The 250075-nt window shown below is 40.5% G+C and overlaps 5 protein-coding genes across 5 annotated transcripts; 1 reads left to right on the forward strand and 4 right to left on the reverse strand.

The window, feature by feature from the left end:
• Positions 1 to 23571: 23571 nt before the first annotated feature.
• IFT70B (intraflagellar transport 70B) lies at positions 23572 to 25572 on the reverse strand. The gene has a single exon (XM_009954506.2). The coding sequence runs from the start codon at positions 25570 to 25572 to the stop codon at positions 23572 to 23574; it is 2001 nt and encodes a 666-aa protein (XP_009952808.2).
• Positions 25573 to 31876: 6304 nt separating this feature from the next.
• On the reverse strand, positions 31877 to 167194 carry PDE11A (phosphodiesterase 11A). The gene is made up of 20 exons (XM_086465969.1): positions 166391 to 167194; positions 149708 to 149866; positions 109889 to 109978; positions 107668 to 107808; positions 104032 to 104096; positions 99225 to 99360; positions 96701 to 96776; positions 95167 to 95234; positions 94707 to 94799; positions 91272 to 91322; positions 70577 to 70723; positions 70364 to 70471; positions 63509 to 63618; positions 60405 to 60495; positions 57270 to 57370; positions 52897 to 52974; positions 51454 to 51521; positions 48388 to 48458; positions 45432 to 45515; positions 31877 to 32038 (listed from the first exon to the last, which is right to left on the reverse strand). The coding sequence occupies exons 1-20, from the start codon at positions 167192 to 167194 to the stop codon at positions 31877 to 31879; spliced, it is 2703 nt and encodes a 900-aa protein (XP_086322095.1).
• A 5119-nt stretch (positions 167195 to 172313) lies between these two features.
• On the reverse strand, positions 172314 to 174985 carry LOC104343575 (cytochrome c, somatic). The gene is made up of 3 exons (XM_009947499.2): positions 174902 to 174985; positions 173854 to 174028; positions 172314 to 172513 (listed from the first exon to the last, which is right to left on the reverse strand). The coding sequence occupies exons 1-3, from the start codon at positions 174983 to 174985 to the stop codon at positions 172314 to 172316; spliced, it is 459 nt and encodes a 152-aa protein (XP_009945801.2).
• A 2912-nt stretch (positions 174986 to 177897) lies between these two features.
• RBM45 (RNA binding motif protein 45) lies at positions 177898 to 192081 on the forward strand. The gene is made up of 10 exons (XM_086465408.1): positions 177898 to 178275; positions 179878 to 180000; positions 180130 to 180256; positions 181783 to 181893; positions 182240 to 182419; positions 183333 to 183462; positions 184759 to 184855; positions 185205 to 185371; positions 186611 to 186807; positions 191063 to 192081. Exons 1-9 carry the CDS (start codon positions 177898 to 177900, stop codon positions 186801 to 186803), a joined length of 1506 nt encoding a protein of 501 aa, XP_086321534.1. The 3' UTR covers positions 186804 to 186807; positions 191063 to 192081.
• An 11141-nt stretch (positions 192082 to 203222) lies between these two features.
• LOC147415470 (uncharacterized) lies at positions 203223 to 204525 on the reverse strand. The gene is given in 6 exon segments (XM_086465970.1): positions 203223 to 203262; positions 203629 to 203734; positions 203914 to 204031; positions 204033 to 204068; positions 204070 to 204289; positions 204404 to 204525. Coding segments are annotated over 6 exon segments (642 nt in total).
• Positions 204526 to 250075: the final 45550 nt, after the last annotated feature.

The following is a 250075-nucleotide window of genomic DNA, read 5'->3' on the forward strand; positions in this document are numbered from 1 at the left end:
GGTTATATCTGCTCATTTTGTTGTGATACCAAACCTGTGGTTTTTCTTCTCTTAGTTGTGCCAAGGAACGTAAAACTGCAGACAAGACAGCTTAGTGCACATTAGCAGGTGAATTCTTGTCCACAACCCAAAGTATGGCTAGAAGCTAGAGATGCTAGGAGGAGTTTCCCTTGGTGTAGCGGGCCGGGGGGTGAGGGAGTCAAGCACTGGGTGTGGAGGTGGGTGCAATGTTCGGGCAGCGGGGTGACTGCTGGCAGTGAGCTGGGAAGGAAGTGCTGGGCTAGAAGCCTTTTCATGGGTCTTCTGAAAACCAAGCCACAGGTTCTTTCCACCTCATGTGAGTCTGTGGGAGAGGAATGGCCACATGGGGCCATGCTGCTGCACTGGTGCTTGAGGACCTCTCTCTGGAGGGCAGGGAGCTTTCGGGCTCTGCAAGGGTGCCTGCTGTGAGTAGACAGTGCATGGACAGCTTCTGGGGAGCCGGCAGGAGAGGACAGCAAAGTTTCACAGCATCAGAGTTATTTCTTGAAAGAAAAACATTTTATTGTCCAGTTTTATGCTGCTATTTGGCACGGTGGTCATTTATTCAAAGGACTGTTTCCAGGCTATTGATGCCAGGTGATGAGAAGCTGCAGCCAGGCCAGGACTTTGGTGCCAAGGTGGTTTTGAATAGCAGCCAGTGTGAGCAAGATGCGCCAGGGTGATAATAAAATGCTGCTTCTGAAGGCACTTCCAGGAATTAGCGATCTATTTTAATTTTAAGAAATCTGACAGCTTTGTAAGGGTAATTTCTAGAGCACTGGGATAGATCTACCAAAGAACAAATGCTCTGATTCTCTTCTATAAATATTTGAGGAATTTAAAATACCAGACTTACGGTAGGATTAATGCACAGATGGCACCAGAAACTAACATCCATATTACAGCGACAAAAATCATGCATCTTTGTTATTGCTATCTTCATCTATTGGGAAGGATCCCATCAACTGCAGATTATCTCTTGACTCCTGTAGTTACCAAAAGCCCTGCAGTCACAAACAAGGCTAATGTGAGGTGTGAAATACACCACTGGGTCAGCAGTCTTCCCCCTGCCTAATTACAGCTGTTATACGGGGTTAGTCTGTTTTGGGAGTGGCAGTTCTGCTACATTTAATTTCCGTAGGAATCATCGTAAAAGCAGGTACAAAGGGAAATTAATTCAACCGTACAAATTGCTCCAACACAGTTGCCCTTGCATGTTTTCTGCTTCACTTGGGAAGCTTTAAATGGTTACAGAAAACTTCAGTATACCAAGAGAGATTTGCCTCAAGGAGCAAATTTCAGAGCCAAGTCTTGATGCCCAAAATCTTGAGGAAATTTTTAAATCTGGAGTTTTGATTTAGCCAGTTCTGGATGTAAATTCCTTTCTTCAAAACTTGGGCAGAAGCCAGGCTTGCATTCCTCACCATCTCAAAATTTAGTGCTGGTTACTTCGTGGTGAAAGTAGATTTATGTTTTGCTGGTCTTGAAGTGACTGATTTGCTGAACATCAGATGATAGAATTTGCTATAACAAATCGTTGGATCTATGATCTAACAGGCAAGTATGCTGTTACTGACAACACGTGATGATTCAAAGGCGACAAACACATCTTGCTGTGCCATCTCTTAGGGGAATAATTTCTTCCTGACACTTCTAGTATCATCTTATACCATGAAGCATGAGATTTGATTACCGATACTTTAGCATGCATTGCTACAAAGGTTGTTATTTTTAATGGAGTGGACAGCATGTCTCATGAGAGTTATAAACACATCATGTGCATTTGAAATGCGATTGTTGTGATTTGGCTGAGTCTAATACAGAAGGCTTTGCACAATTAGCTTAGCTGATGAAAACACAGCATTGCTCAACAGATCAGCAGGATTCACAGTTAACATTTTCATGAAGTCTCTATGTAAGGCATATTCCCCCACCCCCCCTCCCCCGGTAATACGTCTATCTTGAGTAGCGGCAATTTCTGTTGAGAATGCCAAGCTTGGGAACACCAGCGTGGAGTTCAATGTAACAGAAATGTCAGTTTTGTATGTCTTGAAGTGAAAATTGCAATGACAGGGCACTACGATTTGGAGTGACCCATCAATTAAGTAATGAATTCTTCATCACACTTTGGTGGTAATTTTGGCCAGCTACCTTGCAAATCAGGATTGGTCTTCCATGAATATCTTCTCATGCTATTATAACCACTCTTTCAAAATCCAATATGAGCTCACTTCATTCTTGATGCACGGATGTTTCAGAAGTAGCAAGACGCTAAAATCTCACACACTGCCTTAAGAATTTTCTAGTTTGCATGTATGTATTGTACAAATTCTGTCTCAGATTAAACAACCAGACTCACTCTGAGCTCAAAGGCTGCACAACAAGTAACCTTCCACTGGTTGTCTTTAATTTGATTCTGACATCTCATTTGAAATAGAAGAGCTAAAATAACTTCAGAATGGGCTATTAGCACAAGCTAAACCTATTTTTCTTGTATTGTTTATGAATTATTTCAGAGTGCAGATTGTGTGGGATTTGCTGCTGAGCTGTACTCTACACAGGATGACAGTAAAGGTGAGGACTTTTGTCGCCTTTGGTTCCATACCTGGTTCTGTAGTTCGACTCCCCAGAGCAATCAATTTGAGGCTGTTTACAGCCTGAGTGCTGGATTTACACACCCTATCTGGTGTGCCCTGCACATAAAGCATGTACACTCCATCAGAATGTGGTTTTGTGATGAGACTTTGTATTTTCAGTGGATTGTTTCTCTGAAGCATCTGTTCCTGTTGCTGTGTGGATGCTTTTCCTCTTGCACAGTAACAGCATTGAAAACTCGCTATAGGGCTACATAGGTATGTGTATATATAGGGTATACAGTCTTGGTACAGGGCTGTGCTTTGACAGATACGTAACTAAATTCTGCCCTCCCCTTACTTCGAGATACAAGCAATTTTTAAGCGATGCTAAACATTTGACTGACTTTATGCAAGCTGATGAATGCGATCACAGACAGAAAACAGGAAAACTGAGTTCTCATAGGCACTGATGCTTCAAAAACTGGGTGGGCTCCTTCTTGGCAATGCTTTCTGTTTAAAATTAGCTTTCGAGTTTCTAAGTGGCACTTTAAGCTAAGAGACAAGTTCAAAGCGTATGGGGAGACCTTGACCACTAAAAAAAATCCTCCTGCTAAAGGTAATGTTCTCATCAGTCTTCAACCTAAGGTAAAATCCTTTAGTGTTTGGGTTAGTTCCAAGCCCAGAGGGATGTATTTCTCTTTCAGCTCTTCTTCTCAGACAAATGATCCAAATGGGAAAATCCTACATAGTCCTCTCTTGTCCACTTTGAATTCAGCCACAACCTTAAAGCTGGCCACAGTTACTGTGACTTGTGCCACACTTCTCATGCCCCCTCTTCTGTCTGGCCTATCCTCAAAAGCTTGAAACATCTGAGTAGATGAAGCTATTAAAAATATTTTTTTTTAAAAATCACCTTTTTTTGGTATTGCTTGGCCTTATCACTGGACCATGTAGCAAGGACAGAAGATGTTGGTCCACAGCTGAACCCTCTTCAGCTCCTTTTCAGAGCTGAATGTGTGTGGGTCTGACTATGCTCTCCACCCACAGGTTTTTGGATCTTCAATTTCAGTGAAACAAAATAGAAGTTACAAGCTGCCTACTCTTAAATATTTATGTAGATTTAATGGGCAGTTTTTTCTCTCTCTTCACCACCCTCCCCTTTCTTTTTTTGATGGCTTTCTTGTTTAGTGCTTTTTGGATCCAGTCCCCACATTTATAGGTCCCAGGGGAATACTTTACCCACATGTCTGCCTACCCACTCCGCCTTTTCGTTTTTACGGAGACCCGTAGCAGTGACTGCCTTTACAGTGTGGCAAAATGGAATTTAAAAACAAATTGAATCACACCTCATGGCCACCACAACTCAATCCAAATGCTGCAAGTATGAGGACTTTAAGTTATTATGCAGAAACCCTCATTTTCTTCAAATATGCAGACCAAATGTTCTGTGTCTGTTTCACTTTTTCTTCATTTCACCTTATTTGAAATTAGAGTGACAATGGATATAGAGCATGCCTGTCTGCCTATGTCTGGCAGGATTTCATTCATCTATGAATTCATATTGCTTTTTTAATATTGTTGATAAGTGATAGCTTCATTTCTAGACCATCTAGGGGATACAGAAGATACATTAAGCCTTACACAGTATAATCAATGCAGTGGCCGAGCTCTCATTCATAGGAATATACCAATAAACTAATGTTGCCAGATGTATGCAGAGAATTAGGAAAAGCCAAAATTTAAGACCTCTTGTAACCAGGTTTCTTTTCCAGACTGAATGTTGAGATTAGGTATCTATTTGTAATCTACTTACAATGCCATTCTGGACACTCTTTTAGTGGCTTTTTAGAGGGCAGTGGATCGCCCATTGAAGGACCCTGTGCTTTACTCTTGAAAGGAGACTTGTGTGCTTCTGGACCACCAAAGCAATATTGGATGGCAATTATTCTCTCCTGGATAGAGGTGCTATTGAGAGTGCGCTAATACGAATCATCTCACCCTGTGTTATCACTCAAACCTTTCCAGTTCACACCGATAAACACGCTCATGCTTACTATGGCAACGCTAACAACCACAGGGGAAAAACCTAGCCTTTTGTATCGGAGCATAGTTTTATAAGCAACATGCCTCTCTGCCTGCACCCGTGTGTTTTAGTGTTTCAGACTGTTTCATTAACCACTCTTTTGACAGCTTCTCAGCTTAACAATAGGTAAGACTACAGCTGCAGTAGGTGTGTCTTAAATTCTCCCTGATGCAAAGAAATCATGCAGCTCCTCTGCTGTCTCCTTACTATAAAAAGCTGCTTCTAATTCCCAGTAAACCAGCTGATTTGCTAAAAGAATTTCTAGTTATTTATTTTTATGTCTTTCATTATTGGCTGTTCATAATCACTCTCAGACTTCCTAACTTTCATGCCCTGACATTTTATTTGTTCTAGTTCATATTCCCTTTCTATTGGCTTCAGTTGGCCTGGGCTTTCATTTTTTGAAAGGTACCTGTTTGGCCTGAACAATATCTTGCCATTTAACCATTTTATTGCTTTCCCCCATATTTTCCTGCCTCCTCCCCCCCAAGCACACCTCTTTTTTTTTGTGGTCTTCATGATTATGTTCAAGTTTCTTAAATAGCTTCCATGCTGAGTCTAAAGATTTTAATTTCCTTACTTTTGAATTTGAAGTCCTTTTAATATCTACTGTACTTAAGCACAAATTTTCTCTTCCATGGTGCCTGTTGACATGATCTCCTCCCTCGGATGCTGAGTTACAGCGTGGCCTCAGCTGCAAGGGCAAGGTCCTACCTGACCACCTCTGAGTCACCTCAGTCACCTCGCCCCTCTGCTCCAGCTGGGCCCAGTGCTTGGATTAATGAACCTGGTGGAAAACTGCCCTGGGAAGAAAACAAAAGGCAGCTTTCTGCCAGTCTTGGGGGAAGGCACAAATCGCTCCTGAGCTCCAGCACCTTGTACGGGACTTAAAATAGCTCAGTGTTTCTTGCCTAACTCCTCGGACAGGGCTTGGTTTCAGGTCCTGTCTGTGCCTGCACAATACAAGATTGATGAAAAGCTGTGGGATCATCTGATGCACTTGTGAGCAGAATGAAACCTGTTTAGCCAAAAACTTTATTCCTTTGTAAGAGCTGAAGTCAGACTGTTGGTTTGAGGAGAACTGGAAGGTCTTGGGATAGGAGTTTCTGTGAGAAACACTGAGCTGTCAGGAGCAAATTCAAGCCTGTCTGCAGGGATCCCGCTGATAATTACTTGTGCTGTGTCCAGACTGTAATGTGCTTTTATTAGGGCACAGCGAGCCAGTTGTGAGGATGGCTCCAACTAATAAAATCATAAGAGCTCTCTACAGATTTGCAGGCAGACTAATTGGGATTAAAAGATCTGCAAACAACAGAAATCAGTGATTTTCACTGGCTTTTTGCTTTTATTTTCCCTTTTCATCAGTGTTTTCTAACTTTTCTTACTACTGAACTGTAAGTGAATACCCTCCAGGAAAAAGCTAAGTGTGTATTTTAAATTTCCTTTTGTATTACTCTTACATCCCAACTTGTTTTCTCTGGATTGGGATTACGGTCCCATTAGGCTGAAATAAACTACCTCTAAATCAAAATAACTGGGTATGTGGCATTTCGCACCGGTTTGCACCAATAACCTGAAACCTGATTTCACAGATTTTGTTTATACCATACAAACATGCTATACTAACACCATACTCAGCCTGTACTGACCCTGTACGCCCATGGGGCAGCTGCCTCTGGGTCCATGCTGCCCATGGTATGTAGGCTGCTGGGAGCAAGAGAGACCAATTTTCTCAGCAGATGCCTCGTGCACTGTCCCTCCTCCCTTCATGGGCATCTCTCGGGTGAGCTCGACACAGCAGAGGCTGTTTCAAATCATGTAACTAGCAGCATGAAGACTCACTTGTGATATTTGGGGCAACCTTATTGCTTTGGAGTAGGCATTTCTGTTTTGTCACCAGGCTTGGTGACTCAAACTCAGGAATGAAATGAGAGTGGTGATACCTGAGGAGTGACTAACTAGTGTCAGGAGAAACTATTTTGGAGGGAAAAGCTGTGGGTGGATTTTGTAGTTGTCCAAGATTAGCTCCATCATGCGGGTAGGTAAGTAAGAAATGGGGTGGGGTTGCCCAAGTCTGTTGCAGTGGTGGTGTGCTGTAGGCTTTAGCTGATCTTCACTGGAGTCAAAGAATTCATTGGGGACTAACATACTGTGAAAAGCTACTTTGGAGTATGTGTGTCAATACAGAAGAGTTTTAAGCTGCTCCTTTCAAGCTAGTATGCCTTGATTTTGCACATTGCTGGTGTTTAGTGAATAGTAAGAACCAATACTTGGAGGTAGAACATGTGAACGTAACATGGTGGAAGGAGGATACTGGCTTCTCCTACCCAAAACACTCCGAGATTTTCAGTGGAAAAGGACGAATCTTCTTCAGGAAATTCAGGAAACTTGTAAACTTGGGAGGGCGGTGGTAAAATCTACACAAAGATTTCAAGGTACAAATTCCTTGGGTTTCAAGTCAGCTCTTTTCTAGAGTTCAAGTCTTTCCTATCAAGGACTGAATGAAGAAAACAGAAAAGTAAGCTTTGCAGAACTGAATTCAAATTGCACAGTTCCAACTCAGCTCTGTTTTCCTTTTCTCTGCATTTTTACCTTGAGACTACCAAGCTCTATTTTTAGTTATTAATTTATTTTTTGCCATTCTTTATTGCCAGAGCGCAAAGTTTCAACCTCAAACAAATTTTTATAATCAGGTTCCAAAGCCCTTAAACAAGTTATTTTATTAAAAGTACTGTTAGGCCTTTGACTGGGGCTGTGCTAGCAGGGGCTGCAATAATACATAATGGAGCTCTGAGTGCTGGGGCTGCTCTCTATTACTACCCAAAGGAAATCCAGGGTGTAGAAGAGGAGAACTTTAGCAAGTGAAGATTTCCCCAGGGCCAATGGGACTGTTCTTGCTAGAAGGGTCCCTCGACCATCCTTACAAGATAAGACATGGAAAATAAATTATAGTTATTTGTAATGACTCTTTATCATTGCAGCAAAGCTGTGGCCAGTCAGGACTGGTAATGAGTTTAGGTGACTCCCTAGTTTTGTTACATTCCTATGCCTGGAGAGTTTATTTGATTGAACTGCTGCATTTTTATTACTAAACTTTCCAGTCTACAACATAATATAAGGCAGTGCATGGGCAGAGGTGTACTAGGAGAGCACAAAACAGCTTTAATTGTTTCAGATTTCCACACGCTGTCCCTCCTCCTCCACCACCGCTGTCTCTCCGGAGAAGCCTCTGGGTTGAAGTTGAATTGAAAAGTCATTTAACATAAATACTTTAACATGCCTCCGTCCCACAGGCAGTGGGCAAGGTACCAAACTTCCAGGCATTTTAAGAACAGCCTGAAGACGGCGTGCCATAGCAACGTCGCTGCTGCCTGCAATCATGGCTTGCATGCTTTTCTTCACCAACACTGTAATTCCTGCTACACTTTAAACAAGAACAGACACTGTCCTCTAAGTTTCTCTCCATAAATGTACACAAAGTGGGCCAAACTCTTTCCTCAGTTGTGCTAAAGTAAATCAGAAGCACACTGACAACAGTGAACCTTGCAGTTACACCGGCAGAGAGCAGAAATTGGACTGCTACATCTGCCTGCGTATATAAAAGCTGTCACTGCGAGCCAAGCTGAAACACTCATTTACTGCAGCACATGGGTAGCATTATTGTTGCTTCAGACTTTGTTTGGGTGGAAGTCAGTGGTTAAACACCTGAAATCTCAGTAGACAAAAGAGAAGACTATAAAGTTTTATGACTGTAGAGTAGGAGATTGCAACATGTAGGTTCCATTAAAAAAAATCAGAAACTATGTTATATTACATACTTTAGAGGTTTTGTCACTGAGTTGATTAGTATGACTTAGTTATTAGCTGTTACTAGAAGCTTTCCACTGAGAAATGGAATTAGAAATACCAGTTGCTGTATTTTTATTTGCAATCTTGTTGAATTCATCTCAGTCTCACAGATGCACAGAGAACAAGTCCTAACACTGTTTTATATGTTTAAGTATTTGCCTATTTCTTTGTGGGGGAAAAAAAAATGCAATCTGGAGAGAGAAAACCAATGTTTTATAACAGCTGGGCTTCAGATGCACACACCAGAGCAGAAAGGGATGAGGGCTGTCAGCCACATTTGTGCTGTAATTCTGGTGACTGGGATACTTACTTTCCCAGGCCAGCACTAGTAACCTAGTTTCTAACTCTCTCCAGCACCCCCAACCTTCTCTTATCCCTTCAGTTTCTCTCCTCTCTTCTCTGACATCCTTACAATTCTCCTTCACTCTGCGTCCCCTGTCCAAGCACTGTGACAGCTAACCTGACCACCGGAGAAAGGCAAGGGATTCGGTAAGAGAACAAGGACTCTGCCTTTTTTTCACGTGCACAAGAACTCAAAGGTAGATGCAATGTTATTGCTCATCCCTGAAATATATTTAATGTTTCATAATTTTTTTTTTTTTTTGTCTTGCAGCTACAAGATCATATACATCTTAAAAAAAACAGTTGTGTTTTGTCCAGTTTCTGACTGGACAAATACAGGCACATTCAGTGCCAGCACATATGTGACAGGATTTTAATCTGGTGGGGTGAAGTGTTGATATGACATATACCTATGGACTTGACTCTGAAATGCAATTTCTAGGTGTCTTTTAGACAACTAAATTCGCTACTTGGAAGGGCCTAACATCAGAACAGAAAAGAGCCTTCAGCTGGCTGTAGCACATTCATTAGAAATACAAAATAATGTTTTCAGACCATCATTTGTAGTATCTGTCCAGCCCTATTCTTGTACAAAGCCCCCTGTTTCTTCCTCTTCCTCCCATTTCAATTCCAGTTTTCACATCTTATTTCTAGCCAGTACAACCAGTGAGATCCAGCCTCTACTTGAATCAGGTGCCATTACACAAGTTCACTGGGCAATGGCATTTAAAGGCAGGAAAATCTTGTGTTTAAGCACAGCTATTTGAGAGGGCAAGTCTAGAATTAAGACTAGCTTTTGAAAGTGCAGCAGACCCCAAATCAGCCCATCCCAGTGAGTTTGACTTGTGTTGGTTGCAGTGCATGAGTCTTGATGTTCCTCCAGTCTCTCTTAAAGCAAGTACTAAAGCTAACGGGCCAGCTGCAGTGTATCCTCCTCAGCTAACATAGCAGGATACTTCTGAGTCTTGCCTTTTGACCTGGTCATGAGAGACCTTGATTAGAGCATAAAACATTGATAATGTGAAACTTTCAATCGCTTTCACATTTGTAGTTGAGCTTGGTGTGCCCAAGGGAGACTTGGGGTGTTCAGGACTTAGCTGGTAATCTTATTTTAGCCGTTTTTATTACTGATTGAAAAGTGCAGGGTTGAGGGGATTTTTTTTCTTGTCATGTTTTTGCTAGTGGAGAAATGCAAAGAAAAGAAATCCCTTTTGGCGTGGGAAATGATGTTATATTTTATTTAATAAAGAGTGAATTTTATTGTGCACCAAACCAATTTACGAATGTGATCTCTGTAACTCACACTTTTAATTACAAGGGGAAAACCAGAATTAGTTCATTAATGCTGTGAAAAGGAACAGTGACCTACCTGCCAAATGGCAAGGTGGAAATAATTAATCTGGTCAATTAAAAGGAAACTGATAAATTAAAATGCAAAGCCTTCCATGTGGTGCACTAAATTAGGGAGTCACAATTTCCAGAACGCGTGTTTATTGTCAGACTTGATCCTTCCTTTTCTTCCTTGACTTGCTTCTGCATTTGGCAAGTCCTGTTAGTGAACAGTTTGGAGTTCAGGGCTTACATACAAATTCATACACCAAGGCATAGTTTGCAAAAGAGAACTGGAAAGATCAACCTCTTTATGAAATCCAACTGATGAAATGCACATGCCTTGTTTTTATTATCATAATACACTCCCCTTTATTCCTTTTGCTTTGCTTTGCTTTCTTTCCCAACGTTAAATGTCACTTGCCTTTCCTTGGTCTTTAAAAGACCCAGGCACGGTGCTGAATTGCCAGGGTCATCTCGATCAATTTATGACCTTAAAAATCTGATCCACACGGAAACTACTGAGCTGCTGGAGCTGAACCCTAAAGTATACAGCATATTTGCTCTACAGAACTGGAAATAGTAAAACAGTTTCTTTTCTATAAATACCAGTAACTCCTCTTGACATTTACAAGTACATGGTATTTTTTTTACACACTGCATGATCTCAAAAGTGCTTAACAGATCAGTGAACTGTGTATCTGCTCAGCATAGGTAACTACAAAGCCATTATGTGCCCTCCACCATCCCTCACAAAAGCTCAGGACATTTACATTAGCTCCTGTCCATCTCAAGGCCATAAATTGCAATAAGAAATATGGGCTACTTACTGAATGGTTGACCAGTGCTCTGGTGCAGTCTACAGGAAAATATGAGTGTTATTGTTTACTTTAACTAGGGCATATATCATACAGAGCCAAGGTCTTCTCATTTGTTAAGATGAGAGTTGCTCTCATCAGAAATATTTTGGGGCACATCCCACTGCTGGGGGAAAATCAAATTTAAAAGCAAAAGCTAGGCAGAGGATGGTCTGAAAGTTTTATATCTGACGTGTTAGAATTGGCCATCATTAAAAATACAGTGAGAGCACCAAGTCAGACTTTTCTGTGATGTGGTAAAAATAGCCAGCGTGTGTTGTAGCCTCTTCAGAAGGTGTGGGTTTGCCTTGTGAGGAGGAACAGTATGAGATGGAATAAACAGCTGTGGCCAGAAATCAAATTCCTGGCAGTTCAGCAGCTCCAGTTCTCCTCCTGAAACACTACAAATCACCAGGGAAATCCCCCTCACCCCCGCTCCCACCAGCAGCTCTGCAAAATCACCAGACAGCCCCCACAACATGGTTTTAACTCCTGAATGCTCGCATGTGTCAATAGATTTCCTTGTTAAATCCTTAGGACATTATGATTCAGAGCTGAATTATACACTCTACACCCATTTTTCCCATCTAAACCAGCAAATCATTGCCTGTGACTGGCTGGGAATTTCTTCCTGGCAGGGGGGGGACACAAGCATCTCCTATTGGTGATCAAATACAGGGGTGCAGCTTCAAAGGGAATGGTACAGGAAAGGCGAAGGCAAGGGAAAACAAAATTATTTACTGTAAACGAGCACAGAATATATAAAACCTGCCCTGGGGTAAGAAACTTGCAAAACTCTGTTAAAACCATCAGGTTTCCCAACACCTCTGTTGGATTTTGCTGTAACACCCCCATAAAAACTGAGGCGGGTGTCATTGCTGCATGATGAAAGCTGTCCCAGTTAAAGAGATAAGCCCTCCAAATGTAGCTAAAAGGTTACTGAGCCCAGGTGTAAATGGGATGCTGTCCTGATATGGCAAGTTGTACAAGCATTGCCAAAGTTGAGGGAAATCCCAGCACTCTGGTGTCCACTGGGGGTGGCTGTACCATGCTCTGGACTTTGTGCCCCTGGCTTGCAAGGCTTGCTCTCCTCTCATCCCTCTGTCTGACCCACTGGCCCGCACCCAGGGGGTGTTGACTTTCATGTACAGTCCCATCTTGGATCCGGATGTCCACCCAAGCCGTGTGATGAGAGCTTCTTATGCTTCCTGAGCACGTAATGAAGTGCTCTCCTTGTGTGCCATAAGCTTAGGCTGTGTAATGGAAACCACGTCTCCGTTCCTTGTCCCTGTGCATTTTGCCTCAGTGCTTTGCTGCCACAACTGATGGCTGTGGATTTGGTGAGATCAGGCCTAGCATTGCGTATAACAGCAGAACTGGTGTAGGAATAAACAAAACCCCAATTTATGTTTGAAAAGTGCAGGGCTGAGGGGATTTTTTTCTTGTTGTGTTTCTGCAATGTTTCATGACAGCATCCGTCTTCAAACCCACAGCTTCCCAAAGTAGGAGATGAAGGTCTACCTGCTCAGCAGGGTCAGGATGTTGCTGTTTGGGCCCAGCAGCCGTAGCCTGGCCAGCTCCTCTTTCTCCACAGGAGTGAGCAACCTTACAACAGCAGTGATGTACCCCCGGTGCAGGCGTGTGCTTTCAGGTGATGTCTCTGCATGCCATGTCCTCGAATTCCCAAAGATATTTGGGAAGCTCTTGCTGAATTGGTGAGGCTCAGGTGTCTACATGCCACACAGATCTTGGCCTTAGGGGTCCATTGCTTCATCCACAGTTTCTTCACTCCTGTCCTTGCACCAGAGAGGGAAATGGCAGAGGGGGCATAAAGATCATTATAAGCCACTTCTGCACTCAGAGCCTGGCCTCAACACCTGCATGGTTCAGGCCCCACTTCCCCATCCCCAGGGGCAGGAGAAGAGCTGCTGCCCACCACACTGGGGATTGTTCTCCCACTCAAGCTATCCCTGTGGGCATCCCTGGCCATGGACAAGCCCTGCTCGGGGCTGGAGGAGTTGGGGCCAGCATGGTTTGCACCAGTGGCCAAACATCAGTACGGCAAGCGTGAGATCAAAACCTGAGCCTCGTTTGGCCTTCTCTGCTCACAAAAGCTTGTATTTTTCCAACAGGCTGTGCTTCCTTATGTTATAGTTTAATCTTCCTCCCGTGCTCTTTCTGTCCCAGTCACACCCACACAGTACTTGTCATTTTGAAATGTAAATGCATGCCTCTGAGCAAGCTTCCACGCTGTGGCATGTTTTATGCAAGTTTATTAGCTCCCCTCCAACACTGGAGTGAGATTACATGATGTCTGGATTTCCTTGCAGTCAAACTTAATATCCTGAGAAATGGGAAATTTTACTTAAATCCTGCAGCGCTGGCCAGGGTGTGGGAGGTTTTGCATTGCTGTTTCCGCACCCACATTGTTGCCATGGCTGTGCAGAATTATCTGACTTGAATATATTCTTTTCTTTGTTTTGTGTTTTTTGGGGTGGTTGATTGGGTTTTTTTGTTTATCAGGGTGGGGCAAATGCAGTTTAGGTAATTCTGCTACTACCGAGTTTAAATTAGAGTGTAGTCATGATGGGAACTCAAGATGTGTAAATACGAATAAACCTATAGGGGAAAAAATTTTGGTGAAAACTGACCATGTTGCATGAAAAAGGCGTTTGTGGAAAGCGTTATGGGAAAACAAACAGAAATAGTTGTGAGAAATAATCAGGAGGATATGAAATGCTTGCTGCTTCTTAGCTAGTATAAATATTCCTTGCTTCAGGGGAGCCAAGCAAGCTGACATCAGCTGAGGATATTAGCTACATGTCATGGATTGAAATATTTCTTTTTGTCTGAAGAAGAAAGGAGGTGGCTGTTAGCAACTGCATTTGCAGGCAGAGCCAAGGCTGGGTCCCTCAGAGGCATGGGTGTGTGCCCTGGCTTCCCTGCAGCCCTCCCCAAGCCCCGGCCTGACCTCCATGTGACACCCACCCTGGGGAGCCCAAGGCTTCCTCCAGTGCCTCTCGTGGGTGTCCTGTCCTGTGCCAATTCACCCACCGAGGGCCTTTATCCAGTGTGAGCACCCTCTCTGCTACTGGTGCTCCTGCTCGGCTGCTCCCAGCCTGGCTTTCATTTCAGATGGGAGAAACGGTGCAGTGTTTCTCCCTGGGGAGCTCTGCACTGGGCCCTGCTGTATCAGCAGGGTGCTCGGAGAGGGAAGGTGCAGGAGGGCCTGTATCAGAAGCACTAAGCTGGTCCTGAGGGCTGCACAACCACATGGCATTATGCAGCTGCAGCGTTACTGACATGTGGTGACAGGCTTAAAATGACCCACCCGTGTGATCACCACCTCTGCTCTCTAATGGGGGCGGGCAGGCTCTCAGGGAGAAAATGCAGGAGCAAAGGGCTCTCAGGAGGCAGCGTTGCCAGGCTTACTCCCCAGGTTGAAGGTAAAACACCTGCTGAATGAAATCTGGCACAAATCCTTGTTAAATGGAGATGTGGTTATTGTTAGTGCTACAGTAGTGCCCAGAAAGGCTCCTCCAGGACTGCATCAGATTGCAGGGATTCAAACGTACGAGGCGAAGAAAATGGCAGTCAGGAAAATGTGTGAGTGAATCTGTCTTTGTTCAGTGTCAGGAAATTAATGCCAGCTTCTTAAGGCATGGGAAATGACATTGGCTGCCAAATACAAAGTGCTCTGGATTTCATGGGAATAATTATGACAGTGAAATATTTTCTTAACTTGACCTTGGGCCACATACTGAATGGAAAGAAGTAAATTTGGCACTACAAATGCAAACTGAGCCACGGTAACTTATACCTGTGGAGGATCTGGCCTTACAGGGCCTGCTCCATGGGGCCAAATCCTGCCCTCACTTACACTCGTGTAAATCAGACTGTGTTTTGCTGAATTGGATGGAAGTACTGGGGCTTGCACTGGGTAAACACGAGCAAAATTTAGTGCTTGGTGAGGATCGCTGCCTCGTGGAGGTCACCGGTATCCTGACTGAGCAAATCACCAGCTTGTGTGGAGCTCTCACAAGAGGACCGTAAAACAGGAAAGAGGGGCGAGGTGTAAAGTTATTCCCCCAGGAACAGTGGATGGGGTTTGACAGAAACGTGGTCCAAGGTGACAGCTGGGCACAACAGAGGCCTAACCGGAGTCGCATCACTGTTTGCAGACAACCTACGGGAGATTAATTCACGGGAGATTAATCCACAGACAGAATGCCTTTCTGAAGGGTTGAGCACACATTCACCAACAGCTAAAACGAAATCTGTTTTTGTAGCTCTGGTTTGTACTTCTCAATGGTTCTAACATGCTGATTACCAATCTAGTCGTGCTTGTTTGCCTCCTGCCTCTGACACCTCCTTAAGTTCAAATGAAGAAACAGTTAATAGCATTATTACGTGTTTCTTCGTATGAGTTCTCACCCCAGATTGTTCAAGGTTTAAACAACAAGCAAAATGACAGTGCCAGGAAATCAGAACAGAATGTGTTTTGCATTCTCATTCTGGGCTCATTTCCCCCAGTTTAATTCAAGAATAACTTCAGAAGAATTAAAAAAAAAAAAAAAAAAGTGATACTCTATCAGTACAGCAGGATAAGCAAAACCTGGACTTAGACCAGCTTATATTTTCATCAAATAAAGGGAGAACATACCAGACAGGTAAAAATATTTTAAGAAGGGAAATAAAATGTCACAGCCCACTTTTGGTTTACTTTTCTGGAGTAGCTACGTGGCAGTATAGTAAGCAAGTGTTGTTACGAGGTTGCCTTCCTCATCATCCTGAAGACAAAGCTGATTACTTACGTTAAAACTCAGAATGAAAGCATTAATTGTTTAGGTTTCTTGTGTAAATATACATGTATTTGGCACATGGAAATTAGAGAAATAAATTCCACACAGCTTGGTACAGTCTTACACTACGGGACCTTAATACACATCCTCACTGTTTGCAATGCAAAAGATAGGAGGTATCTATTTAATGTGTTTCCCTAGGGAGGAATTATCTGATTTCTAACATGAGAAAACACCAAAGCCAAGGCAGAGGCCTGCTGTTACTCCATGATGGAAGAACCCGTTCCTTTGAAATTTCATCAGCTAGAAAATCAATGAGTAGGGTTTTGGATTTCATAGAGGAATTTTACTGGTTTTTTTTTTTTAGATCCAAATGATAAAAATGCTATAAATTCTATCTCAGACTCTGCAAGTGAAAGGTTTAAGAGATTACGTGAGTAAATCATTCATCCCTTCTGAATATCCTGCTGATAAAAGGGATCCCCTGATGTGATATGTACTGTCAGGTTTGAATTTGAAGCAGAAAATTTCTTTCAAGTTCCCTTTAGGGAATCTGTACATTTTACACTGAATATTAGGATCACCTCTCCAGGCATGGAAAGGAAGCCAGAATGAGACCCTAAAGCCACAGAGAAATTATCAGAAAGAGATAAACTGGTTTCCTTTTTTATTAAATTCTCCTATAACCAGCTTTATAACCTAGCAAGTCACAAAAATTTCACAGTACATTACACATGCTCACTCGCAGGCATTTCACAAGATCAGGGAGGCGTCTCTGCGGTTTCTGCCCTGGATTGAGCACAAAGTCAGAGGGCAGGGCTCCCCCATCTCCCTTCCGAGACTCCATCCTGCTCTAACAGCTTTACAGTTTGTTGACTGTTTCATTGCTATTAACTCTTGTTACCAGCATTTCATGTCTTATGAAGCCCTGATTTGATTCTTGGGCAGGAACAGGCCAAGAGGCATTTAAGTGCTGCAGAAAAGAAGGTGCCACTCATTATGCCGGGAAAAGCTGTGGCTGCTCCCCACCTGCGCAGGAAGGGTGACTCCTGTCTTGTACATGACTGTAAGTGTCCGGTAAAGACTCTTTCAAATGCTTTCTATGGTAAAGCCAGCACAAGCCTAGAGAAGCTCTGGTGAAGTCAGACTTGTGCCGTGGACTGTACAAATACGTACAGGTCAGACCTATGCCTACTTAAGGGCAGGTTCTCCTCCAGGGTGCAATCCATCTAAGGATGCTACAGAGGTGTGCAAGGGGTGCAAGAGGCTGCAGGGGTGCACAGCATTGCCTGCACCTCTGGGTTTAAGGCACTGGTACCCAAAACTTCTTTCTGCCCTGCGACTGGTGGTGATGCTGAGGGGCAGTGTAATAACCTCACTGCCTGCTCCTCCCAAACACGGGGAAAGCAGCAGCTGGGAGCTCCTGGAGAGCCAAAGGCAGGCCAACACCTGGACCCGAGGGAGAAGTGGCCTCTTTGGGGCAGAGACTGCCCTAGACTACTGCCTTTCACCATTCAGTTTTGGCTTCCCTTTTTTCCTTCCTCGTCTCCAACCGGGAGGACCAGCGAACCCTAGCGTGGGCTGGGAAAAAAGGGATTGCCTTACCCTTCTGCGTCTGGAGCGAGCATTAGCTGCCGGCATTTGTTCGGTCTCATTCCCAACCATGTGGCTGCCGCAGGACCGTGGCGGGGACCCGAGAGAGCGGGTGCTGGCCCCGGGGGTGCTGTGCTGGCCCCGCGGGTGCTGGCGGTGCGGCTCCCCGCCGCCGGGTCCCAGCCGTCAGCCCCGCCGGGCCAAACCTGGCGTAGCAGCGCCCCCTGGAGCACGGCTGGAGCATGGCAGCGCCCGCCCCGCCCTCTCCCTGAAGGTTACACAAAGGCATGTGCTGCCAGGGGGAGAATGACGCCGCTCTGATAAATTAGGCGGTATTTCCTAATGGAGCTGCCTCCGCACCTGCCTCGCACCTACGGCCAGTTTCGCGGGTTGTATCGGTGCGGTGGCCATCTCCGTGCTGCGGAGGTGGCTGAAGCAGCGGCCGGGTGACAGCCATCGGCAGATGTGGCTTCTTTTGTTTTAAAAATGCAATGTGCGTTGACCTGCTCTGCAGGGGAAGAGCGAAGGATTTATGCATGCTCTGAAACCCCCGTCCCTCAGCTCTGATGGAGAAGTAGACCCTCCCGCTCCTCATGGGAGCTGCAGCGATAAATACTATTGACAGAGCAAGGAAATCAGATATGCCATGTCAGAGCTCTCGCGTTTCTGTCTGCTGGCTGTTTGAGCGGCTGTGAATCAGTGGAGTAGGACACAAAGAGCTCTGTGAGGCACCAGAGAAATGCAGTTAAGAAAAATTCGAGCTGTGTTAATTTTAATTCAGAAGACGGCTGTTAGAAAACAGTTCAACCCAACAGGATCTGAGTGTTAGCCAACTCCTTCCGCCCTCTCCCACGGGAAAGAGGGCTATAAAATAAAACCGACTCATAAAAAGCTGTTAGTCAACCTGTTCCCTGATTGTGACACAGGATGGCAAGGGTCCTAGAGGCAGAGTTGGGGGGGAAGGAGAAGGTAAGCAGGAGGAAAGGTTGAAATTCAGAGAAGGGGATGACTGTGTGCAGTGGAGAACAAAAGCACCTTGGAGAAGCTCAGACTGTTCAGAGCCAGTGTGTAAACTCACCCTGGGAAGTTTAAAATTTGCGGTGCCGAGTGACAATTCCCATGTTCCAGAAGAAAATCTGGCACTTGTGTTTTTGATTTCCCTCTCCGAGCAGTTCCTGGTGGGGTGGCTGTCAGGATGAGGGTGTCTCCCAGGGCTGGGGCTGTGCTGTAGGGGTAATCCTACGCTATGGGGATGAGAGGGCTCAGAGCCACGGCAGGCTGCTCGGGCTGCCGGTGAAGGCTGTGCCCAGCTGGGTCCAGGTGGAGGATCAGGATCCCCTGCCCACTTTTACCTCTCGTTGTGCAACAGCAATGTTTTCTTGATGTGCAGCAGTTGCACCCCGGGAAACATGGGGTTAGCTGTTTTACCATCCTCTCTCAGCTCTTTGCGCTAAAGCATGTGTTTGCAGAAAATGTGTTCTGTGGACTGGTTCTTGGTAAACCAGGTGGTATTCATGTGTTTGTCTTTTTTCTGTATGAACGACACGTTGTGATGTGAAGCTGCACACTGTGCCAGGCATACCCACTCCTTAAGAAGACAGCAGGATTTAGCAGAGGCACAAAATTTAGAGAAGGTTTTATTGCTGAAAGAGAAAAGGGAGATAAAGGCAGAGAAGCCTGGGGGAGAGGAGAAGATGGATCTTTCAGTGCTTATCTTTCAGCCCACACAGCCACGTTATCACATCGGTGCCCTGAATCTGCAAACCATTAGTCAGGGCTGGACTCTGCTGCCTTTGCTGGAGGCTAAAGCCAATGTGGATGTGTGGAAGTTTTGAATTCAGGCATCTAAAATAGGATGTTGTAAGTAAGATATTGTGGAGCAGGCTGTCCAAATCGGCTTTTATTCTTGTGTGTAACTTCACCATTTTTAGAGAAATAACATTCCTCTCCTTGTCCATCTTCTAATGGGGCTTGCTTACCCAGTAGAAACACCCCTGACTTCTCCAAGGAAGACCCTAATCATGTTCTTCCCAGAACTGTACAACAAGAAGACTCTTTTGTCACATCTTTTATATCTAACCGTAAAGTCAGCCACCCCTTCATTACTGAAATTTTTTTATCACCTCTGAGTTGATCACAAGTGTCCCTGGCATCCACTACCTCTGCTCTGCTGGTGGTGTCAGCAGACATTTGCTTAACTGCAGAGATTTGAGCACCAAAGCAATTTGAGGTGGGACACAAAGTAAACCACATCTCGGGCCCTTCTTGCCTCCCCTGCTCCACCTGCCAGTGCAGGCGGGCTGCTGGCAGAATGGCAGTTCAAGGCCTTTTCCCGTGCAGTGTGCGCTGTAACTACTGCAAGGCTAACTGGAAAGAAAAGGTCTGCCCACTGCAGTACAGTACAGCTTGCCACCTGCAACACGGGTGGCAAGCCCTTGTAAGGTCTGAGGACAAGAACACCTCACAAGATGCACTTTAAGGACAAGGTGCAAAGGGGGCAATTAGTTCAAATGAAATCCTGGAGATCGGCCTTGGTACGGCGGTGATGTGTGCGGGAGGCATCTTGCGCTGCTCGTCTTTCAGATACTGATCCTGTAACAGAGGGCTGAGGGCTTCTTGCTCCTGCCAAAAAACCCCAGAGGCTTTTGCTTAGGAATCCATGCTTATCTGCAGCTGTTTGCCCCCCGCAGCTCCCCAGGAATATGGTCAGCCGTTTCTGGGTATGTTTTCTGTTTGCATTCTTTTAAAGGAAAATAGTGATTTTTAGTTGTGGACAAAAGAAGAATTGTGCTGGCTTAGAGCATTAATTTAGGTGGATTTTACTGTATTTCTAGGAAGCATAAACTGTTATTCAGTGTTCTCCCTTTTCTCTAAATGAAAATGTATGTGCTTTCCTTTAAAAATGTATTTTGTGTGTAAGTCACACAGTGATAACATTAAACGTGGTATAAAGATGGTAATAAAACTGGTTGTAACATTTCTATATTTTTCATGACCAAAGTGCTTTGCAGTTGGAGGCACTATAAATGCATGCCTGCCACTGGAGGAAGCACTGCAAAAGATGACAGCTGCGTGACCCCGGGTTCTGGTCTCTCTGGGCACAGGACGGGCAGGCAGCCCTCTAGGACAAAACGGGGCTGAGGCATCTGTCCTGGTGTGCCGTGGCCATGGGAAGGTTCAGTGGCTGCTGCTGAGGAAGAGGCTGTGGTGGACAGTGTGGTAAATACTGCTGGGATGGGGAGGAGACCCCACACCGAAGCATCTGTGATGCAGCAGAGGAAGAAGTGCCTGTCCCAGGTCTCCTCCTGTGGTGTCTCAGCAATACCGCTTCCCCCTCTCCTTTCAGCAGCAGAGGCCTCTCCACATCGAGGTCATGGTGTTCAGCATCACCCAGCCTGCTCAGAAACCTGGCGTTGTCTGGGTGCGCAGCGTACTGTGGGAGGAAAAGCAGGTAGAAACTTCTCTTTTCCTTCTAACTGGGGAAAATGCTGCTATTGATGTCTTCCCCGGGGTTTTCTGGTGGCTTTTTTTTGTACGTCTGATCTGCTGCAACAGGATGAAGTAAATTCCAGACAGGCTGACTGCTCTCTGGCCATATCTTCTAAACCAGCCACATCTTGCATAACTCCTTATCCTTTTATAGGCACTTTTCCTCCATGGGGAGCATGGCTGTTCTCCCTTCCCACCCTGTGGCCGAGGGCCCTGTGCCTTCTCTGGAGGCTGGCAGGATCGGGGAGGGCGGGCAGATCCGGCCAACCCTGTCACCTCCAATCACTCACAGTGGTCCCCTGCGTGGCCGCGGAAGGCAAGAAAGAGATGAAGCGCTTAGTGCAGCTAATCCTGGCTGCAGCGCCCTAACGAATGTCACGCACCGGTTGTAGGGAAACCGCTGGAGCATGCGAACATCACCGAGCAGTGAGCCGTGGAGAAAGGTCTCTAAATTGCTCTCCATTAGAGGGCATTCAACATTGGCACGGGCACGAGTCCACAAAGTGAATTCTTTTTTTTTAAACGTCCACTGGCTTCTACAGAATATGCACAGTGAATATTAAATAACGGGCTGATGTTCCCTAAATCATTGCCCGTTACTGCACTTCAGACGCTGTTATGTGGTGTGACTTTTAAAAACTTTTATTTTTTAAAGGTCATGCTGTTTATGCTGCATAATATATAATACAATTCCACTGTAAATTAGAAACATACTTTACAGCCTGCTGCTGTGCTTCATGGAGGTGAACAAAATTTGAAATCACGGGTCTTCTCCTCATGGGGCAGCAGTGGTGGGAAATATTTAATAGCGCCATAATCGGGGGCTTTATGGACTAGCAATGAGTTATGGAGGCCTCTCTAGGACACCCTGCTGCATCTCCTGCCTGCTCTCTGGCCTCTCTAGAACATTTTGCCATTCTTGACACTGCTAAATTTGATTTTACTTTACTGCTATAGGAACTTTTGGGTAGACTGTAACACTGCCTAACGCACAGCCATTTCCTTTAGCTACAGAGGATATGCTGAGCTGTGACAGGTTTTTCTCCCAGCAGATATGGACAGACGACTTCCTGTATGTTGAGATGGCTGTAGGCCTGTTCAGTCCCTATATACACTAACTCTCTGGAAGGATTAAGTGTTCTATTGCTTTATAACAGAGCAACTTTCAAAAATGCTGTCCTCTTTCTTTCCAGGTAAACCACAGCAGAGAAGCTGGATTTTGAGGGACACGCAGCCTGATTCCAAAATTCCCCTGTGACAACTCTTCGGGGAGCCAGTATCAAAGGTAAGCACTTAAGTTAAAGCCACAGACCTTTCATCCTTATTTTAAAAACTTCAGGTCATGCATTGCTTCAGAAGGCAGAACACGCAGAAAGAGCAGCCATGGGGCGCAGAACTGGACTGTGTAAAAACACTGGAAGGTATTTTGGTCTCACTTCGCCGTGGAACACATAATATGGTTGAAACGGTATGGGGAGACTGTTGAGAAAATCCACTGTCTGATGCCAGTGTGATGGAGGTGCCAAGTAAAGGAATTAAGCAAATAAACAGGGTTTCAGAGAGGTGTTAAGAGATGCAGGAACAGCAACACAAGGAGGAAACTGAGCAGCAGATTTCTTCAATCTAAGGGTAGAAGGCGTAAGCCTTGCATGAAATGGAAGTTACACGCTTTTTGAGAAATATGGAAAATAATATAATTTCACATTCACAAGGTCTCTTGCCTGAGACTGGCGTGTTCTAAGAACGTATTTGGATGAAAGGGGCAGGCCAGGCTGCAAAGAGAGGACCTTGTCACTAAGTGCGCACCTGCTACCCAACAGGTCTGCAGGGCAGCTGCTGCCGCTCGGGCAGCACAGGCACAGGGACTCTGGGGGTCGCAGAGGCCAAGGGGCGGCACTGGGCAGTGTCGCTCGAGCCAGTTACATCCAGTCATAAGGAACTTCACTGCAAGGGTGGACCCAAACTGAGGTGCCACCCTAATACATCCTTCTTGGCATACATCCCTGGTCCCTGCATCAGCTATACAACTTGCCAGAGTACTCGTGCATTATTACTGAGTTAGCAAAAGGCAACGTTCACGTTTGTAGGACTGATTTTTTATTATAAAGCTGTTTTTTTGTGTTTAATTATTCTACCAACATGGTCTGTAACATACTAAAAATAACTTGGAAAAAGCAGAAGAAAGAAATGTTTCACAAACGGGCAAAAACTAGAGAATTGAAACAACTCTGTTTCTTCAATTTCTGTGCTAGATGAGATGGATAACAAATTATTTTCAACTGTCAACCAATGAAAACAAACTTTCACTCAAGTTGCATTCAAGGTCAAAATTTCAGAACGATAAAATATTTTATAGGTGAAAACTCTAAGATATTTCTGTAATGAAGTACTTGGTTAACACATCTTAAAGTGTATTTAACATGACGGATCACTGGGAAAGCCCCTAGTTATTTGGTGCAGGTTAATTTCATGCGAATAGTCTATTTTCCGCTGAATGTTGTTAAAATACAGGGCAAAATCTTTAAAGGTGAGCAATCAAGAAAAACCCATACCGCTAAGGACTACCAGGGTGAGCATCACCTCACAAGCGTTAAGAACAGACACAAAGTTCTGCTGTACAGGAACACCGTTTATGCAGTCCACCCAATGATCTTATACATCAGTGCCCTCAAAAGCCTGGCTTCATAGGTAACTGTGTTCTTGCCACTGTGCATCCTCGTCTCTTCAAGGGGTTGCTCAATGACAGCTGGGATGTTTCTTCCATACAGCTCACACTGCTTCAGAAACTGAAGACACTCTTGAATAACGCTGTCACGTAGCATGATCATGTGCTTCGACATGTTCTCCAGCAAGGACAGGAAACACCGTTTGGCATAATACCACGTATCAGTGCTCAGTTTTTTGTTGTACGGCTCCAGGCTTTTAATGACCCTTGAAATCCCAAAGTCATAGTTTCCCTTCACACAGTAGAGGGTACCAATGACCAGATTGACAATGCAAAGATGGTAGATATTTTTATCAGGATCATCATCGGACAGCTGCTCCTCTCCCTTCTCAATCTTCCTCATCAGTTCCTCTGCGTCTTCGTTCTGGCTTGTCAGGATGTAGGAAACGCAGAGGTTAGCTAACACAATGGCACTAACATGGAGAATGTTGTCATAGTGCTTTTTAACTATTGGCTCATAGAAGCTAATAGCCTCTTTATACTTGTTCTCTTGCATGAAGAGCACGTGAGCCACATTGAGCTTCCACACCTCGTGTTCATTACAGAACTCCATCGACTTGCGGAAAATCTTTTCCACCATCCTGTAGTTCTTCATGTCCCAGTAGATCTTTGCCTGGGCCATCAAGACAGGTACATATTTATCCAGAGTCTCATCGTACTCATTAACTGCCTTTTTAACAGCTTCATCATCCCAATTTTGCCTAGCTTCCTGTACCTGCTTCGTGAGTTTTCTGAGCTGCTCAGTCAGTGTTCCTGCTGAATCATCTAGCTTGTGGAAAGCCTCCTCAGGGGCAGTCTGACAAGTAATAATGGCATCCAAGAAGTTGTACAAGTAAGGTGTGAGCAGCTTATAGGTCAGATGGGCATTCTCTGCCAGCACATCAGCTGCCAGGTCGTAGTACTGATGCTTGCAATAGAGGAGTAGCAAGTTTCCGAAAGTTTCTGGTGGACAGGGGTTCTGCAGCAGAAGAAACTGCAGTTTCTCAAACCCTTCAGTGGGCTGGCTGTCCATGTTCATTAGAGCTTGGTTGTGCAGTGTGACCGGATCCAACTCCTCTTCAGCCCTCGGCGGCATATCTGTGAGCGCCTCCTGGGCCGCTTTCAGGTTGTGCAGTTGGTACTCAATGGCTGCCTTGAGGTTGAAGGCCTCCACCAGGGCCGTGCGGTGCAGGAGCAGAGTGTTGCCTACGCTGCGGACGTCAATGCCCTCAGTGGTCATGCCCACGCTGAGCTCTGGGTGCTGGTGGATGCCGCGCTCTATGATATCGGAGATGTGTTTGAGGGCAGGGGCATACTGCTTGGCCGTGTAGCAGCACAGCGCCATGTTGTAGGACAGCTCAGGGCAGTAACCCAACACTTGCATGGCGCCGGCAAACTTGGCGCTGGCCTCTTCGTGCCGCCCCTGCCGGTACAGCAGGCAGCCCAGGTTGATCTCGGCGCCAGCCCGCTCCGAGGGGTCCTCGGCTGCTCCGGGGCCGCCGTCTGCAGCGGCGGCGAGCGCCTCCTCCACCAGGCTCTTGGCGGCCGGGAGGTCGCCCTGGGCATAGTGGATCGCCGCCTGCAGGCGCAGGGCCCGGCCCTGGTAGGCCGGGAGGTCCAGCAGCGGGCTGGCGGCCCGCAGGGCCTCGGTGTAGAGCCCGGCCTTGTAGAGGGCCTGCGCCAGGTACAGCCGGTACGCGTCCAGCTCGGGGTGCAGCGCCACCAGCTGCTCGTAGCACTCGGCCGCCGCCGCGAAGTCCTGCAGCTGGTAGTGGCAGTAGCCCAGCAGGGAGAGGCCGCCCCGGGAGCGGCAGCTCCTCTGCAGCTCGCGGCTCAGCAGCGACACCGCCTCCCCGCACCGCCCGCCGCCGATCAGCCCGTAGACGACGGCGGTGTACTGCCCGTCGGGCACCGGCGCGGCCTCCATCGCCGCTGCCACGGCAACGGCCCCGCCGGAGCGGAAGCGGAAGCCGGGCCGCTCGCTGCCGTGGCAACGCTGCCGCCAGAGCGGAAGTACTCCCTCTGCGGGCGGGGAACGGCGCGGCGGGGGCCACTCCTCCGGAAGCGGAAGAGGCTGATGAGCGGGCGGGAGCGGGCGGGGGCGCGCGGGCGGTGGGGCAGCCGGCCGGCCGGCCTCCCTGCGAGGGCCGGGGAGCGGCCCGGGCTGGGGCACCGGCCTCCCCGCCAGCCCCTCGGCCTCCCCGCCGCCCTCCTGACCTCCCGCCCGCCGCCTCCGCGGCGCCGCAGGCGGAAGGGCGGCGGGCGCTGGGTTGTCCAGCCGCCGTGGTGCGCACGGGGGCTGTTGCCCGAGGGAGGAGGCGCATCCTCCGTGTTTGCTGCCATTTTCTGTTCCCTTTCGTGGTTTTGGGTCCCGAAGGGTGAAACGGGCAGCTCAGTGTCGTCTCCAGGTTGGCTCAAAGTGTTTGCGCCTCCTGAAAACGCTGCCCAGACCCGAGTATTTGCGCTGCCTCAGTATCCCGTGGAGCTGGAAGGAGTAAAATAAAAATAAGCTCCTTTATTTCTAAATGCCTAACAGTTCTCTTAGGCTGCGAGTGACAGTGTAAAAGCAGGCCCTGACCTAAACACGCAGCCTGGAGACGCAGGCCAGCGAGTATCTTGCTGCTGTCCTGGGCTTTTGGAACACAGAACGGCCCCTTCACGGCTGAGGGAAGGATGTTTGTACCCTGGCGCAATCTGCCGGCTTTCCTGCAGCTTTAAAAAAGTAGCAGAAACTTATCTCAAACTTTTCTGAAACTAATTCAACAATCTGTCTGTTCTCTGGAGGATATTTCCCCCCCACCCCCATGGTATTTTTACTGAACAATGACACATCCAGTATGACAGACTGTATAATTGGGGTAAGTTCTGTGCACCTAAGTAGCACTGTTAGTCACCAGCCACAGTCCGTTTCTGGTCACTCCACACCAATGCCAAGTGTAACCAGTGAGCGCTGCAAGGTCACTGTTTCAAAAACTGTATCTGAGCCACTCTGTCATGTGTGTTTTCCCTGCACTTCTATATGCATGCTTCAGTCATCAACAGATACAGCTCTGATTCATCCCAACAAGGTAGTTTCAAAGAAGAAAATAAAAAAATCACAGCAAACCATTAAAACTATTTATTTTTTTTTAGAGACCAATAAAACCAAGTTCTTAACTTCAAAAACATGCTTTAAAAAGCCAAATCAGCATTGTTTGAGCTACTGAAGCAAAACAATGTGGGTAAGGGTCTTAAAACGCAAAAAGGAAACAGATGCAGAGGTTTTAAACATTTGGAAAGTATGTGGGATTCACTTGCATTAAACATACACACAGTATTTCTGTGCATGTCAGTTGTTTCCAATAGGCAAAGGTTCAAAGCTTATAATGGTGTTCCTCACAACTGTAAGATGCAGTGTCCAACATGCTTGTGAATTAGTAATTAAATACAAAGTAATCCAAGAAAGAAAAGGTAACAAGCAATATACAGTATGTGTTCCAATACTGGTACAGTCAAGTGATGGAAATCTCTGGGGTCTCTCATTTTAGCTGATTTATACCTCCCATTTCATTGTTAGACACCATTCACATGATTTTACTCTTTAAAATCTTTCGTTTCTTTGATAAAGCAAATTAAAAAATGTCTTGCTCTACATTTTCTTGCCCAGAATGCTCTAAGCATTGGAAGTGTTAATATGTTTTACATAACCTTGAAATAAACCTGTTCTAAAATGTCGCTCAACACATAAACAATCTATCAATAACTAAAACTGCTTAAATTTTATGAAGGGAAAGTAAGTATTTGGCCTGTAGACTGAAACACCCTATTTTTCTACTAGGATTACTTCGTCTAAATATTACAAATTACATTAGGCACTGCTGGTTGCAGTTTTCAAAATAGTTTGTGAGTACTAATATTGGCTTTGTTGATAACTACAGGCACGTTATGAGATTGCAGTGCGCTCTACGAAGGAGCAATTAGCAAGGTCACCAGTCCAGAAAACTGCAGCTGCTGTACCAAGGACACCATCTGAAGGAGTACCTGAGCTAAAATGGAACACACTCGCCTACGGTTGTTTTCTTCAGGGCACAGAACTTACCAACGACATTCTCAGCAACATCCCTGGCCCTGCAAATGGCAGGGGCAGGCTGTGACAGAGCCACGTGGGGAGCTCAGTGACCCATTGCCACATGAGCCATCCCGTTTGAACTCCTGCGAGCTACTGCTGCCTAGCCTTGTGATTCAGCTCTGGAGCATGAGCAAAGCTGCACCCTGGCAGAAGCAGATGCTCACATCCCGATCACGTCATGAAGCTGTTCTGTTTTGGCTGTAGGTCCCAGGCTGGGAGAAAGGCAAAATGATGGGGCACTTTTAGGGGAAATTGTCCCATTTTACTACTCAAATTATGGCCAAAGACACCTCTTGGATGTCTCGTTCTTGGGAGGTGGGAAACCCTTTCTGTCTGGACCACAGGAGAGCCTCTACCCCAGGTGCTTCTTGCCTTGAACAGTGTTTGGTTTTCTGATGGGGTCACAGTGTCATGTTGCAGGGGAGCACTTTAATCTGGGAGGATGTACATAGGAGCCCCTCCTGAGCTGTTCCACCAACACCTGTCTGCTCTGTGCACCTCCCAGGAGTGCAGCAGAAATGGAGGCTGTGCCCAGCAGGCATCCTGTCTCCTTGCTGGGCACGTGTAAGGGGTTTCGGCAGGAGACAAGCTCACCCTTGTGACTCCCCACAGGCTGGTGAGGAAGGTGCACCTGCAGGTCAAAAGCGTGCTCCAAATCAAGTAAGATTTGAGTGTCAGGCTCCTTCCCGATTACCCTGTGCAATGCTAGGGCATTTCGGTCTGTTTCTTTTTTTTGGTGACGAAAGGTTGAATTTGGTAAGTGGTCTCACAGCTGGGAATCCTGAGTGGAATTACTGTGTGGCCTGAACTGTCTTTGAGGATGCGGATGAAGACCCAGGTCTTCTGAGCATTTTCTGCTGATAGAGGGAGGGCTGCTGGCTGCCTCCTGGGAGACCTCACGGCCTGTAATTCATGAGAAGAAACCTGACCGAATTCAGGCACTAGTCAGTAGGGCACCTAGAAAAAAGGCATTGCCATTGGATCAGCCTGAAGCACCTATGAGTGAGAATGAAGCCCCTGTGACCCCGTGGATGGTCCACATGCTCACCATGTTTTAGCACTAGAACTGTAAATGCTAGAGCCCTTGTTGAAGTCCAAATTTCCACTAACAGCTGGGGCAAGTAAGTGATGACTTGTCTGTTGCTGAGGCAGGCCAGATGTGTTGGGCATCTCCAGGGAAAGGCCAAGCAGCGCTTTACTAGCACTGTCCTGGGTAACAGTGGGTTCTCCGTCCTCTTCTCCAAATGCCCTCTAATTTGTCATTGCCTCTTGCAGACCTATGTTTTATATGCACTTGCAGAATGGGGCTGATCTCAATGGGGTTTGATCTCTCCTTGTGCAGTGGGCAGGGAAACGAGTAAAAGACAGAGAATGACAATTTAATAACCTACATGGTCATCCCTCCTGTGCACATCTCAGAAGAGTTTGGCAAAACTGACTGAAGTACTGAGAAACTGTTTCCTTATCAGAAATAATGAAAAGCAGACACAATTTCTATCTATCAAGCTTGTAAGCACTAGCTAAAAAAATGTTTTCCACCATCTTAAAATATGAGAAGCTTGGAATATGTTTCTTTACTGTACTGCATGTTTCCACAAAGAATCTTCTTTTTCTCTCAAAAAATGCAAGTCTTGCTGACTCCTAAGCTAAGTGTTAGAAAAAAAAAAAAAAATTAGTATAAGGTGTTTTGTTTAAGATTGAGCTATATCACTTTCAAAGACAAAATGCTGTTCTGAGATGCACTACTGTGCCCCCCTGGTTTCAGTAGGGTTGCTTCGTTTTGCCTGAGAACAATTTGCTAAAGCTCTAGCCATGCTCTCTCATTTTCTTCCTTGTGATGGAGGAGCAGAACCATAACATTAGTCAGCAGTTTCTGAATTTTGACCCACAATAGCAAAGATACCAAAAGACAGGAGAAATAGATGGAGGCAATTACAAACAGTCACTTGATTGATGGTTGACATTGTTAGAGCTTCAGCTGTATGTCAGGTTGTGGTGGTGCTGAAGCCCCATCCCTGCCGGTGGGTGTTGCCATGGGCAACAGCGCACTGAAGCCAATAAAAAGGAGAGGAAATGAGGGGAGACTCAACCTTGGGGGAAGCTGTAGGGTATGCGCTATGAATTATGTTATATTTAGCAATACCAACATTCAGGAAAGCTGTGTGTACCTGCCAGCAGTACTATGTCTGCTCCTAGTTTCTCTTTCTCCCATGAAGTAAGTGTTGTAAGTTTTGTATGGCTTGCTGCTCACTATCCTGTGTCTGTCTTTATCCAGAGAAGAAGGAAGTGGTAAAATAATAGCAGAAACATTTCCATTTGGTGCATGTATTCACTGCTGTGCAGTCTGCATTTCTGCTCCTTCCCTCCTTCTTTCTGCTAGAGAAAGCGATGTGGTTCAGTTGCGTACTAACAGGTTGGCTTGCAATGGTACTGAAATTTCCAGCTATTCCCCTATACACGATTAGTAGCACAGAGGGTTTTTGTTTTGTTGTAGGTTTTTCTTTAAAGAAATGATCAGCAGATGTGTTGTTTCTGTTTGATAGTCAGACAGATGTAGTCAGCTTTTCAGAGGCGCTAACGACTCACTTTCCTTAGAAAGGAAGAAAGCTCTTTTCAGCATCTGGTCAGCTGGGACAGGTTCTGATTTCCATTAAGTTGGTGCCAGTTCAAGGTAATTCCACTGAAGTAAATGGAGTTTGGCACAGGTGTAAAACTAAGCTGAATTCAGCTTTAATTTCTGCTGCCAGACAACCCTATATTTAGAATCCCATTTTTCATGGAGTACAAAGGCTTTTTTTCCCTGTGAATGGGAACTCGTGAGCACTGCAACATGACTCCTCTTGTGTCTGGTCATGCAGCAGAGAAAGCACCCTCAAATCGTAGATCACAGTTTTGCTACACTAGTGATCTTTGCACTAATGGAAAGAGCCCAAGTTTCAGGCAATACTAGTGTCATCACACACAACTAGACACATTTGGTTTTGTGACCTATCGTGTTTGATTGGATTTTTATGGACACCTCTACCACAGACAGCTACATATGAGCCTTGACTAGTGCTGTGTTAGCTGCAATAACAACATCTCAAATTGTACTGAAAGAACTGCAAAAGAAGTAAGAGGTAGTCAGTCCAGTATGATGATGCTTTTCCTCTCCACCATTTCAAAATATTAATTTCAACTGGAAATTATACTAGAAAGGCTTATCTGTGGTCCACTTTTCAGCATAATATAAACCTGAAGCACAAGGCAACAAATTTCCTTTTTTATTTGTATTCTATTTTCATTAAAGCCCATTAATCTTTTTCTTAGGGGAGACTGTAGTTTTTTTTAAAAAATGAATGTGTTAAAAGAGCATTTTTTTAAAAGAAAAAAACCCAAACCTCTAAAATTATCATGCAATATTTTGCCTTTATGCAAACTTCCCCTTGCTGAGAAAATTACTGCACTGTTAATATGAATTTCTCAGTGAAGCAGGGACAGGTTGGTGGTTTTTAAAGATAATAAAGTTTGTTTTTAAATGTAGCAAAGGTAGGCAATTCTAAAGGCCCTGATCAATCACTAAGAAGCTTTGTTGTAAAAAAATACTTCTTTAGAATACAAAGCAGGGTTTTAAGAACATTCAGGCATAAAAGAGGAGAGGAGAGTGAGAAAGGAACATCACAAAAGCAGGCATAATTGATTCATAACATGTACTGAAGAGATGCAAAACAACAATGTAATTACATACTACTCTGTTTTCCTGCAGCTCCTTGCATATGAATTGACCAGCTTGCATCCCAGTTCTGCTCTGTATTATTAATTTTATTAAGCTGTAAGTACTTATATTTCAGTCTGTTGTCAGCTTTACAGATTTTTACAGCAGCAGTTGAAATGTAGTGGAGCTGAATGAATGCTTCTTGTGCTAAGTCTTCCGTGTCGCTCCAGATAGCAGTGCAATCTCACCGCAGGCCTTCCTTTCAGTCCCACTAAGCCTCCCAGTAAAAAGCAAACTATGCTGCCATCAAGATAATATCCAATCAATTAAGCATGTCTGTGAAAGCATTTCTTAAAAAAATGGTGGGCCTAAGCTTATGAAAATCTTTCAGACAGCTCTTCTCGTAAAGCGACACTGACACTTGCAGGCTTAATTTATGTCTTTGAGAGACATGGTAAAGCTAGAGGAAAAGGAGGACAAGGATGCTGCCTGAGAAGGAAGTCTTTTTTGGTGCAGCTCCTCCCATTTACCTCTATTTACTGCCACGGAGTCCAGCATAGGCTTCAGTTTCACATTCAGCTTCACTAGACACTAGAAGAAGATTAAAAAAAAAAAAAAAAAAAAAAAAAAAAAGGATGAAAAAATATTGACATTATTTCCATTCCTTTGATGAACAGTTCAGGGAGTAACAGGGTAAAAAGAGTTTAATCTGCACCATGCCCCCACGCTCCTCGCCCCCAGCTGTAAATTCCTGTGTAGGTAAAGCTTACTGTTCCCATTGAGATCTCTTTAGCTTACTTGTTTTACCTGAGGCTTTAAGTAAGCCACCAAAGTGTCAAAAAAGGCACATGAGGTGGCAGAGCTGCCACTCAACTACTTTAGCTTTCCTGTAATCCTTAAAGATAGTTCTTTTCAGGCATACCCTAAGTGCCCGAGGCTATCTGGTTGCTGGCCTCTACGAGCAGGAGGTCCGCTGGATGGATGCCAAGTTAGGCAAAGCTGAAATAACCTTCAGATCTCCTTAGTGTTAGGGCCTTATTTCCTATAGACAAGTAAACCACAACAGTACTGTGCTTTCTAAAGCTGGCAAAAAAAATCCATTTCTGTGTGCTCAAAAAAAGGTTTTCTTTCCAGATTGCACTGAAATCACCTCTTTTCTATGTACCCAGTCCAAAGCTCACAAAAGCCAGTAAGAATCTTTTATCTGGTTTCAGCTGGCTTTCAATCGGTGCCAAAATTACAGAATTCCTGCACACCTTTGCTAGAAGTTTATTTTACCTTCCCCTTTAGCATCAACTGCTTATGTGGAAAGATCACAAATGCTTCACTTGGTTTTGTCCCTACATTAAAGAGAGACAGAGACTCATTAACAGCAGCACCTGGATGTGAAGAAAGGGTGACCCAGTTACCTCCCAAGCAGTCACATAACTTGCCCTTTCAGGACAGAGGAGTATTATTCTTTTGCAGCTTTTCTGATTAGCAAGAAGTGGGTTTTGCTGAGAGTTGCGTATCATACTTTCTCTGATAGTACTATGTACTTGTCATTTGAAATAAAGGGTTGGTGCAAGATAAAAAAAAAAGACAAAGAAGACAGCAAAAGTCTCTAAAAGTACAGAAAATGATAAGGAAAAAAAAAAAAAAAGGAAAGGGGAAGCAGGTACCTTTGCAGTTGGTAATTTTTATTATTTGCTTTAAATAGCAGGGTTAACAGCAGCCACTTTAAATGGTCCCCAGAGCCCAGACACCACTAAAGAATGGGATTTTTCTTTTTTTTATAGCTAGTCTGCAAGACATGGGAGCTTGGTTAGCTACTGAAGTAAGTCTTGGTAGATTTTTAATTGAGCTATTATATGATAATTAAGGGTTAATGGCCTGATTTTAAGATGTGCTGAAAACTTGCAATTTCAGTTGACTTCAATAGGAAATATGAATGCTCAGCACTTCTGAAAAATCACACCATGAGTAAGAAGCTGATTTGTGTGGAACTCAAAGCAAATCTGCTTGAAATTATTTTCTTAGAATATGGCACAGACTGGGCAGATAATTTTGCAACCTTGTGCCTGGGGTAAGAGACAGTTTACTGCTGCCTCTGCCACATGTAGTATTGTTCGCTGGTGATGGTCATTCACTTGATAGAATGGATGTGGATTTGTAACATTCCCATCGCTATGCCTCAGAGCTCCCCATTTTTAGCTCTTTATTTCAGACCATGGTGTATTCCTCAAAGCTGATTTGATGGAGTCCAAAACAGAGGGACAGCAATACATTATAAACACCTGAAAATAGCCGAAAAGCTCACTGCTGCTATCATTAGCACCCGCATTACCACTACCAACTGGGTGTCTAGAAGTAGCGCATTAGATATTCAACTCTTGATGGCAATTTATCAGATCCTTTCTGTGCAAAGCCAGTATCCATCCACTGGCAGTTAGGCTTCCTAGTATTTCTTAATTCTTGAAAAAGTTTTCATGAAGTATATTTCCAATATACACTTTAGATTTTTTTTTTTTAAAAAAAAGTGTTTAAATCAGTGTTTAAAAATCAGTGTATTTCAAATGTCTCTAAGCACAATGACGGCATTCTGCACTCACACCCCAATTGCCCCAGGATCTGTAACCACAAAATGCAGTACAGGCTGCTCCTGTCACCAGTGCTATACCAGCAACCTATACCTGCTACAGGCAACACAGAGAAGGAGCTCATTAGGACAGCGGACTCTGTCTCAGTGTGGCTGTGCAGCTCTCGGCTATGTCTGTATCCTCTCTGCACTGTTTTTTTGGCCAAGACTGACGACAAGACCACGATGTTTTCAATCCTGGTGCCAGGGAGCAAATGCAGAGGTCTGGGCATGACCTACTGCTGTGCCTGTCCCTCCAGGCCTAGGCATATGTAGGAGGCAGCCCTCTCATGTACACTGCCAGCAGGACTGTGAGTGCTTGAGCTGCTTAGATCACTTAGCTTTGCATCAACTACAGCAGGGACCAGAAGCCCAAGTGGACTGGGAAAGGATTCAAGAAGCACCTACACAGCTCTACTGTAACCACTGTATCATCTTATGAGCTGTAAACACATTTTAAATCCAGAAGTAAATACATATATTTCTTAGAAATGTATGCTCAAGCGCACATTACAGGGTCTTAATAACCCAGGTGCAATAGAGGTTACCAGGTAAATAAGAAGAATGGTTAACTAATAACACTAACTTTGATGAAATAAATTAAAAGGATTAAGAAAGAATAAACCCATGTCTTTGATATTCATTTTTACCATAGCACAAGCGATAAATTCCATGGAATACTTACAAAATATATATAGTGTAATGTTAAGAAACTTTATTTTGTTACACATTAATTTAGATCAGGGATACCCAACAGTGCAGATTTTGCACTTGGGCTATAACATGTCTTTATTCAGACATTGATTTGATGTTTAAACCACTGCTTCTGTATTTAGCATCCTTTCACTTTGGGACTCTTTCATTCTGATCTAGTCTTTTAATTAAACCAACTACTATAATTCCTATGGAAATTATCTTTTATTTTATTTTTTCCAGCTACCAAAGCATTTCAGTAGGACTTTTCTGATACAAAGTACACAACTCGGATTTTATTTCTGCTTGAGATGTAATTAAAAACTCATTTGATTACTATATATCTGGCCCAGTTTTAATTATTAAACTCCAGTAATCAATTTTCTTTTATGAAGCTTCTGGGAAATTATCTCAAAAGCAACACATTTCTCTCCCTTCTGGCAGGCTCTCAACCATTTACTGAATTACATTCATAGCACCTGTTCCTGATCTGGATTAAACCACCAATTTATTCCCAAAGCTATTTAAGTTTATTTGGCTGTAGCCTAGTCAGGGTTTTCTACCTCCTGGCTACACTTTTTACTTTCTGTTTTATTGCATGAGAACCCCTTGATGTACTGCTCCGCCATGCCACTGTTCTTGATGCATGCCTCTTACAAGCAGCTTTGCTAGTGATCTGCCTAAATTTGGTATCCAGCTTTTTAACAGCCAAGTTGTTCCTGGCTTAGTCTTCAACAGCTGTCCGACACGGGATACCACCACAAACTCATAGCTCCAGAAATGCCCTTTTCCCTTGTCCCTCCTTGGCACAGCAGCGGGCTGTGAGCTGGTGGGCAGCCAGCCATGCACCGGGGTGAGGGAACCCCTGCCGGGGGGAGTGCCCATCTCTCCGCCTGCGACCTCAATGCCTGCTTGCAGTCCTTGCGCTGCAATGCAGCTGCCTTGCTATACAGCAATACCTACAGGACTGGTGACCCTTCCCACTTTATCCCCTTTACTGTAAAAGCTGTTCTTACCAGCAGAGTGCTAGGCGCTGGCAGAGCAGCCATGCCGGCAGCTGTGCGCTCCAGCGTTGGGAAAAGCCAGATCGGTGTGCAGTTCCCTTCCGCACCCATGTGTTACCTCCGACGTGGGACGAAGCTGTTTTTCAGAAAGTTACTGTATAGCACTGACTATTTCTTACCACCTTATTGAGGTGTTGTTTGTGACTATATACTGCTCTGCCCACAGCAAGCTTTCATAAGGTATAGCTCCTCTTACATATAAGCTCCTCCAGTACAAGTAAAGGTTAAAGGCACTTCAGCCATACATTGTGTGCACCTGGGAGAGGGGCAGGTCTGCCTGAGGGAAGAGCTCAAAAGGGGGAGAGCACGAGATACTCAGAGGAAGTTACTTATGGGAGAAGGTAAGGAGGGGAGGGTGGTTTTTATTTGGTACAGAGATGTATTTCTTAGGTATATTTTGCCAGATAAAGCATAAAGAATGCAGAAATAGTAGAAGTATCATCAAATCCCTTCAGGGAGAGTGTGATGGGTAACAGTGGAGTCTGTTGGTAGCTCTGCCTCCTGGGCTGAAGCGGGGTTGGGGGGGCAGTGGGGGAGAGGACTTTATTTGCTATATCATCTGCATCTCTGGGAAAGGATGTTAGTTGAAACAGCCAAGATGCAGCACAGAGTCTAAACTATTTTCTTGTATTCTGAAGTTAATACCAAATTCTTTTAAAAAGAAGCACAGTATGCCCTAACTTACAAACACTGCAGGACCTCCAGAGTATATACTTTTTTCCCCCTCACCCTGGAGATTGTTATCCAAATATTGACCAGTTCTGACCTTGCTTAACTTATGAGCTTTGACAAGATTACAGCTCACGTAAGTATGGTTGTAGGTCTAATATTTGTAAAGTGAGTTTATGGAATAAGCCCATATAAATTTGTTTTTATGACTGAGCACATATCAAAAAGTTATAGGTCTCAGTGTTCACTCTACTTTGGAACCCAGTAGTTTCTAATGAATCACTTTTATTATGTAGGCAGTTTCTGAGTTGGAAGGGAGGACTAGTGACCGAGAAGCCATAGGGATAAATCCAGACCTGGTGTAAGCATATGAAGCATTGCTGAAGTCAAGAGAGTCGTGACCAGTTACAGCGAAGCTGAATTGGACTCCTGAGTTTTGCTGAAGTGGCTTTCACATGAGAATACGTAGGCCAAAGGTGAGCCATCTATCTGAAAATCCTTGAACTTCAGATTGGTTCAGATAAAAAGGAACCTGTACTGCAGTCATCCACAGATTTGAACTTAATAATACAAATACTTGATGGAAGTTGTTTTGAAAACCCAGTAATATTTCTGTACTAAAACCAAAAAGACTGCTAAAATTCTACCTTCTACAGGTAGAACACAGAAGATAAAGCGATACAGAGAAGATATAGGGATTAATTTCTATTGTGCGTATATGAATCAATTATTTGCCCTACTGATTCAGGGCCATATTTAATCATTATGTTACAGAAAAAACAAACTGTATTTGGGAGAGGGCTGAGTTAATGAAAAAAAAAAATACTGCAATCACCTCATAGTTGAAAGAGACTTTGTTTATTCCTTCTAGAGCTTACTGAGGAGGGGTCTGGGTGATCGAGTACATAATGCATCAGTGCATTACTTTTCCATTTCTGCCAGGGATTTTTTTCCTAATGTCTAAAAATGTAATTAGATTAAATGAATATACCGCTAACTTCCCTAATTGAAAACAGGAGTTTCTTGTAGCTTCTCTATAGAAACTGTTAGCAGTGTGGAAGGAAGCCAGCTGTGACCGGAAAGGGATCCAACACGTTCACAAGTGTTCAGCTATTCCACTATGAATTAGCGTTAAGCTTCTTTCTGGTGATGGTACACTAGCTTGAATAATGCTGCACTCCTTTGTAAGTAAACATGCATACTGTAGAGTGATGATTATAAAGTAAGATTCGCCACTGATAATATGTGCCAGGTACTTCAGGGAGGAAAATACCTACAGAGCTCCTGGTAGCCAAATGTGCCCTGACCAGTATCAAGCATGCTGGGCTGCCAAAGGGAAGAGTAATACTGAAGGACTGGTTACCTACTGTAGTAGCTCAACTGATGCGTTGCTATAGTTGCAGATGATTCATCTGTTCATAATCATTTCATGAAACCAAGGGTCTACTCAGAAGAGGAAGAGTTATTATTTCATAAACAACTTATTTGGTTCTGCTGTTTATGGCTTTGATTCTATGTCTACAACATGCAAGAGACAGACTGTTTCTAACTCTTCTCCTTTCAAAATTTTAACCAAGCAGCTGATCAATGTCTTCTGCCTTGCTATTAAATGGATTTTGAAAAACTCTTCAAACCATATCAGCCTCATATCCTTATTTAGTTCTTTGAATTTGCCCTCAGCTGGGAATTCTGCAGGCAACTGTGATTCTGTTGTGTTAAACAGTTACTTGAAGTGTTTCATCCATCATCATTTCTAGTCCTTTTCTGATGCAATGTAGTTTGTGCTTTGTCTTTCTTGAAACTGAATGGCTGTTAAATTATCCATTTATCTTCTTTCGGACTTGCTGTACAATTTGAGTTTCCTCTATTGGCTGTCTCTTCTACCTTATCTGCCAGCTTTCAATCTACTTCCTCAGATCTTTATATACATTTCCATACACGACTGCATGTCCTTTGCAACACATTGGGCAGACAATTCTAAGACAGACAGCAACTGTAGTATTGAGAATTACTCACTTTTTCTCACAGATCAGGCTGAAGGCCTGTAAGTGAAGCTTAGCTTCACTGAAGTCAGTGGCAAATGTTGGTTCTTCTACCTTCTCCCAAGTATCTTTGATGACCTACCCTTTCAGTTGAGATCTTTTTGGCATAAGATGACTATCTGAGAAGTAACTTGGAAGTACTCCTGTTTGAAGGGAACTCTTGTTTGTTTGTTTCTGCTGTCTCTTCTAAGCAATTTGGGAAAACTTGTAAATTCCTAAAATTGTTGATAGTAACAAAATGTTTTGCCAATAATATCACCAAACTACAAAAATCCCAGCAAAAATAATGTTCTGTTAATTTACAAAAGCAAAATTAATTCCTTTCTGCTCTCAGGAAACAAAAAAGAGGATATGGATCTTTATGCCCATTGTAAAAAGGTGTGATAGACAGAAGAATCCTTGCTCTGAAACCACCAAAACTATGCCTTATTGTATTACACTGTGAAATAGTGACCAATTTAGAAGTGAATGGCTAACAAAAGTATTCTTCTTTTCCTGGTTTTTATTTCTTGTATAGCTCTTCACCTTTTGTCTCTATTAGAACAAAAGCAACAGAAACCCCAGACTCTTAGGTTAAGGGCATGAGGTAAGAAGACCAGACTGCTGATGCTTATTCCGTTACTGGAAGTTGTAATACAGTCATTGTATCCTGAGTCTTCTGAAAGTTCAAGAGAATTCATTCTGGGTGGCCTTGTTTAGATTCATCATTAGTAGACAAGCAACAAGGCAACAAAATTGCTGAATATAGCTGAGTTCCTATTTTGAGGCTACAGAAAGATCCTTCTGCAGTGCCAAAATTTCCTTTCTCTGGGACAAACTCTTATTCCTAACGTAATCCTTAGCTATGAACTCCCCCCCGTACTGGCATTCTGCCTGATTAAGTTTCCTCTGAAGCAAATTTCTTACAAACACAGCAGAATATGTTGCACCTGCTCTTCCTTGGATAATATTACCCCCTGGATTTCAACAGAAAGTGAGACTAATTTGATCTGCCAACGTCTGTGCAGCCTCAGTCCATCGTGTATCACATACTGCATCCTGAGCCTATCTGCCTTACTAATCCTTGTCAGCCAGGCAGTCCCAAGAAGCTCGGGTGCATTATCTCTCACTCTGTCCAAATCAGATGTCAGAAATAAGCCCTGCCAAAAGACTGCATCTTTACGGTATTCTTTAGAATCTATTGAAATTTACCCTCCTCTTCCCTCAACGTGCTACAAAGGAAAAGCTGATTTCAATGAGAATTACCAAAGCTGATCAAAATTCTTCCTATGAACACGTTTTTCTCAATAGCTTAGTCCTGATTCCTTTTTTTTTTTTTTTTTTGTTAAAACACTGCTCAACAACTTGTGAATGTATTTCAGGGAATGTCTATATATTACTCATGGTGAACAGCTAACTACCTAGTGCTATCCCTGCCCCCTGACTAGTTGCAAACTTAAAACAGAACAGCAGTACTCTGACTTTTGTACCAGCAATCCCAGGTATGGGCAATGGTGGGTACAGCAAGCCATTTCCAAAATGTGCATTCAGATAAACTCTTCCTCATTAAATAATCTTAAAAGTTTTTCAGTTCTGACTGTATAGAGAGGACAGAAACATCCGAAGGAAAGAGTAATTGTTTTGGCTGCATCCAGAGACTCCTGCCTGAGTAAGGACTAAGACATCCCATACAGTCCATTCTGGACAAGCAGGACTTCTAGAGGAGTCGTTCAAACCCTGAATTTCTTGTACAGTATTTCCTTATGCAAAATTGTAATTGCAGGAATGAGGGAAAGGGATAAAAGTGGTAACTGATGAAGGGCTGCATCAGGACCTAACAGGATAAGCATGATTCTTAAAGCCTACCTTTTCCTCCTCCTCTGCAAAGGAACGTTAAAAGGTTAATCTCCTGCCTTATAATTGTAACTAGAGTGTACGCTTTTGGAAAAAAATCACCGTGTCTGCACTATGTCAAAGTGAAAAGTAACTGGAAAAGCTAAAGCACAAGGTAGCCATGGTTGTCGGAGATATCTATGTATTTTTTCTATGCTTTGTAGAGGCTTTACCATTTACAATACCCTGTGTTTTTAATGTACGCTTACAAGCAGAATGGATGCTTTTGCAGCTACATCATCATACTCTAAACATAGATTTAATTACAAGGCTAGACATCTTCTGTAGGAAGACAGGCATATCAGAACTCTTGGAGTTGTAAACAGTGATTAGATTTCTTTCTAAATATGTCAAATAATGTGATAAAGAACGACTCTGTCCCTCCACATTCCATTCAAAACCTTTAAAGTACTTGCTAGGCTAAACATAAATGTTTCTACTCTTCCCAGATCCCCCTAGAATCCTGGATGGCATAATGCAAATTCACTTCTGTAGATACTATTATATGTTTAAAGCCCTCAATACCCAAGCAAATCTTGAATAGCACTAAAAATAGCACTAAAACAGAGCAGTTCAATGGAGCACCAAGGTAGAGGTGAGCAGGGCAATCTCAGGCACGCATAAGTTGTAAAAGCCGTGAGCTTCTTTATCTTCCACAAAGACATCTCCCTTAAATTTAAATAGCTGCTGTCATTGTCACTGACTACCTGACTATGTATTTATCTGCCCAGAAGCAGAGTGCACGGCCTTTGGCCCTGCTATTCATAGTGTTACTGTCTCTGCCTAACAATGCTGTGAACAGAGCTGGGCTTCTGTTACCATCTTTTGTTTGATGTGAATCGCTGAAGCTTTGATGTTGTTTGTGAGAAAAATAATGATTAAAAAGAATAAGATCTTCACTCTCCCACTCTGTCTGCTCCCCACAGAGAAATCTAATCCAAGTTGGGAAAAATCTGTGACTGATCCTGTTTTACATACACACAAACCACACAGTCCAGGAGAGAAATCTGTTAATGTTGAAACTCTTAGCATCTCTCTACCGGAGGGTCAGACAGGGAATTCGTCTTAATGATCAAAATTCTGTTTCCTGTTACACAAACATGTATGTCCAAATAGGTACAGAATACTGTCCCTGTGTGGTGACCGCGGCAGTCAGTGTAGCCATAGTGCTTTATTTTCAGTCTTACATTTTCTTCTTTAGTTGCGTGTACTTCCTCTTTACAGAATCTAACAAAAAAGGGGATGATTACTTCATAGTGAAGCCACATTAATAGATTTTTAAATGCTCCACAGTTCCAAAAAATGCATTTTTCCTTATAAATTATTATTCTAATAAGCTTGTTTCTCACCACTACTGATGAACGCTTTTCTTGCTGGCATTTTTGAACAAAGAGCAAATGTGATGTAGTAAAGTGTAACTGAAGCCCCTAAAAATCAGAGCTTCAGAATAAATGGATGGCTGTTCTGCTACTCAAGGCAAAAACTCCAGTCACATAAAAACACTGATCAGTGAACACTGCAGTAACAAAAAAGTAAATTCAATAAAATTATAATGTCCCAAGTGTAATAAAAAGCAATGAACAAAAAATTGGGAAGCTTTTATCTTCACAAACCTTTGATCCACAGTGTGAAGGAAACTGATTTAACTACTAAGGTATTTTGAAATTGGAGGTGGCTTGATTCCTACATTGAGCAGCAGATGTTGGGGAGAGCAAGGGAGCAGAGCTGTAGCTTACCTTGCACCAAGGGAGAGTCAGGCTTACAGAGCAAACACAAAAAGGTTTTTGGATTTAGACACTTGGATATGGGAAATCTAGCTGTGCATAATCCCTGATAGACACTTGGGTTTTTATATCCCCAGTTATCATTATATCTCTATATTCAGCTTCAAGCTCAACGTTAGCTTATGATGTAGCACATTTTGTGTATCTCTGACCTTCTTCTGGGTTGGACAGGCATTCCAAGGGGCAGTCAAACAGGCATTGCTAAAGGATGATGCACAGATATTGATGATTTCCTTGTCTCTTGTAAACCTTCTCACAAAAAGGGGCCAAACTCAGAAAATAGTTCTAGCCAGGTAAGCAGAACAATGTGATACACATCCTCCAATAAAGAAGACTTCGTTATCCTTTACTTGGGAGAAGAACTGCACCTCAGCATGGGTTGTCTTGAGCTATCTTAAGGAAATGCAGAGAGCAGAGCAGATATATAAGGAGTAGGTAAAGCCAAATCTCCCCAGAAGACTGATCAAGTCCCAAAGAATAATTCAAACTGAGAAAAAATACAAGGCTAGGAAGGTCATAACTCTCTAAAATGCTCTGCAAATTTTATATACTGTTTTAAGTATGAAACATTCCTCATGGGCACTCTGGTATGTAGCCTAGCTCATAAGCTTGGACTGTGGAGAAGATATGGTTTGTTATAATGCTGTCAGTGGCACTGGGGTGGTGTCAGACCACTTCTGGAATTTTGGGCTGTGAAGTTCCTCCTGTAATGCGTACTTCAGACATCTGCAGCTGCCAAGAATAGCCTACTGTCGGGAACTACTTTGAGCAAAGAAAATTTCAGGGGTCTCTACTGATCTCCTGTCTGACTTTAATGGGAGTTGCCAGCATTCACTGGTTGCTGGGATCATCTCTACTGGGTGGACATCAAATAACATTCTGTGATTCTGTGAAATAATACAGAGCACAGCTTAGGTCCTGCTGTAGCAACTGCATTGGTATGGATGCATGCATGCTGCAAGAGTTCCCTTCAGGGCTCTGGGTGCTAGGATCTGCCCACATGGATTCAGGACCTCTAATCACTAGCATGGAAAAAAATTACATGCAAAAGCCTTGATTTTTGTTCTCTATGGTTTCATGTTCTAATTTTGGTATCAACATGAGCATCAAATGTTTATTTAAAACATATGGTTTTTATAAGCACAGTGAGCTCTATAAGTACTTCTAAGACTTTACTAATTTGTCAGCTGCCACTCCGCCTCTTTATGTTGTATTTGTAATGATGTAACCCATTCTCTCCCCACATGCAGTCCCTACAACATGTTACAACCACTAGAATTTTAAAGCATGTATTTGGAAAGGGAAAAAAAAATAGGACTTGGCCGTAGTTGTAGTGTTCAGCCAGCCCTAAACAGAGGATTTACAATGCCTGGACACACTGCTGATGTGATACATGTACTGGGGTTTGATTAAGCTGGAGATGAAAATTAGAACTTGGCTCCACATTGAAGAGAGAACCTCCCGCAGTGTGATACTATGACATCAAGTTTTCTGTTTACCCCTAAGGCTGGTGCTGCAATGACTTCCAGGTTTGATGGTGTCTCTTTTTTAAGTTGTTGAGCAGCAGGCTAATAGCTGCACAGCATGATGCAAAGACAGCACAAAGCAGGGAAATCACATGTGAATATATTCCCCAGAGATCTCCTGCTAAGATGGAGCTAACTAACCAGAGATTTTAGTGCTCAGATGTAGTCTTCTCATGCAGAGGATGGGCTGCATATCAGCACTTCCTGCTTCACTGTACATCTTCGGATTACAGACGCTATTACAAATCATGAATTCTGGTATAATATGTGTTCTAGTGTAATGTGAACTATTCTATTGAAAGGTACATTATTTTTAAAGAGTTTTTACCCAAGGTCAGCCCTGCCCCCCCATATTGTCTGAAATGATCTGGGTATTTTAAAAACCATAGGTTTATATTCTTGTTCTGTGCTTGCTTTGCCTTAATAGTTTGAAAGCTGTAGGCTTAGTTTTAATTCATCACAACAAAGACTGAACCCAAGAAAGGGACAGCATCTACTGGCAAAGCAGTGGCCCTCCTCACCATTTACACAGGCGCACGTTGTCCGTGTCACACCAGGAGTTGCCTTTGTGGCTGGGTGGTCACTTCATTATTGCCACAGCAGCAGCCTCAGATGCCGCAAAGTATAGAGAGCAGGGGAAGCAATCAGCCTTCTCACCTTGATGCTATTGGTGACGTATCTGGTCTATAAAATGAAAAGGAACTGCCCATCCATTTTTGTTTGTGTGTAGGGAAGCTACATTCAGACACAAGTTCATCAGTTTAATGTTAACATGGAAGCTGGTCCCTGCTTCCCAGCTTTTGGCTTTGTATCATCACTGACCCACTCATTGCTTGGAGATGTGAGGCAGTTTAGGGCATAGTGGTAACAGGGAGAATGTGTTGCAGGTCCCCAAAATGCCTAGTGAGGCATCATCCCCATGTTTTCCCAGATATCACTGGCAGTCTTTAGTGGCATAAGGCAGTCTCTGTGGTTTCAGTGAGTAGGAGGAAGACTGGCTGACACAGTTATTGATGGTTAAGTTTCTATAGTGTTATTTTTCATTTATCATCCTGCTCCTGTAGCTCTGCTTTCTATACAGATAACAGAAAAAGTTAAAATGGTGAAGCTTATGTTACACAAGTCAAATTCTGAAGCTGGTTTAATCCAAAAAGAGAGAAGCATTACTCTGGTCATCTAGTAGTACTTGAGAGCTTCTACACCTCATACCGAGCACCCACACAGTCTGTGTAGAAGCATGATTAAGAGTAAACTCCAAGTTAAACAGCACACGGGTTAAGCCACAAATCATTTGTCACTGACCTTAAAGACTTGGCCTAAAGTGCCCCTTAACAGTTTGGAAAGGAGCCAGACGGGAGTGCAAAGGCTCAGCTTTGAGCTTTCCTTTGGGTCACACAGGTTTGACAGCAGCACCTAACGAGGCTGTCCCTCTGGCACCTCTCTGCAGAGCACTCCACACCTTGCCATGATGAGAATCAGTTTGTTTCAAACAAAATAAACAGTTGCCTTATCAGCTTTTTTAACTTAGAGAGGAATTATGTTTACAGATATTACCACCTTCAGGGAATCCGAAGATTTCTGCACAGACTTTTGGTAAAGTCAAAGAAAGATAAGAGTTCAAATAGCCTTCAAGGCTGCACTGTAAGCTAACTCTTCTTCCTCAAAGAGGCAAGAACAATCTTCTCTGGACTCTACAGAAGCAGTAAGTAAAAATTACCTCATACAATGGCATGCAGATGCTATCAATCCACTCAAGCTGCAACCTGGGTAGTTCATCTTTCCTGTTCCGATCAAAAATGGCCTGAATTGAGAAGGGAACAAAACTGTCATGCTTTATTACACTGGAGTATTTTACAGACACATCATCCAGCACTTTGCAGCTATGATCAAATTCACACAACCAGAACAATTTGTAAACTGTAATCAATCTTTGGAACAGTCTTCTTACTGCTTTGTCTGGCATGAAAAATAAAACTCTATTTTCAATTCTTTTTTGAATTTGTAGGCTGAATGTATTTGAATTTTTTAATTCCATGATGCAAAAAAAATGCTCCACAGTTCGAGCTGAGCTGGTAAGAAACCTCCTGTAGAAATGTAAAGTAGATACCTTTGAGCAGAAATTTCCCTTTTCTCACATAGGGTTTTCCAGCTCAGCAAAATGAACACTGACGGACCTGGATGGGCTCCCTCCCTCCCTCCCAGTTACAGATCCTTTCTGCGGAACCAGACAGGTGAGTGAATCCAAAGGGTGGGGAATCAACAGATCCAGTTTGGGAGCAGTTATCAATTTGTTCCTCTGGAAACAGCCTAATTCACTGCTCACTGTACTTCCCCAGAGAGGAAATTATAGAGGCTGAAGCTGACATTTAGAGGCTCAATTATCGATTGAAAGGAGATGGAAGAAACTGAGTTCTGCAGAGTTTGAACTTGAGTTGTTTTCTCCATGCTCTGCCTGAGATTACTTGGGTCCATCAGTTTTCCACCTACAGGATTTTAATCCTCCGTCTAGTGGCCCATCCACACCATTTGCTGAATGCCTTTTTTTTTTTTTTTTTTAAAACTCTCTGAATATGCCGAGTTTGAAATATTTCTGTCTTTTTATGTGGAAAGTCTGTTCCTATTCTGGGCCCATCTCCTCAAGACTGACATCTCCTGAGAAAACTTACTTTCCTCATCTATCTAATAGTCGTATTACACTACATTAAATGTCTGGTTGAGTTCTAGTTGTAGCCTGCTCTTTCTGACATACACAGATATCACACAGTGTATCTAAATAAGAACAGGAGGTAAGATGTAAGATTCAAGGACTCTGTGATCTTAAATGAGAATCTTGGATTTGACTTTGGAAAATTCTCTATTTCCTATTCAAATAATTTTGAAAAATCCTGTCATTTTCAGATTGTTATAAGCACAATGCAAGAAAAAAATCCTTGAGTTTTAAAGTAAGAGTGTCTCATGTTATCTTGCTGACTAACAACTCTCTTATCTAGCTAGCAGCAATACCTATCTAGGTGGCTTTTTATAGCGATATGTTATGAAATACATCAGCATTTGATCTTTAAAAATTCCTCATTCATGTGGTAAAACTCTACATGATCTTGACCCTTAGTCATAAACTGTTAGAACTGTTGAACTGTGTGATTATTTTCTGGCTTATCTTCCAACATAAAACAATTAATACATTGTTTTACTGGATTTTTTGAAATTGTAAAGGGCCGAACAGAGAGGAAAATCTTCCTTCAAGCTGTATGGCTTCAAAGCATCCTCCATGTGCCCCACAAATTACTGTATTCCTTGGTGCAGACTGTAGATCCCAAAGGAAGACTGACAGGGCTCCTGTGATGGAGGAAATACTGATGATATTTATAGCAATACATTCTTCTTTCTCACCTGTCTAGGCTGTTGGATACAGATTTTTCAGAAGTCATGAGTCCAGAAGAAAGTTCTGGCTTTTGTCTTTCTCGGCACTTCTGCCAAGCCTACAGTATGTCCAAAATGTAGATGTCTTAACACACCCTAAAATAATTCTTAGGGTTGCTGGACCTGGGCCATTTGCACTGGTATTCATTGCTACTTAAAGACAGAAACATTAATGTCTGTGTTGAAATAAATTTAATTCCTATCATGCTTCATTAGCATGAACACTTCGCAAATTTTATCTACAGGGCAGGAAAGGCACTTACATCCATCCATATTATATGGAATGGTACTTGCAGTTATTGAGGCCTAGATTTGGTCTCACAATTGTGAATACCATGACAGACTGATTACTCTTCTACTGGACTATAGTTCCTGCTTTTTTCTGGGAAGATGTACACACAGAACTACTGTAGGGAAGAAATCCATGGAAGTCCCAACCTCTGACAGTAATCAAAGTGAAAAGCCATTTATTGTATCTGAGCATTATTTACTACAAAATTTCTAACTTTATTGACTTCATTACATCGCCACAGGCTTACGTGTAAGTATTATTGAAGTGAGAACAAGTCTGAGCCACTGGAATCATCTTTATTTTTGAAAGCATAAACATATTTGTGAATGGCTTGTAAGTTAAATTCTTTAGAATACTTTCTGTTGCCCCTCTACTGTTGCCTCCAGATAACAGCTTGTCAACATTTTAAGGTATTTAACCTGGATAAGGCTTTCTCTTCAAATTGTTCACTGAAAATCTTTATAGAATTTTTGTCTTGGTTCTTGTTTGACACTTTATACCTATCTGCCTACATTCCACTCCATACCAATTATTCTATCTATGACAGTGTTATATTTAGTTGTATACCTACAGAAGTGCTTTTCAGCATTTGATACATCAAATAACAGATAGACAGCTGCAGCATAATGTAAATCTGACAATTTTGATTTCCATAAGTAGCTGGTGATTTTTTTACTTGAATATTGTTTATTAAAAACAGTACCTGTTTAGAAAATTAACTGACAGAATAACCTTGGGAATAGGTACAGAAGATGGGGAAAAGGGCTCAATGCAAAGGTGACTGAGTTGACTAGGGAGCTTTTATGTATGGCTCTAAGTGCATGTCTTTATTCAACAGAGTTTTTATTTATTCCAAGGTTTTCCTTTACGTGCAAAATACAGTTAGTTTTTCTGACCGAGCCAATGGTATTTTCTTACTCTATTCAAGTTAGTAACAATTTTGGAAGTGATAAAAACTTACAGAAGGGGTGAGTTTGAGTTCAGATCTTTCTCTGTCTCCTTGTTCAAAGAACTCACTGGTTACCAGCTCAGCTGCCTAAAACATAAATCGTAATAAAGATTAGAGTTCTTGCTACATAATTTTTAGGGTAATGAGTTCATGCTCAGACCATACCTTCAGCCTGTGCTTAACTATGAAGAAGTGAAAAGCCCCATTTAGGTGACAGATGTCAGGCACCCGTTTGTATAATTTTCAAGATTGGGCATACAGGGGGTACAAACAGCCATAACCACCGATAGGCACGCTTACCCCTTTTTGATAGGGAATTGTCTGGGGAATTACATTGCAATGTCGAGGTAGCACTCAATGCAGTTATATGCAACTTCCTCAAGTATTGAGAACAAACAGAAAATCAGAGCTTGTTGGCATCCACAATTATGTCTGTAAAAATACTTTGTAAAATGTGCAAGAGCTCTCTGTGTATTTACAGGCTGTTGCCCTATATAAACAACTTCACTTATCAAAGAAACCCAATTAACCAATAACCTCTGTTGTCTTAATTTAATGAGAAATCATAAAGGTTTTTTTTCCCAAGCTATACTTTTTTCCCATGAATATCATCACTATAGGATCTAGGTATCTAAATATGAACTCAGATTGTGATTATCTTTTTGAATCAAAATCAAGAACTGGCGGGTTGGACGTTGGAATGTGGCTTTCTGACTTTTGTGAATGAAGATTTTCTATTCACAGCAGAGGTTTGTGCTTCTCAGAAGAACATAAGATTTAAAAACAAAATTAGTTACAGAAACAACAGGAATTTTAGGAAGTCAAACAATGGGCAATCCTGATACAGTAGCCTTTACGCACTGTACTCTTCTCATGTGTGGGGCTTTGAAGGTAGGCAACCTGTGACATTTGAGATGCAAAAAAGGAAACTAATCTACAGAAGACAGCATTCAGTTCCTAAAGCTCCTGTCATGCTTGCTTATTGTTTTCAAGTGATTTCAAGCTAGGAAATGATTTCATAGTGCCAAGGCACAAGAGGGTGAACTAAGCAGAGAACCCGCATTTCAGAAAATCTCAATTTCTTGCACTATCAACCACATGCTAGCTAACATTCACAAATCCTAAGCTTGTTACAGTTGAAACAAGGAGTACTGAAATAAATTTGAAATAGGTGAAGTAATGCTATAAAGTACTCCTAAATCTTGAGTCAGGTTAGCACACAGTTTGGAACTTTATAATGTAATCCCAGTGCACTAATAAAATTCTGGATCAATACTCCAGATAGAGGAATAATTTAACAACTTAGCAGCAATTAAGGGTTTGTCATTGTATAAAAATAATAAAGATGGAGTCTCACCCCTGTCTTTCAGTGGTATTCTGATCCTGTTTTTGTGTCCATTTCCCTCTTCTTTTGTCTGTTTCTGTCTCCTGTTCCTGAATTTTACCTTCTTACGTGTACCCTTTATTCCCTTTGATTCATATGTTTCAAGCTCTTCCCTCACTTTTCATGGTGTTTTTTTTTTTTCCTTTCAGCACAGTTGAGGTCCAACTATTTCCTGTTTTCTCTCTGTAGATTTATTAGCCTGTCTGCTCAACCAGGTATGTTTCAATCAATCTCAGACTGGATTTTTCAATATAAAGTAAACCTGTACACTAGGCTGCAGGGGAATTTTCACCCACAGACCTCAAAAGTGGTAAGGATAAAAAAATCAGTTTGCCAGAGACTTCAGCACTAATTCAGCACCATAGCACACAGATTGACAACATGGAAAACAGACTCTACCTGACATTTTGTCTGTCAAAGAAAATGGAGAAGCTAACTGGGTTAAAGAGGAAAAACGAGGAGGGACTGCACACACTGCAGCTGTGGCTAGGTGGCACTGAAAAATCTTGTGACCCATTTTCCCACTGCAGGATACGAGTAACTTCCTCTATTTCCATCCAAGGTGACCATATTCTGGCCGAGTAACAGACTTAGGACTATTGTCATAGTCTGCTTATAAAAGCAAAAAAGACTCTTCTGTAAGCTGAGCTGAAGCCCTCATCACATAAATGCTTTTTTACGGAGTTGGAGTGCATGTAACTTTCATTGGTCCCCTTCAACTTCTGTTAGTTCCTTGTCCAAGAAACCTGGCTGCTCCTGCCTCACTACTCCAGTCTAGCTTCTCTTTTTCACCTCATATTCTAACTATCACTTTGCTGTTAAGCCAATCAAACTCCCTCCAGGTGCTTAGCCACATATGCTGCTGTATTTCCTATTTGCTTCTTGATGCTGCATATTGCTCCAAACCTGTACACAGCCTGCTTCCTACTAGTTTGTTCTGAACCTCAGTAAAGGACAGAGAATTATTAGCATGGATACAGGAAATATTAAGGATGGCTGCTAAGTAAATAAAGATGCCTAGAAGAGGGAAAATTGTGGTACAGGACAAGACTTTTGGGCCAGGGTGCTTTTGCACATTCTAATTGTTTGCCAGTGCTGGATGCAAGTTTTATGTATATTTGTAAAGAACCTTCTCAGCAGCAGAAGCCTGAATTTTTATTTGTTTGTTTCTAAGTACAGGGTGCTAAAAAAGGCTCTATACTACACTTGCAGTTTTGTTTATCAATATTGAGAAAATGAACACATTTCTCTTATCATATATACTGAAGTTTTTATTTTAATCAAATTGTGCAGGTCATCTGCTGGTATTTTTGATTTAGGGAAGATTCTGCCACTGCCAAGGAAAACTCTGGGACAAAACAAGTAAGCGCAGCTACATGTGGCTAACCCTTTTTTTTTTTTTTTTTTGATTTTTTTTGTTTGTTTAATCCATCCATTTTTTGATATGGATTTAAAAGGTTAATAAGAGTAGAGGTTGTAAAGCCAGATCTCTTCAGGTACCTACATGCTGCTCAGCAGCATGTGTACATGGAAAGATTATGCAATAAAGCATTTCTTGCAGAAACCCCCTGCTATTTTTTTATAGCATTAATACCGCTGTAAATTGATTCCAGTTTTGGTGCCTTGTAAGCCAGGGCCCTGGGAATATTGTCCCGCCAGTCCCGCCTCCTCCCAGCCCTGCTATTAATCATGACTTGCCTGTCTTGAAATCTCCCACGGTTTGGTCACAGCTCCAAGGTCACAGGCTGTCATTAGCATTGATCTGAAAAACAGAAATGAACAATACAAGCTGAATCAACCTTTGTTGGATTTCTAAACAACTCTGCTCTGGATGCATAAATAAATAATACATATATACAATGTCAGCCCTGGCACCTTCTTTTCCTCCAGAAAAGAATGACATGTTTGAAATCTCAGCCATCAGCAAGGCTTTTACATCACAATTGTAAGCCTAATGTGTTGCAGGTCATCAGATGATGAATTCTGGTATTGTGCACTGCACACTAGAAAAGAAATGATATCACAAGAGAGTAACTGCTAATTTGCAATACTTCTAACACTACTTACAGTAATACCTATAATATACTAGAAAGCATGTGCTTCACATGACATAAGTAAGGGTATTACTACATAATAACACCTGCAAACTCGATTAATTTATATGCCTATTTGTAAGTGACTGCTGTAGCAAGAGAACCTATAATCACAGGAGGCATCCCAGACACTGTTTAAGCAGTTTCTACTGCTCATCTACAATAAAAATTTAAGATTTACTATGACCTATACTGTTCCACTGTAGTTTAATACCTAGCTACAATCATGTTTTATATGCATTAGAAGAGAGAAACCATTCAGCTGTAGAAAGCATTTATGTACAGTACCATGATGCAGATAGAAGTCTAAGAAAGTTTAAATGAAGAACAAGGGCACTGAAAACTAAACATCAAATATATTGCCTGAATCTAAAATTAGGAATGGGTGAAATGATATGGAAAATAGAAAATGGCCAATATTTTGGTCAAAAGACCAAAAGGAAACAGAATTTTAATGAAACTTCAGATAAAGAGACACATAATCAGGCATGCATATGCAAATGCACACATTTTATTATCTCAAAAGCGTGGTGTACTCGAACCACCCCCAATGTCTGAGGTTTCCAACAGGATGCATGCTCAGATCATTCTTGAGGGCTAGAAGAGTACCGTGTATCTGTAAATTCCCAGGTACAGACTAGGAGAGTAGAGAGAAGCATGGCCAGCAAAAGAAAACAGCTGAGAGGAGGAGGGAACGGGAAATGGACAAGAAAGATCTTTGTGTCCTGAGGCAGAATATTGATGCTTTCTGGAAAATGAGCAGAAGGGCTGAGCAGTAACTGGTGAGGCTGGGAGAAAGGGAAGAAAGCATGACAGAGTGTGAAGGCAGAAATAGGAATGGAGAAGGTGAGGTCACACTGATTACATCCCTGCTGTTTGGTAATGTTTAGAATCTTACCATCTATTTCACGTCATGGATCGTATTTTTAAAACTAGCTACCTTCTCTTGTTACACTAAGTCTTTACTCCATGATACACGAAATTTCTTAAACATGTATGGCTACACTTTGAAATAACCAGAAAGCAAGAAATCATAGTGCTCACCGAAATATTTCTCTGTGGTTTTTTATATTCCAATCATAACCACCTTTACTGACAAGTTCAAAAAACTCGGTCCTTCTCCTGCAACAAAACAGATTATCAGAGAAGGAAACAAGACACTTCCCGGGCAGCACTGCAGTAGAAACACAGTTCTCTGAACGATATGAAATCATTGCACCTCATGTATTATTGTTAAAGTTGTTTGACAGTCCATTTAAGCGAAACATACTAATTTCCGAACATGTTCTATAAATGTCTGTTATTAATGTCAGAGTTGCCTAGTAAAAGCAGTACTGTATTTATGGTCTCTGCAGATAAGGAAATAAATGGTACCAAAATGTTCAGTCTTCCATGGAAGCATGAAATGTTCAACTACAGCAGTGGACAGACAGACAGACAATAGAAAACCCCCTGAAATATATATACACTTCTCTTTACTTGTCCTTGCAAAATGGTTTTTACTTCTGTATCCTGAAGGGTTTTTCAGTTAACATTTGTGTTATTTCCAGCACAAAGAACAGAACAGTGAGACACAGGAGCTGCAAATGTCTCCAGTTAGTAGTTCTTACTGACTAGAAACTAGGAGACCCTGCTTGGTCCAGTGCTTTGCCTTCTGGAATATCTTGCCTGTGTCCTCAAAGATGGACAAAACATGAGCCAGAACATGATAATACTTGTTTGGTGCCTTTAAGTACCAAAATTCCAACTCATCATAGTCTGTAATTTTTTATGGCACTGAGACTCCAAGCGGCTCTTATTGCATACAGCCTGACCACAACACAAAATAGATCCCGCCCCAGATGTAGCGGAAGTTGAGGTACAAAACTATGGAGCAACTTGCCCAGAGTGACAACATATTAGCATCGAAGCTGGAAAGCAAATGCCCGTGTTCTGAGTGACAGTCCAGTCCCCCATTTCGTAGGAGACTCTGCTATCTCTTGGTCAAGTGGAAATGTAGTTAGATTCCCCAACAGGAGAGTTTGCAAAGTCTTGTGTTTTCTACACTTACTTCAGCTAGACTGAAATTTTGAACAGTGATTATTGAGAGCACAATCAGATGGCAGCCAGTACAGGTTTTACACAGGAGGAGATGCACGCTTCCAGGAACACTGCCCTTGATCAATGGGCAGAATTTTATGGTGGGGCATGTTGTGTTATTCTGGTCTCTGACTGTCATGTGTTATATGACCTGTCACTCCTACTATAGGGCCCTTCTATAATGGATTTCACAACAGCAACTAGAACAGGGAGCTCTAAGGACTGCGTGATTATATATAATCCCTTATGTTTCGTGAAATACTATGTAAGAGCTTCACATTACAAAATTTGCTGGGACAATGCAAAGTCACACATGCAGAAAACAAAATTTGGTTCTCTCACAAAGTCATAGCATCATGGACCCAGTGGAAATAAATACTGCAATGATGCAAATTTTAATGGCCAAGAGAGGCTGGCACATAAACCTTAAACCAGCCTAATCCTGAGCAGATCATCAGCAACTATACTCTATTAAGAGAGCAAGCAGTGGATTTTTGCATTCTGTATTTCAATGCTCAGCCTAACAATGTAACATTTGGTAATGATTTCATTTTGAAGTATTGGATATTCTGGGCAATTCATATGTTACTGGACAAAAAACCAGGCAAGAATGTTTAAAGCTGAAAGGTCAGGAAGATAACATCCCAGAAACCTCAAATGTTCAAATTTAAAATACAGAGATCCACAAACAGCAACTGAAAATGTGAGTCTCGAGGCCTTATGTTAAGCTGAAGACTTTAAAATAAGAATTTTCTTTTAAATCCATTTAAATGGATGCAGAAGTAGCAGTCCACAAAGAATTTATAGTGTAGGAAGGAGTCACCTGAGGAAAGCAGCCACGTATAAGGAAACAATTTAGTGTTTCATGCTGGTTGCTTATGCATGGTATCCAAAACAAAGAGGTTTGCTATCATTAAGCAAACATAGTATGCCAGGATTTCAGAAATAAGCAGAACGATGATAATTTTGCAATGCCTTTGAGTAACATTGGCTCTGGTTGAATTTTGCCTGGAAGGGAAAGTTGTCTTGCTATATATAGCAAATCCAGTTGCTCTACCGCCTAGTGGCTCAAGACCATTTGAGGCAAATGCCCACAAACTTCATTTTTGTTCCATGCTTTTGCCTGTTGATCTACAAGCACCGTTACCTAGAATTAACTATTAAAATCAAGTATATTTTCTGTCTGATCTTTTACAGAAAGTCATCTTTTGTTTGTTTGTAGAAAAGTAGTGCCTTGAGAAGGTCATAAAGCCTTACTCTGCTTGGAGTTTTGTTGCTGTTTTGCTAGCTGGATTTTGTGATCATTACGTTTAGGCATTCTAAGGATACCAATAGGAGAATTTCCTTCTCTACATTGAAGACATAGCTAACTGAAAAAACAAGTTAGGTACTTGTGTGGAAACATCTGTTCACATAGGGTGGCTTTAAAAAGTGTAAATCATCAACATTTCCAGGGAGCGATTTTTGGCACTTTTGGAAGTAAAGCAGCATAACAACTACCTGATTAATGGTTCATAATAACACAAGAGGAAAAGATAACTTATTTGCAGATTTCTGAGTAAGAAGGCCTCATTTGCTAAAAGTTTTCTGATTCATGTAGCACATAAAAATCAATTATGCAAGCAAGAAAGAATAATCTTGAAATTCAGCTGATGTCCCTTTTTGGATATTATTTCTCTGTATTAAAACTAGACAGAACATGATCATATTTTTTCAACCTAAGGCAGGCAGGGAAGATTGCTCCATCATGTCTGAGTCTGGACTGGGTTCCCTCCCAAGGCACTGCTGTGGGCCCCCTCTGTCTCTCTGAGGGGCTGCAGGATCTTGGCTGGGGGAGCACACAGGGCTGTGCCAGGGCAGCTGCCCTCTCAGCTCCTGCCACTCATCTCTTCCTTGACAGCACAAAACATTTCTGTAGCATTTGTTATCTGTGGTGAGACTGTGGCATCCATACTGACACATCCCTGTGGTCCTTGTATCTCACTTAAAGCTGTCAGCAAATTCCCCCGTCATACCAGCCCCTCAGATAACAAGTGATCCTAACAGACAGCTTCAAAAAGAGTACGCTTAAAAGGGTTTATTTGTCCTGCTCAGGATTTTCATGTCAGCAAGCAGAAATTTCTTCATGGACTAATGTTTAGAAGTTATTTATAATAAAACTATTCACTAAAACCTTACAACTTCTCTGAGAAGAGACTTGCAGGAAACAAAGAATATCAGCATGTCTACTGTCAGAACTGTTTAGAAACAGCCCTTGGCACAGTGACCAAATACTGAGAAAGAAAGACAAAGCAAACATTGCAGCATTTTTACAATTAACAGTTAAAGATACAATGTTGATATAGATAGTTGAACAATTTCAGGTTAAACACTTTGCCTGAAGTTTTCTAGAAACTTGGTTTGGTATCAACCACCAGCACAAAGGAGGGACAGAAGCCAGTTAATACTACCCTAAGAAAAACATTACTAAATGCTACCCAGCACTGTACAGGATAGGATGCTAATGGACATCAACCCAAAATTCCTAAGGATGAATTGTCATCAAGATTGGGAAGATTGTATGCTGTAACTGCATGTCTGACAGCACTTCTCCCTGTAAGTCAGCCGCTGGCACATGCCAGAGAGGGGGATGTCAAAAGTGTCATGTGGCGGTGACACCACGACTCTTCTGACTACACACATGCTCCCACGCGTTCTCACTGCGAAGAGCTTGGTAATAATTAATAGTACTTGAAAAACATAAAATAGCACCAACTTGAAGTCTACTTAGAGATTTGATCTGCAAACAAGGAAAACAAAGAAAATTGCATGAGAGAGATCCTATTATACTCCTCTCAAGTTAAGCTTTTTAAGACTTATTCTCATGTGATGCAAATTGGCACAATTTGTCTTCAAAGCAGCAATGTGTATGCTTTTGTTACCTCTGCAACGGGTTCTGTAACTAAATATATTTCTTGGCATACATTTTTAGAACTTCTGAAATGGTGGAAAAGAATTCCAAAATTCATTGATTTTCTACATGCCTGAAGAAATGATCACAGAAGGGACAGGAATTACAGGACTGAGCGGTAACTGATTCCTGGGATTGCTTTGAAGTATAAGCCTAGGATTTCACTTGCTTTTCGTTGATACAGACATGTTACACATTAAAGCAAAACTTACTTGGACACTTGAGATATTTCTATTAGCCTAAGAGATACTAAGTATTAGACTAAATCCCTTCAACCACAGCTAAACACTAATTTCTCATATTATATATCCTTATTGGTATATAATAGGTCATTAGAGTAAGTTCTTCGAATTTTCATTTGTCAAATACAAGAAATGCCAATACTTACTCAAAATACAGAGTGAGGTCTGTTGCCAATATCGATTGCTTCAGAAGCTGCATAAGGTCACTGTAGTCCTTAGAGGACAAGTTAGCAAAGATGTTGTGACCCTATAATGAAAGAGATAAAAGAGGTAAAGGGCTAACAATCAATACAGGTTTTTAAAAGGTTTTCTAACTCTTTAGTCTACTGTTTCCCTGTAACAGAGACCTTTTCTTATTCATGGCAAAACCACAAGAAAATAATAACGTTAATACTGCTGAGATTACATTGAGGGAGGAGTTGACGATTATAATCGAGCACCTGGTATGTTTCTCTAAACTCTGCTGAAATTATAGTCTCTTGAGGAAAGATTTACTCTTTGCTCTGACCCTGCACAGACTCAGTTTATGGTGAAAAACTACGGATACATCTCAATCTTTCCTCTTATTAAATGTTTTGGGGAGCTGTGCATTGCAGCTTTTGAGTTGTGCTCCTAACAGATTTATCTGTGCTGCTGCTGTAGGCACACAAACTGCTGTTAGAGCAGTCAAAGACACTAAATCATTTTTTCATTCAAAACAGCCCATTTGCTCACTCTGCCCATTACTGTGTTGTCTTATAGTGTTTACAAGCATTGCCTACACAGGCTAAAGAACCGCAAATTTAGGTAGTTTAAAAGCCCTTTGTAGGCCCAACAGGCTACTCTTTAAGGGATCACGGGCTAAGAATCTGAAAGGTGCTCTATGGCCAGAATGGAAGGAAACAAATCGTTTAATATTGCTATTTGAGAGCAGGAAGGTCCTTTTGTAATTGAATTTCTGAACACTCTAAGAGAGACAGAGATCCTATAATTTCTCTATAAAATCCTAGAGAAAATCAGCTGAAGGAAACAAAATTAATGGAGAATTCTGAATGTAAGTTTAAGAAGTGGTCTTCGTGACACTAGTCATATATAATTAAATTAACATAAATCAGAGTACTACAATTATTTTTTTCCGATCATCTATAGAAATAATGAGTTTTTTGCTAAACAGAGTCTTACTTGGTGGTATTTAGCACTGTAATGGACACATTCAGTATGCACTGCCATCTACTGCTTAGGAAGATTAAAATGCCCTTAAACCCAAGAATTTTCCAGCTACAGGACTGCTATAACCATGATGGTCTGAGTACATAGATGACATAAGGTCTGGAGGTAGAAATACAATTTTTTAATAGGTTGTACTAAAAAAAAATTTCCATGTGTAAAAGATGGTCTTCTTTGTGACAATGAAACAATTATTTCTTTTCAGCTAAATATTGAGAAGGATTGGAGAATCTAAAGCTTATTTATGAAAACCAATTTTAAAACCAAAGTGCTCAGAAGAAAATAAAGCAAAATGTATCAGGAAAACAGCAGCTCTTACAACAGGGGTAATTTACCAAGTTGTCTGTTACTCTATAGTATCTGCTACCTTTCTGACCTGTTTCAAGGTGTATAAAACCATGTCGCTACAAAGCTCAAGTTCACTTATACTGAGTTTAGCATGTCAAGAGTAAAGGATAAATAGCTCCTTTGTCCAACATGATAAAAATCTAAAGAAATAATGCTATGTTTCCTTCTAGATAGCAAAGACAGACTAGAATATCAACATTAGTGGATAGGATATAATCTAATTTCAGCTTATTTGAGAGAGGAGACCAACTGCTCAGGTGGTGAAAGTTAGTGTATCTTTAAGCACACTGGAGCATCCAAATCTGCATTTGTTCCATTAGCAAATAGTATCTACTGGATAAAAATCATGTAGGATTAATTTTCTGGTCCAGACATGAGGACATGGAGAAGAAGCTACCTGAATGATCAAAGGGGAGGACTTGCATTTCACCTAATATTTTACATCTCTGAAAGAAGCTGGAGTATATTCCAAGGAAAAAAGTTTGGTTTTCTTTTTTTTTTTTTGTTTTCATAAATGTCCTGATTTTTAAGATAGAAAAGAAAAGCATCTAGAGTGACATGAGCTATAGCAATCCGTGTCTTGAGCCTGTCTTCAGAGAGACGTTCAGTCATGACAAAGATTTCAGGAACTAGAGAAATCACTGTTTCCCAGGAAAGCTTGTTCAAGAGGCTGAACAGTCTCATTGGTTTAGGAAAAAAAAAAAACACAAAAAACCTTTCCTCTATTCCTATTCTGAATCAGTCTGTTTAACTTTCAAATGCTGCTTTTTCTTATGCCTTTCCCTGGTAGCATAAGGAACCATCTAATTCCTAATATCACCTTTTAGATATGCTGAGCTATGCTAAGCCAATTGAGCTGTTTAAGTCTCATGCCAGTGCTCTCCTTTCCTACGTCTACTTTTTTAACATAATGTTGAGAAACTGAACACTAAAGCTACAGTCTTGTGACTAATCTCTGTGGCACCGTACACAGAGGTAAAGCCATCACCCTGTTCCCATTTGTCTGATCACAGGTCATTCCCAGATGCTTTTCAAAAGTTACTGCAGATCAGCATATGGTCTCCAACTGTGCTGCATGAACAACTTTTAACAACCTATCTGTGTAAATTAAGAAAATACATCCATTGCTTTTTAAGGATTGCGTGTTCATCCTTCTGCTTTTCTCACTACATCTCTGGAGTAGTGCATGCTGCATGCTGTTACACAGAAGATTCTAGGCAAGAACTACGTCTTTATATGTATCTGCAAAGCAACTACTGTAATTTGGACAGCACAATATCATTGATGTTATTTAAAAAAAAAACATTTTGTAAAATTCTGCAAAACCATTATAAAAATACTGATTACAGAAAGACTGTCAAAGAAATTGAGTTGTCCCAGTAAAGGATGACTGAGATACTCTGAACACAACACCTGTGGGGAAAGGCAAGAGTTTGTTTCGCCTACCTATAAACCACTGAGCAGGATATATGTAAGGAGACTGAGAAAAGCTGACTATGATTAGGATATGTTCTCCTTGCCCCTAACTGATCGAGACAAATATAATCTCTGGGCTCTATGATCAGCATTTGTAGTTGTTTAATTTTGTGCTAGTTCTGACCTCTGTGGTAACCAATAAATAATTCCTCAAGGAGAGGGCATGGAAAAGGTACTGTGTGTGGTATTTCCTTTCTCCAGCTGAAACTGCCCAACATCTTACAGTGAGATTAATAGTAATGCTTTTGTACCTCACTTTGGAGAATCATGACAGCATGATTGAAATGGTGGTGCTCCAAGGTAGCAGAGGTGCCATAGAGCTGAGCTAAGGCTGATCCGCTCCTGAAACAGAACATGGGCAGTCAACGAATACTACTTGTCTGCTTACAAGGCAGGTTTCAGAGACAATTTAGTAAAGAAAGCAGGTAGCCCACACTCTCCCTTACCATTTCAGCAACCACACTTAAGACAGCTGACAAGATCAAAATACTAATTTAAAGCCAGATACAAGGCATTTATGTTCCAGACGTTGCTAAATATCATCAGCTGAATAAAGATCTTCCTGGAACTCATGAAATGTTGTAGTGCAACTTTCGAAGAGCCTCAGCAATGCAACAGCACAACTGCACCACCGTGCAGTAAAGACAAACAGCAGCGTCCTTCAGCTAGGACCGGCTGCTCCGCTACTGCCTTTTTTACTCTTAATAGATATAAACACAATGGCTTACAATGGGTAATTACAAACTCTTTAAAAGTAACCCCAAAACGCAACAACAAAAAAACAACTGCAAATGCAGTGAGGTTCTGTCTGTATGTAAAATCATGCACTTAAAAAAATACTAAGGTAAACAAAAAACCACAAGAGCAGTGAATATAAAAGTAAAGTTTAGCATCTCTTTAGAACATATTTTCTCATCATGTTTATTGTCTAAAACAAAATTAGCTTCAAAATGCACAGAGTAGGTGGGTTTTCTAAGTTTAAAGAACAAAAATGTATGGAATATGTTTATAAAATTGCAAATTGTTGGGAGGTGCAGAAAACGGGACTGGATTGTCAGAATAGTTACTGTTCACCATCACTTCACTTCTGGGATCCAGCCTAAAGCAACAAGATGGGTTTTCTTTCCAAAGAAATGAGAATAAGATTATGCTAGAGACAACAGAGAGTCTCCTAGGAGCATATACTACAAAACTGCACCATACTGATGTTTAATTATTAGAAGCAGCTATATTAGAGAGAAGGATGTCCAGGAAACATCATCCCTAGAGAATGTCGTGTTAAGATATATAACAGAGCCGTTTCAAACAACTGTGATATTGCCTCCAACATATACCTCTTGAACTTTCATCACACAGAACAGCAGTACTGAACACTGAAGATAAAATAGGAAATGCGATGCTTAAATTTATGTCAGATTAGAGGAATAAATCATAGCTGCTGTTATGAAAACTACAGCTTCTCTTTTCAGGATGTTTTATACATGTGTGGTAATGTTTGTCTTTTGTTAAATGTCTTCAGCAATTTCTTTATGGAGCTGTAAAATGGCAGCCTCCTCTTTGTACTCTGTTGTGAAACAAGAAGTGTAAGTGATAGCAGTCTAATGCTGAAGCCTCTACCTTTAACTCAGCCATCCGGCTGCACAAAGAGATACTGTTGCGTAATGTTACAGTGGAGAAGTGGTTAACTTAATCAGAGCCTAAAAGGGTCAGGATGTAAATCTTGGGTCTTGTTTTTGTAAATTAGGAACATAAACATCAATCAGCTGGGCTTCCCTTCCATTTGTGTCGTCTTTTTTGATTCTCTTCAAGAGCCAGCTGCAAAAAGGCATCTAGCAGTGCTTGGTAACCTTTGCACCATGAGCTCTGTCTTTTGAGCACTGCAATTGATTTTCCTTGCTATGGCGACTGAAGATCCAGACAGTGTCATTGTTTCATTCAGACTGTACAGCAACACCAATAGCTCAGGAAATGGCAGCTTAGCGAACATCAGAAACATCAGTTTGAGCGATGTCACTGAGGCAACTTGTCCCCAGAAATGCAGCAGCCGTGCATACGCACGTTGCAGCAGAGTATTTCTGCAAAAAGTAGGACAAAATAGGCTAATACAACATCACCCTGTCTTTCAAATATCTTTGGACAACCATTTGACTGCTTCCCCGTCACGCTGAAGGATTAACAGTAATGCAGAACAGACAAAGCTGCAAATGCGTGCTGGGATCTGCAGGACAAGAGAGCCTCAACGTCTCATATTCTGACTGTAGAGGACCTGGGGAGTTGAGAAAACAACACGGGATTTGGAGGAGTCTCTGTGTCTGACAGCTTTATTTCACAGCTTGGCCAGGATGCTGTCAGGGAACATTTCCTATTGTCCCACCTTTTTCTCAGGGAAAACAGATTTTTGAAAGAATCTGACCTGGGTCAAGGGAGTTCCCTTGCCACCACAGTAAGCAGAAGTACCCTGAAACCTTCCACAAACCTGCTTCTGCCTCACTATGTCTGAGGGCAGCAGACTGGACAGTAAAAATACATGCAAATCAGGGCTGCTGAACCAGGTCCCAAGCACTCTGAACAGAATAAAATTCATTTTTAGATTTGAAAAGTCTGGAGAGTGAGATTTCACATAGGTGATGCAAAAATCTGCCTTCGAGATCCAGCTTTGTGTGCTGGTGGGTACTGCCCATTGCAGGGGGTGGCCAGCCCACCCCAGCCCACTGCAGCATGTCTCTGAACAGGGTCTGTGTGCTCTGGCACGTGGGGCAGGCCAGGGAGGAGGCATTTCTACAGACCAAGGACCCTGTGTGCTCCACAACTGACAAGGTAAGTGGTGAGAGAGCTACTCCAGCTGCCTGCTGTGGAAGATATGCAGCAGAGCTCTGGTGTGATGGCAACGGTTTCATACTTCATTAGCTAGGAAATACTTTATGTATGCTTGCCTATACTGGTGTGAAAAGTTTTTGTGAAAGCATTATTTCAGTTTTACCTATTTTCTTAATAGTTGAACAAGTTTTTGCTTAATGTCACACATTCCAGCCAGCAAGAACACCCCCATGACAGTTTCAGCGTTTCCCGGGTTGAATACCAGAATCAATAATACCTGAGCCTGAAAAGAACATCAAGTTTTGGCACGTTTCAATATGCGGTGTCAGTTCAACAGCCTGATACAAAGGACAGGCCAGCAATTACCAAAAAGAACAAAGAATGATAAAGATGGATAGTCCCTCACTATGTACAAGAATAAGAATACTTGGCCTTGGCCTAGGAGGCTTGAAATGAATGCTTCATTCTTTATCCTGGTCACCTTTTGCATTTCTGTGGGAGAAAAACAAATTAAAGTAATAAGAATTAGAAAACTTACTTGGCTTGGAAGGCATTGTTGGTTCCCCTGTGGTCAAGGTCGTGACACAAGCATCCCACAATCAAAGCTAAAATTTCAATTTCAGTTAGAATCTCCTGAAATCCTGCAGTCTGAGACCAGAAAAAAAATAGCAGCTGTGACCATCAGTAGCAAAAGGGATAAGTAATGTTAGTCCATCAAACAACAGTCAACGTTGTTTTGATACCATGAACATTTCAGTAAGGAGAAGATAAATGCTTTATTGTCATATTATATTCCCTGCTGTACATTAGATGCTTAGCAGAATAATGTCCTTGGAGTGATCTGTTATTATCTCTGTGTTGCATTTCCAGCATGCCATTTCTCCACTAACCTAGAAGGCACTAAAACTAAAAAGAGCTGAAAACAAACACCAATAACTACACAGGAACTGGAATTTCATATCAGTGTCAAGAGTTGAGGGGTGGGCTAACCGCTAACAAAATACAAGACAAAATTGATTCAATTTTGAAATTACTGTTCAGAGAAGTATTTAGACACATTTCTTCAATCCTAAGGTGACCATCTTAGTCAATCCCTACTGTCAGAGATAGCGGAGATGTTAAAAGACCTGTAAAAGAAGCCAGCTAAAATACACTCTATGGAACTGTTACGAACTATTAAGAGATTTGTTATCTGGGACACATGAAATGAAGCAGAATGATTTAAAGAGCAAATGTCTCAAATGGCGTATTTCTGCTGCAGATACCCACTTGAATTTGGGAGAGAATTTTGAAGAATGATGTATTGAAATTGCCCACGAGCAGCTCAGACCAGACATGCCTGTGTGAATGGGGGAGCTGATCCTAGAAACATTTTTGCCACTATACTCCTCCTCGTGGATACTTGCCATAGTAGTTTTCCTGCCTGAACTGCCTCATGCCAGAAAAGAAACCCTACTGTTATTGCTAACCTCAAGCATCTTGAACAGATCCTGTCTGGAGGAGGTGCTGGAGCCTCCATGGGACACCACTTCTTTGGTGCTGTGTATCTTACCCACGGCAGAAACAATCTGTCATCCTGGTTCTCCAACTCTTCAGAAGCATAAGGGCATACTGCCTGCAAAAAGTGACTGGCTGAGCGGGAAAATTGTAACAGTTGTTCTTCCACAGTGCCAGTCTCCAACAACACTCCTCAATTAGCCACATGATGTAGTTAGTATGAAAGGAAATCATATAAAAGGAATACAAAATACATTTATATTGGAGGCCCAAACCAAGGCTGAACACTGTGTAAGAAATCCCAAATTCCACTGATTTTCAATGGCGTATAATTTCACCTACTGGCAAGAAGAGGGTTAAGTGATACAAAGACAGCGAATATCAGTGGGACTTGATGTCCTTACCAGGTAGGAAGTTACAGCCCACTCAGAAGTGCCAGTCAATTACTGCAATACCGTGTGAAAACTCTGCTATCTGCCCTGAAGACCACAAATTCTACTTCAATAAATGCACATTCAAATCCAAATAGCCTCCTCTTTCATAGGCTGAAATGTGGCCACAGTTAGTATTTTGGCAGTACGGAGAGCCAAGATCCTTCAGGTGCTCAGGAGCACATTTTGGTCGGAACTGAGGAAATGCAGGACTTGCTACAAAGGCTTTATAATTGGGCTCAAAATTTACATATCAGAAAAGATGATCAAATACGAGGAAAAAAAAAAGATTTATTTTGTGTAGAATCCACCGGTGTACAGAGTAACTTGAATATTATGAAATCCTGATTTCTAGTGGCATTGCTTTTTTTAGTTTCAGTAACAGCTACCCAGGCAGGGCAAATTCTCTTAAAAATAGATTTTTCTCGTTTTATTTTTTAAACGTTGCTCTTACATAACAAATAATATTCAAAACCTATTTTTAAAAAAGGGATTAAAAATAGGTTTGTAACTGACAACACACTACGTGTCAAGCTTCAATCTACAGAAAACATTCATGGCTAAGTTAAAACAACTTAAAACAGAAGATTTATAAAATTGATGCTGTAATAAATATTCTTCAGCATAACACAAGCTTTGATTAAACCTGTATCACAAATGCAGGAAAGCTGATTAAGGACTTTATTCACAGCAGCAATACCTCAAAACTAAATACAACATTTTATTTAATCAAAAGTCCTGTCATTGAATATATGAGAGAAATATAGCATATTTCACTTAATAAAAACCATTTAATTTAAAACAAGGTTACGGTAAGGGGATATCTGCTGTGAACATAATGCAAGAAAATAGAGTTTTACATTTCCTCATTTTTTGAATTTACACAGAGAGAAAAGAAGACGTGGCTATAGACAACAGTGCAGTAAAATTTATTTTCACCAGAAAAGGAATAGACCCATAACTCATGGATGGCAGAGGCTTCAGTGAGTTATGGAGGTCATTCTTTCATGTGAGGAAATGAATGGCATTCATTACACCTTGGCCCACATTTATATGTTTTGTTATTAGCACACCAGATGGGATTTTAATTTTGTATTGCTTACGTGTTCATTTGCGCTTTTCGAAATAAGTATCAATGTGAACTGTGTTAGGCAAAGGCACTGATAATGAAGCTCGGGCTTGATCCTGTGGTTTATGCTTGTGACATCTTAACTCGCAGGGCCAGTCTGGCTTCAGAATATTTGGGTTAGTCTGAAATACGCAAGTATGGCTTGTAGGACTGGGCTTATAATTGTTCACTGTCTAACTGGAGAGAGAAAATACATACTTAGATATACAGGAACATACCTTAAGCATACAGAAGGCTGACTCAGGAGCGAAACACTGGTTTAAGGTTTGTTGGATTTCTGTTTGGCTTGTTCAATCCAGCTGAATTGTCCTTCTGCATTCAGTGGGAGCACAGCTGGGCCTTTAGAGGCTACCGCATTACAGATCAGACATTACTATGCTGTGACAGGTCCTACCTGAAAACACCCTACAATAGACCTATTGGTTTATATTTGTGGTGCAGTCAATATTGCTGCCATGGAGAAATCGGGAATAGGGTGCAATAACTGCACAAAGCGATGCCTTCTCGACCATCGGAGCTCCTCTCTGATAGTCAAAGAATTTTCCCCTTTTTGCAAGTGAAAAAACAAGGCACATACTAACTCGTGTGGTTCCCCCAAGGCAAACGCAGTAAGAGCAAGCCTCATGCTATTATGAGTCTCTTGACTCCCTTTTGTGTCTTTTTTCACAAGATCAGCCTTCCCGCCTCTGGAAGGGAAAGCAGCCCAAGCAGATCATACACCTGAACTTACTCTCTTCTCGGCCAGGGGCACAGCGGAGCAGGGTGGGATGCACGGTGGGCACACGCCTCCAGCCCTGCGCGTTCGGTTTATTCCCTGGAGCGTGGGGCACTGAAACGAGCTCGGCTTGAAAACCCCGGATCACCTCCCACAGCACAGTGCTGTGCTGACTGCTAAAAGGATCCCGAAGGTGTGCTCTGAGAACCACGGCCATCGCAGTCCGCGGCCGGGGCCTCCTGGCAGGCAGGCTGGCTGGCGCCCGCGGAGGCAGCGCGGAGCTGCTCCCTGCCCGCCGGCGGCCCCGCCGGCCGCGGTGGAGGTGCCGGTGCAGGGCGCGTTTCCCACCGCCAGAACCCGGCCTCGGAGCTCCACCTGGAGGTCCTCACGGGTGAGCCTGAGGGCTCCTCACCCGGCAGCGTTTGGCAGAAATTAACGTGATTCCCAGCGCAACGGCGCTGCCTGACTCTGCCCCTACTCCTCAAAGCAAAAAGCTTTTTATTTTTCTATAGCTGAAAAAAAAAAAAAAAAAGGCAGCATGTCAAATTTATAAAACTTTGAAAACGACCGACGCCCACACATTACCACGAGATTTCAGTAGAGATCATCTGAAATTGCCTGCTGAAACAACGTGAATTCTGCTCAGCTGAACAGCCTGGCGCCCAGAAGAGATGACTTTCTCTCTTGCTGAACATCTTCATTTCCTTTGCCTCACAGTGTATGGTACAACTTTGCTGCGCCTCCGTAAACACTCACAGAAACAAACCCACATAGCTGGGACGGACCTAGCACTAGACCAACATCTACCTGCTAGGGGTTGTGATACTCTTTTATTTTCTTGCCCAACACACAAAAGTCCTGTCACAGGGACGATGCCAAACAGAGGAGGACAGCTGGGAACCCAAGCGCTAAACAGAGTGTTTTGCACAGGCTGTGGAGTCTCCACCTCTACAGACAGGGTCCAAATGCCACAGAGACTGACCAGCAATGAGAACATAAACATTCAGTGATTAAAAATTAGGGAACAAGCACTGATATCCCAGATAAATAACGACTTGCACAAATGCTATTAATATGACCACTTAAATGCTCACAATAGATGACTCTGGCCATTAAAACTGAACATGAAGAAAAAATGGAAAAACTTGACTTCTTATTTTTACCTGGAAACAAGGCAACCTCAAAATATATGGTAGAAAGTGTTGTGGGCACACAGATGTGTTGCTTCTCTTTTGCCATATTAACCAGAACATTAAACATTCAGAACCACCAAGCTTTTCATTGACACATTTACAAGAATTAACTAGCTAAACATGGATTATTCCACGCAGTGAGGTTGCTGTGGGTAAGCAGAGAGAGCGAGTAAGAGCAGGAGTATTTTCAACAGAATTCACTTGCATGCTGAAAGGAGTTACAGGTACTGATAGAGATCATAGAATCATAGAACAGTTTGGGTTGGAAGGGACCTTTGAAGGTCATCTAGTCCAACCCCTTGCAGTGAGCAGGGACATCTTTAGCTGTATCAGGTTGCTCAGAGCCCTGTCCAACCTGACTGTGAACGTTTCCAGGGATGGGGCTTCTACGACCTCTCTGGGCAGCCTGTGCCAGTGTTTCACCACCCTCATTGTAAAAACCGTCATCTTATTCTAAATCTACCCTCTTTTAGTTTAAAAGCATTACTCCTTGTCCTATTGCAATAGGCCCTGCTAAAAAGATTGCCCCCACCTTTCTTACAGGCCCCTTTAAGTCCTGAAAGACCGCAATAAGGTCTCCTTAGAGCCTCCTCTTCTCCAGGCTGAACCCCAACTCTCTCAGCCTGTCCTCATAGGGGAGGTGCTCCAGCCCCCTCATCATTTTTGTGACCCTTTGGACTCACTCCAACAGGTCCATGTCTTTCTTGTGCTGAGGACTCCAGAGCTGGACACAGCACTGCAGGTGCGGTCTCACCAGAGCAGGGTAGAGGGGGAGAATCCCCTCCCTCAACCTGCTGGCCACGCTGCTTCTGATGCAGCCCAGGATACAGTCGGCATTCCAGTCTGCGAGCGCACGCTGCTGGCTCATGTCATGGAATTTTGCTTTCCTAAAATTCAGGGTCCTGACTTTACTATTCACCTGACCCATATCCCTCAGCACTGCGAACTCCACCAGTGCATGATCACTGCAACACAGGCCGCCTTCATCTTTATGTCACCAATGAGCTCACTTGCATTGGTGACCACCAGGTCCGGTATCACATCCCTTCTGATAGAGCTGTCTATTACCTGGCTTAAGAAGTTCTCCTCCATGCACTCCAGGAGGCTCCTGGATTGCCTACAGCTCGCTATGCTACTTTTCCAGCAAATGTTGGGGTGGCTGAAGTCCCACAGCAGGACAAGAGCCTGTGAGCACACAGCCTCCTGTAGCTGGAGTAAGACAACTTCATCCATAGGCTCCCCTTGATCGGATGGCTTGTAGTAGACCCCAACCACAAGGTTCCCTTTGTTGCATTGGTCTCTAATTCTTACCCATAAACTTTCAACCTGCTCATGGCTATTCTTCAGAGACACACATTCAGAGATAACATGTTAATAAAACCCAACAGTGTTATGGTGTCCTATTGTAATGGGTCTGCCTGAGATGCAGCCCTCACCGTGCTGTGCAGTGGTAGCTAGATAACACACCAGGGTTTTGACTACTGCTGAGCCGGGCTCACACAGCACCGAGGCTGTTTCCCCAACATTTCCCCAGTAGCCTAGGGGGTGGGTAAAAACTTGGGAGGGGATATAGCCAGGATAGCTGATCCAGACTGACCAAAGGGATATTCCATACCACATGACGTCTGTTCAGCAATATAAGCTGGGGAAAACAGGAAGAAGGGGGGGACATTCGTTTCATGTTTGTTGTCTGGAGCAACCGCTACGCATACCGGAGCCCTGCTTCCCAGGAAGTGGCTGAACATGGCCTGATGATGGGAAGTAGAGAATCAGATCTCGTTTTGCTTTTGCTTCCGCATGCAGCTATTTGCTTCATTAAACTGTCTTTATCTGACCCACATGCCTGTTGTTATATTTTCTCTCCCCTGTCCAGCTGAGGGGGTGAGAGTGATAGAATGGCTTTGGTGGGCATCTGGCCAGGGCCAAACTGCCACACCAATGGAGAGAGAAGATTCACTTCAATCACTATGTTGGAAGATAATCTTAAAATGTTTTAATGTTTCTACAACCATTTAGATGATGCTAGATAAGAAGGTAATAAATACTAACACAATAAAGACTTCTACAATTCTAATCTTCCTTGATTTTGTACTTCCCAATTTAAGAGTCCGAAAAAAATGTCAAATCAGAGTTTCAAAAGAAAAACATTTCTGTAAGATCAAGATCTATAATAACAAGCTCACTCCAAGACTGCCATCTGTTTTCAGTCACTTTAACGTGTCTGTGATATCCCTGTCACTAAAACACTATAAGGTTTTGCCAAATATGTGTCGCCTTTAGTTGAATAACTTCCATGTGCATTTCTATTGGAAATGAATGAGTATCATAGTAACTAGAAAAGAAATCAAATGTTAGAAAATGTTTAGACAGGTAAGGCAATGTGGCAGTAAAAGCTCTTACGGGACTGTGTCTATAGCTGGGTACTTACAGTTAACATGGCAAACATTAGCTGGCAGACGTTGAAAGCATGCCTCCAGTTGTGATACAAAACCATTCGATAATTCTTCCTAACAGTCAAAAGCCACCTACACAGTGTCTGAAACGAAAAGTACAAATTGTACCAGGGCTACTAAATGTGTACAAATGGACAGAGCAGTGCCAAGACAAAAGCAGCAGATATCTCTGCAGTGCAGATGGTTACCTCGTAGTCAATTTTAAATTTCTGAACCATTCCAAGTTCCATGAACATCCGCAGGGCTGCAGTAATCATGGCATCCATATCAAGCGAGAAGTCATCAAAATGGATATCATCAATGCCAAGCTCTGACACCAGAGGGATGTTTGCTGCCTGAAAATGCCAAAGGGAAGGGGAAATTTCAGATTCAAAACTTGGGTCTTTTTTTCTGTGTCGCTCTTACAAGAAACCATCCATACATCAGTTCTGACATGCCAATACATCTCCTGCTTGATTTGAATGTCGAGCAATAAAAGTCTTCATCTGAGAAACACAAACACGTCAAGCTAACAGAGCGGAGAAACAGTGGGAAGGAGAAGAACCTGGTATGAGCAGGAAATATGCTCACCATCCCAACTGCAGCCCGTATATAGCGTTTAGATTGAGAGAGCTGACCACCTTGCAGCTACTGCAGTAACACAATATATTCCCATGCAAATCATAATGCTGTAATGCAAGAAACATCTGGACAGCCAGCAAGTGGGTATTTTAATTGTTACTGTTCAGAAATGCAAAGTAAATATACTGCTCTGCAGAATTTCTTTATCCAAATGTCTTCACATTCATAAGGATACAAGTGCCCTTTGCTTTACACTGTTCACTACACATTCACAGAACCAAAAAAAAAGAGAGTAATACAAGAAACGTCTAGCAGAAGTACTTTTCACAGTAAAATAGTTTTCAACATGCTGATTATATAGTAAGTGAATAAATATCAGCAAAAGCTTTATGTTTCACTTTGTCCATGTAACAGCACTTTTGCTCTGTTTGTAAGAGAGGGATGAGCTCTTCACGCACACAAAAACATATGAATGAGCGTGCAGGACTGGCTAATGCACAGAGTTGTGCACACAGATGTGTTGTGGCTGGCCCTGTGGCAGCACCTGTGGGAGCCAGGCGGAGCTGCTGACAACCCTCACGGGCTTGTTTGCCCTTCCTTATGCCCCTTCGGACTTGCCACTCATCTCCCAAGAGAGGGCAGGTGGAGGAGGCTGCATTTGCTGAAGGAGCATCTGTTCCCTGTCTCCCGCAGCAAGAAGGCAATGGGTCAGGTAGAAACCTCACAAAGGGGCTGGATGCAGCCCACAGACCCTGAGCTGGACCATGCTGAATTAGTCAAAATCGCACGGACTCAGCTGGTATGGCACATCCGGCTACTCACTTGCATAAGATACCAATTTGTTCATACAATTGTGAGTTCACCCTCAGAGTTACAGCTTCTATGTTACCACCTTATGCTTTTCTGTTTGAAAACCCGTGTTTTGAAATATCGCACCCTAACTAAACAAGTTACTGACACATAAAAAGCTTTTTCTGGCCAAAGGGAAAATGCCACCTCTATAACTACTTCAAGCAAAGATTAAACTGGTTTAGCTGTACCACGTAAGAGAAGATGTTGTAAACCTGCCATAAAACAGTATTAACATTGCAGTGCTAACTTATTTGCTAGCTAGAAGAAAAGTCTTTTCAGTTCAGCACCCAGTAAAGCATGCCAATACCACAGAAAGTCATGGCGTTATGCCAGCGAGGTTAACTGACATAGGAAATACAAGAAACCCATCAAGTCAAGTGTCATCCCAGGACGCAGCTGAAGAACCTCTGGAGCACGCAGGCAGAGATGTAAGCGCTGTTAACCGCATACTTACTTCGTCTGCTAGTGTACTTATCCAGGTTAAATCTATTCATCATCTTTTTTTTAATAATTATTCAAATGTTTGAAATACTTCTAGATGATCCCAACAGGAGTTACACTTTAACATCCTTTAAGATCCGGCTGAAAAGCTTTGTATTTACTTCTGAGATAACAAAAGAAATACGGTTAGGTCTGAAACAGGAATGCTGGCCCAGAGACTGTGCTATCCAGACCTTCAGTGGTCTGATAAAAATTGTGACTTTTTTATCATTCAGTTATTCTTCACAGCTTCAGGGGATACTCAAGATGCATACCAATATTTAGTCCATGACGACACTCATTACATAGTAAATGCACTCTATAAAACATCTCTGAGGGAAGAATCACAATCGTCCATCTTACTCGTTTGTTCCTTAGAGAGAAGTTTAAATAGCAAAGATGCTGAAACAGAAGCACTTGATTCTAAGCAGACCTATGTGAAATTGTTTTATTGAAACTGTCTTTACAAACCTACTGCTACATTTTCATTAACTTTGAAGTGGGCTCTGATTAAAATTTTCACATTTTTTGTCCTCTTAAAGGAAAACAGATGTTTTCCTTGCTGTTTTTTTACTGGAAAAAAATGCGTTTACCAGCCTGTTACAATTCAAGGGAGAACATTTGAAGCAGTTGCTCAACTACAATTGTTTTTCCTTTCATCAAACAGTAGAGAAATAACAATATATGCTACATCTATTACAAACTGAACAACAGGATATTAACAAAGCAAGTCAAAAACAATTTCTTCCCATGTCAGTCTGAAACTTCTAAATATTTATGAGATCTTACATTCCTAAATTTAACAGGAGTGCCATAATCCAAAATAAGTGCTGAATTAATAGCCAGGAGATAACACTTGTATAAAAGAACCATTTGCTTTACAACAGCAATAAAGGAAACAACAGAATTATGAGTGCTGAGACCAATTTGAATAATGTTAAAAAAATGATACGTTGTGGGGCTGCAGCAATATTCTGGCTGCACCTGGCATTGTCTCTCCTCAGCTTCTTATGCTGGAAATGCAGCTGTCCAAGGTTTATAGGACAGCAGTCATTAAAACTTCATTTTTTTTAATTACAAAGATATAAAAAATATTCATAATACAGAATATTAAAACATATCCATCCCTGAAATTTTGCTGCACTGCAGGACAAATTCCAGTGGATTTCTTAAAATAAACAGCAATAATAACACTCTCTTCCAGGAAAACAGGGGGAATAAAAGTACCATGACAGTAAGAGGAAGGGACAAACAATTAAAATTCAAGATACAGTGAAGTTACTTTTTAAAGCACACCAGTTATTTAAAAATCACTTAAAAGGCTTGCTTCCTTTTGAACATTTTGAAGTTCAACTTCCCCTTTCTAAAAACAATTAAGAACATTATACTCTGAAGTCTTTTTACCCTGCGGACCAAGCAATTTCAATGCTCTTCATCCTTGAGAAAAATTCACATAACTCTTCTGTGAGCTTATGGTACATTAAAGTTGGGCATGCCTCCTCTGGTCAGATCTCCATACCCCTGGTACTAAAGCAAAAATTTGTTTTGAAAGGATCCACGAACACAAGTCGGGCTTAACAGACCAAAGGCAACTGGTCTTGCCTAATAAAGTATAAACTCAGCAGTTACCAGACAAGGAAACAATCACCACTTGTAGGCAGCTTGAAAAAGAGGATGCCATGCCCCCAGATGAGAGCATAAAGACAAGGTCTGTGGCTACCCGACACCCAGCTGTGCATAGGATGGATACAGGAAGGAGGAAAAGCGCCTTTGTACTCAATTCAGGATTAGGGACAGATTCTTCTTTCCTCATTGCTCTTTGCTAACATGTAAATTGCTTCACAGACTGCTTGGTATATATGAACAGATAGGAGACAAGTGACTGGGTTGAGCCCTACCTTACATCAGCCATCGCCAAAGGGCCATATGTTATTAATGACCATTGTACTTCCAAAAACACGGAACACCAAAGTGGCTTCTACCAACAATAAAGTCCCAATTCTGGCTACTATAAAAGACAGCCCATGGGAATAGAAAAATAATGTTTCTGGTTCAGTATTAATAAGCCTTTGTGCTGCCGTGGATGAACAAAGCCTAAGAAGGAAAACTTTAGGAAACTAAAGAGTCAAATTTTTAGGGAAACTTTGAAAGGCTAAGCACTTGAAATAAAAGCTACTATTTGATGCTTATACCTTAATGCTACTGAAGACAACTATTTCACAGTTTTAGAAGTATGTATAAAACATATGCTGTATAAAATGGTTTCTTTATATTGTTAGCATACAACTAGACAACGCTAAAGATAAGTATTCATTCAAACTATTTTTTTCTTCTGGGCAATATATGTTCAGTGTAAATTTATGTCAGAAAAATACAGTATAATATGCACACACATGTACACAGAGCATTTTACAACATTCTCACTGCAAGGGCTGAATGAAGCAATCAAAATCAATCAACACAAGCAAAAGGGGAGACTTCTGCCGCTCTTTCCTGAATGAGAGCAAGGTTTTACATTCAGCTTGGTTAATGTTACTGCAAATTGCTTTCCTTCTAATCCTACTTTCAGTTTCTGTCATATACCACAACAGTGCCTTCATAATGGCCAATACGGCTATTGAGAAAACATATGCAAAGAATACCATTAAATGCCCTCTTACAAACTAACTTTAAATCAGTTTGTAGTTATAAATAGTACAAGAATGATCCCTTGGAGATGGGTGAAAGGAAAGGGGGCAAGCTTCCTGTCCTGAATAACTTGTAGGTGTGATAGCTGTTACAAGCTCACAATAGTCCTTCCAAACAGGGAAGAAACTTTATGACTACACAGCTTTACAAACCACACTTTCTGTGTGAGCTCTAAGTCTATTTTTCAGTATGCGAAAGCTATACTAAGCTAAAGTCTTCTCATTCCGGCTAGGTAGATGTGCTGCCAGTGGAGACTAGCAGACAAATCACATGCTGCTAGCATAAACAATGGTCAGAATGAGATAGCTCTTTATGTAGGGAAAACCATATCAAGTCAGGAACAAATATGAAATAGCAATTTGGGTATTTAATAACCACCTATAGCAGAATTTGGTTACGAGACAGTCTGGGTCAGTGGTGGAGAGAGAGCAATTTCAAGGTGGTGATGACATTTTGTCTCACCTTGACATAATCCTCTTATTCCATCCAGGGAAGGCTTACGAAATGATTCTGCACTAAGTCTTCTACTAGCATATTCTTCATGTTCTTCTATATCCATATTTGATAACGTGATAAAATCAGACGTAAGGAAACTGGCAAGTTCTTCAGAAAGCATTCTTTCTCCTTGTAAAATGTTCATTACCATGCATGCAGTCCAGCTAAACACAGAAAACACTGGACTGAAATCCTACTTTGCTGTGTTAGCTTAAACTCTCTGTACTTCAGTTTTACTGCCCATGTGGTGGTAAGACATCAGTGCTTATTATGCAAGGAAACCATTTTGAAACCTACTGATAAGTATATTAGTATGGCCCTCTTAAAAAAAATAAATAGCACATTCTGCCATTAGGTGTGCTCAGCTTCTTTCAGTGATATGAGAATTATTCTGTAACAATAACTTCCACCAATGAATATAATCCATTTTTTATACTGCCCTATGGACAATGACATGTAGAATGGTTAGCAAGGCTTCCTAACCAGAAAATACTGCCAGACTGATGGGAAAAAAGCACCAAGAAACTTGAATATATATAATACATATAAAGACATCCCATGAAATGTATGTCCCAACTAGCAAAAGAATAGCAAAACAATATGGTATGCCTCAAACTCCCACGGGTGCTGTTTGCATCAGGAGTCTACGTACAGTTTCAATAATGGCTCAGGATCTGACCTCATTTATAGTGAAACTGGAGCTTCAGACAATGTGACGTACACAAAAAAAATAAGACCACCCTTTCAAGTACTTCTTCACCTAGAACCTCTCTCAGAAGATTAGCAACTGAAAAACCTTGAAGGCTGACCATCAAAACCTGCACAGACAGCATTGAAACAGAGAATATTTAAATGCAATGACTTCTTTAGCTCTCACTTAATCTTCTATCAAGCCATATTGGAGACAGTATTTTCTGATGGCAAATATTTTTATTTTTAAAGAGTTCTTTTTATGTATAAAGGCCTCCAAAATACTTGCTTATATTTATAGCTGCAGGCATCTTTTAAAATGTGTCTTTATATAGTCAGTTATTAGCAGTAGTGGACAAATTCTGCACTTCTTCATAGCCATTGAAGACCAAAGCCTGCTATGCTCCGGTCTGACACATTTCTTGCTCTCTCCAAAGGGGAAAGAATCAAATGTTTCAGCTCAGGGGTGTTTTAATGCCCAGAGCAACATGGCTTTTAAAGGCCTCCATCTGTCACTGCAGACTGCAGATGGCGTCTCTCTGCCCTTCACAATGCTGAGTTAGCGCCTCTTTTCCAATGACCAACTGCAGCAGAAGGAGGACAGCAGCACTTAAAGGGAATTTTATAATAGTCACAGTAAAGGGGAGTTGGGGTGGAAGAGACTTGAAGATTTTGATTCTAATAATTTTTTAACATGATTATCACAGTAGCATCACTGCTGCCTTCAGAATTGAAATCGCCCAGAATCACAGAATCATTTAAGTTGGAAAGGAGCTCTTGAGACCAGCCAGTCTCAAAAAAAAAAAAACCCCAAACCCCCAACTTTATTTGCCCTTCAATAGCTTTCACTGAATTCCAATTCTCTGAATAAGGTCACTGTATGAAGGAATACTCAACCACAACTGGAGACTGGAATGAGACAGGAGCAGGGCTTTGGACTCATCTGAAGGCAGCTGGGAAAACATGAGATAAGGAGACCTCATGCTGCCATATAAACACACTTTGCCACTGTCAGACCTCCCTGTTTCTGTGTGCCTGACTGTGCATGTTTTATCCAACAACCGCTCAGATATAAAAGACATCAACAGCCCCTGGAACAAGATTTATGTATTTCAAACCTCTTCAGAGTAACCCAGCAGATAAGCAGAGGGTTGCAACTGTGAAATCAAATGCCCAAACTCTGCCCAAAGTCCCACAGTAGGTGTCTGAGCACTTTGCTGGAAAAGGTCATTCATTGTTTTAGTCAAAGCTTCACATCTGTAAACCAAGAACAATGCTGCTCTTGCATCCAGCTTCAAAATGTGCAGCTGAAGCACGTAGATGTGGTGCATACTGCTTCATCCTCAACTGGCAAATTAACAGTGTAACATGTAACTTAGACACAAAATGTGGAACAAAAAGTTGCAAAGTTGCATTTAGTCTTGTTTCAAAAAGTTGTATTTGGTTTGACCATTTACCAAACGTAACTGCTGCTTAGTATGAATACTGGTATTTGCTTTAATTAAAAAGAGAAACTTCATGACACTAAGCAAGCTATTTATTCTGCTTCTTCTATTAGAACAAGAAAAGTAGCCATTAAGCAATATATCACTATCAAATATAGCATTTAAGAAATTTTTATTATCGTGCGCTGTGGGCTTCGGACAAAAATGTGGTATTTACTTTCTGCTTTTTGCATAAAGCTGTATGTGCCTGAGGAAAGGATTTGTCTTATAATTTTAGTTTTAAAACGGCAAGGGAAGATATGTCATTACAGCATTACACATGCTATTTCCAAAGTTAGGCCCAGAATTATAGCTAAAAAGCTGCAAGTATTTTGAACGTTTCTGATCAGTCAATTAATCCCGTCTGAACATGCCACTTTCTGCAATCAGGACCCATCAAAAGGAATAATGAATTTCAACGATAAAAATATTTCATTTTAAGTTTTGTTACAAACTATAATAGAAAAGACACAAAATACATAATTTATGTTGCTAAAAATCAGTCCTTGATGTTAAAGTTGTTTCCTAGTCCACAGAAGCAAAATATATGGCGGCCTATAAAAAGAACAAGAAATTTCTATTTTAAAAGAACAGACATAAAATAAAAGCAATTAATGGTCTGAGCACCTATTATTCTTAAGGCCAAAGTCCTTAACCACAGCAGCCTAGGACTGGAGTTTTACAGGGCATGCACATTCGACACAATGATCTCCCGAGGCGCGCAAGGGAGCATTCACGTCCTTTTGGCTTATGGTGATTAGGAAATAACCAGTGTGTCACATACTACAGGCTAGCAACTGTCGACTTTTTATGACCATTGGTGCAGATGAGAAGCTCATACAAAAGGGTCTATTCAGTCTCTGTCCCAGAATTTTAAACAAACACTAGCACCAAACCTAGGGCAAGTATTTCTCCACGATACAAAAGTGTCAGGCATGCAGGCTGCCATTTCCCACAGCAGCCTTAGTTGGTTTCGGTAGGCAGAGTCAGCTTTGTTGCTCCCATGAAGAGCAGAATAGGTAATGCAGACTGATCCCTCATGCCTATAAATTTGGGAAGATGAGGGAAGAGGGATAACAAGGTAGCCTTCTCCTCCACAAGACCACCTAGGAAGGGGATGGAAGACTCAGAAGAGAAAAAACCTGGTTAATAGTGAAAGAAACAGGGTCAGGGTTCTTCTCACAGAGGACGTGATGTAGAGGCACAGGGAGGAACTGGCTGGCTCTTTTGGTGGCAAACAGCTCAAAAAACTGTGCCCTGCCATTCCCAGTTGGACACGTGGTGCAAGAGAGCATGTGAGAGAAAGAAGTTAAAGCATTGCCAAGAACAGACACTAAAAAAAAAACCAAAAAACAAACAAACAAGAAACAATAAACCCAAAAACGCCACCAGTGCCACAATGGCATATATGCTGGTATTGAGCTACTTTTTTGGTCCCAGTGTACTCCGGCAGCACTCACTGCACCCAAGCCAATCTGCAGGACCTCTGGTCACATGCCACCGCAGGGCTGTGGCAGTGCTGCCGAAGCGCACAGTGATGGTACTGGATGGTGTTCCTGCTAGCCACTGAAATTTTCTTTCTGAGCACCTGTGACAAATCAGGCTGGCAGTAGTGACTGGTGGTGAAAGTTATGCAAATACATAAGTGGGCTACTGCTCCACTGGTCCTATTTCAGACCTGCTAGAGTGACAGCTATATCAGAATATTGACAGGTAGACAATAAATAACATTGAATACACCTTCAAACTTACAACATACTTTTACAGAAAAGCTACAGAGAACATTGCAGTGACTATCTTTAAAATGCGTTTTATCTTTGTCTTTCTCCTTAGTTTTTGTCAAGTTCCGACTGCAGGTTTAAAAGAAGTCCACCCACCCTGTTCTGACTCCATAAATCACTCCCTAGGACTGCTAAAAAAGCACTCTCCAAAAAACCCCAGAACTTCACCTTGCTACAGTTTAACAAGCCAAGAGGGTTATCCTGTGCTGAGGCTTCTGCAGGGCGGACTCTGAACACAGAGCCTAACTCCTTTCCCCATAGCAGAACGTACATCCCCCACAGCAGCCTGGGGCAGGTGCTACCCACAGACCAGGTCTTGCTGCAACTTGCCCTGGGTCTTGTGATGATGCCACTTACAACCCTTCCGTGCCACCGCCCACACAGCAGCTCTCCTTCAGGGAAAGTACAGATAAACACAACTAGATACCTGGAATCAGTTTAACAGTAGAGTTTATGAAGGCCATAAATAGAAATTGGTTTTTATTGTTTCTTTTTTTTGTGTGTGTGCCCATAAGCTTCTCGTATGGCCAGGACAATGCACACGTGGCTGCATGCAGCACAGAAAGCTGAGTTAGTTGAGTTACACTGAAGTGCACCAAACAGGATGGCGTATGTGCAGGGGGATCACAAAGGTGCTGGAAAACACTGGTATCTGATGTTCTCAGCTTTTTTGTGCATGTTCAGAGCTGGGTGTAGCTTGTTGCAAAGCACAAAATGATGGAACACTTCACAGAAATGGCCTCATAAAATATTCAGTTTCCTTTTTTTGCCTGAGGTACAATCTGCACATTTTCCATATAGTTGCAGCAAGAAAGAGAAGTGTTAAGAGTCTATTTCTCATACATTTAAAGCATTCACACTTCAAATTTGAAAGACTGAAAATGCAGAACTACTAACATAATTTCTCTGTTAGAAAGTACATTGACTCTGCCTGGGATTTTGCCCAGACTAAAACAAGAGGCTTTTGAGACTAAAACAATAGAGGAATCTCCCTTAGGCAGACAATGAAATAGCATAATAAATAACCCGTAGAAGGTTGAAATCACAAGTATTTTTTACATAATAGATGCTAGGTATAGTTTTGCTTGGATGACATAGACCCATACACCCCAAATATGAATTGATCCTGAAAACAAGTGTGCATCCATGTAATTTTTTCCTTCGAATAATCCCAGAGCATAAGTTAATACTGCACAGGAACATGGTCACTTAGACCCTCGTGCGTGGGAACAGGTCTTTCAGCACAGCCTCGCTCTTACCAGCTGATGGAGGAATAAAGAAAAATTGCTGGATGCGAGACTGTGGATGTAACACAGCTGAACCCACGAGGATATTTTTGCTGAGTCTTTTGGTGACTTGCACAAGGACACACGGCCTGTGCTGCTAACATATTCTGCTACATGCACACACACACACATTACGATGGTGTGAAATTGCATTGGTATTACCTTTTTAAGGATTTTGCAGCTTAACAGAAGTGCTGCTAGGCGATCAGCCTTAAAGTGGAGCAAGGATGGCACCCAGTGGCCAAACAGATTCATCTCAGAAAAACATTTCTCGCCTACTTCCCATTCTTCACTTTCAGGAGTTTTAATTATAAATAGCTCTAATATGAACTCACTGGCAATGTCAAAAAGTCTTTGAAGGGCACTGCCTCTTCCTTCGAGGACATTTATGTTTCTTTTTGTAAAATATTTTGTAAAAACAAAAGCCTATAGTGATTAATAATTTATAATAATTAATAATTCACAATAATAAATTAATAATTTAAAATAAATACCAGTAAACATTTATGACAAACAACTGTTTGCAGCCAGAACACTGTATAGAAGCAGAAATAAACAAATAAAAGTGTTTGTTTCTTTTTGTAAGGTATATGCTAGGGAAAACAAAAGACTTTTTCCTAGTTTTAAAAATCAGTACAACTACTAAGGAACTTATTAACTTTGATAATATTAATGCCCATTAGAAAATTTCTATCCAAATTAAGTTTAGTGAAAAGTGACTTGATTTTTTTAACCAGAAAAGTTCCAGTTATAACTGTCAGTCTGTTGTGGCTACAAAAGGAATCCAAGCACAGATAAATAAAGAATAATTTAAAAAGTGAAATATTATGTAATTTTTCCGGATTTCTTTAAAGAATTCTTTCTTCCACGAATTAAAACAAACAGCACAACAGTCTGACTGGGCCAGTCTGGGAATGCAGGTCTCTGAACAGTGAGCTGTCACATACAGGGCTAGCCCCAGAGATGTGTCAACTGCACGGAGAATAATCTGCTCCATTTTGATGGCAAAAGAACCACAACAAACCCGCAGTGAAGAACTCCTAAAGTACCATCATTTGCTCAAGTACCCCATTTTTTAAAAATTATTCTGGTCCAATCTAAGTGCACAAGTCTTTGCTAGATAGATTTTTCTTCCTGTTTGAAAACCTTTCCAGATATAATTTCCCGAGTCTGTCACTGACTAAAGCATACTACTTTATCATCTGACAAGTGTTGATTTTTTTTTTTTAATCATTCATCAGATATTCCTCAGGCTTGCATGACATTTTAAATGTATTCTATGCCTTAACACTATTTGCATGGTCTTGGGTAAATGGGGTGGCAATGTTGAACTGTATTTATTCCTTGATGCTTTCCACATGACAAGAGGTTCTTGTGGAATATGATGACCGATCAGAATGAAGGACAGACAACAGGTCTGTTGGGTAATAAATCATTTCACCTTTCACTTGTGAGCAGTACTATGTCCAACACTTGTTATTTCTAATTTGTTTTTCTAAGCATTCTCAAGTCCTGGACCAATTGTGGTTTCAGATAGGAAAACAAATACAAGAAACACAAAAGTAACAAAATCCAGTATTTTAGAGCAGCAAAGTAGCAGCACACTTTTTTAGCATGGGCAAACTAATAACATAAGTGTTTCATCACTGCTCTGCTGAAAATTTCTGTTGTTGATAACCACTGTATTAGTATGCGTAATTACTAAGGAACTGAAAAACTGCTGCTATTAAAGGCAATAAGTTAGTAGTATTTTAAAGTACTTAGAATGTTTACCATAAGAGAATATTAGAGTATAGCAGAAATTCTTAGAATTAGCTAAATCAATTGAAAACTATTTCAACTTTACAGAAGGCGGCTTTTTTTTTAAAAAAAAAAAAAGTATAAAAAGACTGGTTTTGACTATGCACATGATTTCCATTTTCTATTATTTTCAGTGATTGAAGTTTATTACTTGTTAAGGTATTTAACATGGAGATTTAAGCTCTGGTCTAGCTATGAAGTAGCTGATCTTAGAAGTAGTCCTTTATTATTTAATATTTCTAGTTACAGTATGTCTTTACCCTGCAGTCAGAATATCAATGTTGATTGTTCACATTTTTTAAATCCTAACCCTTAAGCTCCTTTCTTTTTAACCTACAGTGTAAATGTATTCAGAGATTATTCTATATAGCACAAACACTAAAGAATAAATACATTTTGTCTTTGCATGTTAGAAAAGTTCCACAGGAAGTTCCTTATTGACATCTTTATTACACCCTTGCCCTGACGTAATCCACAGACCAGAACGTATTCCTTGGTGAAAGAAGCCTCTCCCTTTAAAAAATTCATTTAATGACCTGTGCTAAACTCATAAACAAACAGAAAAAATTGTCTGGGCATGGATATAAGATTAAATTGTGGGCTTTATCTAGCTTCCAGGCCACTGGTTTCTTTCTTTTGCCTTAACTCTCTCAAATCATATATAGCTTTTCCTCAAGAGAAAGACTTTTTTTTAAAGCAGGATTTACTTACCTCCTACACTACAAAATAAACTGGGTTTGTGCAGGCTTATCATACAAATGCAACAGAGTTGCATCATATAAATCTTTTGCAGTCAGAAAGCAGTAATGTTGAAATCTTTCACAGAGATGTTTTAACATTTCTGTTCCCTCTTCGCAGATGGGAAACTGAAGGAAAAAACTCAAACAAGCATGAAAAAGTGCCCTGCCCTGTTCAGATGATATGGCAACACAAGGGCAAGGAACCTGCCCAGTTAGACTACAAGTATTTAGAGGTGGGCAGATGTGGTGGATGTGCTCCACATGACCATTATAGCCTCCCTTTACCCCCTACAGCCAATGCAGAGGGCTGACCTCTTCAGAGAGCAGCTCAGTGCCTGAGCCTCACCAGGTTGAATTACTCCTTGTAAAGCCTCCCTTCACAACATCCTGGAAAAGTCACATTTCACCTACCCCAGAGGGAAGGCAACATTGTACTCTGGGAGCTCCTCGAAATAATACATGTGGTCATTTTAGAAATACAAGATGAATCCTTTCAGCGACCTTTGGCAACAATTTAAACAATGTTTAAATTTTTGAAAGCAAATTCAGAATTCCCATTAGCTTTTCCTATTAACTGCCTCTAGAATTAGGGTAGACACTATAGTATGCCACTAGTCTAGTAAGACAGCTCTAAAACTAATTCATAAATAGGTGCCTCTCATGCCTCTGACACATCAAAGTTGTCCCACTTTATTTCTGATAAAATGCCTCATGGAAGAAATTAAAGCAAAAAACCTCTTTTTTTTTTTTTTTTTTAAATTTTCCCCACAAACTGTCACATTGTTCTTTTATATGCCTTATTCTCAATAAAACCTATCACACCGGAACTGGTTTCATAATGGTAACAATATCTGTACGAGAAGGGCTGTTTTATTAGGAGAAGCACACCTGAGAATCACAGGTCACAGAACCAAGATAAGGAGCTGAAGAAAACCTTAGCAGGACAATCCAGAAACGCAACCGGGGGCAGCGGGTTGAGAAAGCAAAAGAAACACCTCGTACTAAAACAAACAATTCAGCAAACTCAGGAGTTTTCATCAAACCCTGGTATCTGAAATTTCTGAGACTTATGACAGTAATGACCAAGTCAAAGCACATTTCATTTTAAACACAGAAGGCATGGTCTCTTCCCTGGGTGATAAAAAGTGATGCAGAGAATGTAGTTTCCTATTTTTTTCCCCAAGCAGTGCTGTTGGAAGGCACTGATGAGTAACATAAGAATAGTTGTACTGTGTCACACTAAAGGTCCTTCTAAGCCCTGTACCTTACACTTTGAGAGTGACTAAGAGCGGGGAAGACTATTTGAACTCAGGAAACTTACTTCCTTGGTGCACTCCTCTAAGCTTCGGCAAGATGCACTTCTGAGATTTCTTGAGCCAGAGATGACTGTCTTTGTACAACAGTCCTCATTTGCCTTTTCCTTCTGTTAATTCATCATTAACTCATTAACATCTATGGTGATAGGTCATATAGTTTAACCACGTTTGCTGAAGAGAGATCTTTAGTCAGATTAAAATCTGCACTCTAGTAACTTCATTTGATGCCCCTAAACCTAAACATTGTATGGGAAAAGATCTTGAACAATCTTTCCCTACTCCTCCATGCTATTCCTTCTTCACTGAAATTTAAAAATTTTAGTTCTATATATCTTTGAACTACAGAGCACTGGCCTGCTGTCAACAGATGACAGCCTCATATTACAGAAACTAGTACAAAACCCCCAGTATTTTAAACACTATTTATTATTTTTAATAATTTTCAGTGTACATAATGTGTTCCTGACTTCTTGTTTCCATGACAACCGAAGACACAGGCACATGTAAAAGTGTACGAAGCAATGTAATACAATAAAGATCTCAGTTTCACAAATTATGACTCTTAACACTGTGCTTTAGGTCTTGTCTTACATGGGCAGTGCATGTGGCAAAGCAGAGAAAATAAACTGTATTTTACATCTTGTGAACATGTGCTTTTCTCAAGAGGGAAAAAGGGAACACAGCTCAATGGTGACACTTAAGCCCTGTTTACCCTCAAGGTTTCTCCTTATTTTTTTCCCCACTGTTGCTACTCTCAGTGGAACTTGAGCAGCTGGAACAGTATTGGGGAAAAGCTTGATGCCAGCACAGACCCCTCTGGGACAGCCGAAGAGGAGTCCAAGACTCTATATGACTACCCTTGGAGGACAATCTCAAAACCACTTACGCACATGAACAGCTCCATGCACTTACACAGAATTGTAGCTCTCTAAAGCACTGTGTTTCACCGTATGCATGGCTGGGACTGTGGCTTGCAATACTGACCTTGCAGTGTGACTGCATGCCTTCAGTCCTTGGCAAACATGTTGCCAGATTGAAACAGCAGTGTCATCAATGCATAAAAACCTCATCTTCTAGCTACATATATTAAAACGGCAATATTTCATCAGCAGTCCAAAACACAAAGGCCAGCTTGCCTTTCTGAAATTTAATTACTGAGGAAGACTATAACATAATTATTATAAACCACTACAAATGATTTAATTACCAGAATATAAAAGTAACTAAAATCGTTCTAAATTGAAAGATGGCATCACAGCAGAGAATAACATAGCCTAGGAATGCTTTCCCAATCCTTACAGAGATTTAAGATAAAATTAATACATAAAATGCATTTTTTCATTGTGCTGCCCATCATTATGCATTTAGTTATAAGACATGAATAACAAATGGATTTTATATCATACATGTAACTCGCTCCAAGTACCAAGTTCACTTAAATCCATCATTTTTCATGGATTCAACCGTTTGCAGTATCATATACAGTAGCAGTCCTGAAAGTTGTTTACTTTTTTGATTCGACTTTTTCCATCATTACTTAAACATCTGTTTTTAAGAGAGACACAAAAGCCTCCCTATGTGGAGGTAGGTCTTAACTAGCCACACCTCAGGCTATGGAACTGAAAAATACAGGAATTGTTATTCACACAACATTCTGAATTGAAGATTCTGTAAAGCAGGTGATACATTATTTTCCAATACATAGCTCTCCTGTGTGCTGTTTGACCTAAAAAAGGGAATCTCTCACAGGGCTATAAATAATGCATCATAGTCATTAAATATTGATCTGGCTTATACCATTCACAGCTGTACAATTAGGTTAGCTTTTTAAAAATAGCTTCTTGTATATCACCCATAATACAACAGTGTTTACATATTCTCTTTGGAAACCGTATTAGTTAAATTTAAAGGTGATGTGTGTTTGTGGGACTGCTTGCTAAGTCACAGGACTTGTTCATTTCTGTCTCCAGAAGTCAGTAACTCTTGCTATAAATATCCTGTCCTGGACACAATTTCACGTTCTTTACTCATGTATCTTGGCTTTCTATATTTGTCTAAAAGACAACTATTTTTAAGCTTGGAGAGCCTGCATTTTAATGAGAAGAAACCTGGCACTACAGGACGATGCTATAAGATAGCATAAATCTTAATCAGACTTCACTTAATCTTACATTTTTCTATGCCAATAATACAAATGCTTATAGCTAAACACTAGTGCTATACACAATGGAAATAACAGAATTGTCTTTCAAGTCTTGTACAAATACAAGAGAGAACTGAGTTGCCACAGTTTTTAAAAACACGCCTATTTCTAACTTCTTTAAAAAATTAAATTAATATTGATATGATTCATTGGTGCATTACTTTAGCTTATCCTGACAAATTCAAGTTGAATTTAGTGTAGTTATGTAGATGCAAGTCAGGAGAAGCACTGTGATAAATCAGGCTCAAGACTTCAGACAGACATTCTCACATATGTGAGAAATGTTTGCACTCAAGGTGGATTTTTTTTGTTTTACTTGCAAATGCCCATGAAAAGTAAAGTTTAATTTTTCTCCCTGTATCTAGAGGAATGGTATCAGAAATCTACCTATCACGGTAATGCAGCGCACATCAGCAAACCTCAAAAATAATATGCAGTTTGTATGAATCTAGCAGCATATTGGATTTAAATGATTTTTATTTTTTTGTACACTTACGATAAACTGTGTGTTTTCATTGCTCTTGTTTTAATCCAATGAATCATACACAAAACGCACATCCTCTTTCTTAGAACCTGGAAGTACGGCACATATCCCAAATACAGGAATAATGGTAGATCAATAATTAATTCTGATTCAATTGCCTGTTACTGAAACTCTACCAACTGAGCTTTGATATGTTTTTCCCTATTTTAAAAACCTATCTGTTTTCAGGAAAAATGAACCACTTTACACTACATGACAACTCAAGTTTTCACTTAACCTACATTTTAAACTGGCATGAAAAGTTAAAATTTAACTTTTTTCAGAGAACTTGTTCTATCAGGAAACACAATACAAAAGACTGACTGCCATGTATAAATAGATGGAAGGCAGCAGAGGGAACGTTACTGTGCAATTTTACAAATGCCAAGCTGAAGACAGCAACATCCTCCTGAAATCAATGGCAAACCTTCCACTACCTTTCCTGGGGCCAGATTATCACCTATAGAGACTAAGGGATTTGCTCAGCTCCAAATCCAGATCCCTGCAGTTCCACTTATGTCTGTCTGAGGGGCTAAGCCCCCTCTCTCATTGCCAAAACAAGCTCACTGAATTAAGGGTGTGAGTTTTCCATTTACACTGGGCATGGGCAGAGCGAGCGGGTGGCTCCATCCAGGCCAGCAGAGCTGCACCCGCCTACACTGCGTTTGAGCCTCACACTGGTCCTGCTCACACTGGCCTCCTGAGAAACATGTGCCTAACACTAGTTTTTACAGTAATGATTCACACAATTAGATTACCTTCTAAGAAAAAAATCCATGCATTCATTAACTGAACAATTTCTAATCATATAAGTATTTTTAAACTCTGCTTTCAGGTTTTTATCAGTGAAAGCTATATTCTAGTAACACCAGAAGTGGAATCCCTTCAAAAATATGCAAAATGTGTGCTGCTTTGTTTTTAGGTGATCGTAGAAATCAGATATGGAATAGGCCAATCGCATGACATGGTCCATTATCATACACTCATGTTTCACTGTTCCATACTATGAACTTCCCTCTGTATTTTCTACCTCCACAACCAACGGTAGTCTGCACTTTTTCCCATCCTAGCATCTGGAGAAAGGCATTTCATTTCTTAAGGGTTTCTTACTAAGCTGTTTTTTTTGTTGTTTCATTAATTCTTGGACAGACTTGTAGCAACAGAAATAAATGCTATTTATTACACATTACCTCCTCATAGTGATTATGTTTAATCCTTAAAAAGATGCAGGTATATTTGTGAACTTGTATATTTATGAATTCATCCAACAACAGCAGGACATTATTGACAAAATGTCAAGGAAAAAAACCCACAATTTCAACTAGTCTTGCTAGGCTTTCTGTAATGTGATAAAATTAATTCATTGGTACAAGCCAGAGGAAAAATAAACTTCAAGTACATTTGCAATTTTTCACTCTATCAGAATATTCTTGAGATATTAGGCAAATAAAAATTAACAGAAAAGCATTTTATTAAGACTATAAAGAAGTAAGATGGCAAAGATGGAGACAGACACTTGAACTAGGAGAAACAACATGTAATTATTTCCAAGCTGCTGGCATCCAGTTACAGTATGTTTGGGATAGTATGTTGAGAAGTTGTCAACTCAAACGTATTGTCACTCCAAAGTCATTAATTACTGTTAGGTCCCATGTCAGTCAAAAGCTAGTAGTGAACTACTGGCATTACTCTCATTAGATGTTTCTATTATGTGTGTGTGTTACTGTTTTGACTGAACTAGAACATCAGGTAAATCGTAACAGACATTTCCTCTCACATCAGCCAATAAATCCACAAAAGGAGAGGGGACAGTTTTAGCCCCGAATGCCCCCAGAGGGAGGAATTGTTTATTAGCCAGTCATGTCTAGAAGATGACCCTCATATAACAAAGAGCTTACACAAAATATAACAATATCACAAACGGAGAAGAGAGTAGTGATTTCGAGGTAGGATGCCCCAGCAGGGACTCCAGCTGCCAGAGCTCTGCAAGTGGGGAGACAGGAGCAATTTCACCCCATAGATGGATGGCCCTCTGGGGATAAGCTCTCTGGGGTTTTGTTGTTTTGTTTAGAGCCAGTGGTGTAAAGCATTAACAAAGACTACCTGGCACTCATATTCTCAGGATTGAAAGTGAGACAACTGGATATAGCAAAGCGAAAGTTTTTCTGAAAAAATAGCTCAGCTTAGTTTAAACATACCTTGATTATATTTCTCATTTTCTCATGTATGTTCTTTATAGAGATGTATCTGTTTCAATTATTAATGAATAAATGTTTTTCATGTCCCCTTACTTATCATTTACCATTAAATCATAGAATCATATAGAATATAAGAATAGACCTCTGAGATCATCAAGTCCAACTGTTGACCTAATACCACCACGCCCACTAAACCATGTCCCAAAGTGGCACATCTACATGTTTTTTTAACACCTCCAGGGATGGTGACTCTACCACTTCCCTGGGCAGCCTGTTCCAATGTTTGAACACTCTTTTGCTAAAGAAATTTTTCCTAATGTTCAGTCTTAACTTCCCCTCGTGCAGCTTAAGGATGTTTCCTCTTGTCCTATCATTAGTTACTTGGGAGAAGAGACCATAGTTACATGCCTTTGAGTTAAATGGATAACAAGACATTCCTTACGTGGAGACTGGCAAATCTATTAATGAATACACCTGAGAAAGCAAGTAGAATAGCCCCTTATCACACTAGTGTCTAAGTCCAAAGAGTAACATAGCAGGCTTTTATTTCAACTATAGAGACCATGATGGAGAACTGTCTTTCAACGGCTGACAGCAATAAATATGGCCTTCTGGTATGTAGGAAGATACTGGCTGAATCCTCACAATCATTACAGGTACTTATTCTAAGGTAAGCTAAACTTGAAAAGAAAAGAAAAGAAAGATCTTTTATCCCTTTCTTTCCCCTCTCTCTGTGTTCAGTGTTTTTTGCCAAACATAAAACACAACTTACTAAGCACACAAAAGTACTTTCTGCTGGCTGCAGCGTTGGAATGATTTTCAAGCATGTTTGATTCCAAGAATAATTCAGTACTCTAATCTTCAGTTTATGAAAGGGTGGGGCTAACTGCACCATTAACTACAATGGAGGGAGAATATTACACCCTTATCAGCAGGTATTGATACACAGTTCCAAGGCACGGCCATCATTTGGGCAATAATATACAAATTAATTAACTAATTAGCAATACCTGTCCTTCCTCAGCCCAGGGAACTCATCAGTATCAGTTCTGCTGTCACCCATGGCTTCCCTCTTCCACCACAACCATCTCCATGGTGCAGAGATCAGATTGAAGCCAGACAGACATATATCAAAATAACCACCAAACAGCTATTTTTCAGCCAGACAGGTGCCAGGGATCCACAGCAGGGAATGCCAGCAGCATGGGGTCACAACAGTCCAGATCTTCCCAGACCTCGCAACAGTTGATGAAAGAGCAAGGTGAACGTTCCCCCTACTCTCTATGCCTTGGCAAAGCAGGATTCAGTGAGAACACATGATTATTGGTCCCTAGCAATGCTCTCTTCAGCACACATCACCTTACAGTTCTGCCCTGGGTGCTTACAGAAATTAGAAGAGGATTTCTCACCTTCATGTCCAGCCTTCTGAGCCTATACACCTATACCTATATTTTCTCTAGTCTCTTCCTCACCTCCCACTGTGGTGTGACTTCCCAATGGTTGTTCTTGCTGAGGAGGCCACCAAATTCATGCTGACCATGCAGTTCCCACAGCTGGTGCTGGGACAATGGTATTTTGCCGTTGTGTGGCCATCACTGCAGCTTTTTATCCTTTCAGATTTTTTCCTACCTTCCCTGCCTAACAGCCTAAAGCATAATACATCCTTCAAAAATCATTGTTAATTACGATTTTCTGCTTTTGATGTAAGACTTTTCTCTCAGATAATCTACATGCATTTTAATTTACTGTGATATTTCCAGAAATAAATAAAACCTTAAATCCTTACCTTAAATTTATCAACCTCTGCCTTCGAACATGTTGCATGATAAGATAACACCTGCCCCAGAACAAGAAATAAAAAAAAAAGAACAAACAGTTTTGTAGACTTGACAAGTAGAAATAGTCGAGTTCTCTACTGCAGTCTAATCAATAATGTTTAAAACAAATTTAATTAATATTTATGCATGGTAATTCAGTTCTGAATGTCAGCATATAATAAATAATTGCAGGTTATCAGGTACACATTTGGCATTTGTGTGGCAGGGAATTTTATAGTACATCATGGACAGTATTATAAGCATTCCAACATTGCTTTCCTGGAGTTCTCAATTAAAAGAGAAAGAATTTAATGTACATGTAACAGTAGATTTATAGACATTAAATAATGCATTTTGGTACACTGTAAAGCTTTAATGCTTTTGCTAGTGGCATATCACTGGATGCAAATTAGCACCTCTATGATACGCCTGACATTCTCTTCAATACCATTCTGGAGATGAAAGCATACAATAAAATGCATAAAGTACCGCACACCTTTTCTTATTACCTAAAAGTATGTACGCATTTAATTGGAATACATTATACCCTTATGTGACAATACTGACATTGAACAAGCACTCCAGAAGGTGCAAGAGCTATCTTGTGTACTGGACCCACCAAGGTCTGACTGTGCGTGGGATGAGGCACTGGTCCATAAGGGAGCTCACATGGCCAGAGCACTCCTAACAAGGACCTTACCATGCAGCAACACCTGATCTGTTTATGTGCCAAAGCTTTGATATTTATTTCTCATTTTGAAACTGTTTTCATCTATGAATGTCTCTGTTACTCACACAAATACTCAAACTCCATCTCAAATGCCCTTGGCTTGAAATACCTTGTGGCAGTAAGTCTCAAGATGTATTTACTCATTATCAATTTTAGAGGTGTCATCTTTTATAGTAACAGGAAATCATTTCTGCACTATAAAAGAATAAATAATAAACATAAATTCACTTGTTCTGTCCTACGTTTTACTTTCTATAACTATACATCACGTACTTCCTCAAACAGCATATATTTTTCTGCCCAACCATACCATGTCTTCTCTCAGAAATCTGTAAGATTAGTAAAATCATGTCTTCTGCTATGACAGAGTACACTTAATACCAAAATTCTTGTCAAGATTCATCTGCATTCATTATATCCTTCTAGATTTTACAGTCTTCCTTAATATTGATTATTCTATTCTTTTAATAATTTGCAAATTTTGCATCCTTAATATGCAAAACAGTATTTTTATATTAAAAATATACAAAAAAAAAACCAAACAGCAAAACACATAAAATAAAGTAGCCTAGTTTTGAATCATATGGCATCCTACTGTCAACCTTTCCCCATCATTTATTTGCATTTTGGTCTTCTGTTTATTAGTCAATCTGATGAGAATTCTATATGAAAAACAGTATCTGTATATCTGGATAAGAGTCTTATGGTATATATCAAATTGATTTATTTTACATCTGATATCAACATCATTTTCAAATGCCACTCATTGCCCTCCCAGCTAAATACATAAATACTAATAAAGTAATCTATTACTGAAAAATGGATTCATAGTCCTTCAGCATATACCATTCTTTTGTTCAGTACTTTTCTGCTCTGTCTTCAATCACTTTACACAACTATTACCATAAGTTGTTGCTCATTTATAGAATTACTCTTCACTGAAGCATAGTGGCCATTTATCAAACCTATAACCTACGTTCAATCTATATGGTTGTTAGTCTTTTTTAGATCGAAGAAATAAGTTGTATTTTAAACCAAGAAATCTACATTTCCTTGATTTTAGTACTAAATTAGTTTTATGTTAACTTTCATCACCAAGTGTGATATTTGGCACTACTTGTTTTTCTTGCCAGGAGAAGTATTCATTCTAAGGTGTCATATTGCACAAACACCTGGGGCATATGCCGGCTTAGAGTAATTAATGACTATGATATGTAAAGAACAAGGAATCTTGCAGGAGCCCTGAAAAGGAAAGTTTTTAACTTTCACTTCTAAGTGAACATGTATACAGGAATAATAAAAAGAGACACTTATGCTTAGAAAGTTTTCTAACACAAACAGTCCTATTGACTTCAAAAAGCCTTAACATGCTTACATGCTTTACAGGATAGGTCCCCAATGCATAGATAAATATCTCCAACCCCAAAGGAAAGCAATAAAATGACGCCACCTTCATAGCAATCCAGTTTGGTTTCATTTTTGTTTTAATAGAGAGAAATTCATGTCAATCAGGCAAATGCTATTTTTGTGGTTCCTACTGTAATAACTGGTATTGTATAAACTGAAAGGAGTTACACAGTTAAAGGGTGCACACATCACAGCTAGATCATTTTATCATCACATGTGAAATTTAAAACAATACTGAAATCTTAGCGACATTACCCTTTAATTGGAGGAATTTTTTAAGATCAATGAGTTTTGCATAAAGCTTTTTAAAAGATCTTAAATTTCATTCAAACCATTCTTAATTATTGTTTTAGTAGGAATAATGTAAATTTGTTAAGCTATTCTCAGAACTCCAAGCTTTGTTCTCACCAAGATTATTTGTAATACGGTTATGTCTAAAATCTCCAGAATATAATAGAGAATAGTGCTTCACTGTTGAATCAGCTTATAGAAGTTTAAATAATCGTAATTTTTTGGAAATGTTCTGCGTTTTAGATTTTGTTTTACAGAAGCTTGGAGGGGGGGGGGCCAAAAACGGGAAAAGAAACTCCTACAAAGGCAACAGGCAAAACAATAAGAAAGATTTCCATCCATTTAGTGACTCTACGTGTTCTAGAAAGATGTGATGTGTTGGAATGACAAGACTTTGCATTATGCATTGGCCTTGACCTACAGCAGAGCTCTTACTGAGCTGCCAGCCATCCTGCTTTGACTCTACTATAAGAAGACATATCTAGTAAGGGTTCAGCAGATGTTGCTTTTGACACTAAAAAACCCTATGAGGATGATCAGTTTTTTCAAATTTTGTCCTGTTCCCAGTACGTTTTACTTACACTTTACAACACTAGAAAAACAAGCTATCTAAAATGTCAATTAAGAAGAATTTCCAGTTTCTGATGGACAAAAAAATACATATAATACCTAGATTAATTACTACACCTGTAAAAACTTGATTTTCCATCATCACTATCCCCCCTTCTAATGTAAAAAACCACAGGCATCAAAATGAGATATCCAGGTTCAAAATTACTTAAGCTGTGCATGAACTCCACAGCTAAGCATACCCTGAGAAAGTTTCCCTTCGGCTTTACCTTAATAAGACAACACTCTAAGGTGCAGAGAGGTAGATATAGAAAACGATGCTAACTACAATGAATTCAGAAGCAGTAGGGTCCTTTACATATGACATTTATGAGCAAGAAAAGGTTTCATTAAGATGTACACATACGTCAAGAGCCACAGACTGTTTTGCCCAGGATTTCTTCACTTGGTCATACATAATCGTGTTGTTGATGCCCAGGCCACAAAAAATAACAAAAGCCTAAAATTAAAGAGGAAAAAAAAAAGAAAAGGAAGTAAATTATAATACAAACACAGATGAATGAATCATGAAAAGGAATTGCATGGAAATATTAGGAATAATCATGCTTAGACAGGTTATCTTGAGAATGAAGGTAAATCACTGGCCTCAACAATATGAGAAAGATCAGATGCAAGGAACTTGTTTTAATTAGGATGCAACCTTATTAAGCAAGGCGTTCTGAGAATTAATGTCAAACAGACAACAAATCAGACAATACAGACAACATCTTCTTCCCTGCTCCCTAGAGTAGCCTGAAGCAGCATTACTCAGAAATACCAAATCCTGCTGAAAAAGTATATATTGCTACAAAACTGAAAGCTCTTACTTCAAACAGTCGCTGGTCAGCATCGTCAAAGGGTTTCCCATCAAGCCTGTTTAACACTTGAGCTACCCCTTTAGAAAGAATTAATATGAATTATAATCTTCATTCATTAATTCACAATGCAGAATATTTTATTAATTGGTAACATTTAAAATACATCTGACAAACTGAAAAGCAAAACAGAAATTAATTATTCTGAAAATAGTTAAGACATAAACATGCAAAAGTCTGACTGTTTTGATACCAGGACTTAGTTTACTATTGTCAATTATTATTCTTTATGCTCCAAGTATAATACTGCAAATCTAAAAGTTACTCACAATGCTTTTCACAAAAGGTTAAACATCTCTTTGGGAAAGAACTTGAGCATTTTGCTAACAGCAATCATGTAAGTTGTCCTAGCGATTTGGAGTTATTTTAATATAATTTGCTGAATGAGTACCTTCATTCCTAAAATCTCAGTTGGTTTAGCATCACCTAAGTGTATTAGTACTTGTTTTCTCATGTCTAGTCCATATATATATTGAGCCAATGAAAAAAAAAAGTAATTTCCTTAAACCACTTAAAGAAAAAAGAAAAAAGTGTTCAAAGCTCTTGGCTCTGGCTGAACTGAGTTCTATCACAACAAACCATTTCCATTTCATTTAGCTACAATATGCCCCTAGAAAAACACTGTAAGAGCTATCAGCAGTCAAGGGTTCAGTTTCTTTCTGCTTCTTTAAGTTAACACACACTTCACAACAAACAATCAGCCATATTTTTAAGACTCAATTCCCACATCATCTCTACTAAATAAGCTCAAAGATCCCAATCCTGCATGGCACAGATTGCCTTCAGCAATGCGCTGCTGATCTCAGCTCTCACTGACAGCCATAACACACAGGGATGTAAGTCTTGCCCTGGAGGTTTAAATTGCTATCGCTTTGACTTGAATTCTTCCGCAGAAATTTAACAGAGGAATCTGGCACTTATTTACAAATGGTGCCCCTTTTTGTGTGCCAAAAGCAGGTAATAACCCAGGGCCAACTGCAGGTGTATCATAGCTGGGAAGCATCCTATCAAACAAGCAATAAACCCCTGTTACGTCCTGATCCAGCACACACTACCGCCACAGGCAACTCCGACAGCTGCCACAGCTCACAGGTAACTCTTCCCTGACTGTGTAGTTTATCATTGAAGAGGGAAATGACCACTCTGCTTGACTGCAGAAACAGTTGCCTGAGCTGTGTACAAAAAAGGGAGACCCAAGAAAAGTATTAAAGCATATCAAACATTTTTCACTAATACTGTTAGAATTTCTGTTTTCTTCTCATTAGTCGTCAAGTTTCAATACAGTATGTAACTTAACAACGGGAAAGCTGAAAAAGTCCATACAGTATCCAAGTCAAAACATCTCTTCTTGGATACTGAGCATGCATCCTAGGTACTGTAACTTCTTAACAATATTCAGCTGGGAAAAAGAAGAAAAAGGAACATTAAGGAGACAGAATTAATTTATGTTAGGATAAAAATGATGCAGCTATGAGGAAGGTCTTACCAATTATTTGGTGGTTGCTATTCCATATGGGAACACACAGAACAGACCTTATGTGAAAACCAGAAATTTGGTCAGCCTAAAACGCAGAAATGAGAGCTTCCATTAGCGGTAAGTACCATTTGCAGCCTTTTACATTTTAATAATGGAAATGTCAAGGACTAAGTTTACATTTACAGACATATTCCTTATGGATCAGCTCTCAGAAAAAAAAATTCTGCTGAAACCTCATTCATAGTAAGATTAATCAAAAGTCATAAGGATTATTCTAAACATTGCCAAAGAAAATACAAACATCACCATCTTTGCCACAGAGACCTTCCACTATTGGATTTTGATTTGGAATTAAAGACAAACTGCAACTGAGGCAACATCCAGACAATTCCTGGATTACTTACACTGGTGGATTAGTAGAGGCAACCTCCATTGAATAAGTGTGCCTTAGAAATACTCTTCCCAGTCATCAAACTGAATTTGATTTAGCAAAGGGGGCTTACAGGAAATAAGCACTTTCAGAAGAAAGGCAAGAGTAAGTAGGGAATTGTGCAGAAGTTCAAGCTAGGAAGAAATGGAAGGATGAGGTCAAAACCAAGATTTGAGGTTTTCTATGTAGGTTTAATTGGTCCTGTTGTTCTGAAGAGAATTTTCTGCCTCATTTATTGCTTTCTCTCTAATATAGTAGAAAACTTTGCAATTTATTCTAAGTGTCACTGACTCTCTTTTCTGCAGTTAATAAGCTTTATTCTTTAGGGTCACTGCTGCAAAATCTGAAGAAAAGTAGTATTTTTTCAAAAGAGATTAGAGTAAGAGAGTAGGATGAGCCCACTCACAGGAGAACAGTTCTCTTACTAAAACTGCCAGTGCTACAGGCAATCTGTAATAGAAGAAAAGACCAGCAATAATTCACATACTGGAGGCAAGATGGAATCACTGTCATCTCCTATCTCGCAAAAGATATAACTCAGGTTTTAACTAGAGCACTGCTTATTTGTACATACTCAGAACTCATCACTGAAATCAGTGTGGAGCGCCACCTAAAACCCATGGGAGTGGGCGAACAATTGCCTCAGGTTTATATTTTAAAATTAACTCAATGAAAACAGTTTGGCATTAAATTTTCAGTGAATGAGTTGAAAACTGGGCATCAACATTTGAAAATCACAATTAATGTTCTGGGAGAAGAAAAAGAGAGAGCTTTTAATAGAAGCAGAGAACAGAATATCTGTTCATAACCACAAATGTATGTTTGATTCTATCTAAATCATAAAGGATAATGTGTTCCTCTTACTACACTTAACTGTCTGTAGAAACAATGGATTTTAACAACTGAATTTAAGAATTAGATTTTCATAGAAACCTACCAAGAGAAAATGATTACTGCCCTTTGAATTAAGTGTTTTCTTTTTCTCTATATAAACTGGGCAGTGCCTCTAACTTGGAAAGGACTAACTGTGAAATAAGAGATAGGTAAATTATTCAGAACATGAGATATTAAAAGTACAACTGCAAACATATCAAGGATTGGTATGCTTTATTTTAGCATATCTCTAGCAAGAAACAGAACCCAGGCATTAATTGTACTTCTTGAAATTCTGAACAAATCAGCATCAACACAGTTTTCTTGTACACTTTTACAGCAGGCCCCTTTTATTTTTCTTGTTTAGACAAATTCTGCTGGTTTGAGCGATAATCCCTTTAACGACACATGGAATAAAATCGGAACCAATCAACATGAAACACTTCCAAGCACGCTTATTGGAATAATATAGTTTACTAAGCTTGCTGACCAAGGATGTTCACTGATTAACATGCTGCCCAACTGCTGGCCAAGTCCCCCATTGTAATACTGTTTCACTGGATAGAATGCAGTGAAGATTTTGTCCTTCCATATGCCTTTAACATTTATTTAGGTCTTAGGTATACATATACATTTTTATCTGTATCTACACCTTCCTAACTGAGGCTGGAGTGAATACCTTAGGATACACAAACAACTCTTATTAGGAGTGATATGCATTTTGGAGAAATAACTAATCCAGTGTGTATATTTTATTTGCGCAAATTAAAAGGTTAGTTGGCTAAATTGGATTAAACAACATTTGTCTCTCTAGATACTGGTTCTGTTTATAATCTGCATGTGTACAGTCCCAGTCACCCCACCAGCTAACAATGACCACGCTGCTAACACTGAACACCAACAGTGGAATTTTCAGCAATAAAAATCAGTTTGCATAATTATCAGAGTATCTGATAGAGGAAGGTATCACTTATAAATGGAAAAAAAATGATCATGGACAGACTAAGTAACTGCCTAAAGTCATGCACTAATTCAGTGACCTATGTTTACTGTATAAAGCCATGTCAAAACCAGCAGACCAGAAGGAAGACATAAGAGATAGAAAAAATAAAATTAAAAATAAATATTCACATGTTTTACAGCCACTTGGATATAATGATAAAATTGTGTTATACTAGCTGCAATGCCAAAAATATTATGGACATTCACAGTTCTAAAAAAATCTCTTACTTCAGCATCAAAGCGAGGATCCTGATAGGCATCACTGATGTTCACTGGGAGACCCGTGGAAGCTACAAGTTCAGCAATGCTATTATTTATTAGCCAGTCAGAATAAGACGATGATTTCTCCATGCTGTCTTTGAAACTATCAAAAGGCATAACAAGGGAAGAAAAAAAACAGTCAACGTCACTTGGAAGTCCAGCAGGTCTTCTAGGCATATTCACAGGAACAGCAGAACCATTCATAGCTATCAATAGATACTAAGTATTATCTATGGAACAAAAATTTGGTATTTATTGAAACGGTACATAAAAAATTCTCTCATTTACACAGTTCTTTCTGTTGAAAATAGTATTGGTCTCTCAAGTAAAGTAAATACAGTATTTAATAATTAAATATATTTACATACGAATCAAAAGTGGGATTATGTTCCAAGTTTCTGTGGGGATACAGGCCTTCTTATCAAAAGCAACCAGTTCTAAGTAATATTTTCTGTAAAGCTACCTGAAAATATATGATTTTAAGATCTTAATTTTTCAAACTAAATCAAATTTAATAATTTGAGATATTTTTAATTCATCCTTCCAATAATTTTCCCGTCAAGTGAAACACCATGTTTTTTTATTTTGGTCTGAAATGCCAGACCTGAATGGCTGAAGAAGGGATCATGAAATAAGTCTTAAAATCAATAATGCAAGTGTGTTGCAGCAGGTGGACCCAAGTAGATATACAATACATGAAGGTTTCCTTTCTCCCACTCGCCCTGGCTGAGCTTCTGCCATAACTACTGAGTGGCTAGAGAATGGTCAGTAAATGAGCATAAAACACCAGAATTATGAGCTCAACTCACCACACCACACTGCAGCTTCTACAGAAAACTCAGTATCTACACAGACCTTAAAGTCCTCACCTTGTATGTCATCTAATCAGTAGGAAAGTTCTCACTGACTTATTGCAGACAGGTTTTTGATATTGACAAGGTGAATAAACAATGCATGTTGTCTTAGTTTTGAGAAGAAAGCTGACCAATTCTCAACACCTGAGAAATGTTACTTAAAAAAGTGACCTGAGCAGCCATGTAGAAGACTACAATAGCTTGAAGCTTCAAAGTAATGCACATGAATGAAAGAAGGATGCACAGTAAAACGCTTGAAAGACTCAAAGTGAAAGGATTGACTTTTGTTGACTGCATTGATTTTTGGGAGACTAATTCAATTAAGTCACTCGTTTGAAAGAAAACTCAATATTCTTAAAAGACTATAAATAAAGGTAATAATCATGATTTACACAAATAAATTTCAGTGTATCAATTTTCATTGGCAATAAGAATTTTGAGTGACTGTAATAAATGTTATGTGCATACTTTGACAGGAACCTTTATAGAAATACGATGGGTTTTGAGCTATGTACAAAATTCACATTTACAATTTAAAAATTATTTCAGGACATCAAGACCTGAGAAGCAAAAAACTCTTTTAAGAATAAGAATCCAATTCCAAATGCATAGCTCCCAGTTCATACCTTAAAAATCTGGATTATATTATCACTATAATGTAAGGCACTTTAAATCAGGACTGCGTTATGGGTGTCAAGCAAGTGCTTTACAACTACACTCTGGAAGAGAGGCACTCAACTTTCACTAGGAGGAAATATCAAGGATTAATTCTGATGCAAATCACAGCCAGCTGGCATTCTCTCCATCCTCAGCAGCTCAGAACACTCAGAATCTACTCTACAAGCAGCAATTTTCTCCAAACTGTGGAAAGCCATTAGTAAGTCCTGAGCTACATGCTACCATCTCCTTGTCTTGCTCACACACTAGCAGGAGCACCACATACCAGGCAGGGGAGTAAACCCAGCTCAAGAGCATTGAGCAGCGCTGCAGGCTCCCCTTATGCAACTGCTTGCCCTGCTATCTTCCCAAAAGCCTCCCTGACACAGATTACAGAGAGTACAGTAGGGAAGTGGTACAGCCAAAATCACAGGTACCTTCAATCCTCTCTGAACAGTGACATGAACCCTGCCGGCTCCTAAGACTAGAAGAGTAGAAAGATGCCTTAAGAAGCATAAAAATACTGCCTGGCACGGAGTAATACCTGAGCGCACGTCATCCCAGGGACAGTGGTGGTGAAACAGCAGTAGCAGGGATTTCAGCACTTTCTCTGTACCAGCCCAACTGGGAGGGAGCACAGTTATTTTCTCCCATGCAACCCACACTCTGGCTCAGGCAGCTGACCTTTCCACTACCACTGGTACTCAGGTTAGAAAACTGTAATCTCAGCTACATCATCTGCCACGATGAATTCTATGCAGGAAAGACATAGCTCACAGCACCTTCCCTCAGGCTCATCATCTAGAACACACCAGAGTGAACCCTCAAGGCTTCTAAGATTTATGTAATCTTTTTTCAAAGGCAGAGAAAATTTAGGAGACTTGGCAAACCTGTACTTCAAGAATAAAATGATTGGCAAAAACAAGAGCATCAGTGTGCCATTATGGATAATAAGCAAACTTGATCATGGTGTGTGCTGGAAAATTACAAACTGAACAGATAAATGCAAGCATGGTCTTGCAAGCTATTACTTTACAACGAACAGCAAAGAAAAAAAAAATTATATGAGTACTCATTACATTATTTAGGGACTAAACAGGTGAACTGCTATTAGCCAGATGCAAGAAGGGCAAAAGAAAAGCCAATTTCTTCTAAAACTGTATGAGAAAGCATGTTAGGACATGAAAAGTTATAGTGTACTTAGAACTTCTCTCTCTTTCAGATAAAACATAACTAGAACTGTTCTCAGCCCATAATCTCTTTGGATTTCCACTAAAATTTCAAAGAAATAATATCTATCTTCACTGGTGTAATCACGAAGAAACTCATCTTGCCATCTTTTGAAACATCTTGTGACTTTACACCAGTTATGGCTGCAGAACGTAGAAAGAAAAGGGCAAAACTCACTAGTAAAATGCTCAAATGTCAAGGGCTCACAGCATTGTTCTGTATCCCAGATAACCTTTATTTTCCCACTGTAGTGCCAATAACTCAAGCTGTGCCTGTGCTAGATCCAAATGTGACATCATATCTTCCAGTCTAACCTTGGTCTTTGTAAAACCAACTTCAGCCTCCACTAGATGAAAAATGAAAGAAAAACCAATAAATCTTTATATTAAGATGCACAGAAATATATCTTTACATCTTATCAAGACTAGCTACCAGGTTGAGTGTGCTTATTCATGTCTCAGACTAAAGTTAAAATAATCTTGACTTGACTACATGCAGAGAAGCCTACTCCAAATTGCTTTTTTTTAACACGCTAATATAACTATGGTAACAAGAAATGAGCCAGCTCGGTTATCTTGACACCACTCTACATTGTTTTGACTAATCTGGCTATAGATCAAGTTTGAGAAAAACAGGAATAACAAACACATCCCTTGATTCATACTCCTGTCCCTGAACAAAAGGAATGTATTTTCATCCATTTAATTGACCTAGGAAAGACCAAGTGCTACTCTGAAGCTCTTTATAAAAAGCAGTAACTTGTGATTCTCAGATGAATCAACCAATTATACACTCATATTTAAACCTTCCTATTTTTTATCACTTTTTTTTTCCTTTTCCATTTGTCTCACCATTCCCATGTCTCAACTAATGGATAAGGTATGGAAGAGATCTAACTTCTACCTGTCTTTCTGTGTAGCCCTGGACTCTGCTGTCAGCTTACACATCTTAAAAATAACACCACCTATTTTTGTAATGCTGTGAGAGTAATCCATGAGAAGCATTAAGAATTACGACCTGTTGTAATCTGGAGTACAATGTGCACATTCACCTTAACAAAGTGGTTTCTTACCACACTGGAGGTAAAGAAACAAAGCACTAAAGAAGGCAAATTACCCAAAAATATTTTTAAAAGCTCCTTAAAGGGCTTAAACATGGCAAAGCACAAAGTAATCTTCAAGTTTGCTAAGCTATGGATAGCAAGTTGGACAGAAGGCTACGCTTATCATTATGGCAGCCATTTGATATGGAAAATTCTAATTCAGAATCAGTATGAACTGATTTGCATAAAATGTGTATGATAATCACTGAGTTTGGGCTCCAAATCTTCATGCACTCACTTGGTATGCACGACATTTTATGTGAACTGTTACGAGTGGTATTGTATTGTAGGAATCCATACAGTAACCCCACATGGACAAAAAGCTCTTTCTATTACTACTTACAATTAGTCCTTTATCAATGTTTAAATACAGAACCTACTAAGCAAAACATATACCTCTATTTTGACTGGGGTCCCAACCAGGACTTAGCCACAGGAACACAATTTCTAGGAACTATATGTTCTCTCAGGTTTTTAGACTTTCCAATTAGACAACAAGAGCAAAAATAAAATTTTACTGGAAACCTTCCAACACAACTGTAGGGAAGCATTTTGTAAGAGATCAACAAACAATCTAAAATAATTTTATAATTTTTCCTTCAGTATTAACTATGCAAAACAACATTTGTGTGTTCTTCACAAGTTCAACAACAAAAAGTCATCAGTTATTTCCCGGTTTCTTCTCTGAGACACTGATACAATGCTAGCACATATACATACACACACACATATAAAAATATAGGCACATATATTTATTCAATCGAGTCTCTATTTGACACAAGCAGGAGTTGTTTGAGTAAAAACTGTAGGTTCACTCTATTCAGTCAAATCTACCCCAAGTTCCATAAGAAAATAAAACTATGGCCAAGCAAATTCAAAAATACTTGAAAAAATAAAGTACTCCATTACCACAGAAGACATGAGCACTAACCTGTTGTCAGTATCAGCACTGCATTTTGGAGATAACAACTCAAAGGATTTTGTAAATTTCACCACCTGTCACAAAAAAGGTTACTTAAAATTGTTGTTAAGATGAATAAATATGTAAGAAAAAAGCAATGTAAGGTTCCTGTACTCAAACTGTACTGTACTTTTATCCAATGGTCTTAGAATAAAAATTCAATCTGTATTCCCCCAATGGAGAATTCATGTTCAAAATACACACTATGTACAGTTCACTTACAAACAATATCAAATCAAAATATGTATCTCTAGATTCCTTCATGAAACTATTTTCTGCAACAGTATATGCTTCCCTTCAACGGGCTTTGGAACATGAATTATGGAGCTTTACCCAAACTTCACTTTTTTTTTTTTTTAATACAGGAAAATAAACAGAAAGATCCATTTGCACTACTAATTAACCAATCTTCCTTGAACATATATGCCAACAGCACAGAAGTGAAACATTTTAAGAGCAGCTAATGCGACTCAGAACACAGGTAATGTTTCTGGATGCTAGTATGGGTCCCCATCTTCCACTTCAGTTCTGTACAACTGACACACAATGTACAAATTATGATGTTTTAGATGTGGCTCAACATTAAGTTACTCTATAGAGATCTATTTTGATATATAGGTTAACCCTCCAAAAGAGAGGGAAGTCAGGAAAGTAAATGTTTTGCCACTTGTAAAAATGACCAAGTGAGTGGCAGGATGCTATTCTCCTACTCCAAATTAACATAGGAATTATGACTGATTAGAAAAAGTTTAGGCTTAATTGAATACCTTGACTATCCACATTTCAGAATTTGGTCTAGAGGAATGAGAACTCATTGCCTGTGTTTTGGAAAAAACCCTCTGTGCTCAAAGGTAGAAATAGTACCAAGAGTATTAAAATGAAGTGAACAATGCCACCCACAGCCTGCTACCAGCACAATGTACTGTTCTGTGCAAAATAAAAATTGTATTATACTTGCAAACATAGTGGCATCTCATAAGAATGTAGTAGAACTGTATCTCGTAATTATAAAATCAGTGTGGGGGGTCTAGAAAGAGAAAATAAACTAGAAACATTAAAATTCTCTAACAGAATATATAAACAAAATATAAACCTCAGTCTTGCTTTTATGAAAGTCAGTGTAATTTAGGGCATGCTCCACTAAAAGTACTTAATTTCTATTTGCTTAAATTAAATAAGAATCATATCTTTCCTCCAGGAAAGAAAATAATGGGGTTTTTCTGCCATACAGACAAACTGTCTCTGATAATCGTTTACACTTGTCACAGCCCAGCAACAAATAATCCGTTACAGAGTCGGTGAATCCAAAGATACTTGGATAGAAAAAAGTATGATATTACAAGCAACATTTTTATCCTTCAACTTCTTCTCAAATCAGTAGAAAGGAGGATAGTTTGTGTCTAACACACTTAAAACACTGAAGGGAGCTACCTATAGAAAGGCAGTCACTTATTCTACTAGTAATAAGAATAGTCATAAAAATATTAAAAAGAGGCCCCTATGAATGGCAGCACTACAAAGTCTCAGTGAATGCCCCTGTCAAAGCTGCACACAAAATCCAACTCTTGACAAATACTTTCATATAGCTTACATCCATCTGTTCAACTTAACGGAGCTCTGCAATGAAATAATTATCCCTTGGTCAAGTGGACAGAGCAATTGCAAAACCCAAGCACACTTCAGTAATGCTGAAAGTCATATTTTTACTTCACCTGCTCAATGCAAATGCTTCTTCCTATCACGAACAAGTATGTGACTATCTAGACAGTCATATGTAAACGTGTCTTTTCCAACGCATTTTCTTTTACCTTAGGGAAAAATTACTAGGTCAAAATAACAAAAGAACTTATATTTTAACAGCATTTTCATCATTTAGGAACAGAGACTGGTTCTCATTATTCGTTTCGCAAAGTACTAAAGAAACTTGTTAAAATGTACAAACATAGCTACTCCCAGACATACCCCTGCCAGCAGCAAGTGGAAAACTTTCAGGAAGGAACAAGTCCCATGGAGTAGTGGCCACCAAAAGTAGCTGGGAAAGCTCCCTGTATTGCAGGTTCAGCCCTTATTGTCTAGCTGTTTTTCCACACATTTCACAAAAAAAGCATTTGTGAGAGAAGTTCAGAAGCTGACTACTGTGAAGAACCGATTAGATATGCTGTAAAGCCCACCGAGCTGCTGAATACACAGGATGGTCAGTTAAAGTCTTGATGAGTTTATTTTTATCTGTTATTTTTGAGGGACCAGTAGTCTGATTAAAGATGTAACATACTAGAATAGAAACTATGTATTTCAGTTTGCCATGGTTAAACAACAGTAACAGATGCAAAAGTATGAATGCTCTAGAAATATCAACAAAGATAGCTAATAATCATTTATTGGAAGGTATACAGAAAAGGTTAGTTCTAAAAATGAGCATTAAAGATTTGGTTCATGATGCAACTATTTCTGGTTCTGAAACTGCTTTCAAGCACCACCCATTTGATAAGTCATTAGCCTGAAAATGCTAGCAAGGTCATGAATTCCAGGTAAATGTAAATGAAGCTAGTGACAGGATTTTTCTTTCCTTCTAGTGGCTATACCATAAAAGAAGGGAACTGATCAAATAAATATTTGATAACAAATCAGGTCATTTTTCTTTTTCAAGCAGACCACAGGGGCACCTTGCTTCTCAGTTAAGGTGTCCCAGCTGCTCTGTAGTAAGCACTAATTCCACCACACAGACAACTGAGAATAACAGCATATCAGCTGGATCACACAATAGATCCATCAGCAACTCACAGACATCCCATTAATGCCTTCAAATGACCAGAAGGAATCACAAATACACCTTTCCATTTCCATTTGAAAAAGTGTCTGTGCTTGTTTTGGCTGGGACAGAGTTTATTTTCTTCATAGTAGCTTGGATGGTGACATGTTTTAGATTCCTAATGAAAACAGCATTGATAACACAGGGATTGCTGAACAGTACTTAGCATCAAGGCCTTCTCTGTTTCTCACTCTGCTGCCCCAGTAAATAGAATAGGGGGCGCACAACAGATTGGGAGGGGACACAGGCAGGACAGCTGACCCCAACTGACCAAAGGGATATCCCATACCATGTGACAACATGTTCAGCAATATAAGCTAGGGCAAGGAGTAGGAAGGCGGACACTTTCAAAGTTATGCATTTGTCGTCCCAAGTAACCATTACATGTCATGATGCCCTGCTGTCCTGAAAATGACAGAACACCTGTCTGCTGATTGGAAGCAGCATATGAATTCCTTAATTTGCCTTGCTTGTGCACACAGCTTTTGCTTTACCTACTGAACTCTCTCTCTTAATCAACAAGTTTTCCCACTTTCACCCTTACAACTCCCTTCCCCATCCCACTGGGGTGGGAAAATGAGTGAGCGGCTGTGTAGGACTTCACTGCCTACTGGGATTAAACCACAACAGTGGTCTTAATATTCAACCTGTACCTAACTTATATTTAATAACGATATCCTGGGAGAATACTTGCTGTCCAGTAGTTACATATGATATGAAACAGCTTCACCACAACAAAAGCAGCTGCTCTACCACTCAAATATTAGCCTTTCTACAGAATGTGCAGCCATACTTACTGGTGATTCGATATCTTCCAGAAGTAGTACTGAGCACCGTTCACACTTCAGCAGAGTCTGGGCCCGATGCATAATTTTCTTGACAATTTTCTCTAAGTCAGTCTGTTCCTCAAAGAGGTCATTTACTACTTCCAGTAAAGCCTGCATACAAGGACAGGAAACTCTTGTATTGGTTGCAGAATTAACGAACACATGGAGCAGTGCAAAGGAGGCATAATCTCTGGGATTGATTTGAGTACGAGTGATCCATTGAAATCTTCATTCAAATAAGGTTCTTAATGATTATGGCAACATAATTGGGGTAGGGGTATCTGAAGAAAGAAAGAAGTTGAATATTTCCTAGCTCACAACTGGGCACAATCCAATTCCTAGCAAACAATGGGAACCTTTCAAACTATTTCACTGTGGTCCAAAAATGAAACAATGGCTGTAATGCAACTCTCCAAATACACAGTATGGATTGAGTTACTTGATTTGCTATATTGAATTTGCTGGTGCATTTAAACTTCATTTTATTCATTTATTACCCATTTTGCACGTTCAAAGCTGTAAAGGAAAAAAACACATCAATACTTCATACTCCAACAGCTCTCTGGTCCAGTCTTTACCACTAACAACATGTCTGTAAAATACGTTTTAAAATGATTGGCTTCCCCTCTCATTTAATCAACTTTAAAAATAATAAGCCATATTCTTTCTTACCATGGGTCCAAAGAAGTGTGTTTTCCCCTTATTCTGGTTTATGGCACCAACACTAAAGAACATCCATACAGTTAAGCCTATAAACATTAGTGGTCTAGTTTGATAGGGAAGGCAAAGTATGGGCTTGTCCATCACATGTTACTTGCCACCTAATTTCAACCAAGGACTAAGCAAAGCTAAAGACCATTAACAGGTCAGAAATGCAATTAAGTACAGGCCACCATGTAGCTGTCAAATGGTAATGATATTTGTTACGCCTTGCGTGGCTGAAACAGCAACAGGAAACAAAGAATCTGTACCTCTAATCCAATTTCCCGATGTGACCAACAACCAGAATTTACCATTTTCTAATGAAGAATGAGAATATCCCTAATACATTTCTGCTGAATGCCTCCCTCAGAAGATTAAATGCTGACTCCTTCAAAGTCTGCCATTGTTCCCTGCAGGCTAGGAATCTGCAGCAAATTTTAAGTCTCTATGTAGTCAAACAATTATTTAGTTTGAACAACAAACAAAGAAAAAAAAACCCCAACTTTGGCAGAAAAATCTTACGTTCCCCCCTCCCCCCCAATCTCCTTCACATCTTCACCCCAAAGTACAGTGGTCTGTAGTCAGACCTGGGCAGAAGAAAAGCTCAGATGCTTCACGATCATTAAATATGTACACCATTAGAAAGGCCTATTGTGAGTTTTCAAAGCAGTGGAAAGCATTAGTTTCCATACATGGAAAGCACCAAAAACCTGAATATACAAATGTCAGTGCTAAATACACAAGCCCACCCCACTGTAGTTTCCCCTGCTTTGTGAGGCCAGACAGGGTTCAACACTACCAGTGGTATTTCTACTGAAGCTTTGGAGCTGTGATCCGTAACAAAATTGTCATTTCCTGTCACTGCAGGAAAGGCGATTTTTAAAAAAGCACCAACAATTATTAAAAACCCCAGAAAATCACGATTTTATTGCTAAAAAAGAAGACCTCTCTGAGAAGTGACATGTGAGCTCAGCATTATTTTCACTTCTTCAGAGCCTCCTGTCCCAACTTACGCATGAAATTAGCAATCATGAGTAACCTATCTATGCAGACACATGCTGTCAAAACCCTTCACATCCAGATTTTTTTCTTGCTTACTTTTATAAAGATATATCCACAATTGTTTGCACACGAACTGAATATTACAAATTCAGGATAGCAAAGGTTTGATATTTCTGGAATTTTATGAGGGTTTGAATCTCTGCCAAAGTAACACTCTCTCTTGTATTGTCTGCGTCACAAACACAATTGTTTCAGCACTACAAAACATAGAACTGACATCAGAAAACAACAGCCACCACCACGAGTGTATTTTCCTCCCACTTTCTCTGCTTGCTGTCTCAGTCAAGACAGCGATCTGTTGAAAATGCATTTTTTAAAATAAAACATAGTTAAAACTGTCTGCTTAGCAAACACGTATGCATAGCTGGAACCTGAAGGAACAAAAGACGAAGGTTTGATATTGGTCCAATGTACATTTTCTACTTACCCTGCTTCTGTCATATTCCTTCCTTGAAGCTGCAAATAACTGGGCATTGGATATGGCAATCCCACAGAACGGGAGATACATCTGCATCACCTAGTACCAAAAGAAACTCCCAGTTATTAAAACAACGGCAATTAGACACTCATGTTACTAGCAAAGAGATCTAAACTTAGGTGACATGTCCCAGGAGTCTCAGTTTGCTCACTATTCAGCAGAACATGATAAACACAAAAACCAAAATCATCATGGGCAAGGCACATAAAACGAGTGGAACAGAGATTGAACAGGTAGGAAAGAACAAATGCAGTTAGTTCACAGGTCCCAGCAGTGAGGATCCTCTGTAACTTGTCTGGAAAACTGCAGATTCTCAAGTCTGTAAAATGTCTGCTGAAGACTACATGAAATTACCGCAGACACTACAGCTTCCCTAGAAAGAGTGCTCTGTTTTTCTGGACTGCATTTTTGTTCTAAGCTCAAGAAGCAAGCTTGAGTCACATTCCTGCTGATTTCTAGAGGATGTAGATTTTGGAAGATACCAGCACAGCGGAACACTGCACACTGACAAAACTATTAGTCAGAAAGCTGACAGTCTTCTCAATAAATAATAATAATAATAAAAAAAAGTTAAAGAACATACTTGAGAAACTGGGCCTTAATCCATCACCATACGTTAAGAAAGATTGGACAAGAAGGACTGGGAAAATATTTTGAGGTGCACAAGATGACTTTAGGCTGGCTATGACTTTAGGCATCCTTTGGGCTGGCTGTGTGAAATGAATAAACCAAGTTAGACAAATACTTGAACACCTGTAGCACTTGCACTTTCACGAGGATGACAATGGATCCAAGTCCAATAACATTAGCATTTTTAAGCCACATACTGGTAACAAGTCTGTAACATACTGCCACTGCTGAGGAGTTCCCAAGCTCGGGTCTGAGACTTTAAGTAAATTTTATAGGTGCTGAATAGCTTTAATGTCTGCAAAGCCACAGAGAGTTGGGGCACTCTGCTGCTTACAGAGCAAAAAGAGTGCTGCACCAGCTAACCTTTCTTCTCCCTGGTCTGTAGACTAGGAGACCCACTGTAAGCAATCCTTTCTGTGACAAAATTTGGCATTGAGAAAGTGGCATTTGTCTTTGAAATGCCTTTTAATTACAAAATTACTGCTAACCCAGGGAAGCAAGCTATTGAAACTATTTGAGGAAAAAATCCCAAGAATTGTAAGCATCCAGAACTGAAACAGCAGCAACTGCTGTTCTACTTTATCCTCCTTAAACACTCCATTGGCTACATGTCTACTTAGTCTGTGTTTGAATAATGATGGGTTTTTGAAAAGGATCTTCAGATCCTCTGAATTTTGCACCTTCGCAGCTGCCATTCTGTCAGAATAACTGCAGGTTTTAATGGCACGCACAAATACACCTATAGTGCTAATCTTTTGTCCTTTTCCCACCATGGTTCCCTCTAAAGGAAAATGACATACTTTAGACTCTACAAACACTCAACTTTTCAGAAAGGCAGTAATTAAACTAGCCAACTACCACACCAGATCTGCAGGAAAGAGTACACAAAATGAAAAATAAATTAAGGCTGTAAGAAATCACTAAGAGGGGTTCATTTTTTATGATAAGAACTTCTTTGAGAGAATTTTGCATATTTCATTTTATTTCCAAAATGAAACAAAAAAAACCCTATCTGTATTTTCTTGCAATAGTGCTAAATACCACAGTCAAGTAAGAGATGCAGAGCAGAAAAACTTTAATCTGACCTTTAGTGCAATTATAAATATCACAGTGAGACTGGATACAATTTTACTAAATAGAAATAATACTAGTATTTACTGCCCCCCACATTGGAACCTCTATTCCCAAAAGTAACGTGACCCTGTGGCAACGGAAAGCACACAAGAAGTTTATGAACTTTCAGCCATCCCAAAAACAGCTAGCAAAGATGTCCTTTTTAGCAAGAAGAAAATACTATTTTGCAAAAACATTGCTCTCCGGAAACCAATTTCTAAGGCATTGACTCTATATAGAAATTAACATCCATAAAACACTGGTTTATGAAATGCCAAGAGTCTGCAAAGCTGCTGGCTTACATAATTTTTTTTCACGACTCAAACTATTTGTGTAAGATGCAGTGCAACTAAGAAAGAGACACCAAGCTGTTTAAGGTAATTGGCAGAAGAAACTAATAAATGTACACAGCTACGAAAAAAAGAGAAACAAAATGCAAAACCAACCATCAAGTAGGGAAAACCACCTCTCTACAGATAAATCAATTATCCCTGTTTACCTGAGAACAATTTACAAAACAAAAGCCTACTGCCTCTCCTCTTTTGTACTTTCTGAACGGTAAGGGTGACTGCTGCCTGAACTGCTTTTGGCAAATTGTAATACAGTACCAAATAAACAAAGAAGAAAGACATTTCTAATGTTAACTGAATTTTAAATAAGACTTTTTTAAAATTAAAATTGCAGAATGGAGTAGAAAACAGTTATCGCATTCTGATTTCAAATTACAAATTTAAATCTGCAGTACTCAAGACTGCTTTACAAGCACCTCCAACATGTTGATGCTATGGCTGTTGACACTCCATACAGAGTAACACAATATTCAACTCTTATCTGTCTGAGCCACATACTGTAAGGACTGGTATTGTTATGCCAGATTAGCTTCAGATTTTCCTTCCAAAGAGAAAGCAAAGAGTTGAGGAAATAGCATATACCATCATAAGATGGACACATCCTTTTTTGCTCCTTTTAAGTTATAGGTATATAATTACTAATCCTCTGGTGCTCCAAGGTAAAAACATTGCAACACTGAACCATAATGCACTGTAATTCTATTCCCATTCCTGCTGATTACTACTATTCCTCCTTGAATAGAAGGATGTAACTTATAATGAGCATAAAGCACAGTCCATATTTCACTACCTTAATTCTCCAACACAGATATGCTTCAGTAATACAATACTGTATTTTGGTAACAGCAAATAAATTGGGCAAAAGACTGTATCATGAGGACAGAGTATTGAAAGTTTGGTCAAAGACACACTTAAACAGCACGTGAAAGGAAATGACAGAAATTATAGGGTCATTTTAATTTGCCTTGGTGAGACAAGATCTTGTTAAGAAGGAGCTGTCTTCTCTTCCCGTCGGCTGTTCTTCCTGCAGCACTGAGAACAGGCCAGGACAGTTTGCCTCTAGCAGCCAACATCTGTACAGGTTTTACCAAACAGTTTTACTACACAGTGAAGGCAACCTGATGCCGGAACTTGGAATCACTGACACATGGTCCAAAGGTTGAGTATGCAACATGTTTCCATTACACCAACACACAAAATGGTGTGAAACTCATGGAAAAACACCTAACATACCCTTCCGAACGACATAAAATAATTTCCCATTACGATACTGAAGACCACTTAAAAAAATTAAAATTTTGAAGCAAAATGGAGTGTATGTGAAAGAAAATTTCCTTCCACATCTATTTTGAACTAATGACAAGAAAAGAACCTGCCGTTTTATTAAACAAAGCCATTTTCTAAGAAAGCAAATAGACAGAACATAAAAACATCAAAAATATATCTTTAACAGATGTACCTCTTTAATTTATTTTGGCAAGTAAGATTAGTTGTAATGATTCATCACAGTACTTTGTGCATATTAACAAACAAAACAGTAAATATATAATAGTATATTTCATAAAAATGATGTTCAGACTGGATAATAAGCTAATCTAATGAACCTGCTGAGATGTTGGAAGATTCTCCTATTTTTTTCATGCCAACTATAAAGCATTCAGATACAATAACTGCACGTTAACAACATTATATTGTGAATTACTTGAGAATTCAGGGTCCAGGTAACCTGACCCAGTCTCTCATAACTAACCCATCAACAAGTACCACATCCTTGGGTAGCAACTACACTCACCTCACAAATTCACAGCAGCATACAAAAGCCAAAAAGCTGTGCTCACTTTACAAACTGTTCAATATCTTATCAGGGCAGGAAACCTTCTATGAAAAGAAGATGAAGTAATAGGCACCAGCTCAATATCTCACCCTCTGAATTTCTAAATTCTATTATTTAATTATTTTACGTTAGGAGTATTAAAAGAACAGCTGCCAAGGGAATGGACAGGATAAGTACTAGAAGCTCTAATATTCAATTATGCAACCACTTACATTTTCAGCTAGGTCCTGAAGATGACTTATCTTTTCTGCAAAACTACACCAGTAAGATCAAATGATTTCCCTGACCATAGTTACTTTTTCCTTCCCACAGAAGGATATAATCCCATTGCTTTACTATCTCCACACATCTCCAAACTCATATGCCCAAAGTTAGACCTCTAAATCCACAACAAGAACTGAAGCAGTAGCTTGATATTTGGAAGTACAAAGCATTCCCATATTCTGCAATATTAACTGTTAGGACAAGAAAGCTGCAACCTGTGCTTGTTTCATTGGGTTTTTATGGCATTAGTTCTGAAATCCAGATGAAGCACACCAGTTCACCCTCAGAATTTCACAGGACAGTCTTCCATTTGTTTCCCCTTCATAACCACAATTTTACAGGCCAAAAGTTCCATACCCGGTTGCATAGTTGTCTGTGCACATTAGCATTTGGACATCTACACTATAGCATCACAATGTCTTGAGATGTGACACTCCTTTTCCTTTCATCTTGCTTTTCATAGATGCTGAGACATAGTCAGAACAGGTAAGTTAATATGATGCTTATCAGTGTTCCTCTTAAGATCTGGGCTTGGGTTTCACAATAACTTCATACACGACACATTTTTTTACCACCAGAAACAGGCAGGAGATCTCTGGCCAAGCTCTTCCTGACAACACCTGTCCTTGAGAGATACCACCTTTCCCTTACATGACCTGGGGACGATGGTCCTTATGGAACCTGCAAAGCTTTCCCTTGCTACCCAAGAAAAACCCCTGCTGGCTCCCTACTTTAAACGTTCAGACAAAGGCTATTTTCTAGAACTCGGTGTCTCATGGGAAATAAGTTGTTTTACCCTCACAAATAGTACAGACTACACATCAACCACAAAAGAGTATGAACTGTTATTTTTCTGACCCTATTTAAGAATACAGGTGTTCATATCTGCAGATCTCATCCTGTCTTTTGCCTTTTGTTTTTTTTTTTTAATGACAGGTAATGATATAGACACCGAAGCTGCATGCATGCAGACCTGCAATGCAGAAAGTTATTAGCTCATTGTGAAAAACAGTGCTGCAATGGCAGCACACTGCAGAGGTAAAATGCCAGCTTTATGCTTGCTGACTGGAAAGCAGCCCTGAGTTCAGCTTCAGCTAAACGCAATGACATTTACCCTGCCTCCCCCGCATGTGGTTTTGCCCGCACTAAGCATCCTCAGAGAGCACCCGCTGACATAACTATCTGATAGATACAGTCTAACTCGTGGCTTCTGACATACTCCAAGCATCCTTCTGCCTGTAGTCACAAAAGAATTTTGATGTCTCATGGAAGAAAGAAGCCTCTCAGTAAGGCTTGCGTACCCAACCTGGCACAAACTCCAGGTTAAGCTCTCAGCAAACGGCTGCCTGGTTAACTGTTTTCTCTAGTGGCCACAGGAGCCACTTCTCTTTACACAGCTTGCTTGGTAAGCCTGTGGGGGAAGTGAGCTAGTACAGGCTTCCTAGAAAGAGAAAAAAAGTCCTTTTAAAGTAGATGTTTTTGCTATAGTTTAAGCTTACAAATGTTCTGTGGACATAGTTAAAACAAAGTCATGGAAGCTAGCTGCCCTTTAAAACACTTCCTAAAGTGTTAAAAATAGGTTCAGAGAATGAAATGCTCAACTGAATTCTGAAAATGGTAAACCAAAATCAATTGCAAAATGGTTAAGCACAAGCATTCATCCAACTCCATGACCTTCTGCCACCTGTGCAGTGTCTCGCTATCCATGGCTCTCAAAATCTGACTGCCACCTAGGTTTGCAATTCTCAGAAGTATTTTCCAAAATTATTTTTCCACCCCAAGCATGAACAGAACAATTGCTTGGTAGAGACACCCCATGAATTACGGGCATACAAATAGGGCACATAGCTCCCGCTTCTACCAGTGAACCTGCAGAGGCTCCTGGGCCAATTTTCTATTGCCTCTCACTTGACTTTTTTTTTTTTTTTTAAATTTCCAATGTGGTTATTATTTACACAGCACCATAAAAACGCCCTAATGCTCGCAAACATACAGCAGCACCTCTGTCCTATAAAGCTTGACAACTATGGAAGCTTTTGGTGGCTGTAAACAGCCTGAAAAGGATGACAGGAGCATTTCTTCAGCACTGACTCTGTGCTTGCCTACCTCATACAATTACTGGCAGACAATCAAACTAGATAACTGCGTCACCAGACAGATTACAACACACATCTCCTGTAAGAGCAGACTTACTAGTTTTAAAACCTGAATCCTATGTAGGACTCTGTCCTCACAAGCCATGGCACTGGGAGACTACTGCATGCAAGGCCAAGGGGCAGGAAAGGGCAGGAGTGCAGCTTAAATAGGTTCAGCCTCTGACCTTTTCCCAGGCCCCCATCACTGCCCTCCAGTTCCTACAGCACAAACTCCATCTTTTCTCTTTTCTGCTATGCACATAAGATCTTCAAACCAGGAAAAACACACACATTGAAGGTGATTTACAATAATACACTTATATATAGTTCTGACTGTATGAACAGTTTTACATCTACTAATCCTATTCCATTTTCCTGAGACATATTTAGAGGTTTCTTGCCCCAGTCATGTCACAGCTAAACATTTTTTGTACCTGCCATCACTAGCAGGAAGTGAAGCTCAAAAAAAGAAATATAAACAAGCTACACCGAATTATTCTGTCATACACACAAAAACATTAGCAGTGACTATTAAACCTATTTTTAGTAATATTCTATAAGATATATTTAAATATTTTAACATTGTATTGAATTTAGTACTCGGTATAAAGTGGGAAGGATAATAAATTATACTGTAAATTTCTACAGAGCACCTCATTTTAAATGCTGTTGCTTCAAATAAATCTAAAATATGAAAATATTTCTGCTAAAGACTAGAAAGCCAGAAACAATCTAAATATGTGTAAAATGGCTGTTATTCTAGGATCCAATCTTCTGATCTCATACACACAAAAATCTGAGTATTTTCACTGGAAATTCCTGCTTATTTTACACACACCTGAAATCAGCGATGCCCAGTAATAAACCCAGAGCACACTTCAAGTTGCCACTCAGTTATTCAACCTGTGATACTAAGCTAGGATTTCTAGCAGGAAAAGTGGGGACAAGAGGAGGAGAAAAGTTACACAAGCAACAATACTGGTTCTATTAAAATGAGAAGTGAGGAAGCAGTCAAAGACAAAAAAGCAGTGACACAAGGAGCATCACCATGCTAGTGTAAGCACTGTAAGCCCAATGCCTGGCATTCAGCACTTAGTCCTGGAGGTTCAGCAAACACACATCAAGCTTGAAAGGCAGGAAAAGTCACCTTGTAGGCAGCCCAAGTGAGGGCTGCAAAATTAAAGTAACATGATTAAACCAGTAAACCAACATGCTTCTATATTACAAGTAAGTTGAAAGCCATGGAGACTCCTCACTGCAAGGGCTACTGAGGACTCTCAAATCTGGATGGTTGAGGTATGCACCACGTCTGTGTGACCACCTGCAGTTAGAAGGCCATTAAACCAACCTGATGATTACAGATGACATTTATCTAGTTTAGCGTTTCCATCCATTGGTTTTGAAAGTTGGCAGGGCACCATCCTTTGTAGCAAAGTCTTACAGAGAAGTGCCAGGTAGCTTTTATTAGTTCATCTGAAATAACATGAATGAGCAGTATCACAAAAGGTCACAAGTGTCCTCAAAAAGTACAAGTCCTACCCACCAATTAACTTTCTCTCCTTCAAAGCCTGAACATCAGTCATCTTTGACACATCCAAATTATATCATCACCTTAATAAAAGTCAAGCTGAGAGGGTTCACCGAGGACATTTTACCTGTGTAATTTTGTTTTCCAGAGAGACCAAGAGAGGCTGTTACTGCCTGGCTGCTCTCTTCTGTTTGAAGATGAGCCACTAGAGGCCAGTCCCCAGGCACAGGAGCCTGCAGCCATTGTGTAAGGCAGGCAGTTCTGCAGTGCCTCAAATCTCAGTATATCAAAGCACTTTGGCAGACCGTGAGCGAAGTTTTACAGCAGCAATATCATAATTTTTTTCTAGCACAGCAAAACTGAGACAAAGACAGATTAACTGATTTATTGGAGGGGAGTAAGAAGGTCACAAAGAAAGATTTTGTCAAAATTTTGGAAAAGCTCCTGGTTCCAGCTATGCCTGAATCAGTGGACCCAGCCTGCCCAAAGACACTGTTATAAAAGCTTTATGAATGTCAACGCATGAGATAGGAAAATGTTGGTATTGGCACTGCAGAATAAGAGCAGTGAAGACATCCTATCAATGCTAAAAAAAAAAAGTTGTAGATCAGAACTTTAAACTGGCATAGGAGAACTAGTAAGTATCACTTCAAAGTTGATTTTTCCTACAACGCGATTGCAGACTTTGGTCTTACCATTTCGAATTGCACCACATGTCTGATCTCTGGCAGATACTACCCATAATAACTATCCATGATAACTGAATGGTATTGAAACCAAAAATAAATTCCATATGCATTCACACATTGAGAATATAATCTTCAAGTCACAATTCTACTTACAATTCAGTTACCAACTCCCAGTTCTTGTCAATGATGAGAACTAGATTTATTCATATACTACTTGCTGTAGTCTTTAAGTATTGAAGTACACAAACAGAAAACTATTTCTAATGACTCTTGGCTTAGTCACAACTGAATGAAGATGTTGTCTTTGACTTTTTGTAGAAATTATATTTTGCCTTTAGAGTCAGCTTGCAGGCACAGAATCAGAACCACAAACCGGCTAAGGTTGGCAGGAACCTCTGGAGGTCATCTGGTCCAACCCCCTGCTCAAGCAGGACCACCTAGAGGTGGTTACCCAGGATTGTGTCTAGGCAGCTTTTGAGTTTCTCCAAGGATAAAGACTTCACCACCTCTCTGGGCCACCTGTGGCAGTGCTTGGTCACTCTCACAGTAAAAAAGTGTTTCCTGATGTTCAGACTGAGTGTTCCGTGTTTAAGCTTATGCCCATTGCCTCTTGTCCTGACACTGGGCACCACTGAAAAGAGCCTGGCCACATCCTCTTTGCAACCTCCCATCACCTATTTATACACACTGATGAGATCCCCCGATGAACATTCTCTTCTCTGCTAAACAGTCCCAGCTCCCTCAGCTTTTCCTCATAGGAGAGATGCTCCAGTCCCTTAATCATCTTCATGTACCTTCACTGGACTCTGTCCAGCACATCCATGCTTTTCATACCGGGAAGCCCAGAACTGGACATGCTGCTTTAAGTCACGAGCAAAACTTAATCCTGTTGTTCCATAAATACCGCGTGCAGTTTAACCAAAAAAGAATTTAGCTCATCTATATATAACAGTCTGCATTGAGATCACAGCGATATTACTGCCTTTCTATTCAGGTTCTTCTCTCGTATACTTCAAAAGGTGTTTCATGATTTTCAAAGAAGTAACCTTTTTTTCCTATTGGACTTTGTTTAACAGAGAGAGAATGTTTCTGGAAGAGCTTACTGCTGAGGCCTGAGACTTTGCCATGTTGAGCATCTCTTTCAGTGAGGTGGACATTCTTGCCTGACTAAAGCCAACGTCAATAAAAGTCCTTCCTCCTAACTGAAACTCCAACTGAATACAAAAGCCTAAACCCAACACATAAACCAATCAGATTTCCCACGTTAAACTGTGCTTGGTACAAATAAGTTTACCTCCCCTGACTGCTCACTGCAGCATTAGTCAAAAGGGGATGGAAAGGGTTGCTTCTGTTCAACTAGGAAAAAAAAAAAAAAAAGTGAAGTGAGTTCTCCTATGCAAGTGAGATCCAGAATTTGAGTGACAGTTTAAAAGAAAGCCAGGGACTCAGAACACCAACTGTAGTCCCTTACATGACTGCTTGTCAAGAAAAGCATTTCTAGTGTTTCTCAGGCTACAGAAACTCTACCCCCACATGGAAAAAGTCTTCAATGGAGTGGAAATATCCCACAAAGGACAACATATGGCATAACTGACCCTTTCTTTCACTACATTATTTTATGTGTCTTTTCCAACCAGGAAGCACCTGTACCTTGACCCTTTCTTCCATAATACATAGAAGTATCACAGCACAACACAATCAATCATATTTTTGACATACAACCTGATGTTATTTTGTTGAGTTTCTCCTCGACATTGGGAAATTTGCCAGTGGTGTTCTACATTTGCCCATTTTGAGTTTATGTATATTTTGTGACTAATATCATTATCACTGAATGTCATGGCACTTTATGCTGGTGACACTTGTCTACTCTTCATACATTTATTTCTCCTGAGAAAGCTGTTCTTATTCTCCTTTCCTTTTTAAGATGAAAAATAATTGTAAAGAATACAGCGTATTCTTAGCGTATAATTTTTATCCATACATTTTCTCTTCAAAATGCAATGTTCCTGCAGAAATGCAGAATCTTATTCTAGCAGAACTGGTTATACAACTAGCAGAATTGGTTATACAACTGAACACAGTTGACAATACTGCTATTTGAATCTGATTATACCAATTAGGTAATTAGAATTAGTTTCTGTTATAGCATTTTCAGACCAGATTAAAAGCACTTCTAACACTTATAACGTCTACTGTAATTTCTACCTATCACATTGAGAGTATTAATGTTTCACATTAGAAAGGAGGGGAATAAACCCCACAAACCTTTGCCTTCAAGGACACAGCTCACAAACCCTCGTGTTGAGCTCACATATGAAAAAAGCAGTGTATAGGAATAATATTATCTTTAGAACTGTTTCCATGCAAAGTGACAGAGAATTTGCTGGAGGGAAACAGCCATAAATCTAGACAGTACCATTCTTAGTGGTTTGCTTTTAGTATCTACTAAATTAGGGACAGACAAAAACTAATGTACTACCAAGGCAATAGAATAATTTCTTAAACTACAAGAAGGAACAAAAATGCTAATTCTTACTAGTTTAAAGTGAAAGGAGCTTTTGAAAGACCATCACAAAGTACAGAAAAATTCTTTAACTGTTTTCTTACTAAAGCTATTTACAGAAAAGTATGTTGAGCAATTATATTACCTCTCTTCATTATGAGCACAGTTTAAAGGAACAACAGCAGAAAAGTAGCTGAGCCAAATATCGCTCTCATCCACATCACTGTGAGCTTGCGGTAATACCTCTGACATCTTAATTTGGATTTACATGGCTGTAATTCACAGAATTTTGCCTCTTTAAAAATGTGTAAAGGTGGCTGATGCCTCAAGGACATTTTCATCAGCCCTGGCTGTATCAGTTTCACATAACGCAGACTGACATTAAAGTTTATTTGACCCTTTTCCAGGCAGATGCCAGTCAGAAGCAGCTGAGCATAAATACTTACAGAATTTCTGTGGAACCATGTAATTTGTAATACAGCCTGACTGGTTTGATATTCCTGCTTTCTCTGCATCTCTATTCTATGTCTACTAGGATGTCCGAATCTCACATTTTACTGTTTAATCCATGCACAAGAATGTTCCAATAGAAACAGGAAAGGAAGTGACCATCTGAACTTTGAATTCTACCTGTAACTTCAATGACTGCAAGTAAGAAAAATATATGGTATCTTTTGGGAAGATCTAAAGCTACAATTTTAGAGAAAGTGATCTAAAACTATGGTTCAATATTCTATCTTTACTTCACTGCAAAAATAGGAAAAGAACACATATGGGGAAAAAGATTGTCCAGCAAATAGTAAAATGTGCAACTTACAAAGATAAACAATGATTCAATCTGCAATCCTGAAAATATACCCGTTTTAGAATGCAAATGGTTTAATATTAAAAATAATCCACTTACTTCTGCCTTTAATCTTTGCTTAAAAACACCCCAAACAACAAACTTGAAGCCTTTTTGAATTCAGTTGTTTTGCCCAGAATCTTCACTAGGCACCAGTAAGAAAGAATCAGACTACAGATGACAGCCACAAGCTTCAGTAGTCAGGTATCCCCTTTCAGGTTAAGTTAAACCTTGGAAGAATAAAACTTGGCCAGACCAATTAGAAGTCATGCATATTCTTGAACTAAAAGCTCCTTTTATTCTTCCGCTGGAATTCTCTCCAAAACCAGCACCTTAACATAAGTACTCTTTTGGTACTTGTTGATTTCTTCCTTACAGCCTTACAGTAAATTAGTGCCTTCCAAAACTGCCTTTTGAGCACAACTGATTGACAAAGCACCAAGAGAAGGAGTGCATTCCATATTACTGCACCTTTAAGTTTTAAGACTGAGTGGGCTACAGCAGCCTGACTTGAAAATTTTTATTATTTTTTTTCTGTGCTGCAGACTTCAAGGGGCTGATGAAAGTGTGTGGGCTGGTTTGGATGTGAGCCATGCTTTTTCCACACATCATTGTGTCTCCTGTGCTAATGACTCACACCTGCACATGCTGCTATCTGATTTCTAGGCAAAGTTATTTATAAACTGGAACTGCAGGTCCAAATCCTGGAGGTATAACTATAGAGATCATGATTTACATAAAGTACTTGTCTGTGGAGCACAGACAACTTGAGGACATTGAATTTACTCTGCTTTCAGGTGCCATGAAAACTGGACACAGCTTCTCCCCTGATAAAACCCACACGGCAATTTTATCATGCAGACTGCTATGCATCTCATGTGGTAAAGCACTACTTTTCACCTGGCTGAGAGAGAAACATAATCACAGACCTCTGAGGTCCCCTGGACACAGAAAAACATCCTATCTTCTCTCACAGCAGGTACAGGAACTATTTGCCATAAAGGCTGTTTATACCTGGAGACTTGTGTGTTGCAGGCCACTGCAGACAAAAATACGGTTACCCCAAGCTTATGATTAAAGTCTTGCCTGAAGTGTCCCACTCACCAGTCCAGGTAAGCATTCAAACCTTCACATTACAGCCTCTGCTTTCAGACACTCTTCCCCAGTGCTCAGAGTCTTTTGCAGAAGCATCAGCATTTGGTAGCAGTTACGTATCTTCTTCTGCTTCCTCTGCAACTGGCCATGAAATGTTTTTAGTACAGCTTCAGAAGCCACTTACTTGTCTTCCTTCCTTTCTTTGGGGTAATTTGGTGAAGGGCACAGAAAAATTAGTTCAGAACAACTGCCTAAATGAACTCTCTGTGAGAGCATTATCAACCATACAGTGAGTTACATCCTCAGAGATATAAAACAGCGATCTGCTGCAGTGTAAAACTTCAAAAATGATAATCTTACACCTAGTAAACACACAGCATCCTGCCCCTTAATGCTGAAAATCATACGGTGTTTGAATCTTGAATTCAAGTCACTGTGTATCTGAACAAATCTCCGTTTAAATGTAAAAAGGAAAAAAAAAAAAAGAAGAAAAAAAAAAGGCGGCCTTTGTATAGAAAATCAGGTACATAAGCAAGCCTGTAACCCTTATTTATACAGACATGCATTTTGCTTCCAGCAACACAAGGTTCTTCCAAACACATACTTATATATACTTCATTGTGTTTCTCAGAAAACACACAGTAAAGTATTAATATGGCTGTTGAACGGCAGACTGGAGGGCATTTGATTTCAGGTAGCTGAGTTGTGTTCAGAAATCAATATGCTACTGTCATCTTTGGTGCAAATTTACTGATGTTAAGGGCTTCCTTCTGCCTATGTTATTAACAGTTGATTTGGGGCCAAATTATTTTAAACATTTACAGAGCACCCAGCAAAACAAGGCTTCACTTCCAGTTGCAACCTTTAGGTAGTATTGTAGTTCATTCAGTACCAAGGAGTAAAACACTTTACAAACTCGAGTAAGGATATCTGGTCTTTAAGCTACAGAAATAATAGCAAAACAGTCTGTCCTGTCTTCATACAGGCTATTCTACCTTCAGACATTTTATTTTAAAATGCAGGAAAAGAACAGAGTTCCTTGATTTGATTAGGACTTGAGTGGGCTTGCTCTTTTTTCCATCTCCATAATTTTGGACTGCAAAAGTTGTCACTAAACAAGCCATGAATACTAACCAAGGCAAGGCTGAATGATCAGGGAAGTGCCCTGGGTCATACACCCTTCTTACAGCCAAGTGGAACTACAACAGAGATGCAAAGAGAAATTCAAATTCAGCTCACTGCACATCTGCCCACATTTGTTCTCCTCCTGCTTTTATTCCTTTTCCATATGATGTTAAACATTTTCCCAATGCCCAGTGTTCTTATCTTAACTTTATTTGCGTAAGAAACTATCAGTCTTAGCTTAATTGTCTTTTGATAGGCACTCAATCTTGTTGCAGTCCTTACACCCACTCGTTTTTCCATCTTTTCTGCCTTTTTTTCTAATATAGGTTTATTTTCTTCTCAAAATTCTTATTTCCAACTCCATCTCTGCTTACGGAACAACGATTTTAATTTAGCTATTGCTTCTCAAAAAAAAAAAAAAAGCGCCTATCCTAGTTTTAATACATTTGATGTTGTGATTTTTTTTAATAGTAAGAATTCACTACTTCCATAAAGAAAGTCTTATTTTTATTCATGGAACTGGAACAGACCAAGAAAGAATGGGTGAATTCTGAATGTTAGACTGTCAATTGTCCTGAAATCCTATATAGGCAGGTAAACAGGATTTATTCTCGGAACTTTTTTCATGACAAAATTTTTACCAGTACCTATGTGACAGTGGATTTTATGAATTTTCTGAGAAAGAGAACTCAAAGCATAAATTGATTTCACTGAAAAATATCAATAGATGGTGCCAGTACTATCAAATCCAGATTACAAAAGAGCTCTATATCCTTATAAAAATTGCCTGAGGCATTTAAATAAAGAGCTTCTGCTCCTTTTATTTGTGCAGACGGATTATTGATTCTGAAAACAGTTCATTTTTGATTAGCAATTGTAAATTTGATTTCAGATGCTGGGGGGGAGACCACTAAAAAAAAGCAAAACACCCCCACATACTTTTTCAATCTCTTCTTTCTCACAGATGCTGGCCTAATATGGAAACAATTAGCTATTTTTTGCATTGGCATTGCTACTCCTTCCTTCCCATCTATCCATCCCTACCCCTGCGCAGACTCATGGAAAAGCAAAGACTACATCCATACTGATAGGCGAAAGGAGGCTCCAGAGCATGGGCATATTTCTGACTTTATCTGCATTCATCCACATGGCTAGTGGGCAATCTCTGCACCACCAGCAGTCTTGCATGGTCTCACTGGTGGCAGAGCAGTGGCAGTTGTGCAGGCAGCACACAGGGCCCAACATACACTCTGGGGCATATTCCTCCTGGCCTGCAACATGCACTGCAAACAAATCCCCCTTGAAAGCACACGTGGCAATGCCTTTATATCCCAATAGACTGCCCTGGCAGGTCATGATCCCTCACTGCTTTAAGGGACTGTTCTTAGACACCTGTACAGAGTACCTTTACTTATCTCCAAATACCCAGCTGTCTACTGAACAGAGGTGCAAAACCAGAGCAACCTGTCCTTTTCTGCTCCTTTTCCTTACCTTTGCTTAGAGCGAGAGATACTGAAAAAATAGACCTTCCTGTAAAAACTGGACTCTGAGCTCTGCGCAGACCACAGGAGTACAAGATCAGTTTAACTCTTCCAAGACAAGAAAAACAATTGCAATATAGTCCTTAGTATTGGTTTTTCCTTGTATTTATTTATTTAAAACTCTCTCGTAAAGCCACTGGTAGGACTTCCATAGAGGAAGCATGCAAAATTTTGTCCTTTCATCAAAGTCTGCATTCATGCTTTCATTTTTACTGATTCAGCTTTATATATGTCCCCCTACCCCCTTTAAAGCAAATGCTTTAATTTGTAAGAACTCAGTCTTTTAAATCCTCCTGTTTGCACCTTGCTAGCAAAAGTGCTATAAATGAGCACTGTGGCCAAGTACATTCATGGATATATGGATGCTACATTTTGTTTTGAAATAATTCAAAATAGGATCTTACTTCAATCTGCATATGAAGCCAATACTAACAAAGCTAACTCAGCTGCCTCCCTGGTAAGCCAGACCACTACCATAAATAAAATCACCAAAAGAAAACTATATTTCACAGTTTCATATTCATATAAAGCATTATGTACTGTATTATAATCATGTATTCTAAGAATATCTGTAATATGATAGCTATGTATAATCTCTATAGCTATATATAATCTCTTCTGTGTGCACACATACCAATCATCAAAATAATTGCAACTGTGATAGTCCTCTCATAAGAAAGTTCAATTACACTGAGTTCTACATTAAAAACCTCTCAAAATGGACCCCCAGTTGAAGTTTTATGCAAAATTTAAATCAAAGAGTCTTTCTTTCCTCTCACCAATAGCATTTCAGGACGAATTCTGTGTCTTGAGATGCTACTTGGGCTCATGGGTAATAAAAGACTTTGTGATGACATTTACACAGTTGCTGAGACTAAACCATGTCACAAACAGCTCCCTCTGCAAAGCCTGCAGTGGTGTGGTGGTGTCAGGGGACAAGCAGTGCCCAACTAGCACACAGCGGGCACCATGTTTAAACTCAAATTATAAAGCATATAAATAATACATTTTTTCATGATGTTACTATGTTGCTCACACCTACATCATGTAGCAAAAGTATGTCAGAGTGAGTATCTTAGTAGTTTTACACCATCAGGAAGGAAAAAAAAAAGGCAGGGGACACACCCCAAATCTAAATTTGTAATTTATACAGTGATCAGCGTCAGTGTATCTACACATTTCCTATGGAGTTCACAGATGAGGAGAACAGATGTAACATTTGCTAGTCCACCTCACTCCAGACTCTGTCCCACTTCCCATCCTTTGGTGTTGAGGAATCTTTCCTCTACATTGTTCTTGAGGTCTGCCTAATTTTACACGGGGTTGTACTTTCTAGTGGCTTGTGCTAAATCAATTTTATGAACATCTGAATAGGAGAGAAATTTCTCAACCTAACTTGTGGTAATGTTGTGCTTCAGAAAACTAGGCTGGTCAAACCAAGAATGAGATTTTCTAGCTTCTCAAGGAGGACAAAATAAAAGTGCATCATTTAATGCACACCTCTATGTTTACCAGAAAATCATCAACAGAACGCCTAGCTGCTGTGTTTAGACATGTGCTGTTTCAGATGTGAGTATGTTGTTGTCACCCTAATTTTGCAATGATTATCTGAAAAACAAAAGTACAAAGATTGTCAACAGTATCAAATACGATATACTATATACAAATAGAAAGTTAAATCAAGAAACTCACAGAACTGTTGGATCTTCCTAAATTCCTTAGCACCCATGCTTAATCAGCAGAAAGCATTGCATAAGCTGTGGTCAAAAATATTTGTTATCCTGGCTGTAGAATATCACCAGAAAACGCCCAAATAAAACCATTAACTGTGGTGATAAGTAGTCCAAATCATTTGGCTCCAGATAGGAACAGAAGCTCAGACTTACTCCGTCCATAAGTGAGCAATATAGTGCACACTACACATTATGGTTAGGATTATTTTATGAAGACAAACATAACTTTAGCTGGTATTTCACACACTGATACAGAAGATAATTTTATCATAGTAAGTCAGGTACCCATACATACACCATGCACATAAAATAGAAATGAAATATGAGAGATAAAAGAAGAAAATACAGAAAAATAATTAGTGTTTTTCACATTTCCCAATTAATGTTGAAATACAGTATCACTACCACGCTCAGGACGAACTTGACTGCTTGGCTCCCCAAGGTCAGACCTAATTATTGTCAGAAGCAAGGTCTCATTGCAACAAGAGACTGAAAAAGCTTGCTAAGAAAAACGTGTTCTGAATCAAAGGAGTTATGCTGTCTCATGTGTATTCTGGCTCTCTGAAACAAAGTTCTGTATCGCTGTGCGAATTTTAGAATTTTGTGACATTCTAGAAGACTTCTAAAGCAAAACAAACTCAAACACGTTGTGTGCTAACTAATTTTTCAAAATGTTGTTATTCTCATCCAGCTTCCTAGAATCAAAGAATTCATGAATCAAACCACTGTTCTCAAAGATGCTACTTCTGGTTTGAGACACATTTTATTTCAGTGTCTAGTTGCTCATATATACGTAGTCATAGTAGGTGAAATGCTGACCTAGACCACAGTTGTGCTAATATATGTATTTTTTCCTTAAAAAAAAAAAAAAATATATATATATATAAGGGCAAATTTATACTTCCTAAGACTTCTGCCCCAGATCCTCAAGAAGTCAAAATTAGTATGGGGCATTTCCTTTAACTGAATTCAACAATTCACTTTTCCTCATGCAAGCTGAGCTTATGCTGCCTTAAACGTGACCATCTCTCAGAATATAATCAGCATACAATTATTTTCTCTTTTATTAATGGAAGAGAAGATTAGATCCAATAGCCAGGACATAAAGAAGTAAACAGTCAGAGTCGTGGTTTCTTTCTTGGCTGTACCACTGACCTGGAGGGTTACTGCAAGCCAGTGCTTCTAAGTGAACATCACTGGTTCATGATAACGGTACAGAAAGCAAAATGTTTTCATTTCCCAATCTTCATTGAAAAACAGATTTTTCCTCTGTTCCCATATCAACATCTCACTCTACTCAACGCTGGTCAGACCACACCTTGCGTACTGCATTCAGTTTTACCATGTACAAGTACATAAAGGGTGGCTACCAAGAAGATGGAGACTCTCTTTTTACAAGAAGTCACAGGGAAAAGACAAGGCGTAATGGATACAAGTTAGTCCTGGGGCAGATTCCAATTGGACTCCAGAAGAAAGTCTTTCATCATGAGGACAAGCAGACATTGGAATAATCTCCCAAGGGAAGCAGTGGATTCCCCTACATTGGACAGTTTTAAGACTCAGCTTGACAGGGTGCTGGGCCATATCATTTAAACTATATTTTTACCTTGAAAGGTTGGACTAGATGATCCTTGAGGTCCCTTCCAACCAGGTATTCTATGATTCTATGATCAACATGAAAGTTTAAGTTCTTCAGAGATAAAGTTGTCCGCAAGAATGATGCTTTTTTTCCTGTTCCCCCATGCAGCTCTTTCTTTTCCTACAGTTGTTCTGTACTGGGGAATAGCCAGGGCACCAGCCAAGCATTGCTTGTTTTCTGTGTTAGTTACCACTACGGATCACAGCCTCCAGCCTCAGAAGTGCCAGACCTTCTCCTTGTCCTACAGCTGAGAATGAGCATTAACATTTCCCTTCTCTGGGACTTCAAGTAGCAGTGACACTGCTCTTAGTCTCCTTGAGAGAAGATATCTGCATAAAGACACACCATGTTCAGATGATAACAGCTGGTAAATGAAGTGCCATAGGGTGAAAGGAAACTGAAAGTTTGGGTTTCCATGCCAGAACCTTGTAAAGTATGTGGACAAGCATACTGAAAATTGAGACTTTCACAGTCATCCTGCAACCATGTGTTTTATGTGATGAGAAACGTTACACTTCCTACCATAACTAAACAGGCTTGACTTATTACCAGCAGCTACACTAAAGCTAGAAGACTATCTGTAATAAATACACAAATAACCATAAAGCTTCATTTTGCATATAAAAATCAATTTCCTGCTGATGTATTCAGCAACCATTTACATTCTTGAGAAAAAGAGCAAGCTACACTTGAATTTATAGGTAATTCTTATTTATGGAAAAATCTTTTGCTTCCCACACACTGTAAGAAGGCAGACAATGGGAATGGCATTACATTAATACCACCCATAGCAAATTGATACTTTGTGCTTGTTTTTCCCATAAGTGCAAGAGAAATGTGAAAGGGTAGCAACCAGTCATCTTATGCTATTTGGATTTCAAAAGTCAAAAGTCAGGCTATGAATGGCTACCACAAACACTTCTGCAATTTCTAGAAATGTGTGGGGAAACTCTTCCAACACATGAGTTGGGAGAGGACTTGTTTCATTGAGAAGCAGCAGCTATTTCTGATCATAAGAAAGTTAAACACAACTAACAGGTACAGATTTAATATTTATAGTTTGATAGAAGTACTGAATTTTACACACTGGTGCCCCCTCGTTTTAGGCCCATCTAGCCCAATAGTGGCTGCAAGTTGGTTTCATTAAAGGAAGAACTAGATTCAGGAAATAAATATTGTTTTGAAGCAATGTTTTTTATTTATCAGGAGTGTATTAAGTCTCATCATGTTGAACCAAGCAGAAAATAAGCACAATTTTTTTTTTTTTTTTTGCTTTAAGTGCTTACCCTCTTTGAGCTAGCCTTTGGACAAAAACTTTCTTCCCATCTTGCTCAGGGCTTACTAGCACATGCCCACAAACCTCTCTGTTATTTCTGCTTACACAGGCATGTACCACATAAGCACCTCTGCTTTGTGCTATGACAAATACACATCAGTTTGGGGACATCTGCTGACTTGAGCCTTATGTTCCATAAAGGAGCCTAATTGCTTGACACAGCTGTCAACAAATGAAAAGCCCAGTGAGTAAAACTACTGAGTAAAGCTACTGACTTTAAGAAGGTTTAGCCCAAAAATTGACAATACCAATATGCCCATTTATAATGCACTTACTGTTCCATTAACCAATGAAAGGAAAAGCACTCTGCTTGTTTTAGATATGAAAAAGAAGAGTGTTGTGATTGTCTCCCCGTGTTTCGTGGTCTGAGTCATCTTGCATAAAAAGTCCCTTCATTTCAACTATGCTGCAGAACACTACATTCATTTACTTCCAGCTGCATGGAAGTCTATAATCCAAGTGGCTGAGAGCTCTTTGGATGTGAGCTGCTGCCCATTCATACAGTTGCTAATACAACTGGCTAATGGTATTGAACCCAATTATTTGTGTTATCCTGTATAATACAAAATACAACTGGGGTCCTAATTCAATAGCATTGAAAGACACATGGAGAATTAAAACCTTATGTGGAAAACTAACTGCATTTCTCACAAAGAATAATGTAGTGCTCCCTGCAAATTAGAAGATGGATTTTTAGTTAAAGTGGACAAATTCTGACCTTTACTTGCTCAGTCCCAACTCAGGAGACCACCAACACCTCCTCTTCTCCCCAGATCATAAGAGAAGATACATATGGGTGGAAAGCAGACATATGAGGGTGCAAGGACAGGACAGTAGCACAGAGCACAAGGCGGTATTTGGGGCTGCAGAGACAGCCCAGAAAAGCTGCAGTAAGTTAGACATGCTGAGTTTAACTGTTCTAATGTCTACTAAACATTGCTGTGATATCCACAGTATCAAATAATCTTGAAAATTTACAACAACCCCTCATTCATCTAACTCGAGACTGAGCTCTCCTTATAATGCTTCTGCCAGGTACAACAGACTCTCAGCTAAGGACTGCAGATTTGAACCAAACTCTGGGCTTGATGAGCTCTCAAGTCCGTAGAGGTTACAATAGGCCATTTACAATCAAGACTTACAACCAGCTATAAGACTTTGGCCCCACAAGTGTTGTATAACTCTCAGTTGCATGATACCTTGAATATAATTTTAATATTAGTTTATTAACAACCTGATAGAGTTATACCTATTCCCTTCACTAATACAAAAAATGCAAAAAATGTGTTTCAAAAAACCACACAGAAAGGGAAAGCAGATGACAGTGGAAGATAATAGTGAAAGCTTCTTGAAATAATGTATAGAGATTTAACCCTGGGTTCCTATTATCATCACTATCATCAGAGAGTTGTATTGGTACGCCTCTGCAGCACTGAGTAATATTTTGTTACTACATCTCAATAATACTAACAGGGCATAATTAATCAGTAATGCTTTTTTTTCCCTTTTACAAAGGAATACAGTTGCATTGTCCAGAGTCAAGGAATATTTCCTGCCCAAAAGAATACACATGCCTCCACAAAAGGAAGGAAAAACTTGCTTAGTGTGAATCTATGTCTGTGCTCTGGGATACATATTGCCTGTGATGAATAACTATACAGCATGTCAAAAAAGAGTACAAGAAAGGTATGTATACTGAAGTATGCTGATGCAAAAACTATGAGCTGGAACAAAAGAGAATTTATGGAACCTGCTCCAGAAAAAAACAAAGTATTCCAAAGAGATGGCTTTAAGAGTTTGTCCTGAAAGCATTAACCATGTTAATACAGCAAAATCAACAACACAGTTATTTTCCTTGTTTTGGTTTGATTGGGTTTTTTAAGTATTAAACCACAAAACATAAGGCAAACACATAGTATGTTTTTGATAGAAAGGAATCTTGAACACTGTATCAGGACCCTTCTACTGTATTGTAACCACTAACACACAACTGCATTAATGCAAACGTGACAGAGTTATCCATTTATCATTTGGTCCTGTAAAGACTAGCTACAACTTTTGACCTAATGCTACTGCTCGGTGACTACACCAGTCAGCCCGATCTGCAACCCTAGTTTAGTTCACAGAGGTGAAGAGTTTGCCACTACTACGATTTCTCCACTATGACTACTATCGCACTATTTTTCTTCTTCCCTTGACATCCCTTTTTGTGGCCTACTTTCAGCTGAAAAATTTATAAAGCACAAAAATTAAATTCCCTCAAAGTGTCCAAAAGGTCTATGGAAGCCTACTAAAAGGTCATCGGCCATGTATTTAGGACATCCCATCTGCCATTTTTGTAATACTTCCTACCATCTCTTTGGAGAAGCTGCCTCCTGCTCGCTGCCTGTACAGCACCTACCATACTGGGGTCTTGAGCCCACGAGTGGGGCTTCAAGGTTAAAAAAAAAAAAAAAGGTAACATATGGACACACACAAAGCAAAGGCACACTTTCAGAAAAGATAAAACTATGATGTACCTAAAAAAGTCAAAGATTTATCATCTCCCTAACACTTGCATTGAAAATTTTTTCACTGCATTTACATGCATTACATATGATTTCCTAAAGAGAAATCACAACATATAATTCAATTTAGTTGAGGACTGTTCAAGAGCAGCATGTATCAATGATGATGCAAAACACACAGTATCTTTACTTACAGGTTTGGCTTGGAACTTGCACACAGTGAGCACCTGAGAAGGAGCTGCGTTGCCCAGAAATGAAGCCTTGCTCCCCATACCAGACCCCAATCTGGGTGCTGCCACAGTTAAGCCATCGCCAAGGCTTGAACCCAGGATTCCACATTTTTAGTTGACTGGTGAATTTTATGTAGCGTATATTTTACCTGGAGCACTTTCTGGCATTCAAGAGCCAACTAACAATCCCGTATAGACATCCTTGCAGCCATCTTCTGTAGGACAAGAGATGGTAGCTAATAACAATAGTTCAGAGAGCTAAGAAACAACAAAGGCTAAACTGAGGACTCTACCCAGAAAACAAATGGCATCATTTCCATTTCTACCTGAAAAACAAGTACAGTATCAGTTGTATTTGCTAAACAGTTTAAATTGTTTAAACAAAAAAGACTTAAGGGTCTTATAAACACATTAGCTTCCATATTGGAACTATTAACTTTTATTTTGCTCTGTTAAGCAGATACAATATCCCAGAGCACTTAGACAATCCAGTTAGGCAGATCAATCCATCTCTTTGTTTTATGGATTGCCTCTTTCTGACTATTTAATCTCCCTCCCTCTCATATACTTTGCCCTCACCCTCCAATTTAACCTAGGGCTGGTAGTGCTCTCATCCTCACAACACAAAAAACCAAATCTGAGGCTCTGGAAAATGCATTAATGTTCTGGTAATCAAAGCTGCCAGCTACATACAAAAGGCAAGAACGAAGAGGTGGCTTCCTGCAGAATTTCATAAGCTCGCATGAAGCCTTGTTAACACTTCTCTGAAAGTTGTTATTACACGGTTACCACTGCTGCAGGTAACTATGGCTGAGAGGTCAAAAACCAGAGTATGTCAGAAGCAAGTTTGTTATTACTCGAGTTCAAAGAACCAACTACCCTGATATATTTTTGCACTTAGCATCCTGACAAACGCTTTCTCAGAGTATTAGTACTGACCAAAACAGGACAAGATGAAAAAATAGGATACATTGGTATCATAGAATCACAGTGTCCAAGAAGACTGAACTGAATTGAAGTTATCACAAATTTTGCCTCTTAAAAGGGGGATGTGAAAGCAAACATTGTCCTACTACAATTCCTCAGGCTTTGCCTATTATTTCAAGACATTTTTTCAACAATTAAAGTTACCTTATATACAAACCTCAAATTATATCTTCGGGTTTGAACTTTTTTCCCCCTCCCCTTTACTCCTTTTTTCTCTACATTACATTCCTTCTCCTTGCATATTTAAGGGTATATAACCAGCCCCTCAGCCACGCTATTATTTAAACTGGCAAGCAGAAGTCAACCTACCATCCTGTGTCATCTATCTGCACTACAGATGCAGTGATGTATGCTCTCCACTCCTGCTATCATGAACAGAATTGTTTCTCTTTGTATCATGGATCCTTACCCTTTTTTAGTTTATGCTTTTGTTTAATAGATTAGGAGCCCTTCTGCTGACCTGCCTTACAAAGTGCTCCGCTTTGTATTGGCAATGGATAGTCACCACTTCCATACTTCCCAGATACTCTCAATTTTCCTATTTTTTAACTTTTTATTAGACATTGTGACTACAACTGTTTTGCTGGGGTTTTTTTAGTGATGTATCTTTCGTTTCCATTACTACCTTTAGGTTCCTGAATGACAAGGATGAGTAAGGCAGAAAGTAAGGAGAATATCCCTTTGTATTGCAGAAAAATAAGTTAGAAATAAAACAGTATTACATGAATAAAAAATAAATTCAAACAGAGATAGGACAGCAAAACAAAGGAAAATTCTAAACAATACTAAAATAAAATGGTAAAAAGGTTTAATAAATAAAGCTCAAAAAGAAAGGATCTACTGCATTGTACACCATATAGATCAAGCAAACTTAGTTGTTTCTGTCTGCAAATAATATAGCAGGGACATAGGATATTCTACATCCTTGTATTCACTTCTAGTAATATCTGAAACTGAAGATATACAATGCTGTATGACAAAGTGCCAGACTGTGACAACCTCCAGTAGCAGCTTTCATTGGCATGACATCTAGCAGTCCTTTGAGCATGCAGAAGTTCTTTTAACGCTGAAAGATTCTGTGAAATGACCTTTTCTACCACCACCATGTTCAGCATCTGAGCAAGAAGTGATACATGCTGAGCCCTACCAAAGAGCACATCACTGAGGCTCTTACCCCTTTCACAAACGCACCCATCTGAACAAAGCGTAGGGAGAAAACAGACCTTAGCAAAAGGATAGCAACAGGATAAGAAAAATGGAACACACTAAGGGAAGACAGGCTTCATGTACAGCACTGGGGTATGCTGCCTGCTGCAAAAAGGATGAAACAACTGTTGAAGCAGGAGAAGAAACATGAGATGTCTAACGACCCATACACTAGAAAGCAGAATGACAAAGCTCTGATGATGCAATTTTTTTAAAAAAATATTATTTTTTTAAACCACATGGGACAGTGTTGGGTTCCTCACAGTACCCATGATGTGTTCAGCTACGTGTATCTCAGCTCACAGCCAAATGTCAAGGCTTCCTTTCCAGAACTTTCGTGTGCGATAGCTTGACAAAAAGTATTTCCAAAAATAATTTGAGAAAAATATATTTTGAGTAGATTAGAAGAAAAAAGGCAAAATGCAAAGCAGTTTCTGCCCAAGGCAAAAAAAAAAAAAAAAAAAATCAGCATGGAACATTCACCTTCACATCTAAAATGTGATACAGCTACAAATAACCAAAAAAATTATGCTCTTGCAAAATGTGCAGCTACTTTCAGCATCTAACAAAATAAAAGGTTGTTCAATTTTTAATAATTGGTGACACTGCCAGACTGAAGCACAAATGTATGTGGGTAGACTGGATAACTTTGTGCATGAAGAGGGAGGTAGCTATTGAGTGCAAGGCATTTCTTGGATCAGGTAGCCATAAGACTATTTTTGAGTGAAGATGCCTGAAGTACACTTAAAATCTTGCTTTAGGTGTCTGTGCCCATTTTTGGATCTGATCATCCCCTCATCGTGTCATCTTCAGAATTACATTGAAAAGCAGGAGGCAAATAAGGTCTGAGGCTACACAACAGTCACGGGAAAAGAAATAGCAAATATTGCTCGTAAAGTAAACATGACCTATGGAAAACTCTGAATGCAATTGTGAGCACGGCTTCAATTCTGACAGTTACTAATGTTTGAATATTTCAGTCTACATTAAGTGAAGCCTCAGTTATTCACCCATGATAAGGATATTAACCTCGTATCATAAGTCAGTTGCAGAGGAACTACACAGCAAAATAATCTTGATTTATCTTCCATGTAAGCCCATGGTTTTAGAGAATTAACTCTGCTTCTTCAGTACTGCAGGCAGAAGAGAGAGGCCCTTGCAGGTGTTGTCAGAATCAGGTGTGCAAGTAAGCGAATGTAGGTTTATTAAGATGTTGATGTAACACAAAGGGGATGAGACACTTGAAGCACCACGCTGGTGCCGTAATGCCTTGCATCCACTTGATGGCAGTGTGAACAGGCTGCTCCCACTTACATAACGCGACTGAGAGCGCCGAACGGTTTCCACCCTCGCCTAGAAATGCAAAGTCCTGGTTTGACACGGAGAGCTGCAAGCACTTGTAGCGCTCTTAGCCTAAAGTTGGGCTGCCCTAATGTGGAGAAATGTCTACCAGAAAACGCGAAGGAAGGATGAAGATGGCTAACTTGATTTATATTTAATTAACACTTACAAAACACGCTGCCATCTTTCAGTGCTAAAAAAACACTAAATATATCAGAAACACTAAGCTAAAGAAGAGCCACAACTTATCTTCGGGAGGCACTACTCTAGTTATAAAATTAAAAGAGCACGTATATTACTATCATAACCAAGTAGGAACGCAAGCCACTAGAGGGGGTGAGACTCTTTTCTGGTGGCACATGAGCGCTAGACGCCAATGCAGGAGTGCAGGATGCTTTCTCCATCGCTTGTTGCTGTGCCTTCAGCCTGGGTTTGCCCCAGCTTTTCACTCCCCCAGCCCTGCCCTTTCCTGCCTCCACTCCTCTCCCTGCTGCAAAAACCTGTCTTAGACAACAGTTTCTGCCTTCCTACACTTGCTTCTGAATGTAAAATAGCAATCAGCCCATTTTCGGGGTTTTTTTTTGGTGTGTGTGTGACAGTAACTACAGACGAAAGTGATAAAGTATCGGTATGTAGCTCTGGTTGATGTAACAGTACCAATCACAAGACCACAAATTTGAGTATTAATTCATTAGTCCCAATGCCAGACTAGCAGGGGTATAACCATACCATTAGGCATGGCAACAGCTGCTGCCAGTCAGACAGAGACCTCTGTCCTCCAAGAAAAGCAGAAGGCAGGTTTGACTGCCTTTAAAATACTGAGAAAAAAGTAAACGGAAAATAATTCCATTAAAAAAAGAAAACCAACACATTTCTGCTGCTACAACTCTGCTGCTGTAGAAGATGCATCCAGATACACAAGGTTCTGGTTATTGTTCCTGATACTCGCTTTCATTTCATCATATTCACATAAAATCACACTGCCTGATTAACTTCACATCAGAATTACAGCAACTATCCCAGAAAAGCAGTTTCTGTTTAAAACAGTATCTCATGGATATTTTTAACAGTTAGATATTTCCAGCTTCAACATCACATTCTACTACAAGCATCTAACACCTAAATTAATCTTTTTATATAAGCAAAAATAGATCTTAGTATCTGACTTGACAGATCTATTCTCATAAAATCCATAAAACTGACAGCAGAAGCAAAACAGAAGGCCATGCAAATTAGAATAAATTAACTTAGAATCAATCCAGATTATTCATCTCTAGTTCAGTTTTCATTAAAAGAAAAAGTCTAAGTATCTGATAAAACAATAATGGAAGTATTCTGTTTTTAATGTTCAGGACATACTAATTTAGTATTACATCAGTGAGAAAGATGATCACTGAGTAGTTAGTCAGGGGAAGAATTCATTTTATTGATTAACATATATTAAATCCTCCTTACACATCAAACACAGAGGCTTATGAAATAAGTTTTTCACCATTCTTTTTCACTATTTCTACTCTGAAAATAGAATATAATTTTTAGACTGTATGTGAAAAGCTGTAAGAGGCTGAGGAAAAAAAAAAAAAAAAGAAAAAAGCACCTCTCTGTTCTTCCAAATGTAAACATCAATGCAGCAACTTCAAACCTCGTAAGACTGATAGCTGAGCACAGTGATTTCCCAAAATCTGCTTCAGAAAAATAAAATGCTTTCATTTGTATATGAACTACTTGGGCTGGCAGCCACTACTACATTTATCACTCAGTGGTCAAATTTTGCCAGATGTTCATGAGATCACATAAAACCAGAGATAATCTCTCCACTTACAAGAAAAATTACAGTCTCTACATTGGATGTTTTTCCCAAAACTTCAATTAGATGCGGTATTTTGTTGCTCTAATTTGTTAGTGAGAAGCTTCTTGCCAATCTGCTGGTTTAACACTTCTGCAGGCAGACTTCAGCTTTTATAAATCATCAACATTCCTACTGCTCTGTCAAATTTTGCCAACTTCTTGAAGTTCAGAATTATTTTATATTCTTTAAAAGACTAGAAATCCAAGTTCACCCTTGTGACAGCTGTATTATTGAGGCCACATTTCAGCTGCTGGGCACGTCCAGTAGTGTGGCAACAATCTTTGCCATCACTGAGAACCAAAGTTCCTGGTCATACAGGATTAAAAGTTCCTGACTTTACACCTCAAGTTGAAGGAGAAGCCCTGAAACCCTAGGCTAGAGCAGAGTATAAACCTTTGTGACGAGCACAGAAGCAAGTACACAGCCCCCACTAACCACACTGAACTTGTTTTCCACTGTGTGTGCCAGAAAAGGAAAATTCAGATTGTGTTTATGGTAACATGTCTTGGCGAGCTTCCTTCTTCCAAAGCCTCCTCTCCTTAGTATGAAGTAGTACCATATTCATACCTATTCTGCTCTGCAGGACAAGTCTGCAGGGCTGCTCCAGCTCAGTCCACAACACTTGGCCCCGCTGTCCTACAAGACATCCCACTGACACCTCACCACATGGCAGCTAGGACATCCTCAGCTCTCTGATCTCTGCAATTCCGTTGCCACTGGCACTTGCTTCCCCACACTTGGGACCCCACAGTGCAGCCCTACACACTGTTCACTACAGCTCCAGGGCATTTCCACTCACCTCCCAGTTTAAAAGTATGCCACAACACTGGAGAGCTATTACCACATGCCAGAGAGCTATTATCACTGCATTTGCCTTGTAACCATGACACCAGCATCACAAAATTCTAGTCTGTTGTTATACAGCAAAAGCCTTTTTTAAAAAAAACAGAAGAGAAAAAAAATCAACAAGTTTTGCTTTTATCCGTTCTACCACGTAGACAGCAAACTGCCAGCAAATTAAAACTAAGGTTAAATTCATGTCAAGTTCAGTCCGAAGACTGTAGCCTAGATAGCTGCCAGTATAAATATTTGTTTTGCTTAAAATGTATGCAGATAAATACTCTAAGTAAAAGGATTCCTCACAGACTGAACTGACAATTAATGGGCTTACTCACAGCATTCACAAAGCACTGTTAAATTAATTGTTCTTCCCAGTGCCCTGCCTGTATCACTGTGCTGCTCACAAGAAATATTTTTCTAAACAGTTTGCTTACCCTGTTAAGAGTTACCTGAAGTGCACTGCATAGTTTCCTTGCTGAAATCTCTGACCACCATTTACCATTATGAACAATATAGCTCCATTACCTCTGACAGCTCCAACAATGTTCCAACCAAAGAAATCGTCATAATATTGTTTAACCCCTGTTTAGTGTTTGCCAGCTAGACAAGAAAAGCAAAATAATTTTCATTAGTTGGTTAAACTACTTTAGCCTTCATAATTCTAGTCAGTTCTACTCTGGAACATGTAGTCTTGCTGCACACTAATTGTTAATCTTGTTGACTAACTTTCACTGCTTACCTGACATGTTTTTCATGCTTTGTTGTAAGTGGGTTTTTTTTGTTTGGTTTTTATTTTATTTTTGTTTATTGAAAACATGATACTTCCCAATACCCACAATGATTCATGGAAGTCTGGAATCTTTCATAAGAACAGTAAGAGTTTTTGTTAAAATTAACAATTAGCAAAGCAGACTAGCTAGGTTAGATGAACAAAACTAGAAAACTTTTTTTTTTTTTTAAATGTTCTGGTAATGCAGTGACATCAAGATGCCAACAAGCAACAAACACCTGCCCTGACAGTTCTGGGCACACCTGAGAGGTAGTTTCAAAACAGTAAGAAAAGTGAAGGTCTTGGTTTTTCAAGCTAGAGTGTGCAAAAAAAAAAAAAAAAATTCAAACCCTTCATGCCTTCTACTTCTCCAGATATGGAAAGTACCAACTGTCACAGACTGCAGGCACTGCCCAGGGCTCTGGGGAGCAGGCACCCCCCCTGCCAAAATAGACAGCTGACTGCAGGAAAGACTGTTGCACCAGGTGGGAACTTCACAGATTTTAGAGGCTGAAGATTTTTAGAACAAAACAATTGGCATGAAAATGGATAGGGAATGACTCTTCACTGTGTTCACTAAAAGCAAAACAAGGAGGAATAACATTAAATTAATGGAAGTCACATGGCAGTTCTTCACACAATGTGCAGGGTGTTGTAAAAAGCAGAAGTTTGTCTTACTTCAAGAAATTCCTGAACAGATTCATATGTAGAAAATCCCTGGGGTGGTATTAAACACAGATATCATGCCTGGCCCTGAGCTGCAAATCACAGGAAACTGGTGGAGTACGAGAGAGAATGCTTGCCTCATCCCAGGCATTTGCTTTCAGCAGCTGAGAGAAAGGTCACTGGGTGAGACAGACCTTTCATCTGAGGCAGCCAAGATCTTCTTATGTTCCTATGAAAGAAGAGGACAAGAGTTTTCCTCATTTGTGGCCACAGAATTAAACAGCCATTTTCCCAGATATAGGGCAAACACATTCCTATACACTCCTAGCAGGCATCACAGCTACATTGCTGCTTACATATTCCAACTGCTGGGATGCAGACATGAATTTCTCAGGCTGTTAATTGCAAAGACAGCACGGAGGAGGACTGAGTTCCTTCTAATGTACTATCAGGAGTTCACTAATTATAGACCAGTTACACTTCCGCAGATCAATCAAGGACAGCAGGGTGGCACAATTTTCATGAAAATCAGAAACATTATATGTAAAGCTGAGACAGTTAAACAGCTGAAACTGATTTTTGTGAAATTGTTTTGGCATTTTCTAACCAGATCTGTCCAGATTACAGCTGCTGCATGCAAAAAAAAAAAAAAAAAAAAAAAAAAAAGCATTCAACAAGGCTTCAAAACCTCAGGCTGATCTCAGCAAGAAGGAAAATAATTTTATTATAAAGTAAGGATACTTAAAATGGAAAGTCTGATAGTACATATGGAACCACCTAATGCCATTTTTAGAATTACGTTTCAGAAGAGAGACCACTGTAAAGTGATTTGCCCAAGGGCATACCATGAGTCAGTGCTAGAACACAATACTGTTTTAATTACCATTTCATATGAAGCCTGTAATAACATGTTGAAGGTCAGAGGTTGACTTAATTTTTAGCAAAATGATTTGCTAAGTAGTTTTCAACATCTCATCATGTAACTGATAGCTACAGACAGGCTCAGCATCACTATTCCAGTGGGAAATACTTTTGATGGCAGGAACTGCTGTATGAACATTTCATTCTGCTTCAGGAAAGATAAGCTATTTGCAGGAGATGCAAAATGCTGTTTTCTAAAAGTATATCAAGCCTTGAAGTTATTATGAAGAACAGCTATGGAAAACTGAACAGACCAACAGAAGTTCAGAAAACACCTCCCTAGGGACAAAGTCCTCCCATCCAGCCCACAGGGCACATCTCCAGCAACTGTCAGAAATGAAGGCTTCACCAGCTGCCAACCAGAAAGGTTTCTCCTTCTACACGCTTCCATAACAAGGCTCCACTGCAGGTCTCACTTGAAGCAAACAAGATCTTTCTAATGAGGCATTTGATCAAAATAATTTAGTTGGTTTAAGGGAGTTCTGCCAAGAAAAGGAAGACAGCTGAAGGTAAAAAACTTTATTCCTTAGGTAATGTATCAACATGGTTTACTCCAGGAAAAAAAAAACTTTTCCAGTCAATTGCTTATGTAGACAGTAACCAAGAGTTATATTGTAACACAAATACATATCATAGTTCTCAGACTATTTTATGGCAGGCTTTCTTTCTGCTGACAGATGAACCGAACAAAATTCTAATCCTCCTGAGCCCTTGTATTATTGTTTTTGTATTGAAAGCATTAAAGCGAAAATTCTATTAATATAGGATTACCAAAAAAGATAAAAGTAATATTAACATCACAGTTTCTAGTTACTAAAGTGACTGAAAATTACCGTCAAAACTGCAGAATTCTTGGCTTCTGGGCTTTCTGTTGAAAACTGTACACTATTCTACTTCTCACTGAAGAACGTAGTGTGGCTGCACAAAAGCGTCCATGATCACAGCATTTTGTTGCCTTCCCAGTCTTCCTGTGAAGTCTGTGTGTTTGACCAGTAGATATTTGAACTCCTTTCTCCAGGCCTGCTGCCATCCCTTGTAAATACCAAAGAAAAAGGGAAAACAGACCACAAGCTCCAGGGCTATTTTTGTGCTTCAGAATTCACAGGAAGACCCAGAGGTCTCTCAGTAAGACTTGGACCCAAGGTACTACTGAATGCTTCACGATTAATGTCTCTAATGGATACTTATCCTTACAACTCCTCTGGAGCTTTGTCAAACAGGGACATCATTAATAAAAATCATTCAAGTGTAATTTTTGATAACATGACTAAACTAAGCATGAAGGAAAGCAGCAACACGTGTTCTCAAATTCTGTGTTAGATACAAATACTTAATGCCCTCACATCCAAAGAAAAGGGCTCTGATTTCCTAGGAAATCAGTCAGACTGCTTCCACAAATTGCCAAAGAGAATAGCAAAAAAACTCTTTACCTCAGGCTGCTAAAGCACTGCCTATTACCATCAGCCTGTTGAAGGCTCAAGGCTCTGCATTTTAGACAACAAAAACATCTTAAAGTCCTTACACAGTTGTGGATGCTATCTTGGTGATTCTCTAGTCCACTTGAAATAGTCGATACTAGAGACACAAAGATCATCTAATGCATCTACTGGGTGGATTTAACATAACCTGCACACAGCTTTGGGTACATAAAACCAGCAGCTCCCATACTGTGATTAGATTTAACACAATTCTTGTAGAACTGTACAGAGATGAGGCCCAACACGGGAAGAAATGCACAGTGTTCTTCTGTGTGCCAACTAGATTGTTTTGACCACAAGCATCCAACAAATATTATGAAAGTTTTATTCTGTCTCATGGCTCTCTGTATGGCTCAGTTTCCAGGACTCACGATTTCTAAAATTGATCAGCTTTTCAAGCTCAAAGGCAACTTCAGAACTCTAGGCAGCTGACAAAATATCTCCTAGGAAAGAAAACAACCTTAACTTGAGGAACAGATTGACCTTTGCTGTGTTGGGCAGGGGGATGGGGTGGCATAAACACCTCTCTAGTTCTCTGACTTCTTAATGAATGTTCACAAAGGGTATTAAGCAGTCATCTTTTTTAGGTCTAGTGAATCCAGATATCTCAGAGAGGCATTTGATCAACAACACAGTCTACCACAGAAACTGTGTTCAGACTATTGGAGCCTGTTTGCATCGCGTGGAAGAAGCCAAAACTGATCCTAAATTGATTTATTTACAGTGCTGACCTGGATGAATTCAAGCTTCATAAAATAGACTTGTAAGTCTGCATTTAATGGAATACTCCTATAGTAGAAGTGGACAGAGGTTTCATGCTGGCTTTTAAAAACCCATGAAGTCAGCAGAGATTCTTCCATTTAGTTTATTGAGCTTTGAGTCAAATACTACAAACAGTAGCCAAATAACAGTCTAGGTTTACAGACAAGAGCTCTTATTTGTTCAAGTCCCTGTATTAATTATTTAAGAAGTTACAAGCACATGAAATACAGGAAGAGCCAACAGGCTCAAATTCCTGTTGGCAATTGCAGGAAGAATTCAGATACCTTCCTCACTCTCACCATCATAGAAGACAAGAACAAAATCCCAGTTCCCACAAAAAAAAACCATGAAAACCTTCACTGAACTGCTCTGTAGAGAAACCCTTCCTGATGCCGAATCTGACAATGTGCTTATTTGTTTTATGATAGTACCTAGGGACCTCAAACAGATATCTAGGATTTAGTGTAATATGTACCATAAACGCACAGCAAAGTAGCCCGAGCCTAGGAAAATACACACCTATATTTGAAAAAATAAACAGTTCACTAAAATATCACTGTAAGACACATCTTAAGACATGTTTCCATACCTCAAAGATAAGAGTGTCTAATTCAAATATTGACTGTCAGTCTCAAAACAGAGGTATTGATACAAATGTTTCTGTTATGTTTCAAGCACATTTATAGAGTTCTGTAACTAAAAAGAAATCTAGACTTTCAGCTTAACCTGAAAGCATGACTGAATGCATGCAAAACAAAGAAGTCCATTCAAATATTTGTCACTGCAGTCATTTGGTGCTGTAGGTTGCAACCAGCGGTGTGAAGCTGCCTTGATAAAGCCAATATTCTAGTGATAAATTGTTTGAAACTCCCTCAGCAAGAGAGTTCAGTTACAGTGATTTATTTTAATTTAGATTTGTGTAGCAAGTACTTTGAGAACAGTGCCTAATAGACCATTAAAGTTTTCCCAGATAGTTGTAGCGCTTCAGCACCTTTATCCTTCAAGTGTCTTTGGGGTTTTTTGCTGCCTTTCAGCAAATTTGTCTCTTGCATTGGGATGTAAGCGACATATGGGCCACATGACTCCTTTGAGGATTACGCCCATTTTAAATAATAGCTTTTGGAGTCTCACTGTCATGCAGATTTTCAGAGAACCAAGGCAGATGTTAGCAGGAGGTCATCACATATTGCAATACACGAAACACAAAAAAGTTCTTTCCCTAATCTGTTTCTTATGTTCCTTTCTAGTGGACCCACCAAAACAATTTTCAGGTGACTTTTTGGTAAATTCCACACATTCATAGAGCTGGGGTTAACATTTTCACAAGTCAGAGATGCTTGCCTGTTCTGGATCGCTCCCTTCACTTGTAGTTTTATTTACAGTTGATTACTTCCCTAAGATAAAGAAACAGTCCTAACAGAGTTTGAAATTGCTACCTTCCAGCATGACTCTAAGCCCATCACGCAAAAACCCACAGAAAATAAATTAGCAGGTATAGCAAAATCCCTGTAAATCATTCATCAATATGGCAGAGCTGGTATAGAATATATTTAAGCCTTAACTAATACAGACCAAGAAAAGCACATTCGATTGGCAATTGAGAATTACAGGGCTGCTATTAGAATGTAGGAAATAAAAATGTTGGAGCGTGACAGAACTGTATCTTCAAGCCCCCACAAACCAAACATACACCAGCTGAATCCTGGAATCTGGAGATATATATATTTCTTAATAAAACTATCCACACAGCACAGACAACCAAATTCAGTTCTTCCTTCCCCCTCCCATGAGAGTTCTCACCGCTTTTCCATAAGTCAAGCAGGATTTAATTCAAGCTGGCTGCCCCGAGTAGTTTCCCCACAGTCAATTCACTTCTTTCAGGCTAGGAGGATATCAGAGCCAGAGAACCAGGACACCAGTTTAAGTGACAGTGGAACTGCTGCTGCTGTCTGTTAAGCCTCTCTGATGGAGGATTAGATTTGTTTTGGCACTGCATCTCAGAAGACTCTAAAGGGCATACAATAATCTAAGCTACAGACTGTCAAGCTCTTGTTAGGCTGAGTTTCTCACCAGTCCTGGAACAAGTATGACTCACCAGCAAACAGCACAAATACTTAAATGAATCTTCAGGACAGTACTGGGAATACATGCAGGCTGCACAGTTCTTTTCATGGGTTTGGGGTTTTAATCTTCCTACTGTATGTCTGTGCAGATGAACTGTTGTCTTCATTTGCCAAATACATGTAAAAGTATATCACCAGTCTGTTTTCCCAACAAGTTAGCAATGACACAACATAATGTAATAGCGATGGCTGCTACACAAAAGTAATATGGTATTCTACTACTGTTTGTATCAAACTGGAAATCTCTGAAATCAGCCTGTTCAACTGAGCCACTGATGTTGGGGAGACAAAACATACTGCGAAACAGAACACTTTCTCTCATGCCAGTGGCTGTCAAGTCTAGTTCTGCACTTCAATGAATTGGCTGAAACATCCCTTACACCAAAAGGAGAAAAGAAATTTGGCAGTGGGAAACAATCACTACGTGTGGAAACTCGCTTAGACTCATTATTAGTGCTGTGGTGGTTATCACCATGGTCAGAGATGTAAAAGAAAAACATGAAAAATTGCCATGAAAAGCAAAACTAGAAAAACTTTGAAATCTAATACTCCATTTTACATATTGCAAAATATAAACTTGGTTACAGCTTGGGTGCATTAAAAACTCCTCAAATCTTAAATATTTTATTTGCTCTTAACTTCCTGAAAATAACTAAGAGTAGCATCTACTTAATTCTAATTGAAAACATAATTCTTTGTATCCTATTAACTCAAGGCAATAGTGCCCCAAGTGACATTTCATTATACAATATAGTCTTGTAGCTTTGTAAAAAACCCAACAGACTAATTGCTTTGCCCAATACTGAGGATAGACACTTGTAAACAAGAGTCACACTTGTGATACCAACATTTCTCCCAGAGGGCACGGGGGGCGGGGGGAATAGGAAGAGTAATTTACATTTTCATTTTCTAACCATTCTGAAGCTGCTAATTGTCAGAAATTGTAACATCAACATAAACCTGAATTTACATCTTTTGCAAGCTACTCATCACACTTTTCTGCACAAACCACCTCAATACCCAGGTAGATCTTTTTTCTTGTTTTGAAAAGGATTTCCCAGTTCTCGCACACCCCCTTTCCTTATAACCACTTCTGCTGATGTTCAGATAAAAAAAACAAAACAAACATTTGCTAATCCTGCACGACATTCTCCTGGAAGCCTGTGTTCTCTTGCTTCCCAGAGGTATATCACGCTTTCTAGGTTATCCATGAGTGAAGTAACTTAAAAGCACAGATTTGGAAATAACAGCATGCAGACAGGCTGCCAGGCTTCATTAAATCTAAGATCTATTACAGGGCACGATAATGGTTACGTTCTCATTTATTTTTTCCATAAACTCTATGTGTCAGAACCCATTCGATATATTCTTGAAGAGTTCTAACATACAGGCTTATAATTGTAACAGTGATAAAAATGACTAGTAAAAATAAAGATGGTAATTGAAGTATAAGCAACTTGCTGATTTTAGATAATATTTAGCAGTCACTGAACAGAAGCAAATGCCACAGCCTCAGTACTGAATCAAATATTTACATTAATAAGTTTATTTATGTAATACACAAGTCACATATACACAGCTGTTTTGCTAACTGAATGTATGATAATCAAATGTAGTATCCATGATAAAGGCTTAAACAAAATTCGCTTTACACACGGTACTATTAAAAAGAAGGGCTGAAAAAAGCCTATTCAGAGAAGGTCTCATTTTGTTTAATTTGCATTTGGCTACCCTTTGTAGCATACACTGCCAGATTTGTATCGTATGCTAATAAATCCAACATTCAACATCCAAGATTGTCAAGAATCAAAAGTAATTCAGAAACAAATGGTTACACAAGTTTCAATAATTTATAAAGAAACAATTTAAGTAGTACTGGGTCACTTCAGATGTCTGAAAAAGTAGCAGCTGAAAATTTAGAGTTATTTTTAAAGTTAATTCAAACTAAATCACTCTGCAGAATCAGTTACACAGGCACCTTGCAGAAATAGAAATTAAAAGCTAATTATTTTCATGGAAAAAGTTTTCAGAAGCTTTTCACAGAAGAGAAAAGTTGTCTTTAATATGCTGCTAGACCAGGTGATATTGCCAGAGATAGGACCAACTTTCTTCCTTAGAAGAAAACTTCTAATCAAAAGATGATGCCAGATATACATACACATAGAGTAAGAATATGAAGAAATATTTGCTCCTAAATGTTTCTATTGGAAGATATCTGATAACTAATACAAGGTATAAAAATAATCAGTAGACCTTTTCACTCACTCTCAGCTTCATTGCACTCACTTACTAATATTCCACTTGGCAAAGATTTTCCTACCTGGAATGCAAAATGTTCCTGCATATGCTGAAATTTAAAAATGGCAATAAATTTTTAACAACCCTGACTGCACAACAAACCAGAGTATGATTCTATTAACAGACATTATTCATATGAAGATTCACATTCTTATTCCCACCAAACAGCTGTTTCAAACTATGAAATGGTTATGCACAATACTCTAAATACATCGCTCTAAGTATATAATAAGTAAAAATAATAATGTAATAACAACTTCAAGAAGTACTCGAGAATACAATTACTGTCGTTCCTATGGAAGACAAGTTTGATTTATGCAATATTTCATAGCCTTTATAAACCACTGTTAGTTCAGCTTTATAATGCATTTCATTCATCTCAAGCTATCTTGATTCTAAAAGTGATCTCCACCTATTTAGACAAACCAATGTGACAGGATTTTCCCCTTCCAACAGGCATTAACATCTCTTTTTGTCATAGCACAGACATGTCAACATGTATGTAATACACCAACAATGGCTCTACATCAAATATTAATTGCCTTTGAATCAACATAAAGAGCTTTCAGGGACAAAGTCTGCCTCTAACTACACTTCCACAAACATGAGATTCAACAGTATTTTAAGAGAGAGGTCTATTTCCCTATTACATGCTTGAAGGAGACTCCATTTCTCTCTCTTGGGCAAAGAGAGTTGCTGTTCTGGGGGCTTGCCGCCCTCCACCACCCTCTTCCCCCACCATTTTTTGGCTTCACACGCATTCTCCCTCCATGCTCAGCTGTATGCATCTGCCTTCAACAGCACCATTTCCAGTTTTCCCCGCTTTCTTTAATTCAAGTTCCCTACTTGTGGCTCCCTCTACTCTCCTGCCTTTCCAGCTCAGTTTACTCTCCAAATTTCACTTCATGTTCACATCTAGTGTTCTCTTCCTGCCCTCTTTGTCCATCCACGGGTATTTGCAAGTCTCCTATATTTTAGAATAGCATAAAGTTGTATATGCATCATCTCCTCTAAAATAAAATTCCTTTTGCATATGCCACAGGCATTTATCCCATGGAGAGCACTAAGAGAAGGTAGTGATTTTTAAAGTCAGCAAGCTCAGGAGTGTCTCAGTTTTCCCCCATGAACTTATTCTTACAGGCAAGTTTTCAAAAATAAAAAAAATAATCTTCCTACTAAGATCTACTACATGAGAAGAGTCTACACAAGCTTTAAAGACCATGAAGCTGATGTTTTAGCCACAAGATCCCCCACATTTACAGAACAGATACATGTTTTGTTGAGAACAAAAGTATGTATTTTATGTTAAGCACTTCTAAAAAAAACCATCACTAACAAGTACTGTGCCACTTACTTGCTTGGATTAAGTATCTTTAGAGGAGTCTACTAAGTTACAAAAGAAATTAAAGCAATACAAAAGTAACCTTACTTTTTCATCATCATCAGAAAAAGGGGCACCTCCAGGATTCTTATTTATTGCTTGGGCAACACCGATAACCTCTCCATCACTGTTTCTTATGGGCATGCACAAGAGTGACTTTGTCTTGTATCCAGTCAGCTTGTCAATCTCATCATTAAAGCGGCGATCCTTCAAAAGAAAAGAAGAAAACGTTAGCATGCATGTCACACATCTAAGCTTTCTTCAGGCAGCATTCTCAATGTCTTACATAGTGTTATATTGTTGCTTCTTTGTTATTACCCCATTCTTTATTAGCTGTTTTTCCTCTGTTAAGATACCAAGGAAAACAGTTCTCAGAGGATCAGTACAAGGTTTAGTGAATACAATTATGTAAAGGTAAAGTCCCGCATTTGTACCTCAAGTAGAAGAACGACCTACCTAAAGGATCACTACCAAAGCAGCTACCAGAACATGGAAAATGAAGACCAATTAAACACGAGGAACATAAATATGAGAAAAAAATGAGACCAACTCCATAACACGCTTTAGGCCTTGACAAAGCACAAGCTCCTTACACTCATGGCTCAGCACCATGACTGTGCCTTCTTTGATGGCTCTAGGGCTACCTGTAAGCAGAGGGTCTTGCACAGCTCCATAGGCCTTGGCACTGGCCATAGGTAGTCAGAGCTACCTTGCCCATGGCTTTCACAGGTTTCGCCACAGATAAGGCAACTATCAGTGGCTAAAGCTGTGGTGTGGTTCCTACCTACTACATGTTCACAGATAGTTTTCACCTTCTTCAATCTTACACAATACCGCTTGCTTCACTATCTCTCTATATTGCTGCCAATAAACTTTCCTACCAGTGAAGCTGGTAAGGCAACCACAAGGCCCTTGCAGGTACTGGTGAGGGCCCTAAGCTCCTCTGTGCATGCACCATAGCTCCTCCAAGGCACACACTAATAAAAGTTTGCAGTTCACCAGACATATGTCTTCATAGGGTGTGCATGAAGCATGTAGATGTTGGGATTTGTATCAAAGGATAACAAGCTGCAAGGAGTGCTGTGTCACCTTAACTGAGAATGCAGAGAAGGAGAATGAGCCACACTGACCTGGTATGTACTAATTTCTAGACTGTTCCTGGCTGGGAAGGCACTGTGTTCACCCCATAGTGGAGCAAGGGTGTCCATTAGCATAGACAGTTGCAGAATTAAGACTTTAATGTAAAATAGGGAGCATAACAGCATGACACTATATATTTGTCTTAAGTTTTTATTTGTTTTTCTGAAGTTTATGCCAGTTCAATCTGATTAGTGACGGAGGTGTGCTTACGTAGAAGTTGCTCTACTGATCTGTACTTACTCTTCACTGCTTGGTATCTGCACCAAACAAGAGAGCTTCTGAATTTTCTTGTGCATCATAAGTTACAGCTTATAGAACCTTATAACTAGTACATGAGAAACACCAGGAAGACTCAATTTCAGACAGAAATGCTGTATGAAGTTGTGGTGCATTAAACTTTTGTTTGTCAAGTTGCTATACTCAAACTACATAAACTACGAAACAAAAAGATTTCGTGAAGACTGTCTCACAATACTAATGTCCAACTAAATCCTTGTGAAGCAGGCTGAAAAATGTATCTGCAAGTATCTAGGTAGTCTGAAAGTTCCTAAAATGTAGTATACTTCAAAGAGTATTTTTTCATTAATCTGTAGTGCTCCAAGGGGCAAATTTAATAACACAACTCATTAGTGTTAACAGAACAAAGCAACTGAATCCCCACAATAAATGTTTACCCTTAAGCTTTACATGGCAAGTAGCAATCATTTATTCAAGAATTTTGCAAGTATAATTCCTTGTAGTTTTGTTTATTTTCAAATTTTGCTGGCAAGAATTGTATCTACTGTCATCATCAATAAGCTTTTTAAATTGTTACTACACAGAATTTTTTTAGGCATGATTATTTCATATGCTTTTATATCAACTTGCATTTATGTTTTTTGAACAACGTAAATGTATAATTACCTATGAAGATTTTATTTTAATTAATGCTTATACAAAATCTCTAAATCATGACTGAATAAGCTTGCAGTGTAATCCTATTGATCATAAAGCACATACTTTCTCAAATACAGAGCACACACTGTGAGCGTAAGATCCCTCTTAATGATAGAATGACAGAAATCAACCTCTTACAACCAAATACTAAAAATGTTTATAACATACCATGTTGAAAAGATACTAATAACAAGATGCTCTTTGAAGTAACAGCAGAAGTATTTTGTTATTTTAATTTTTTCTAAGGCAATGAATGTACCTAAGGTTACACATTTATTGAGGGATGTACATAAGAAATAAATGTTGGCATCACATTCAAAGACCACTTCACTTTTCAACACAAAATCCAAATCTTTTATTAAAACTAGAATTGCTTCATAGTTCTTACCATTCCTATTCTATGTGGGGTCACAGTGCTGCACATAGAGGATATTTCTACCCCCAAAGCTATTTGGGTACTAAAGTCTTAGGAGTAGTACTACTAATCCCAATGCATCAAAAAATTGGCTTCAGTTGCCTTTAGACAGTTCTTACTTCAGATTTGAATCACAGCTTAGGGGCACGACTGATGTAACACATTGTAACGGGTCTGCATGTATGTGGCAAGGTTTTGGTAGCAGGGAGGTTACAGGGGTGGCTTCTGTAAGAAGCTGCTAGAAGTTTCCCCTATGTCAGATATAGCCAATACCAGCCGGCTTTAAGATGGACCCGCTGCTGGCCAAGGCCGAGCCAAGCAGCGACAGTGGTTTCGCCTCTGTGATAACGTATTTAAGAAAAGGAAAAAGTTGTCGGGCAGCAGTAATTGCAGCGAGTGAGAGGAATGAGAATATCTGAGAGAAACCTCCTGCAGACACCAAGGTCAGTGAAGAAGGAAGGGGAGGAGATGCTCCAGGCGCCGGAGCAGCGATTCCCCTGCAGCCTGTGGTGAAGACCAAGGTGAGGCAGGCTGTCCCCCTGCAGCCCGTGGGCGGTGGAGCAGATGACGGCCTACACCCCGTGGAGGGCCCCCACGCCGGAGTAGGTGGATACCTGAAGGAAGCTGTGACCCCGTGGGAAGCCTGCACCGGAGCAGGCTACTGGCAGGACCTGTGGCCCGTGGAGAGAGAGAAGCCCACGCTGGAGCAGGTTTGCTGCCAGAGACCCCATGAGGGGGGCTCACGCTGGAGCAGTTGGTTCCTGAAGGACTGCACACCATGGAGGAGACCCACGCTGGAGCAGTTCATGAAGAACTGAACCTGTGGGAAGACTCATGCTGGAGAAGTCATGGAGGACTTTCTCCCGTGAGAGGGACGCCACATTGGAGCAGGGGAAACGTGTGAGGAGTCCTCCCCCTGAGGAGGAAGGAGCGGCAGGAAACAATGGAGTGATGAACTGACCACAACTCCCATTCCCTGTTGCCCCCCGGCACCGCTTGGAGCGGGGGGAGGGAGAGAAATTGGGATCAAAGTTAAGCCCAGGAAAGAAGGGAGGGGTGGGGGAAAGGTGTTTTAAGATTTGGTTTTATTTCTCATTACTCCTCTCTCAGTTAATTGGTAATAAATTACATTTTTCTGAAGTCGAGTCTGTTTTGCCTGTGATGGTATTGTTGAGTGATCTCCTTGTCCTTATCTCAACCCCACAAGCCTGTTATATTTTTTTTTTCCTCTCCCCTGTCCAGTTGAGGAGGGGGAGTGATAGAGTGGCTTTGGTGGGTACCTGGCATCTGGCCAGGGTTAACCCACCTCACACATTTTACACTAAAGCATGAGAAGTAGTGTCTCATGTCTCAGTGAAAACCCAGGTGCTTCAATACTTGTAGGAATTTCAGAATACAATTCACTGTACGTGATTATAAACTACTATCTTCAAATACATAATTAGTAGTGCAAAAAATAGACACAGGGTGACAATATTACATCTTGAGATCAAATTAAATTTGATCAGCATTTAAAAAGTTATGCCATCACTTTATAGAACACTTCTACTGAATGACACCCAGCAAAGACTGATACCCAGCGTTAGTAACATGATCATACACACATGCCTATGCTAGATCATGCTGCCACTTCACATCCACATTCTGCAGATGCTCATGATTTCTCTGTCAAGTAGATGGAGACTTTTTGGCCCCACTTCTGGCTGCTGCACTTCAAATGTAATCAGTCTTTATTTGATGTACTACATGGACTAGTATTTCAATGGGGTGCAAATGCTTTTTCAAAGAAATATAATAAAACATCAGGTTTCTCTGGAAAACTAAGTACAGGAATGTCCCCATTTTAAAAAAAGCTCCTCCCCGTGCCAATATATTTCACAGCATATAGCTTAGCTAAAGACATGACTCAAGGAGTACACTGTTTGGATTTGCAGTTTGTTTAATCTTCCTCTGCAGAAAACACACAGCAAGTTACCTCTGGAGAAAGACTGCTGTATCTACAAACAGAAGTGTTTAAAAGAGGTATTAAATATCTTTTCAAACAACTTTCTATGCTTACCAGAATAGTAAGAGGAGCTTACAGTACTTTAGTCATTAAACAGTCTGAAGTTCTGAAATATACTAACAAACGTAGTAAGGAAACTACTAAGAACAAAATTCAAATCTTAGCAGAAAATTACTTTCAATATAGACTGATAAAAATTGAAGGGAACTGAAATAAATATGGGTCATTTGTTTACATGGCAGTGCGCAGAAATCCATTCTCTGGAACAGCACAACTCAAACTGCAGATCACAAAGTGACTCAAAGGAGGCCAAAGTTCATCAGAAGAGGTAGTGCTAATCTACCATCAGAATCCATCAGAAGAGGTAGTATCTTTGTTCATCCTGGTAGAGAATAGTCTTCAGCAGCTCCTCTATCAGCCAGGGAGGGAATTGCTGCTATTTACTGGCAGCAGCTCCGTTCCTCCAGGGTGAAGTTAGCATTTATGCTGCAGACAATAGTTGCAGCCAGTTCTGACTCCCCTAATATGAGGGAACTGAGCTGTTCTACAGAAATAAGCACAAGTTTCGTTTTCAAAAGTTTAGACAATATCAGTTGTGAAATAATGTCCATGGTTGTCTCGGGTGACGAAAACAATCCATGCAGTCCTTAATCTAAGATAAGATTTGATTGTGATGAGGAAGAGATAATTCATTAAGTCTTTGCTGATGCTAAAAACTGACAGATTTTTTTTTCTTGGCAATTTTATTTCTATTTTTATTTCCATGTTGTGAATTGCAGATGCTATAGACTGTTCTAGCCACCTCAAGAGACATAATTTAGTAATGCTCTACACTCACTCGTCAGGAAGATTAACACGTACATTTGTCTATTTTATTACTTGTTGCAAGTTTTCATACCTTTCAACCACAAGGAATTAATACCAATTGTGGTATTCATATACAGTTTATAACACTTCTGCCACAGAATATCAAGCTCTTGGTTCTTGTTTTAGTATACTATTTTCTCTTGTTTTGTTTTAATTCTATAATTTCATTAGGAGTTGAAGTTCTTCCTTAGGCCTATTTCTGCCTCTGGAGTGTATTAAACAGTCTTTGCTCCCATAAAGACCAGATTACTAATATGCAGTCTTTAATAAGGCTTTGATGAGATTCCCTTGAATTATTTGTGCCCAACAACTTCCTTAGGAGAATCAGAACCCCCATAATGAATGGTTTTTAATAATGGCATCAAGGACCCATAGCTGCCTGATCTTGTGATCTTTCCACATGATTCTAAACACTTTATATCAACTTCAATAGAAGCCTAGAAAGAGATGGCTCTTCTACAACAGAAGTGCAATTATCACACAGTACGCTTCACCAATGAATAAGTTAAACATTATTTCTTCAACTACTTCTTGGTAACATCTGAACTACTATTTAGAATTAGCTATTGTTGCTGAAGTATTGATAATACGCTTTGTGTTACTGAAGTGACAATCCCTGCTCTACTAATTTTTTTTCAAAGCAAAACAGAGTACATGGGGAAACACTGAAATGATAACATGACATGACTAGTAATGTTGTTGTTGCTTTACATCTTGTGGACCTTATAAAAGAAGTAAGCACTCAAGGGGGAGTTTTAGTGAAAAAGGACAGCTGTTGGACAGACCAAAAGTGAGTCAACTTATCTGAACACTCTCAATTAAAAGAGATACATTGTTGTAAGACAAAACAGAGGTCCGGGATAAAAATTAAGATGTATTAATGTTCATCTGAAAGTTTCTTTTGTTTAGGTAAAAAGATTCACTGTAGTAGGTATTTTAATCTGATTGCAATTTACAATCCTGTGTCTCACGCACTCATTGCCTTTTCAGTGGGTGTCAAGATAAACACACAAAGGGCTTTTTGACCTGCAGTGGATGACTGCACACAGGACAGGGGCTTGTGAAGCTGTCTGAATTGGATATACACAGTACAGCTGCCAGTGTTCAGAACAGATTTAATGATGAGCCATCAATCCTGTGTTCTTTAATAGATGCTACAGAGAACCAGAGATCCAGGAGGGATTAGAAATCTGGAAAGTGTTTTTTAAAGTATAACTCACTCCTGCTATATTGCTTCTCCTTTCAAGTGGATTTTGGAATTTTCCCACTTCTATCTCTTGCTGGAACCTCTACACTAAGAGAAAGAAAGCATCGGGATGCTGGAGCAATCAGCCAGCCTTAGCCCCACAAGCATGCCGTTCAACAGAGACACAACAACACGTTTTGGTCTTCCTGTCATCTGATATCAGATTATCCACTTATGCTAGCGAACTGGACGACCTTTTGCAGAAGGGTATTACACCTCTGGAGCAGAGACTAAAGGTATGGTAACACACTATAGGGAAGTTAATGCATTTATTTGGAAAAAGGAGACGCTTTTGAGGAAAACCTCAACAAGAACTTGGTAAAAATTGAAACTCAAAATATTAACCATGCTGATAAGCTTCAATCCCATAAGATACTTATTATCTTGACGTACCTGAGGCTTCAGGCAATTTGAATCAGGACCTAACCAAATAATGCCCATCTCCTGTATGTCAAGTCCTCTGGATCAATCTCTGTACTCATAAAATTAGTCTGTAAACCTGACTATGAGACCCATACAGATATTGGGCGAGGACTGAAAAAAGTCAGATCAGCTATATTATTGATAAACGTGGCAAACAAGACGGAAGTCCATTACAGCCCAGTCCTCTTTTCTTTGATGCCAATAGCAAATTGACCATGGATCTGAGATCACCAAATAACAATCATTGATCATGATTAAACCTGAACACCTACACTTCGAGAAGGCCTACAAAGTCAGCCATGCTGACAGAAAGAATAGGTAAAACCTCATTTAAAAGTCACTATTTCTATCATCTACTAAAAGAATCTACATATTTCCAACTAAAAAAATACCTCTTCTCAAAAAATTCTAAGGATACCCACTGTTCCACAGAAGGCCACAGAGGGTCTCTGAAACTCCCATGAAGCAGTCAAAACAAGTATTTTGTTCTTGTTTTATCTTACTTAAATCTCCATTTCTTCTTTTCAAGACATTTAAAGTAACAGAATAGGTTACGTTAGAAATTAAAATAATTTTAAACTTCTGAGCAAAGTTTCACCAACTGCATGTCAGTGTTGATTTTCAGTTTAAGTAGGTGGTTCACAAATTGTTAGTAAAGGTATAGGTTTGGTTGTTTTGTTTTTTAAACATAGGATAGCTCTTCGAAGTTGGAAAGAAAATACATCCTTTTATATCCTTATCAAAGCTAGCACAACTTGTGTGAATATTATCATCATGAGTTAGAAAAAGTATAATCCTAAACCAAGTTAGCTAAGAGTCAAATAATGTAATAGAGGATGAAAGAAACCCATCTGAACACATTTCCAGGAATTAAGTCCTCGTGACAAAGATGCTGTTTTCCTTCTCCAAAGTCTAAGGAGGAAGTGTTTAATCTAGTGAAATGGAGTGACTCTGCCAAAGCTGAAAGCTACAAGGAAAACAAGGATTTTTTTTACGATTTGAAAATACTTCTTTTTAATCACACAGAACACAACACCACAAGAGATGCTCAATTAACAGGCCTGGCCTACTATATTTTACAGTTCACTGTATAGGTTTTTTTCCTTAGAAAGGGTTGAAGAACAACAAAAAAAAACCAACAAGAAACTTGCAGCAAGATTTCTTTTAATATACGGTATTTAAATTTGCTAAGTTGTATCAAATATAAGTAAGGAGTAGTGTGTTTGACAGCACTGTTAACCTATAACCAAAATGCATGGGATAGAAAAATTTGATTTAATGTACTTTCGACTGACTTTATAGGAAGCCATCCTGCATTTACATTTACAGAAGCAAAGAAACTGAAGTTGGAAGATAACTATTCAATTTCTTAAGCATGCTTCGTGTGAGTATATAATACATAAACTTTTACAGAAAACAAAAAGAGCAATCCAAACGCAGCAAGTTATCTAGACTCTCTAGACTCAAACCATAACATTAAAAAAGCTAAATACAAATTAAAAAATGAAGGCATCCAGTCTGTTCTAGATACTTTTCTCTAAAAATCACATATGGTGTAAGCTACATTGTGCATAAACAGGAAACAGAAACCAAGTAACAAACCACTACAAAAGACATGGTAAAACCCTTGTAGCGAAGAAACTCGCACACAAAAATCAAGTACCAAAGCAATCTCTGAAGAGACTTCCATGTAAGGATTGCTGCAGCTATTTCTGTCGTCTCCTCCAAACCCCCTAAAGCCCCTGAGACAAAGGCAGCAGGAGAAAAAACTAGTACCAATCACTAGCATCTCTAACCTAATTCTCCCAAGTAAATAAGCACACAGTCCAGTTATACTGTGACTTTATATAGAACAGCAATATTTCTTATAAGATAAAATGAATAAAACTGATAAGAATGTGCAAAACAGCTCAGCCAACTCTATTCCTTCACTCCCCAAACAATTATTTAAAAAAAGTAGGGAACAAATTCTGAATTTCCAGATTTAAAACTAAAAAAGTCCATATACAGCTTGAACTAAAACATAGCTTACTTTGGAAAAACAAAACAAAACAGTGTTCATTTGCAATGATGCACTACTAAAGTTTTTTCAGGTTTGTGGTGGTTTTTTTTTTTTTAGTTTGATTGATAGGAGTATGTATATCACTTATGTCCTTTCCTGCCCATTGTTTCATTTATTAATTAGACAATGGACATAAATAGCAATGGACATTGTCTACTTATGACTGGCACAAAATTAATGGGAAAAAATAGTATAGGTACTCTAAGAGAGGAGTAAATAAATTTATAAGCACTAGAAAGTTTGCAGATGTGACTGTCAAGCTAATACGCATAATTACATTTTATCCTTCATAGTCTGAGCTGACCAACAGCAAGGATCAAAAAAAAAAAAATCCTCTGTAGGACAATATTACCAATACCCAGCACATAAGGTTTGTGTTTTCTTCCTTTGAAACAAACTCCTGTTAGAGCACCAATAGCACAACAGTAAATCAAGTTGTCTTACGTATGGCAGCTTGCGTGCACTTCTGCTCTGCTTGTATCATTATTAAAGAAAAAAATGTTTAAAAAGAAAAATATTTTTCCTCTAATTTAAAGATCACACCTACTACTCTTTGCTCCACTACAGTAGCTCTCTGTGCCCTTCCGTACTAGTTCCCAGCAGGACATCAGGTCCAGTCGCAACCAGGTCCATGTTCCAACCTTGCTTTGAGCCAGGCCCTAGTGCTGATCTCCTAAATATTCATGATTATTTATATAAAATATATACACATACAGGGTGGCTTTAAAAAGCTGATATCCCTCTGAGCAAAGAAACCAACAAGACTCCTGGGTATTTCAACAGCAGTCTGTGTATGGGTTTAAGCCTAACACCTGCAGGTGATTACTCAGGTGAGCACCACACGGCTCCAAGTGTTACAGAAAAAGCGTACGATTCTTTAATAATAAATTGAAAATATCTTAGTACTACTACTGCTTTGTCACAATAACTAAGCCACACTAATTTTCAGATGCGTACTGTAAAGACTTTAAGTTGAGGCTGCACACAGTTGGTTAACCTGTTAACACACAACTCTGCTAAGCCATTAGCTCAAGTTGTTTGTTTCATAGTTTGTCTATACAGTTGTTTTAGACAAGTAAAACAAATTAAATTGCATAATGGCATATATAGGCTTATTAACCTTGTTATTCTACAGAAAAACTACACAATAGCATACAACTGTAAGTAACCAAAATTAATTACCCATTTCTTTCAAAAAATTGAAAACAAATCAAACCAAACAGCAAAATCATTTACCTAGCAAAACTACAGCTTTATTCACTCTTGTGCTTATAACAGGATCTTAGCTAAAATTTGAAGAGCTTCATCCTGCACAGTCACTAACACCCTCTCATCAAATACATGTACTTCCTTCGCACAAGAAAGTTACAGGCCCCAGAGGCATCAGTTTCACGCCTGTTCCACAATGAAGTTTTACAAGTGTCTGATGGAAAACACCTGAAAAAGTCTGTCTTCTTCAGGCAGTTGGACTGGCTGAGCAATAAACCAGTTAAACTCTGTCAGCTTAACAAAAGATGGTCTTACAGGGGAACAGGAAAACTATCCCAGCTCTCCAAAGGGCTCTTCCTGCTCGAGGTCTGCAGGACCAAGATCCCAGGGGCCTACTGCAGGAGGGAGAGCTGGGGAGCCAGGCCTTACAGCTGCTCCTTCTGAGAGGCCAAAGGCACCAAGGTACCGAGTAGTTGCTCTGTAAGGCAACTGAGAAATTAAACCAGCTAGATTCTTTTTTGTTTTAATGAACCACCCCCCCCAAATTACTAACCTGTTAATGCCCTGAAGCCCTCCATGCTTGTGTCTGCCTGGAAGCCTGCACACATCCTGAGCACACCAACACTGAAACAAGGCAGCACAACAACCCTCAGTGCGGACTTTAAGCGTGCTAGCCCCACAAAATGGCTGACACCCAACGGCCCCAGTGGGAAGCAGATACACATAAACATTCTCCCCAGCTCTTTGCTGCTCCTCCACAGTGACTTGCAGCAAACAAGCCCCACCTGGGCACCCTGCACCCAGCTCCACCAGCCCAGAACCTGTTCACCTCCAGCTCAGAAGGCAGGCGCTGCCAGCACACCTGGGGCAGCAAACAGCTGCTGTGCATCCGTGGAGTAATGACCGGGCAGCTCTGGAGGACAGGCCACTGCCTGCCTGGTTGGCGAGGTAACCTCGCCCGCCCCACACAAGCCTGGAGAGGAAAGTGTGTTCCCTCACAATGCCTGTGGGCTGTCACCAGCGGCATACACCGCACTGTGCAGCCCTGTCTGTCCTGGTGATCCACCTGAGCAGCAGCATGGCGACAACAAACTGCCCTTGGGTGGCTTTGGACACGTGCCCTTCTACACTGCCTTAGCGTCTACCAGGAGCTCCTCCCAGGTGACAGCAGCCGTGGTGGATGTTTTACATGTCAATGAGAAACCGTTCCCTAAGAAGAAGACTTATGGAGTAAGGCAGGTGACAGGAGGTGAGGAGACCTCGTCAGCTGCTGCCATGAGGGTTCTTCGCTGTGGAGACCCAGGAGGGTGCTGCCTGCTGCAGGGAGATCCCTCTCCCACTGCGACACCAAAGGTGTGTTCACATCCACCAGGCTCCAGCTTTGGGGATAGTTACAACATCCCTTTACCAATTTACTGACTTGTACTTACTATTTCAAGTTTTCCTAAATTTTTCATGATGGGCTGGAGTGTCCTTTTGTGGAAAACACATTAGAGCTGTTTAGTTCTTTACTGTTGCAATTATCTGCTGCATTCCCCATGGTACTTTCTAGTCATGTTTAATGCACAGCAAAAATTGTTTAAACTCATTTTTCTGTATTACATGGAATTTAAAAAAAAATTATTGTTCACTCTGCTTGCCAGGTTTCATGCTCTGTCCTTGGTAAGAGCCAGCACTGAAATGAACACGACCATTGTTGGCGCCTGCTGCTCAAGTGCTGCTGAATAAAACAGTGCCTAAGTGCTTCCCATTTACAAAACTGAACCTCCCAGGACCCAGGGTTTTAATGCTTTAACTGCTCTTTAAAATTGAAAGAGACACACTGTTAATATTGATGGTAACAAACAGCTTCCCTGTGTAATGAAATGCGGCTCCCGCCTGTTCATGACCTTCTACACCAACGGCCTTTCCCACAGGGTCGCTCCCAGGCTGAGGTTTGCACCCCGAGCAGGAACTTTGTAATGCTGTCCTGGCACAGCAGGAGACAATGAATGCTTAGAGCTCACCCAGAGGGCCTGAAAGAGGGAACATGTATGCCTGTACCTAGGTGTTCAAGGATGTTTAAAATTTACTGTAACGGATTGTGTGTGCATTAGCTGCATTACACTTGGCCTAAGCTTGAAAGAGGTAACAGGAGAGTCTAGAACACAGAGAGATCGATTTGTCTTGTTTTGTTTGATTTCTAGTTCCAGTACTGTGGTTAAATTTTCTTTTTAAAGACTTGAGCTGTACTGAAAAACAATTTCTGATCATCTTTTATGGCACTTTCTCCAATTTAAAAAAACCCCATATCTTAGCATGACTCTGTTTAGTATTCCTCCTCTCTTTGCTCCCCGCTTTACTAAAACATCCATCTGGTAAGCCATTTTTTCTTCTGTCTTTTAAAGGTACCTTTAAAATTCTAAATTTAACATAAGAAGTACAGAAACTTTATTCAGGTGACACTGGCAAATGGCAGAACATATTTTTCACTACTTTCTGATGTATGCTTGCTATTCTAAAGAGTAGAATTCTTTTTTCACTAGTTAGAAGGATTTGGGATGCTATTCAATTATCTTCTAACTTTTGCACAGCTAAAGGTATAACAATAACCAAACATTACTTGTGATTTATTATTTATTTAATTACTTTATTATTTAATATTTTTTAAAATTTTATTATTTAAATACTGCTCTAAAAGATGGAACAAAATTGAAATGATCGGTAATTTCACCTAAACATCACAGAAGACCTGTGAGAAGAAGGGATGACACAAAAAAAAATAGCTTTAAATAGGAAAACCCATTTTTAAACAACTCATAAGGACTGCAGATAAAGGTTTAATGACCTCTCTGCCTGTGTACTTACAATATGCTTAATAGTCTTCATATTTGACTGCAAAAGCTACATCTGTGCTCTGTTAAAAGCAGCTGCAACGGACATTTAGGTCCCAAATTTCCTTGCCAGTATGATCAGATTCTTCTAACACATGTGCCCGAGACATAGTGCATTATTCCCATGAGTCAGAAATGTTTCCCTAAATTAACAGAGGAAGACCCAAGGCCTTACTTTGAAACTGACTAGGAGTTCGATTTACAAGTCAACTGGATTACTTCCAGGAGAAAGTTCTAGACTGGCTCCGAAATGCCAAAAAGTCTCTATCTCCTTTCCTGTTCTCAGATCTTCTGTAGTGCTAATTACAGATCGGATCATGTATTTTACAAACTATTATAATTATAAACTCACTTTCACCATGTGACTTGACAATGTAATAAATAAAACTTTTTGTCACGAATGAAATTGTGCAACTTTGTAATCAGTCATATAACATGCACCTAAACCTTTCCATAAACTAAGTATTTGTCAAATTCTCTGATGCTGTGAACCTCCAAAGTTTATTCAGTCACTGCTGAACTTCATAGATCAAATTACCGTGAGATGTTATATAGTTACTGTTTAGTATTAGAAGAAGTGATTATTGTACACAACATTAATTCCAAACCTTGCATCTAAGTATGCTTATTGAATTAAGGAAGATTGTTTACACGAGCAGGTTTTGAAAGTCAGACTACAGTAATAAGCACCTGGATCATTGAAAAGCCCCAGCCTATTATGTGATTTCTTTTTTTAATATTTTTTCTCTTTAGAAAAAGAAATGTGTAATTGAAATCTTACATTATCTCTGAAAATTACATTGCAAGTAATTTACAAATATTTCCTAAACTAATCAGTCTGTGTATGGGCACAGGGGACTGCCCGTGTGAAGCACATTACAGGACATGACAGGATTTAAATGTAATGTTGATCTTGCTGAAGTCCCATTAATGTCAGTAGTAGCTAATGATACAAGCAGGCAACCCAACCCTTACTTGACGATAGAATTCCAACTGGTATTTGATCAGGCTCTGAGAAAATTAAGATGGTTGGATGATAATAAAACAAATTTCCCAATACCGTAAACTAGCTACCCGATGCTACGGAAGTATCTTCACCTCTTTTTAAACAAGTTTGTTAATTTAAAAAACAAGCAAAAAACTTCAAACTAATCTAGAGGTGTTCCTCTGACCTAATGTAAGGCCTTTTCTTACGAAATGAATAGCATCAATGTAGACACTCTCTTCAATGGACAAAATGGTGCTGTGCTGTCACTCCTTTTTCTCCAACTCCGTGTGTCAGCCTGACAAAGTTTCCTGGTGGTGCTTTTTTTTACCTGACAGTTGATCAACATAATCAGTGACAATGCTGACAAAATCATAACATCATATTTGTTAATTTCTAAAGTGCTGTATTGTGAGCACTACAATGATCTGAAATGGAACAGCTGTCACTTCTTTATGCACATGTACTTGGGCTTCCATAGGGCTCTTTATACTATTAAATTAGAAAGGTCTCCTTTTAATGATACACAATGGATATATACGTGCCAGGTAAGAGGAGATAAACTGTACTAACTCAGAAACATAACAGAAAGTACATCCCCCATTTTATTATCAAGTAAAACTTCCATTAAAGTTGAAAGGTCTAAAGTTTCTTTGCACTACAGTTAATCAGAATTAACTCCACTGAAAGCAGGGAAGTTGCAATTCATATAATTACAGGATGAACATGGCTTTGAACTTTCCCTTCTACTGCAACTAACGTAATTATGGCTTAAATACACAATGAATTGTATTATTTATAATATTTTAATCGATTTTTTAATAGGAGCCAGACAAAAGTATAATATAAATAGTACCGGGAATGGCAACTGGATGGATTGTTTTTCACTTTTCTCTGCGAATGAAACAGGTAATAAACTGTTTAAAGTAGCTGGGCTTTTTCACAGGGAAGTGAACACAAAGTGAACAAACACTGAAGAAAAAATAATACAGTCCCCTAGGACTCGTAAACACTGCCTTTCCAGTGGTGTTCTCACCTCCAAAAAAAGGTGGCTGGAGCTATCCAGAGTTAAAAGGAGAGATCGAGCTCTTTCCCAGCCAAACTCGGATACACTTTATCTGTTTAGCCACCTGAGACTATTGAGAACATCTTCTGCTCAACCCCTAACAGCAGATACTTTGGGAAGAATACAGTTTCAGAAGTGAAAGTAGTAAAAAAAATCAGATGGTAAGAGAAAGTGTATAATGGAGAAAAGGAAAAATAAAGGAAGAAAGCAAGCTTAGATTTTTCCAAAGGTGATCCAACACTCAGTCATTTTAGTCTGAATATTACAGCACTTTTACCAAGCTCTGTTCATTCATTCTGTTCATTCCCTTTGAACTCTCCGGGAACCTCTGGATCTGTGAGGTGCTTAGTATTTTTCACTGCCTGACAAATAAATAAATATTCATTTATTTACCAAAATAAATTTACCCTGACTCTTCTGTATTTCAAACAAAAATAACCCAATCTTATTTTTAAGTTGCTTCCTTGTATTGTTTGGTATAAAGCATAATCAGTTTTTTTTAATGTTTATTATTTTTATTACTGTAGAGCAAAATTAGACATTGGGGCAAAAATTATCACTAAAATTCTTAAAGATATACATCTCCCACCTTTCTAAAGCTTTCCAAGATCCTAATTCAGAAAAGCTGTTGCTCTGTGGTTCCTTATTTTCTCAAGAACCTCAAATAGCTGACAGTGTCTCACATTAATAAACACTAGAAATAGCCTCTAGGACCGAGAGAGAGAGAGGTAAATTTCAAGCTAGTAAACTGAACGCACTGCTTTGCATCAACGCACACAGGCGAAGGCACGTCTGTCCCTGCTGAAGTCAGGGGGAATTTTTGCTTTGAAGCCAGGACTACATTTTCACAATTCACACTGAAGCTTCTATAAAAGTAAAAGGTGGGGAAACTCCTTGTAGGAGAACAACAAGAGTGGTTACATCACGCCTAGGAATAGGTTTGAAAACACATGCCACGTGGGCTGAGCGGGCATATGCAAAGGTCAAAATGTATACTCTTTTGAAAGCAATGAGATTATTTCAGTAGCGGGCAGGCAGGGAACATTAAGCGAGGCAGATTTAAGAATATTATCATTGGGATTGTCACGGGCATTTTTTTTATAACTTTTCTTCAGCTGATTACAAAATACGTTTTGAAAACGCATGAAGCCGCGCACCGCTCCTGCGAAACCAGAAGCGCTGTTGTACCCATTTTACGGCCACTTTAGCACCGTCGGCCACCCAGGGGAGGCTTTCCCGCCCGCCCCGTCAACCGTTGCCCCGAGCATACCCTCGGCCGCTCCGCGCAGCCCCCGGCGCCCCGACGGTGGCAGCGCCGCCGCCGCCCCAGCAGGGAGAGCCCGGGCGGCGGGGACGGACACCCCGGGGGGCGACAGCGCCGGGCGGCGGCGGGGCTTCCCGACAGGTGCTTCCCGGCAGGTGCCTCCCGGCAGGTGCCTCCGCCGCCGCGGTCCGGGGGGGAGCCGGGGGAGGCGGAGGCGCCGGGAGCCTGCCCGGCTCCTACCTGGTAGGCGTCGGGGATGTTGACCGTCTCTCCGTGCTCCGCCACGTAGCCGATGATGCCCTTGCCCCAGGGCACCTGTACCTCGTTGCTGTTCTCGGTGGAGCCGCAGGGCAGCAGCGGGGTGCCGGCGTGCACGTCGAAGAACTTGGAGACCAGGCTCTTCTTGCCGGCGGCGGCCCCCTCCACGAGGAAGAGGGAGCCCCGGTCGGCGTCCACCATGAGGCAGACGAAGATGAGGATCTTGTAGCTGAGGCTGGTAAGGTCCAGGTCGTTGGAGATGTCCTTGACCAGCTCCAGGAAGAACTGGCGCTCGTTATGCTCCTTGAGGTAGCGCTTGTAGTCCAGGGCGGTGGGGGGGTACTGGGGCAGGCTGACGCGGGACTCCAGCAGGGCGCTGAGGATGTGGGCCGTGGTAGGGGGCAAGGAGCTGGCCTTCCGCAGCAGGGCTCGCCGCCGCACGCTGCTCAGCGGCTCCTGCGCCCGGGCGTGCACATGCTCGTCGTAGGTGAGGTTGACATGAATGGCCTTGGAGCGGGCGAAGCTCTTCCGCAGCTCCTTCTGGGAGGCCCGCCGCTGCAGACCCCCGCCGGCGGGGCCGGGGCCGCCGGGACCACCCGCGCTGCCCCAGCCGCCGCCGGGGCCGCCGCTGCTCCGCCGCTCCTCCGACGGGCCGGCGGGGGCGGCAGGCGCTTTAGGGAGCGAGTTCTTCCTCTTCAGCCACTTCTCCACCAGCTCCGGGTGCCTCTCTAGGAAACTTTCCACCGCCGCCACGTCGAGGCCAGCGGCGGCGGCGGCGGCCGCCATGGTGCCGGCGGCGGGGGCGGCTCAGGCCGCGGGAGCGCCCGCGGCGGCCATGCCCCGCCGCCGCCACGTGCCGCTGCCCCGACGGCCGCCCCGAGGCGCGGGGGGCTGCCGGCAGCCCCGGCGAGGGGCCGCTCCTGCCTCTTGCCCAGGCCCCTCCTTGGGAGCGCGCCTTCTTCTCGCCCCGTTCCCCCCCGCGACCTCCTTTTCCTGCCCACCACTCTTTATTATTATTAGTAGTAGTATTCGTATTATTCTAGGTATTCTTCTGCCTCGCGGCTCCCAGCCTTTCTCTGGTTCTGGCCCCGGTCCCCGGTTCTGGGCCGGCTCCCCCGGTGAGCCGGGCAGGCGCTGCCGCCGCGCCTCTGGAGATGCTCCGGGAGCGCTCGGGCAAGCCCCTTCTGCCAAGTGCTGTCAGTGCTGGCGGCGGCTGCTGCGTAACCCAGCCGGCGGACCACTGAGGAGGGAGGGGAGGGCGGGGGGAGGACGCGTGAGCCGAGCGGGGGGGCAGGCGGGGCGGAGGGAGGGCTGGCAAGCCCCGTCGCGGGGGGAGGCACCGCCGCCCGCCTGGCGGCAGCCGCCTCCGCCGCCTCCGCGGGGGTGAGGGCGGGGCGCGCAGGGTCCCCCGGCGGGGGGACCCCGAGCAGCAGGGAGCTGCGGTAGGGAGCTCCGCGCTGGCGGGCGCCTCGTTCGGGAACATCGGCGGGAGCGTGCGGGGGGAGAGGGAGGGTCCTTTTGTCTGTGATGCGTGTGCCGGGAAGGGGCAAGCCCGGCCGCGGCGCCCGCCCGCGGTCTGCGGGAGAGGCGGGGGGAAGTAACACGAGTGCTCCCGGTAAAGAGGTTTAATTTATAGCGTTATCTGCGCTGCTTCGGTACTTCAGGAGACAGGCGGAAAAGGGGAGCCCTGTCAGAAAGACCAAGTGAATTCCGTTCCTTGAATCCCCGAGTTGAGAGGCTTGCAGCCGCTCCCGTGCGGGGAGCTAGCTCTGCTCGGCGCGCACCGCCAGTGCGGCGTTTGGTGCTAGAGGGGCGGGGGGTGGCTCCTGCCCGCCGCCCCTGAAGCCGCCCAGGGCTTCCTGCCCGAAAGGCGCTTTCCCTCGGGGCCGGCTGACCCGGACAGCCCGGCGGGAGCGGACGCGCCGAGGAGCTCCTGGGTGCCCGCTGCTGCGGCACCGGCTGTCAGACGGCAACCGGCCGCATCCGGTGAGGCGGGAGGGCCGAGGTTATTTTTATGTGCACGTGGAGCACGTTTCATTGCTAAATCGATGCCTACGCATAAGCGACTGAAAAACCGGAGTCATGGATCTTAACACGTGAAAAATGTCTTTCATGCGCTCACCGAAGACTGAATGAAGGCGGCTTCAGAAATTCATGAATGGGAGTTTGGGCGGCTGGGAAAACGCACGGGCAGATCTTCAACCAAACGAGATTCCGACCTGCCGGAGAGCCTCTCCCTGCGGCAGCCCCTCCTTGCGCGGAGGTCCTGGCGGTGCCTGCAAGGAGAGGGGGCGATTTTGGGACGCGTGTCGATAGTGCAGGCGGGTGCGCGGGTGTCAGCCGGGGATGGAGGGCTACGTGTGGGTGCCCGAAGGGCTGCCGCGTCTCCCGCAGCAGCCGGGGGTAACGAGGGGGTCTGTGCGGGTGCTGTGGCTCCCGCAGCCCGGAGACGGTTTATAGGAAGCGACAGACAAAGGATTTCGCCTCCCGGTCTGGGTGCCTGCGCTGTTGCAGGCTGGGCAGCAGCAGCTCCTCGCTGCCGCCAACCCCGGGCCGCTGTGGCGGCAGGGCTCCGTGCCCGGCCGCCGCCTGGCCGCGGGGTTCCATCCTGCTTTCCCGGCTCTCCCCGCTGCGCAGGGAGGCTGCCGCAGGAGGCCGGCTCTCCATTGAGAAACCGCTCGGCAATAGGGCGGGCGGAGTGGGGCGCGCAGGCAACCGGGGGCGGGGGCCGACACCCCGCCAGCAGCCCACGCCGTGTAGGGGGCGGCGGAGGGAGGCAGCCTGGCACCGGGCTGCCGTGGCGGTGAGCGGTGGCGGGGAACGGGCCGCTCCCGGCCGCCGCACCGTGCTTCGGCCGCCGATGACTTGCTGGGGGGCGCCCGGTTGCGGCACCCGCGGCAAGCGGGCTGCGGGGGGGAGCGGCGTGCTGGGCGAGGGGACGGAGAGCGGGGACGTCGGGGCCACGCTATAGGGGATCGTCCCCGAGCTGCTCGCATCTCTAAAGCATCTGAGCTTTTTCCATACAGGTGGCTTGGTGTGAAATTGCAGGCGTATCTCCGTAAGGGCAAGGGCGGCTGAAGTACTGACCTCAGCCGTTTCTCAGCGCGCTGCTGACGCGTTCCCGGGGCTGTGAAGTAAGGGGCTTTCACGCGCGGCAGCGGGCGCAGCTCCTCACCCCGCGCCAGCCACAGCCACGTTGTCAGCGGAGGCCCCGCTCTCGGGAAGACGCAGCCGAGGTGCCACCCTGGCTCCCCACGGCGCCCACGCTGCCGGCGCACATCTGTACACAGCTGACTGCGCTGCCGCCGAACCGGCGTCGGCCTCTGGCGCTCGCCGTGCTGGCGCCACCGTCGCCCTCGAAGGGCATCCGCTTGCCCGAAGCCGCTGCTTGGCCTTTCCAGTGACATTTGCGGTTTTGCAGCACTGGCGCAACCACTCCACTTGGCACAAAGAAATCGCACAGGCTGCTGAAGGCCGGGCAGACACGTACCCCGAGCTCTCGGGTGAGGACCTTGGGCATCTGCATACAAGTGAAATAATTGTATGTAAATAATTTTTGCTATCTCTCTATAGTAAGGTTTGGTCTGAGCACTCACACCAGTGTTTACTACAAAATGGTTACTGTGTAGCGGTTCTGTATGTAAACACTTAAAGCAATTTAGTGTTTCCATAAGCCTAGGTATGAACAAGGTCTTCACTTACCATTTCTTCAGTCTTGCAGCATCTTTAGTTTATTTGCTGGTATTTTATGCATGGACTTTGATTACAGCAAAAATCTGCATGTTGACAGTCTCTGAAATGGGACAAGACTGAAGGAAATAAAACCACATTTGTCTCTATTGTGTGAAATACATAGTGAACAATTTACTCATAACACCTTAACTGCAAAGAACTCTGCAGCCCCAAGTCATAGAATCATAGAGTGGTTTGGGTTGGAAGCGCCCTTACAGATCACCTAGTGCCAACCCTCCTGCCATGAGAAGGGACACCTTCCACTACACCAGGCTGCTCAAAGCCCCATCCAGCCTGGCCTTGAACACTTCCAGGGAGAGGGCAGCCACAACCTCATCTGTGTATAAACCACATAAGTCTGTGTATAAACTATGATCTTCTCTTTTAAAGGTAAAATGTGACAAAGATAATCGCAGTGGTTTGTCTATTCTGTAACTTGCACAGGCTTCTGACATGCTGTCAATGGTAAAACCTGCTTCAGAAGCCTGGCCTGGTGTGTATTGGTGGATGTTGGGGAAAAACTTGGGTCTGTCTGTGTTCTGGCACACATCAAACTATACCTCTGTTTGCAGGGTGACTAAACCAAGTGCACCATACACTGGGCTGCAGCTTCATGTGTGGGCCTGAGATAGATTAGTTGTGGCCTTTCATGGGAAGGCGAAAAAGGCAAATGGATTTTGTCAGTGCCCTGGGGTTGTACGGCCTTTGTAATTCTACAGGTACGTGGCAGCTTATATCAGATGCATCTTATATATGATGCACCTTTAGTTGGTGTGGATGCACAATGCCAACTCAGACAGCAAGGCAGGCTTTAGCCAGTCTCACCTGGTCTCCTCGGGTACAAACATACAGAGATTCCCTAAAAGAATCACAAGGAGAAATGTCAATGCACTTCTCACGCGGAGTGTGTTTATTCAGAAAGGCAGTCGCATAGCACTCTTCAAAATGCAATTGAGAAATGCACTTGAGAAAATTTTCGTCATTCAGGCAGATGCTTTAATCGTCTAAACAGTCAACAGAAGAGGACCCGACTATTAAAATGAAAGGGGGAAGTATCTTATAGCTACAGCACAAAAGAAAAAAAAAAAGGCAGGAACTCATGCAGTTGTGTCGCATAACTTTTTACTTGATTCTTGCTTATTCCCTTGCTCAAAAACAGCCGTTCGTCTCTGTGGAGCACTGTAAGACGATCAGTTAAAGCCCCCGGTGGGTAAGCGTTGGAACAATACTGATGAAACATGTACCTGAGAATAAATTAGTTTTGTACCCATGCTCCCTTCTGCAGTGACATAAGGAAACTTTGCTTGATGAAGTATGTTTTAATCTATTACATTTGTGTAAACAGAGAATTAAATTATCAATCACAATTCAAGTGGTAGAGATTTATGAGGCGGTTTCAGGAGGACTTTAATCACCTTCATCAATTCTCTGCTGTTGGTGAAAATATCTGCTACTGTCATCTGCTTGAGCTAGTTAGTCCTCATTCATTCTACATGTTACAGGATAAGGATACCTTAATATATTAGCCTCAAATGGAGAAAAAAATCCACAACTTTGAAAAATGACCAGTAGATGATTGTAGTCTTTTAATATACAAAGGAACACTAACAATACAATGAATGGGGTTATATTTTTGAACCAGAAAGGTCATAGGTATTCAGGTATCTCCTCAAGATTCTTTTAGGTCAACATCACTACTGAAAGGTTACTTGTACGTTCAAAATATCTGATATTCTTGATATTCTGCTTCCATCACCCTAACATACTGTTCTTTTAATGTAAGGTTATGGTTTGTTACCTCCTCCATATGGTACTTTCCTTCATAGACAATAATGCTGAGGATTTTTTTCCAAAAGAAAAACTTAATTTAGTTGTCAGTCCTAAACTTACAGGCATTTTCTTATTTACATAGCTACAATTGAATAATAGTTTCAGTGGGTGTTTGAATAACTAGTTGCAGAATTGGGCTGTCAGATCTCCTTACAGAAAGGAACAGTATTTCTATAGTACAGTCCACAAAGGTCTGTGAAATATGTAACACGATATAAATAATGCTCTCCTCCCAGTGTTGTTTATTAGGACATAGCATCTTAAAACGTATCATTATTTGATTTTGCTAAGGCGAGTCCTGAATGAATAATTAACAGCAAAATATTAACACCTGACAAGGGAGCTAGTCAAAATTCAAAACATTTTTTGCGGACATTACAGCTGCTGCGGCAATGTTTCTTGAAGTTACTTTTTTCAAATACACAAGAAGATCAGCTCTTTCATTCTGCTTTTTCATTCCACCAAAAATAATTTTTGTACCAGGAATGTATTTCTTAGGGTTTTCCAAGTACTCCATCAATGTATTCCTATTCCAGACAACTCCTGAAAAACAAAAACCATAGTAAAATACAAGGCTGGCCCAACATCATATGTTTATGACAATATCAAGTCTCAAATCAAACATTTGTGTGCTCCTGAACATAATGTACCTAGAATCTGAGAGGAATGTGGGCATAAAGGATACATAATATAAAATGCACAAGATATGCATTGTCTTTGTGTCACTTTAACAGGTCAAGTATCAATCCTTTTTGCATCATGGAGAGTTCTTTGCACCATTTCACAGACAACTACGTACTACTTTTAAACTATGTAAGTATCTCTGTAATTCCAGTATCCAGAAGATACAACTTTAATTTCATACGGTGGTTGAAAATGAGCATCTACAAGTTGACATGAAATCAATCAAGGCTGTCCTCCATCGAAGTGTGTTAGAAAAAGGGTTATCAATGGCCAGTTCCTGGAATCTCTTGACAGAAGTGTTGCCTTCCAACCTTGCGAAAACCTGTCTCTGTCAACAGAAGCGCACCATTGTACTGAAGACTGCTGAAATACCTATAACGACATGATCAAGTTTCTCTTCTGTCCTCCAGAGTTGACTCTTCCTGTTGTCTAAAGTCAATTTAGATATCACTTTGTGGGCTTTCTTTTAAAAACATCTGTATGATTTGTTCACTAATTTTTTAATGGGAAAAAATAGTTCATATATGCTGATGATGTTTTGTATGAAGGAAATTCCAGTATAAAGTGAATGTCACAAAGCATTTCCTAGAATGCACAGAAAAATGAAAAAGTCAGACAGTTCTAAAGCACCTTAATAAGCAGGAAAAAAACCTCGGCTGTGTTTGTAATTAATAGCTCAATTCAAATAGTATAATTTATATTAAAATAACATGTTAAAATAATATAAATAAACTCAATAAAACCCACACAGAATTACTTCCCCTTTTTAGATGTTCAGCTGCTTTTCAAGACTGTATGAAAAACAAGTCATAGGTTACTAGTAGGTGACAGTAATCAAGTGTTTGGGCAAAACAACTGCAGCACACCACAATGCCAGTAGAGGGTAGTGACCAGAAAACAAAATCTAAAAGCACTCGAGAAACAGAAATTAAAATCTGCCCGTTGATACTACAAAGTTCTGGGAAAGCGACATACCTTCTGACCTGGTGTGCTGAATATTGGTAACATTCATTTCTTCTTAATATAGGGACTGAGGATTTTTGTTTCTGAAACTACAGATTCTTCTGCAGTAATGCAAAGTAGACAGTTGTGAGAGTAACTCCCGGTGACTAAGGCTTTCTGTTGTACCTCTAAAGAAAAAGGTTTCTTTCATATATGTCCCCTCCAACACTGCACCTCATCCATGCCACTTGTTTTACCTTTGTCCCTGTTCGCAGCTGAGCAAGAAAATCCTGCAGCTTGTCCTGTTCTGCAGCCAAATAAACCCCAAAGATTTGATCCTCTCTGATGCTTTCCATCTTTTTCAACTGTGTGGCACTGAGAACATTTCTGAATAAAGATCTTCTTGCCTTTTTCAACATCACCCGTTTTGATCTATTAAAAAAGCTAAAAAAAAAAAAGGAAGAAAAAATTTAACAATATTAAGGAAAAGTTCACTGTTGTTGGTCACATTTATCATCGCCTTCTGCAGTTTTTATAAATATTTCTGTCTTGCATGGTAATAAAAACCACTGTGCCTCAAAGTAATAAAAATTTGTACCGGACTTAATTGTAAAAATGTTTGTGTAAGATGGTTGGGCTGCACGATTTCTTAACACGATCTGGTTGCTGATGGTCATGAATTAAATTTTTTTAAGTTATCCGGTTTACAATTAGGAAAAAGCACCATGAGTTTTGCTGCATCTCTGAGGGGTGCAGAATTACAGAATCTGTTATTCCTCTCTTTGGAGGTTAAGTGAGCTTGCTTGCTCCTCTAGAGCCACTTTGATGGGAAGGGTAAAGGTCAACGTGCTTTTGTCTGGAAGGCCAATCTAAACCACCGCAGAACCCCAGGATTTCCCCGTGGGTCGCAGTGCGGCTGAGAATGTCTCCAGAACTGTGAAATTCAACTCCTCCCCCAGCGCCTGTCAGGACACGTTCATGATAAGGCAGATCTCCAGTGGGAATGGCCCGGACGGAGCGGAAGGTGCCTGCCGGGGTGCCCTCGGGCCCGTGTCCACCAGGAAGGCAGGAGAGCCTTTTGGCCTTTGGAGGGCAGGAAAGGCAGGGCCGCCCCGCTGCTCCCCACCGACACGCAGGCGCTGGCCACCCCTCCCAAGCCTGGCGAGGCGCCCGCCGCCGCCCCGCACCTGGCTCGTCAGGCAGCAGGAGACGTCACAGCGACACTCAATCACTGAGAGGACAACTCAGCATGTTCTCTTCTGATTGGTGCGTCGCAGGCCCGTGTGGCGGGATTAAGTGTCGCGCCTTTCTTTTTGGTGGGAGCGGCGGGTGTGGCGTGCTGCGGCAATGTTCCCAACGGCGGGAGCGAGGGGGTCGCGGCAGTGTCATGGCGCCCCAGGCAGTGCCACCCTCCCTCTGCGGTCACCTTCCCTGTACCAAAACACTTGCTTTTTTGATCTGAGCGGTGTTGCGCGCCCATCATGGCACCACTCCACAGTGCCAGGGAAAATGGTGTCAGGAGTTGGGAAAAAACCGAGCGCAGAGTTTGGTGCTGGAAGGGACAGAGCCTTCTAGCCCTAAAACACTGCTCCTGGTGTGTTGAGTCATGACCTTGCCTTTCTCTAAAGACTTCCTGCTGGTGTGCAAAGAAAGAGATTACTAGATTTTCTGAAATATTCCTTTACATGGAACCAAACCCAATGACTATCTCTGAAGTATGTTGCTCTAAAAGTACACATCAACCTTCTGCATTACACTCCCAAAACAGGACACCATTTAACCCTACAAAAATGCCGCTTCCAAGGCGACCGCTGGGACAGCACAGTGCTCCAAATACTTCCTCCTCCAGATCTTCAGATCACCAGACCTTGCCTCCACGAAACTTCGCTGATACTAGCTTGACAACTACATTTGTGTGTGCGAAAGAGAGGGGGGATTTCCGCGTATTTAATTTTCTCGTGGAAAATAATAGAAAGAATGTGCGCACCCTGATCCCCTGATTTCTTCATTTAACCACATTTTGCACGAAGAGGTGTTGGTCCGTTATGAGCCCAGTAAGAACAGCACTTAGACTCTGTAAAGTATCACCTACAAAGGCATTTATTCACAATGCTAACAGAAGAGAATGGTACAGGTGATCTCACGTCCCTTTAGATGGTGGGAGGCCCAGGTGGTGTAGCATTGAGTGGGCCACTGGTCCACACACAGCACGCTATGCGGACCACATCCATAGCAGAGATTCTTCCCTTTTGGTCTTTCAACCTTTTATAAGTGTTTTTTACATTTGCTTTGTCATTTCTACAGTCAAAGCAGAAACCATGCTTCCATGAGACCTTCTTGCTGCACTGTTAGTTAAAGGCAAGGTCGAGCAGGAGGCGTAATCACCGGTACCAAGCGGAAGCCGCCTGCAGGCTCCTCTAACAAGCTGGCTGAGTTTATCCTACAGCCAAGGGGTGTGTGCAGATGTACCCGCAGCACAGCCCAGCACAGCCCCAGCCTGTGCCTGGCCAGGGTAACCGTACGGTGGATGACTGACCCCTTGGTCTGCAGTGATCAGGGCCACTACAACCCTAGGACACTGACAGTTTTGGTATTCAGCTGAGCAATTCTTTATTTTTGAATCTGACTATTAAATATGTGATGAACAGTATAGTAACATTGCATTCTTCACATTTTATTAGCTGTCTGCATATTTTCCTACAGATAGTTGTTCTTCCCGGATATTTTTTGTGTTTGTTTCGCATGAAATCGATCAGGTTCCCTGGGCCTCTATATCCCGAGAGTTCACAAGATGCAAGTTAAGCCTTGCTGTTGTCTATTTCAGCGAAGGCCTTGAAAATAATTTCTTCATGAAGGAACTCTCTCTTTATGATACTGGTACTGTTTCAAAGGAAGTGGATCACCATGTGGTGTAACGAGTCTCTGATTGAAGGAGGCCCTTTAAAAATAAGTTATTGGAGCAGATGTTAGGGAAGTATAGACACAGGGTACAAAACTGGAAGGAGCGGTGGATACACCAGAGGGCCATGCTGCCATCCAGATGGACCCAACAGGCTGGAGAATGGTCTGACAGGAGCATCAAGTATTTCAACACGGGGAAGTGCAGAGTCCTGCGCTTGGGGAGGAACAACCCCATGCACCAGTACATGCTAGGGTGACCAACTGAAAGCAGCTTTGCAGAAAAGGACTTGGGTGTCATGGTGGACAACAAGGCGAACATGAGCCAGCAGTGTGCCCTTGTGACAAGGAAGGCTACTGGTATCCTGAGCTATATTAGGAGGAGTGTCAACAGCAGGACAAGGCAGACAACTGTTCCCCTCTACTCAGGACTGGTGAGGCCACACTTGGAATACGGTGGCCACCTCTGGACTCCCCAGTATCACAGACTCACAGAATGTTAGGGGTTGGAAGGGACCTTGAAAGATCATCTAGTCCAACCCCCCTGCCAGAGCAGGACCACCTAGAGTAGATCACACAGGAACGTGTCGAGGTGAGTTTTGAATGTATGTGAGAGACATGGACATACTGGAGAGAGTCCAGCGAAGGGCCACAAAGAACACTAAGGAACGGGAGCACCTCTGCTGTGAGGAAAGGCTGAGACCTGGGACTGTTTAGCTCGGAGAAGAGAAGGCTCAGGGGGATCTTATGAGTGTGTACAAGTTGCTGAAGGGATGGAATGAAGAAAATGGATCCAGACTTTTCTCACTGGTTCCCAGTGACAGGACCAGAGGTAACAGGCACAAAATGAAACACAGTAGGTTCCATCTGAACATCAGGAAACACTTTTTTACAGTGAGGGTGACGGAGCACCGGCACAGGTTGCCCAGAGAGGTTGTGGAGCCTCCCTCCTTGGAGACATTCAAAAGCCGACTGGACACGGCCCGGGGCAGCCGGCTGGAGGCGGCCCTGCCCGAGCGGGGGTTGGCCGCGCCGCGCGTCCTCCGGAGGTTCCTCCCGTTCGCTAGCTCTGTGCCACCGCCCCCGGCCGGGCGCTGCCAGGGGAGAAGGGGAGCCTGGGAGCGCCTCTCCTCGGCACCAACCCTCGATTGGTTTCTGCTTGGTCCTTCCCACCCGCCCGCTGCCGCTCCTGGGGAGCAGGTGCCTGTCTCCTCCGGGCTACGCACGCGGGTGCCCCGGGAGGGCCAGGGGGCGCTCCTGCCGCTCTCCCGGCGGGGCCGGGTACACCGCACGGCCCGGCTCAGGGCGGCACCGCCCCGTCCGCAGGCCGGGGCCCTGACTGGGCGCGGGGAGGCGGGAGGGGCGCGGCCGGCGCGGAAGAGGAGGAAGAGGAGGAGGAGGACATGTTGTCTCCCCGGCGGAAAGGGCGCTCTGGCCGTTCCTCGCCGGCCCCTGAGAAAAGCCAGCGGTCCCCGGCGGCCCGGGAGCCCGGCGGCCCGGCTATGGAGGAGAACAGCGGCTGCCGCCTCTCGGCCGAGTGCCTGGACGAGCCGCCCAACAGCCGCGTCTTCGTGGTGCTGGGCAAGGACACCGGGGAGGCGCTGATCCGGGAGCGCTTCGCCCCCTTCGGGGACATCCAGAACATCTGGCTCCTGCGGGACAAGCGCACCAACGAGTCCCGCGGCATCGCCTTCATCAAATTCGCCCGCAGCTCGCAGGCCTGCCGGGCCATGGAGGAGATGCACGGCCGCAGCCTGGTCCCCGACACCAAGCCCATCAAGGTACCGCCGCCGCGCCGCCCCCTTCCTGCCGGGGAGCGGGGCCGAGGGTGAGCGAGCGGGGTCCGGCGGGGAGCGCCCCTCGCCCTTCCCAGCATGGCGGCCGCGGAGGGCGGCAGGCCTCGGCCGCTGCGCCCCGAGCCTGCCGCTTGAAGGTGGCGGTGGCATACGTGGGGGCAACGGGAAGCCCCTCAGCGGGGCTCGGCCGGTGGCGGAGGCCCCGCTGTAGCAGCCCGGGAAAACGCGCAGGGAGCTGGGCGCCTCGCGTGGCGGCAGGCAGCGAGCCGCGGCGGGGAGCGGCAGACCCGCTGCTTGCAGCCTTCTGCCCCCGCGTACTGCCGATGCTGTCGCCCTTTTGGGTCGAAGCCGGGGCAGTTTCGGGCAGCGGGGCTTGCGGGCTTGGCGGTGCTCTCCGGAGGGGCTGCGGTGGGTCCCACCCTCGCCTGAAGTTCCCACGCGTGGCGTGAGCTGCAACAGGCCTGGGGAAACTGAGGTACCTGGAAACTAGGTTTTTTTGTTTGTTTTTTAACTTTAAGGGAGTCACTGTGGAATATTCTAGACCAATATATTTTAAGTTGTAAGCAAGATCGATGTGAATAAATAGAACTGCCTTTGCAAGTATATTTTTGTATTGGTTTTGTATCTTGTACACAATTTTTTTCAAAACAATGTATGGGTTTTTTTTGATCTATGGAAGTGACTGGCGGCTTTCAGCCTCTTCAGTTGTTTTCGTATCCCCCAAGTACTAAGGAGATGTGAATGACTTTGAACAGTGAAAGAAGGTTCCTCGTGTTTAACTTGAAAATGCAACTGAGTCAGTAAAATATTTTCTGAAGAACTTGCCGTTAGAAGCCAAAAGATCAAAGTTGCATTCCTTCCTCCCCTGCGTGACTGTTAGAAAAATAATCTAAGACCTCTGTGAAATCAGTTGCTTTTGCATAAGAGGCTTACTTTGAAGGTTGTTTGTGTTTTTCTTACTTGGTGGTTTTGGGGTTTTTTGTTTGGCTGTTTTTTTGTGTGTTGTTTTTTTTTTTTTTTTTTTGGCCTGATTGTCTTCTCGGGTACACTTCTGAGATGAAACTTATTTCAATAATTAAAAAGTATTTTAGCAGTTACAGATGTGAGAAGTTACATTCCTTTCTAGAGCACTAGACCTGCAGACTTCGGCCCGACTGAGCAGTGAACTTCAGTAGCGAGGTTTTCATAAGCTGCTAGACTTGCCTGTTTGTTTGCTTGCTCAATTTTTGTTACTGCTGTTGTACGAGGCCTGTTGCAGTAGTGCATTTTTTTCTGCTTTGCATGCTACCTGTGACATTGGCAGTGCTGCTGAATGGGCTTTGATATTCCTGCCAATTCTTCATTATCCCCAGTGAGAACTTCTGTTGGCCTCTGCCCTGTTTGGGAACCCACTTGGGGTATATTATATTTGTGGGTCTTTTGGCACAGATGCATATGTGATCAGAGATGTTCTTTTTCTACCTGTCAGGAAAGCTAGCTTATGTGAAAGATAAATACAAAGACTTGTTAAAAATTTTCTTGCTTGTTGATGATACGTGGTTAAGACCCTTTCTCCAGTAATTAATGTCTATGTAATGATTTTGTTAGGTATTTATTGCACAGTCAAGAGCTTCTGGAAGCCACCGAGATGTTGAAGATGAGGAGCTTACACGGATATTTGTTATGATACCAAAATCCTACGCAGAGGAAGACCTGCGAGAGAAGTTTAAGGTACTGATTTGCTATTTGTTAATTGTTGTTTTAAATTGCTTTTGTCGTAATTTATCAGAAGGGCTTACTGTATGGAACTTGAATGCATTTTCAAATATTGTAAATCAGTATGTTTTTTAATTGTTCTAGATGTATGGAGACATTGAATATTGCAGCATTATTAAAAACAAGACTACTGGAGAAAGTAAAGGTTTGGGCTATGTGAGGTATTTAAAACCATCGCAAGCTGCCCGAGCGATTGAAGAGTGTGATCGAAGTAAGAATCTGACTGAATTCTTTCAAGTTTTTTGCAATAAGTGTGTATCATCATAAATGTACCTTTAATTTTTCTTTTTTTTTGCAGGTAAATTAATTATGATGTAAACATGTCTTGAGGCAAATAAAAAAAATAGTATTTCTAACATTCATTGAGAACGGTCACTTGATCACATTCTTGCAGGACCAAACTGCAAGTAAGATCAGTGAAAAAAGTTTGGAAATGGATACAGAGTTTTGCTTCATGCATTATTATTGGCTTGTAATGTAGGCTTCATACTCAGGAAAACATTATTTTAGTGTATCCCTGGGAATATGCATATTTAGTCAAATGTATTTTATGTAAAATGATTTTATATATAAAAATATATTTGATAACCCATAGGGATTCTGTTGTGATTAAATTTATTTAAGAACAAACTCATCCTAATTGAAGTTTGGGGTTTTCTTTTTTGTTGTTTGTTTTTATTTAATGTCATGATTAATCTGTAACAGAATGAAAGACTTTGTATGCTTTGTGACCAACCATTTGTCATTTATGCTCTAGTACCAAAAAGGTGTTAATGAATTTGAGCGAGTCCAGTGGAAGGCCACCAAGGTGGTCAGGGGCTGAAGCACATGACTTAGGAGGAGAGAATGAGAGAACTGGACTTGTTTATCCAGGAGAAGAAAGGCTTTTGGGGAAACCTAACAGCAGCCTTCCAGTCTGACCTCCTGTTCAATGTTTGCTTAATCACAAATATGAAGTAACTTGGTGTGTGCATGTGCTTTTTTTGTTGTTATTCTTGTGTGGTGTTAGGTTTTTTTTTTTTTTCCTTCAGTAATACATGTGGTTCTACCTAGTATCTGTCATAGGTGGTTCTGCAAAAATTACATTTGTGACCATTCTTGCATAGGAATACGAGTCTGAGATTACTTAGCAGTTAGATTTTATTTCCTTTCTTCTGTCAGGTTAAAATGAAATTAGTTGGATAGCCTGAGAGTGATACCTACTTATTTCATAAAAGCAAAACCTAGATCGGTGCAAAACATACGTGAACTGCTGTTATGGCACGGAAGTTCAGGTCATTGCCTCTGGAGTGTCTCTGAATCCTGCCAGGTATCACAGAGTGGTTGAAGTTGGGAGGGACCTCTGGAGGTCATCTTGCCCAAGCCCTCTGCTCAAGCAGGGTCACCTGGGCACCTTGGTTGCCCGGGACAGTGCCCAGATGGCTTTTTAATATCTCCCAAGGGGGGAGATTCCACAGCGTCTTTGGGCAACTTGTGCCAGTGCTCAGTCACTCTCACAGCTAGTAGGCTCTGTTGTGGTTAACCTGTCATTAGGAGTAGTTATATGAGGAGGTTTTTAACTTTCACACAATTATTATGGCAGACTTCAAGAGTTACGGATCAGTTATTTTCCTAAAGTGAGCACTTACCGGGTTTTCTGAATAATATGTTTTTAAATATGGTACTTGGAGAATGTGGATCTGGTCAGATAATTCAGATGGGCTGAGGCGTTGCTATATGTGTGGTTATTTCTTTCAGGCTACAGGGCCATTTTGGCTGAACCTAAGAATAAGTCATCTGAGTCTTTTGAACATGATTATTACAGTAATAACACGAGGCAAGAACCAAGAGGAAATATGCTTCCGTTTTGTAAGTCACAGTTTTTATACTAAAAATGATTTGTAGTCTTGAGTCTGGTCACAAAATAAGAATGCTCTTTGAAAGAAGGGAAGCTGACGGAGGCTTAAGTCAACACTTACAGTAGATTGGATGTTGGAGTTGGAAATGAGCCAGGCATTTCATTTCTATGTTTTTATGGCTCACTTTGCTCCAGTTGGCTGATTATATTTGTGATCTGCATTGGTGGAATAAACATGTTACCTTTTAGTATATAATTGACTTGGATTACTTTTAAAAGTTGAATGAAAAATATTTATGAAATGAATGCATGCTAGTGTGATGACTCAAATTATTTATTTTTATGTCAATTCTTGAGGTGGGCAGCCAGAGTTTTGTAGTTTTGAAAAAAATGAGAGCAGAATTCAAGAGTCGATCTCCAAACGCCTGTCGGTGGTATCACGGCTTCCCTTCGTCCAAGAGCAGCTGTTCGCCCTCTTTGATCTAGTTCCAGGACTGGAATATTGTGATGTTCAGCGAGATCCTCATACCAATAGTGGTAAGTAAAAGTACAAAAAATTTTTTTTTTTTTTTTCTATGAAGTGAATGACTTTTAATTGTACTTCAGTTCATTTGTATTGCAAAATGCAGTACACTTGTTGGAAAAAAACTAATATTTATGTGTCAATGGTTGCTGCTATCACTGGTGCATAAAGACAAAAACTCAGTTTTGTTTGAATCCCTGTTTACAGATAGCCTGAAATACCTTTATTTTCAGATAATAGAATATCAGGAAGGACAGAATCAAAACTATGAAAAGTGGATTTTGGTCAAATTAATAGTTTTGAGCAGAATAAATGGAAAAAGGTTTCAAAAATTATTAGACATCTAATTTAAATGTTCTCTGAACAGATCTTTCGAGGTTTCATCTTGAAATGGGGAGGGAGCATCTGCCTCTGTAGAAGCTGACATGAGTATACTGGATTAAATAATTCAAAGACAAATCATGTTTTGTATTGGAAGGATTGATTTGGTTTCCATCTTGTTGTTTTGCTGTTGCTGAGAAAAATGTGGAAGAGGTCTCTTCCCCGAGAAGCTTGACATGGAAATGATTCAGAGAATTAAAATGTAACTTTACAGTACTTGAGATTCACTGTTGATGGGATAATTGCATTAGAATGAAACTGTATATGTTTTTATTTCTAATTCAGGGTTAGGAAAGTAGACACATTTTCACTTGTGTTGCTTTATTACAAGCTTTTCAGGTATAGCTGATCTGTCACTAGTTAATTTCACAGAAGTTTTCTTCACAAATACTACTGGTGTTGCTATTCAGTAATGTAATGTGTGGTGAAAAGACTCAAGAATTTTGTATGACTGATGTGCAGTTTAATCATATTGCTTTATATGAGTGTAGCCTTTTCTTAGGCTTTACCTGTATTGTACTGAAACTGTGTGTGCTGTATTTGTAGGGTATGCTGTGATTCAGTACAGTACTGCTGCGTCAGCTATATATGCCAAGTATAAATTACATGGTTTTGAGTATCCTCCTGGAAATAGATTAACTGTCATTTTCCTAGAAGATGGGAGCGATAGCTCAGAGTAAGTACCAATACATAGAGACAGAAAGTTGTAACTTGTGCTCTGGAGACCAAAATTTAAAATAAATTAATTTTTAACCTAAGAAGTAACAGCAATGTCACTGTTGTCTTGTTTCATTCTTCTAGGTAGTATTGTTTTGGAATTTAGGTATATTGAGGTGGTTTTTTTTTTTAGTGGTTTAGAATAAGCCTTTTGAAACTTACTGGTCTTTGATTAAAAAAAGATTAAAATATATATAAAGATACAATGGAAAAGTCTTGTATTTGGCAAGAATCTTTGTAGATGGTTCTGCAATATGTAACAGCTTGGTTGGAATGTGTCTGAAGTTTTGTATTAAAATCAGATTTATCTACTTGATCTCTTTGTGTTTGCAGTACTGCAAGTAGTAGCCTTGCAAAGCACGTATGTAGAGTAAAACTGTTGGGTGTTGAGGATCCAATATCCCCGCTGTATGGGGATTGTTAGGTTTTACTTTGACTGTCTCTAATCTGTTCCTGTGATTTGAATGCTCATTACAAGTTGGAGCAGCTTAGGTACGCTCCTGCAGTGAGGCTTTTGGCATAGTTTCATACTAAAGGAATCTAGTTCATGTCAAAACTATTCTGGGATATGAATGAGGACAGTGGGGAGATTCACTTCAGAAGTGCATGCCTGATCTAAACTAAAAAAAATTCATTGCAACCATCCTTGTAAACAATTTCTTTCATTCTTCAGTAATTCCTGCTGTTTCACCGTCCTACAACACAGGCTGTGAATCTGCAAAAAATGCAGTTGCTTTTTCTTATTCCACAACAGAACAAAGAAAAGTTACTGGAAAATGAGAGCTGGAAGTAAACTTTCTGTGATAATATTCTGACTTCTGAATTGAATCTCTGCGCTCTTTATTGAAACATGAAATTTTTCTGTCCCTACTGCCTTTTAGGCACCTTTCACAAAATGTAGTGGGCTTTGTAGAGTTTGATTTGTTGTGGGTTTTTTTGTTGTTGTTGGTTTGGTTTGGTTTTTGTTTGTTGGTTGTTTTTTTTTTTTTCCCTCTAGAGTGTTTAAAGAAGCAGGGTTTTGTATCTCTATGTAGAAATGTATGAATGTTTTCAGTGGAGTTGCAGCTAGGACGTATACTTTGAGATCATGTTTAGAGTGTCATGAAAGCCTGACTTGATTTTCGTTATCTACATGTGTTTACAGATTTCCAGAGATATTTAGATGTGCATTAAAACTTATTTTCTTTTGCTGAATTTAAGATTGCTGTAACTTAGCTCTTTCTTTAAAATAATTTATTATCACTTCTGCTTTCAGCCTCATCAGAAAAATGGCAACACAGCTAGTAACAGCACATGTGTCATCAGTGTTGCGGAATAGCAACGCAATTGTTCAGCAGTATAGGACGCCTCCTGTAAGTTAATATAATGGATACTGTTAATATTCTTCTGAATTGTTGTAAGAAACTTCAGCTTTATCAATAAGGAACCCTGCTCACTTTCTTCTGTAACTGTTTTAGATGCTACATTTTTAAGATAATACCGCTGGTTGGTTTGTATGTTTTTATTCCCTGTAAAGGTGTCTGACCTTACTTGGATTTATTGTCCAATTTAATGAAATAAACAAAGTAAACAAATTAATTAAGATGAGAACTGGTATAGCCTATTTATGTCCTGTGATGGGAACACAAATTGTAAATAAGGTAAAATGACACCCCACCCCTTCCATCGGTTAATTTATATTTGCATTTTTTCCCGTTTCAGCAGGCATTTGGAGGAACTTCTGGCTCCCAGTTGCTTCAACCCCAAACAGATGCCATACTTCCACCACACAAAAAAAAAGTTCCACCTGACACTTCTGTGAAGGAAAGGCTTTTCATACTTTTTCATCCCCATCCTTTACCTGTGAATGTATTGGAGGATGTGTTCTGGTAAGACTCGATTTACAAATAAGTGTTCTCTAACCAAAAAATTAACCATGAAATATTTAGAATAGATGTTGAAGATACAAAAGATTGTCATAATGAAAACTCTTTTCAGAAAAGACAGTGCACAGTGATCATTAAGTAAGAAGTGATGAATAGGTAACACTTGCTTTTTGAAACAAGTGTGTAATGGAATTCACCTTGACAAATTTCCACAGTAACTTAGGGGATTAAGTATAGGAAGGCTTTTTTTCCTCATATATCCTGAGACATTTTGATGGTTTGCATCTTACTGACACTATTTCAGCTGTCTTTTCACACTACCTCCCTATGAGGAGCAAAGACTTGAGACAATTTTTGTCAAAGTCAAATCTATAGTTCAGCTCTTCTCCAGCATTTTATCGTATTTATTTTTATTATACTCTTGAAGAAAAAGACATTTCCCATTTCTAATAGCTGGCATTTGCAAGAAGTCTTTGGAAAGTGAAAATATTTTGAAAGCACCAGGAGAGGAAAAGAAACAATACGCACTTATGTGGAATTTAAAACTGTACTTATTTGATATATTGGATTTTCTTCATCAGGTGCTGGAGAAGAAAAAGGCTATGCGCCCTAGTCTTGATGCTCGTGTAACTTCAGTATGGAGCAAGCAGACTATTTAATTTTTTTAAAAACTTTTTTAAGGAACTGTCTAGGAATCTCCTGAGGACTTGGAAAGCTGGGTTTTTCCATAAAGCTTTAGCACTTGCTTTCTGAGTCATTTCAGTGAGACCTTTTCAAAGATGAATCACAGCTAAGCAAGTTCATTTCAGTGAGATGCAAGTTTAGCCTCTAAATTATCTGCTGATTTTTGTGTGTGTGTGTTCTTTTTGGTTTGTTTTGGGTTTTTTGGGTTTGTGGGTTTTTTTTTTTTTGAGTTACTGTTTGGGGACTGTGGTATTGATTAGCTTTGCATGTTCTTTTAAATAAGAGATAAATCGCTGGTGCTTGTGGTTCTATTGTAATATTCCATAGAAAACATCACCTACAAACTTTTGGTTTTATTCCTGCCTGGAATTCTAGAGAAGGGAATATGAAAATTGGGATTTTTGGAAGAGGGCAGCACAAGAAAATATGGCATACATATGAGAATACAGTTTCTGCAGCAACCAAATCATATATACTTCAGATTGGATAATAGATATCTATGTTGCAGCAAAACCTGTGAATTATCTTTTTTTTTTTTTTTTCCCCCTTCCTCCCCAGTCGTTTTGGACACTTGATAAAAGTTTACCTTGTGGCTGGAAAAAATGTGGGCTATGCAAAATTTGCAGACAGAGCAAGTGCCAGTGATGCCATAACTGCGTTACATGGCAAGATTGTGAATGGTGTCAGGCTTAAAGTAAGGTTGGCAGACTCGCCTACAGAAGAATCTAACAAACGCCAGAGAACTTACTGAGCAGGTGAGTACCCAGTCTGAGCTGTTGTGTAAACTGAAGTTCAACTGCTTGAGCTAGTGAAAGGGAAAGTATTTTTAAGGTAGATATAAAGATGTAATGATAAACTTTAAATCTATTTTTAGCTAGCAACTTGAAATTTAATTTGTGAAATGTGTGTGTGTACATATATATCTATATGTGGGTATACGTATGATTGTGTATGCACATATACACGTTATTTTAGTAAAATCTATTTTTATAATTTTTGAACAAATATGAACCAGTCAGTTAACATCAATCTGGATGTTCGTAGAAATACTCAGTTTATGTACGTAAGAGTATCAGTTAACATTGAAAAGAGTGCAAAAAATAAACCATGGAACTGAAATCAGCTTGTCTGTGTCTTTCTTTCATCAAAACCATGTGCCCTCACAGTGGTGTTGGATAAAAGTGCAGAATTCAGTCCTTGAAGGGCAGAGGAGGGAGGGCGTAAATAAAAAAAGGACATGGGAAGGCTGCTAGGTGAAACTGAAGGTTTGGGTTATTCGGGTCATCTGGATTCTAAGAAATCGGGTGTAGCTGGAGTGTGTGATAGTGAAGAAAATATTGCAGGGCCTGTTGTGGGGGGATTGAGGTGTATGTTTAAGATAACTAGTTTGAGAATTTATTAGTTGAGGCTTATGGCCTATGAAAGCTGGCTGAGCTCCTAGAGAGATTTTATAGATTTTTAGAGACCAAAAGTCACTTGTCCTTTTAAAACATTGATTTGATTCAAATTAATAAAATGTCCCCTTCTTTTTCTTAACATTAGCACTATTACCAGAAGAGAATTATCATTGGGGGGGAAAGGCTAAGCCCTGTTTTCTATGAAATAACTCCCAAATGTTACTGTAGCTTCCAAATAATTTCAGTAGCCCTAGTATCTTTATAGGGGACATGCAGTTTTGCTTTAGCCCATTCGGGAAACATCACATGAAATCCTGACACTCTTCGCATCACTATTTTACTTCTAGAGCTTCACTCCTTGTACTTTTCTTTGTGTAGATACTCTTTCTGACCCAGGAGTTGCAAAGACCAAGAAAGATTTTGCCCACAGTCTTCTTTTCCTCCTTTTTTTCCTAAGGGCTTTCGTGTTGTTCTTTTGATAAACAGCAGTTACTAAAAGTGGCCTTAGTCTTTATACACAACTTTCTTTTTTAAAAAAACGTATTTCTGGCATTCTTTCTCTGCATCGAATTGAAACTAAAACTAATTTTATCTTTTTTTTTTTTTTTTAATTGGCAGCTCTGGTGAATGCAATTTTGAGTAACTTGTACCCATGCTCTTATCTTTGTACAAAGGTTTTGTTTGTTTTTAACGTGACTTTTGCTTCCAATAATAAAAGGCCAGCATCTTGGTCACTACAGGAAAAACTGTTACGTAAAGTGTAATGTATTAGCAGGTCTGCCTTGACTACTTTTTACTAGAAAAGTGTGTGTATATATATACAATATGCATCCAAAATTAGAAAGATGATTTATCTTGACTTTTTCTTTCTGTGAAAGTGAGACGACTGGGAAATTCTTTTCTGATTGTCAATCTAAAACTGATTTTTTTTTTATTCACATGCATCCATGTGCACACGTACACAAGCACACATTTTTCCAGCGTGGTTTTTGAGAAGATTCTTCAAGGTCTCCAGCCGACAAAAAGTGCAGTTAGTCACCAAATGGGATTTTTAAAAGGCTAAAACTTACAAGTATTTCAAATCATGTATGAAAATTCTAATATATACCTGTCATAGACTATTGAGAAACCTGAGCTCCCTTATAAGATGAGGGTAAGACATACACATTAGCTGTTGTGCTGTTTTACCTAATTAGAAAACTGGAGAAATAAGGTCATGTTTGAAGAATAATGTTTTTACACACACAAAATTATAGCAGAGCTCTCTGTCCTTTCCTAAGTTTTTGCATTTCTGTAAATTTTCAGATATGAAGAGTACTAGTTTTAGTTTGTTCAAAGACTGAATGCCCTAACTCTGTCTTGGACAGATTACTTCTAATTGTGGTGCAAATGACTGCTGAATATTTCCCCTCTGGTTAAGCCTTTCATCTGCTGTGTCTGTGCAATTACACAGGTAGAAGAGCTTTCTAAATTTATCATGTTATATCTTGTTATATCCTGTACATCAGGTTCCTGATTCTGGGTCTCTTAGCAGTTTGTCTTAGCATCTAATCTCTTCTTAGGACAGACAAAATTACTTGCTCTTTTTGTCCTTTAGCCAGTTTCTCAAATTCAAACAAAATGGTACATAAAAGGAAGATTCCATCTGTGCTCCTTTTAAAAAGGGCTTGCCACTGTGTGACTCTGCATTGGACTGACTGACAAGTTTTGTAGTAGTTTAGAGACTTATATCTTGCTTTCAATTAAAGCTTTAAATTGTGTATGTGAAAGGGGATGGAATTCTCTCTACCTCTGAAATAGTACTTCTTTATTTTTTGAAGATGTGACAATATTAACTTTTGGGTTTTTTGAATTTTAGCTGGAGGAAGTAATCCTAGCTAAAACTTCTGTGAGTTTTTGCTTAAGGAAGTCATTGCCTCTTAAAAAAACCCCAGACCTTTCTAAACTCCTGTTGTATTGCTTGCATTTTATCGCTGACAAGCTGGCTGGATTTCTGTGATAGTCCTTTCTATACAAAGTTCTCTGATTAAGATCTGTGAATTCAGTAGAATCTATATGAAAATAGATTTAATTAAATTTAAATAAAATACTTGTTACTTCAATGCAGTTTTTATCTGACTTGGAAGTTTTTTCCTCAAGACTTTTCTTACGTAAATAGTTATATATAATTTATAAAATTATTTCTTAATGTTTTATGGTAATGGTATGCTACTGATAATACTCTTGCAATGTAAACTTCTGATCATAAAAACAGTCTATTATCTTACAACAGTCTTTGTTTATCGGGAGAATTTGATTACATGCATATTAATATTCTAAACTAATCAGTCTAATGAATTTTGCAGGCTCTGGCTCTCCTACAAGTCAATGAAAATGCAATTGTTTATATGAGTAGTTAAAAGTAGCAGAGAAATGGTGGAAATACAGACCAATAAGGTTCTCGTAACTACTTTTAAGTTCTAATGTAAGTTGTGGGGTTTTTTGGGTGAGGTTCTCCACTCTTATGCTAAGTAAGTACTAATGGTTGAAATAATCACTTTAAACCCTCTTGCCTTGACTTGGTAGTCTTGAGAAGACAACTACAGTGCCTACTTCTAGGTAGGTGCTAAAAGCAGAAGCTGTCAGTGTTCTTGGTGTTGACCAGCTTGTGCTCTCTACTCAGGTTTTTGCATTGCTTTGAGTATTTCATGAGAACCTCACTGCAATTACCTGATGCCTGTTGTGTAAATTATGTCACTCAAAAATAGAAGAGGAAGGAAAGAATTTGGTATCTTTTAGAAGAATGTATTGTGGAACTCTGATGGAACTCTTCATTGCAACCTGGTAGTTCTATTTAAACACACACCCCCGCCCCCCCCCCCCCAGTCCTGCCCCACAAACAAATAAAAAACCCCAAACCTATAACCCACCCCAAACACTTTTCATGAAGCTTTCAGGTACTCTTTAGAAAGCAGAGCTTCTACGGAGTTGCATATCTAGCACTACGGTAGATATGCAAACCAGATATCTAAGGCTGGATTCTGTGGCTCTTAGTAGTTATTTCTGATTGTCCTTAACCCACAGCAAATGGATCTATTGCATTTTTCCCCTTCTGAAAATGTTTGGTGGTGTTTTTAAATAATTACTTAGTTACTTATGAAGGTGAAAAACATTTATTCTCTCATTAAATACTTGGTTATTGTTGTAATCTGTTATCCTTGTCCTGAAAAAGTCCTGCATCACTGATTTGATTTGCATTCATTGTTTTAGTTAAAACTTTATTGAGTATAAATGTTAAACTTCAGGATTTTACAATGATTTTTTTCTGTGCAAAAATGTTTTTTTTAAAAAAAGTAGTTGTATCATTGAAATTGAAATATACTACAGAATAAAAAAAGTTAACTGTATTTTGGATCAAAAGTATAGAAAAATTACTGGCTTTCACACACTGCTTAGAAAGAGGTACTTCTTTAAAAGATGGAGAAGCATTTATAAAATGTTAATATTCTTCTAAGTATATTTAAAAGCCTTATTTATATGCTGTTGTAATGATTACATTTTATAATATTTTTAAAAAATAAAAATAGGTATGTTGCTTTTTGATACTATTTTTGTACTTGTGTTTTTTCTACAGAAACTAAATAATGACATGACCCTCAGCTAGCTGACTGACTGACTGAAAACGTGACTGAAAACGTGACTAGACATGGTTCCTGTGGACAGTGACAGCTTTTTTTTTTTTTAATCATTACTTAGTTAATCTCTCTCTCTCTCTGGTACTTTCTGGTTTTGAAAATGCAGACATGCAGGTTTGAAAATTATCTAGGCATTAAAAATTGTAAACTGGTGGTTGTTCTTGTAGTAGTCTATAGCTTGTGTTACAGAACTATCTCTCATGTTTAACTGAATTCCTTCTCTAAGATGGAAATTACAATGATGGGGGAAATAAGGGAGCCAGCAGTGGCTTGCCTGGTTAATAATGATTCCGATTATAACTGTTAAAATAGAAAACATTTCTCATGATCTAAATTCCATTGAAAATCGCAGCAGGAAATTCAAAGAAAATGAAAACTTTCAAAAAATGCTAGCAAAACCTGACAGTATTAAGCTAGATTTAAGAAAATAGCTGTCATAAGAAAATACTCAAGTACATTCTTAAATATTTTGTTGGTTTGGGCCAAAAGTATTCATTATGCTTGCTTTGCTGTTTAGCAAAAAGACATTTGACTGTGAGTAGACTGCCAGAGCTGCTTACATCTATCCTTTCTTATCCTGAGGTCTCTTGTTTGTAACTGTGGGGAAAGTATGGAGTCTAGGGATGTTTTTGTTTTGTTTTGTTTTCAGGGGCTGGTGGGTTTTTTTGATTTTTATTTTTGTCTTTTGAGTTTTTGAATTGTGGTGTTTTGGTTTTTTGTTGTGGTTTTTTTTAAAGACGTTTTCAATGCATGTGTTGTTTAAGTAAGCATTGACAATTCATCATTTCAGCAGGATGAAAAGGATTTCATGAAGCATTGATGAAGAGTAAATGAAGATGGTTTAAATAAGTGTTTGCACAGATAACTTTCAAATGCCAAATAGTTTTCTGTGAATTCCTGAATACTACTTGTTAAATTGAAAATATCCTGGTTATTAAAATAATTTATAGAGATAAAACTGATAAATTCTGGTTGTATGTACACTAGAGGACAAGTATGCTCTTGGATGCATCCTCCTTCCCAGCATCTCCTGTCCTGGTCCCTTGAGCATCAGCATGGGGAGAGGCAATGTAGCATCCTGTAACTTCCTCTGGCTCTGAGCACCCTCAGAAAGATTTCCTTCCAAGAAATCCCTGGCTCACTGGAAGATGGGGTGAGAACGCAGGTCTTACTCCCTTAGTTACCGGGCATGGGATAGTGAACTGTGTTTCAGACTAGACACAGCCAGCGTATACAGTTTGAATGTGATGCGAGAGTTATGTACGTTGATTCATAAAGGGGATTGGGTCACAGGGGGGCCGGGTGAATGTCAGCCCATAGTAGATCTGGATAGTGCGATTTATTTAAGAACCAACAAGATTTGAGCTTTTATCTTGCTTTTATAATTTCATGCACTTGTCTGCTTTTCTACCCTCCCTGCCAGCAGTGCGGGGTTCGATCAGCTGCAGATTCCCTTCCCAGCAGCGACACTACTGTTGTCAGGGGGTGGGGTGGAAAGTCACATTTGTGCTGTGTGGCTGCTCGGTCACCACTCGGGTCCCACTGGTTGGTGTCCCTGGACAGCCTTTGGTGTTCGCTTCTATGCAGCTCACTGAGCTCCAGGATCATCCCCCACTTCCATGATCTTCACCTTCTGCTTCTCCAGCCACTGACTGTTTCCAAGAATGCTACTTCTTACCAGGAAACCTTCCTTGCAGCCTCCTTTCTGGTGCTCCAAGACTTTCTCAGTCTCGGCAGTGAATGTGCAGAAGCATAGAACCTTATAATTAGTGGGTTTGGCTTGTGTCTCTACTAATTTAAGCTATGTTTTTACCTACAACAGATGGCCTCTTTTTCTTGTTTTGTTTGCTTTTCAAAGAGAAGGAGGAAACGAGAAGGTATTGGGGAAATACCACCAGTTCTGAGTAGCTGAAGGCTGTGGGTGAAACTTTCTCCATTATTTTCCAACAGCAAAAAGATTAGACCCATTAAAGCAATGCCCCTGGTTGGGGTTTGTGGGGATGGCGGGGAAGAGGAGGGAGGAGATGGTTTGATACAATCTTTTTAACTGAAAGATATGCTCACTCTAAAACTTTACCATTCAGTGCTTTACAGTCAGCTTTCTCAGAATACTGCTAGGATACAAATCTAGATTAGCCACCTAGTAATGTTATGTGACTTCACCTAGTATTAAATTAATGCAATGAGACTAATAGTTACATGCAGCAGACATAATGTTTCTTATGCAGCAAATATTTTAAAGAGTTCAGTAAATTGGTCTCTAGGTATAGCCACATTCAACTAGTTTTTCTTTATTTGCTGCTCTTTATAAAAAGAAGTATCAGTAAAAATATTTTTGCATTAGTGTGGGTATGTGAGAATAAGTGCTGTCACTGCTGAATTGGTTCAGGAGTTTAAATTTAGTGACAGAAACTGTATTTAAAAAAACCCACAAAGCAGTATTATTTCTTATGTTAAAAGAATATTAGAATTCAAATGCTCAAATGTGAGGAAGTTGCAGGATAAAGGTTGCCAAAGAAACCTCCTTTTGCTTCTCTCCATTCCCCTAGTACATGTTACGATGCAGTCCTTGATGACTCACCAGCAGCTTTTTTCCCCCAAGAGCACTTGTTTCATTCAGCACAAAGAAGGAAATTGAATCAGGGCTGCATGGTTAAAGCAGGCTGTAAAATTCCTGCTTATTTGTTGTAGGTGTTAGAAATTACATAGTGAACGAAACGGGTTTATGGCTGAGCCTGGAGAATTGGATCCTGTCTCTGACTCCAGCCCAAAGATTGTGAGGGGGTTGCCATTTCTCTGATGTTCCTCTGGAAAAGTCCTGTTTTGGGTGGGTTTTTTTCCCTTGTAGTCATGATAAATTTTGAGTAGAATGTCGGGCTTTCATGTATTTGCTTAGGGGAAATAGTTCTGACCAGTTTACCGTAGATCCAGAACTCCCGATCTGTCAAACAGCACCTTTGCAGCCTTAACCGTACAGTGTGCATGTGTACAGTGAGTCCAATACTTTGAGAAAGCATCAGTCCTACTGTGCAAACGTGACAGAGATGATGCTTGTATAGCGGGTCTGACACGCCACTGAACGTGTATGGTGCAGTGTAATTGCTTGTTAGGAGTAAGCTAAAACATGGGCTAGAAGGGGTGAGGTACTGTACTGGCACAAGCATCTCTTCAGTGTATGTGTGGATCTTTACTGACTTTTGTGTTTACAAGCGAGTGCTTTAAAGCACAGGATAACGGTGGTTATGTTATTTAGGTGCCAGGTGAAATGCTGAGAATCTCTCTATACTCAGTTAAAAAAATAAAAACTGCATTTGCATGTTTGATTTGACTTTTTTGACAAGTCTCTCCTATATTAAGATCCCCAGTCTTCTGTGGCTCTGAAGGTGTATCCCTGTGTGTTTCAGCGATGTAAACATTCCCAGGAGTGTAAACACTCAAAAATGAATTGAGTGGTGTCTGAGCCTGGCAATCCAAGATGGGAAAGAAAGATCGTGTTAGAATGATCTTAGCAGCTGCTTGAGGGAGTATTCAGCACACGCAGAGGGTTTAAAGATACCCTTTACAACCTGAAGTGATGTTACAAAGTAGACAGAACAGTGGTATTTTCCAATTGTTCTCTCAATCCTGTCTTTATTGCTGCATGTCCATGGGAATAGCGGGCCACTGCACTGCCCTGGGCATGGAAGATCAGGGCTCTGTATGTAGTCCTGCTTCAGGCTACGGAACTTTCTTGCCTGCTTGTTTGGTCAGATCTTGAACAGGAGAGAATTGGGCTGGTACTCAGAGGAAAGAAATGTCCCGATTTTCAGTACTGAGACTTCAAGATACCCTAAGAAGCAACTGTGCAAGCAGACAGTATCTTTCGCTTTTAGTCATTGTTGAATCAGTCTATGAGGTGACTCATGTAGAGTCGTTTGTAGTGTTCTGGTAACATTTTTGTAGAAGATCCTTAAAAGCAAAATCATTATTGTTCTCTGGAGTTCTGTGCATTTCTAGCTAAATACCAATTTGTGTAAATACAGTTTGCTATTTTAAAGTCCCCCAGCATTTTTGATTTGATATGATATCACACTGTGTAATTTGTTGTATAGCGCTATTGATAAGTGGCATGCTGCTTTTCTAGGTCCTTTCATTGGTAAGTAAAAACTCTGTCTGCTGTAAGGATGAGCATTAGGTTCCTGTACTGGAAAAAACTGTCACTTATGTTCCTTTTCCTGGTGATTAGTAAATTGGCCCAAACTGTATAGGGTTTTTTGTGTGTTTCATTGCAGCATTAGTATTTTAATGCTGGTAGGTAGATCTTGGCATGCTTATGTGTAAGTGACTTGTATTTCAGCAGTGTTCATCAGCCATGGTTTCTGTTGGCACTGAATGGGGCTGTTGTACCTTTTGAAAGACACATTATACAGATTTCATAAATTATGCTAATTGATGTCCAGTAGAAATTATTTTATCCATTTGTTGATTCATAACTGCTTGGTCAGCAGAGGAGCCTTTTGCTTGTGTAACTGGAAAAAGATACTAATTTGCTTATGTTGCCTGAATGCCTACATTAGAGTGTTTCTGATCATTAAGTGAAAAAAGGCTGTTCTCAAGAGGGCTGCGCATCCTGAATGTGATCTGAGAGTCAGTGCTTGCAAGACCTTTGCTGGGTCTTGGGGCTCCTGCCCGAGGCCTTTTACTTTGGTTGTACAAACCACTGCTAGAGTACCTCACATGGGGGCAGAGACCGGTTTATGCTGCCCAGTAGAATTAAATTTCCTTTGCATCCTGCTTCCTCCTTCCTGTTAATGGTCCGTTTTCTGACCCAGGAAACACTGTCGTGTCATTTCTGCTCTGTCTACGGAAATGCAGTCTGATGTCTGCAATGCCAGGCACCTTCACTCTTTCAGTTACTGTAGCAGTAAGTGTGAGACAGAAGAAAGAATAATTATGTGTAAGTGGAAGCTGTTGAAGGTGAAACCGGCATGCAATTATGTGGACAGCTCCAGTTCAGGAAAACTACTTGCTGTACCATCTTTCTAAGCTTTCTATCTTTATTTGTTAGACATTCACTTAAAACTTTGTCAAAGATTCTTCTCAAGTTTTTCAGAGGATATCCCGATTTGAACTGTAGTTGCACTGGTAAATTTTCTCCAAAATAAATTGGAGAAACAATTATAAATGAAAGGAGGAAGGTTAAGGATGCCAAGTTCACTTACCGTCATGATAGCAAATGGACAAAGGGTGATGCAGGAGCCTGCAGCGTGGCGTGGCAATCCCCCCTGTTCCAGCAGAGGTCACTGGTCTTCTGGATGTGCGGGTGGAGGCTGCAATTCAAAATTGATGCTGCTTTTGAGAATTTTAACCCGCTTCTAAGGCAATCGACCTATATAGAGAATTTCTTAACCAAAAGGTTGTGGATTTTTTTCCACAGATAGATGATCATCTCAAGTGTATCAATTTCAAACACATTATATAATATACTTTAATATAATGTAATAATTATGGTTTAATAATTAAAAATTTCAAAGTAATTAAAGTAATGAATTTAAAGTAATTGAGAGAAGTCAGAATGTAGTTTAACTTGAATCCTTTCTCTGAATTATTTTTTAAACCATTTCTTCATAGCCTCTTAGTTTTGAAATACAAGTGATCTATTTTTGCTTGCACAAGTCTCACATGTCTCTTTCTGATTTTTTTTCTTGCTGTTTGAGGCTTTTCATAGTTTTGCAAATGCAGGATTAGCTAAAGAATTTTAAAATTATCGTGCCCAGTATGAACATTTTCTGTAAGACACCTGAAAGCGCCACAACGCTTTATACCATTTCTTGGAATTTTTGCAGTTTCCCTGTGAAAGATTAAGTGATATAATGAGCAGAAACAAGGAAGAGAACCAGAGGAAAGAGGAAAAAAACAAAGGAAAAATAAGGAAGATGATAAAAAAGGAGTTCTGATTTTGAGACAACAGAATAGGAAACAGTCTAATAAGGCATAAGGCATGAGGGTGTTCGTGAGGAAAAGTCAATCCAGATATTGGGAAACGCAGGCTTATCCAAATTATTTGTATCTTAAGACAGAAAAGACTGAGGGGACTGTGGTGTTCTGGAAGGCAAATGCTTTAAGATTAGGTTTTGTGTAGGGAATTGCAGTCTTTTGGATGGATGCCTATATCACAAATGAACGACAGAAGCCCTTACACCAGTCTGTAGTAACGTCACTTTTCTGTCATTTCTCCTTTGTTTCGAAATACACTGATTGTCGTGCACCATGCACATTTCATATGCACATGAATATTATGGCACCAAGATTATTTTTTAGGCAATATCTGTTACTCAAATATGTGCTTTCTGTTGAGCTCCTTGATCTTTTCTCCTTCGTCCCTCTGCTGTGTGGTGGTTCTGTTCCTCCTCCTTGTGCTGGCAGCCCACCCCCAGCTGCAGTTGTCTTGAGTTCACTGAACAACTTACAGCACAAATTCGCATCAGGTCACTTATCCACAGCTTCTGCTTTTGGCAGGGACAAGCACAGCAGCAGAGGCTTGGGTTACAGGCAGAATCAGGCCTCCTGCACATAGCCTGATGCTGTATCACACTCAAAATATTCCAGGTGGTTCCAGACGCTTCAGACAGCTCTGGTAGCTGAAGCTGTGGAGACAAAAGGAGGCAGCTCTGCATCAAGCCACTCTGCTGGGTATGAGTGTGAAGGGAAGTGTGCAGCTGAACATAACGCAAAACATGGTTCAGCTGCTCACTCTGCTTGGTTATAAATGCTTTAAAGGAAGCTTTAAGAGGAGCTGCTTGGAGGGATGATGGGCTTTATGGCCTTGGTGCTTTCTAAACATGGGAAATCACAGCTTGAAAAGCACACTTCAGTACTGTACAGTCCACATATCTCATAGATGGTGGGGCTGTTGTTTTGAACTATACATGGCACTGCCAGATTAACTAAATATTGATACAAGACTTTTATTTCATCTATGTTAGCAATATGCATCTGCCTGCTCCAATCCTTAACTCTCTTATTATGAATTTTTCTTGAAAGTCTGCAGACTCTGTGGGGCTTGGGAAGGTGGGGCTTCACCCAACATGAAGTGTGAAGTGTTCAAATATAATGTTAACCCACAGTGTCTGCAGCATCTTACTAACACTGAAGAGTTAACTGCTGACCAGACCCTACTCTATATTTAGAGAAAGTGTTTACAAATCTTGAGCATGATACCCTGGGAATTTTTCCAACTCTTCTGACTGAGGTCTTTCTTTGGAAAGTGCTAATGAGTAACTTTTTCAGATGTCATTTTAAGAAATACAGGACAGTGTTAACAGAATGCATTCAGGTATGTGGTTGTCAAAACTCTACTGGAAATGCAAATATATGCTGGAAATATTTTCTGCAATTGAAATAATAAGTAACTTCACAAACAAAATTGCAAGATTGCTGAAAGTTATTTTAAGTATCAGAATTTTGATTGTCCTCATCCTGGGCACACTAAATCCCCCTCCTAATGTGTCTGTTACATCTAAGGATAGCAGGAGTGAAGTTACATTTCATCAGCAAAACAAAATCAAAGGCATGTGAAAACATGCACTGTATGCCTTGACCCACTGACATTTTTAACTTTTAATCAACTCCACAGAATTCACTTCTATTCAGAGTTCCCTTCTATTATAATAATGCTGGGGAACACTAAAATTTGCTGCCTTTCTTTGTGACGACGTACCAGCTACTTATTGCCAGAGTTTTGGACGCAGGTTATCCATACACAGATATCACAGGAGGTTTTTCTTTTGCCTGTTTAAAGGACGAGGATATAAAGATGGCCACAATGCCAGTATATAACAACATGTTTGGAGTTTTATCCTGGACATCATCTGAAACGGTTTGAAACTGGGTAAACTCTGTTGTTGCTTTGGAAAAGTAAATTGGGTAGTTTTCAGAGTGCAGAGGAAACTGGACCACTGTGACCCTTTTTTAAAGCTATTCTAGGGGGAGTATTGATGGAAAAGTCTTTTAAATACTGAAGTTTGAAAGAACTTAGTTTAGAATAAAAACTAGTGTGCTGGTAATAGCCAGCAGGGCTGTAAGGGTTGTAGTAACAACCCTTCCAACCAGAGATTTCTTTCTTATTGTTTAAAATGCATAGCTTAAAGTGTTTATACTGCTTTGGTTTTGCAGTTTACACAGTAAAGAAATCCTATGCATTCTGCTGAAGATGAGGCCATGGGACTACTATCCATTGCCAAAATAAAGTATGAAACAAACTCTTTTTCCATATCTTAGAGTGGAGATAGCTAGCTATACAGAGCATTGCCATACAGATTTTGTTTATGTGAGGTTGAACCACTCCAGCTGATTTATCATATGTTTGTCTTCAGGGATTCTTGGAGTTCTGACAAATTGCATTTCAGATTTGCTTTTCAGATTTCTAGTTTCTTGTATTTAATAGGGATATTCTTAATAGATGACTACAATTATTAAGAGTTCTATGTAAGGTGTTTACCTGTCATTTGAGCTTTAGAGCATCTCTGCAAGTTTCTACTTCCCTTTCCAGTTTCTTCAATGAAAAGAAATCATTATCCCTTTCTCTTCCAGGATGTCCAAGAATGGTTTAGATCTTATTCCTGTGATGATCTATTAATATGGGAAGTATTTTCATGATATTTTACGTGTATCTTATGTTGTTACACTTCAGGATTTCTCTTGCTATGTACTGCCCCAGCCTTGTATAAAGGAGAGCAAAAAGTGGTGCTAAAGTGAGTAGAGCAGTGTGTGTGGAATATCACTACTGAAACTGAAGAGCAAAATGTTGAGAAGATCAAAAAATCAGTTTTTCCAAATTGTCTTCAGGGGAGTGGAAAAACACCCAAACAGGAAGATCCAGAACTAAGAGTCAGATTTTTATGCCCAGGGAAAGGCAGGAGTATGCTTTCATACCTAGAGATGCTGCTTGTGTGATGGAAAATAGTGCATGATCGTTTCCTGTTCGCCTCCTATGTATCATTCAGGATTTTATAGATCAGAAGACATTCTTTTCTCAGTCTGTTCTCCAGCTAGAAATTAGCTCCTCACACAGATGTATTCCCATACCGCTGCGTATATTTTTAGCCATGTACATGTATTTTCTAGTTCCACATTTTCATATGAAGGAACCAAACTGTACACAGCACTCAAGTGCACAAGAGATTTACATAGGGGTGTAACGAGCTCTTTTGCTTTGTCCTCGGCTCCTTCTGGAGTAATTTCTTACATTGTTTGCCTTTTGAACTACTGCTGAGTAGCAAGCTAATGTTTGCAGAAAACTGCTCGCAATGACTCCAAATGATAAAGACTAATTTAGAGCCCATTATTATGTATGTTTAGTTAGGGTTATTTTCATTACTGTTTACATTAGTTTGCAGTTATTGACATAGACTTTCAGCTGCTGACTCATTGCCCTGTCACTCACTATTGTCGTATCTTTCTACAACTGCTCAGAGACAGCTTTTGTTTTGCTTACCATGAGGAGTTTTGCATCATCAAGAAACTGAAGATCTTTGCTCCTCACACAAGTAATTTTAGGCTATTCGGGTGCAACAGTGCTCAGCCAGAAGTATTCTAAGTAATTCAGTCCTAAGGAGGACTCAAAGGAGAGTAAATAATGTTGTGTTGGGTGGTCAGTACCTGTGAAAGAGGACATGGATCTGGTTTCCTACTCAGAATGGTGTTACCTGATGTTGGTCCTGTTGACACCTGTGCTTTCTGGTTCTTGGAGATGGCTCTTCAGTCTTCTGGCACTCTCATGCTCTAGGGCACATCCAGTTTCCATCTTGCTGGCGCTTGCCTTTTGCTGCCTTTACGGCACACACCTGCCATGAGCCTCTCCCTGCCTCGTGAATCCTCCCTCTGCCTAATTTGTTTTATTATCAGACGCTCTTTAATTCTTTTTGGTGCTCTACTTCATGCTTGTTTTTCAAACCATTTCCAGTTCACTGGTTACTACTGCTGTACTCTCACAGTTTTGCATAATTTGAATTAATTTGCAAAAAAGACAAGGTGTAATTTACAAAAATCTGTAATAAAAACATGTGTCTGCTACCTATGCCTTGCCTAAGGGTACTATTTTTCCAAACACACACAAACCCTAACGATAAATGGCAGCAAAGAAACAATAATATTGCTACGACAGGAGAAAATAAAAATACTTTCTTAAGATTCTGTAATTTTAATATTTTAATATTTTCAATGCCTGTAGATCTTATCCTCAGTGTATGAGTGGTAAGCAAGCATTTCATATATATTTAGTAAACTTCCCTGCTGCCTGAATTAAAGAATGGGATATTTTAAAGGCATTTGTGTATTGCCAAGAATTGTGGAAAGAATTCTATGTTTTAACCTGGGGAGGTTTTACTCTTTGCATGGAGAATTGAACTATGTTTTGCAGCTTTCTTTTGGAGAAGATGCCTCGTAATTATTAATGAGACTAAATTTGAGAAGAACAGTCAAGTTCTTGGACGGACAATATAGAATATAGCTCCTCTCCTGTGTTTATTATTACCTCAACATTTCATCAAGATGTTCAAAACTTTGCTCCTGGTGGCTAAAAATCAGTGACAAAAGTTCTCATGTCATTAGGTAACAACCGCAGTGATTTTCAAAAAGCTTATCTAAGACTACATAGGGTGAGCTTACATCAACATTTTTTTGCCAGTGTCTCTGAAGTGATGTGGTTATAATCTTCCATAATTATCCAAAAAAAGTCCATATGAATCTATCCAAATGATGGCTTATTTCAGGACTAAAGCTTTATGTAGATAAGCACTTAGAAGATCAGGAGCATGTCTGTGTGCATATACTTTACTAGCATTTTGTCATCCACCATCTATGTAACATAATTTTATCATTCAAACAAGATATTTAAACTGCCTTTCTACATGTTTGTTTCTCTTTGGTTTATATCTAGGCAAATTAGTAAAAAAGCTTAAATAAATCTCTGTAGCATAGCCAAGATTATTAGAGAATGTTAAAGAGTAAGTTGTTCAGAATGAAGGCAGTTAATTAACAACAGCTTTCTGAAATTGCTTTCTATCCATGGTTTGCTTTTTCATCAGGTCGCTGATGTTGAGTGACCTCTTGACTGAAATGAACAATGATGTTGTTGAATAGTGTCCTTAAGTCACGATTAAGAGTTGTGTCCTTTATCTCCTTGCCCTGTTACTTATTTCTTTTAGGAGAAAAATAAGTGACTACATTCCTGATATTATTAACCTTTCCATAATATATGTAGCTTGTTAATTTTTCTGTGGATTTTATATGAAAACTTACTCTGACACCTCCCAAAATCCTGCTTAATGTTTTTCCTGCTTCAACTCTTGGAAACTGAACTCAGAAAATAATAAAATCTGTTAATTAATTCCCTAACTTCATTTAACCACATTCAGAATGAGACTTGCAGGTTTGAGAGAATAAAGCATTTTTTTTCTGAGAAGCTTGTCCTAGAGGTTACACTAAAAATACTGTGTCAAGGAAACCTTCTCTGGAGGTCACTGCTTTGATAGGAAAACAGCCATGGCTTTTTGTATGCCAGGGTCCCCCAAATGATCCTTTGCTGCACAACAGTGCTGCCAAATCTGGAACTGCCAGTTTGAGAAATGGGGAAAATAAAAACCAGCATCACGCAGACTTTGTCTTTGCTTAATGAATAGTGTAGGCTCAATAACTACATTTCTAGAATCCCGTAAACCTCTGTAATTTTACCAAGGAACTTGCCATTTCCTCCCCTTCTCTTATTGAAATGTGCTGGCAGTGGCATCTAGTTCTCCAGGGATTTCAATTGATTTTCTTGGATGACAAAATATATTACCCATCTTGTTACCACAAACCAGACAGCTGGGCTAAGCTGGAGGATTTAAATAGGATAGCCACGAGGAGTCCAGCTTGCTAAGAGAGGCCTCAGAGCCATTCCCGCAGGACAGGGCAGCACGCCAGCCCTGGGGACAAGGAGTGACCAGGCTCTACTAGAAGGACCAGGGTGCCAGAGGCGAGTCATTAACCAGACTGGTGAGTCTGCAACCTGTCTCCTCCACAGCCGGCTGGCCTGTGCCACTCAGTAGCTTCTCTAGCTTCCCATTTCCAATGGTGTGTCTAAGCCATCAAGGATGTCATGAAAGCTGTGATGGAGGATCTACAAAGAAAAAAAAAAGAAAGAACAAAGCTAATATAGATTAAAATAAGAGAGTAACTTCTCTGGCAGTTTTCAAGAGTATGTAGTGTGATTTTTTTCAACAACCTCCCGTTATCGGATGACAAAGACCAAATCAGGTAACGCGGTGGAAGCTGCGGGGAGGGCGACAGTGCAGCGGTGGGCAGTCACCAGGCCGGTGCGGGGGGAGGCCCCCACGGCGGCTGCTGCCAGCCCAGCGCTCCTTGCACCCGGGTCCCTCAGCGCATCCCTTTGTCTGACACCACCCTCCCACCCACGGCACGGAGGTCCCTCTTGCTTGAGCACATCCCCGTTGCTGCGCACATGCTTTCCAGTTTAATTTTAGACCTGATCTCATGACCGAAGCCCGATACTCGGTCCCTGCCGCTGCTCCGTTTCTTCGACACGCCGGCATCAACTTGACTCCCGGCTCGGCTTCGCGCACCGGAGCCGGCTGCGGGAGCGGCTGGTGAGAAGCCGTGCCGTGCAGAGCCGAGCTGTGCCGGGCCGAGCTGGGCCGTACCGGGCCCCGGCGCCGCCCCACCGCTGGGCGCAGAGGGCCGCAGCCGCGCTCGGCAGGTACACCCCGGCGCCGCCGGCCCCTCCGCTCAGCCCGGCTCGGCTGCGCGGTACCTGTCACCGGGCCCGGCCCGCTGCCGCCGGCGTGGCGGGGGCAGGCGCGGGGCGGCCCCCCCGGCAGCGGCCGCCCGCCGCAGGTGGGTGCCGGCCGGCGCGGCGGGCACCTTGGCCGGCGGGCGGGGGCGGGGGGCGGCGCGGTGGGGCTGCGGCGGCGGCGGCAGCGGCGCGGCTGCCCGCCCCCTCCCTCTCCCCCTCCGTCAGACGGGCGGGGAGCTGCGGCGGGCGGGAGCGGGGAGCGGCGGGGCGCAGCCGCCCGGGCCGCAGCGGGGATGCGCCGCGGATCCCGGCGAGGAGGTGGGCGCTGAGCGGCGGCGCGGGGGACCGGAGCGGCGGGGACAGGCCGTGCAAGGGAGCAGCGGGTTGGGTGGCGCTGCGCGGCGGAGCCGAGGCTCGGCGGCACCGGGCCCCGCGGCGGGGCTGCGCGGCGGGGTGCCGGGGTGGGCGGCGGGGCGCGGCGGTGCCGCCGTGGGAGGCGGGAGCGGGCCGGGGCGCGGCGGCGGCGGGCCCGGGGCGGGGGCTGTGGCCTGGTGCGGCGGTGGCTGCCGCCGCCGGCCCCGGGGCGAAGCCGGAGCATCCGGACCTGGGGCCGGGGTTACGTAACCGCATCTGCGATGCGCCGGTGTCAGCCCCGGCCCAGCAGCTCGGTTGTGGCTTCCCGAGGTGGCGTTTCCCTCCGCCTTCCATGCAGAACCGTTTAAAATGCCCCAATGAACTGACTGGTCTGTGAGAATGAATTGTAGATTCATTCGTATCATGTAGATATTACTAAGTTGATGCACTCTTAGGATACGTTTTTGTTTTCGTTCTGTCTGTCCAAAAAAAAAAAAAAAGCAGGAATGGCCTGTATTCCTCATTTGCAGGCAGTGCTGCAAACCCCTTGCAAATACTTGGAATATGTATGGTTTGTTAAAACAGTTGTTTGGAAATCATCTGTTTGCCAGAAGTGCTGGTGCTTAAAAAGACCCTCTGACGCGGGTTTTGCCATTGGCCCATGATTTCATTTTATTTTATAGCTGCTTTAGCGTGCTGCGAGGCTACATTGTTGATATTCCCAAAAGCTTCAGCAATGCAGATACTGTGGACTAATAGTAACTGAAACAAAAGACCTTGCTGTACATCTCAGAGTGAATTAGGAATCCAAGGTCGAACAGCAACTGCAGTGCAACTTGGATGGGCTAATGTAACAGAACAGAAGTATTCACAAATCTTATTAGAGAGTTTAAGTGAAAAGTATTCCTTAAATAGACTCTAACTCAGTAGAGGGAAAAAAAAATGCTTCGGGAAGGTGTAAGGAAATAGCTATTTTAGGACTACAATTAACTATATCAGCTCAATTTTAATGGAACTAGTACGTGTAATTGCATTCCTAGCAGATTTTCTGTTCTCCAGATGATTAACTTGTAGAATAATACCAGCTCAAAGATTAAAATCTCATCAAATATCTAATGGTTTCTGTATAATATAATTGTGTTTGGTTTATAATAGTCCTTTTCTAATAACCAGCCTTTGTCCATATAGCTGTAGATACTATAATTAGACTTTCTAAATCTTGGTATAAATGACATGACCTTGGCCCTTAGAAGTTAAGTAGATGTGGTTGTTATGGATCACAGTATCTTACATGTTTAGCAAAACATTTATCTTTATGTATATATATATTAATAGGGTGTTCTTTTATTTTTGTTTAAACACTACACAAGAGGAGGACTACTTTCTTTCTTCTCTCCATTTTAGATAAATTAACAGAGATGTGTACAAGGTTTGATTTAAGCTACCTTTTCTGTACAAGTAAATGGCAGGATGTATATCTGCAAAAACAAAATATTGCAGGATTTGTAGCTGAGACCCCCTAAACATTTTCCCTTGCTACTGAGGGCTGGAGGACATACCTTTTGTTGTATTGTAGTTCCTCAGGCTCTCTTCGTCCTCTTCCTGTTAGTTTGCTATTGCACCCCCAGATCCTCTGTAGTGCTTGTGAGCCATAGTGTTAGGGCTCTTGTTAGCAGTCTTTCTTATTACTGGCCCTTTTTTGTTCTTAGCCCATTCTGGAAGCTTAATCATAAATCTCTGTGATGCTCCAAGTTTCTGTTGCAGCTTGAGTTTGCTTCAGTTCCATCCAGGAATAACAAAACGTTAGTTTGCAAACTTGTAGGAACAAGTGTGGGGTTTTTTCAAGTGATGGTGTTGAAGGGCTCTACTCTTCCTCTCTATTTATATACTTGGATGTGTGTTTTATACAACCATCAAAATCATAACTTTGCTCACAGGTGTTAGAGTTACTGTGCAACTGAGCAGCCATTCAGACCTTACTACAAAGCCACATGGCTATGGACGGATGAAGCCTAGGGACTTAATCAGTAGGGGAGTCCCCTACCTGCTGCACTGTTGCAAGTGCTGCTGGAGGCAGGGGCTGCTCTCCCCTGCCGCTTCCTCAGTCCATGCTGGAGCTGAAGGCAGAGGGTGTTCCTAGCACTGCTTCATTTTCCCTCAGTCCTTCGGCACGTGTCTGTGTGTGGGATGCATACGTGTGTCTGCTCCTTGGTGCTTCACATTTATTCTGAGGCATGGTCCACCACTGTGTTTCCCAGTGTGACAGAAGTGAATGTTTTTGCTCTTGTTCTGCCAAATACATGTGATACCAGCAGTGGTTTTCTCTGGGGATTTTTTTTGCATGTAATCCTTTAGATTCCTGAGAATTTAGGCTTCTATACCATGTAGTTTTGTCTCAAGAAGGTTGTATTTCTTAACAGACATAAGTCCTCCAGGTCAGCCCTTCCGTGACACACTGGAGAACCTGCTGTCGCTGATACTGGTATTGCAGTGGGAGACCGGAAGGGAACTGCCAGCGCTTCGCTGCTGGAGGTGTGTACGTGTGTATGTGTGTGTGTGCGTGTCTGTATTTTTAATGTGTGTGTATGTATACAGTGGGCCTGTCCTAATGGTTTAATTAATGCCTCATATATAGGGTAGAAAATCATTGTCCATTATCCTTGTATTTTCTAATATTTTTTTAAGACACTGAACAATTCAAACATTTCCCAGAGATTTCTGGTGTATGTGATGATTAAAAACTGGGAAGTGTTATTTTTTCTTTTCTTTTTTTTTTTTTTTTTTTTTTTCCCCATGGTGACTAAATACTTGCTGGTTTTGAAAATTTTGGCTATGCTGGCATGGGAAAAGGCAGCAGTTTCTGTAGATAATTTTAGTGGGAAATGTTACTCTGGGCAATTGTACTTCTAAAAGGAATTTGTCGAAGAATTTCCTTCAGGCTTGTGTTTCTTTCTTAAGCTGAGTTTAATGAGATTAAAAAAAATCCTTTGCAGTGGAACACTAAAGTGAATACATTTTTTTTTTTTTTTTTTGGGTTGAATTTGCCAAATCAAGGTTCTGAGTGTCAAAGGAAGCAGCAACAGGTACTATATACAAATGAAAGTAAACCTGCTCAGGCCATGTGAGGGATGTTGGATTTTTGGCAGATTTAAAATATGGCTTCAGTGATAGGTAGGGAAACTCTCCAGTTGTAAGAAGTCTAACAATGAGGACACTGCATAATGAGGTGCCAGGTAATGTGAACTGATTTTGTTTGTGATATTATGAAATATTAAGGAATATGAAATTATAGAATCATAACCAGTAGTTTGGGTTGGAAGGGACCTTTAAAGGTGATCTAGTCCAACCCCCTGCAGTGAGCAGGGACGTCTTTAGGTGGATCAGGTTGCTGAGAGCCCTGTCCAACCTGACCTTGAATGTTTCCAGGGATGGGGCTTCTACCACCCTCTCTGGGCAGCCTGTTCTAGTGTTTCAGCACCCTCATCATGAAAGATTTCTTCCTTAGATCTAGTCTGAATTTACCCTCTTTTAGTTTAAAACCGTTACCCCTTGTCCTATTGCTATAGGCCCAACTAGTAGAGTTCATGTTATGTATGGTACTATTTATGTATGTTTGTAATTCATTTCAGTGTCTTCATACCTAGGTTTTCCAAGCTGTAAATACAAACCTACAGCTTTCAGCTATTTCCTGTAAGTCAGAAGACAGATGTGGAGGCAGTTGAAAGTTTTCTTTAAATGCTACTGCTGTATATATCCTGGTAAATGATGTTTCTAGCATATCCCTCTTTCAGGGTTGTTCCCTTCAGAAGAGCTGAAAAATGATGGAAGAACCTTTTGGTGCTGACAGCTGATAAGCCAATGGAAGGGAGGACAGCTAAACGTGAAATGCGGAAGATAGGAGAAGACCATGGGAGTTACTGTGTATAGACAGTCAAACTCATGTCTTTTAGGGAAACTTCTGGGCTGAAGAGATTCGTTAAGATATTAAGGGAGGAAAAAAGTGAACAATACCAAAATACTAGACATCTATTGAAAGAGGAAAAAGCAGTGTTGAAGTGTTGTGGGTTTTTTTTTGTGCATCTGCTTTTCTTTTTTTAAGGGGGGTTGGACTAAGTGACATCCAGAGGTTCCTTCTAACCTAAATTATTCTGTAATTCTGACTGTTTTGTCATCAAAGGCAAAACCCAGACACTACTGTTTTCTGTTTACACTGAAAAATAGATGGTGCTTAGAAACTCTGAATTATATTTTCTGGGAATATGTGTATTAATCCTACAGAATTTCCAGCTACTTTGGGAACTGGTTCCAAGTAAGATGTGTCAGTATGTGCTGAGGGCTTTATACAGTTATGGGTGGTAGCAACAGGGAGGTAGCTGCTGAATTTCCAAGCTTGTCTTTCTGAGAAAGCTACGGACTGGTTGTTTAAATGGTTTTAGTGTGAATCCCTCCATCGACAGCTCAGAAACCAAAAAAGATTGTATCTCATTACTTGTTATCTATAACTTTATAAAAGAGAAGCTTTGGAGGAGGAGGAAGTTGGAGATTGAAGAGTAAGAGGATGGGTCTGGAATGTATGGTAGTTGTAATGTCCTAAAAATTAGGAGAGCTTTATAATGATCCTTAGAAATGTCTCACTGTAGCAGGGAGAACAGCTGCAACTTTACCCCAAGTTAAATAATTTCCTTATTGGGTGTTTTTGAGTTCCTTAAAGTGAATGTAGTTGAATACTAGTTGAGAGCACTTCTCTTAAAGGAAGTAATGGATACATTAACTTGAGGTGTAAAGAAAAGAATTCTCTAGTGGATTGTGAGCTTAATATAGAGTTGCAAGAACTTCAAGTAGCAGGTGTCATGTTGCATTAGATTAAAAGATTAAATTTTCTGCCAAAAAATCAATTTCCTTCTGGGAAACTTTGGTTTCTTGCTGTCTCTTTGCTGGGGGATGGTATCTGTATTTCTAGCAGTGTGCGGTCCCTGGGCATCTCTTAAAGGTTAAAAGTTCCTCAATCAAATATTTCACATTTGTGGAATTTAAGCCCTCCCCCCATGCCAGTGAATCTTTTCCTTCTTATTTTGGGATGCTGAGAATCAGGTGGATAACTTGAATCTACACAGAATTTAGCAGCTATGAAGTCCAGTCTTGGATATAATCTCTCACAGTCTGATCTGACTATTTGCATTCATAACTCTGCTGAAATAAGAGTTTTATTTTCCCTAGTTTGCAGTGGAAATTGAGAGATGGAAATGCTTGTAGCCTATAAACTATATAAAAAACTTGTACTTTTCTGTTCACATGAAAATTGTGAAAATCACAAAAATCACAAAAGCTACGCTTAGTCCCTATTGATTTGCATGTTTCTAGTCCAAGTGGAGATGCTAAGTACCTTACGGATTCTTTACTTAAAAGGCTGGATTAATTTATCTGTGTATGGTGTTGAATGTAGTCCCACCCTCTAATGCAAATGCTGTTCTGTTGGTACAAAGCTTTTCTATAGCGTCTATTGTTTCCAATTAAGTTAGTGAATTATGTTTGCGAAGGATTCAAAGGTATTAAAATAATGTATTAGATCCTTCACACCAGTACTGTAGGGCATATATCTAGGATTGATTTGTTATGAAAACAATTAAACCCGAAGTAAGTAACATTTGTGTAAGAATGATCTATAGATTGATTTCAGGATACCTTATCTTGGACCATGATATCCTTTTTCAGTTGATGAACTGAAAAGTTTTCTGTTGAGAAATGGAATAAGCTCAGGCTGCCAAAAGAAGAGGCTGTGTGAAACTTGTGCCATGCGGTGAAGGCCCAGAGAAGATCTTCACTACATCTATCCAGCTCTAGTTGACCTGATTAATCCTGGAAAATGAAAAAAGCAATAGAACTTTGTTCTGTAACTGTTGCTAACTTCACGCTTCCTGTAACACGTTTGGGGTGGGAGACCAAAGTGTTACAGAAATCTTGGTGGTGACTGCTAATTTGCCTTAGATATAGACTGTGGAATTGGTGAGACCTTTGATGGCTCATGCTGACAGTTTAAATGAGGAAACAATAAATTATTAAAGCAGTTGCCCCAGTTGCGGGGGATGAGGGAGCATGACATGGGACATGCACATACCTCCCACAGTTGGAAGGCTGAGCTGGAGGAGAACAGCCTGGTGTGAGGTCCAGGTCACTGGCCAGGGCTTGGACACACTGAGCATGTGGGGTGAGCATTCTGTTCACCAGGGTCTCTGGTGGCATTGTCACCTCGACTCTGATTTGTGTGAGTCATAGAGTAGACAAGCAGCAACAGAAATGCTGCACCCATCCTGCTTGATAAAACACGACCAGATTACGTGACACAGCGTGGTGTCTTTCTATTCTTGCAACCACTCCACCCCATTCCCCTGTGACAGACTCAGTGTGGATAAGGTGATGTTAAACAGGATTTGGGTCAAGAGAAGTTTCTGTGAACATCTTACAGGATTGGTTCCAAGCTGGTGATTTCTCATCCCATTTCACTGTCTCTCTCCTGTGTGTGGTTGACCTGCTTCTGCAATGGGACTGCAGATGGGCTCTTGTCCTCACTTCTACTGTATAAGTGTTTTTATGCCTGACCTACTCAGGGTTGCCCAACACCCTTGTGATCTTGTTCAGGAAAACAACTTTTAACTGTTTCTTCCTGTCCTGTCTTTGAAAAAAAATTCAATCTTGTTTGGAAAGTAGTGGGACTGTGATTTGAGAAGTGGGAGAGAGATGAATACAGATAGACCATGGCTCATCTTTTCAGATTATGATTTTTGAGGTTTTGGCCACAAGAGAAAAGTTTCTTCAATTAATTTGTTTTCTAGAGTAGGAAGACTTTTAGGAAAGTGGTGGTGGGGAACTTACTTTCTTTCGTACCTTTATATTTAAGGTGCCAGTTAGCCATGTTGCCGCCTCGTAAGGATTGATCTTCTGGGGAAACTGGAAAGGCAAAATCACTGATGGAGAACTACAGAAATGGCAACAAATGTACCAGATAAAGGGACTTTGAGCTTGTAGATGAGAAGCTGGAATGGTTAGTTTAGTGACAAGTGTTTTTTTCAGAGTGGAGTGGGTCAGCTGGGTGAGAAGGTGGTGGTTGATGGTGGAAATGATACTTGGTTAAAAGGAAAAAGCTTCAAAATAGCTTGTTGAGATCTGAAACTGGCAGTTGGTGTTGAGTCATCTTGGGATCCCTCTGACCCCAATGTGAGCATGACACAGGCATCCCTCTGGGAGGTAATTATGTCTCTTCAGTGTTTAAAGTCTGTGTTTCTTGGTTTTATCTGGAAAACAAGCTTTCTTCAGAATGTGCTTGCAGGAAACAGAAGGATGAGAATGATAGGAAATTGAGCTTATAGGGTACTCAGTGGATGAGTCTGGATGCAAAGTATTGGAATGACACTGGTACTGGAAGGATAGCTCTGTAGCCATACCAGTTCTGCGTCTTTCATTGTAATGGTTGTTGATGCATGAAATCTGTCTTCTTTTCCCCCTGTTCCTGTTGGCTAAATGCAAGTTGTTTTTCTGAGTTCCCTTGCATCTGAAAACTGTGCTTTTTTGTGCATGTGACTTCTGGTAACTATGGTCAGGTCATAGCTGCTACCTGGTTTATATACAATATATAAATTATTTTTAAGTTACACAGCATTCTTTTGTAAAGTTTGAATATGTTTGCTTAATTATTTTGTATGTTTTCTTCCTTCTTTTTCACTTGTTACGTGTAGTAACTCAGTAAAAATAATTTCAAAGACACAATAAGGAATAATGCTATGTAAAAATAGTTAAAAACTAACACTGAGGACTTCATAAACATGCTGATATTCCCTTGAAGGCAACAGAAGTATGCTAACTGAACATCAGTTGAAGGGGTTTTAAGTACAGTAAACCAGAACTATTGAAGATGGGATTGATGTAAATTAGGCTCATAGTGGTCTGTAGAAAAGGGGCAGTATCTCATAACAAAGAAGTTTTATTTCTTGATGCCACTGCATGTGTTCAATGGTAAACTCGCTATCTTTTTTCTTTCTTCTGTTCTCCTGCTTCATCTGGTTGTGGACACCGTGCTCAGTGCTGAGAAATGCAGAACATGCTTGTGGAGGGCAGCTTTATTCACTTCATAATTTACCATCTCTGGCAACATTCCCACGTTGAAAGCTGATGGAAACAAACTGCTCTTTATGCCATGGATATCTTGAGGAACGTGTAGTTCTGCTTTTTTGGCTGGTTCTTGGGCCGTTTGCCATGAAAAATGTGTCATAGCTGTGTGATAGAACACTGAAAAAACCCACCAACGTTAGATAAATCTGTTTATAGATGAAATTTATTTTCTTATAAAGAAATGCAATGAGTGCAACCTAATTTTGAAACTCTTTTTTTTTTTTTAAAAAAAGACAAGTTCACCAGGGGTGTGTGTATTGCTTCTTTAGGTTTCCAGCACTGAAATGTGCTTTCTTGGCTCTTGCCCTCTTTATTGTTCTGCCTCTCCTCTGTGGGTCACCCCCCACCCATTAATACACCTCTCTGTGGATTTTGGTCCTGTGCCTAGGCTCACCAATCCCCTCTGGGGACACAGGCGTGTCCCTTTGTCCAGGCTGCCGGTGCTCCATGCCTCTGCCCTCCAGCTGCCCCTCCTGCATACTGACTGATGCAGTCTTCTGTGCTTCTCCTGAGGGTCCTTTGCCATCTCAGGAGATCCTTGGTGGGGGGTTGTCAGGGGCTGCGGAGTACAAAAGGAAAAAAACCTTGGAGAACAAAATGCCTGGAAATTCACAGTGTTAAGCATACCAAGGAAAATCAGTTATTTTCCTAATGGGCCTTATGCCTACTAGCAGCGTAAGATGCCATTTCTTAATGGCAGCAAATGAAATATTTTTGTACTTATGTTGGTGATTCTGTCAAGGTAGGTTATACATTTCAGCCGGGCTGCAGCAGATTTAAATATAATGGTGCAACTTCCAAATGTGAGCTTCTCATTTAGAAGGACAAGTCTGAACAGAAATAAATGTATATGTGTACTGTGAGGTCCAGAAAGTAATTCAAGGAGACCTCTCTGAAGTTTTTCTTTTTAAACGATCTCAGTATGCTGCAAAAATGACTTTCAGTTCTTTAGTCTCCCATAGATTGCAGCACAGAAAATCAATACTTTCAGCTAAAGTCAATTTTTTCCGTTAAAGGATAAATGAGGAAGTGTGAGGCTTCTAGGCTTCTGTGCACTTCCCAGACAGGTAATCTTTATTTATCTTTGGATTTTGTATAATGCGTACTTAGCGCTTGTATCTTTGCCAACCGTTCCTTGTGTTTAAGAGTTAAATACTGAAATAATGGTGGAATTGTGCTGTATTTTTAAAGCCTTTATTCAAGCACCTCAAGTTAAGAGGGTGAATATTTTATTTGAGAAAACTAAATTTTGTAAGAAGCTGAAAATGATCCCTGTCATGGGTTAGTTTTCTGCTCATTCAGTAATCCGATGTCTTGTATGTGGCCATGCAAGGATGGACTCTGCCTTCCAACCAATATGACTTTGAGCAAAAGCCGTTTATTGAACGTTCGGCTGCGTCTTATATACCATTTTATTTCCGTACACGTGATCATGCATTTTCAGATTGGCTATCCCGCTTTGTCCACCTGCCCAGCATGCAGTTACCTTACTTATGCGATTGGTTACAAGTTCTATGCGACAGTGTCTGTTGGTACCTACTATTCACCCCTTATTTCCTTTATGTCCGTATTAGATATGCCCTCTCTCTGCTAGATAGTCTCCTACACTTGTGTTATCTTTGTAGTCACTGAAATTTGTCAGTGTTTAAGTATTGGTACTGTGGAGGCTTTGCTCTTCAGTTTAATTTTTATAAACTGAAATGTTATAATTTATATATCCCTGAACCAAGGGCATGTGTGTATATAAGCAGAATGCAGGAGTCAACAGCGTTTGCTCTGACACGTGAGAAGTAGAGAAATGAAGTACTTTAGGTCAATGGCGCTCCGTTCTAGGAGGAGATGGATGTTGCAAATAGTGATGTTAGAATTTTGCTAAAGTTTCTCCCATGATGTTTGCTTTTACTGTTGCTGCAAAGTTTGCCTGAACATAAGAGCAACCTCTCGTATTAGCAGTGGCTGACAGGGACTGTGTGGAATGAAGGTTCACTTGATGATCGATAGAAGACCTACATAAATAAAAATGGGGGATGCGTATCTCAGGAACAGGGTGTGAGGAGAACATGATTTCGCAAACGGGCTCTGTTGTTTAAAACCCAGGGTCAGAAACTTTAAGCAGAGATAGAATATTTTCTCCTCTGATTTATACCCAATTGCAGATTGCAACAGACAGTTCTGAGAGCTTGTAAACCTGCATACCTTGTTCAGCCACAGTGTGAGCACCTGCTGCGCGGCCAGGCATCAGCCAGTTTGGACAACGGCTATATATCTATGCTTGTCTCTTGTATGTATGTGATGTATGCTTGTATACAAACCTCTGTAGTTACATACTGTGGTTAGCAGTCTTGCCGTGAGCTGAGCAAGATATTTCAGGTTTTTTCATTGTAATTAACATTTTACACACTTCAGTACATTTAGGACCATGTTCCCATTCTTTCTGCACACAAAAGCATATTTTCATATTTTTATTATTAAACTGTCTAGCCATAAGAGGCAATCAGTGTTGAAAGAGAAATGCATAAAGGATAAATGACAGAAAGTCAAAATTAAGCAAACCACTTCCAGTGCTATTACTAGATTTAAGAGAGAATATGACATTTTACAAACAGTTTAGAAGACTAAGACATAAATATTTGAAAAGAGTGGATGGTTGACTTCAAACTCATAGCAGTCATTTGTCACAGTTGCTTGTTGTCTTGCTGAGGGTCTGACTGGAGTGATGTAGAACTGGAGACCAGTGTCCTGCACAGCTGTAGACAGAGTTTAAAAAAGAAAAAAAATAAATGAGGGAAGTAAATCTTCTAACTTTCCCAAATGTATGGGCAAAGCCCTGCTTGGTAGAATAGGTGCAATTTTCCTGCTTCTGGATGCTTGTTCAAAATCAGAGGAGATAAGGATGAAAGTGAGGTTTTCTTTCCAGAACACTGCGATTTCCAACTGAGTATCTAAAGTGCTTCCCCCTCCCCTTGTTAATCTGTCTTTTAGAATTTTTGCAGTTGGGAAGCTGTCCCAAAACACTTATTTGTTAGGTGTCACTATGTAGCATTAATGCAAATAACCTTACAAGTCCTTTTTTCTTCCTTAGTGTATTTGCTTGGTAGTCTTTCAAGAATTATTTTACTGCTATTTTCTGATGTTGATTAATTTTGTAGCAGGTATTGCATACAGCACAGGAGTTTCTCTTCTGTGTAAATGGCTATGGGCAACTTGGCTGAGATTGCTGACACATATTTGGTTACACGCTGACTTACCAGCTATTGTCCAGGACTAAGGAATGTTGCAAAAATAAAATCAGTTACTTAAGAAAATTACTGTTGTCCTTATAGTTGGAATGATCTTTCCTCCAAAGGAAGAAAAAAATTATTAGCAGAACTTGAAAGTTGATATTGAGATAAAAAAAGTGTCAAGGTTAACGAAGTATTCTATGATGTCGGGGTATGAAATTGTCTTACAATGCCTTTAATAAACAACAAAAGTGGCTAATTTGAGTATTTTTGTTCATTCAGTGGCAATATAGTCAATAATGAGAAGTTTCAGTGGAAAAACACTGACTAGGTCTCACTTTTGAGTAGAACTTGGATGCTTCTCTGTAATTTGGTCCTCTGGTGTGACTTTCTGGAGGTATATTTATTTGTCAAAATGACAGTATCATGGTTGGTAATACATAATATATTTTTTTTAGATAACTTTTATATATAAATAAATCTATCACAATATATTTTCACTGTCTGGATGACGGATGACTCGGAGTCAATGCAGTCCAACAGTTTTATTGTAGTGAGTTTACAAATACTGAGTTGGCCTGCATATAACCTGAGTTTATAATTTGTGAATGGTAACAAGGAACAGAGGGAGAATTATATTTATATTTTTTTGTATCTTTTATGGTTTTTAGTATAGTAGCATTTTATCATTTATACTTTTGGCATTACTTTTGTATGCAATGTGCTTTTCAGGACTATTCTTATGCCTAGAGGTTGCTGTCAGATAATGCTAGGAGATTTTATGGATGGACCACTCAGTGGATCAGGAATTGGCTGAATGGTTGCACTTAAAGAGTTGTGGTCAACAGCTTGATGTCCGAGTGGAGAGCAGTGACGAGTGGCATTCCTCAGGGGTCAGTGTTGGCACCGGTGCTATTTAACATCTTTGTCAGTGACATGGACAGTGGGATTGAGTGCACCCTCAACAAGTTTGCCGACTACACCAAGCTGTGTGGTGCAATCGATACACTGGAGGGGAGGGATGCCATCCAGAGGGACCTTGACAGGCTGGAGAGGTGGGCCCATGCAAACACCATGAAGTTCCACAAGGCCAAGTGCAAGGTCCTGCACCTGGTTTGGGGCAATCCCAAGCACAAATACAGGCTGGGTGATGAGTGGATTGAGAGCAGCCCTGGGGAGAAGGACTTGGGGATGCTGGTGGGTGAAAAACTGAATATGAGCCAGCAATGGGCACTCACAGCCCAAAAAGCAAATCGCATCCTGGGCTGCATCAAGAGAAGTGTGGCCAGCAGGTCGAGGGAGGGGATTCTGCCCCTCTACTCTGCTCTGGTGAGACCCCACCTGCAGTGCTATGTCCAGCTCTGGGGCTGCCAGCGTAAGAAAGACATGGACCTGCTCGAGTGGGTGCAGAGGGAGGCCACGAAGGTGATCAGGGGGCTGGAGCACCTCCCCTGTGAGGACAGGCTGAGAGTTGGGGTTGTTCAGCCTGGAGGAGAGAGGGCTCCAGGGAGACCTCCTAGCAGCCTTCCAGTACTTCAAGGGGGCCTACAGGAAAGGTGGGGAGGGACTCTTTATTGGGGGATGTAGTGATAGGATGAGGGGTAATGGTTTCAAACTGAAAGAGGGGAGATTTAGGTTAGATATTAGGAAGAAATTCTTTACGGGTGGTGAGACAGTGGAACAGTTTGCCAAGAGGAAATGTGGCTGCCCCCTCCCTGGCAGTGTTCAAGGCCAGGTTGGATGGGGCTTTGAGCAACCTGGTGTAGTGGAAGGTGTCCCTGTCCATGGCAGCGTGGTGGGAGCTAGGTGATCTTTAAGGGCCCTTCCAACCCAAACCGTTCTATGATTTCTCAATAGCTATGAAATAGGTAGAGAGCAGTAAGAGAAATTTTAAAAGGAGATGCTGGACTTCAAAACATGGGCTGTACAGCATTAGAAGTTTGGAAAAACCTGGTGACTTGAGTTGCAATTTCCAGCACAAACTGTTCAGATCTTCATGGCCAGCAACACATGAAGTAAACCCCTCTATCCCATTTTCTGCTTCAGTAGTGGTACGTAACTGTTCTATTTCATAAACATGTGTGAATCCTCTGAAGAAGGAAGAGAATGCTTGTATTTTGGTCACCAGTTTTATTCATACAAATTTGTCATTAGAATCCTGTCCATATTTTGTTGAATGTTGCTCTGGAAAATCCAAGTTTATCAGCATCTCACGTAAGAATAAGACGCTCTTGGAGCGAGGACAGTGCTCCCTGATTTGTCAAAGTTAGTGAGCCGGGAAATACTTAATGAACCCTTTTTGATCAGGGTCTGTGATAGCTAGCACATCCTCTTGGCTCTGGCAAGACCGTAGATAAAATCTTGTGGTGCTTATTAACAGCAAGGGTGGAGGTGTGGATACAATCCTGGCAAGTGGGGGCTTTAGTGATACAAGAATGAAGCCTGATGTCATCATGAAAGAAAAAGATTAGTGTCCTGTCTTGAGTATGAGTATATACCTAACGGTAATAAATGCCTCCTCTTCAGCTTGCAAATCAGTCCTAATAGAATTGCAGGTGAATGTTGTGATGCTTCCTCCTGAGAAATCATGACAACAGTAATTGAAACATCCAGATTTATGTTCAGCTGCTTACTGCTGGAGGTGATCTTGTTGTCTTTAACTCAGTGTTAATTTAGGTCACCCTTTAATCTAAGTAAAAGATACCATGTATGATTTCTGTCTTGGCTGTATGTCCATACAGAATATCTAGAGAATGCTATACATTTTGGTGCTGGTGTACTGTATGAAATTTTAGCTTGTAATCGTTGATATGAAAACAATATGGCTTTTAAAATTATTTGATAGTTTATGCATGTATTTATTTATTTATTTATGTTGGGTATCCTGTCTTCCTACTTCTAAGTATAGAACCAAGTCCTTAAAAATTATTTGGTTTATTGAAGATCAGTGTGGATAGGCAAGTGCAGCAAGTCTGTGAGTCTGTAGTATGTCACCCAATTTGAAGTGCTCAAGCAGTGTCCTTCTGGAGCCCTGCTGAAGCAGAGGAAGGGCTACATGTGCTGTGAACTCCAAGGCCTGCACATAAATATCTGTACAAGCAAAAGCATTTTCTAAAAGTTAGCTCAAAATCGAAAACAGAATGCAAATGTGGAAAACCACATTAAGTTGTTTTGTTTTTTTTTTTTCTTCCTGTCACCAAATAGTGCAAAGAGTTTTTTTCTTCATAACACAAAATAGTGCAAGGAATGTTTTAACTCATCGTTTACTCATGAGTCCTCAGAAAATTAACATGCTGTCAATAGTAGAAAGACAAGCCTTACTTTAATCTTCCTGTTATTTATCTCCTGATACAGTCTACTGCTGTCACTTGTTTTATTAATGTTTTGGAATGCATAATAACAAGGACTCCTGTTGTCTCTTCCTCCTTCTTATTCTTAAATAAGAAAAATATCTTTTCATGTCTATTTATATTATGTATGTTAAAGCATCATTATGAAATTGAGAATGCCTCTGAGTACATTTTATGGAAGTTGAAAGCTCCTGAGTGATAGTAGCAGGATATCATTGACCTTGTTGGTGTATTAAGTGCTAGTGGTAATGTTTCAGGATGCAGAACATCTTGATAGTCAGTTATCTGTGACCTGGGCCTCTCAGATGGTGTTGTTACAGTGTTCTCAGTAGTAAAATCAAAATCTGCTTTCTTATGTTAGAGAACTGGAGTGCTTTCCGTGGACAGGGAAATATATCTGAAAATGTAAACCACTTGTAATAAAGAACTACCCATTCTGTAAGTAATAGAGACCATGGAAGTTTTTTTTGGCCAAAAGTAGTTGCAAGTGCTAGCAAATCTAGCTAAACAAACACTATAATGGAGCTTTCTGACCTGTTATGGCTAAATAGGTCCACCAGAAATTGCTAAAGTTATATCTCTTACTCTGTTTAGTAGGAGCTATTCTTAGGCTTCGGGAAGTGAGATGATCTGTGGGAAACAAAAGTGTTATAGTTAAGACAGCACCCTTAGAAAAGTACTGCTAATGGCTCTGAAAATATTTTTTGTTCCTTTTTTTCCCTTTCCTCCACGTGAAAGATGAACACAGGATGGCTGTGGCATGCTGGATCTGCTGCGCCCTGTATCCTGCCCCTGGCAGTAACTTGCGGGAGGGAGCACAACACGCTGCTCTCACCAGTGCTTCCCCAGGCTGGGAGGAGTCTCAGATAGCTTGAGATACATCTTTCCCTCCCTAGTTGGTCCAATCACTTCCTAGACCTTAAATTTGGTACATATATGTGCTTATTATAGCATGCTACAGCGTGTGTAGTTTTGAAGAAACTCAAGGAAGATACGTAATGTGGGCTGGAGAAACCTTTACAGGTTACAGGGCAGAGACCAAAGTGAAAACAGAGTAAAGACAATTAAAAGAAAAATTTGAGTTATTTTCCATCTTTCTGATAGGGTCTTAAAGGATCCACTGTTAAGTTTCTGTGTGGCATCTGTCACACAGCTCTCCAGGGGCGATGAAAACTGGAGAGATTTGGGTGGATGTGTACCTCCTGTGGGCCAGGCAGAAAATAAAAACGCAGTACTTGATCCACAGAAGAGGATTTTTGATTCTGTTAGAGCAGGAAGTGCAGTTAATTGGTTTTTTATACTCTTGAAAAAAATTGCAGTTTTGTACCTTTGTTAGTGCATTTGGATTGAACTTAGCAAATACTTTCCATAAAGGAAAAATGGAGAAAAATGTGAAAAGCTGAAATTTCATTTGGATATGTTTGCAATGAAATGATCATTTTGGTATGTCTTGATGTTGAAATGGATTTTTCCCCCAAGCTACTTGAAATTTCTTCTTTCTTCTTCATCCTTTTTGTCTCTGAACTAAAAAAAAATACACTATTGATACAGTCAAAGTAGGTTATTTTTTCAGTTAAGGGTTTGAGGTTTATGAAACATGTCAATAAACATGCTCAAGGAAAAGCTTGTCTGTTCCAAAAATATAAGACAGACTTTCCTAGTTAAGAAAAGCCATCTCAGCATATGGTGTGTTTCTTTCAAGATGCAAAATATTCGTATACTGAGGTGAACCTGCTGGAGGAACTTTGAGGCAATAGCTTCTGCTCTTAAAGCTTCTGCCTTTATTTGTTTCAGCAGAGATTTACTTTCTGAAAATTCTTCTTCCCAGTCTCTAGAAGATGTTAATAGTGCCCTGTCAAATGGTTGTTGACAATCTATTTCTTGTAGGATGCTGTTATATATAAATAGCTTTTTTTATATATATTTAATTTTTCAAGCCAGGAGAAACATTCAGATTTGCTTTCAGCATGCCAGTCTAGAATAACATTAATGTCTCTGGCATAGTAGTTGTTGTAGTCTTGTGTGACAACTGTTGTGCACATCTTACATGACTGTAGTTGTGGAATAGATTGGATTTTATATGTGATTGACATGTTATTGCATACAGGGCTGCCTCATCTATTTTTTTTCAGTACCTCGCTTGCTATAGCAGTAACCTGTGTTCGCTGACACTATGCTAGTCTGACCTTTGTACAGACCAGCAAGAACCCATCTTGTTTGCTCAGCATCCCAAAAGACAATTAGGAGTGGTTGCCCAAGCAACATAACATCCTTGTCAAATACCACAGGGATTGCAATGATGCCAGTTGGACCGTTCTGTCAGAAGTGGCATGCTCCACACGCGAAACAGTGGAGTAGCGAAGGAACGTTGTTGCTTTCCATTTGCTTTTTGTCTTTGCTTGGACTCTTTTCTGCTGAAGTGCTGGAAGATAAGCAAAGACATGGCGTAAACGGAGGAGCAGAGAAGAAGTACTAAAAAGCGGCATCAACAAGGAAAGGAATCCTGTGGGAGAGAGGTGGGGATGCTCTGCATTGTGGATGGAGGAAAAAAGTAATGGGAAAAAATCAAATGGAAGAGAGTGTCGATGTGGAAGAAGCATTTAAACAGAATAAAGCCATTTAGAAAAGGAAAGGGAGAAAACATGCACAATGCTGAAGGAGCGGTATAAAGGGACAAAAATGGGAAACATCTTTTTTTAAACATCTTGTAACTCATGTTAAAACTATTTCTTCATGAGAGAGAGTTTTTTGTCTTTGCTGAAAAATCTGTATTTCAGTTTTCTTATTTTCTTTGTTAGTATTTTTAAATTAAAAAGAAATCAACAAACTTACTGATGCTTTGATACTTGGGTTTGTTTCCCTAATACAAAACCTGCCAAAGATCTCTTCTGGATGCAGGTGGCTTATTGGTCTTCTGTGGTTAAGGCATACTTGTGTTTTGCAGCCAACAGCACACAAGGGAGCAATATGGCTAGTATCACATCTGTCTGCCTTTTTTCTTCTCAGCTTGAATGAAGAGCTACCTATTTACAGCTAGGATAACTGCAGGAAGGCCTTGGCACCCATCCAGACAAAGGACTCACACTTGCATCTCTACATTCGTAATGGGATGCTGTAGCTACTTTCCTGCTGTTAAACCACCTAATTTTCCTCAGTTTATACACATATAGTCTGTGAATTCTTGGATAGCTCATGTACTGTACAAAGTACTTGTTCCATCTGTTCAGAGCATTTGAGCTTTGTAATAAATTCAGATCAGTTCAGAGGTTTAGATCTCTTTACTTTTAGCCAGTAAAGAATTATAATACATGGAAGTCTTTTGAAATAAAAGCTAAGCCGTGAGAAGAGGTTGAAAACAGCAACAAACTAAATAGGAAATAACAAATATCTTCTTTTGTTGTTTTTCCTGAGAGGTGTATGTATTTGTTACCTGAGGTCTCATTAAGAGTCAATTTATTCTGCCACTTAGTTGCTAGTTTCTTCAGTTCTTACAGGAAGATGTTCCTTGTTAGTCCAGAAGTGTTTGAGTTCTTCTTTCACTGCTTTTCTGCTGTGTAATTTCATTATGGATGATGTAATTTTTAAGGCTTTTTTTTTTTTTTTTTCTGCAGTAGCATGGTTTGATGGGATCAACAAAATCCGTTACATTGATGCATCTCCTAATGCATTAAAATCTAATTTTCACTGGTCATGGGAGTACTCTGCTCTGTCAGCTACTTTTAATGTAGCTGCTACTGCTGAAAGTCCCAATTACTACAGAGGACTCATGCGTGTAGAATTGGGTTAAGAAATTGGGGTACATTCCCTTAAAAGTTGCAGAGCTCTAATGCAGGATACAACAAAAATTGTCTCCCTTCTCTGGGCTGCTTAATAGTTGACATGAATTTGACTCTTCCGTGGAGTCCGCTTCTGCTTACGTCCTATTTAAATTACAGTCTGACCAGTGTCTCTTCATGTTATCATGTGATGTTTTGATTGCAAGATGAAGTTGTGATTGCCTATGCAGCTTCTTATATGAACATCCCTTGCCACAATAGCAGAACATAATGAACCTGATATATAAAAGTTGCCCTGTCCTGTCCCTCTAAATTCAGGCTTCAGAGTACCCCACATCAAAGGACGTATCTTTTTCTTTTAGGGAGTCTGGACTTGATTAGCGTTCCCTTTTTGCTAAAATATTTATAGACTTGAAACAACTACAGTAGCTAGGCATATAAAATAGTCACTTCCCTATATGAATTTGAGTGGATTTCTAGTAAGAGCTTTGAGTCTGCTACTGTGAAATTTTGTTTTGTTTAAATTTCAAGTCTAAAAACAGATTTAGGAGGTTAACTTTAGGAACCTCCTTATTGGAAATAAAAGGAAAAGAGAGGAAAAATTGTTTCTAACCTCTAAAATATAACTAACTAAAATGAAAAGATGGTATATTTGGGTACACTGTTCTGGATAAAGCACCTCTGTTTATATAAAAGAGATTTTTCTTTATATAATAAAGAATAGCGTATTTTTAAAGTGCAGTTGTAGACCAAATTCTTTCTGTCATTGTATGAATATTGTAAATAACAAGCAGAGACACCTAGCTTAATTTCTCTAACATTTAGGGAATAGAATAAATTCTACTGAAGTTTGGTTTTTTTTCTTTGTACCTTAGTCAAAATCTCTTTTATCTGGCATGTGTATATAGAGATTCATAGTTTTTGTCTACTGACTAAAAAATATTGACCAACTAAAAAGAAAGAAAAAATTATTTACTTTTTGATACAAAAATTGATTACTTTGTGCTTTGCAAAGCTGTATATCTCAAAGGTTGTTCAGTAAATTCTATCTGGTGTACCTAGAATTTCTTGTGTTTTAAACAATACATTCATTATAATACTTAAAAGTACTTCTAATCATCATAGTCTCCTTTAAAGAAGAAAATGACAATTCTATAATTGTATAACTTTTTTTCCCCTCTTCCTTTTATGTGCTTTACCTGCAGCCTGTGTAATCTTCTTAGTTTCTATTCTTCTGATCCCATATTTACCAGGAGATTTATATGTATTATTGTTTTTAGTAGATTAAAGTAGAAAATAGAATTCCTGAAACATTTTCTGTATGTCTGCTATTAATCTGATTGGGAAGGGACTCTCTGGGCTGTTTTACGTATTTATTTGCTTTTATTCATATGTTGGAGTACATTCTCATAAATCCTTATGCAAGTCAAGTGGATTGGTGAGTCACTGTGATGTTAGTTGGCTTACAGTCAACTCCCCCCCCCCTTTTACTCACCTCTTCAGAGATATATGGTCATCGGTAATAAGTCATCTCTCTTGCCTTCACTGATATATTCCTGCTATTTCTTAAAACTTTGTTAGTGTTGCATATCTAGCACAGATATGGAACAAAATAAGATGGAGTAATTACTGACATGCTTGCCATAACCGAAAGTGCTAGCTGAATTCCAGTTACAGAGGCTTTGGGCACAGTACAGTTCAAGATACACTTGTAGGACTGATCCTTTCAATTTTTTTTAATAGCTCCATGATGAGTTTTTGTATTGGAAACCAATCAAATAACAAAATCCGTTTTTTTTTTTTTTTTTCAGGCAACTTTCAGAACAGCTCTGCACTCTTACATGCATTAGGGAATTCTTAAGAGTATAGGAAGTTGTCTTGGCTTGATCTGCCGTATGATGCAAGAGAGAAACCTCCACATAAAATTCCTGCCACAATCCAATTGAGCTGCACCATATTTTTTTAGCAATAATTCTACTTTTTGCTTATACCAACAACATTTAGAAACATAATGGTATGGAAGCAGAAGAAGCCACCTGAATTATTGAATCCAGCCTACAGCATCACATGCAGTTCTGCAGTGGACAATAAGTACAGAATGTCTGTAAAAGCACCTGCTGTGGCCAGAAGTCAGAAATATACCCAGCGTCATAAGTCCTATTGTATCAAAATCCCAGACATAAAAACATTAATTGCACTACCAAGGCAGCAAGACTATTTCTGTTAACTTGAGGCACCACAATGACTTGGAAGTGTTGACGTGTCCCCAGCAAAATGTTCATAATCGCTTGTCACATGCCATGCTCCTTTCTTTCTTGCTGTCTCTCCATAAGCCCTTGCAGTTTGAGCTAGAGGAAAAACTTGTTCTTGATCCTGGGTCTGATAATCAGATTAACTCTGAAAGTATGTAAGGTCTTGAGAAGCTTCTCATTGCCATTGGGATCATCCGTGCTTCCTGTCTGGTACCAGACCCATGTCTTCCATAAATCTCTTGATAGTGCAGGTTTTCTCTGGAAATGCGATGGTGGAGGAATAGGGCACTTCCTGGTATGGGCAGAGTGCTGGCACCAATGGTGGAAGGTGATCCCACTCAATTAAGAAAAAAGAAACAGCAAAGCCAGTGTTGCTCAACATACCTTCCAGCAATGTCTGTTGTCTTCCTGTTTCTGCAAAACCTGACAAACTGAACACAAGCAAGTTGTTCCAATAGTCCGGCTTGAAAATGTGTACTTTATTTCCAGTATAAATATGTCAGCTTCAGCTTGGGAACAGTGCTTAGTTTATCTTTCCAAACTTCTGCATGTAGAGCAGGCTGAAATCCAAGTCTTTGTAAATCACACCAAGTATGGACACTGGTGATTAGGGTAAACTGTGCTGTGTGTTCAGTGCGCGCAACGAGGAAGGAAACAGCAGCACTTTCAAAATGCTGTAATTGCAGTAGTAGTCCTGTTGACTGGGTCAATTCCAAGGCAAAAAAAGGTCACAAATGATTTTACTATATGAATTCTTATCAAATGTGTTGTTTGTGATTTTTTTTTTTTTAAATTCACATTGTCTAATAAGCGTAGAAATGTTTTTTCTTCACTTATTTTGAGGCTGGAGTAAGGAAAGAAGGAAAGGTTGCAAAGCTTACTGAGAAGATGGGATCTGTGAGACGGTGGGAAGAGAGAGAAAAGGAAGGGCAGCTGTGCAACTTCTGAATTTCCATCAATAACACTTACTAAGCTGTGGTGGCCAGAACAGTGATGCAAAAGTCGGATGTGCTGTGGCCAGTGGTGAATTTTATATGCATCATCTTTATTGTTCTAGGATTTGGTTTCTTTGCTTAAACAGCAGCCAGTTTTCCAAGATATATCATGCTGTTAATTGCTGTGGCATTAATTTCTAATACACTGGATTAAAGAATAGATTTTGCCATAATTTCAGCTCATTGTGTTTTCCAGGATAATGGTAATTAATAAACAAAGTTATGTTCAAAAGGGAAGAAAACAAAAAGAGGATTATACGCAATACAAAATCTAGTAAAAATAATTGTTTTGAAGATTCAACTGTGGATTCTCACACTACTGCAGCTGATCTAACTTTTGAGAGAATTTATTTTTGAGTATTAGTTTTATTGATACTCTAATAAGATACTTGTGCAGTATTAAAATCTTTGCCTTTCAATTGGTATACTGTAGGCAAACGATGCTGAAGGATTTAACTTTTTAATTGAAAATGGAAGTTCTTAGTTTCTGAATGACAAATGACTGAGTAATGTAACAAAGTTGATCAGCAGATATGAGCGTGGTATAACCTGTTAAAGAACAGTAATTTGATTGTCTATACTAAGAGAAAACCATTTCTTATGAGATATAAAATACTTTGTTTTCGATTCTGGTACATGAATAGTTGTGACTAAAATGCTTTCCTGAAGAAGTAACAATACAGCAATGGGCTCATAATTTTGACTACTTTTTTCCTTCTATAATATTTATTTGTGTGGCAAGTTTGAGGGTGTTCTTTAAGTGACTTGTACTTTGCCTTAATCGGAACTGCCGCACCCTCATCTATGTGGCTTCAAAGTCTTGGTTTGTAGCATTGCAGGCATAAAGATGATGTATTTGGTCATTGAGTGTTCTGTTTGTCCTGGCTCTAATAGTAACTCTTCTAGTTCAAGAAAGGCAATACAAGCAGTATCTGTTACTTTGCAGCAGTTTTGTAGCACTGTCAATCTTCATAAGTGTGTCAGCTTCTTCCCATGAACAAGTACTTAATCGTGCTGTTTTCTCCTTGGTGGGTTTGCTTTGTATGTGATATGTTCCTTCGGAACTGATCTGTTTCTTTTCTCTGATAGATCACAATGAGAAAAGGATTTGTGTCTTTTCCATGTATCTCTTTGAGTAAGAAATGAGACCTCTTAAATGGCAGTGTTGATTTCAGTGACACCCTTTTGGTGACAAATATGTACGTGTGTAATATCCTTGAACTGGCTATACTAATACAAACTTTTTTTTTTTTTGGTAGTTTTTCAAGGTGATCTTTTACACCAAGTATACTAGAGTTGCCTTTCTCTGAAGAATGCAAAGCATCCAGGATTCCTCTCAGCTTTATCTCATATGCAAAATATGCTACTTAGATTAATTATCCTAAAGTTCTGTGATGACAGTTGTCATGCATACAGATGGTATTAGTATAATAATGGTCAGGTGATACTCGGAGGTTTTCAGAAGTGCTGACATTTCTGATGGTGCTAGTTTATTCCTGGAGAGCAGCCCTGTTCCTGTAGCTGCACGCATACTGCAACCTTCAGTTATAGTTCAGAAAGACAACGTGTCCCAATATGTGTGGTGGGGTTTTCCCTATTTTTTAAAGTTTTATCAACATTTCTGTTTTAAAGCATTTATTAAATCTCTCAATTAGGATGCAGTTTTTCATGTTACAGAATTAAACTCTTAAGTATTTTGTTGCGGTATATTAGTGCAAAAAGTATTTCTGTAATAATTGGCTCTTGTGGCCTTTCAGCCTACTAGATGGTCAGAGTCTGAAACATTCTTATTTCAGCATAAACAAGGTATTACAAATTAGTCACTGTGACTAAAAATCCTGATTTTTCTGTGTGAATGTAGAGCTTAGGACACTGCAGAATATTCCTGCTCTCTGCAGTGTGGCGTGTAGGCAGTGAGTCATAAATGCTCTTCTGTCTTAACTGGCTTCAGGAGGGAGGATAATGCAAACCCGGTGTTCCTTAGCTCTGGCTTTTCTCCAGGGGCTTTCAGGCAAGGCAGAGTGGCAGTAGTCATAGTGGCTTTTGTGATGCGAAAGCTTTTATTGATTGCATTGGTGATACCAGTGCCTTTTTGGATGTGGTCTACCATGACCACTAACTGGAGTTAGTGAAGAGTGGATTTGGTTGCTGTCAGTCTGCTTTTAAAATGTGACCCAGTGGGCTCTGACTGTTCCTGAGTTTTGAATTACAGCCATGGTATTTGACATGGTTGTGCCAGCTTAGCTGGGTAGGAAATTACTAAGATTCCTTTTATAAATGAAATGCTGAATCAGGTTTGTTCTGATGTGGAAGCACACTAAAACATGCCTGTTTAGCAACTTCTATAAAACATCTCACATTCCTCTAATTTCTGCCTTTTATTTCTCCTTTCTTTCCAAACATATGAAAAAATTTGAAAAGGGCTTGCGTGTTTTTGTTTTTTTTTTTTTTTTTTTTTTTTTTTGTATTTTTGTTTGTTTTTCCTTCTGGCATGATATTGTACCATTTTCTCCAAGTGGCAGGTAAATACTGTTTGGGTATTTTCAGATCCACAAACAACTACGCCTATTACGGTGAAACAACAGTTCAAAGAGAGCTAGCTCATCATACTTCCACTATTGAAACACAATTAAACAGATACAGGAAGGTCTGTAGGGAAAATACTGCAAGATGTAGATATTAGTTATTTCCGTCCTGTTTGTTAGCTGTACAATGTCACTTTGGTTTTACATTTTAATAACCTCCCATGTTTAGTAATTATACCAACAGAGAGAAATGTAATATGCAATTTTTGTTTTTCTTGGAGTAGTAGTTAGTATCATGTGGTGGTTTTTTTTTTGTTTGTTTTTTGTTTTTTTTTTTTAAAAGGGGAAATACTGAGTTAGTTATTCAATTGCAGTGAACTGTATAAGGATGATGAGAACTCGCTTGATAAATACCCTTCTCTGTTCTTTCCTTTCTAGCATGCTGCTTTGAGCTCCGTGATTTCATGAAACCCATTCTGACTAGAAGTGGCGGTTGTACTTTACAGTTTTCAAGCACTTGGAAAAAGTGGAGACTAATCTCCCTGATGGTCAGTGACAGGCATTTTAAATACCACTTCTCTTGTCAGCTTGTTCAAGCAGGTCTGTATGATGGCTAAATCTACTGCTGATGATTGCAAAGATGGTGCTGTATAACATATGCAGCAGTTAGATCAAAAAGGGAGTTGAACTGCTGGTGTGGACTACATTGAAAATTCCATTTATAACTGAGCTTTGTCATAGTAAAGAATAATAGGTTTGGGGAATTTGTGAATACTGTTTATCAGGGTGTATTGTGTTCAGGACAACATAGGAATTGGAGCTTTTATTGCAGTCTTTTTTGTCTTGCATTATTTTCAGCTTCAAAATTGTAGAGAGAGGTATACAGGTAACTGATCCTATATTGGAGCTTCTTTTATGGCAGACTTTTACATGATGTTAATTGAGCTGACATTTTCCTTTTGATTTCTAAGTAAAAATATTATCCCAACTTTGTGTAGCAAAAAGTAAGGGTGTTGTAGCTGATGAGGTGGGACTAGAACATTCAATGTAGGCAGGTTGGTTTTCACCCTTTCTTTAATTTTGTGTAGTAGGGTTATGATCAGAGGTTTTAAAGGAGGGACTAGTAACTTCAATTTATGACCATCTATCTGGAACAGATAACGTATTTATAGTTGGAAGATGCTTCAAGGAAAGGGTACCTCAAGACTTTGGCAGTATTTCATTCGATTGAATTTTGGAACACTTCATCATAACTTAGGTGATGAGTCATTTCTGACTCAGGCAAAGAAAAAAATAATCAATGTATATAGAAACCAAGCTTTGAAATGAGAGTGACAGCCAGGACAGAATAAAAATATGGGATGTTGGAAATCTGGATATGAAATTCTCTAGCATCTCCAGTTTGTATGCTTTTATTTGTCTAGTGGGTGAAGTAATGAAGAAAACCATGCTTGAAAATCTATCTCCAACTAATGGAAGCGACTGTCAGTCTGGAAATAGAATAAATGATTTATTTAAATATTCTTGAAATAGTTGTTCTTGTTGAATAACCAACAGTAGCTGACTTCATGAAGTGCAATATATGATAGGTTTCTCTTTCTTTTGTACTAAATTCTTTGAACTTTTAGCTTTCAGTTTTCTTCACTCAGGATAGTGAGGTGATGGTTGCCATGCAAATACGTAAAGGCAGCGGCAGGGGAAGAGGAAGGCAAAAGAAATGTAGGTGACAACCCTTTTGCTCAGATGCATGGACCATACAAAAGTGAAGTCCTTGTGGTCTTTTTGATGTAGAAGTGGCAGAACAAGGCGTTGTTCCTTGTCCTTTATCCTTTTCTCAGTGAGGCCTTACAGAAAAGCCCCAACATCAGTGCCACTGTTGAGGCCTTTGTGCGCTAGGTAGGCTTATGTTCTGTGTTCACTGTTGACTTGGTCTTGTCAGTAGTCACAAGCCATTCACAAATCAGTGCTTTTTCTCTTCGAAAAGGGACCTACTGAAGTGCCAACTCTAGTTTGGTGAAGCAATAGGAGCAACAGGAGTTGGAGAGAGGAAGATATGATATGTATTTGTGTTGGACAAATTTACGTAGTTTCATAAAGGGTTTGAGAAAACATGCCAACATTTTAATAAAATGAAAGTTAGACTTCTACATTGTATACTAGCTATTTGCTTTTGCTTTGTTTTTTAAGTCAAGGGAAATAGCTGAATATTTGCTAGATGTACACAGAAAAATGTAAACTGGGAATATCTGTTAGATGTTTCTCTCACTTGTGCTTTCTTACGCAGCTTCCCCATTTAGAGGATAGGCTGGGTTAATCACAGAATCACAGCATGGTAGGGGTTGGAAGGGACCTCTGGAGATCATTTAGTCCAGCCCCCCTGCTAAAGCAGGTTCACCTACAGCAGGTTGCACAGGATCGCGTCCAGGTGGATTTTAAGTATTTCCAGAGAAGGAGACTCCACAACCTCTCTGGGCAGCCTGTTCTGTGCTCTGTCACCCTCAGAGTAAAGAAGTTTTTCCTCAGGTTCAGATCGAACTTCCTGTGCTCCAGTTTCTGCCCACTGCCTTTCATCCTGTCGCTGAGCACCACAGAAAAGAGCCTGACCCCGTCCTCTTGGCACCTGCCCTTTACGTATTTATAAGCATTGATAAGATCCTCTCTCAGTCTTCTCCAGGCTAAAGACCCCAAGGTCTCTCAGCCTTTCCTCATAAGAGAGATGCTCCAGTCCCCTCATCATCTTCGTAACCCTCTACTGGACTCTCTCCAGTAGTTCCCTGTGTCTCTCGAACTGGGGAGCCCAGTTTAATCATTGTATTTGGCTGAATCAAATTTCAGAGACAATTTAAAGGTAGTTTATAATGCATCTATCATAGTTTGAGCCTACCCAGCTGGCAACAAAAGCACCCCGCCGCTGCTCACTCATCCCTACCCCATCCCCTGAGGGATGGGGAGGAGAAAATGCAACCAAAAGGGCTTGAGGGTCGTGACAAAGGACAGGGAGGGCTCACTCACCAGTTATGGTCATGGGCAAAAGGCAGACTCAACTTGGGGATAACAACATAAATTTAATACAAACAACCACCACCATGAAGGATAATGAGAGATACAACCAGGTCTTAAATACAACACACCTTCCCCCTCCAGCCCTCTGGTCTTCCTGGGCTCAGCTCTGCTCCTTCTTCCTCCCCAGCAGCGCAGGGGGGCAGGGAATAGGGGTTACAGTCAGTCTGGCACAAGATGTCTCCACTGTTCCTTCCTCATCAGAGAGGGAGGTCCTTGTAGCCCTCTCCTGCCCCAGTGTGGGTTGCCTCTCACGGCAGACATTCCTCCTCCAACTGCCCCAATGCGGGTCCTTCCCGTGGGGCCGCAGCTCCCCAGAACCGTCCCAGCGTGGGTCCCTCCTGGGGCTGCCGCCCTCCCACTGATGGGCGGCTCCAGCACGGGCGGAGTTGTGGTGTGCTTTGGGCCCAGTCCCTGCTCCTCCAGCCCGGGGTCCTCCACAGGCTGCAGGCCGACTTCTGGGCCACCGCTGATCTCCATGGGCTGCAGGGGCTCAGCCACCACCCCACCATGGGCCGCAGGGCAACCTTTGCTCCAGCACAGCTCCCCCTCTCCTTCCTCATTGACCTGGGTGTCTGCATGGCCGTCTCTCTCCCATCCCCTTTCTGTCACCCACTCACCAACACAGACAAAACAAAGAGCAATCAACAGCTTCTTTTGCTCTTAAATAGTTATTTGCAGAGATGTCATTGGTCTGGCCTTGGCCAGAGCCGGGGGAGCTTCTCGAAGCCTCTTACAGGAGCCACCACTGTAGCCCCATTCCCCCACTACCAAAACCCTGCCAGATACCAGACCACCACAGCATACTTCTCTTGTCTTCTGTGCTGAATCATCCTGCAACTGTGAATATTGCAGTCTTAATCTGATGTTACAGTTGCTGGGTAATCCTTTATTATTTGGATTTTTGTCTCCTGTCAAGCTGAAGGCATCATTACCTTATCTTGGAAGGACCAAAAAAAAAAAATTCATATTCTAAGGAGCAAAATCCTATTTATTCTAGGAGCTTTTATTTCTAGTTGCTGCTGCTTTATGTTTAGTTGCTCCCCTCTCGACATGGAAAGGAGCCAGCTGTGTTAGAAATAGCATCTCAAGAACATGATCTGTCATGTTAGCACTTCATCGTTCAGTTTTGCTCTGCTGAGACTGTAAAGGAGGCCTCAGCACAATGTTGATCCTATGGGTATTGCTGGCTTTGATCATAAATTACCTTTCCTCAAGTGTTTGCCATCCTTGATGGTGCTGGATTCAAATTTCTGTATATGTTGGAAAGATCTCTCACCCAAAATCTTCCCTCAGTTTCCTTTCCTTCAACAGTCCATGACCGTACATGTGCTTTTTTGTAGTTGCTGCAGCTCTCTAACTTCTTGCAGTGCCATTTTGTTGTACTTCAGGTTCTCTCTAAATCTAATGGATGTGATTAAAGAAGCTGACACCATTAGCAGGTAAAATGAATATTGCTGTGGTCTCTGTGACATCCTTAGCCTTTGGTTTTTTTTTTTTTTTTTTTTGCATGTGGATTAATAGAGTGTATGGCAAATATTGTGATATTGGCACTCAGCTACCACAGGTTCCCAAGGGTAATCTGAAATGACTTGTTTAGGCAAATAACCACAATGTATAATTACTTTGTTAATTAATATAAAAGCTCTTTCGTTTTCTATAGCTTCCTTTTTGGATTAATTATGCTGAGTTAGAAATAATCATTATAAATAATGAAACAAACCTCTGTGTGAAAACATGGTCTGGAAAAGCAGGCTTGTCCTCTTTCTAAAAATGGTTTTGGGAGCTAGCTCCTGCTGAGCCGTTCTCTGGAGGCTGGGGTCAGAACTTGTCTTAATGCCTTGTGCCTAGAACAACATTTCAAGCAGGGCAGTGTTTTATTGCGGAGTGCGAGAGAAAACTTTTTTTACAGATCATGTTGACAAGCATGACCTGTTGAAGGTTTGTTAGTGTAAAGAACAACACTTAAAAAGCAGGCAAAAATAGTTCTTGAAACACCTTTTTAGGCTGTGACAAAGTCTAGTATCCAGCTTTGATTTTCCAGACACTGACAAAATCTTTTCACTTCAGTGTTGCATGGTGGAATAGCTCTGATGTACACTCTGTTTTTACATTCCTGTGCTGCAGCAGACAGACTATATTTAGGAATGGTCAATTAGTACCATCATCTCTAATCTATGGTGTATAGTATGTCAGGGAAATACCCATCTGAAATGTAACACAATTATGCAAAAATCCACGACAGATTTAATGGTTCTATTTACAGTTTATATTCCACAAGTCTTGTGCCTACTCCCCCAAAGTAAAACAGTTTGGGACTGTGCTTATAAAACTGTGTAGGTGGTGATTTTGAGGTAGAAGATTCCTACAATGGCCTTGCCAGTCAAGAATTAATAATCTCTGAGATGTTTGGAGTCATCAGTTGGTTTTATTTTTGGAACGTACTAGTTGCACAGCTTCTTAAGGTATGAAAGGTATGACCAATTACAGGTTAAGAGCCGTTTTTTTTTTGGTTGAGGCCTGTGATATGTATTGATATAACCATTGCAATTTAAGTAATAACTCCTGTAGCACAACATATATATATGTTGGTTCAGTTGTCATATGTGTATCCTTTCAGTGGAGACTAGTTAGGTAGTGGAGAGTAAATGAAACAAATGTAGACCAGAATGTACTCCGGAAATCAAGGGATGGATGCGGAGTGCAATGATCTTGCACTATCAGCTGTGAAACTTTACGGCAGGATTGAGGCAGAGGTACGAGAGGAAAAGCAAAACTGAGGAAACTGGAGGGAGAATAAAAAAAATTGTTGGGTCTTGTTGGTAATGAGACAGTTTTTGAAGACGAGGGACTGTTAAATTATAGATATGTGTGATGTAGAGCCTCTTTGTATACTTGAGAAGATAGGCAGCGGGATGTTGTTCAGGCAGTGGAAGCACAAATAGCAGTGATATAACTGGGCATTTTGAAACCAGATGTGTATCTGCACTGGGTAAACACATGGGAGGACATTCTTTTAATGACGTTTTCAGCAGTTGCTGTAGGGTCATAGGAATTTTTTTTTTTTTTCCCATTTCTATCTCTATTAACACAAGTTGAAAATGCTTCACTTTGTTGCTAGGAATTTGTGGACTTGAGTGCAAAGCCACTGCCTTATATGGTCCCATTAACACTTTATGATTTTAAGCTTCTGATGGTTTTCTGCAAACTTGATAAAACTGTTATGGCCATATTCAATTAGAGTCCCTCTTTTATTCTGTTCAGGGCAGTGTGGTTGTTCGAGGAAATAACTTCCACTGAAATGCTTGTTTTCTTGGGTGGTCTTCTGGATAGTTACCGCACAGATGAGGAGACTGTAAGTTAATAATCAATTAGTTAAACAACTGAAGAGCAGCAAATAAACAAATATTTCATTTCAACTTGTAACTTTAATGAAATATTCCAAGATTTTAAAAGTGTTTTTAGTGCCTTTTTTTCTTTTTCTATAAGGTATGTGTGTGTGTAAAAACTTTATTATGAGAAACTAGTAATAATCCTGGTTGCAACAGTGACAATTTCTGTAATACATATTATAAAATTATAACTAACTTTCCACAGCTATTCCCACTTTTTTGATAAAGAGATGATAGTACTTCTATCGCAACAGTCCAAAAAAGCAGCCTTTTGAAGAGTTGCAGTAGCACAAGGCAGGAACAATTCCAGCTTTTTTTTGTTTTCTTTTTCAAGCTCATTCCTACACTGTTGATCTTTCCATGAGCTGAAATGGCAACAGGTTGTTGTTACTTTTGGTCAATATTCTGTTACCTCATGTGCATGAAAGATGACATTTTCTGAGTTAGTAAAACACCCATGTAGTTCACTGATATATTGTGTGGCATTTTAGACCTCCCCACGCATGTGACATAACAATAACTGTCTTCTAAAACTTGGAAAACAGAAGAGGTTGAACAGTTAAGGTTTTCTGTTATTTTGCTGATGTTCATAAGCACCAGAGGGCAAGATTTTTCTTGGATGGCCTGAGGTTTTGGTTATTTGAGTTCAGACAGAAGATAAATCTAAGTTCATCCATAATTGATGTTACTTTCAACTGAATGTTTTGGAGAAAAATTCTTAGATTTCCTTTATGCATTAAGTAAGGTAACTATTAATGAAAAGCCATCACTTGGTGCTTGTGGCTGATGATTCATCCTGTCCAGCTGATCAGCGTGGAAATGGTCAAGACTGCAGAAGAGTCCTCTTTCAGCTGTATTTGTTAACTCCATCAGTTTTCTGCACTAGAGGAGCAGTTCTATTGACTAGTAGATTTTGCATCCATCTCTTACTATGCACTGTCACTGTAGCTGAGTCACGGCCTTTGGCCAGTGGAGGCCAGATGCTGGGTTTGCCTTTTGACTATTCTTTTCAGTTGCGGCGTTTGCTGTTTGCTTTGATGTTAATGCATATCAAACAGCAAAATGCTTGAGTGTTGCTTTCACAATTGAACCTTGTGTTTGGCTGGTCATATTAGTTAGCAGCTGACCAGCTCTGGGCACTTGTGTTTGCTCAGGAAAAGAAGGAAACAATTTTCCTACCCGTATGATACGCGTTTGCCTTCTCTCTCTTACTTTAAACCTCAATTCAAGTTCTGTGATGTCTGTCAAAGCTTGCTGCAGCTTTTATATTTAGCCTGCCTCACTGTTGCTCTTAGAAGCTCTCCAAAAGGCACCTCTCTAATGTCTACTTCTACAAATGTAAAATGTGAAACTGTGGCATTGACAGCTGGAAGACCAATATATCATTTTACATGTTACCTATTTTAAAAAAGTTTTAAATTCACCTTAATCAGAGGGCTTTTAAAACTGTTTTTTTGTTCTTATCAGTGTAGTTAGAATGAAAAAAAGATTATAACATGATTTGGAAAGTTCAAAAAATTAAATTAAAATGAAGAAACTTGATTTCCTGTATAATCCATTGAGTTTTTGAAATTACAGTATTTCCATTAAAAAAGCAAGGATTTTATTTCTTTTATTGGGTTAATAGACTGCTAAATCAAAGTTTCAGAAATTTGGAACTGAATGTGAGATACTGTGTTTGTGTGATGTTTTTAATTAAGAATGTGTACTAAATTTTGATAAACATACCAGGTTACTCATATTTGTTGAAAACATTAGGTAACAGTTATTTGCTGACAACACAGCAAATTAGATGCAACACTAAAACTTGATTTCATTTGTCAAAACCTGAATTTGTTTCTTACTAGTGAAACTGAAGAATTATTCTGGGTCTCTTTAAAGTCATATTGAAATTAGGCAGTTTGGAATTTTTTCTTGAGATCAGTTTGGGAATTTTGCATTTAGGCACAAAAGAAAATGTATTAGTTCCTAGTAAATATTCTGCTAAAGCACAATGACAAACACTGTTGTGCGTAATTGGCAGCCACTTGCCACTTAAAGCTTGAATGGAACTGTTATTTCAGATTGTTAATGAGGACTTTGTGAGAATTGATTACAACTTGCAAACTCTGCATCTGCTGTGACTGACTTGACTCCATGCTAAAATTAAAATTCTTAAAATGCTTTTGAGAAGTACAGCTGAAAAACACTGTTTAAGTGCTGATGTTGTTGCTGGCATAACTTTAGCCCTTCGCTAAAAATAGTTTTGCAAAGAAAATTACAAATAGTTTGTGATAAAATGATAGTATACCACAGGTTTAGTGGTGTTGAAATAAGACATCTTTTGCTTGCTGTTATGCCATTCAATTTTTGTTCAGATCAAGCTGAAGAAAAACTTCCTCATATCTCAGAGCTAGAGAAAGCATTGCAAAATGGCAGGGTGCAGACGTTCAGGTCTTCTAATTCTAATTGTAGCTTCTCTTTGTTTATTTTTTTCTTATAACTGGAATTTGCAGCTGTGGCTTCTCCCATGAAGAACTTTTTTTTTTTTTTTTTTTTTTTTTTTTTTTTTCAAATACAGAATAAGTTTTAAATTGTTTCTGAAGAATTTGTAGCTGTGAGCTGACCATCTAGGCTGTGCTGTGTAACATAAAGAAGTGAGGTATGTATAGAGCTTGGGTTAGAAAAAGAAAGATAAATTCAAAGGATCATGATTGTGTGCAATTTATGAGAGAAGCGTGAACAAAGAAAGAGGAAAAGGGACCTGGCATGGTCATGAAATATAAAGGAGTAAGTGGGTCTGTAGGGAGGTAGTGTGTACTTTGAGGTCGCAGGATGAGGGAGAGGAAGAATGAAAAATACTGGAGTGGGGGCAGAGAGGCTGAGCTTTGATGGGGATGGATCTGCAGAACACAGAGTAATTGTGGGAATCTGGGGTGATGCAAGATCATGAACAGTGGGGAAAAAAGAATTTGTAGTAAAAAGTTAAGATGTTAGTAATATACAGTGGCATGTTAGGGATTTGTGTTTCTGCTGCTCTGTTATCCCTGCAAGTCTTCTGTGCTGGTTATCACAGGTTATTCGTATGGCACTTGGGGGATGAAGACATTATTAAGCATCAAGTAGCTTGCAAGCACCTAGCAAGGCTGGAGTGTGTGAATGTTGATCACTAGCACAGAATAGTTCTCTGCTCTGGCCTGTGTAAAATTAACTCATTTTTCAGTGGATTGTCTGAGCTCGATACACCATATTTCTGGATTGCATAGCTCCATCTGAGTCTCTCAGTCTCATTCTTTGCTGCCGTTGTACACATTGTGGTTTATTGTGTGTCAAGTAGAGGAAAACTAATTTCACGTCTTGCAAGTGGTGCTAATGCAGCAGGTCGTGCAATAATGATCATCAGTCATTGAAGTGTTGGCAAGTTGTTTTTAGAGAGATGAAACAAGATTCTCAGCTGGGCATTACTAACCTTGGTGCTTTCTCTAAGACACCAAAAGGTACTAAATAAGTGTCGTATCCCTAATTATGGGGAAATGTAGGTAGAATTTCTGTATTTTATGTTTAAAGAGAATAGCGATGTTTGGTGTTAGGAGGGAAGGAAGGGTGGTTGTATCCCAGCACGCGAAGAAATAGTGGAGAGTACTACTCGCCAGCTGACGTGTTTGCTGTATTGCTAAGTCATGGATATGAAAGTGGTCGAAGACTTTTGTACTTTTTTTTTTTTTTTCCAGTGTGTTCATATAGTTTCATCCTTCCTTCATCCCTCAGACTCCTTGTTATAATTGATGAAGCCTACATAGCCTCACAAGAAACATATCTTTGGGAACCAGTGCCCTGCATAGCTTTGAATAAATTTGATAGAAGAGTATAGTGTGGGTTATTATGAGTATATAAGCGATTGGCTGTTGTGACATTCATCTGTGACTGGAATAATTGCTCAAGCGTTACCTCTAACCAGTATACTATTGAAGCATGTCATGTCTACTACTGTATGCAATGTGATTAAGCAACATGCTGAAGTCTAGAAGTGTGTAGACAAGTGCATTGAGGTGGGAACTAAGGAAGTTACCTTACCATTGCGCTCAAGCAACCTTTCAGCCTTCCTCTTAATTAACTAAATACAGACTTTTCCACACATTTGACTATAAAGTGTTCACCAGTTCTTTAATTATGCTAATTGTTCTCTAAACTTTATCAAATTTATTAAAAATCTTCAAGTAAGCTGTGAAAACTGACATTAGATGCCTAAAGTCTTGTATTGTTACTAAATACAGTGTATTTGTGCACTAGCAAATTTTGCATTTGAAAAGAGCTCTTCCATGTAGCCCTTGTCTAAGTTTTGAGGTTAGCCATATTTAAAGGAGAAATAGCATGAACATTCTTAATAATGCAGGGAAATTAATTTTTCCCAGAACTTATTAGGATTTGTAGTCACTTCACACCACTGGACACTTCCGCATTGGTGTTGGATGATTTGTTAAATTATATGGTTTAGTTCAAACAGGAACTAAGCTGGAAAGTTCCCTTGGTCCTTTTTATGTTAGGTGATCATAGTAGTCTCTTCTGGTTTTATAATCTGTTTATATATAAAGATCAGTACATATTAGGATTAGTTTTCTGTCTATAATATGTTTTGGAAATCAATGTCTGGTGGAGAACCTATGGCTTTTCAATGATGAGAATATTCTAGGACTACTCAGATATTTTTTCTGTGTGAGGTGCCTGAGGGCATTTCTATTCTCGTATTAGATCATGCTTCATGCACAGGCAGAGGCAATTTAGCGTAGTATAATTTCAGCTGTTTTTACACTGTGTTTTTTGTCAGTGCAGCTGAATGTTGATTCATTAGTATTTCAAAAGTAGGAAGAACTAAGCATGTCTAGCTATTGATGTTTGCAGGACTTAGTGTTTAGTGAGATGATGATAGGAGATAGTGTGTATTTCCCTCATGGAAGACAGTCAAGAGATAACCAGCTGTGCATTAAGAGAAAAGGGATTTTTTTTTTTGGTCGTCGTGGGTTTTCTTGGTCACTGATTTGCTCTGTCAGGTAACTACTTTTGAGCAACTCACCCATTCTTGTGCTCAGTTTAATTCCAGTCAACGTATCTTAGACTTTGCAGGAACTTCAAAAGCTATTATTTCATCCCATGGTCTTTTCAGCCATGCCTGTGATTCCTAATGTTTTTGTAAAGTGCGCGGGACATTTTTGTTGCTTTCTTGACATGAACAATAATTGTCTATTTTTCTTTTCTATCTTTCTAATGAAACCATGGCTTAGTGAGATGCAAAGAAATTCAGGTAGTAATGAGATAAAAAGACTTTATGATGTGCTCCTCCTCTTCCCTGGAAACTTATGTTTTAAACATGTCAGACAGATTTCTTTAAAGCACTAAGAAAAACAAATTTTAGCAGTGGTCAGAATATATGTTTCTCTGGACTTGAAGACCATTTAACTTTGTTCCATACAAAAGATCAGGCTTAATATATGCCTAGTGGTATTTGAGAATAAAAATGGGGAACTTCAAGTGAAGAAATTAATGGGGTGCAAGATTAAGGACTAAGAAAAAAAAATTATTCCTTTTAGTTTATGCCTCTTTTTCTGAGCTGGTTTGTTCTGGGGTTTTTTTTGTTGGTTGATTGGTTTCAGTTGTGGGAAGGGAGAGGAAGAGGCTGCATTATAATCTAGCCTGAACTCCTACTATGGAACAGGCCATTGGATTGCCCTGAATGAATTCTTGCTTCCAAATCAGCAGTGGTGGCTGAGGTTTGGAATATATTAAAAAAATAGTATTTAAAAATTCCATCTTAATCTGAAAATGCCTTCTCATACCCCTACAAACACCCATTGTAATCCTCAGTGTATTTTATCAGTATTTAATTATCTTCACCGTTATAAATCTGTGCCTTATTTCTAACCTGCATATATTCTTTTTATCCTGTTAGATTTTGTTATACCTTTGAGAAGAATTCTAATAATAAATTCTTCCCCCCTGCCCATGTAATGGGCTATAGATTGTCATCCAGTGACCCTTCAGTCTTCTCTTTGACAAACTAGATAGATTGACCTCTATAAATCTTTTATTAGTAGTGATGTTTTTCAATCTTGTCGTCATGCTCATGGTTCTCTCTTGAACCTATTTGTGAATATCTTTGAAATGTTGGCAGCAGAACTGGACACAGTGATTTAGTAGCAGTCACAGAGGTAATACAGCCTCCCTATTCCTTCTTGATATTTCCCAGATTATATATGCCATTAGCTATATTATCCTGTGCAGCTGTGATCCACCATGTCACTTACTGTTTGTGAAGCTAATTGCTTCCAAGAATAAAATTGCATCCTTTTTTATGTTCCTGGATGCACCCCAAAAAATAGGTTTGGTGGAAGCCCTGAATAATCTGCTAGTTTTGTGTCTCCCTTCTCTGTTATCCGTGACCTGAGCAACCTCCATCAACTGCAGTCTTGTATTTGCTCCCATAAATACACTGCATTTATATTGAGACAGCACTGATTCTTTTTTTGTGGCATCCTTCCTACAAGCATTTGATGATGATGCTGTTCAAAATTCAAGATCGATAAAACAGGCAGTTCTTAATTTGCTCTGAATCAAAATTTTACTTGGTATGTTTGAAACATAGCAAAAATGTAACATTTATGTGGTAGTGGAAATAAAACATACAGAGAAACAAGAGATAGGTTAATAAGAGAAGGGTAGTAAAATGCATCCAGACATGGATTTCAAGGGCCACGAGCACCTTTTAGAGTCCTGCACTTTGGAGAATTAGTACAATTTTTCTGAAAACATTTTGTAGCCCTTTTATAAGGGAAATTAGGTTCTTTGCTTTAGATCACTGTCCAGTTGAGACTCTAACTGAAAAGCGATTTAAGAGTCTTTAGGCTTCTAATCTATTTTTCCTTTGTCCAAGTTGCCCAGTGGTAAAGAAAAAAATTCATTACTAAAATAAGGAAAAAAAAAAGAGTTGTTTCTTGTTTGTTTGTTGGTTTTTTTTTTTTTTTTTTTTTTTTTTTTTTTAAAAGCCTCTTGAACATTGTGAGGGTTTTTCCAGTGAAAGAAAATAAGGATACATGAAACTTTTTTGTTCTTTAAAGCATTTCCTGAGTTTTGATTAAAATTTTCAATCTCTCTATGGCTTGCTTCCAAGAACTGAAAAATGTGATTCTTTGGGAAAACTGTGATGGAAATGAAAATGCCCCAGCAATGTTTTCAGTTTAAAAAAGGGGTGGAGGGATGAAATTTTATGTGTTGGGGTGTGATTTTTTCTTTTTTTTAATTGTTTATTTTTTTTTAAAAAACCCCATGTCCTAGACATGCTAGTCTAGAAAGGATGATAATGTCCACCCGTTACTTTTTCCTGTTTAGTTTTTAACTGGTATATATTGCATATTTGTGTTTATGTATTTGTAAATATGTATACATGCTTAACCCTCTGCTCACAGCAGTCTGTTACAGGTGCATACAACACAGGTTGATATGCTGCCTCAGTAGTATGCAAAAAATTTTCATGCCATGCAAATCAATAGTATTCTATTACTGTAGTAGCCTGAGGAACATGGAACAATAAAGACATCCTAATGAAAATCCTAGGGTCACTTCAGCTATTGAGGCAATCCTCAGAGGCTGCAAATGAGTTGAGGGCTTATTTTGAAATTATCATCTAAACTGGAAGTTTGGACATACTGGAACTCCACTAATTACCCTGTATGCTTCGGGGCTTCTGGAAGGGTGGAAAGCTCTGCTTAATCATGTAGGCATGCAGAAAATAGGAAAGGCAGATGTTGTACTCTCCTCTTCTTGTCTGAATCTGATTATCTATTTTTTGACCTTATCCATCTGTTTGATGAAGTCTGTCATAATTGTGTATTTTATAGAGATATTTGCCCACACAAATAATTTTTTTTAGTATTATTTTTACTTTTTATATTATTGAGACATACTTGGACTAGCCCTCAGGAAAAAAATGATACCTCAGCATTAAAGAAGTCATATCTGTTGTAAAGTGTTGGGGGGCACTGTTCTGTTAAGGACGACATGAAAATAAGTGTGTCTTAGTGAAGTTTGTTGATACTACAGTTTCCTGTGGAATATGCTGTTTAAGATGTAGAGTCTATGTACTAAAGTAGACCTTCTTAAAAGCAAGAACCCCACAAGATTCTGCCCCCCAACCCAACAAACCTCAAAACACACCAACCAAACCACTCCTTAACCTGGGGTTAAGCCTAAGGGCTTTAAAAACCACTGCCTTTAATAAACTTAGTCACTGTTTTGGGAAACACTATGTTAATTAATTTGAATTTCTTTGATAATTCTTCCAAAGAATGCTTGTTGTGGGGGGTTGTCAAATATAGTGCTGTAAACATAATATCTATGAAATATGGTGGTGGTTTTTTTTTCCTATTACTTTTGCTGCATTATTGACTATCAGTCAAGGAGAAGTGCTAGCCTAAATAAAGATAGGATACAGGTTTAGATTTTGCTTTTATTGACATAAACATTGTGTCTTAGCCAATTGATTATCTGATATTGAAAGAGTTTACAGGAAAATGCATGTGTAAAATGGGTAAGTACTGCTTTTGTCTATCATCATATGAAATATGAAATAAGACATAAAATAGCATGGCTTTAGTTTTTTATGAATTGAGTTTAGTGCTTGCATTGCTGCAATGTATGCCTAGTTATATATTTAGCTAAATGAGCAAAGTAATCGATGAGGTGAAATAGATGAGTGCCCACATCTAACCATGCAGTAAGCCTTGTGAGCAAACATGAGATTTTAGAGTTTTGCTGAGGCGCAGTGGTGGAGTTGCTGTAGGAGGGAGGTTGAGTGCGTGCCTCGATCACCCCACAGTGGAGAGGCTGCCGGTCGACAAAATGATCTCAGGCAGATCATCACCGCTGCTGCACTGGGTCAGCGCAACTTGCAATTTTGTGGATCATAGAATCATGTAGGTTAGAAAAGGCCTTTAAAATGATTGAGTCCAACCACAAACCTAAGAATGGCAAGTCCACCACTGAACCATTTCCCACATGACATCTACATGTCATTTAAATATCGCCAGGGGTGGTGACTCAGCCACTTCTCTGTGGTGGAGCAGCCTGTTCCAATGCTTGATAACCCTTCCGGTGAAAGAATTCTTCCTAATACCCAATCTAAACCACCTCTGGTGAAACTTGAGGCCATTTCCTCTCATCCTGTCACCTGTTACTTGGGAAAAGAGACCAACACGCACATTGTTACAACCTCCTTTTGGGTAGTTTCCGATAGAAAAAGAAAAAAAAAAAAAAAGGACAAAAAAAAAAAAGAGACAAATTGTTTATTTTCCGTAAGTGGTCTATTAAATCACCACAGCATTGCCACCCCGCTGAGATGTTTATTTCCATTATAGTGTGTTTGCAACATCCATGTAATGTGGAAAAGCATGGTTATGAATTTCCCGCACAGAAGGTCAGCAGTAATGGTGGGGAATAGGCAGTTAGAAATGCCTCATAATGTGAGAACAAAGGTCGGCATCCACTGAGTTCTCAAATATAGAATGACTGTGTTATACAGCCTCAGAGCGCCTCTTCCCTCCCAAACAAAAAACAGCCTCATGTTGATAGATCAGTGTGAAGATGCTTTGCTTGAAATAATGCCAGTGATAGTTGCATATTTTTGGTTCATTTATGTCTAGAGACTCAGTTCTGAATCCTAAATTGTCTTCTGAAATTACTCCAATACTGCACAAATTATTAAACAGTCTATAAAGCATCCTGGGCATTCTTGCAGAAAAAAATCAATCAGAGTGAGAAACAACATAACATTTATGACAGAAGTCTGTTGTTTGAATCCAGACTTCATTTGGAGTTCTCCATTGAGAGCTTCCATCTATCTGTTGTATGACATACAGGTTTATTTATAACTCTAGATTTACGTAAGTTGTGTAATTGTATGTTTTTGTCACTTCTTCTAATAGGTTTTTCACAAGCCTGAGTTGCTCAGGCTTGGTGGAACATCTTTGGGTTTTGGAAGAGGACAGAGATCCCTAACCAGTGTCAATGGTCTTGACATATGGTGGCAGCTCATAAAGTGAGATAGCAGTATTCATGCCTCAGATATTGCTAAAATTCATTTCCACAGGCTGCTTCTCTCCTCTGTGTCTCCCATTTATTTTGTGACATAGTAAGGGTGACCTGCAAGAGTCTGGTAGAATAGTTCTCATTTGTAAAAGAAGTATTCAACACCAAATGTTTAAGAAAGAATAAACAATTTCTTATCTATTCAGGAAAGAATCTTTAGTATATTTATTAAAGAATTGCTTATTGTAGTTTCTGTACAGTAATTCTGTATTCCTTTATGAACAGGATTAGATGTAGATGTTTTGCCTCATCTGGAGGGTGTTACAATTATGGCACATAGTATTTTGCATAACGCAGCAGAGTTGAAAGACCTCACTGCGTGTTCTGCTTACAAGACTCACGTCTCGACTTTGGGCAGAGCATCTTACCTTTTTATATATATTGCCTTACATAAAAGATAAGTAAATAACATAGAAAAGAATGTATGGAAGAACCAGTAAATAATGTTTATGATTACTAAATTACAAATGATGTTTTAAATCCAAAATAGTTGAGATGCCAATGAGAAATGTGGAAGACAAAACTCCCAGCTGAGTGATCGATACTTGTGATGGCCAAAATCTCTCTACAGTGTCTGGTTTTCACGTTCCAGGAAGTCTGTCTCTTCTTGTACACTGGAAGCAATAAATGTATTTCCTGCCTTGGGAACTCATGGCAAATCAGCTTTGAGGCAAGCCAGTGCACAGCCGCATTTGATAGGCTGAATCAACTTATGATCCTAAACTGACAGGTGGTTTTGAGCAGTTCATGAGGGATTTAATTGGTGTGGTGCAAAATGTAGCCTACAGGTCAATGGTATTTGGATAAGCAGCGATTAATAACCAATGGCCAATACTGTTACCTTTTTTTTATGCCAGATAATGCCATTCATTCTGAGTTGTCCCACTGAAATCAATTAAAATACTTTCAGGTTGAAGACGTATTTGCTGTGAAGGTAAGGGATGATAAAATTGGCCTCATATGATGAATCAGACGTTTTGGTCTTTGTCAGGAAACAGTATCAGAACAAATGCACAATTACTAGGAGGACACTGCCCACCCACCCAACCCCCAAACTCATAGTTTTTGAATGTGTTTTTAGATTTTCTATTATTTTCTAAAATATTCTACCATGGTATATGGTTTGCTTCTGTTCCCACTGAAGTCAATAGTAAAATTGCCAGCGACTGATGGCAAAAGCCCACGAAGAATGTCTCAAGAGCATTGGTTTCATTTTGGTAAATTGAATTTGTTGGCCAAAAAATTAGATTTTTAATTGTTTATTTCCATCTTAGTTACAGAGAGACTGGTGTCTCTTTACATCAATATCACTAAATTTATTCTTTCTAACATGCTCTAAAAAAGATGTATCACCCAAATTTTAAGCCAAAATTGGAAATAAACTCTTGGTGATATAGAGAAACAGAATCCAAATTCAGTGTGCAATAATAATAACAAAAAGCTCAATGCTAGCTCTTGCTAGTTTACATTAATATTTTTTATTGTACTTACAGTGCTTTTTTTCTCAGATATCCCACTTGCCTTTTTCTGACTTTTAACCCTGAACTGTTTCTTTATCAGGAATTTCTATGTATGAGTAATAGCAATTTTGTATTGAACTTATTGTTGCTGTTAAATAGGGCAAAAAGAAATGTTTTCTTGTTGTAGTGTTGAGGGGTCGTTTATTTTATATATCTTTTTTTTTTTTGGGGAGACTGCTACCAGTAAATCAGTGTGATTTGAGCAAGTTGTTGGTTAGGTTCAGCTCTTAATGCGTGGGGGATGCCTCAGAACCACTGTGGAGTTTGGCTCAGGTGTAAGCCACTAGTTTTTAGGTATTTTTTTTTAAATACCTTTCAAAAGAAAAAGCCCATACTTCACAGAATTTCAAACCTGGCAACTATTTACAGAACGTTTTTTCTTGTGTACCTCTTGCTAGCATTGTGTTTGCTTCTTACAACAGCACCTATGCTCGCCAAGAGCTTTTAAAACACACTTGAAGTGCCACATCACTGCCCTCCTGTGCCAATACTAAATATAATTTTTTTTCCACGAGTCAGCTGAGTGAAGATCAGATGTTTTAAAAAGGATTTGATTTTAATTTGCCCAAAGGCTGCTCTGCTAAAAAATTTTCAGTGACCTCATAGTGACTGAAAATTTGTCCTTTTAGCTATTAAGATACTCAACTGTTATTCATAGTTTTGTAAATTTTTATGTTCTAATTTTTGTAATTTGATTTTTTGTTGGATTTATATTGCATAGAAAAATTGCATAGATCTTGAGATATCACTGTTGGTACACCCCTTTGGCTAAAATTTGTCTGATGCATTTGTAGGATATGAAAATGCTGTTAAACTAGAGCAGCAGTCCCTGGTATGCTGGGATAGAAGGAAAAGCATTGTGCAAATTGCAACTTCATGATGTTTTCTTCCTGAAGTGCTGAAACAAATGTGCTGTGCAGCTTGTTTCTTTCTTCCTACAACCTCTGCTTGTTGTACCTGTCTCTAGCAGCTCCAGCACAATGCATATTCTTAGGCTTCTTCTATCAGGAACTTGTCATCCTGAAAAGAATAGAAATTTGCCAAGATGTTCTGGCTGGTGGAACAGGCATGTCCACCCAGTCATGGCAATGGAATGTTATGTGGGCTCTGTGGATATTATGTGGGATCTGTAATTCTATGGGAGACTTCTTGGTGGAGATGGAAGCTCATCCATAAGATATGGATGAGATTCATACTTGCAAAAGTGCTGATAACTAACAAAGTGAAGGCATTCCACTTTCCATGGTACAAGAAGTCACTTGGGAGTTATCACAGATCTCAGCTCCAGCAGAAGGATGTTTGTTAGGGAGCAGCGTTTGGAAGCTGGTGGCCACAAGGCACGATGTAATTAATTATTTAGCTGCCTCTGTGTGAGTATCTGGGTTCAGGATGATATTCTTGCGTGGATATCTGTTGTGATTGGAGAAGATAGAGCTCTGTCTTCAATATGTCATAATTTCTTGAGCCTGCAGTCAGGTCTGAGTTTTAGTTAATATATTTTTGTCCTGTTATTGTTTAACATGATGCAGGACAGCACCTTTTTCCCATCTAAAGCTAGGTGTGCTGTGCTGACCCTTGGTGTGCTGTCATCACAGTGTATGTGGAAGGGCACTATTTCAAAATTAGAGAGAGTGCAGTGGAGAAGATAGATGCTAGCTTCGAGTAGACAACAGTCACTCAGGGAATGATTTTGTCCAAGGTTAATGGAAGATCAGACACAGTATCTATGAGCTGAAGCAAGATCAAAGTAATCTGTTAAACATTGAGAACTATAACTGTTCCTGAGCTGTCATGGTGTACTGTTAACATACTTGCATCATTTTGATAGTGTTTGACAGGTAGTGTTTGCTTGACTATTTATTGACACAAATGTCCTATGTGCTGCTCTAGGTATCTATTTTTCTGTTCTTGGATGGAAATTAAAGGTTTGGTGGAGTGAAGCAAGTGAGAGAAAGAATCTGATATTCACACAGAGGTAATACATGAGGCAGTGGCTGAGTAAACAGTAAAGAGGATGGCCTCTGTAGCTGTGGTGGGTTAGCCGTGACCAGCAGGGAAATGTCCACCCAGCCGCTCACTCCCCCTGCATCAGTGGCTTGGGGCGAGAAAATAGGGTAAGAAAGCTTGTGGGTTGAGATAAAGACGGGGAGACTGCTTATCAATTATTGTTGTGGACAAAACTCTGCTTAGGGAAAATTAATTTATTGACAATTAAAATAGATTTGGGTAATGAGAAATGAAAGATGTTAAAACAACACATTTCCTCAATTTTTCCCAGGTTCAACTTCACTCCATTCCTGACACCTGAGCGGTGCGGGGAGGGTTGATGTTTGTGGTCAGTACATACCAGTTTTTCCATGCCGCTCCTGCCTCCTCACACCTTTCCATTTGCTCTGACCATGGGTTTCCCACAGATTGCAGTCCTTCAGGAAAAATCTGCTTGGTGTGGATGCTTCACAGGCTGCAGTTGCTTCAGGACTGTCCATCTCCTTCATGGGCTGCAGGGGAGTCTCTGCTTTGGTGCCTGGGGCACCTCCCCTCCCCCCCTTCTCTGACCCTGATATTCACAGGATTGTCACTTTTTTTTTATTCGTCCTCTGCCTTTATGGTGTTTTCTGCCCTTTCTTACATATCTTTTCGCTGACAGGTTCAGCAGTGCCCTGTGATGGGACAGCTGTGGAGCTGGCTGGAAACAGCTGTACTCAGCTCTGGGCAGCCCCAACTGCTGCTCACAGAGGTGGCCCATGCCTGCAGCCCCCCAGCTGCCAGGCCTGGGCACTGCACCCAACATGGCAGCCCAGAGCATCTGAGACAGGCCCTGGGTAGCTCTTGCCTTCATCAATATGTTTGGGGTTTTTTCTGTACAAAAAACTTCTACAAATATACTGAAGTTTTTGTCCAGATGAAACAATTATTACCCTCTGGCCACAGTCTTGTGGCTGTGAAAGCATTTTCTGGTCAAAACATTTTGTATTATATTTTAGTTGTCTTTGAGAGGAAGAGATGAGCATGTGGTGAGCTCTGCACCATCTGAAAAGTGCTGAGTCATGAAACTGGGTTGTCCACCCCTTCAGTGAGGCCACCATGTTTGAAAGAGGGACCTGCTTTCCAAAACCAACTTGCAGAGTCTTTAATTTAACTGCAGGATTTTTATGTAGTACTGATTATAACAGGGTGTTCAGTGGTATTTGTTTGGGAAGGCCTAAGGAGTTACTTGATAATGTTACGATCTTATGCAAGATGGGATAACGACCCCTTGTCAAGGATTTGTAGACTTTGCCTGAGAATTGCTGTGAATTCTGTAAGCCTTTCTGTAGGGGTTTTTGAAATAATGTAATACTACCTTCATCTTCTGTGAGAATGCAGAACAATGTATTTGTGTTTGTAATAGATAGTCATTAGGAAGGGAAATAAAAAGCTGGGAGATCTGTTCGATTAAACAGTGACTGTCAACAGATT

Source organism: Leptosomus discolor, chromosome 5 (assembly GCF_034619465.1).
Source record: "Leptosomus discolor isolate bLepDis1 chromosome 5, bLepDis1.hap2, whole genome shotgun sequence".
Classification (NCBI taxonomy): Eukaryota; Metazoa; Chordata; class Aves; order Leptosomiformes; family Leptosomidae; genus Leptosomus; species Leptosomus discolor.

Bases quoted from the DNA above. Each gene is read 5' to 3' on its own strand.
- IFT70B (XM_009954506.2), bottom strand. From the start codon at position 25,572: ATGGAGGCCGCGCCGGTGCCCGACGGGCAGTACACCGCCGTCGTCTAC.
- PDE11A (XM_086465969.1), bottom strand. From the start codon at position 167,194: ATGGCGGCCGCCGCCGCCGCCGCTGGCCTCGACGTGGCGGCGGTGGAA. The intron at 96,777-99,224 runs GTAAGAGATTTT...TCTGCGTTTTAG, and splicing joins ATCCTCGCTTTGATGCTGAA to GCTGACCAAATTTCTGGTTT. The intron at 45,516-48,387 runs GTAAGTTTTTAT...TTCTCAATTCAG, and splicing joins AACTCAAACTCACCCCTTCT to GCCATTTTTGATCGGAACAG.
- LOC104343575 (XM_009947499.2), bottom strand. From the start codon at position 174,985: ATGACACTGCCGCGACCCCCTCGCTCCCGCCGTTGGGAACATTGCCGC. The intron at 174,029-174,901 runs GCGCGACACTTA...CTTTTTTAATAG, and splicing joins CGCTCCCACCAAAAAGAAAG to ATCAAAACGGGTGATGTTGA. The intron at 172,514-173,853 runs GTAAAACAAGTG...TTTGTTTTTCAG, and splicing joins AGCTGCGAACAGGGACAAAG to GAGTTGTCTGGAATAGGAAT.
- RBM45 (XM_086465408.1), top strand. From the start codon at position 177,898: ATGTTGTCTCCCCGGCGGAAAGGGCGCTCTGGCCGTTCCTCGCCGGCC. The intron at 180,001-180,129 runs GTACTGATTTGC...TAATTGTTCTAG, and splicing joins ACCTGCGAGAGAAGTTTAAG to ATGTATGGAGACATTGAATA. The intron at 182,420-183,332 runs GTAAGTAAAAGT...CTGTATTTGTAG, and splicing joins AGATCCTCATACCAATAGTG to GGTATGCTGTGATTCAGTAC.